This window comes from Strigops habroptila, chromosome Z (genome assembly GCF_004027225.2).
Source record: "Strigops habroptila isolate Jane chromosome Z, bStrHab1.2.pri, whole genome shotgun sequence".
Taxonomy (NCBI): domain Eukaryota; kingdom Metazoa; phylum Chordata; class Aves; order Psittaciformes; family Psittacidae; genus Strigops; species Strigops habroptila.
The window spans coordinates 6,295,810-6,517,760 of record NC_044302.2 but is presented as its reverse complement, the minus strand read 5'-3'; the positions used below and the strand labels follow the sequence as shown (position 1 = coordinate 6,517,760).

Genomic DNA, 221,951 nt, shown 5'->3' with positions numbered 1-221,951 from the left:
AAACATGCTTTGGTATGGCACGGCAGCGGCTCAGCTATAGCTGCGCTACAGAAATCCTCCTGGCCCTGCATCCCCAGTGAGGTAAAGTCTAGCACAGCAACACTGCCTTCCGTGGTAATGTCTTTGCCAGACTTGAAACTTTCATGCCAGTAGTCTGTCTAGATGGAGAAGAACAGCAGATAAATAGGGAAGAGAACTAAAACACACTTGGCAGGATAAGACTTTGCAGGGGGAAGGGAAGGAACTTTGGATCTGCTATGCGAAGTGCCAGCAGAACTAGTATTTGGGGAAACATCCCATGCATTATGTACGATCACATGGCCCTGGATTATCATATTATTCTTTTCCACACTCGCTATTGCTCAGGCGAGATACATGCTGGGCTTGGGGATAGTGCTCACACCTCTGACTATTTTAGAAAAAAACTGACTTTTACAGCACAAACATAATATACAAGAAAGCCTCTGAAGGAATTAATCTTGTCTAAATGGTTGAGTGTGAATGTTGTGCATAAGTCACCTGAAAAATCAGAAAAGAGCAAAACACCAAGTTGCTGGCCATTTTAATGCACAGAAAGCTCATTCACACATTTCACTCCTGAAATTATTACCTTTCTAGCAAATCTCAAAATGTGCTTTCAGCAATTTGCATAAAACATTTCCAGAAGGGTTACGACACTCCATATTACACTCAGCTGACATATAAACCTACAATTAACTGGAAACCAGCAATCAAAGTTGCAGCTTTTGGATGGGGGCATGCACATATACTGATATTCAGTTATTTTCTGAGCACAGCAAAATGGGCTGCATTTTACATTGCATATTTTACGTAGCAGATCTTCCCCAATGACACCACTTCTCTTAACAGAGCTTATTTCACTATTCCTCTCAACCCACTACATCTGCAGCAAGAACTACAGATGAATTCTTGCTGTTACAGAGAAGAATTCAACCATGAAGTAACACTAAAAACTCCAACCATAACTTGCTCTTTTGAACTCTGTCTAAAAATACTTCAGAAAACAGACACACTACCAGATAAGAATGTATTTATTACTAAAAGCTTCCTTACTATAGTCTTTGTACATGGGTATTACCAGCATCTGCAAGAATAGTTTTCACTACTGCTGAAAGGAGGACAAGGAGGGACAACGTAGAACAGAAAAAGTACGTATACTGCTTCTTAGATTAAAAAACAGCTGTGAATGCATGCATTCATGTGCAAGGATTACTGTAGCAAAGCCCATAACCACAAATAAAATGAAACTGTTTTTTTTTAGCCTCTGTAGTCCTCATGTAATGTAAGATTTTTACGTTCTCTTTCTGACATGCCCTAAAGCTTCCTGTATTCTGACTTCATGGTCTTCTTGGCAGTGCTCAGAATGAACCCAAAGCCTCTTGTTCCAGTCAGCTGCACTTCACCAGAGGAGGCACCAGTATTCAAACAGATATACTGAGAAGAATCTGAGCAGTCTGTAGCATTTACAGGATCACAAATGCAGCTCAGTTTACATCTTTCACTTATTTCATTCTTTACTTTTTACTTCGCACTACAAGTGGTGGGGTAGATGAGTGACATTACAGAAGATTGTTGATTTGAGAGTAACTGCAGTACTTTATCATAACATTTTCATACAACATAAGCCAAAGCACAACATGTTAAAAAAAATGTTAACCCAATTTCCTGTTTGTTACTGATCTGTAAGAAACAATACTAGTTTTTCACCAGTCTGTATCATCTGCCAAAACCAGCACTATTCTGTCCAAGCACACTGACACTCAATATCCTCTAACAGGTGTGAGTGAACACAGCAGGAAGCTGAGATCACATCAATTTCTCAAAGTAGGTTTCTCCATTCTAAAACCAATACATGATCCCAGCTAAGACTTCTGTCGTCTTCATAACACAGAGAATGAAGCTCCAATGCTGTACTTGGATGGGATATTTCTGACAAATGGCCCAAATAAAATTCTTCCAGTTGGATTTTTTTTTAAATATAGATGTTTTCAAGTTGTTTAGTTTATCAAGGCTGCAAGAAAGACATAAATATTCATGGCATTAAATATTGTAAAGAATATTATCCAGAACACGATCCCCAAGTTGGACATTGTATACCATGACCTACTGACATCAATGGATCTGCGATAATTTACATCCATGAAGAATCTTGCTCATTATATACTTGTATTGAAATATTTTTCCTTTGTTCATGATACAAATATCAATTCTAGGATGCTTTCATTTTGAAGGTCTTCTAGTGTGCACTACACTGCAGAAGGAACTGAAACCTATGGAAAACAAAGCAGCCAGATGAAATGGCATCACTGATTTCAGAACATGCAACCGATTTTTATCACTATTCAATGATGATTCTAATCTTCCATCATAAGATATAAACCAGCTCTCTGAAAGGCTAAATAACCAACTTCTGCTGCTATGCTCTGCACAAAAGTCTCTGCTTTATTAAAAGATACTTGCTTCCACAATTTTTAATACATCAGTTTCTGCTGTACTAGATAATCATTGATCCAAGTTTTAATTTCCAAGCTTTGTGTTGTTGACATTTTACAGTATTTTCTGAAAAAGAAAATTGAGATCAAAACAATGACAACAAAGAAGACAATGAAGACCTAAGAAAATGTTTCTGTCAATTTTTTACCTGCCTTAAGTGTGATTTACATTGTGTGTACTGAACACTTGCAACGACAGTTTTCAAGGTAAGAATTTTCACCACAGACTGGTTACTGATTTGCCTTCTAACAGAATCAAGAACTGAAAGTTTAATAAGCACTGCCCGTGGCAGGGGGGATTGGGACTAGATGATCTTAAGGTCCTTTCCAACCCTAACTATCCTATGATTCTACAAGTATACGCTATACACCCACAGGCCAAGCCACATACAGGTTATTCAATTACCACTCTTTAAGGACATTACTCCCAATCTTTAAAAATGGAACAGAATTGCTATGCATGGAAGCGTCACAGGGCTGACAGGGTACCCAGACAGCTGTTCAACAACTACCACTCTGGTGTGGAGGCAAGCAGCAGCTTCACTTATCTTTATGCTTGAATGGTTCAGCCCTGTGGAGAGACTCAGCACTCACTTGTACCCAGGTGTCCTCCAAAACCTCAGGTGGCAAGGCTGGAGAAAAGCTTTCTTATCATTTGAATTCATCTTTTCTGTTAAAACAATGCCATGGGTACTTAATCAATGCCTGATTAAGAATTAAGGACATGGGACTGGCAGAACAAAATACAACTTCTGCTTTATCTTGCTGCAGATCCTCAGTGGCCTTGATCAAGAGATGGGAAAAGAAGGAAGATAGGCCCATTAATTCGTGAAGAAATCAGTCATTCAAACAATAGGAAAAAAAAAAGATAAAGAGCAATATACTCTCAAAATTTTCTTGCAACCATGAAGATCTCTGTCAATCTTTTAACTGACAGTGTGTTCTACTCATGTCGTCGCAAAACTTCCTTGTGCTCTGTATTCCAATAATCTAAAATACTGTATCTGCAAAATAGGAAAGGATAAGAAATAATAAGAGATAGCAAGAAATTAACATGTAGAGCTTTCAGCACCAAATGGATATCTAAGGGTTTTGTATGTAGCCATCTGTTTTACTAGATTTTTAGTTCAGCTCAGCAGAGAGAAGAAATTAAGGGTGTAGGTAAATACCCACCTGGCAAATAGCTGTGTTGGTGGAAAAGGTTTATCCTCAGATGTTCATCATCAGCTCAGCTGCAGAGGTTACTGCTCCTTCACAGCATCTTCCAGTTGCTCACTTTAACTGGCACCAAAACCACTTTAGCCAAAACAAACTTGATTAGCACAGACCTACCTCAATACTGTTAGAAAAACTCAGATTGATGAAAGCTGGCAATGCATACCCTGCCCTTCCCCCTCCCATCCACTCATCCTTTCCCTCATGCAAGCAACAGCACTTAACTGACCCCTTTAGGCATCACAGGATGCTAAATAGACAAATAACGATTTGTTATTGAACGGGGAGAAATCTGGGGGAAGGAGGAAAGCAGGAAGGACCTCTTCAGGCTTGTGCATCCTGGATTAAAGTAACCAGGAAGTCCTGGCTTTATCTTCAGTATATAAATGGGAGATAGAACAAAGGTTAATTTTATTTCACCTGATAAGAAATATTATGCATCCTCTTCAACGGATAAAATACAGAAGAAATGGCCCAGAAAAGAGTAAACCAAGTATATTGCAAGACAGTTTTAAACCATCCCAGGTCTTCCTCTCCTCTAGGATCAAGATCTCCTACCCTTCTCAAGGCAAGAAAATCTTTTACTGTGCCACCATTTAGAAAGACTATTCAGATTGTTTTACTTTACATTTTCCAAACCTGAAACACCAGAATGAATAATGACAAGAGTGTTCACCCTTGGTATTAGCTTTAGAGCCCTCTAGGGCAAGCTGTTTAATTCTGGTCTTCAGGGCTAAAAACTATTTTTCCTTCTGGAGAAGCAGTTCAGAAAATGGTATGGGTTTGATCAAGAAAGATTTGAAATAATACAAAAAAAAGAATCCTTCATTATGGGCAGATGCTGGAAATCTCTTCCCCCTGCCTCTTTTTTCTGTCTTTGAGGAAGACAGATTGCTAAAAATTTATACATATAAAAAATAACAGCAGCATCAATTTTGAGGCAATGTATATTTCAGCAGACAGCATATCAGCCAGTCTGGTTTATAGAACCCGAGAAATGATGTTTTAACTTCTGCTATTGCTTCTGTCAGTGTAGAAAAGATGTAGTTTCTCTGCTTTGGAGTACAACAGATAATACCGTAATGTTCAAAATCATACTTACTGCATATGCATATAACTACAGCATTTGTCCTGCATTTAATTTTATGTCTGTGTTCCAGTGTCTGCTTGGTTAAAATAAAGAAAGAAAAAACAGTGTGAGAGTCCATGTAAGAGCACTTTTAATATGCAGTTTCTAATTTGTGGAAACAAAACAACAACAACAAAAAAGAACTGCTATGTATTTTAGGGAAGGTAATTAAAAAACACTATAGTATTATAAACCGAAAAAGCTAATTACACCTTAGCGATGGCAACTCTGTTTCTTCAACACAATGGCAACAAGCTCAGACCAAGACTTCCAGAGCATTTCAATCTCCTTCTGTCCACTGTGTGGATCACAATCTCACCAAGTGGCATTGGTCTTTTTTCATAGAACTAACATGTTTTGATGCACTCTGGGTAAATCTCGCAACGACGAATTTAACCCATTCACTAAAACTGCTCTGCACAGAACATTCCAAGATTGTATTTTTCTACAGAAGATAAAGCCTGAGCAATCAACTTTGTAAGAGACCACGATGGCAAAAACATCAGGTGTAACATAAGCTGTACTGATGTGAACCAGGAAGGATGGCTGATCACTTCCACATCATGGAGGTGATTCCTCAGTACAGCCCATCCTTGTCAGCCCCATATACACTCATATAGCATGGTATTTAGACTAGCAAATAAAGCACTGTATGAGGTCTGGCATGCAGCTTGGTCTATGCACTACAAGACAGTCCCTTCCCTCCCTCCACCTGGAGCCCAAGCTTTTCTCATTCCAGCATGAACATTAACCTTGCCCTTTGGGACTGCATACCCAGAATAGCTCAACCCTGTGTCCTAACTCCTAGTATACCATTCCAGAAACATTATTTCATTCCTACTCTGAAAGCTGGCTAGCTAGTAAGATGTTGTAAGTGCCAAAATATTACTATTAAGTCAGAAATACATTACTCAGCCAGCCCAACAATACCTTGAAAGAACATGTACGAGTAGCAGTAGAGTAGGATCAATAACATCCAGAGGACAAAAGGGGAACAGACCCCTGCTTGAACTAACTGACAATCAACAAAGATGAGATACAACATGTATCCCTGTGGATACGCCACAGGCACTTCACAAATACAGTGCCCTGGAACAACACACTCTTTGACCCTGATGGAAGTAACCCCTTTATAAACAACACCCACTACCCCCAAAAATCCCTACTGTAGACAGTCTCAAAAATTATTGATCCTATTCCATCTGTTCAAAAAAGGATAACAAATACTCATTGTTTCACATGCTTCCTTTTCCCTCTGCCTTGTCTACTGTAAGCTTTTCAGGGCAGAAGCTAGGGGTTTTTTAATGCTGCAATGACAAGTATTAAACCAGATACAGCTTTAAGCACTACTTTATTTTCAAAACAATAAAGGTCTACTTCATCCAAACATAGCTGGCTTAGTCAAGAAAAAAGTGCTGTCCAGAATGTCCTCCTTTTCTGCTTCTTTGCTGTAAGATTACTAGACCTTTCACTGAGTTCATCACTAAAACATGTATTTGATGAAAAGAGGACCCCTAATAAGACTTCCTTAAGATGCTACTCCTTCCTGCCCTTCTATCCCTACGTGGCTCTCTTTGCTAGCCTTGCTGGCTCCTCCTAATTTCCTTCTCTGTGTGTGTGCGCTTACGTGTGCATGTGCGCATTTCCTCCTCTTCTCTTGAGTTCTTCAAAGCTGCTGGTGTTTACACCAGAGCAAGTACAGTGCTCATGATCAACACACAAAAGCAATTAAGGGAAACAAGACAATCTGACTGAGACTGGCTGTAAAATCGCATCAGTCCAGTGGTTCACTCAGCATCAGCCATTCCCAGTCACTGGCCCCTGCCCACAGCGAGAGTTGTGCTGTAGGTCTACAGAATGAATTAGTCCCTTCCCCCTCTGCAAGAAATCCCTCCCTGGCCTCCAGCTGCCAGATGGAAGTGACAGCCAAGGGTCAGATCTTCCTTTGTTACCAACACGCACGTATTGATCTGTGTCCCCCCCAAAGCACAGAACTCCAGCTCAACCTCCGCTCTCAGACCACAAGCTGGTTTAGGTCCTGGGGCAAACAAAACACTGAAGCCTCATAACTGAGACCACAGTGCACAATATTCCCTTTCTCTTTACTTCCCCAGCTGGGGTCTTATATTTACCAATGGATAACTCTGCACAGGAGCTTTAATACCACGGCTGCGAGAGTCAGAGCAAGCTGAGAGGAAGGAAGATGTGAGATGATAAGGTGGCAATGCATTTCTTCATTTCTTTAGCTCTCCCAGGCCCTTTATTATTTCTGGGACATGACAACAGTATCTTTCTTCATATCCTGGTTGGTTCTGACCTTATATTTTAACACCAAAACTCTCAAATTTTGCACTACTGTCCCAAAGAACAGTACAATAGCAGAGAAAAGCGAGCTAAATGGTACAGAGGAGAAAAAAATACATCCTCATTCTGACCTGCTTTTCCTGCTTCTCCATGTCTATGGGCTACATTTTTGCTGGTGTGAATCAATACAGGCTACATCTGCTGGCAGAGGGGTAGCATCACAAGCCTTGTAAACACCTGTGTCCCTAGAAGGAATTAGCATCCTCCAACACAATGCCGTTGCCACCATCTCCTCAAGCCATGCTGTCTGAGCACTGCCCCGAACGTTTGGGCCAATCTGACACGTTACAAGAAACAGCTCTAGAAGAGTTGTCTAATTTCACAGAAATAGGTTGCAGAGCAGCTCCACTGGCCATGCTGGAAGATGGCCACCAGTCCATAGACTACTGGAAACCACAGACAGATGTCTTTGCCAGATACAGCTGAAGTCTGCACCCATCTCTACCTTCCCATCACTATGTGCCAGGTCCGTACCCTCCAGCAAAGGTGCATTATCACCATTAGGCAGAATGGCTTAGAGGTCGTTCACACAGTTCTGCTGCGATACAGAAACCTCTGGAAGAGGTAAGTTTCTGGAGGCAGCAGACTCTCCCGCTAAGTCAGCGAAATGAGCTTCAGCTTATGGCCCAAGAACCTCTGAAGTATGTGAGATGATGCAAAAGCTGAAACATTGTAGTGTGGATGTAGGAATTCCACAGCTGCTCCTACCTATGTGACCGGGATGTGGGCAATGCAAAGTACAGGCAGAGGCAAGAAGCAGCCCTCTTGGCCCTTCATCCCATCTCAATAAATGTGTCCTGTGACAGCAACCTTTCTGATGTAGTGACGTTCTACCTGTACTTTGCACAGGTACACACTGCTAGCCAACAGATTAACAAAGGCCTTTAACTGCAGCCTGGAAAGCACTGCTGGTGCCATGATTCAGTCTCATTGAAATTGCCTCAAAAGCAACCCCTGTGTCCCAAAACCTGCCTGAAGTACCTGAATCAGCAGCTGTTTTCATGATTGGATGAGTTATAATGAGAAGGGGTATTTTCAGAACAGTTTTAGGTATGGATATGTGCTAACCACTGACTGTAAGAAAAATCATAAAAACTTGGAAGAATGGTACAGACTTTCCAGGCATGTAACATCCACTTGTCTCTAAGAGGCCACAACAGCTACAGCCATGCTGGGAAGCCTCTGCTGTCGTTTCAGGTCTTATTTTAATACAATCTTGCTTGTATTTTCACACAGAATCCAGCCTCTTTCCTGCACTGGTGATTTTATGCCTTCTAGAATGCAGTACTCTAAGAAACACTCAACATTATGATGCGCACAAGCCATATTCCAAAGAACTGATGATGACACAATATTGTCAGCACCAGTTTGAATACCCATTCAGCTTGGATGCTGATCAGAGCAGGGGACCTTCCCCACAGATGTACAGCAATAGAAGGTCTCTGCTGGCTCCTGTAACAATACTGACATACGAATTCAAGGAGATTCAAATAAAAAGTAAGCTATATTTCAGAAAAGTCTATGCAAATGGAAAATCAGGTACATTGTTATAAGTATCAGGCAGCCTTTTATATATATGACAGAAGATGCTGGTATGTCCAAGTTCCTCTCACTCCCAACTTTTGTGTATGTTCCATACAAGCAAGCCATCTCCTTCTGGTCCCACTGTCTGCCACGTGAATTGGCAGGAATCTGATGACATAGAGCAGTTTGCAGCTGGTTTTGGAGGTAAACTCCTTCCCTGAACATCCACATACAACACTGCACAGTGACCCTCCCCCAAGGAGCACTCAATCTGAAAGCTGCATGGCAGAATGGTAGCGTAGCATGAGGTGAGACAGTGAATGCGGTTCCTGTCAGCATTCAGCAATGCACCAAGTCGAACTATTTTCTTCAGCAGCTTATAGACTCACCCTAGTTAAATTTATAATACTTAAGTGCACAAGGTCCTATCCTTTTTCCTTTTTAAGACTAGAAAATGAGGTTATTGTGGACAGCTCAGGTATCTTGTGTCTGCAGATGAAGTGGATGCTTCTGTGGGGTTTGCACTACCAATTAACTTTCCCAAGTAATGAGGTACAATCCCCCCGAGAAAGTCTGCTTCATCTGTGATGTACTCCCCGCAGAAATGTGGAAATCTGGCAGCTCATGTTCAGATTCATTAGATTATTTTTTTTAATATTCTTTGAGAAGCTACAGGAATAAAAATTTGCCATGGGAGCCCTTCTACTGTTTTTCTCTCTGGGACAAATACTGTATAATCAGTGAAGAGTGTTTTGGCACTAAGAAAGGTAACACTATTTTATAATCAGTGCCAAATAAAGCTATGTATATTAAAAATGTTCAGCCGATCTCAGTAGAAGACAATGAAGATAAATGACTGTTGTGAATTACTTTAAGGCTGCTACTGTAAGATGTCTCAGTTTCTCACATATTATAGGTAGTGAAATTTATGATTTACTCTGGCTTTCATTCACTGCCACTGTAATAAAAATCCCCAACAATGTGGCAGCAATATAAATGGTTTCCTATCAACACAAATAGTGTCAGTCTGTGGATTTGTATCTGTTTTCACTTGAGCTCAAGTAAATCAGAAGCTAACAACTTCAACATGAATTATACTGATAAAAGATCAAGAATGAAGGAATCAGACCTAGTCATTGATTCTGCATGCCCTTTGCTAATGAAACCAGCTCTGCTATTGTTTATACCCTAAATGAATGCTATCACAATCATTTAGATATAATAAACAGCTCTTGCAGATGGCTGACTGCTAAAGAGGAGAAAAAAAAAAAGAGGTGTATAATGGCCACACTAAAAGGCTTTGATAACAACACATCAACTTCATAAACTTGTGTCCTGCAGTAATACAAGTGAACACTCAGCAGACCACAAGCAACAAAGGAAAATGTGGATGACTTCATCAGCCATTAAGTCTGCTGTGCCCTGATCTAACAGCATGATTCAAAATTAAAATCAAGGAAATTTGTCAACAAGCACTTCCTCAGCTCAGAAGAATCCCCAATTGTTGTGGCTTCTACTCTGCACCCACGTGGGAGTGTCAAACAGACCATGAACAGGGAGGATCCTGAGCAGACTGTCACACTGTTTTTATCAATTCTGAATCAATAAAAACAGTCCTTCGTGGCAGAGGCTTAGTCTGTATCGGTTTTAGTTTATGCTAGGGACTGGAGCTGGTATGTGCCATTATCAGACCCTAGCATGGAAAGGACAATAAGCAGTTTAATCTCCTCCAGCACCCAGACCTTCCAGGCTTGTTCAAAACAAGCAGAGCAGGCCACTGTGAATCTAAGCCACAGTGGTCCTGAGAAGTGAAATTTAGAGTGCCTTTCTGTGGCTGTGTAAAGATGTTCTTCAGTGACGGGAGTTACATGGAGAACCAGGAACAGATTAGATGAATATTCATCATTCAAAAGGGGATTAAGAAGTAAATGATGGTTTGAGGATGTAATTTATAAGACAGAATGACACAGTCCCATACCATTTAAAGAGCGCCTTCTCAAACTGCCCCCGTACTTCCCACCCACTTTTTCCCTTCCCTTAAATGTTAAAGAGCTGGGGAAAAGGCCTAGCGCACAGAAATTGCATATGGATACACACCCTTTTCCCATGTATTTGTGAAAAAAATCAGAGCTGTGGAATACGCAGGAAAAATTGCATAGAGAACAAGTTATTTCAAGGCGTATTTTACTCCTCTAGCCAATAAATATTTCATACACAGGGGAGCATTTGATTTTTCTGATCTGGAATCTTCTCATGTAAATACAGAGCTAGTTTTCATTACCAAAAAGGGCACTTCGTACACATCTTCACCAGCTTCACTTTTTGCTTTATCAATTAATTCAATCATTTTTCAGTAATTAATGTATTGAAATGTTATTTTTAAAAACTTCTCATTTTAATCTGATGAACTGCAACATACCCTAAGATCTTTATTCTAGTTCCATCCTTAAAAATTCTGCTTTTTGGCAGGTGTTCAAAGCAGTAAGCGTTTCCATAAACTGCAAGTGCAAATATGTCTCATAAAATGCGTTGCACACCGAGAACTGAGGAGACATTTAAGAAAACACCACTGCACAGAGCAGTGACATGGATTACAGGGAAAATTTGTTTTACACATCAGTATTTAAAAACAGTTTCTTTCAGCCCAAACCGCTATTTTTTCAGAGGACTCTGCTGAGTTGTATAATAGGGAAGTCTCTTTGTACTCCCAATTATTTGGCTTTCAAGGGTTTCAGTTTAGGATAAAATTTAAGGATTTCAAAAAAAATTAAAATAACAGTAGCAGAAAAGCAAAGACAGATAGAAACCAAATTAAAGCATGTGAAGTAACTCAAAGCACTCTATCCATGGCTAGTAATCCGCACTATACAGACATGGGAAAAGATGGAAAGAAATGAAATTAACCTGCCTAAACTCACACCCAAACAGGACAGTCAGGCACAGAACCCTATTTCTACCTCCCAGCCTAAGCACCAAGCTACAGTTCTTAGAAATGGGGGAAAAAATAGTCACAAAAAGCGTAGTCCTATAAAAGAGAGGATAGGAGAGAACAGTCTCACTGAGGTAAATACTTGTTTGTGGAGATTACTGCCTGTCTCACCAATACCCTAGTGACCACCCTGTCTGCACCCATAATTAGGGCAAGCCCCTCTGTAACTGCATGAGATCATGTTTTTGTTTCAAGCAGCAGTAAATTACCATGCTTGTTATCACTCCTCTACACAGATTCCCTCAAAAATTAGATTATCTCTAGGGCATCGTTTGCTATTTTGTCATTTTCAGTATCACCCTATAGCAGGAAAGAAAGCCAAAAAAAAAAAATAATAATCAGCATTTAGGGTTTGTGAAACAATGACATTCATGTATTAGCAGGGAAAAAAGAGTGAAAGCACCAGATCATCCTGGAACTGCCAATTTTCTATATCCTTTGAGGATTAGATGCAAGCTTATAATTTCAGTGAGCAATTATCTAAATAGAAATGCTCTAATTGCACTAGGATTGTGTTTTCTCTGGAGTGTTATTTCTTTCAAGTATCCTGCTGTTTATTTATATTCAGCTAAATAAAAGGTACGCTGAGCTACCCGGCGATTTACACTGCAGTAGGGATGTTACCATTGGTACACAGGAGATTGCTGGTATAGCACAGAAAACCCTCTAGGCTGTTCTAACTTACTAGAACTAAGCCCATTCCAGTCTCTGTCTTATAAACTCACAGTTTAATAAAGAAAACAAAGCCATTCTTCCTGGATGATTGTCAATGAACTGCTTTGTTGCCTCTGGAATCACTGCCAGCTCAAGGAGAAGCTGGGAAAAAATTAGGCATGACGCATAACTACCCAAGGAAAGCAGCTTACCTGGCTTGGTACCTCACGTGTCTGAAATCAGCAAATATGTTAGGGGAGAGACTGTTGTGGAGGCAAAACACATCCACACACATTGTTCCTTCAGCAATTATAGTAGTTTACACTGATCATTTCAACATGCCTTGGTGGCTGCTATAATCAATATTACAGATACACTGGGAAACAGAACAGCACTAAGACAAACAGCCAGGACATGAAAGACCTAACACTTGCTCATTAAAGCTGTGTACCTAGGAAGAGCAGAAAGGTTACAAGGGCTGGCCTCTATCATTATGCACCTTACACACCATTGCGCAAGAGAAATTCTACCTTAAAGGTTAATAAACCTGTAATATGTGCACACATTTGAGGGAGAATGCAAAAACTCACCTTTACAGGGAATTGTGATGATTGTCCAAAAATGGGTCCAATCCCTCCCTCTCCAGAATTATAGCAAAATATCAGAAGGAAAAGCAGAAAGGAGAAACAGAGGTTGTTGCATACTGCCTGAGAAACAAAATGAAGCACATTAGTCTAGAAAGTCGCAGTGGCAACATCACAACGTGGTATGTAATTCTTACAAGGTCAGGAAACAGAGAAAGTTTCCTATGGCACATCTTTGTATCAAGCGCACTTAATACCTTAATTTGTGTTTATTTGGGTTTATACACAGTAATGGAGATACAGAAAAGGGGGAAAAGCTCAAAACTAAGAGAGCTTAGAAAAAGATAATATTCAGTTCAACGCATGAGAATTATACGGTTTCAGGGGCATTAAGTATCAGGTCAGGAATACTTCCCTAGAAATGTCACTGCTTTTCCCGAATTCCAATCAAGAGTAACTGCTTTACATTAACAGAAAAGAAACAGTGAATAGCATGTTCCTCTTAATGTGCTATCATCAATGAAGAACCTGACAGGAGCAGTAAGTGAAGAGGATGTTTATCTGCTTTAATTTCATTTCTGTGTAGAGTAAATTCTGCAATTCAGTTTAACCATTTTCAAACGGGACAACAGCTTTTGGAACCATAGGCCAGTTCTCATTTCAAACTAAAAAAGCCTGACAAATACGAGTTTGTGTACAAGCCTAATTTTTGCACAAATTTTACCATGCAAAAGATGCAGAGAGCACCTTTTGATGAGCCACGGGTATTTGTGACACAGGTCCCAACAATAAAACACAAAAATACATTAACTAGTAACTAAAACCATTACAGCAAATAAATTCCAGTCCCTGACAGGGACTTAAAAACATACATTTCAGAAATACACCTACTTAAAGCTAATTTTCTGTGCTGCAGTGAGCATTACCAGCAGTGAAACAGTAGCTACTCACCTGTCCTTTAACAATGAGGAAGATGACTGGGAAGAAAATAAACATAATTTCTTGTCTAAAGCCATCATTCAAATTGATGGAGCAGTAGGATTTTTCCACAGCTGAATTAAAGGAGACACACACCTGCTAATTTCATTGCTTTCTCCACTTGCCCAGACGAAGTGAGAACCTTTAGAGCCTGGGATATCCAGCAGCAGAACAGACAAATCCTACTTAAGCATACGCAAAACATGAAACAGTGGCAGAAAAAGGGCCTGCAGAAACAGACTGGATTCAGAACTACTCTTGAGGGAAAAATCCTACTTAACCAACTGGAAGTTTTCCTGGCACAGCGGCTTTTACCCTTTATAACCATGCTTCACTGAAGAAATACTATTGCCTCACAACATTACAAAATTTTCACACATAAAATTTTCTAAGGCTGGTGCATTTTAATGACTAAGCATTTGGAACAGGAGGAACAAATAAGTCTTTGCTGCCTACTACTTCAAGCTTACTCCCTCAGAGCCACGTGCTCAAGAATGCATAATCTCCATGCAGAAGCAGAAAATCACTATATGAATTAGATATTTTTTCTCTTCAAAAGAGTATAAAGATAAGAAAAAGAGCAAAGGAAAGCCATGCAGATTATACAGGGTCCTGGACAGCAGAACACTCAGGAATCCCAGACCAGTCTTCAGGTCTTCAGCTGAAAGGGCAAGAATGTGCCAGTGAAGAAGAAGTTGGTGTTTAGAACATCATGCCTGGATTTTGGGGGTCTACCTTTTGCAAGTCCTCCCTGTTCACCATTGGTTTTATTCTTGCTCTGGCGGAGTTCCAAACCAGTATTCAAAACCAAAGCCTTTCGTGGCATTTTAATGACGTTGGGATCCCCAGTCCTTTGAAGAAAACCAGGTTCTCTGCATGTGCTCAGAGGTTCCTGCATGTCTGTCTTCACGTACTGCTCGTGTTTTATTATTTTGATATGGGTACCAAAATATTCAGTGATGGAAAGAAAGCTTTTCCTGAAATGTAAGTTCATACCTTGTTCTGTCTTCCACAAAATGAATTTTTCACCACCTAGATTGCAAAATGGGATTACAAAATTGCTCTTGCAAATTACAGCAATCATTCAGATTTTCAGAACCCAAGTCTATTCAGAAACACCAGATTTAGAATTGAAAACCTGGAGAGCACACAATAAAGCAGTACCTTATATTCTAAACATAGATGGTAGCAAACCATAACATTCTAGCAATATCTTTCATCATTTATTTTCAGCATACAGCAAAGACGAAGGACACCTTGTATGTTATCATAAAATATTTATTATTTATTTCCCATTAAGTTCAATTATGTTGTCAGCACGGCCAGTAAGTCTTTCTCTGGTAGATTCATTCAGTTAGCCATATTGTCTTTCAGCAGAGCAAGGATTTTAGGACTGTATTATCTGTCAACTGAATCTGTGAATTTAACGTGTTCTGAGATCAACCTGCAGTTGCCTGCTAAGCAGTTTGTTAATACACTATCAAAATGATTGGAATGATAGTAACCTGTCATAGATATAATACTGCCGTGTTACCTACTTTCAAGATAAGTTTATGCTTCTTGACCTACTAGTTTCATTGAATACAAGTCAGAATTTCTCTGGATAGGATGGGAAGTAATTTTTGAGATTCCTAATTTTAAGACAAATTATAAAGAACAGTTTTCTCTCTGCAGTTTAATTTGGTATTTTAATTTTTACAAAACAATTCCAGGAAGTGGCAGTATCTCGAAGGCTCTCAGTTTCCAAGATACTTAATGAACAATCTCTGGATTCTGAAGCCACAGTTTGTACCTCAAGCTTACATTCTGCTTCATCTTTCCTTCATTATCTCCATCTCAGTGGAAGACAGTTACATACTGTTTTCTGTGTTATTACTGGTTGCAGTAGTATTGTATTTCTATTTATTATTAGCACAGTATTCTCTCATCACATTCCTTTCTAGCTGCTTCAATGCTGCTGACTTTCTTCTATATATTCTTTGAACTGTGCTCCCAATTTCCTGTGAATAAGATTCTCTCTTATTTGCTGCCACCTCCTAAGATAGTTTTCTCCTTCTCATACATATTCAAATAACAAAAGGAATTTGTATTTCTCCTGTATCTTATTAATTTTTGGAAACTAATTAAAAAAAAAAAAAAAAAAGACTTTTAAAGCAAAAACTGAAGCAGTGCTCCAGTCATATTCTTCACATACACCAGAAACGGTGGATCAGTTACCTTCCTGGTGGAATTTCACCCAGTTTAATTTTATAACGGTGGCTAATACAACCTAACAGATAGGCAGTGGCCCCTTTTCACAGGGAACAAAACCAATCTATTCTGTTCGTGTCCAAGAAACAGACAACCTTGAACAGTTATACCAACATAAGAAATTATTCATGCTCTGTGTTTATCAATACTCCCTCTGCTTATGGACAGATAATTTCAATCCCATCCAGTGCAGTAGCTACCTTAACGAATCAATGATACCGGGATGCAAACTGTTTTCACTACTTTATTCATTGTCATGACCTTTCATCCACAGCAGGCAGAATGCATGTGTGCAAAAGCAAGCAGTGTATTCTCATTTTATTGTCACATTTTATGATCTACAGCAACAGTAGTTTTCCTTCAAAGACAATATTTGAAGCCATCACTGCCTCCATGAACTGTTCTTCTCTAGCATAAACGAAGGCAATGATCGTGCTGTCTCTAAATTCCATGTTTTCCTTATTACTTGTCTCCTGTCTTAAACCAGTCTCCAAATGAACATGTTTAATGGCAAATGCAGATGTAGCTATACAAAGTTGGCACTAAAGGCTTTAAAAACAAGTAAAGCACCAGTTTTGAAAAATTCACCAGTTTGGAACTGTTTGCAAAGTTTATGAAAAGCCAAAAAGAGATACTGACATTAAATACACAGAAATAATTGAAAGGCTATACCACATGTATGCACCATGAAGCACAAAGCCAAGAGGTATCAAACGGGTTTGCATTAAATAATGGGGTAGGGGGGAACTTCAGGAAAAACAGAAGAACAATGCCCTAACGTAGCATATTTGTACTTGGGTTAGATCTAGCTGATTGCTTTGTAAAGGATTCTACTCAAAATGAAAGGTGAATGAAGGGAGATCAGGAAGGAGGAAGGTGTTGGTCATTAAGAAAAATTATCTAGGAGAATGCAGAGAGTTGTGAATGTGTTATGCTGCAGTAAACACTCCGCATATTTCAAAAAATACTATAGCAGCATCTTCATTCCATCGATTGTTAGTAAGTAGAAGGCAAACAAATGCTTTTTTGCAGAGAGGGGGTTTGGAGCTCTGCCAGGAATGGTCACATCTAACACACCTTATGACTGTATAAAGTGCAAAAATATTAGTCATTTAATGAATAGCTGGAGGATGTCTGTTACAAGATATGAAACGATCATAACTTGTTAAAGGTAAAGAAGGTTAAAAATGGGAGTTTCTTCACTCAGGAAGTTGTGAGCACAGAGCAGTCTCTGCTTCAGGTCTACGGAAAGGCATCTTCCAGCTTCTGCTAAAACAGCCGTCACAGGCATCACTGATGGCCTTTTTAATTTAAGACCTGACATTGCCTTCTCCTACAAACCCCCATCAATGCATTTGACATCACAAGTTATCCATCTCTCACTAAAACTTCAGTTTGGGACACAGCTGTGTACCCAGTGGGCTTCTCCCCTGCCTTTCTTCACAGAGCTATGCCCAGTAGCCTACTCTTCCTCCTCCTCCCTCCATACCCTGTGGACATTATCCAAAAGGCTCTTCTCACCCTACCACTTTTTCACATTTTCTATTTCTGCCCTCTATTTACCTCATTCACTCGTGTGGTCTCTCCTCAAGCAGGCACTGACAACCCTCAAATATTCCTTTTCTGTGTATCTATCTCTACTTTGCCACTTTTCTCTCCTCTCACAGATACTGCAATACTAAATATAATAGAATTACACATTTATCCCACCTAACCTCATTGCAACCGTTGCCTTTCTCTCCAAAAGGAAGCTTTTACCCAACTAAAAGTGAAGGTTTTGAGAGAGAGCAGCCGTAAGATTGGGGTTTTTTTCTCTTTTATTTATACCTTACTTATTTTTCACTTTTTATAATTTATTCTGATATTTAAAAAAGCATATTAAAGAAGGGGGGGTAGCTCTCTGAGAAGGAGAAATTCTCTTTGGAGCTGTATTCAAATAAGGACATGAAACAGGACACAAAGAAACAATAGCTTTTTTTTGCTGTTGTTCCGAAGACACCTGAAATTTCATGAGATACAGAGCTATATGTATATGGAATCTAATCATATGAAGTGTTCTGTACTGCTGACACTGAACGCTGTGAAGCAGCATGGGTTACAGGGTTTGTTGCTTGGTTGGGTTTTTTCCCTTAAATTGTGGTTTTACATTATTTTTGCCTCTTTAAAGCAGCTCCCCATCTTCCTAAAGAACAGCTCTTTCCAGCCATCAGACTTTGCTGCCTCCATTATAACAACCAACCATGCCTGGCTAACTACCTGCTCAACCCAGTTATCCAGTTTCCAACACAGCCCAGCTCAGCACGGTGCATCTGGCATCACGTATCGTAAATATCCTGCAAAAAATTTCTTTCAAGCATAATCATGGCTCTTAAAACTCAAAACTTTGCCACACAATGACAGGGTTTCCACATTACCAGAATTACACTGCCGCCTCCTCCGCCCCCATCCAACTCCTCGTCAGTCTCCAGCATGACTCAACCCAGTTGAAAAGCAGCAGGTTTACAAGCCATTTCATTTCTTTCAGGCGGGATACATCATACGGAGGAAATAAATAAAATGTTTTACAGAAGTTATTTGCAGTGCTTGGTCCCCGTTGGATAAGAGGGTCTATCTGGTTCCATAAGCTGCTTCTAACTGGGATTTTTTTCTGCATTTTGGCTTTACCAGAGTGATAAACCAGTTTGAACTCCACTCTGTGATGGCTGCATGCCCAGCAGCACGTCAACATTTCCTCCTAACTCTTTGAGCTGAAGAACATATTTTGGGACTATTCCTGTTGTTACAATCACTGCCTTATCTCCAAGACTGCGGGCAGGGTTAAAATCGCCTTCGCACTAATGCATTTTTCCTAAGGTCCTGTGCTAAGCACCATCTTTTACTTCCCCAAACCCCAGACTTCTGCTAGACTCTGAGGTTTTCAACATATCTTTAACAATTTCACTTCCAAATAGTTGGTAGCTTACTGACTATCCATGAGATGCTTATGTATATGCTCTTCTTTGTCTCCCTCTCACTGCCCTATTGTTAGTGTGGTGAGATGTGTTAAAATTTCTACGAAAGGGGAAAAACAGAAAATGACTGTCATGTATCACCCTGAGGAAAATGAAGTTAAAGTATCTTATTTTCAGTAGTCATGAGGGATTGAAACCAGAAGCAAACATTTATGTGGACGATGCAGAAACTGATACATCATTATGATTGCAGCTTCTTTCTTCTTTTTTTTTTTTTTGCCCCCGAGAGTCCCATGGTGTTAAAATTTTGAGGAGGAATTATGCCAAGTTTAGAGTATCCCCTGCTAGCTGCTACTTGCCCCTACTTCTAGTCAAATTACTGGAACTGATAGCTGTCAGCACTGTGCAGAATGAAGAGCCCTCTTGGAAAAGCATCCCCAAATCTATAAAAATAACTGCAAAAGAATTGAATGGGGCAGGTGTGAAAAAAAAAGCCCTGAGGGCCAACAGAGGAGAGATGGTTCATTGAACTGAAAGGGGCCAGGTAGTAGCTGAAATTTCAGTATTATAAATAGGGCATTATGTAGCTGCACTAAAAATAGGAGTTTTATTTTTACTTAATGTTCCTCACTGCTGGCTGCTGACCTAGAGAAAGAGGACTCAGAAAGGAGAATTAAACAATTTCCCACAACCATGTAAAGTAAAACCACTAGCCTGGCTCCAGTGCTTGTTTGTAAACCGAGAAGAATACGCTTTTTAAAACCAATTTTGAAAGATGTCTAATTAAAAGAACTCCCTAATGTTGCTGTGAAAAGAATGTAATAGAGTACAACAATTTCTGCAGAAAACCAACTGCAGTTACAAATTTCCTGTCTACACGCTTGCTTATAACTCAAAATGGCTAGTGCATCTGATGATTCCTTCATGCATGCAACTGCTGTCCTCTGCTGTAAGCAGCCTTTGCTCTAACAGTAATCATGTTATCATACCAGCACTCAGTTTCAAGTCCAGACTGAGGGGCCTGGCATAAGCTTGGAGGAAAATACTATGTCAACCTTCCACCTGCCAACTGTCTCAGGGCAGCACCTTGTGTTCTTCCCTTTCCTGAGGACCAATTTTACACATAAACTGAGAATCCTAATTTAGCTATGCTAAAATGGCAGCTTGTATGGCCAGCTGCTAAGGTGGTGTTCATACTTTGTTTCATATTAAAAAAAAAAAAAAAAAAAGGAAGAAAAAAAAAAGGAAAAAAAAATTAAACTAGCACAAGCCTAAGCCACCAAATTTGGATTTAGTTTCAAGCCCACACATCTAATCCTCAGGACAAAAGAGACTTGAAACCATGGTTTTGGTTCTGCTTACAAAGATAAGAGGAAGCTGTAAAATAAAAACAGATCTGAATCTGAACATAAGTTCACAGATGTTTAAGTCCATGGCTCTTTTGAGGGGAACCACCAATAGCTAAAATCTAAGTGTCTCAACAGATTTGACGTTTCCCAGTCTATTTTTGGCTATATCTGCTAAATACTGGATCTTTGTAATGTACCATAGACCCCAAGGGGCTATGCTGAAGGATTTATTCATCACCACTTTCACAGGAAGCTGAAATGAAGATGAGAATATGGTGATTTAACTTTGCAGAGTAAGCCATGATTATTTAAAAGGGTTTATGGCAACAACAAAAATAACTTGCATTACCTGTCACTGCTGGTGAAGTTGAGATACAGGTATTTATTTTAAGAAATTATTATCATTATTTAAGCACCACACACTACCTGTGTAGTCTGTATGTAAATGTGCCAGCCAGTCATGCTTTCTCTTGGGCTGAAAAATGGCAAATTCCTTATTTGCTGTATTTGCACACCATTTGCACCCTTTATCAGGATTATCAATCTGATTTGTTTGGGAATGGCAAGACTCAGAACACAATTCTGCACTTAGCTTAAATGATTCTAGAACACAGGTTAGCACAGAAGCAGATGACAATTCCAAACTTCTTGCTGCTGCTAAGCTATTTTAGCTTCTCTCACTGTCAAAGCCAAGTAAAACACTCTCAAATTAAAATGCGTTTTTCAGTGTCTCAAAAGACAACCGAAAGATTAATGTATTTTGTTTTCTCTCTTGCTTTTAGGTAACATTTTTTCGCTTTCCATATGCTAAATCAAAACCCCAAAATAAAAGTAAGCACCATCACTGAGGCTGCACTGTGTATTACTGCTACGTTTCAGTACAGCAAGCAGCTTCAGAGGAAAGCAAGAACCATATACTACACCTTTTGTACTTGAAATATCGGCTAAATTTGCCATTTCCTTTCTTCTGCAGTTGTACTAATTTTTATACATTTATGAATACATAGATAGATATACATACACACACACCACCACTTCAAATGGAGCTTTGGATGTTACTGATAATTTCAACAAACCTACACTGCTGCCTTTACTTTTTCCCCTTTCCTACTAATTCACTCACATAAACCAGACAAGAAATGCCATGCAATTTCTGGAACTCTCTTGGCTGCAAATGGGATGTAACACAACAAAGGAAAGGACACATCAGAGACCCAGGTTCATGTCGCCTGCACTTGACAAGCATGGCCCACATCTGTTAAGCACCATTTTGATGTAAGGACATAAGGAAACTTCAATTTAGCAGCACCGCAATACACTATAACTGGCCTGTTGATCTGTAACCACAAACAATGTAATCCCCATCAAGCCACAAAAGAAAGTCTCTATGAATCACGTCCCAAGATCTTCCCAGATACTCCACCTATTTAAAACAGAGTATTTTCATATGGCCAAGATTCCCTGCCTGCCATTCTCCCCAAAGGAAGAATTCTCACTTCACTTGCAGTTACAGCCTTTCTGCTTCCCCAGTCTAATGTCCAGTATACGACTTCTGCATGCAGCATCTTGCCATCACACCTGGCAAGACATAATAAACAAGAGAGAGCATTACAACATCTCCAGTAAGTATTGGACATTGGAACTGGTTTCCACTTGATGCACCACTCCCTGCAATACTAAAAGATATCCCAACTAGGAGATTTAGTTCAACTCCATCATTTTCACCCTCACCTTGAACACAGCCCCAAGCACAGAACCAGAGCCCTTGAATACGAAGCCCCGCAAACAAAAAATTGAGGGAGAATATTTTGCTCTTGTTATAACTAGAAGATGATTTAAGAGTTTCCATTTTGAATACCAAGAAGCCCCGGAGGAAAGTCTCAGGTTTCCTTGTTGCTACCCCTCTTTAGCCTTCTTGTCATCTATTCTTGGCCGTCCTGCAAAACAGAACCAAGAGCAGCACAGCTGCACCAGATGAAGGGCAAAACAGCTTTCCGAAGAAACTTCTAGTACTTGAATCTTTTCCTCACACCAAATATCCCCACTCCAAACAGCCTCTTCGATTTTCCTAGTCCAAATAAACAAACTCTCCCATCACAAAAAGTACCTCAAGCTCCATTCTGCACAGTCGCCATCTGCTAGCTGCATGACAGCAAACAGTGAACAGGTTTTGGACTGTTTGCTGTCGCATACCACATACTTGTATATCCACCCAAATGAAGCCACTGTAGACCAATTATGAAAGATCTGTTACTCCATTTGGAATTACCCATTTGGGGATTTGATTTTTGATTTGTTTTCCTCTGAGGTTTTTTTGGAAGCACTGGTGGGATGAAGTTTAAATTAAATTGGGACCATCGGCATCCCAAAGACAACTATTCAATAGCACAAATTTAATATTGATTTAATATGATTATGTGGGCTGCTTGTAACCGCAGCTGTCTAACTAACACCACTTATACACAAAGTACTTTCTATATTCATTACCCGTAGTTGGAATATGAAGCAAACCAAAATACAGCAAAATCATCTAGAGAAATATTTAGCTCTGAGGGCTACGGGAAAGGGTAGGAATTAAAAGCTGGAATTCACAGAGACAGCTCAGGTGGATTGTTACGTGGATCACACACAAAGTCTAAGGTGTCCCTGGATAAATCATTACAATATTACACAATACACAAAGCAAGTGACAAACCAACCACCACACTACCCAAAATGAACCATGAACGAAATAAACTGCAGCAATGCCAACTGTCTTTGAGGATGACCTTCTATTCTTGGCCGCTTCCAGAGGCAGGCACATCAGCCAGTTCAAATATCCTGCTGAACTTTGGAGAACGGGAATGCCTGCACTGGGGCACACCATTGCTGTCACTAAAACACCTATTGTAGCTTTAACTACTAGGAATCCTGTGGGATGGGAAAGAGAGAGGTGTAGTGTTCTAACCCTATGAAGCAATACAGGATCACTGGTGGTTCCCATGCCATTCCCACTGTGGTTTGTGATCACGCATGGTCAGCACAGCAAAGTCCAACCAAGTTTGATGATTACAACAGTGCCGTTGTGAGCACCTTATTAAGAAAAAAGAAAAAAAAGGGGGTGATAAAGTAGGATTGTGCAAGAGATTTTGGCATCAACAAGCGATCAATAGCTTGAGTCCCTCAGGGCACGGGGCTGCCTGTGCGAGCTGCTGGCCTGAAGGACGCACTGAGGACAGCGGGTGGCTGTCGCTGTCTCAGGCAGACCACGGCGGGACCGCACAGCCCTCGGGGCCGACGGCACCCCCGCCGGCACCGGGCACCCAGCGCTCCTGAGGGCTGCGGCCGTTCCCCTGCACAGCACCGGGGATGGCGGGGACGGCCGCCACCCAGGACCCCTACAAGATGGCGGCCCGTCCACACCGACCCCTCCCGCGCCGCTGCCTCCCGGCGGGCCCGCGCGGCCGCTGGGCGGCGCTGGTGGGGGCCGCGGCGCGGGGAGCGGGCGGCGGGGCCTCCGGAGGCCGGGTCGGGCCGCGGGGCTCGGGCACGGCCCCGGCAGAGGCGGGCGCGGTGAGGGGGCAGCGCCGGGCACCGGCGGCTCGCCCTGGGACAGCGAGGGCCGCCCTCTGGAGCTCGGTGCTGGCCGCCGTCCCGCTGCTGCGGCCGGTCTGGGAACGGCTGCCGTCCAGTGGTCGTTAGGGTGAGGCAGCGAGCAGCAAGGCGAGGGAAACCGGCTGAAAACTCCCAATGCTCTTCCGTGCGGGCTGTGAAGGAAGGGTTCAGAGACAGCGTGGAAGGGAGTGCAGCCATCGCTTGTGTTCGCAAGTGGAAACATCACCTCGGCAATAACTGCAACTTCAAAATACATATTAAAAAATAAAAACAGAGCACAGTGATCTAAGTGTGTGGAACAACCATTTCAGCCAAGCGCTGGAGGAGAAATTAGCTTAGTTTTGTGTGTTTACTCCCAGTCGCCCCAAGTTGCTGGCAGCGAAGGTCAGGAACAGTTTTTAATCAAAGGTTTTGCATAAACACAGCATTGCCATTCGATTTCACACTAACAAAACACACACTTTGTAACCTGTTCTTCCAGCGCCTCAATGTTGAATGTTTTTCCCAAGCTGAAACAAATCAGCAGATTCTGGATGGCCGATGCCGGTGCTGGGGATGAGTTTTGTCAAGCCATCAGAAAGATCTTTTCCAGGTAATGAATGCCCCAAAGATCTCTCTGCACAGTTACCTTTTTGAAATGCGGCTTGTTTCATCTAGGGGTCTACATGAAAAAAGAATAAAAACCTCAGCGGTTAAAGTGATCGCCCCACTTCACAGTTCACAGCCTTTAAAATGTCACCAAATAGTCCAAAAGAATGATTTTAAAGCATGACGGTTCACCAGAACCATTTTTAGGCTGAAAATATGTGTTCCCATTGATGTATTTTTGGTACACTGCAATTTAAAGAGGTTTGGGGAACCTGATGTAAATTTAATATTCACTCGAAAGATTTTATTGGTAAAGCATTTCCCATGAAGCAGGTTCTGTTGATGAGCAGCACGCTTACCACTGGGCCTCAGTTACACCAACACCTATTTACCTTGAGTGATGAGAACACCTCTAGAAAGAGGACAGGCTATTAACTTCATCAGGTTCTTCCTGCAGTGCCAGGCAGAATTAGAATTAGCAAATTACAAGTGAAAGGTTCTATAAAATGAAGAGAGAATCTAAAGAGACTGCTAAGATTTACTATGATACTCCATTTTAGTCAGTGTCAACAAAATAAAATGTGTAACTTTAGTCTTACAGCCCTAAAATCCATCATGTTGTCCTGGTAGAGAATCCCCTTTGTTCAAGCACAAGTGTTAATAATTAATTTTTAATTAAACTGTCAGATTCAGATATCACAATTTTCCTGTTGTTCATGTTATTTTAGGTATTCCACAGAAACGGGTTTTCATTTATATACCACGAAGATTTTGTATTAGATGTCACACATTCTTTTAAAGCACGGGCAGTGCCAACACCAAAAGATGCCTGACTGTCGAAGGCACTGTATTCATGAGATATAGAGCTCTAGCAAAATGTCCAACGCGTTGGAAATACTCATTACAATGATTCACAATTACAGCAGGCACAACTAACTCTCCTGCTGCGTATTTTAGTAATAGCTATTCGCATGAATCATTCCTGTGGTGTACCCAGGCTACGTTTCTTACAGGGGTTTTCTGAGTACACCCTGATACTCAAGAAGTTATGCGCACCTATGAAATTCACCATCGGCTCATCCCTCTGTTTATGAGCAATTATCCCAACTCCCTCTGCCGTAATTCCTTGAGGGTGTTACCAACTAGAGCGAAACAGGGGAAGACGAACAGTATATTCATGACGTATTAACACTCAGTGCTGCAGCTTAAGAGTCAAACCAGATTCAAATCCTGCTGTACAAAGAACCATGCAGGTATGGCACGTTTTTGGCCCTTGATGCCAAAAAGTCCAAAAACAAGGCAAAAGAGATGCAAGCCGTACATGAGATGAGATGTGAAATGGTATAAAGAAATAATACACGAAAGCCAGTGTTACAGCTTTTTATCAACTTACTTATTAATGTCAAGAAATCACAGCTGAAGGATAAAGATGGATGAAGATGGGTAATTGTATAAAGATGGTGATGTGCTGCGTTCTTGTCTCCCTGTCAGCGTGGGATGACACACGTGCAATAGGTGCTGCCTACGCTCTGGTATTGTGCTGGTGAGGCAGAGCAGTGCTGCGCCAGGGCGCTCGCTGCCGATGACGGGTGTCCTCAGTTAATTCATGGCAAGCCACAGAGCACTCACTGAAATATCTCTCACATTAATTCCCCCTGACAGACAACTAATGTTTCAAGCTATTCCTAGTAGAATTCAGCACCAATACAGTGATCTTTGCAGGCAGAGCTTAACACCAGAGCAAGAACTAGCCCTGCTGTACTTACATTATGCTGCTGCTATTCAGCAGAATATCTTTGCTTGTAAAAACGAAAGAAAACAAGATGTCAGCATTTCATTTTCCAGCAAGAGAAAATACACACCGATAGCGTTACCAGATGTTTCTGGTAGAGCTGGAAGGATTTTGCTGGGTAGTTATCACTCCCTTGCTCTGCATTCCTCCTGTCCATGTATTATTCTATACTTTTGCAGCATTTGAACACGGAAAAACCTCACTGCTGTGGCCACGTCTCTATTACAGCTGCCATTTGCCCACTCTGTTTGTATTTCCCCCATCTTCACTTTCCCATGTGAAATGCCCAAGAGCTCCTCATACATGACACAACACAAAATGCCATTGAATGTCCTTTTTGTCTTCTCTCTCAAACTTGCTCTTTCAGAAGGCACAATGGGGAAAATGCTTCTATACACAAATGACATTACAATAAAGTGGCTTCAAAGTCATTACAGATAAGGTTTACTTCATTCAACACATCACCTGCTCATCACTCAGCTTATTTTAGGACAACATAAACTGCATTTAGCATTTCGCCCTTATCTTCGTTCTCTGTCAGATAAATTCTAAGTATTACTACCCTAGTGTGTCTCAGCTTCAAGATCAAATTAGCAACATAACCCCCCTCTCAAAAAGAAAAGGAACAAAAGCCCAGGAATCAATGAGCAATCTCAAACCACGCTACTAGTAGGCAATTAGCAGAGAAGCAGGAGGATGAACATGGTAATACTTTCACTAGGTAAACAAAGTTTATCTGTAAAATAGGTTTATTGCTAAATGTAGTTCAAAGTATCAACAGAAATTGTGCATGCCATTTGGGCTTTCATTCATTAAGCGCATTGATCTCTGAAAACATGATTCTGACTAATGAGCTGTGTTAAGTGGCTCTTGAATGCTTATTTTGTTGCTATTCTAGTGAAAGACCCAGACTCACAGAAGCTGATGAAAGAAAGAAAATCTTCAGTGCTTCTGCACTCAGGTATCAGCTTTTCAACCCAATCTCTAGGACAATTCTCCATTTATTTATTTACTTAAAGATTACAAGCACAACCAAATCCTATTTAAGAGCTTGCCTGAAACAGATTTTGTAATCCAAATGGAAGAAGGATCGAGGATGCAGAGTTCCCAGCTAGGAAACACTATAAAACACTTTTCAGAAATATTTTGAAGACTACCAATACAAAGACTGCACCACTTCCAGCCGCTCAAGAATTTAATTCAAATAATGCATCATTTACTTATTCTAAGAAAGCAGCACATGAAAAGATGCAGAAACAATTGCTTCAGTTTTTCTTAAAGAGCTTTCACTGACATTTGTGGTTAAGTTTTACCAATTCAACTGGGTCCATTTGGGTATTGAAAAAATAAGTAAAACTATTCTAATTAATCTCTCAAAATAGATCACAAAATACAGCTTTCTTCCAAAAAGAGGTGCACGTACTAATTTCAAGACAGTGTCAACAATGGTTCTTGCAACAAACCATAAAATTCATTGTAGAATAGGCACCTTTTTCTTCCAAAAGGTTTCACTACACTTGGTATATTTGGCTCTATAAAATTTGTTAGAGTTTTTTTTTTTTCCTAATAGTCCTTTGTTGTTAGGTGAAACAGAAAAGTCATTTATAAATAAGGTGAACCCAGCAGACACCCAGAGAAGCAGCTCCATCGCTGCACAAACCAGCGTATGTTTTAATACCAAAAGTTCGGAATTCAGAGACTTGTCCAGGACTTTCAGTAGTTTGATGGGAAATAAACGGTTCTTGTAAGCTAATGAGGCACCTTGGTTAACACAGTACGTGTTGACTTGCCCAACTGAAAGGCAAGATACACTTCCTTTCACTTCAGTGTGAGTTTTCCTTCGATGGCAAAGGACTTCACCTTTGTGCCAGAGTATGTGAAAGAACTACCTAGCTTGTATTCTTGGCAGCACTCTTCTTCAAAAATCACTCAGGACACATTGATTGTACTCAATAAAAATCACGGCAAAGCTTTATAAATCCCTGGAAATGTTCCATTCTGAATTTCTAAAGCTTTGGGTATGATGAACAAATTGTCTTACAACAGCGTACACTGTACATATGGTTGGCAGGAAGGATTTTAGATTTTCTCAGTGGAAGATAGTAGTTTCATCATTTGAACTCAAATAAAAATACTAGAACTCCAATTATTACTTATAGGCAATTTCCAATTTCAAGCCACATCTGTTTAAAATGCTTTTTTACCACTTCATTTAAGAAGCGTTCTCACAACACTAAAAAGAGTGATGGAAAAAGTCATTCAGTGTTTTGCAAGGGAAAAAAGAAAAAAGAAATAAAAAATAAGATATGGAAAAGAAACTGCTAAACACAAAGAAATAAATGCAACTCAGCACAAGGTAGGGAATACAGCAGCCTTGAACACATAAATACTCCACACACACTGATTCCTTGTTACTTAACAGTTGTAACAAAACTGCCAGAACAAAGATTTGCCGCAACGTTTTCCTCTGGAAGTCAAAAATTAAGCTGTAAGTGATCTTTTATTATATTTATTTTTTCCACATTGTTTGCCTTGCTGAGAATGAGTTTTCACAAACTGCAGGCTGAGCATTGGTGATGGGAAGGAAGTATTCTGTCAGCTTCCAACTGAGCATCCCTGTTGAGGTGCAGATGTCCAGCTACAGAACCACTCACTCCTCCGAGCTTTTCCGAGCATTAATTATACTCTGTCGCTTCGCCTGGTTCCTGGCCCTGTTTTCTTCATACTGGAAAACAGACAAGGAAATTAATAGATCAGCTGTTATCATTAAATAGACAGGTCTAATTTAAAGTGTAGAGAGTGTATTACTCAAGAACAGAAACAATATCTTTGACTGATGCACTAGAAATGCAGTTCTTGTTAATATCTATATATTGGTTCATTTTCACTTTGGAATTAACATTTATTTGATTAAAAAATATGTTTCTAAGTTTGCGATTATTAAGCTAAAGAGTATTAGAATGCTCCAATAAAGAAGATTCAATCAATCTTATGGAGGAACTTAATTATACAGCCATTTTATGTATGACAGCTACATTTCACATATGAACTAGGAAAAAAGTTATATTGCTGCTATTCCAGGGCACAGGTCAGGCTCTTTTCCTTTTAAAAGATACCAATTAGCTCATCTGCCTTCTGAAATATGAATTTGTCATCACAGACTTGGTCTATTTTTGATCTTGGTCATTAATTATATGCACAGATAAAGTATTATACCAAGATGAAAGGAAGAAAGACAAATTTGGGTTGAATGAGGGTAAGGCATTTCAGGGGCTCGTTTTATGGCTTAAAAAAGAAACACAGCAGAGATGGGACCCCAGTGTAAAATGGAAACAAAGCCTTCACAGTTCAGACACACACTTAAGACAACCATGCTTTCAAGTATGCTCCTGTACTAGCAAAAACCTGAAGACTGAAGAGCCCAACTTTCTTTCACTACAGCCAAAAAGGAGACCTTTTCATGGCTAAAAGAAATGAAAAATTAAAAATCAATGCATGATCTGATATATACATTTCATGAGAAGCAAGTTATTCTTGGCCTTAAGTTAAAGTACACATTTGTGCAACTTTTTAATAACTAGTATCAAGAATAAAACCCAAGTAACCCACAAATACTCAATACGCTCTATATAATGTAATAGAGTACTAAGGAGATTGATTTTGGAAAGGATTTGCAGTTTTTCACCCATTATACTGATTGGTTTATAACTGCAATAATGGCTCAAAACATTACTTAACATTAAAAGAATGCTTAACTTTTTCCCATGCCAATATTTAATTTTTCAATAACCCATCCATGTTTTTATGTAGAATGAGAACAACAGATATTTAAAAGCTACATCTGTACCTATTCTAAACTCATGAACAGCCTTTCACAGGCTTCCTACTAATGGCATATCAATGTATCTATATTTTAAGAAGACAGACAAATATAGGCATCAAGAACTCCTTTTAATGTGAAGGCTTCAATGGAACAATGAAAAATAAGATTACATGGAAAGAAACCTATTTTCCAGATCTGTGCTACAGGGGAAATAAAAAGGTACTTGGCACAAGCAGATGAAATTAATTCCCATAGACTGACAGAGGGAAAAGAGGGGCCCAAACTGTTCTGGCTATCAGGCACTTGAAGTTTCCCTTTTTGGATACAATTGTGAAATTTATGTCAAAATCAGTAAGTACAATTTCAAGTTAAAAGGTGTGTGAAAAGTTCATTTATGTGTTTTGTCACGTAGGCATGACAACCACAAATACAAAGACCAGTTGATACTCTTCTGAAAATGTGCCCATTAGCCAGTGAATCTGCTTAAACTCCTGAAGTCTTCCATTCCTTTGTATCTGCAGATGTAGTACAGCAATGAGTAGGTCCTAAGCAGCAATATTTTCATTTAGAGCCTGAGTCAGCAACTCATCAAGTAGTTTCAGTCAGTATAACTGACTTCAGTAACACGTGTTACTTATGCAGAAATGACCATCACTGCTTTATATTCTATTCTGTGCAAATACCACTACTAAAAAAATAAGAAAAAATTCAGAAGCAATCTGTCAAGTGCCAGTAAAAATGTGTGTTTGCCTATTTTTGTATATACAAAAACAGACCATGCCATTTGTTAAAGCCAGATTTTACCTGACAAATTTATCAAAAAGAGTTTAAATTTGGTCTCACATGCCCACTCCAGAATGCAGTTACATTTATTGATTGTACTACTTAGTAAAAAGCAACTCTACTTCTACACCATGGACTTTGGTTTTTTATTAAGCGTTTAACTGGTAGATGTTTTTCTTACCTCTTTCTTTAAGCACTTCCGCATCTCACGGTCAATATCATTGCAATGGCCAAAAAATTTCAAAATGTTGTGCTGGTAAGTTAGGGAGAGAAAAAAAAAAAACCATTTACAATTCAAAGGTTTCTTCTGCTGAAGCTCTAGATTTCTTAGAAGTCACATTTTTCAACATATCCTGGTCTTCTTTTTCTTTTCTCTTTTTGTAAAAAGTGATGTTTTGTAACTTTAGCAACTAGAAGTGGGAGTTACTCCTGAACTTCATGTGAATCACCCCCACCTTGCTGGAAGTTGAAGGTACTCACCATGTTGTACAACCACACTAAAACAGAATACCTAAGCTGAAGCTAGGAAGCCTAAATGTTGAACATATACTTTATTGATCTAGGAATCAGTCTTAGAACTTTCACTCACACTAACTTGAGTAACATATAAAAAATATTCTGAACTCCGGTCTGTGATACAGAAAGATCTGTAACTACAGGCATCCTGGAGGCAACGTCCCCTGTGCTTTGGTTTTCATTATTTCTTCATGACCTAAAGAGGCAAGGGACTTTACGCTCCATCATCCCAACCACACAGAGAATGTGGTGTTGGTCCAAAAGATGCAGGCACTAGGTTTAAACGACTGAAATGTTAAAACCAGTATTAAAAATAGGGGATTAAGTTTCTCCAGATCTTGGTGTTAATAAATAAGATGCATTTACCATCTTTGAGACAGAGTCCAACTGTAGGCCTTATGCATACTAAGTGCTGAAAAACCGCAGGCATTATCCTCACAAAAACATTCCACCCTGATATCCGCCATAAAAATCTGTCCTCATAGCCAGGATTTCCTGAAGCAATTTTATATTATCAGCCATCAAATCACTTTAAGAATGCAGTCTTCCAAAAGGACTACTTTCTCAAAGTGACGCTTGCTACCATGCCACAGTATATCGTAGCAGAACCTGGAAGCAGAGCCATTCATCCAAGCAATTCAGAAGACGTGAAGGAGAGGAGGTTTTAGTAGGTATTTACAGCTACACAATCAGTAGAGACAACTCAATCAATCTTTTAGAGGGTTAATGAATTGGGGGGCTGGGAGGAAAGGCCATGAAGAACAAACCAGATGACAATGAAGTCACTTCCATATTTTGGAGGGAAATGTGCACACATCTAGTTGATGAGCAGCTAGATAGATTTATACAAGTAATACAGGAACACTGTTAAAAATTCAAACAGAGGACAAGATTTCAGTGAATAGAACATGACTGAAAGTACGAGCAGGTTAATAAAGATTATGACAAACACTTAACTGTAGCAGTGCTATAATTAGCTTGTTTATACCTCTCTGCTGTATAAACGGCATCAGATGACACTCTGAAGCAGTTGCATGTGATAAATGGTCACTTTACTGCAAGCTGATCTTGCTTTTACAGCATTTTCATTTTACCTAATACAGCTTTAATTTTGTATTCTGTTCCCATACCTACACGTTACATTTCAAGGTGAATGTTTACATTTCAAGCTAACTCCACTCTTACTAACTCCACTCCAAAAGCATACAGTGGAATGTATGTTTTGGAATCTGTGTTTGAGAATCTGTGTTTTGGAATCTATGTTTCGGAATCTGCATTTCAGAGTTCAATATCCTCAGGGCAGTGAGAAGGGCACGCAGCAAGCTCACTGCCCTGGACTTCAAGAGAGCAGACTTTGGCCTCTTCAGGAACCTGCTCAGTAAGCTTCCATGGGATAAAGCCCTACAGGGCAGGGGGCCCAAGACTGCCTGTTGATATTCAAGGATCACCTGCTGCAAGCTCAGGCGTGTTGTGTCCCGACTAGTAGGAAGTGCGGCAGGAGGGCCAGGAGACCTCCATGGATGGACAAGGAGCTGCTGAGGAAACTTCAAGGGAAAAAAGAAGCTTATAAAAGGTGGAAGCGAGGACAGGCGGCCTGGAAGAATACAGGAACGTTGTCCGGGAAGCCAGGGATCAGGTCACGGAGGCTAAGGCCCAGCTAGAAATAAATCTGGCCAAGGATGTCAGAGATAACAGGAAGGACTTCTATAGGTGTGTAGCAAACAAAAGACAGACTAGGGATAATGTGGGCTCTCTCCAGAGGGAAATGGGAGAACTGGCTACCCTGGATTTGGAGAAGGCTGAGGTTCTCAATGACTTCTTTGCCTCAGTCTTCACCGGCAAATGACCATGTTATTCAAGTCTTGGAAGGCAGATGCAGGGACTGTGAGAATGAAGACCTTAGGCCCACTGTAGGAGAGGACCAGGTTCGAGACCATCTTAAGAACCTGAACATGCACAAGTCCATGGGACCTGATGAAATCCATCCGCAGGACCTGAAGGAGCTGGCGAATGAAGTTGCTAAACCACTGTCCATCATATTTGAAAAATTACGGCAGTCAGGTGAAGTTCCGGACGACTGGAAAAAGGGTAATATAACCCTCATTTTCAAGAAGGGGAAAATGGAAGACCCAGGGAACTACAGACCAGCCAGCCTCACCTCTGTGCCTGGCAGGATCATGGAGCAGATTCTCCTGGAAAGCATGCTAAGGCACATGAAAAACAACGAGGTGGTTGGTGAGAGCCAACATGGCCTCACTAAGGGGAAATCCTGCCTGGCCAATTTGGTGGCCTTCTATGGTGAAGCCACGGAACTGATGGACAGGGGCAGAGCAGTTGACGTCATCTACCTGGACTTGTGCAAAGCATCCGACACTGTCCCACACAACATCCTTGTCTCTAAACTGGAGAGACATCAATTTGATGGATGGACCACTCAGTGGATGAAGAACTGGCTCGATGGCCGCACGCAAAGAGTTGTGGTCAATGGCTTAATGTCCAGCTGGAGAGAGGTAACGAGTGGCATCGCTCAGGGTTCGGTGTTGACCGATCCTGTTCAACATCTTTGTCGGCAACATGGACAGTGGGATTGAGTGCGCCCTCAGCAAGTTTGCTGACGACACCAAGCTGTGTGATTCGGTGGATACCCTGGAGGGAAGGGATGCCATCCAGAGCGACCTTGACACGCTTGTGAGGTGACCAGTGCCAACCTCATGAAGTTCAACAATGCCAAGTGCAAGGTCCTGCACCTGGGTCAGGGCAATCCCAGGCACAGCTACAGGGTGGGCAAAGAAGTGATTCAGAGCAGCCCTGCGGAGAAGGACTTGGGGGTGCTGGTTGATGAGAATCTGAACATGAGCCACTTCAGTGTGTTCTCACAGCCCAGAAACCAACCGTGTCCTGGGCTGCATGTAGACCTCAGAGCAGCCTTCCAATATCTGAAGGGGGCCTACAAGGATGCCAGAGAGGGACTCTTCATCAGGGACTGTAGCAATAGGACAAGGGGGAATGGGTTTAAAGTTCAACAGAGGAAGTTCAGGTTAGATATAAGTAAGAAGTTCTTTCCTGTGAGGGTGGTGAGGCGCTGGCACAGGGTGCCCAGAGAAGTGGAAAATGCTCCATCCCTGGCAGTGTTCAAGGCCAGGTTGGACAAACCCTTGGGTGACATGGTCTAGTGCGAGGTGTCCCTGCCCATGGCAGGGGGTTGGAACTAGATGATCTTAAGGTCCTTTCCAACCCAAACCATTCTGTGATTCTATATTTATTTAGCCAGATTCCTAAACTGCCAACTTTTTGGCTCAGATTATGAGGAAAAAAGAATCAGTTGCTCAGAAATAGTTATTACACCTATTACAGTGATACGATTGCAAGACAATATGCATTTCTTTCACTAACCACCTATAAAAGTAAGTCTCTTTAAAGCATGTACTTTGTACAAGAGAGAGAATTATTAAAACAAACAAATCAGAATAATGACATCAAAGAGGAATCCCATCAACCTCTCCTCACTAGATGCAAAACTTGATATAATGTGCAGGTTCTAGATCAGAAATAAATCAAACCGACTGTTGTGAAAATGCACACACAGGACACCCAATTAAAAAATAATGCTTTTCATCTCTCAGGAATATTAATTTAAATTGCAGATGAAGCTTTTTAGGACATGCTGGCATTATAGCAAAATAAGAGATAGTCACTGAACTAATTAAGTTCGCTGACTTCAGATTTCAGTGACTTCAATTTTAAAAGAATATATCAGTACATTCCCCTTGAATTTTAAACAAAAAGGTATTGCTTCCTTTCAAGTGAGTGTGAAAGAAGCCATTTTCACTCTGTTCCAAGACTGCTAGCACAAAGACCCTCTCATAGTTGAGCATACGACTGACAAATGTAATTCCTCTTCATGTAAAGATTAACCTCAAACAAGACCAAGAGAATATAATCCTGTGTATGACTCTGTTATTGCTGGTCCTAGGCCAGCAATTTGACTTCAGAAGTCAAACTGGCAATAGATGCCTTTGAATCACTTACTGCCAAGGAATTCAGATACACCGTTTAGTTCCAGTTCCCCTTCAAACTCAAGGCAGTCTAACAAGCTACATTATACAAAATGCCAAAGATACTTGTATATTAGCATTCATTGTTAAAGAACAAACAAACAACAGTCAACCATTACTTTCAAGTAGCAAATGAATATTTCTGGATTCTCCAGTCAAAACATAGAAAGCCCAACTATGTACATACCAAAAAGCAAGACAAATCTGATTGTATTTTCTTTCCTAATTTTGTTTCACAATTATGAAAAATTAATGACAATATTTTAATTTTATATTGCCTATAGAGGTTTTAGTTTCCTTTTAACTGATAGTCATTTTACTTTGCAATCCTTTTAATACTATAGTAGTTAATAAAAAAAAAAAGGGGGGAAAAAGAAAGTCTCTACAGTCTCTTAAATTACCTAAAGCATTTTTAGGCAAATTAAAATTTTAGAACTCGGAGGAAAAGCATAACTTGTACACTTCATACAACTTTTCATTTTAAAGCTTGGGGTGTTCTGTACAAGAACTTTACATCAAGTTTAAAAAAAAGACAGTGGATAGGAACAGACAAGCAATGATAGGGGAAGTACTACCTAGGAGATGACATCAACAGATTCGAGCATGCTGGCATTGCAAGACAGTACACTACAAGTGCCAACAAAAAACAATTAAATGTTGCTGAACAAACCCAGTAAAGCATGCTCACTGCAAGTGAATTTTAGCATCAAAACTCTGCTCCCTTCATTGTTGTAATTTAGAAATCATAAGAAAGTGTGGTACCATGGAATTTTTTTTATATGCTACTTTTAATTCTGCAGAAGTGTTGTTATACCTCTTATGCAAAATGTTTTCTCTCACATTTTGTGTATTATCAGCCTTGTTTTTCTTTACGTAATGACTTCAGCAAAGAAAAACTTGGAATTCTGCTCAAAACAGTAAAGCTAACACATGTAATATTTTAGAATTTATGGACAACTGCATTACATCTGAACATGGAGGTGAAAATATCGTAAATTGTGCATAATGGTGTAAGCCACCATTTTCACATTCAACATTTAAATGCACTTTTTTCCCAGTGGAAACTATCAAATTGAACTTTTTATGCACTAATAGAGAAATACATCTGTACAGAACACTATTTAGAGCTGATGAGAGAGAAGGGAAAATAATTAACAATATTGCAATGATACTGTCGACAGCTTTCATTGCAGGGCTGACTCTGCTACATCTAGAGGTTTACTACAGAGCAAATTAGAAAAAAGGCTTTTAAACAAGTGAAATGAAGATTCCATCTTTATCTTCTTGAAGCAATGAAGAGCCTTGAGAAGCCTCAAGACAGTTTGGCATTTTACATCATTGGGTAGGGGGCTATTAAGAAGATGGAAGTCAAACAGTAATTTTCATCTAGCTCTCCAAGCACTGAATGTAAGGCATGCTGCATGCCCAGATCCCCGTCAACACATCTGCTTATAAACAGATTGAAGCATCTGCCCAGTGGACAGCTGAAATATGGAAATGCTGGGAGCATACAAAAGGAGGACATTTCAAGTTGGTGTATTATTGTTTTTTGAGAGGCACAGAGAACTAATAAGTGCAGAAGTGATTTCAGTTCTTAAAATAGACTTGTCAAGCTGTAGCATAGGAAATTTTAAGGCATATTTAATTTCCTACAGAAATCACTAGCAAAATTTTACACACAGTCATCAGTGAAAACATACTAGCTACATTTCATGGCTGTTCTGCCTAGAGGAGGTTTTTCTCTCTATGATCACATAATATTCTCACTAATTTATCTGACACTGATTTCCCCAACCCACCCACTCTTCTCTCTGCTCAAAACTCCTTACCTCCTTGTGACACTTCTTGAGCAGACTGATAACTAGGTTACATTCCTCAGTGTGCAGATGAGGAGACAGGTCTGGATGCATCTTTAGTGAGGGATAATTTTAGTAGTACAAAGACAAGAATCTGAGAAAACTTCCACCTGCCAACATTAAAATATGACAGTATAACTAGAAAGTTTGAGTTAACCACTTAAGGTTTTAGGAAACAATTAACAAAAAATATTTTAGATCAAAAATGCAGCTTAATATGTATAATTTATATTACACAGTTTAAAGTAATTAAAACCAGCACATGCCTGTTCTTCTACACAGCCCAAATGTTAGCAGTTAACTAGAAGTTTACATTCCTTGCTATTACGAACATAAGAATGAATTTGTGATTTTAATTTTAAGGGACTGCCTAGTATCATTAATCTTTCTTGGACTGCAGATTTTCTTTTCACTTTCCTGAGTTTTCTCCTTTCTAGTTTTTAAAAAAGCTAAGCATATGTAATTTTCTTTCTACCTTCTGCAAAGATGGATCAGAACAGGAAGCACAATGACATTTCATTACAGCACTCTGAGAACTAGCATCTTTTTTAGTTATCTACACACTTTTTAAAAATCCTGATGCAAAGCTTTGAAGATGCTTTAAAAACAGCACTTAATCACTCAGTCAAAACATTGCAAATCAAATCATTGCTCATCATTACGATTTGCTAAAATTATGCCCAGTTGGAATACCCCTTCTTACAATTTCGCACTGTTCTCTCTTGCCCTTTCACTATGCTCCTCTGAAAAGCATCTGGATCTTCCTTCTGCATGAAGCCCCTACTCCGTCAGGCCGTGGAAGACAGCATTTAGGTTTCCCTTGAGTCTTCTCATTTGAACGCTAAAGCAGCCGAGCTCACATAACCTTGCTGCATACGCCAGCTCTTCCACCCTCCTGATCCTCTTCGTTTCCCCTTTGCTGACTCGTGTTTTGCCACTTCTGTTAGACTGTGGACCCAGAGATGAACAAAGTATTTCAGGTGTATCTTCAAGACTACCAAGGAGAGGAGAATAGCAGTAACTTCCTGCTGGCTACACTTGTAACACATCCCAGTGTGCCCTTAGGCTTTGTTGCCACGAGGGTGCACTGCTACACCGTGGTTTAACTTCATGTCAACAAGGACCTCAGGTCCTTTTCTGCAGGGTTCTGTGGGCTTGAGCAAACTTCATTCCAGAAATAAGTTTTTATATTACCTCCCATTTAAACAAAACGAAAATCCCAAGTAATTTTAATTTGCAAGATCTTCTGCTGAAACAGATGAAAGCATCATACAACAGCAGCTGAAATAAGATGACATTTTTGTTGTGGAAGATCACTTCACCAGGGAGGGAAGAAGAAAAGTCCAGTTCATACCAGAACATATGGGCTCATCCTGACAAAACTCTACTTGTATGATCCAAACTGCCATTGAATTAAAAAGTTGCCTTTTGTTGACTTAATATTCTGTCATTCCCCCTCCTTCCAAAGAGATCACCTTTCTAGCTGCAGTACATCAGGCAAACACCACGACAACTTATAGTAAGTAGCCACCACTGGTTTAACACTCCAACTAGATACTAGTAGTTAGTCGTCAGATTTTACAGTTGCAGAGTCCCAATACTGAGCTGCAGTGCTGGCAGCTCTACTCTACACTGCTATTCCTAGAGTATTTAAGTAATATATGCATCTTGAAGAGGTATGTACCCTCATTTACCCAGTATTTCCTATCATGTGTTCAGCTGAACAAGAGTCACATTCTCACAAGCAAACTAAATTTTAAAAATCCAAACAGATTTAAAAGCCTCTCGAGACCCATGAGAATGCGTTCCACATAGTGCTGCAAAAACACATAGTAAATTCTTTCAAAGATCTGCCCCCATACTATCTGAAAGTCTAATATGACACTACATATACTCTTAGTACAGAAGAAGTTAGGAACAGTACAAGTTGCTTAAGCATTCTATTCAGCAAATTAGCAAATGAACCTCTAGAGATGTGACAGCAGGAGCACAACTGTAACAGCAAAGTGATTAAGAACCCTGCTGTGTTATTGCCACCAGCTTTTGATTGCATGCCACACAAAGTCAATATGTTTTAAATTTATCAGTGGATTCTTCTGATAGCAGTAGAGTTAGCATTCCCTTCAGAGGGTGACCTGCTCAGTGACTGCGCATTACTTTAACATGTGTGAACCTGGCTGATTATTAAATCTCTTCATCATTCAGCCTCCGATTGCTCTTCCTAACACTGTCATCTGAGCTGGCTATCTCAGAAGGAGAAAACAAGGCCAGTGTCCTAGTGAAATAGGTAGCACGTACATCAGCACAGGCCAGAAAGTCAAAGGGAGCATTTCAATGAAAGATTCATTATTTCTAAACTAAGATTAGTAATCACGGCTATTATTTACAGAATTGCTCTCAGATAAAGTGGATGAAAGCTAGCAATGCCACAAACAGGTAGGTAACAGTGCATTTCATCAATTAAGAGCCTTCTAACAGCTCAGATGAATTTTTCCAAGGGCACATCTTGCAAGAGAGATGCTACAAATCAGAGGTGCTGTCACACTAGTTCTTAGATCAGTACTCCTGAAATTAATTTTCAAATAACATTCAATGTTAAAATCTTTCAGTCACCAGAAATGGTACTCAGTTCATGTAGGTACTAATAAAGTAACAACACATCTTACAGTGGTCATGGAAGGTTTAACTGGAGCCTCTTAAGCACTCTGAAGTTCATGCCTGAACAGTGTTATCAGTGCTCAATATTATCTTTACGTTTAGGAGTTTCATATTAGACAGTGATCTATAAATGATCAGAGAAGGCTAAAATATTTTTGCTGGAGGGGACTGACTCTGACAGGTGAAAGAGTTTCAAGAGTAACAAAAACATGCATGAAAAGAGATGGGATAAGCTATTGTTTCCTTAATTTCTTTTTAATAGTGTTCTAATCTAAAATAAAGATAGCAGTTGCCATCTTACCAGAATTAAAGTCCACATGGACAGAATTTTGTATGGGTGGTAGCCCATAAAGAATCTAAGTATGAAAAAACTTGGGGGGAGAGGGGTGAAAATCCCTTATTCCCAAAAAAAAATTGGGAATAAGCAATATATATTACTCTGAGAAAACTACTAACAGAAATTCTGGATAAAGAACTCAGGTTGTTTTAGTCTCACTGATCAACCTAATGCTTAATATTTCCATGTCTGGGGGACAACAACGAAAGAAAGGTTTAAATCCAGATAATTGTTTTCCTAAGATGCTTTTTCCATATGTCATTAAAACATGTTAGGAAACTAAAAACAAAGTTTTTCTAATTTTCCCATTTTAAAAGTTGCACATAAAAGTGCGGGTTGGGGTGTTTTTTTTTCCCAAGTCACTAATCAATTGTAAAAAAAAAATAAAACACCAGATGAACTCACATATTGCTTAGAAAAAATTACTTCTTAAAGCAAAATGCGAATCTTTGTTTACCAACCCTGAAGATAAAAAATTGCATCAGAGCATCTACATTGCTAGCAACGAAGCTTCTTACCCAAAACCACAGAGCTTCCTTTTCACAGCATCACAGAACACACACGTTTGCTGCAACCACGTAAGTAACACCACGAGGCGGCAGCATAATCCCGCAAAACGAGACCATGTGCACCTCTGCACATCGCGATACAGCCACTGTACTCACCATGTGTCACATCCACTTTCCCACTTCATTTCACTGCCCTACCCGAGCACCACGAGGTATTTAAAGCTTTAAGCTCTTATTTACATAGTATTGTTCTATTTGGGTTTGGAGAAGAAGACTAATGATCTACACAGCTCTTTGTTTACTCCAATCATTAGTGTTTTCTGTAAGATTATACAAAGTTTTAGCATAAAAAAGGATTCAGCTCCACACCTAAATTGGTTGGTGTTACCTAAAGATATCATTCATGTCACTCCAGCAGAATTATCTTTCATATACAATTTATAAATATTTTTGATGGTAACAGCTTAGAATACTCAGATCAGTCATTCCGTGAAATGAGAAATCACAGTTGATGAACACCATTTCAAAAATCGAGGGAACTCTAAAGTAAGGACTCTGCTTCTAGCTTGCAATAACGTGGATAATATCTCCCTGATCAAGATATTAATGTATCACTCTATGCAGCTGTCCTTAAGGTTGTGATTAGGCACATTGAGAATGACCCCCAATTTTCCAACACTTTCGAGAAACTTAGAAATTCACCTTAATAAACCAAGTTTAGCTAAATCTTTTAAAAATTAGTCATAACCTCGAGTATCAGTCTACGAAACTATGCACTAGTTTTTCAATATTACATATTAGAATGGGAAACAATTTAGATACCTCTCTATGAAGACTTGTAAATAGTAAGGATATGCAAAAGGGGTAAATTATGTCTACTTTAAAATGTTTTATATTATGTAGATTGCATTTACTTTCACTGAACCTAAAGAATAATTTAAAAAAAAAAAAACCTTAATAAGATTCATATTGATTTTATTTACATGACCACTTTCTGCCAAAATTCAACATCCCTTACAGCAGCAGCAGAATGAAAAGTAGCTCACCCACTACTTGTAGTAGTAACTGATAAAACTACATCATACCTGATTTCACGCTTTGTAAAGCAAGTTAAGGAGGTGTTATCCTAATGACTAAAGCAAGCTGAATACTCAGATATCAAGTAAGTTCTATTTCTGGCTAAAATAAATGACCAAGGAAAGTACATTAAGGCATTTTCACCTCCTGGCAACTACTTAAGGTTGTATTCATACAAGCATCTGCATAGTTACAGGACAATTGGAAAAATATTTTTATTACAACATGCAGCAAGTCACACTGCACAATACAGCATTATACCACAAAAGATTACTGAAGCCATCTCTTTCTATTCCTGCTCTGTCTATGAAGATGAGAATACAGAGCCAAGAATGACAAGACCCAGCCGGTATAAGAGTAAAGCATACTGAAGACAAGATGCTGTCGCCAAATTCCTGGTTTGCAGCTTGCAAACAGCTCTTGTACTTCAGCTGCATCCACCAGCCCAGGCTTCGTTTCACCACTACTTCATTAATTTCCCACTCAAGAACACTATAAACCTCGTACTGCTAAGCAGAATTCCCTTGCTTACTGTAGAACGGCTTTTCCCCTTCTGAGGGAACAGATCAGAAGGAAAAGCCAGTGTCTCATCACCTGAGCAGCCCCTGGAGGAAGGCACACAGCACTTGGCAGAAGTCAGCACTGCTAGCGTAATACAGCTCTGCTATCAGGTGAAATGAGCTGCTTGCACCTACACTGTTATCAACAGTTATGGCAGGAGCAGAGGCACGCTTAACAGCCCGCGCTGTTTTCAGTCTAATTTCTCAGTGCTCCCAGAAGTCCTCAAACTGGTGATGGGAAACACACACAAGGAAAAGCAAGCTTATGACGGCTGCAACACAGCCCCCACGTTGTCACTAAGCACAACCCTCTTGAAAGCCCTCCTCGAGCCCTGAAGGAGGATGGGAGGTGAGCAGAGGGCCCCAGAAGCCGGCCCCGGGCTCAGGCAGGGCATGTCACGGCTCCCCACAGCCAGGCGGTGGGAGGGAAGAAGGTGACGGGGAAGGGGGGGAGCTTCCCTACACGTCCCTCTTTTCCTTTAGGCCTCGCAAGGAACAACGCTGCCCGCTCGGCTCCGGCCAAAGCCTCCCTCTCAGCCATCCTCGCACTTACTCCAGTCCCCAGAGGAGGAGCCCAGGCAGGCACGGCCACAGACGCGCCCCCCACGCAGGGTTAGGCCGAGGCGCGGCCGCCAGGGACAGACTCGACCGGAAGCCACCTCACCGTGCCGGGCGGGCGCGGGAACAGCCCTCACAGCGGCGGCGCGCGGCGGGTCGGGGCGGGAAGTGAGTTGCCTTGTGATTGGGCGGCTTGGTCACCGTGCGGAGTCTGATTGGGCCCTTCGAAAAGTGGGCGGTGCCTGGCAGTTCGCGGGCGGGGGGCGGCCGGTTGTGGAAAAGGGGGCCGGTGCCGCAGCCGCGGTGCTCCGCTTGGGTTCGCTGGTTCCTTTGTGCCCGCTGCCCGACCTCTCCTGGACGGGCGGTAACGCGTCAGTGCTCAGCGCCACATCCCTCTCCAGAAGCTCACACCAGGCATCAGGGAGGTAAACTTCCTCGGGAAAAGTTCCTGTAGAAAGCGGTTTAAAGCTGTTGTTGGTGTCCGCCGAAAGCTGGAAGCGCCGCGCTTAAGGCTGATGCCAACGTTCTGCTAGGCGTGCTGGGTACAGCTTTGTGTGCCTTAACTACGGGAGCCTGCCTCTTGCCTTGGTTCTTAACTTCTTTCACGTTTCAGCTTTCCAGGCGGCTCAGTCATGGATGAAACTGTTATTGAGTATATCCGAAGAACTGTGCTAAAAATCCCACGAAAAGAAATCAAGATAATGCTACAGAAGTGGGGCTTTCTGTCTCGGAGTCAGCTGCAAACCATAAACTTCCAACAGACAAAGGAGAACATCTCTCGGCGTGTTGCTCTGCTCTGTCAGGTAATCTTGTCCTTGGGCAGCTGCCTCTCAGTGGTACACAGGACACACGTTGAAGCAGTGTCAAAAACAGATCCTTATGAGTAAATGATTTTGTTTGGTCATAACATAGCATCAAATGTCAGTCTGCAGTGTGAAAAATGTAAAGCTGAGCTGGTGATGCCACCAGTGTCATCGGATTGATAGGACTGCAGGATTGACCTTATTGCGTATGGAAGTAAGTGTTACGAGCTCCAAGTTGCACCAGCTAGATAAAAGCTCTGTGTTGTAAGCCTGTAAGAAATGGGTGTGTTTCTAAATTGTAATATAAAGGCATTGATTGAGATATCTACTTATTGTTTAATGATTTAAATTTAAATCTAGTGTGGGTAATGATAGCAGTAGTTTATATAGCGGACAGTGGGATTGAGTGCGCCCTCACCAAGTTTGCCGACGACACCAAGCTGTGTGGTTCGGTTGATACGCTGGAGGGAAGGGATGCCATCCAGAGGGACCTTGACACGCTTGTGAGGTGGGCCGATGCCAACCTCATGAAGTTCAACAATGGCAAGTGCAAGGTCCTGCACCTGGGTCGGGGCAATCCCAGGCACTGCTACAGGTTGGGCGGAGAAGAGATTCAGAGCAGCCCTGCAGAGAAGGACTTGGGGTTGTTGGTTGATGAAAAGCTTAACATGAGCCGGCTTCAGTGTGCGCTTGCAGCCCAGAAAGCCAACTGTATCCTGGGCTGCATCAAAAGAAGCGTGACCAGCAGGTCGAAGGAGGCGATCCTGCCCCTCTACTATGCTCTTGTGAGACCTCACTTGGAGTACTGCATACAGTTCTGGTGTCCTCAACATAAAAAGGACATGGAGCTGTTGGAGTGAGTCCAGAGGAGGGCCATGAGGATGATAAGAGGGCTGGAGCACCTCCCATATGAAGACAGGCTGAGAGAGTTGGGGCTGTTCAGCCTGGAGAAGAGAAGGCTGCGTGGAGACCTCATAGCAGCCTTCCAGTATCTGAAGGGGATCTACAAGGATGCTGGGGAAGGACTCTTCCTTAGGGACTGTAGTGGTAGGACAAGGGATAATGGGTTCAAACTTAAACAGGGGTAGTTTAGATTAGATACAAGGAAGAAGTTCTTTACAGTGAGGGTGGAGAAGCACTGGAATGGGTTGCCCAGGGAGGTTGTGGATGCTCCATCCCTGGCAGTGTTCAAGGCCAGGTTGGACAGAGCCTTGGACCACGTGGTTTAGGGCAAGGTGTCCCTGCCCACGGCAGGGGGGTTGGAACTAGATGATCTTGAGGTCCTTTCCAACCCTTACGATTCTATGATTCTATATATTTTATAGATACTTTTGAAAAACGTTCTTGGCCAGAGCTGTCTGTTCTGTCTGTAAGCAAAAACTTTCTGATATCTGACTTATGTACTCTGATTTTGATGTACCAGGAATCTTTATATGTACCAGGAGTCTTCATATATAGTATCCTAAGCCAGACAGATACAGTTATTACTGATATCTTAAATTCTGTAGCTTTTTTTTATCATTTGCTATGAATTTCATACTCAAAGATTAGTCATGTGGAGTTGAGCTCAAACTGCAGGCAAGAAATTGTTGAGTTATTCCTGTAAGATAGCAAATGCAATATTTTAAAATGGCATTTGTTTCTGAAACTTATCTGTAACAAGTGGTGTCCTAAAGTTTCTTATGGAAGTTTTCATGCTGTAAAGGTTACATAAGGAGAAACCAATCATGTTAGAATACCTGACAGTGAAATACTAATCAGTGTTGCATCATGTCATGAAGACCTGTTCATTTTGGTTTCTAATAGCTTGTACGTTATAGCATAAGGGCAACGTTGCTGCTTCTGCAGAGGAACACTTGAACCTTGATGAAATAGCTTTCTTTATTGATTTCTCGAAACTATGTTGTGCTCATATCAGGAGCGGGTATGGTGTCTTTGAGCAGAACGTACATGCTGAGGACATCAGTGCAGTGTAATTTGAATTACCAGTACTGAGAATTTTTACTGACTAAACATCATGATAGAATGTTCTGGACCTGCAGTTCACTGTACTCTGTTACTCTTCTTTCTAGGAAAATTCTGCAGACATAAAGGAAGCAGCTGCCCTAGACATAATTTGTAAGTAAAAAAACATTATTGAAAATACCATCTTTGTGGTTTTTCTGAATAACTTGATAACACCCTTAATTATGTAGCAATTGCCCTGGAGAGGTACAGATTAAATTGCTGCAGATTGCATTTTTAGATGATGAATCTTATTGGATCTGACCTTTTCTAAAAAGAAAAAAAAATAAAACCTGAAGCTGAAAACCAACTAAAGTATATTTGCTGCTTCTGAGGTCTAAATAGATGTAGACTGTGGTAAGCCACATATTAGCCTAGGCTTCTTAGTTTGAGTTTAGACTGAGTTTTGGTCATTTTAGGTAAAATACTTCTCTAAACATTGAAACTCAGGGATAACTTTTATTAGTTGCTTAACTGAATTACAACAGATCTCCACATCTTGTTTAATAAAAAAATATTTTGCATTTAGATTTGCTATCAGTAGTAGTTTATCACAAGTAATTATTCTTTTTTTTAACAACCTGGTCATAGTACTGTAAAATTATTTGTTCCTTTAATTACCATTTGGTAATACACTATGTTATTGAACAATTCCCATTTTTCTTAGACAACCATGTTTACCCAAACAAGAGATTGTGGAGTGTTTACCAAATGAACAAAACCATTTACCAAATGAAAGGTAAGATGTCTTTCCTTGCTGTATGTTCTTGGCAACTTACTGCAGTGCTACCCATATCATACATTTTAAACTGTAATATAGTCCACTATGGGTTCTTTCAGTAGAGATCTTCAACATTTAACTATAGTCTAGCATGGATTTTTCAATGGACATATCTTTAATGTTTTTAGAATACATTCTATTAAATTCTCAAGCAATTACTACAAATTAGTAACTGCTAATTAAATAATAAACTTTATAGAGCAATAAAGGGGCTCAAATTTAATATACAGATTTTTGTGTAAGGCTATGCAACTTAAGCTTTTTCTGCTTAATTTTATTTCAGCAAAGCTAAAGACATCTCTGACCTAGCTCTTGTAAACACAATTCTTGTTTCTTTTTTTCTTTTTCTTGCGTAACAGAGAAAGAAACAGAATTTTTTGACATAAGAGATTTCAAAACAAAATTTAAAAGAAAACTTCATTCAGCCTTGGAAAACGTAAGAATAAATCCATTCTACATGTGTTACACAGATCTACTGTCAATAGATTGTTTTTGTAACTTTAGCGAGGTGTATGGTGAGTTGGTTTTGGGTTTTGGTTTTTTTTTTTTCCTTAGTCTGCATCAAAAATTAATAGAACTAATCATTTAGGAATGGTAGGAACTGCATGTGCAATAGGCAATACAGTTCTTATCTGTTCTTGCAACTTTACAATTATGCTGGAGTGAAATAAAATGTAAAATTGCATTAAAATATGACTGGCCTCAGGAAAAGTGGGACATTTATATTTTCTATCCAATTTTTGCCTTGCCTGAGTGTACATGTTGCCTAGGTAGGCTGATACTGCTTTGTCCCATTACCCAGTAACAATAAACCAACAACAAAAGTCAGACGGAGTACAAAGAGAATCTGAAGTAGCCAGTAAGCAGGACAAGGAAGTTCAGATGTTATGACTTGGATTTGTAGCACAGTTGTATCTATTTCTTTTTAGTTCTTGTTTTGAAATAATTTGTGATGGCTGTGAGAACTAGGCCCTGGTATTTAATTACATTATAATGACTGAAAGATCACTGTCAATAGCAAGCAGCAGTTTCTAGACTACAGAAATGAGTGGAAAGGAAATACTATCACTTCACTTTTTTTACTAAGCAACTTGCAGAAGCCTTTTCTTGCTTTAGCTCACCAGCTTCATTTAAGAAAGGTAACAGAAATTGCCTCTGGCTACTTGCTGTGTCACTGCGTGACGCACAAAGCATTCCCACTGACACCAGTAGAGGGCAACAAATACAATTCAGACTAACATACAAGCTGCAGTTCATATAGCTCTATTACAATAAAGTTTTGCAATATTTTGTTAGATATTAAATTTTTAAAATGCACAAAAACTTTTGAGAAGTTGTGTTGGTCCAGCAATGTAAGCATTTTATGACTTGGCTGGACTACAAGCTTGGCTACATGTACCCCAGTCAAAGCGAGGGTTGGTTGGTCGGGTTTTTTAAGGAAGTTTTCCCACTCTTTTAAGTCACGAAGATTGAGTCAAATAAAAAGAAACAACCAAGGAGTGAATCTACAAAACAGGAAAGGGAGCTGTCTTCAAATTCCTGACTGTGTAACCTTGAGCAGTGATAAATATTATACACAGGTGTAAAAATCACAAGTTGATCAGAAGTTTGGTTCCTCAAAAATTAGACGTAATGGAAATACTGCCACTAGCCCTCCATCTAAATAAACACGTTTTTATTGTGGTGTTATTTTCCCTAGAGAAATCAAGGCTTTTATAATAAGCTATTTTTATTTTTGCCCTTCAAAAGAAAGTGTGTATCAACAGGAAAGTCATATTAAGGGTCTGAAATAAGTCTTTTTTGTTTTGTTTTTGTTTTTTCCTCCCCTGTTTGTGAGGTTATTGTTCTTCTGTGGAAATTTGATTAAATACAATCCTGACCACACTAGTGGGATTTGTTTCTTATTCAAGCAGTGGTGTACTAAATTATGTTTGGGTTGTGTGAATACAGGGTTAAGAGAGAACAAAATCTTTATGGACACCTGAAGGTACTGGTAAATCAAAGCTTTTCTTTTTGTATTAGGTCACCATCAACTTTAGAGAATATGATGATAGTGCTATCTGGATTCGAATTGCCTGGGGAACACCATATAGAAAACCAAACCAGTACAAAACCAGCTATGTTGTATACCATTCACAGACTCCATATGCCTTTGTTTCTGTCTCGATGTTTAGGAGCAACGTGCCTCTGCTCCTTGAGGTACGGAATAAAACTCTGTAGGCCCTGACTTCACCACAGTCATGTAGAGCTGTAACTGTGTTAGCTTTTAAGAGGATGGGTAAAGATTTGTCACTTAATGTAACTTACTCATTTACATAGTTGTGTTTTTCCCCTTAGCTCATGGTAAAAATCGGGCAAAAATGAATCTTTGCAACCTTTGGAGTGGTGCATCATGAATAAAGTCATTTTACTGGGATTTTTGCTGACCTTGAATTGTTCTAATTTATTAACCAATTGTTAGGCAGAATTCAGTTAAATTGTCTCATGGAAGTTGAAGACTATTACATCAACAGTTTACTTCAAGAACTAAATGTATGAGCTCATTGGGGAATGCTATCAATCAGTTTTGAAAGACATTTTCTGTGAACTTGTGGTGATCAGCACTGGTAGTCTTTCATTTTTTTTATCTTTATTTAGCAGACTTCTGGGCTAGTAATTATTTATCTGTTTATTTTTCAGCTTTGTAAAGCTATAGGGCTTATCTGGTTAATCCTGTGAATGCTTTTAAATATTAACCTAAGCTTAATAACAGTCTCTTCAACACTTTTTCAGACATGAGAATTTTGCTAGTTGCACACAGTTGCTTACCTTGTAACAAAACCACCACCATGTTCAGAAATACTGTATTTTTTCTGTATTATAAACATAGTGATAAGTAAGGCTGACGTTAAAACAATTTAAATTTTTATTTGAAGGCCCTGGTTGCTGCTTCCAATTACAATCACATCTGTGCAATGGAGCTTCGAAGTCATTCTTTAAACTCCCTTAAAGAAATTGTGTTTAACAGATATAGCCAGGTGAGCCACTTCATAAATATATCCTAAGATAAATCTTGCCTTTTATTTCAGGCCTAGTTCTCAACCCCAAGCAAGGGGGAAAATTCACCTCTTACAAGAGGCCATCAAGTTAAAATAATATTGAACTACTGAGATGGACAACCTTTTTTTATTAAGGTAACATTACAGTAGGGATGTAATTACTTAACATCCCACCTACTCTTTGTTGTTATTACTGATGGTTAAACTCAGTCTAAAAATTGTATGAACAATCTAGTCCTAGGATTTCTTGGCATCATTTCACTAGGCTTCCTAGAGCAATGAGGTGAAGGCTACTGGAATAGGTGCTTACTCTGCTCATCCATGTAAAACCTGCAAATAGGGAGATGTTCACAAAGGTGATCTTTTCTTAAAGCTGGGCTTTCTGACTTGTAGCAATTGTCAAAAATTGGAAGGATGCTCACTTTCAGAATGAAGTAAAATGTGGAAATCTTTTCAGCTACAGCCTCTAAAAGTGGAAGTGAACTAAACATTTTTTTTTCTCTCCATTTAGAACTTCCAAACTTATTATCCTGAAGCTCTACAAGAACACAGTGTAGAACCAGAAAGTGGTATGTGTATTTTAAATTAAACAGCAGTTTGAATGTCGTTTCTGCTGGCTTATGAAGTGAGATTCATTAGTTTGGGTTTTTCTCTTGGCAAGGAATGAAAATACAAATGATGGAGACAAAGAATTCATCACGATCCATTTTTGCTAAGCTAGCTAAAATTATTATTTTCAGATTTTCACTAATCTGGTGAGAAAAGCAGTATTGTATCAGCTGACAAAGTTGTCTTCGTTTTTTCTCTTCTTTTCCCCTGCAGAGCCACAGATAGTTCACGAAAACAGAAAGACGAAAGAAAAAATACAGGGAATGAATCAGCAGGCTTTTTGGGATTGTTCCCTACCGAAACTTGAATATGCACAATATAAGGTACCAAAACCAACAATTTTGGGAGTTTTTATCATTTTATTGCAGTGGTAGCTACATTAAATTGCGAATTGAAGGAATAGTGGATTTTTTTAACTGTAGGGAGCACATCTTTAATTAAAGTATCTTCAAAAAACATTTGCATTGAGATTTGGTCAGACTGCCAGATCATGTTTTAGTTTGTCAGCCTGGTGAACAGAGTTTTTACTTGGTTTTGTAATAAAGGTAGGCTTACACCACTAGTGTACTGAGGCATGAGAAATTAGGGTTATATAAAGTTTGTACAAAGCTCAGGCTACATATAACACCATAATTTAACTTCTTGGATAATGCATGGATTTTTATCTGCACAGATATATTAGGAATTCTAAGAGACACTTAGTAGCTTACAGTTTTACTCGCCAAGCTGCCTCTTTCAGCAGAAAACTGTTGACCACATGGTGGCATCCTCTGATTTCATTAGAACATTCCTGCAGCTGGAAGCACATTAACATTACAAGTGATAAATAAGATAACAGTCTTACTACATATTACATTTTTAATGTTTAAATAATACATAAAATATTTATTGCTTATACTCCCTGGTTAAATTTTATGTTAACAGCTTGAGACGATGTTTGAAAGTGATCCTAAAATGGGTGTTTTGCATCGAAAACAACCATTCAGATGTCTGGTCAAGTTTTCTAGTCCAGATCTCTTCGAATCACTGAAATCCCTGGCAGCAACGAGTAAGTGTTCCAACTCTATAAAATGGAGGAAAAATCCACAGTTAAATATTTGTCGTCATACATTCTGCTTCTATGTTGCATAAGGGAGAACCTTTCTAGTTTGTTTAGAAATATACAAATTCAGTAGAATAAAAATATTACCAGTATAAAAACTTTTGTCTAAACACATACCAATTTGTTCTTAGAATTACGAGTTTGTACATACATATCGAAACTGTGGTTTAGTTTTAGAACAGTTATGAAAGGTAAATATTGGTTGGGTTAAGCTCTAATTAGCTGCCTTTCTCTCCAGGTATGGCTGAGACATCGCTTTCACCACTGCTTACCTGTATACCACAGAAACCTATGAATAATTTTAGAATTACAGAGGAAACATCACTTATTTCCGGGAGACTTTCTACGTCCTTATGTCTAAACTGATTTACAGAGGAACATACAATTCACTTATTACTGGTATTAATCTACACTTTTAAACTTTTAAAACATTTTAAAAAATATTTTTAAAATATTAAATTTTTTTCCGAACTGCTGCTTTGAGTCATTTTTTCCAATTTGTTTTTCAACAGAAGGGTTAGCCCTTTCCTTAAATAATCAGAAAAAAAAATTAGTTGTGAAATTTAAACAGATTGTGGACTCCTGGCATATAGGGGGCAGTAAGAGGTTTCTGCCCGTCTTGAGTTGATGCTAATGCAGAGGTTTTGCTCACAGAGGGCATCAGCCAGTAACAAATACTGAAATAAAAAAAACCACCTATTTGTATGAATGTCTTATCAAATTTTCTCCTAGAGGAATACAATCAAATAGTAATCTTCTTTTTGTGCAAGTCCATGGTTTAGAGTATTCCCATTAAGTTTTGATCCTTCTGCAATCCTTGCACATTACCAGTTCATGGTGCTTGGAGACATAAAGATGGAAACATTCACCACTGCAAACAGCAGCATTGCACTGGAATTCTGTAGGGGTTGGTAAGTTGTAACTGGTAATTAGATAGCTATTTCCATGTGACTTGCTGCATCGTTTGTAATTTGACATGAACGTGATCTGAAAAGGCAGGTTTTTCAGAAGTGTTTCTTTAATTCGGTTACCTGGAAACTTCATGCACGTACTTTGTGTATAGGGAATTTCTGATACATTTAGATACCTCAATGTGCAGAGTCTTCATAGCTTCACAGCACAGTATAAATATTTTTAGAGGCTGTATGGGAATGTTTTATTTTGAAACTGTAAATAAATGTTTAGACTAAGTCCTCTCAGAAAAGCTTGTTTTACCTGACTTAGAAACATGACATAACTTATACTGATTTTTGGTCTGTTCTGGTTTTCAACATCTCTGTATAACTCACCCATAAAAAGAAGTTAGTTGAGGACTATCTGCTAGTGATATATATCTAGGACATCCTTCTGTGGATTTTAGTGTTAGTTTGAGGAAACACTTAACATAATGGTAGGATTAATCATAAAATAGTTTGGGTTGGAAAGGACCTTCAGATCATCTACTTCCAACCCCCTGTCATGGTCAGGGACACCTCACAATAGACCATGTTGCCTAAGACTTCATCCAACCTGGCTAAAACAATCCCAGATTTTATGATACACAGACAACACAGAAGACACTAAGCGTTGGCTCTTGCCAACTTGTACCCTCACAGAGCCTTCCAGGATCCAGACCATTAACATCCCCCTATGCATTTCACTCTGTGCAACTTCTTCCTAATGCTTTCTACCAAATAACTTATCTCGGCCATTTAATGAACTACTGCAAGGGTAATGTTCTGAAATACTCTTAGAACAGTGTGACTTACCTGGCCTATGGCCTGTTTCTGCCTCTTGTTTCTGGTAAAGGCAGCCTCCATCTCCCCCATAACAACTGCAAAGTTGGTGTGTCTGATTTTCAGATGTATGTTTTTACCTCTAACTTCCTGTAATGAAGGTTATTATAGGAACAGCACAAATGAACGCGAGGCAGCCCCACTTACCCCCACCACGGGAGGTTGAAGGGGCTGAGGCTGGCACAAGCGCTTCTCTGCGTATTCTCACATCTACACCATTATTCTCTCCTTTTCGTTCGTTTCCGCCGTTTCGGCACTGCCTGCCGTGCGGCCGCCGTAACGGCTCCTCCTCCCCTCAGCGCCCCGCCCGCCATAATGGCTCCTCCTCCTCCCCTCAGCGCCCCGCCCGCCGCTGCCCGGCGGCGGGTATTGGCGGTGGCGGCCGGAAGCGGGGAGCGAGCAGCTGACAGCAACATGGCGGCGGCGGAGGCGGCCGGGCGGCGTGGCGGGGCGCTGGGGCGGCCCCCGGCGCCTGTGCCCGTGCCGGTGGGGGATCTGCTGCCCGCCGGCGAGCTGGTGCGGCCCTCGGTGACAGAGCTGTCCCAAGTGAGGACCAACATCCTGTGCACCGTGCCCGGCTGCGGCAAGGTCCTGCCCAACAGCCCGGCCCTCAACATGCACCTCAGCAAGGCCCACCCGGTCCAGGTACCGCCGCCGCCCCGACTCGGGCCCTCTGGGCGCCTCCCGCTTGCTGAGCCCCGAGGGGAGGTCGGGCGAGACCCTCAACTCGGTCTGTGGGGCTCTGTAATGGCGCGGTTCTTTATTCCGCTCTGGGCCGAAGCCCCCGGGGCCACCGCGGACCCTGCTGGGGTCCGGCGTCGCCGGTGAGGGGGTTCGCGTCTCCGGGCTAACGGGGGGCTCTGCGGGTTTGGTCCTGTGGAGCGTGGTGGTGCGGGGCGGGGTGGTCCAGAGGGGATGAGGGAGCGTTTCTCTTTCGCTTTTGTTTAAATCACACACACACCCACCCCCCCCCCCCCCCCGAAAAGTGTGTGCTGGTACGTGTGTAATACACGAGTGTGTGTGCGCAGGCTGGCCCATCGTAGTAGAGAATACCACTGAAACTACTTATAGGGGGGGAAAAAAAAGCCAGTTTTGTACTGGCGTTACACATAACGAAGGCAGTGAAAAGTTCTCTGGAGCTCAGTTTCTGGTATTTCACTTGCTTATCGCTTGTCTTTCTTCAGTAAGACGTTACAGCCCCACTTGAGAGGTGCTGTGCAAACACACCGTGTTTCCTACCCTTGGCAAGGCACCATGATCCGAACGCCGAGTGCTGTTATGCTGGGGGGGGAGGGGGGGGTTGTTTGTGTTTTAAAATGTCTGTGAGCCAAAAAAAAAAAAACGCTAGCTGGATGCCATTTTGGAAACGAGCTCTCATTGCCATAGTACTCGTGAGAAAACAGCACGCACTGGGGGGGAGGAGGGCCACAGTTCTGCAAGCGTGTCAGTGCTGTGTGGGCCTTTCAGGAAGATAGAGTTACTGTTCTCAAAACCATAACAGCGAGTGTGTGAAGGCGAATCCGATTCCTGTAAGACTTGAAGCACAGCATTCATAGCTATATTCTGAAAACGCAGCCCCAGTGGGCAGACAATAAAAGTACTTGTTTTGTGAAATGGCTAATTTCAGGATCCAGTGTGTGTTACAGATGGTCATGGGTGGTGAGCATAAGGAAATACTCTCAACTGTACTTCATATCTCCTGTCTCTGTTTTATTGCGTTTCCTAATACGCGCTAACAGCTTTAGTGCGTGTGCTGTATTGTATCTCACGTGTGTAGGAGTGGAGGTACAGCAGAAGTTGAAAACGTTCATTCAGGTTCAGCAGACAGTCATCTCGGATCACGCTCTGAATGTATGCAGCAGCCAGCGAGGAGCAGAGCTGTGGGTTACAGCTCATGGGTGAGGAAGTGCGGGTCGCTAACCAGTCGCCTACGTAGCTATTAACTGTCGGTGCCTTGTAGAATTATAACATATGTCATACACCTCATTAGCAAACCTTATGATAGCTGGGATGAATACTGAAACATGGATGGATGCACCTTTTGAGGAACAACTCCCTTATTCCAGGGTGTTGTAATTGAGAGTAAAATGTTTTTGAGGCTTAAGGGAGGCTAGTTTTTACTGTGTACTGTGCATTACGCATGGCTTGAGAATGCACCTTGAATGAAAGGATAAAGATATGAAGGTAAAAAGATACAAACCTAGGTGTGTGTTACTCTGTTTCTGCAGAAGGAGATGGACTTGCACTAATTTTTTAGTTTTAGTATTTCCTTTTAAGAGATAATTGCCTCCCCAGAGAAAATGAGTTTAGTAGATTGCATTTGTTAGTGAAACGTGAAGAATTAGTGAAGAGGCAGCTTTGCAAATGAGATGGTAAGAACCCTTTGGGGAAGGAGAGAACTTAGTAGTGCTGAAGAGAAGAGAGGTTGACTTGATTAATTTTCATTATAAAAGTAGCAGTAGGATCTTTTGATACCAAAAGCTGAGGTATTGTTGCTGCAGAGGAAGGACATTTACATAGGAAAGCAAGATGACCCTGTAAAAACTGAGTCAAGTTAGTACAAGGTTATACTCTTGTGGAGTGATACCAAAAAATTTGATCAGTCCTGGTTTGTAACAGAAAACTGAGATGGGGAAACAGTTGCAAAAGCTATTTGGTCATACAGTATGCAGTTAGGGTAATGCTGCTGTGAAAGAGGCAGTCCTAAAATAGATCAGGAGGATATTCTTGGTCACTGCTGTAGGGTAGGAATCTGATTCAAATGAGATACAATGAACCCAGAAGAGGTGTAGAAAAGGGCTACTGAGGATGATAAGTGGCAACTGTGTCTGGCAAAGGGAAATGAGAAGAATTTGGCTTGTTTTGTCTAACAAAAAAAGATATGATCATATCATAAGAAGATAAGGTATGAAGTGTTGATAATATGAATGTTTGTCTTCTAGTTGTCTCCTTAGCTTAACTAGGCCACAGGGCTTGGGGCAACAATGTAGTGAACAGCAAGTAACTCCTTGCTGCTGATTTAGTCAAGGTGAACTCAGTGACGTCTTGCTTTCCTGCAACAGAAAGGCTTACTCCAAAGAATTAATTTAAAACAATAAGTTGCACAAGACTGTAGCCAGTTATTAAAACAATTTTTTTTTTTTCAGCAGAGGATCGTGCATTGCTTTACTAAATAGCATGGGAAGAAGTGCATTTATTCTTTTTATAAAAACTATTGTGGTAATGTGATATTTGCATTTGGATAAATCATGCCAAGGGTAAGCTCCCCTTTCCAGTTCAGCACTGACTACAGCCTCCTGCTATCACAGGAATACACAGAATCCTCTCCTTCATATTTGCCGCATTGTTGGCAGAAGCTCTGTCTGCATGTCAGTATTCCTTACGATACACGGGTCTGGTTGTGAGAAGTTATTGAACAAATACTCACCAAAAATTGCGGTGGGTGGATATGGTAGAAACATGGGAAGTGAAATCAGCTGCACAAGGACAGGACTTGTGAGAAGGTCTGACATGTGAGCAGCCAGATGGGGTTTTGAGAAGGTGTGAGATTAACCATGTAGATCCAGGAGGGCTTTGAAGGTGGTCAAAACAAGATTACTGTCTGGATAGAGCTACTCATACGTCTAGAGTATCTCTCAACTTGTATCAGCAAATTTCTTTTGATCTGTGCCTCTAAAGTCGATGTTCAGCTGTTAAAAGAACCTCTTGCGCATCTCATGTTTATGCAGCTTTTAAACAGTTGGTGTTATCCTGTACCATATTACATAGTAGTTTTAAATAACCTGACTGTGTTTTACCTGTTAAGTGCCTGAACATACTGCCCTGTCATTTGTTGGGTTGTGACGTAAAATATAACACACTTGGAATAACTTCTTATTTAGGAATAAACAACTCCAATTGCTGCTTACTAAGCATATTGATTTCATCTGCAGTGAGAGAGATCAAACATAGTTTTGACTTTAAGGGAAATCTTTTCTTCTCCTGAAGGCTTTGAGACTGGCATCTGGTCCAAGTGTTTCTGGGTAAACTCAGGGTTAAAAAGTGTAATTGAGGGTAGTGTGGCCGGAACAACTAGATTCTTTTGAGTCATGTTGCTGGTTTGGGCAGTGGCTTTAGGAGGTGCAAAAACAATCACAGTGGTTATTCAGCAGAAATGAAACAGGCCTGTTTATGCATGGTTTGTCCATGGGGAACACTGCTGTACATGAAGGTGTTTACAAGATTAAAATTTTATGTGAGAAGTCCCTTCTAGAAGATTTGGTCCTGGTTTTCTTGATGAAGTGGCAGCTGATCACTTTGGTTGAGAGGCTCTAAACTTTGCTTTTTTTAAGTATGGTATGCCATGAATGAAAATGAGCTTGCAGCAGTGTCAGCAAGTAGCAGTGTTGCATGTTTGGAAACGTGACCTAAATGTTGCTGTAAGGGATTACCTTTTACACAGAGTATTTTAGATTGAGAGGTGATTTGAAGAAAACCAAGATCATTGAAGTGTCCCACTCATCTGCTTCATAGTATTCCTGAAGTGCAAATGAAAGCACTTCATAAGCAAGGCAGGCGTAGCTCACCACACAGAGCTGTTGGGTTGTGACTAACAGTAGCTAGGGAAGAAGCAGTGAAACCTTCTGTATTCTGGCAGCTGTGGCTCATACTTTGTTTGCTTCACATGGGATGACTATTGTGCTTTGTGGATTCTTAATGTTTGGTCTAACCTGTGTAAACACGAAGCAGCTGGAGATCTGCCTGAAGATGGTAGTTACAGAGTGACTGATGTAAAATCAACATTCTGCTGCTTGCTGTCACTGCAAAGTTGGGAGCAGAGCTGAAACAGGGCATGCTCTGGTAATTTTCTGAATAACCACCTTGGGGATGCCATTGTGGATGACTGTAACTGGCTCTGAGGGTTTGGTTGGCTTCCTGCTCTGTCCGAGGATGTAGATACAGCTACTCTGAGCATCAGGTTTTTAATTTTTTTGCTTAGACATAGATGCATGATGTTTCCACTGAGACCCTTTCAGATAGGGTATGTTTACAGGGGTTTGTGTTGTCTGGTTTCCGTGGCTGTGTCCTCAATAGGAAAAGGTTCTGTGTGGTTGAACAATCCAGACAATCTCCCTAGTTTTCATATGGATTTTTGAGGTCCTCTTTGAGCAAGTTATGTTACTTTCTTCTACAGTGTATGTGTGATACACTGTAGAAGTCAGTGAGGCAGAAAGCATAGGTGTAGCAGTCACTAAATGTTTGGAGGTTCAGAATTAACAGTGACTTCAGTGAGATTTTATTTATGCTCTGAATTAAGTGGCAGAGTGTTCTTGGCATTTCTCATTTTATTAGCAGTAAGCTCTAAATAGTGCCAACAGAATTCTAATGTCAGGGGAGTGTTGGGTTACACTGTGCGTGGCTAATTTTAGTGGAGCTTCAAGTAGATTGTGTTTGCTACTAACAAGTTAAAACTACATTGAATCGTCAGCGTAGTATCCATAGGGAAAGCTTTTTCGCTCAGATAACACAAAAGGCAGTTATAATTGGTGTGGGGAAGCAAGTTATCTTGGTAGAAGTAAATAGTACAGTACCACTACTCTGCAGAGATAGTGATTTCACTTCACAATTTTGATGGTCATTTACAAAGTAGCATCTACCTTGATGAAAACTCCATTTGAGCTTTCCAATGGCTTCAACTCATTGAAGGATGTAAACTCAGTGAGTCAAAGTTGATGTGTATTCTGAATGTTATCTTTCACACACAAACTTGTAGAATTGTCAACTTCTTAATCGCTTCTTTTTCAGGATGGAAAACTTAATGCACCAGTAAGGAAGGGTTTGAAAACATCTCAGAAATTCTACTGCTGTCCTATTGAAGGCTGCCCTAGAGGACCAAACAGACCATTTTCCCAATTTTCTCTTGTCAAACAGGTATTCCTATTTCCTAAACTATTATTTTCATACTGATTTAGTCCTGACTGTCTCTACTCCAGAGTGTACACTTTTGCCTTCAGATATGAGCAAAGCCTCTGAGCATATGTCCTCAAGTTGGAGAGTCGTGTTTAGGAACTCAGTGTGGGCATATGGTTAAGGAATTTGCATGTTTGCATGTTGATATTGGAAGGCTTGAACTTTTTGGTGAGGCAGATGCCAGTATGTTCTGCTAAAACAGAAGACAGTCCCTCTCCACCAATTAAAAATATGGAGAAAGATCAAAGGCAGAGAGGAGGAGAATCACAGTGGCAACCAATAATGGTTTAAAATTACCATATTAAATGGTAATTTTAAACTACTTTTTTTAAGTGGTCAAGAACTAAGAGTTTTTCTCTGCTTTAGTGTCAAAATGCAATTGTTTACTAGTTACCTGTTTAAGAAAACATGTAAGACTTGTTTTTGAATGAACGAGTAAAAAAAGCTCTCTTCTGCTGTTGATTAGCCATGATAACCTGGGGAGACCATAGGAGATGGAGTGGCTGGCACTTGGTGTTGTGAATGACAAGGAAAAATTCTGGTGTTTGCTCTGCAGTTGACCTGTTTGGCTTGAGAGTATTTGCTCAGTTGTAAGATCTTCAGGAATGCGCACATGTTGCAACATATACTTAACTACGTTCTTTAACAAGGTTCATCTATCGATTTGTTGATGTCCATAGGAAGCCTCCAGTAGCATTAGGACACATAAATGTTTATCTGTGGTTTAGGATGTACATAGCACAAGCAGACTTGCACACTTTAAATTCTTTCTGTTGATTTATTTAAGCTTGTAACTTATTCCTAATGAGAATATTTAAAAACAAAGTAATTCTACAATTTGATGCTATTTAACAACTAAAAAAATGCAAATATTGTCTCCCCTAAATGTGATTTTCTTTTTTATCTTAGCTGAAAGCTAATGTTTACTTCTCATTGTGTATTCTAGCACTTTATGAAAATGCATGCTGAAAAGAAGCACAAATGTGATAAATGTAGTAACTCCTATGGTACAGAGTGGTATTTGAAACGGCACATAGAGGTCTGTGGCAAGACTTTCCAGTGTACTTGTGGGTGCCCTTATGCCAGCAGAACAGCATTATTGTCTCATATTTACAGAACTGGCCATGAAATTCCTGCAGAACACAGGTAAAAGTGAAGCAGTTAAGTAATGATACTTATGTTCATCACCAAGTTCTCTGACTGGCTTTGTATCTCCTTTCTGTTGATTAAATTGGAACTAGGCTCAACATTGTTTTAGCAGTACAGCAGTTTGCAGTTTCTTTGTTCTGTTGCTTTTGGTAGTTTCTGTTTTGTCTGATAAGGACAATTGTCTAATCAGTAAGATTAGGTGTCCCCATGCACAATACAAAAAGTACTGATGACACTGCACTGCATGGTGTAAATGCTTTTAATTGTTCTATCTGCTTTTACAGTTCTGTGGAAGTAGAGATTATTTGGAAATGGTTATAGCTGGTAACTGGTGTGTAATGCAGTTCATTTTTTCCTGTATAGTCTAGTCATCTTTGCAAGTATTGGTGGGGGGGGTTTCTTTTCTTTTTTAGTGGCTGTAAATGTATGTGTAGATTTAAAGTTGTCTTAATATGTACATACATTTCATAAAGGGTAATCTGTTTCCTGAGGCCTAACCTGTCTGATTTGGAGATACAACTGCTGCAAAATCAAGTTTTATGTGAAGGAGTGATAACTGTATCTTTGGTTTCCATGAGAGACCTTTGCCTCTACAGTAATTTTAAAAGCTCTGTCCCTTCAATGCTCTGTCTGAGTTAGCATCAAAGTTAGAAATTAAACATATTTTTAATCAGAGTACTTAAGGTACAAGGGGGAAGAAACCATCTAAACTTCCACCTCCATTTAGAAATAGGTCTCCGTAGAAGGGGTAACCTTTTTTCTTTTTGAAATGGGGGAGTGGGGAATGAAATCTTACAGAACTGAAGTTCGCGGAATCTTTTTATGTTTTAATCAGGGTTAGTTGCCTTCTCCATACCCAGTCTCGTCTGTGAGTTCAGTTTATATTTTCAGTGCAATGACTTTAAAGAATGGAAGGCAGATGTTTTGTGCTTGAAAGGAGTATAAATTATTGATCTCGTGTTCACAGGGATCCTCCTAGTAAGAAAAGGAAAATGGAAACTTCTATACATAATCAGCAGTTGGCAGAGAAAGCGAATGAAGCATTCATCAACACACACAATAATAATCCTGGCACTCAGGAATTGGAGTCCTCTGAAGTGAAACTAGCAGCCTCTCTTGAAGGCTCCTGCAGTTCTAACCTCACGAACCAAATGCAGCCAAAATGTACGCCGAAGATGCTCTTACCAAAGCCCAAGCTGGCTTTGGTTAAACTTCCAGTGATGCAGCTTGCTCACTTGCCTATATATATATCTGCAACAGACTCTTCTGTCAAACCTGCTGTAGTGGCTGTTGATAATCAAGGTTCACTTGTAAGTACTGTTCATTTATTGCCTCAATCAATAGGAATTCTGATTCCTGCACTGGAGGCAGAAACAGTTGTATTTAAAGACAGTTTGCCTGTTTCAAAAGTGACAAATTCTGGTGATCATGAACCCGTAAGTACCGGTGTACAAGTTGAGTTGGATAAGGTTACATTGAGTAACACAGGGCAAGAGATGGGGAATGTTTGTCACAAGAACAAAATTTCTTCAATAAATATACAGACTGACTTATCTTATATTTCACAGAACTTTGTACCAGCTGCAACCTGGACTCCCAATTCTTCTGTATCCTCTTGCTCTCAGACAGATCTGTCATTCAGTTCACAGGTTTCGCTGCCAATCAGTGTACAAACACAGACGCTGCTGCCTGCTTCCAAACTGACTTCATCCATAGCTGCTCAGACTGATGCTTTTAGTCAGGTTTGTTTTCCAACCTGTGGCATATCTAGAGAGACTCAAACCAGTAGGACACAGGACTCTATTGATGGAAGGGTGCAGATGGACCAGGCTGTGATGTGCAGTGACATCTTCGACAATGTTGATTCATCATATAGTGTTTCTACTCACATTGAACTTACAGAAAACAACTTAATGCCTGCAAATATAGATCAAGCCTTGCTGCAAAGAAGTAATTGCAAGAGCCTGAATCAAGATACGGTGAAGTCTGAATCCCTTATCAACTTCAGTACACAGCCTAATATACTTCCAACTCAAAATACGATGGATAATCAAACCCAGACAATGGACTTGCTAAGCGATTTGGAAAATATCTTTTCAGGAAACATGCCTGGACAGACACTGGATAATCGTGGCCTTTTGTCTGAGACAAGTTCTAATGCTGACACGCATCTGCCATCTGGTTCATCACAGAGCACAGGAATAGACTTTGACATTGAAGAGTTCTTTTCAGCATCCAATATTCAAACTCAGACTGAAGAGAGTGAGCTTGGTACCCTGAACCCTGAGCCAGTTTTGGAGTCACTGGACATTGAAACTCAGACTGATTTCTTATTTTCAGATAGTGCGACTCAATCATATAGCTGCCGAGGAAATTCTAACTTCTTAGGTTTGGAGATGTTTGATACACAGACACAGACAGACTTGAATTTTTTCTTGGACAGTAATACCCATCTGCCTTTAGGGAGTATTCTGAAGCAGTCTAGTTTCTCCATGAGTACTGATTCATCTGATACAGAAACCCAGACGGAAGTATACCCAGCTACTAAAAATACTCCTACTCAGAATATTGAAAGCAAAGTCCAGCTCAGTAGTGCTGAAACACAGACTATGGATAGCTGCTTTGAGAATCTAGGGAGTTTATTCCTTACCAGCAATGAGACACAGACAGCAATGGATGACTTTCTTCTGGCTGACCTAGCCTGGAACACAATGGAGTCTCAGTTCAGTTCAGTAGAAACACAGACCTGTGAAGAGCTGTGCTCCTTGTTTCAGAGCTCTGACAAGCCCAGCCACTGAGTACTATGTAATATAACCATTTCCTGTGGTTTGAAATTAAGTTATTGGGGTGGGAGAAGTGGCTTGACCAAGTCATCCACTTCGCGTTATTGAATGTAGTTGTCATGAGCAGTTGACCTAAGAGACTTCTCATGCTGAAGGTACTCTATCAGATATGTATAACTTGACATAAACTGTGTGTATGAATGGAGGGAAAAGGAAGGCTGTAACATGCTAATGTACATTTGAACCTTAAAAAAGAATTCATGGTGCCTATGTTTTTTCCTGAAACTTCTTTATGAAGGTGATACTGCTTTCATTTAAACAGAACAACTTTTGAAGTTGTTCTGTATATGTATGTATCTCTATCTCCTTCTGGCTTACATATAAGGTTCCAATGTGCTGGACCAAAACCCTGACCTGTCCAATTCAGATGCTTCCCTAAACTTATGGGGGAGGATTCTATTAGTGTAAGCTACTTCTGTTTACTTTTTTTAGTAGCTCGTATTTTAAATCCGGCATGAACATAATAAGCCGTATTGTCGTCTTTTACTTTTTGCCTTCACAGCTCGTTCTCCTGCATAAATTGGTATTTTCCAAACACTAGACATATAGAGATGCCTGAATTGCTGAATATATTTATTATGAAACATGTAGAAAGTAGTAATTTTTTTATATTTTTCCCTGAGTGGCACAGATGTCCTTTGAAAGATAGAAAAAGAACTTTGAATACACAATTGTAGGAGAAGTTAGTATGTTGTCCTTTTAGCTAGTGTAGTAAGTGGGACTAACATTTCTAGAGTCTTCAGGAGGGATTTGTTTAAATTATTTCTGTCTCTAAGATGCAAATGTTACAATGTGTGTGCCTCAAAGACTGGAATAACTTGTTTTTGTTGAAATTCTCCTAGCTTTATGAAGATACAAGTTGGGAAATGTTAAAGTGGTTTATACCTCTATTACCTTAACAGAAATCTTTACAAATGGGAAATTAAATTCTCTAAAATACTTTAAACTACTGGTTTTGGGCTTCCCACTTCCAAAACCAACTGGAATCTGTACAGCAGAGCTGGGAGATCGGCTCACAGAAGCCTTTTCAGAAGAGCTGTATCTTGCTTTTGCAATCCATCTGCAGCCCTCGGTTCCTGCAGCTTATAGAGAGTTTTTCTGATGTAGTCAAATTCAAACAAATTGATTTTTTTTATTTTTTTCTTTCTTCCAGAGAAGAAACGTGTGACCTCCTGGATTTTGGTTTTTTTTAATGTTCATCTTGCCCTTCATATCATTGTTTGCAATACTTTTTATTTGCTTGAAAAAAAAATGAAGCTGTGAATGTATGGTGGAATTCGGCCTTAACTAATTTTTATATCTGATTATAATGCCTACAAAATGCAGGCCTCTAGTTTTGTCCTGGACAGGTTTTAGTATCTGTTATCTTAAGTGAAAAGAGAAACCTCTTCATGTCAAGTTCCTGGGCCTGTAACAGACTTTTCTCCTCCATTGTGAGAGGAGCAGTGTTGGTTGTGTATTTACTGGGCAGCCCATCAGTAAATGTATGCCCAAGCCTTAGTTTTTGAAGGCTCAGTCTGCTTTGTGCTTCATATCCTCAGCTCAGGGGTGTGGGAGTTAAGTTACTCATCCACTGCAGCTAGCTTGTTTTGTTGGAAATGAGCAATACCTTTCTTTTTGTTCCTAACACCCCTTGAATTGCCATGGTTCGCACACTAATACGGTAAGCATTTACTTCTACTGGTAGTAATCTCTTTAGATTAACCCTGAAGCTCATGTTTTCCTCCTGAAAAACTGAAAACACAGTTGTGTTGCCTCTTTAATTTTTCAGCATTTCTGGTGCGAGTGCAGAGACTTCCAGTCTTTGGCTGAAGAAACTGCAAAAAGGAATCTTGCAGTTCCCCCCAGGAGTACAGTAATTCTGCTTTGAGGAAAGGCTCCCCAGGTTTCACAGTGCCTAGAGTTCTCATCTTAAAGGTGGGATATATTAAAAACAGGAAGGCATTGCTTGTTGCTGTGTCTTCTGAAAATACGACTGATTCATATTTACTTGCCTGCTTTGAAATTGGGAAATAAGATAACAAAATTAGGTTAATTTATTCTGTTGCAGTATTTTTCTAGTAATGTTGCATCTTCACATTTTAAGTGGGTTTCCTTCTCCTTTCTCCCCCCCGGCTGGAATACCAGAGAATGTTTCTTCATACATAGGCTTCTGTTCCCCATGCACAAGTTGTACTGACGCATGGAAGAGAAGCAGCTACTATAAATCTGGTTGGAGAAAACAGCTTTTTTCACAGCTGTAGAAGGCAGAAGGCCCATGACCTCTGAATTTAGAAAGCCAGTCTTTTTTTCTGTGGGAGAGGGAGTCTTAGGTGATGAGGAGCAGAATGGCAGAAGGCTTTGAACTGAGCTACCTGAGAGACCAGCTAGCATTTAAAGAACTTTGAAACTAATTTACAAATCAGAATGAGAATTGCCACGTTCTTGCAGTGGAAGCCAAAGCTCTTAGCCGTAGTGACTATCAGAAATAAAGCTAAGTTTGTGTGGATGCAGTCTTGCAATGTAATCTCTACTCATTTGTTGTACTTTGTAATTAAATGTATTGATAAGCTTTGTGTATTTTATTGGAACATGCAAATACCATTCCCTTCCCTTATCCTATGGGTTTAAAATAACTTGAACTTAATTAGGTGAACACTGTACTGCAATATGAAGTTATTTATTAAAACTATTAAATTATTTAATGCGTCTCTATGGCCTTAGGAAAGTGGCTCATTATGACCAAAATTAACTTCTTTCTTCACAAATTTGGTTCTCCATATGTTATTCATCAAAGTCAGAAACCGGTTTAGATCCTGCTTCACTCAGTTTGCATTTATGAAGTATTTTCGTGAAGACTGCAACCAGACTTCACAGTTTACTGAATCCCACAGTAAATCTAATGAAACCTGATCTGCAGTACTGTTGCTGAATATTTTTCACTTTTGAACAAGTTCTTTAAAGCGGCTAATTTCCTATTTTGGCCATTGTTTTAAAAGTAAACTTCAGTTAAAACTATTTCTTGGTAGTCCTAAAATGATACTTGTCTCCCTTTTTCTGCAGTTTGTCTCTGATTTGATTTTCAAGGCACTGTGTTGTAAGTATCGGTCAGCAGTAACTTATTACTTTGCTTATTCTCTTTTGTATCCTCTACTGCCATTTGAACTGCTATGCAGGAAGTAACATCAGATTCTCCATAGCCTCTTAGCACAAATTTTTGTCTGGAAGTGATACTAATGCTACTTTTACTTACTGTTTGCATTTCCTGCTTAATTCTGCTAGGCTGTGATTACTGGATCTTGATCTGGATGCCCGTGTAATGCTACTCTAAAACTGAACTGGTAGTTTTGTAGTTCCATGTGAGCTTTTCTTAAGCATATAGGAAGAAAATCAAATGAAACGCGGCAAATGTGGGACATGCATTCTACAAAAACATAAGCACAAAACAGCTGAAAAGTGAGAGATCTGGCTTGTTGCCTTCCATGTTTGTTTGTCACAATGCTAAAGATTTGTATGACAGTAAATCTATGTTTCTTCTGCCTTTGGCTTTATTTGCCTCTATTTCTTCTAATATGCTTTTAAATACTTCTTTCTGCTTTCAGTAAGGAGGAAATCCTCCCCCCACTCTTTATGTCAGCCTAGAGAAATCAGTAGTTTAAAGTCAGAGTCTGCTAACGCTGTGTATTCTTAGCTCTGCGAAGCTGCCTGTCTAGAAAATTTTAACTTCCATAGGATATATCTTAATATTTATACTTGCAGCTGTAAATTAAACAGCTGTAATACAAGCCTTGTGAGACCTCATCCAGTTATGAATTCAGTGTATGTAACTATCACTCCTCACAAATTTTTATTCCAGGGCATGCACATAGTCATTTTTTCTGTTGAAAACAAAAGGCTGAATTTCCCTGTTAGTTACATGTACCTTGACTGTGTACAGTCAACAGAAGAGGCAACAGAACAAAGAAAGGTGACTGCCTTCCACTGTTTTAAATCTTTATCCTGCTAACACCTGCTCACATACTTATTCAGATCTGAATTGATTTTATTTTTTGGTGAGGCTGGGTAGAAGTGTAAGTGTTGGCAGGATTGGGATCTTAAGGCATTAGCATGGTTTCTTAATAGCCTTTCAAATACAGGGTAAGTCAGTAGAACTAACACATACTGAATCAACACAGGGTGCTCAACTTGGAAAAGAATATGTTACTGAAATGACAGCTCAGAGGTGAACCAAATGTACTTGCCTTTATTGTTAAGGTTGTATGGCTTCCTTTGCTTTAATATATTTCTGATGTGTTGGGGTTTTTTTATATGTGATCTTAGTGTACAATTTACTTTTCCAAATACATTCACACCAAAATGTTTTTAATGTTCTGGGCCTTGCAAGCTTTCTCATTCACGTTGGGCTTAAGGTGCTGTTATGAGTGTGTTCCTGGTAGAACAGGCCTACTGCAAACAGACTTCCATTAACCACTTGACATGAACACGGAGGATAGGAATGTTTAATGGAGGCAATCTTCAATGCACGGTGTGAACATGCATCTCCTGTTTCTTTAATTGCTGTTTTTAACAGTTGATGTGAATCTAAATGTGTGCTAGAAGGATTTGCTGCTTAGAACATGACTGAATTTTCTTGTTTAAAATGCCATTGCTATGCAATGAACAGAATCAAGGAACGACATCGTTCAACTCTGCCTTGCAGTCAGGTTGGGGGTGTGTTTGTATTCGTGCGTGTGACTCTTCCACTTCACCGAAAATGGAATTGGACAGCCTGAAACCACAGAAACTCCTGAAGGAACTGCTGAGTTAAATAACACAAGTCCTTTACTTCTGATTCTTTTTCATATACTGGCTTTACAGCAACATCTGCAACATAACTAGCAGTGGAGTATAATAGATGACTTGTGATGATGTAAGCTGTACGTTTCACAACACCTAAAGCATTACATTCATGCTTCAGGCACTTGCATGCAGAGCAAGATTGGCAGTACCTCTATCTACAGGTATTTGCAAGTGCATCTATGATAAAGCTAGATATGAAAGATAGCGTTTTGTTTTTTTTTTTTTTTTTTTCAGTTTACAGAATTCAACACCTGATTATGATCTAATTTTAACTTGTAATTATTTGGAATGGATGAGTAATAAATCTCATGGGTGAGTCTTTCCTAAAGCACATGTGAGTTAATGTCAACAAGGCTGAGAACTGTCCTTAAAATGTTTCTCTTCTCATCACTAGTGAGATTTTGATCTAGTGGACAAACTTGGCTTTCAAAGGATGTCCCTGTTTAATTCTTCCTATTTGAGCCAGTAAACTTTCAATGAACAAAAGCAAACATTCATTTCTTAGACCTATTTTACAAGTGACAATCCCAAAGAAGGAATGTTGTCCTAGTAATTGTGAAACTTTTAAGTATATTAATGCATGCAGAGAAAACCTTGTGCCAAAATACTGTTTCATATTTCCCTCTGTTGGAAACTGAAGTGTTACACAAAGCTACTAGTAAGTTATTCACAAGTATTGAAACGTTTTGTTCACAAATGAAGCACTTAGTCCTGTAAATTATACATATTTTGGAATAAAGTTAACTTGAATCAATTTTTTGGCTTCTGTTTTAATGGCTGTAATCTGCCCACAGAGGCATTGGGTGGGGTATTCAGTGCCTGTTGGTAAGTACCACCCATTGCTCATTAACATCTTACGTCTTGAAAGCTAGGTGTCTTTGGAATTGGTAGAGATTTTGTAAATTAAAACATTACATTTTTGTAAATTACAGTGTCAGTCCTTCATCTCCAGAGGTGGCTAAAGTTTTCCCATGTAATCCTTCATGAATCTTAGGAAGATCAAACTCACAACACAAATGTAATCATAATATCAAGATGCTACATTTCATAAACCTGAAACAAATGATTCGAGAGGTTCTCTGCTGTAGGTGAACCTCGGCATAGACTTCTGTGTGGGATCTGATGCATACAGGTAGGGCTGGATTCTTCAGAGCAGCAGCATCCAGGCTGCCTGCAGTCGTGTTCCCTCTCAAACCTCTTGGCAGTGAATGCAAAATTAAGTCTTAAATTACCTTGTATGCACAATGGAATTCCTCTTCAGTTTCAGCTCACTGACAGATAGATGCCTTTCTTCAACAGATCTCAAGACAGAAAGATTACTTGCATTCTTCCTCTACCTTGTCCTCCACCACTCCTGTAGTTTTCAAGATCTCTACGGTCATAAGTAACATCAAGTAGAAATTCAGCTCCATTATGAGTAGTTTTCAAAGTATCCCACTAGAAAATTACAATCCTTTTTAACAGCTTATATTATTTTGCAATATATTTTATATAACTGAGAAAATAATTTTTGCTACTACAAATATTTTAAAAAATACTAGAATATTAGGAATCTAGAGTAGGTTGGTTTGGAGTACAGATCATACTTTGTCCCTTTTCTTTCTGTACAGTTCCCATCTTTAGTAATGGTCCCACCATTTTCTGTTATTTGGAGGATTTAAAATGCTAGTTTCTACTGTTACTTGTATATCTTGTAGCTATAACTCAGAGTAGGTGAACTAAAAGTTCATCTGTATCATTACATCAGCTGCAGTGATGAATGAAGCGTTCTCTGACATGTAGTGGGCTGCAGGTTTCAGTCCCGGTGTACTCTGAGGTGCATTGCACAAGGCAGTGTTCAGCCCTAGTGGCAGCAAAGTAGGGAAGGTATTTCCAGGGGGGAGTATGTCGTAAGTGTCTAGCAACTAAATTCCTGTTTAATTAAAATTTAAAAAGCATTTGAAAATGTGAGAGGCAAACGTATCAGATGCTGACAGTTCTTTTAGGAATAACAGCCCTATTCCTATCATAGGGATGATTCCACTTAGTGTAGGCTGTTATTTCAGGCATTTCATTATTCAGAACAGATCTGGCCCATGGGCAAAAGTCAGATACTGTGACAGACTGGTCCACATGAAACTTCCAGAAATGGCAGGCAGTGTAAAAGGCAGGACAAGCTTTAACTCTTGATCGAGAACAGATTAAGAAGAAAATGGCTCCTCAGAGACCAGGGAGGCCTCGTGCAGTTTTGAACTACTTTCTTGTTTGCTGTTGTTGAAAACACTTATTTCTTCCGCTGGCAGTGAAAGCGTCCATGACTGCTTTGTGTTTGGTTCCTGAATTTCCTTCACTTAAAGAAATTGCATGCTCACAAGCTGATTGTTTTCTGTCAAAACAATGGAACTGGAGATATAGATTTTTCTTTCTGGCTCCAGGATTTGTTAAGGAGGCCTCTGGAATCAGTCCTTTGGAAGCTTGGACCTGAGACAAAAGGGGAAAAATGTTGATTTAACTTTCAGGTGTTCTGTCATTGTATTTTTACATTGTTGTCAGCAATTCCCTTTTGGCTTGTTTTGTTTTGGCACCCTGAATACAGGAAGCACTTCTAGCTGATCTAGCGCTGAAGTTTACTTCCTTTCCTTGAACGGGAATGGCTTTATTCTTGAGAGAATTCGCAGGTAAACAAGAAGCTGCTGTTTCCTGTGCTAGCAGAATGCGGTGTGTTCAAGGACACTTAATGAAGCTTACAATGGTTTAAGTGCTGTGTTATCGTTTCTTTATGTTCTAGGCCTTTAGTTGGTAGCTTCTATGGTCTGGTCTTGTAGCCATAATCTGCGAGTGTGGTCGTTAGAATATTATCTTGTGTCAGGTTGTACCAACTGATTTGACAGTTTGGGAAACCTCAGCAAAGATCTTACCTGGCATGAAACCTTGGAAAATGTGGAAATAAAGTTTATATCTTTCCCTGCAACTTTAAATATTCTTTTTCTTTAGTGCTAAAGAATTTATGACCTGTCTGCAGTGGCTGTAACTTGTAATTATTATAAGAAATATGTTTGGCTTTACTGTTAATTGGCAATGCAGTTAGTTTTTAGTTTTATCACTGAAGCAGCACTATTTTCAGTTGTCTGAATGGGAGAGACTATCTGCTCTCCTTCTGGGCTATGGAAAATGTTAATTGCTTCACAGATACTTATATATTTGAATTTTCTATTTTGCGAAAAATGGGACTGAAGCAAGTATGTGTGGATGTATTTATACTGGGGCTGTTTGTGAAGGATGCTGCTTTTGCAGAGCTTGCATTTGATATCTAAACAGGATTAGAAAATACATTAGGGGAAGGGAATGAAGAGGGAAGGAAAATGGTGTGTGTTAGAGCGTGTGTTCTGTCAGAATGACGCTGCACTTGTGTAACCGTAGCACCATAATGAAATAGCAGCTGGGACAAGTTACCACAACAAAAACCCTGTGCTTCCTGGAAATTAATATCTAGGACAGAGCTTTACACCAGATAGTCATTGCCTGAGATTTTCAGATATCCGGGTATTGAAAGAGGTGAAAGATGCATATAGATCACCATAGACCTATTTTTCAACAGGTCTTTATAACGTTTTAATATTTATTAATATACCAAACAGGTACAAAAATTACTGCTCTTTCAGACTTGAAGCGTTTGGCTTCTGCTCTTCAGGAGGAATGAGGGAATGCAGGAGACGGCAATGCTGGGAGCAGCCCTGTGCAGCTTCTGGTGTGGGTGCTGCTTTGTTCGCCGCTCAGTAGGTGGCACAGCTGCCTCTGGAGCAGAGGTACCGTCGCTTGGAAAGTCACGTTTGCTGCCAGGAAACCGGTGGCCCTGTTCCCACCTCCAGTGCGACAACCCTGATGCTCTGCACCTCAAGCTCATACGCCACTCTACTTAATGATACCCTTCTTAAAGAATCGTAACATACTTTCCGTACAAATCAGTGTTCTACGAGATTTCCAGATTTCCCTAAGCAATTCCCAGGAAAATTTGTATTAGGAGACAAAGCAAACTGCTTGGAACGGTTATTTAACACTAGCACTCAGCTCCTGCATTGTTCTCTAGAGGTCATGTTGTGAGTATTGGGTGAAGAGATGAAGACATGTCATCCTTCTGTTTTTTAGAAGAATAACCATGTAATTCTTTAGGGACATAGAATACAAATCGCCTGTTTTACTAAAATCATGCCTCTAAAGGTGATAATTCTTTAGCTCTGATGTTGAGATATCTGAAGATGAACACAATTAACAAATTGATGCCAGAAAGCTAAAAACTATGTTTATGCATGTTTATTAGTAAAAAATAAATCTAAGAAGACATTGAATTCCTCCCTCTCCTTAAAAATGGAAGCCATTTGCTATTGGGAGCCTTGCCCTGGTATTACCTTCCTCTATTCCAAATTTGTATCAAAGCACCGGAAGAGGGAAGGGTAACTTGCAGTGAATCTCTGTCCTGAATGCTGAATGGAATTGCAGTTACCTGTGTATCTATGGTGGGGCTGCTATTTTGCTTTGTGGTTTTTTGTTTAGCACAAAAGCAAAAGAGAACTTGGTCAGAAAGTCCCTCATTTAGGATGAAATGAAACAAGACTAAGTCAATATCAGAATGCACAGAATACGTATTAAACAGAAACAAGCAAAGACCATTAACAGGATTAGAAAAATGAATCTACTTACAAGTAAGAAAAAAAGTAATTGTAGGTAACTCTCAGTCCCACCACTGTCTGCCTTCCAGGTCATTTTCCGTTTCTTTTGGGTGCCAAATTAGCAAGGCATGTGAGCAAATGTTTGTGAAGCTCAACAGGATTTAGCACTGTTTAAGTTAAGAATATTATTAAATGCCCTGCAGAGTAGGTATGGATTTAAGAACGTTCCTAAAGTTAGTTACACATTGGTTCAGTGCTCAGCAGCATCAAGTGCCGAACTACCATGCTAGGCCACTGTAGTCATTCAGAGAGAATCTAAATGAAGAGGCTACGCTCCAACCCCAGAATAAGCTATTTATAGCTCTAATGAATCTATCAGGAAGAAGCTAAACATACATGAAAGTAATCAGCATTCGTTAGCTTAGAAGTCTATTAACAGCATCTACAAAGTCTACAAATATCCACAATGATCACAAGGAAATTTATTTTTTTCCTCACAGTCTAACAAGTTTTTTTAAAAGCACGAAATTACAATACAGAAATGTTAGGTCTGTCTAGACAGCACTGCAGCTCCCACAGCATGACTGACTGTTAAGGAAGAAAGCACTGGAACCTCCTGCTTTTTTTATTCATTTCCTCCCTTGACCTCAGCATTCCTGTTCCTGACATCACAGAACCATAGAATCATGGAACGGTTTGGGTTGGAAAGGTCCTTAAGATCATCCAGTTCCATGTTGCCCAAGGCTCTGTCCAGCCTGGCCTTGAACACTGCCTGGGATTACTGGTGAGAGCCCTGGATGTCACCATGTTCTGTGTATTTTGTTTTGTATATACTGGTTTCTATGTGGTATCTGCATACAGGCGTGACAGCTGTTCTTTCTAAAAGCAATCGGATTAGAAGCAGTTGCAATGCTTTGATGCAAGAGCGCAGTGCCAGTGTAATTGCTCAGGAGTGAGACCTTTGTATGGTGTGTGGTAAACGACAATTCATGAATTTCTATTTTTTGTCCTTTCCCTTTATCATTCATGATGTCAGCTTCTTTTTCACCCTCTGTCTGTAGCTCTGGCCTCCTGACTGCAGGAAGTAATCTCAGCTGAAGTACCAGTGAGCATCTTCTAAGAGATAATGGCTTTTATATTCTTCCAGGAAGGGTTTGCAGTATCCTCAGGAGTGGCACCTTTCACAAGTAGAAGTACTTGTGAAGACCTAAAGCCAAAGAGCTGTTTGGACTAAGCACATTAATCTATTTATGCCTTACAGCTTCAGGTTTTTCTCATCTTCCAGGTTGCATATACATGAAACCTGTATATTTTTATTAATTAATATTTTTACTGGCAGGTTCTTCATTTCACCTTGAAATGTTTGAACAGCGTAACTTGTTAAGTATTTCCATATTAATGCCATATGTAGTAGGGCAACAGACTTACTAGAGTGGGTTAAAACCTCTTCTGAAACTGTATCGGCTATGGCATCTGCACTTAACTCGCCTTTTGGTTTTGTTTGATTTCTTGTAGTTTCAGCTTCTTGACCCATACTGTTGTCAAGAGATTGCTATGTGTCTGACCAAAATGGCAACTGTTGGCAGATTCATTTGCCTTGCATTTCTTGCAGCTGGAAGCAGGCAAGTGGGTCAGTTCTACCCTAGCCTTGCACCTGGTAATAGGGAAATGTGTTAAATCTAAGACAAGCTAGCGCATTGTAAGAAAAATGTAGAAGGAATAGTCTTTGCTGATGTAACTGAACACTCGCACTCTTCGTGTTTTCTTCTGAGTAAAAACTAACAAGTAACTAAGTCCTCACCAGTCCTATTTTGTAACCTTGCATAGTGAAAGACCTCCTAAACTGAAAGAAGGGCCTGAGGTGCTTTGTGGTCCCTCAGTTTTATCCCGAGAAAGAACATGTTCACCAACCCTCTGATGCGGGCATTTGTGACGGGTGAGCACTGCTCCCTCCTTCAGTGTCTCAGAAGGCGGTTGTCTTCACATCTTTCCTTCGCCAAGGGTGCAATAGTGACTATGCAGACAGCCCCCGAACGCCCATAAAGTGATTTAAAGCCCGGCGGCGCTGCTCCGTTCCCGGCCTGAGGCGCCGGGGGGCGCCCTTCCTCGCCCAGCCGTTACCTCGGCAACGCGGCGGGCTGTGAGGAAAGGGCGGGTCCACCCTGAGGTCTCTTGTGACGGGGGAGAGCGCCGCCATGGCGCAGGGGAGCTGCCCGGGCAGTGGGGCGCCGCGGGGCAGCTCCTCAGCGCCCTCCCGAGCTCGCATTCACTATCCCGGGGGCCCTGTAGTGAAAGTGGCAAAGCCTCGTATCCAGCCGGTAGGCTGAGGTGGCCGGTAGGGACTCTGAAGGCGTTTGGGAATGGCAAGTGGGAGAAATGGCAGAACCGGGAGGCTTGTGGGGGCAAAACTGGGAATAGTGCTGGAAAGGGCAGAAGGAAGGAAGGAGAGAGCTTGTACAGAGGTTTAAAATGTGACTAGGAAGAGAGTAATGCGTATGAGAAACATGGATGTGAAATGACCAAATGGGGGAAAAGGGAAAGAAAAACTGGGAGGAAACTGCAGAACAAATAAAATAGGAGAGAAAATTATCTTACAATATAAGGAATCTAAATAATCACGGTGAATCACTGCCTGACCAGTAGATCTTTAAATATGAAAATAAAAAATTAAAATCAGGCATACAATGAGCATATTTTCATGCCTAAAATCATTAGCTAGCACTACTGAGGTCATCTGCAGTTGCTAGGAAGTCCTGAGGGTATTTTACAACATGGCATGAAGACTGAGTCACAAGCGCTCTTACCAGAAGATGGGGTTTGGGGATATCCTGAGGTGCATTTGCTCAGATATTTGCATGAAAATCTCTTAAAAGTTCTAGAACTGAAAGAGTCTCCGTTGCTTAATCCTTGTTAAAAATATTCCTTCCTTTTAAAGACAGCAGAACTACTTATATGAGAAAAATACTTACATTCTCTTTGTAATTTTTTTCACATAATGAGATACATCTGTTTGGTTGTTCTTTTTTCTTTTCCATTGTAGTCTTAATTAGGGCTTTTTTTAGCTTATGGTCTCTCCAGAAGTCTTAAGCCAATCACTTAGAGTCAACAGAGATGGTTAATGCTTAACTAATAAAATTGTGTGAGCTTCCTCATACAGTAAGGCAGATTCACAAGGTCATGAACTGGGATAAACTCTTACAGTTCTATTTTCTTGTTAATGTTGTTTCTTCACTATATTTACAACAAAACAAAAACCCACAAGCCAAAACCCAACCACAAAGCACTTTCCCAAATGTCACATCTTTGTTTAGCAGAACTTGCAGCCCTTTGGAAATTATTCGCTCATCTTTGACATCAAATGTCCTTGATAGAACTCTGTGAATCACACAACTTTCATCATAATAGAGACTGCACATCCTGGTTAGGTGAAGATAATATTTGGTAGAGAAGATCAATACCATTGTTCTTTAACAGAATACTTAATTTTTTTTGTGCATGCCTCAGGCATATTACCTACTCCTAATCTGGCACTTCTCTCAGATGTGACTAAGACATTTTCCTGGGGAAATAAATGAAGTCTGAGTTAATCATTAATGTGAAACGTTGTGGGAAGGTATTTTAAAGTATAAGCATGCAGAACAAGTGTCTCACGCAAGGCTTATGAACTGTCAGTGTAAATACCATTGTCAGATTCATGTAGTCATATAGGATTATTAAACTCTCGGGTGAAACTCTAGTGTGACACCTTCATAGTTCATCAGCTTTGGAAGAGCTGTGCGGGTACAAATGAGAGTAGGAGCTGACCTTTCCAATTTGTGTACTGAGCCACAACTGCATGTCGAGAGCTGACATAATGGTAATGCACTTCGCCTTTACATCCATTTTATCTTCCTACAATTCTCATTACTAAAAATAAACCTGTTCTGGAAAGTTAAAGTGGACATGTGACAGTGGCCACTTTGGATAAACCCCAGCACTCAGACAAGCCTCCCTATTAATGGTTCCATTGTCGTTCTGCCTAATGCTCCCCAGCACCAGCATCTGCTTTCTTCTAGATCACCTGGAGTCAAGACAATTGATAAATGCAGCAGAAGAAAGCTCCCAGTTCATTGCCTGCATTGTTTTTGCCTTTGTGAATCATTTAAATCTTAACAAAAGAGAGGACCAAACAACTCTGTTCAACTAGCTGGAAATTCTCAGGTATCAGACGGGCTTTAAATGCAGTTTGGCACAGCAGAAATGTCAGGGTCACTTGGTGGCACATAGGCAGAACAAGAGGCTGTCTCTAAAATTCTTGATGTCAGCTGGAAGATGCAGAGACCGGTCAACAAAATGTTGTTAGGACAATGTTATTACGACAAACTTTTATCCTATGACCATGCTATTTAAATCTGCAACGGGAGAGGAATCTGTAGGAATGAAAACAATTCCCAAGTGCCAGTTCCGATGTCTGTTGACACTAATTGTGATGTAAGACCTCCTGCTTTTCTTACCCTGTAACGTGGCAACACTGTACAGCTCTAGAATTTACATTACCACTGCTCTATTCCTGCTGGCGCCCTCAAAATTATCTTGTCATAAAAATACTTCCCAGTGAAAAGACAATACGTGTTTCTTTAAAGGGGCTAGCTAGGTCAGTAGTAACAATTTCTTTGTCAGCTTGGGTATTTACAGTATTCTTTAGAAAAGAATCTTGGATAATGATCTTAGTAGAGCACTGTAAATGAACAGATGGATTAAACTTTTAAACTTACATGTTCCAAATTTTGTGAACTAAATTAAGCTGGTGGGGGGTGTGGTGTGGTGTGGATGGATGCCTACTGCTGCATATATTAAGCTGTAATTTCTGTATGTGTGGTACTCCTTCCTTGCTTCTAAGGGTTTAAACATTTGCTGTGTACAAATATTTACAGCAGGCAAAACCAAAAGAACTTCCTTTTACAAATGGTGTCTGATGCTTCCCGTTTTGAACTCATACCACAGCTTCCACATCACAGAAGAATGCACAAGGCTGCAGGCTATTTGAGGGAATGTCTGTGTGTGTGTGTTTGTTAAATTTCAGTGCTAGAAACTTTAATTTACCATGTCTATCTTAAATTCATCAGAGGCAGAAAACCAGCCTAGTAATAAAGACACCCTCATTAGTGGAAGATGTGGGTAAGAATTTCCACAGCTTTATCCTTGGCAAGTAAGCAAGAGAGTAAAAGAAAGCAGCAGCATACCTCCCACTTGTAGATTCAGTGAGACAAGTTGGGAATATTCAGATCAAGAGAAAAAAAAAAGAAATGTTTTTGCTATGGATTCTGGTGGAGTTTACATGGGGACAGTGCTCCATGGAGACAAGGCTGAGGTGCCCTTGTGTGTGCCAGAACTTGAGGTGTCAGGGGGAAATTGCAGGTGAAATTTTGAGCACCATCATGATTAGCTGGTGAATTGATGTTTTGATGGTTTAAGCACCATTTCATTCTGATCATTTAAAAGCCTGTAAGTGGCTTTCTGCCACTCTACTCCACAAGGATTGCCTGTGGAGTTATGTACAGTGGGCATGCGTTTGTATCAAGTCTCTTTCTACCCCTTTCTCCACTATCCACATGCCCATACAGTATTCTCAATCTCTTACAATGCTAAAGAACCATCAGCTTTTACCTGAAGATGACAAGAGCTGAACTTAACTGAAATTTCTGTCTTCTCATCAAGTCAATTGGTTTATATGGGTGTTCATCTGCATTTCACGTTGCCTTGACCTGACTAGTCCAAAGCTTATTGTGTTGGTGGGTTTAGTTTTACTTACCACAGGATTTTCTCAATTTTTTGTTCCATTCTTTGGGTAACTAACTTTGGGGAATCTGTATTTTCAACTCGGTTACGTGAGCTACATCACCTACAATCACTAGTGAACAAAGGAGCTGCTTTTTCTTTTTTGTTCCATGAAATATTACCCAGGTTTTGAGAGAAAAGAGAAGGCCTGAAAGAGATGAAATGCAAGAGTATTACACAAGTTTATGCTAAGGAGAAGTTGGGCAACTGAAATTACCAGAAGAGAAGTCGACCTTTGCTAAGGCACCCCAATTGTGTAAAGTGTAACTATAACAGAAGTTAAACTACTCCAAATTCGTATTCCTCGTGTGCACATATTCAAAACTGACTGAATGTGTAATCAGGTTTAAGCTGATTTAGCTTGTTAGTTCTGGTAGTTTCACAACAGTTTAAAAATGCAAAAACTTCGCATTTTCTTACCATTTGCTGGTTTTAAAGTGAAATTAGCATCAGCAAAACCAAGTGTTCATTCCTAAGAAAATTTTCATTATGACAGGTGGAAATTACTGAAAAATAACTCAAAATTATATAGTCTTAAAGCCTGTTTGAACAATTCTCTGGGTTTGTTCTTTTTCTCCCCCAGATCGGTGTGAGTAGACAAAAGCTCATGTTATTTTCCTGAAATACTCATTTCTGAGAGGGAAGCACAGGAAAGAAGCCTAACGAATCTTTCCTGTAGTGTGTATTGAAAGACAAGTGAGACAATTTTAAGATCCTGGGCTAATAAATTCAGATGTAATTCTTTATGTCATTCCTCTCCGATTTTTCAAAACCTATGATTATCCCATGAATGTAAGACAATGACATGGCAAATCGCTGGGAAGTGTAATGATGTCAAGTTTATCACTGCGGGGCATCATTTTTCGTTCCCTGCTTAGGAACCATCTGTCATTAAAAAGATTTCAAACCCAGCGGCAATAACCTAGCAATTATTTTCTACTTATTAATAAGGGAACTGAAGCTGATAGTTCTCATATGAGCCAGTAGGGAGCTTTTCCTTGTGTTCTGGTGACTTTTCCTTGTGTTCTGGTGACTTTTCTTCTTTAACTCCTGGTCCCTGTTGGGACATATTTGGTTTACTTGTTCCATTCTTAATCTCATCAACCGCATTTCCTCTGCTGAGACTTTCAAAGGAACACCAAGTGCTGCAGATAAAATGATGAAGGTGTAAAAGCTCCTGCCCAGAAGCTAAATCAGAATCAGACGTCAACACGGGTCAGGCTCAGTCTCTGGCAGGATGGTAGGATCATTGTTTTTAATGCAATTTACTAATTAAAAATGAGTACCAGATTACGGGAAGTCTGGAATGAAGCGGCTTACTAAAATAGTGGTTTAGCTCCTTGAACTGGCTGCATGAGAGTCTGCTTTTCATTAAGCTTTAATTCACTTGAATATCGTTCGGCAATTATCAAATACTCTTTTGAAAAGAGCAGAGGCGGTTCTGGTGCAGAACCACCCTCCGTGTTTAGGCTGCAGCCGCTTCAACTGCAGATGTAAATCTATAGCAGGGCTGCGGCAGGCGTATTTTATTCAGCAGATGTACTGTAAACGCATTACAGCAGATTAGCTGGATTTCTTCCTTTAAATGTACACTGCGAGGTCCAGCTTACAAGCCAGCCCTTTCCTACCGGCCCATGTAACCTTCCAGAGCCGAGCTCGGCGTCCTCCTTCAGCGGCTATTTCTGTAACGGATCGGACGAGCGAGAGCGCCGTGATGAATTTTAATGCTTCCACGGGGGAATCCCTCCCGCCTCCTCTTTCTGTATGAGTTCCTCGAGGAAAGACCCAGAACGCAGCGAGGAGGAGGAGGAGGGGGACGGTGTAGCCGCGGTATTGGGGAGAGCGGGCAGGGAGAGCCGCTGGGAGAGAGGGGCCGGCCGCCGGCGGGGTGCAATTAGGGAAGGTGGCGAGGACGACGCCGAGGCGGGCAGAGGGGCGGGTGAGGAGAGCGGCGCGATGGGGGAGGAAGAAGGATGACTCGGGGCGTATTTCGCTGCCTGACCCCGGCACGTCAGCAGCGGCAGCCGCCGGAGCGCCGCGGTCCCGCCGCCTCCCGTGGACACATGCACCCGCCGGCAGCTCCCGGGGCCGGCCGCGACGGGGGCAACGCCGAGGGCATCCCGCTGACCCCGGGTCCAGGCGAGAGGCAGAGCCCGCGGCCCGGGCGCTAGACCGCCTCGCCATCCGCACGCCGCGGCTCGAGAGGAGGAGCCCTGGCCGGGCGGTGGGCCCCGGGTCCTGCGCCAGCCGCCGGCACAGCCGCCACTCCCGCCGGCTCCCCCATGGATAAGGCGGGCTCGCTGCACACCTCGGTGCCCACGCCGCCGCCCCGGCTCTACCTGCCGCGCAACTTCAGCTGCAGCGCCTGCCTCTATGGCAGCCTGGCCGAGCAGTGCAGGGCGGGCTGCAGCCCCGACGGCGACGCCGCGCCCCCGCCCGTGGTGCGGGAAGCGGCGGACGAGAAGCCGCCGCCGCCGCCCCGCGGCCGGGAGCCCGCGCTGCCCGCCGTGCCGCCCAGCCCCACGCAGCGCCGCCGCGCCAAGTCGTTGCCCACGCCCGGCGACCGCAGCCTGCGCCCGGCGCTGCAGCAGAGCCCGTCCCGCCGCAAGACGGTGCGGTTCGCCGATTCCCTCGGCCTGGAGCTCACCTCCGTGCGCCACTTCTGCGAGGCCGACCTGCCGCAGGTGCCGCTGCCCGCCCCGCCGCCGCCGCGCACCGCAGATCTCTTCAAGACGAGGAAGCCGCCGGCGCTGGGCGACTTGGAGCCGGTGCTGTTCGGGCCGCCGCCACCGCTGCTAGAGCCGCTTTTCCCTCCGCAGCCCGGCGCCAGCCCCGGCTTCGCGGAGCGGGTGCGGCAGCACAAGGTGAGGCTGGAGTGGGTGCGGGCCGAGCCGGCGGGGCTGCGCGGCGCGGTGCGCGTCCTCAACCTGGCCTACGAGAAGGCCGTGTCGGTGCGCTACACGCTCAACAGCTGGGCCAGCTGCGCCGAGGTGCCCGCTGCCTACCAGGCACCCGGTCCGGCGGACGGCATCACCGACCGCTTCACCTTCCTCCTGCCCCTGGGCGCTGCCGCCGCCGCCACCGAGGCCTCTCTGGAGTTCGCTGTCCGCTACCGCGTCGCGGGCTCCGAGTACTGGGACAACAACGAGGGCAAGAACTACCGGCTGCGGGGCCGGCAGCGCGGCCCTCCCGCCACCGGCCCGCCGCAGGACCCCGACAGCTCCGCCTGGATCCACTTCATCTGAGGTGCGGAGGGAGCGCGCAGCCCCGGGGGGCCGGCGGGCCGGTCCCGCGGGGGGGCCCAGGCACGGCGGGTTCCCCTCCCGGGAGCGCTCAGCGCGTCTCCGGCCCGGCCGGCTCCCTGCCCGCCCGGGGTCTGCGGCCCAGCGCAGACCCTGCTTCCAGCCGCTTCCCTGTAAGTCGCTGGGAGATACCTTCCTGAATTCTGTTTACAGACGGATAATTCATATCCTCTATTCCGCCAGCGATGCCGAGGGGATGGATACCCGAGGGGATGCCCTCCGGGCTGCCGCAGCGGCACTGGACGGGAGTCGGTTTCCACCTCGGTCTCCTGGTGCACCGCGTCTCCCTCCAGAGCGGGGAGGGAGGGCAGGGAGGGCCGCAGGGCATTGGCAGGATTCCCTGGTCAGTACCAGGATACGCGGGTGCAGACACAGGCTCCCGGTGCCGGCTGCGGCCCCCTCAGCAGGGTCAGGCTGTGGTAACGCGCAGGGCAGTGTCGGAGGGCATCGCCCGGCCGCCCTCCTTCCCTAATCCTGCTTAAGCAAAGCCCGGCTCCGGCGAGGGGCTGGATCCGTGTTCAGAGCCTCCCTGACCCACCCGTGCTAATTGCTGCGGGGTTAAGGGCCTGATAGGGCAGGGTTAAGGGTCAGATTGAGGTTTTGAACCCAAAGAGACAAAAGTACAGATGCCCCCAGGTCTAGCTGTGTTACATCATGCTGTAAAAATGATTGATGGGGTTAACTATATTTTTACTTTTTTTCTTATTTTGAACCCTGTTTCATGTGTTGAAACGTATTTAGGAAGCAAAAATAACTTCACACACTAATTGAAACGCAACACACTGGGGGATTTTGAAAAGCAAGCGTTCTGTTTTAAAATTCAAGTGGTATGTTGTTGTAAAGGTTTGTCGGGATCTGTTTGTTTCAGTAAGATCAGTTCCATGAAGCTGTTTGTGCTCAGGTCAGTGGGAAGAGTATGGAATTGCACCGAAGGAACCAGAGGTGGCAAGAGTTGAAGCCATAATTCCAGTCTACATCCCAAGCAAGACTTTCCATTTTATTCCTGTTAACAGCTTAGTTGAATTTCTTGTGCCACGACATCAGTGCAGGAGCCTGCTTTCTGAAAAACAAATACGTCAAATATTTCACAATAATTTTAGTGACAAATTTCACAAAACTGGCTAAATTTAGTCATTCAAATAGAAGAAAGCCATAGCTTGCCATATAAAGATATATCAATAAAAATTAGAGAGCATGCTGACTTCTGGCTTCAAAGATATGTTTTCTATTAGCATTACATTAGCAGTAAACAGTATTTTCCTTTTTCAACCCGCTTTTTCAGGAGTTCAGCTGAACGCAGGTTGTGCTGGTGCCAAATCTGGGTGCTCATTTTCCAGGATTTAGGCATGTGCATGAGTTTGCAGGAGAAGGGACCTCTACAAATACAGCTTCTGAGAGTGGTGTAACCAATGTCAATGTGATCTTCTGATTATGAAGGGCTGTCAGAACAGGCCTTTAAAGTGTTGGATCTATTGTAGGTTGTTTATGAATTGAATGTGGTTTTTAACTGCATTTTTGTGTTCCTCAGAAGGGTTACATATCCCAAACAGCTTGAGTAATGTCAAGTTGTCATAGAACCTTTTGACTTTGGTGGGAATTGAGAAGCACTTTTGTCTCTAGATGGTCTGGTTCAGTCAGAATAATTAAACTAATAAGTTCTGGGGAGGGGAAAGGCAAAAGGTCTGGAAACTCTATGGGAAAAGATTCTTTCATTTAATGTCTCCAAGCCACTGCTTCTGATTTAATAGAAATAATAGCAAAACTACTTTCTGTGGTATTATTAACTTGGTTTTAAACTCCTAGTCAGTTTTCTAATCCCATTTTTTTTAATAGAAACAGGATATAAAACAAATGTGCAGTAAACATCTACTGACTATTTCGCAGTTTAGAATATTAAGGCCTCACTCTTGAAATAAAGTAATCCTATATATCGCGAAATAAAGTAATCCTATATATTGCTAGTACACATTTATAAAGCTAAAATTGCAGAACTAGGGTTTTAAAATGCTCATGATTGAAGCATATTAAGTGGTGTATTTGATAAAGAAAGCCAAGTGTCTTTTAGTTAAACCTATTTTTTTTTACAAGAGCCTTAATACTGGAGAGAAGGAAAAAGACTTGTCTCCATTTGAAAGCACTTTGAAATCTGGTGGAAATAAAGCAAAACATCTTTTTAGTTAAGTAAGTGTTCTAGCTTTCCAAAACATTTTTTGCTTGGCCTTTTTACCCAAAAAGTGAACCAACAACTGTTATGCAAATTGATGAAAACACTTGGAGAAATAAAAGAGTTTCTATGCATTTTACATTAAGATTTAACAAGATTTCCTGATTACTGCTTTAATGGCTTTAGGAACACAAGCAGTGCTACGACCATTTTCGACAGTGAGTAACTCTGATTCTAGAACTTCAAAATTATCTTCCAGTGGATGGCGGTTGTCATTGTCGTTTGATTTTTGCAGCATCTGCAGGTCAGTAAGCGTTTAAAAATCTCTTTACAGCAACTGTGGCTTAAACTCTTTGAATCTGGAATACCTACATGGATGTACACGCATCAAGTACACCCGCAAGTTGTTGAGTTACCCTCCTTTTTATCACAGCTTAGGTGAAATTGCTGTTGGTCTCTGTTGAAATGTTGTAGGCAGAACTGGGCTATGGCTTTGTAACTCTGTTCAGGGATTACTGCTCTTTTATTTATGCCCCCCTCTGTCATACACGGATCTGAATATTAACAGTTTTGAGGATGTAGCATACCAGAACAATGTTTTGCAAAACGGAGTCTCAAGCAGTTAAGCCTGTCCTCATCACTAAATTTTGTGGGTAATGATATGGGTTTGAACATGATCACAGATATGGGATCTGTGCACAGAAATACATGCAAGTCCAGTAAAAGACATGGCCTCCTGGAAGCATTTATAAACACCTACTTTTTAAAGCCCGTAAAGGTAAGGTGGTAACCTGGTCATCTTTGACTAGAGAATGTTATGATGAAGTCTGTGGAAGAAGTTTGGGGTGTTTTAATAGAAATTTATCAGGTATGTGTCAAAGCTGCACTGCTTTGATTACATGTTTTCATTTCTATTATATTAATTTATTTCCAAGTGACACTTATTCAAATTTCCAAAAACTTATTCATTGTGTTCATTTGCAATGACCATGATTGATTGTTTTCTCCACTGGCAGTATGTATGTACAGTTTCCAATCCTCTAGACTTCAACCTGATGCTATCTACGTGTGGCTTGCTAGAAGCATTGTGATCAGTGGAGATGAAATTAAAATCCCAAATAATAATTACATAATATTTACATAAATGATAACTTTGAGGAGAAAAACCTGAAGAGGATAGTTTTCAAGTCGGCGGGACATCAATAATTTTAGTGGGAGCAAGAGCAAACCGACTTTTTAATATCACATTTCTAAAGAATATAGTTCCACAAAATGAACTGTCACAGCAAAGCAAAATGTGTGAAAATTTTCAACCTTTTTCTGGAGAATATGTTAGCTCTTTGTATTTTTATATGCATGAATAGAGCCTGTGCCACCTTCCTTTCCAACTGATACTAGAATGGCTTAGGCAAGGCAATAATCCTTAGGTCGTGTACTTCACTTTTAAGTGAGTTATTCATTGCTTATGTCTCTGCAGAAGTAAAAATGTGTCTGTCATTAATTGTGCAAAGTTGTAGCGTTATGAGATGTGCGACGGTGTTTTATGTGCACTATAAAGATACTTTATGCAGTGGGTCAAGTTGTACTGTGTGTCTGATATACGTTGATGTTTGCTGCTTCACACCAAAACTGGTAGATATTTTGCATGGGATTCTAGGCCTTTCATGGCAATATTTTTGAAATCTACCTGTATTATTAGAAATCCTAAAAGGAATCAGTATTATTTAAGTAACTTTAAATGGAATTTCAGCTAGCTAAGCATATTATTATTTATTAGCATAAAATCAGTAACTGAAACTTTCTCACTCATTTTCAATAAATGCACATACTTTCAGGTAAAATATATTTTTCTCCTTTTACCATTAGCAAGTAACTTTTTGATGCGGATGTGTGTGCCTCAGTAAACAAGAGAATAAGTGCACACTCTTTGTTGTTTCAGCATATGTGAGGGGAAAATGTATCACTTGAATGAACAAATGTCTGTTCATGCGTATGCATGATCTCTTTACAGAGACATGAAACGTTTTTCCATAGCGCCAACAGGCAAACATCTGCTAAATCTGTATCTTAATGTAACCTACAGAAATACTCAGAACCTGCTTTTCTGCAAAATATCAAATATATATTGAAATTTTTATGTGCCTTTCAACATTTCCTAGGAAGAAATCTCATGGGTTCCCTAGTTCTCTCACCAAAAGTCCAATAATGTTTGTCATTAAAATGAAATTTGTACTAAAAATATAATAATCAATTCTAATTCGTGATCTTCAAATTTTCAGCTGTGCCAGAAATTCTGTATCTGTAGCAGCCAGAAAATTTGATAATGTTTTCCTGTCTTACAGTGAAAGAAATTACAGTCAGAAATCTGTCTTCCTGGTACACCTCTACAGTTATGTAGTGAAGTAAAAAAAAACCCAAAACTGTGACTATAGTTAATATAACAAAATATATTTATTGTATATATTAACTTCTTACACAGATATTATGAATATATATTCTATCTGAAACCAGAAGTTCTAGTTTTTTATGAACTCTGTTTGTGGAGACATGGACTTTTCAGCTTTTACTGTTATTTATCTGATGCTGCATAATGCGTACCGTAAAAACTTTTGGATGGATTTAATCTGTCTGCACGGTTTATAACATGAGATAAAAGTGCTCACTGTAAGGAATATCTGAAGAAAATGGCTTTTACCTTCCAATTATACTGCATGGCTTTTTGGCAAACCTTGATAAATTAATTGTTTCCTGTATGCACTTCACGTGTACCTGTTCTGAATACGTGAAAGGATTACTCACTGAAGTGAAAATATTCTTGAGCACTGAAATTGAGGTTTTCCAATCAAGTAGTTTAAGGTAAGAAGTAAATATAGTCAGTTGTGCTGTAAAATAAAGAACCCTAGCCTTATGTAGAGCTGATCAGTGGTTTTTTTAAGTGGAAGATGGTGACATATCTCAAAATGAAACATGTTCAGGGAAACATACCTGTGTCAATAGGAAGGTTTTCTCAGGTTCATCTTATATGAGAGAATTGCCCTAAAATAGTTAAGCAGTCAGAGTACTTCTGAAATCAGTGTATGGACTTGAATGTATGTCTTCCGTGATCGAAGTGAATACTGAACTATAAAACCACGGGCTATTGGTTGGACTCTTTCTTTAGCCAATTTATAAATACATCTTTTAAATTATTCTACAGAGAGGATTTTTGACCCTGGATTTCCCTGGATTTCATACATATCATGTATGAATATCTACTTCATTCATCTATCCTGGGTTTTGTTTGAGCATTTTGTTGTTGAGAAAGGTCTGATTTTATTTTTATGTGACATAGGAAGAATATTTTACATTACGTTTTAAAGGGGATAAGACAGGAACACCATTTTCCTTTCAATCTTAGTTTTTTAATATTAAACAACAGCATGCAGAATAAAACTGTGCTTGAAATAACATACACTAGCGATTCCAAAGAATATAGCTAAGAAAAATGGCAAATGTGAGATGTGCTTTAATAAAACGTATGTGCTTTGATTTAGTAAGGCAGGGAGAAAGTCCTAGTCTTCAGTGCAAGTGTATTAATGCCAGGGACTTCTTTCTATGCAATATTATGGTGCACCTGGTTTTTTGGAGATTATCTTGGTTGGTATAGTTGATATATTGGTGTGTTGTCTGTAGAATATTCTGTTTAAAGTGTCATTATGGAAACTGTATGTCTTAAATAGTGTTATATCGTTAGGCTCTTTTTTGTCCAATCTGACTTCACTAGATCATAATCCTAGTCCTTTGACAGTAACAAGACAATATTTCATGAAATTGGGTAATGAAGTCTCACATGTTATACTTTACTCTTTATCACTTTTAGGACAATAGGTTGTGTTCCTGTTGTTAGTTTTGATTTTTTTGTATTTGTGTCTTTAAAATAAGCCAAACTTTATTATACTTTTAAACTTAAAGAGCTAATGTATATGTTTTTAAAGCTGATTAAAAGTATTAAAACTAAAATCAGTTGGGATTACTCCAAGTCCAGTTTTTAAGCTCTGGTATAGCAAACATCCGTGTACATTCTGCAACTGGCTTCATGGAGGGGCACCCTGATGCGAAGTTCATGCATTTTAAGGTTGATACAAAATGAGCTCTGGCTGGGTGCAAAACCTGCCTACATCTGGACATGAATCCATGTTGTAATGGGGAAAAATGACAGCTATAACAGAAAATTACTGTTCTTGGAATGATTTAAAGAAAACCAACTCCTCCCTTACAGTGTTACACAAACTATTTCTCTCTGTAATGGAGATGCTGTCTGTTGAAGACAGTTTTTATTACTGTTTCTTTAATTTACCTTTATTTAAATAATAAAAATTGTTTCTTAACCGTGTATTTAACTGGTAAATTACTTTTGGTCGTAGTTTCTTCTGCAACGTTTGTATTTCACCAAGTAATGTTTGTTTCTAATGTTTGTAAAAGTAAGGTAATATCACCAAAAATTCAACATCAGTGTTTTATAATAATGCCTTGTAATTTACTTAGCCTTACCGTATTTCAGATGATTTTCCACCAAATCCACATCTAGTCACTGTTTGTCACAATTATGAAAATATATATTTATAAACCTGTAGATTCTGTCATTAAAGATTAATGATACAAACTGTGAGCAGGTGGTGAATATAAATCTTTTTTTTTTTTTTAACGGACAAACCATGAGATCTTTTCTGTTGAGGGTCTGAAACAATTGTGTTCTATTCATCCATAGCGCGTGTGTGAAGACATGTGACGTATCCGCACTTCTGAGGAAAAATACCCAATATTTGGGCCTGATTTTCCAGCCAACTGATTTCAGGCAGTCTCCATTGAGAGCGTTCTCTGTGGAAGGTGCAGTATGATGAGTTATGGTTGTAATCCGGTCTTTGAAGTGTAACCATCTTTCAAGAAGATGGAACGAGATTATCGGTGAGCGTAGATGCATGGAGCTGTCTTTATAGACAGTTTATAGATGTATATAGCTGTCTTAACACCTTTTCAAGCATGGTTTAGCAATCTGTAGTTCAGAAGAGGGCAGCTGTACTTGAGCTGGTTGTGTCTTTACTCATTCCCAGCTTTGTGTCATGACGGTCACTAGTAACAGTTGAAACATTCTCAAGTGCAATTCAACGTCTAGCTGCCAAAAGCCTGAGCTAGGTGCTAGAATGTACAGGAACAGCAGAGGAGGGAGGGATAGGTGTGAGGGAAGATGTGGGATATGTGGAAAGAACTGTGATTTTTATATTTAAAAAAATAATGGTGTAAGTTTTTCAGTGCTGAAGGTTTCTAAGCCCCGTGTATGTGCAGCAGGAACTGCACACATGCTGTTTCTTTAAGGAGCACATGTCTTCCTCCAGTGGTGAGGCAGAATGGAGGCTATCTAGGTATTAGCTAAATGAATTGTAAGTACTCTTCCAAATACTCTTTTTCTGCTAATTGCTAAGTATTTGCTTCTTGAATTGTTATAATGTGCTAGTTTTCACAGTTGTACACTGTAGACAGCATCTTACCTTACAATGGCCAGAACAGTTTCCAGCTTTTCTTTAACAACACTTTTAAAGCCTTTTTTGTAATACAGAGGAAAGCCATATAGCCATAAAGAGAAAGAATGTTCCATGTTTGTTCTCATGTAATTAGTACAACTTATTTTTCTATACTCTTTCAGAAAACATCTGCTTAGCTTTCTCATTATTATTAATAATATTTTCATGTGTTTCTTTGGAAGGGCAAAGTAATTAAAATATAGCCTAAGATTTACTTCTTTTCCCCCAGCGGGAATGTTTCCTGATTTAACATCTAATCTTTTTATTCAAGTAAAAATGAACTCTTAACTTACTTAAATTACAGAATCCAGAACTGTTTTCTGAAGGTGCCATTATACAAGTATTAGACTGCAGTAATTAGTATAACAAAGTGTAATTTCACTTTTCTTTTTGGTGAGCATAAGCTTTGAATTTAGAACTGCTGTTATGCTTGAGTGATCCTGAAGTCATGAGATTACAGTTCTGGGTGAAGGTTATAATGAAGTCATGGTGCTCAAAAATGAAAAGAAAAAAAATCAGGAATAGTTTTAAATTGTTTTTTAATCTTGGGTTAATTTTTATTTATTTTTTTACTTGTACATGGGGCAAAATATTGGTACAGTAATTTGTTTGACTACTAATCAGAATTACAGTAGATAGAGCCTTACTAATAACGAGTGTTAAAACGTATGAAGTATTCATATAGTAGTGCTACTGACAATGATAATAATAGTCCCTATTTCTTAATGTCCCTCTCTGGGTGCTTTCTACCAACACTTTTTGGTCTGACTGATGAGTTGAATTGGCTGAGGTACAGGGCCATGACCAAATGCCGTGGCCAGCTCATATGGGGAGCCCCTGTGACGGGCAGAGGCAGCAGGAGTGAGGAGGGTCAGTACAGAGACAAGGGAGAGGGCGAAGAGGAGGGAGAGAGAGCAAGAGCCTGGTCTTTCAGCAGCAGGGAGCTGCGAGATCATAGAATCACAGAATGGTTTGGGTTGGAACCTTAAGATTATCTAGTTCCAATCCCCCTGCCATGGGCAGCTCAGGTTCTCATGCAGCCTCATCCTGAGAGCTCGAGCTGTTGTCGTGGTCTGGAGCCATGGTCCCCAACCTTTTGTTTGGCCTCAGGATGATGGCCTCTTCTTCCTTGCATCTCTCCATCTATACAGGGGCAGGTAGAAAGGGAAATAGGGGTTTCTGTGCTTCCTTTGAAGAGTAGCCCTTTGCAAGACTGTGTTAGATTCCCAATTGGAAATAATACTTTAGACCACATCAAAGCAGAAGCGTGCATTAAAGAACCATGATGTCCTTCGGTTTCTCATTAAATACGGGATAGATACGGGAAGTAGGCAAAAACATGCTTCAGTTGTAGACGAGAATGATACATTGCGGAAAGAGAAGAGCCATGCAACAGTGATGCTACACAGCTTTATCACTGGCTTTGCCTTACCAGTTGTGGCACAAGTGGGGGTTGTCAGGACAGACAGGAATGGCCAAGAATACTTAAGCAGTGAAGAAGGGAGAGGTGTGGTGGCTGAAAACCAGAAGTGCTCTTGAGTCCTCAGAAGTGCAGACTCATCCTATCCTGTGGATTGATTTTAATGGAGAAAAGTATAAGTACCTCCATTAAAATACATCTCTTTAGAAAAATACATTCAATAGCATAAATAATTCAACACTATAAACAAATGACAAATAAAACAGCCTAATAGCAGAGGATGTAGGATGCTTGTACTGCATTAAAATAGATCAAGTGTCTCAATTATGCTTTTTCAGGAAGAGAGGGATATCAATATCGTGAGGCAAACTCTAACCAATCCAGATACCGCAGGCTAAATTCTCCTGCCAAGGACTGTTCCTCTAAGACTCTGTCTCAAGTAGTGTGGGGAAAGTGGAGAAAGTTACATTGAGGGTACTCTCAAAGCCTGTCTGTGCCATCTGCTGCATACCACGCTGATAATTTACACTGATGGACATTGCTCAGGAGTCTTTTAATACTGTTTTAAAGCCATGAGGTCATATTCCCTGGAAATGGCTTGCCCAGGGTTGTTCAGTATTCAATCAGTCCAGTTCCATTTCACCACACTAAAATAAATTTGTCTGCAGAAATGGCACTCTGTCATGTAGATGGTTTTTGTGTCTCCCTATGCTTGATGCAGCTTCATTAATGTTAGAGCAGTTTCCCCTCTGTCTTTGGTGGAAAACTGGTTTTCCCCAATGCTCGCAGTCAGTCTCTGCTCTATTATTGAAAGGCTTCTACTGACTTAATGGCTGGCATCATATTTGGAACTTGGGAACATTTTAGCCTGCCATGCACACCCCTTCCCCACCAGGCCAGATTTTAGACATGCTGCAAGAAGATGCAAGAGCAGCCTAAGGGAGGAGAGAGATGCTAAGGCGATAGGTACAGTAAAATGAGGTTCAAGTTAATTCCCTTGTTACATGTAGTGCTGTGAGGAGCGGGCATTTTCAATGAAGCAAGATGTGCTTAATATTGGTTCCGCTCTTGAAGCTGACCTAGGGAGCTATCTGCCACCGAAGCTGAGCTGTCATTTGCCAGCGACCGAGCAGTGAACCAGAAACGCGCCGTTCCCTCCCCTGTTCCCATCTTCAACGTTCCGAGTGCCACCGTGTGGAGGAATTAATTATGCAATAACTTGGAATTCATCAGCACGTCACCGTTTGACAACCGGGAGCTTCCACCCACTGGTGGACTCGTGTTGTTGTAATCACACACTGTTGTTAGCGTTTCTTTCTCTTCTCCAACACACGCAGTGCAGGGGGTGCAACTTCTTTGCCTCTCCCTGGGTGATGTCTCCCGACATCACAGCAGAAAATCCTCGCATGCTCCGTTGAGGAGCTGAGGATCATTCTGGATTGATTTGTTGATGCAGTTTTTTTATTCACATGACTAGGCTGATGTAAAGATAGATGTTATATCCATTACGTGTCTGGAGTATTAGAACTCTGTGGTGAGAGCCATTACTACAGGAAGACTGTAAATTCCTAATATATCAGTGTGAAGAAAAAGGAAAGAGGATCCTTATCCATTGGACATCAACTGTCTGGAGACGTCAGTGAAGGGGAGCAGTACAAACTGAGATCTGCTGCACTTCTAACCCAGTCAACAGAGCTGCTTAGGTAATTGTCTTACTGCTAATTTAATGAGTGAAGTTGACATTGCCCTTATTTTATGGTCATCAAAACATCACCAAGTGTTATTATTTATGTACTTCTGCTGCTCTAGTTTTATACCATTGATTCCTTCCCCTCTGGTGAGAAGTAACAATTACAGGATTTGTATTTATATACATGACAGCTCAAGATGCACAGGAAGAGGCAGCACTTCACTGATTGAAAACCAGACCGAATTTTAGGTATGCAATCTTTCCAGGACTGATGTTGATAAAACTTGTAGAAAACCAAATATAGATGGAAAAAAGTAGTTCCAAGTTTAGCTTATATTATTCAGTTAGATGTGTTGAGAGATAAAGAGGTTGGTAATTGTGGAACAGAAAGGAAGTGTTGGCACGAAGAAAGGTGATGATATAATTAACCCCTAGGAGAAACAGAGACATAATTATTGGTTGTGGGAAAAGTAAGTAAAACACTATTTCCCATAAAACCAACCTCTCTACTGAGTCTGTAACGTTTAGCATCCAGTAATTGTGAGTGTTAAGTTCTTAAGCTCACGATCAAGACTTAAGAGGTCACAGATAAAAGGTTATTTTGTGAAAACTCATCTCCTTTATTCATTTTCTGTAGGAGCACACACTGGTGAACAACTTTGATCTTCTCCCTTATGATTTATACAAAAGCATTTCAAATTGTGCCACAGACCAAAGCTGATGCACATTCACTCCATCTTTTCACTCTGAGGAAAGGAATTCATCACGGATTCACGCTGGCAAGGTCTGCATTCATGCTCTTGCAGACTCTGGCTCCATCCAGTGGACGGTGGCTACCCGAGGATTCCTGCTGCTGCTGAGTGTGGAGAGGCTATGGGATAATCTGACAGCCAGGAGCTCTGGATAGCATACATCACATAAGGAACAAGACGTTCTTCTGGCAGCATAATTCAGGTAGTTGGTGGAATTGTAGAAAGAGATACAAATATTTGCTCCAATAGACATCCTTCAGCCGGAATAACTGCAGAACACCTGAGCTCTTGGCATAAACCACACAAGAAAAGCACCTAAATATTACTGTTCCCATTTTAAAAAGAATTGGGAAATTTAATAAATCTCTTTAAGGTCATTTAAAAACCCTAAAAGGAGTAGGGATAGAGAGGCTCCTGGTCCTCCTTTTTAAGCAAAAGAATGTCCATTCTCCAACTGTGCACCAGGAAGGAAAGTTTTCTGTTTCAGCTGGTTTCTCTGCAAAGTTGTCATTTAGCCATACTAGGGTGTAACTCAACCCGACCCTTCAAAGTCACATCAACTTCGGGTGCACGTTTGTGGATTCATTAACTATTAAGCCTAATGGGGTCAGCTGCTTCAGTTTAATGGTTTGCCAAGCGGAAGTTTTAGTTTCATGCCCGCGATGTCCTCACAGCAGTGTGCCTGCTGGGTCTGACAGACATTATATGTCAAACTATGGCTGACCACGATTCTCATAAACACTGCTAATACACAGATGAGGGCAAAGCTTGAAGAAGAGATCCCATTTGCAAGTTTTACTATTCCCCAGGTTCCTCAGGGGATTACAGAAATCACTATTCCATATTTCATTCATCAAAAGGAAAGAATACAAACACTTTAAGGGGAAAAAGATGTATTAAAATGTATTAGAATGGTCGGGACTAACCTTGAAAAGGAGATCACAAGGCTCATACATTACACGGCAAGGACTGAAGGGCCTATTCCTCTGGTAAAGTTGGGAACAGTAACGTGGAAGAAACACTATCAAACAGAAACATTTTCATGCATTCCTACCTCCATCTGTCTGCATTCAGCCTAATTAGAAACAAACTTTCCCTTTCCCTTTGGAAAGTGCACAGGGAGGTCGAAGATCCAAGCTGACACAGGGAGCCTGGAAAGGGGCCAGGATCAAGCTCCCAGCTCTCTCAGCCTGTCACAATAACTAGTGCATGATGCTGTGAATAATGGATAAGTACGGGCAGTTTTTAAAGCATTTACACCAGGTTTACTGGGGCCTTTTGCTTATCCAACATGCCAAGCCAGGACTCCTGTGGCACAGCTAAACCCGCTCTCTCCTTTAAGGTATTTTGCAGTTTAACTCCTATGGAGGAGATAGTTTTGTCTTAAATACACAGTGGAGCATCTCTTGGCAGGGCTTTTATCTGTGACTTGAGTAGGAAAAGTTAGCCCCTTAGATGTCAAAAAAACACCGATTACTTTGACATCCCCTCAGATCATAATACAGCCCTGCTTTTTTACATATTAGAAAGGTTTCTGTATAACCTGCAGTGTATTTCTGCCCTTCGGAATGGCTGTGCTTTTGAAAGGAACTTCCAAAGGAATGTGAACTTTGCCTTTGTCATCTTATATGGATTAAGCATTCCCCTGCTTCCTCTTAGATCAACTTACAGATATTTGGCTTTCATTCCCGTTTTGTGCTTTGCTTCTAATCATTACTTTAAAATTGTGGAACAAAAGTTTTAGACCAAAACTCTGCTATACGTTTCCCTAAAGTGCAAGTCTCTACAACTCAACCTGAGCCTTAGATGTCACATCAACTTCGGGTGCACATTTGTGGATTCATTAAGTCTAATGGGGTCAGCTGCTTCAGTTTAATGGTTTGCCAAGTGGAAGTTTTAGTTTCATGCCCGTGATGTCCTTACAGCAGTGTGCCTGCTGGATCTGACAGACACGTGGGTACATTTGATGTCAAACTATGGCTGATCACACAATTTTCACAAGTATCTACCCTTCTGAAATCACCAGCTGCTAGGAAAAAAATGTAGAATTCCTTAATTGCTTGTAACATAGGTAGTGTTTACTATTTACTAGACAAAAAAGATACAGCCTGAACAATCCACTCTAGAACCTTGATAAACTATCATCACATGAGTTTTGTGTGCTAAGGAACCATATAAATCAGAAGACAAGGACCTCACCTTCTGCCTCTGAGGCAGAACTATTTGATTACATAGTAAAGTGAAAAGGGAAAACAAAGGATTAATAAATTCTGTAAAAAAGTAAAAGTCATGCAAAGAGGTAGCTGATATGGCTTCTTCTTTTTTGGTATCATCTCTGCAACTATAATTAGGAAAAATATTAGGAGGTTAGGGAGACACCACTTTTCAGTATCTTGGGAGCATTAGAAAAGTATTTCAACGAAAGCTCTAGTCCGGGTTATGAGAACAGGCATGTGCCTACTTATTACCATATTAAGGCTGTTGTTAATAAACTTGATTGTCAAATCATTCTTGGAAAGTACATATTTTAGCAAATAATTCTTGGAAAGTATATATGTTAGCAAATAAATTTTGTTTCCCAATATATTATAGAAAACATCCTGAAGTTACATAAATCAGACAGAATTTAACATCTGCAGGTATACAGATGTTAAACATTTTTATCACTGTAATTATTTATGGCACTGTATACATGATCGTAAGTGGGATTTTTCAGGCTGTCAAAACTGGATGTTCTTTACTTCACTGATTGATGACAAACTACATTGAAATATTTTATATGGATTTATTTCATTATTCCAGCTCAGTCCTCAATGGATTTTATGTATTTCTCATAGGCATCTTCATTCATCAGTTCATCAAGTTCAGCAGGGTTTTCCACAGTCATCTTGATAAGCCAACCTGAAGTTAGGAAATGAAAAACAGTTGCTAACATCCTACAAGAAAGATACATTCATGTCTCTGCGTTAGAAAAGTGCCCCCAGTAGGCTACAAGCCCTCTAGCACTGGTACAATCAACAGCATTTCTTGTGCAGGCAAAACAATGTTTTAATACTTTTTTTTATAAAATTAACAACAACATGTCATAGGAAATGGGCTCCTGAGCCAGACCAGCTGCCTAATTTAGTACTGTCTGACAGCAGCATCAAGGAGACACTGTCTAGAAAGAGAGTCTGACCTCTCGGTATCATGAGCTGCTACAAGAGCAAAAAAGAAATGTGATGAAGGGAAATAGATTTAAATGCAACCACAGTCTATGTCTGAAAAGAAAAGGATGTAAAACAGGTGTCAGCAAAGACCAGACTACAATAATACTTTCATGTTAAATTCTATTGGGCTTGAACTGTATTCAATATATTCCATTTAAACCTTCACACCATTAAACTGAAAGAACTAGGAATTGGTAGAGCCATTTGTGCTAGCAAGAACCCAGGTGGTATTCATTATCCAAAGATAAAAATGACATCTTACCATCTTGATAACAGGATTTATTGACGAGCCCTGGATTATCTGCAAGGGCATCATTAATTGCAGTCACTTCTCCTGTGAGGGGAGAGTAGAGTTCGCTAGCAGCTTTCACACTTTCCAAAGCTCCAAACTCATCTGGAACACAGAGGAAAATACAAAGCACTTTAGTTTTTTCAGTCAGACGCTCTGGTGATGACCTAGCCATCGAAGAAGTGTCTTGATCTTGAGCAAGGAAAACTGTCAGAGATTGAAGTCATCAACTTTATGACAACAATCAGCAGTATTAAATTTGAGGTTTATGCTAGTAGCTAGCTGGCTGCTCCAGAAGGGATAGAAATTTCTTACATTTAGTCTGATCCTTTGGCTAAAGCCCTGCAGCGTTTGGTATGATATCAGGTTAGAAGGAACCACATCCAGCTCTCGGGACAAGAGACATAAATAAGCCTTTTAATTACAATTCAAACCTTTTTATATATAATTTGGTTACAAATTAGGCACAGCCACTATTTGAGGAGTGCCAGTTTTTGTGCAGAAACGCTATCAAGTGCTGCATTTGCACTCAGAAAACACGCATTAGTATTCAGAAACACCACACTGGAATCACCCAGCTGCTCTTCCCTTTTTCCTGTTTTGTAGGCAGTTATGGAAATGGTGCCTGGAGCAATGTTAGTCCTGAGTATCTCCAAGCCACAAGCAAACAAGACAGAGGCTGGAGGAACACGGAGCTGTCACAAGAGTAGATAGGCACCAGCAAGAGGCATCAGAGAACAGCATGTTCTGGGAAAGCTTGGAATTAGACTAAAGCCAGAATGGGTAGAAAAGAACTAAATGGAAATGAAATTCCTTCAGATAAAACTACAAGTTGGTTAATTAAAACCCTAAACTGAAAGACCTTTTGTCTAACATTCACCATTCAATGCGATGTACTAGATTTGGCCAAAACAGTTCCATATGAACCTGTTCCACAAGTAGGATGGCAAAAGAGAGGCCTGCTACTTTACCACGGAAACTCTGCTTTCTTTTTCTGCAACCTCTAAAGCTAATGACAACCTTTTCTTCATGTACTAGTAAGAGCTCTCTGTAAATACAGGAATAGGCTTTTATTTTCTACCTGTTAATGGCCACCCTTCTTTAACATGGAAAATTACACAACTGAATGATTAAAAATGTAACAATTTGTACATGGCTAATGTGCAAAAACCTATGATTACAGTTGATACCCCAAAATTACCGAGTCTGTATGTTCATGGAAAAATTAGAGCTTGATATCAATTAGATGCTTCATATTGTGCAACTCATGGAACGCCTAACTGAATTTAGAAAGAAATTACAAATAAGCCATCCTGAACATTAGCAAGTCCAAATTAAAGCATAAATATTTTAAAAACAGAGCATAGGTAAAAGTATTACCAAAAAACCTCAAATATTTTTAAAATCATTTCTTCACAGTTTAATAAGCAGGTATTTTCTGCTACCACATATGGTCTGACAGTGAGAGTTTGAAATAAAGCTCTCTTGTAGAAATAATCTGAATGTGTTTTGCATCCAGACGATTTGCAATGGTATTAATGAACATAAAGATTACTTCATAAAATTAATCTCTGCAAAGGGAGAGTGGGATGAATAGAATAATTCATTAGAAATCCGAGCCAAAACTTACCGTGTTTACTCAATTTTGTCCCAACTTCTGGAAGACTACAGTAAACAACATCTCCTAATGCTTCCTTAAAAGAAAAACAAAAGCACCAAAGCATACATTAAAGAAACTATACATAGGAGAGATCTGATACAGTAACTCTACGATCTGTATATAAGTAATCTCTGCCTCTAAATTTACTTCTCATTCTTTTAGGACTACATATTTTTCCACTTTTTAAACATGTAACTTGGAAAATAAAGGTTTGTTATCATGCCCCATATGCCCAATTATTGTTCATCTATTACAGTGTTAATAACCAGCAGGCTGAGTTACAAGGCATATATACATCAGCTGATCTTCACATCAGCTAGAGTAACAACTGTTTTAAAGGACAACGTTCCCTATAATTGGAGGGAATTCCCTTTTTGTTACTTCCAGTCCAGTTTGAACGAAAATGCAACTTTTCCTCTTCAGAGACACGGACAGCTGGGCAGTTTGTCCTGACCGACTGAATGAGGAGCCTTAACACCATAAGAATCAGCTCAGCCAGAACAGGCTCCTCTCTTTTCGCTGACAAACGTACCCTATCTCACAAAGGTCTAGGGATCTTAGACATCATGGGAAATGGCTGCTTGTCCTAACATTAATTAGGACGAGCATTAATTCCACTTAGTGATAGCCTCTCACATAAGATTTTCTGCAGTTTCATACACAGTGAATCTTACTCTGAATTTGCCTGTGACCATTCCAAAGCAAGTGCTTGCACGAGTACAAAACAATCCAAAGGAATTCCTATCCTAGAGTGATAAATACATGCCATGTCGTACTACTATTCACAATTGTTCTTTAGCCAGAGGGATTGCACTGTATTCATGTTCAAGGGAAATCTGACCTAAAAAGTGCACAATATTCTCTACATAGCGACAAACTTCTCAGGCCTGTAAGAACTCAAGTAATAGAGCAGGTTTTGTATTCTGCTGAAGCACTGAATTTCTCATCAAGTTCTGCTCTCCATGGGATCGATCTGAAATGATTCGGAATTTATCAGGATGCTGAAGCAGCATTCACTTCACAAAAAATATGTATATCCAAGTCCAAAAATCATGCCCAGTGGAGAGCATATGCAGTTAGAACAGTAAAAAACAGTAAAAAAACCTGTCCAAAGATGAAGGACAAGAGCAGGTATGCATAAATAAATATTGCAGACTTGGGTAAAGGGAGAGGGATCGATACCTGTGCAAAATTGCTGATTCCTACTGTTCCAATGCCATTTTCAACAGATATCCATTCATGCTTGTCTGTGAATTTGCGGGCTAAAATGAAACAGACTTGGTATTTCAGAAATAAGTGACACGTTGCTCACTTAAATACAGTAACATATTTGCAAGGTCAAACTGTGGTTGTTTTTTTAGTGAGGTCAGTTTTGTTAGTTTTTCTTGGAAAACAGGACATAAAATTTACAAAAGCATTTTGTTCTGCTCATGACGTGCTTAGTGATACAGCAGAAGCTCACTAGTTGTTCTGCTGCGAGTATTCTATGATGTGCAATCATCTAGAGACTGATAAAACACAGGAGCAAAAGGAGTAGTTCTACTTCAAACAAAAGTCTAAGTCTGAAGCATATGTGTACTCATTTCTGTAATAGCATCGTGGCTTTTCAAGCATATTTAATGTTTGTTTCTGACAACCACTTTATTATTCCAGGGAAGGCCAGGGTTAATGACTCGTTAGAAACTGTCAGCATTACAGCATCTAATTCAAAGTACTTATAGAGCCATGAAGTAAAAAAGTTGCAGCCTAGCTAGCAAAAGGGGCTGATTCCCTTCCCTCCCCTGACATTTCCTATAGAGTCTATTTCTCCCCGTTTAATGTTGTCACAGGTCTGTGTAAAATTAAGGCAAATTGATACAGGGCAAATTAATAAAGCTGTTCATACAGACAACTGTTACTTAAGAGAATCTGCTCATTGTTACTATCGTTACTGTGAGAAGAACACAGTTACTCTGTATAGTTTTAAAATAAGCATAATTAAGATAATTAAGATCCTGTTAAGTCTTTTCACAGCAATCTTGCAATTCTACATATATTTTAGATCTATAACATTGAGGGCAGCTTGTACCAGCTTTTATTATTAGAAATTCTTCCTATAAAGTCATATGGAGAAACTTCAAAAGAAGTGACTGAAATAGGCATAATTCTTCTCACTGACATTTCACCTGGAACTTTTCTTACTCAGAGCATTTTCAGCCTGCTTTGTCTGCTTTCTCAGTTCCATGGTTTCCATATGGATACCTCCCCCCTTTTTACTAACTTATTTCTACTTTTCACTAACTTATTTTTAATTTTCACTTGTAACACCTATCCAATCGGGCAAGGGATGTGCTAGAAGCTGGAGAAGAGAACTTCTGGAACAGAGCTCCCCATGTGATGAGCACCAGAGTAGCACAGCTGGACCTTTTCCAGCGTTCCAAATTCTCCCCTCAGGCTTTTCCTCTAGGCTGGACTCTTTATACTGGCTGGAGAAACTACACTTCTGCAAATCCTTCTGTATTTTCTAAACATGAAGGAAAACAGAAGTTCTCACTGTAGACCTGCTACAATCTTTCCAAGTCAGTCATGTTTTAAGTTGTTTCAGTTCTAATGATCTTCTCATTTATGTTTGAACACGTTTAAGAGAAGCAAGTCTCAGATAAAATGGTTTGTCTTTGAAGATGGTCCAAGTTTTACAGACCTCAGTAGAGCAATACATGTTTTTGTAAGTAAAGTACACAAAAAAATTAGAGTAAAATGCAAATACGAAGTATTTTTCAGTGAACCCTCACTTCAAAACCCCAGAGAGTTTCAGGTAGCATTATTTCTACCTACAAAAAATCCCTCAGGACACGTTCTGATGAACAGGAGAAATCAAAAGCCTTAAATCATTTTAGGTCAAGACATTAAACCCACAGGAATTTCTTTGGAAACGAGTAATGAACCGTAAGAATGGAGAATGACGCAATCTCAAACCCAAGCTGAACATCTGTGACACTACCTGTCACAAAGAAGCCAACCACTGTCTTTTTTTATGTAGGATAATAATATAGCATAAGATTAGTTTATAAGTCAAGGTTAAAAGAAATCATAAAAAGAAAACCAGAAGACTTCCACGATCAGTTCAGAACAGAGCAGTTAAATGTTCTCAACAGTTGGAAGAGCACTGAAGTTTCTTGTAGGACAAAGAAAACAGTTAGAATTGAAAAACTCTAAGCATGCAACAAAACCACTGCAAGTAAAAGTCAAATTAAAGAGTTAATAAGTAATCTCAAAATCTGACCTTTCATCTTATGTGATCAGCTCACTAAATAAATCAAATTAAACAAATACGAACTGTCAAAGCACACCAAGTCTCTTCTGTGAGCATTCTTTTCCAGGAGAGCAGCGAAATTTACTCTAGCTTCATTCATTTCAACAGGACCTTGGTATCAGCTTAACTAGCACATTCTGAATTCAGACCCTCATTTAACTTAGCCTGCCTCTATTAAGTATTTCATAAATATATACCTGAAGAGTGAAGGAAAACTCACACCTCCACAAAGAGGCATACAACATTTTTCCTCTCTGCCTAAAATAAAAGCATAGTTTATGTTATTGCTTCAACTTATAGCTACAGAAAAACAATGGGTACATTAAACTATTAGAATAATGAAAAAAGCTTAGATTTTGACTCAATTTGCAAAGAAATGTAATTTCTCTCACTTGGTGCGTAAGACAGTTAAAAAGAGAGGTAAAAAAGCTATATGGAAAGACATCTATAACCTCTTCTTAGCAGCAATCATTACTTTTATAGCATATTCTCCTCTCCTACCTTTTCAAGATTTGCTTGCTGAGGTACTAAGTGGTATTTTTCAGACTTTCATTCAAGGGGAGCTTTGACAGCAGGAGATACCTTCAGAATTAACTACATTAAGTGCCAAATCACATCAAGCACCGACCTGCAGGTCCATCTCTTGCCTTACCCCTGCTGTTAGCTGTGCTGCACAGGAGCTGCTGAGGCAGAGCCAAACTTCTTTAGCCCAAACAGGCCCAAAGCCCTAAAACCCTGGCTCAGGTTTTGTGTCAGCCCACCCACCCTAACTGCTGCCGGCCTGCCTCCTCCTCCCGGCTGCGCCCCTTTCTGGTCCTGCTGATGATGCTCCTGGGACAAGGATCCTGGGACAAGACCCCTTTGTCAAGTTCGTGCTCTCCATGCTCGCCCCGCTCTGCACAGCCCCCGGCTGGGGTTGCAATGGGACAGGGCCACTTGGCTATAAAGCTGCAGCATGGAGGGGAGAAGTTTCCAGCCAACTAACGGAGGCGAACCCGCTCCTCACGGGAGGAGGCAGCGGGAGGGTGTCAGCACCAGGGGCAGGTGAAACCGCGCTCTCATTGCCCCCTGCGCCTACGAGCCCTCGCCGGGCTTCAGCCATCTTGAGGCGCCCTCCCGGTCCCCACACGGGTACCCGGGGCGGAGACGTCCGGCCCCAGCCCGGGGGAGGCGGCAGCACGCCGCTCCCCGCAAGCACACCGCACAGGGAGCACTTCTGCTCGCCATGGCGGGGCAGGCGGAGAGGCGACCTCCGCGGCTGCTCCCCGCACCGAGCGGGGCGCTCCCCTCAGCCCCCAGCGGCTGCGGCACCGCTCCCCGCAAGGCCGGCCCGGCTGCAGCCGCAGCCCGCCCTTCCCTCCCGGCAGCCCTGACCGAGCGGGGACGAGTGCTCCCCGCCACTCACCGGACAGCACCAGCGAGCTGGTGGCCAGCCTCCGGGCCGCGGGCACCCGCAGCAGCAGCGGCGGTGGAGGCGAGAGGCGCGGGCAGCGCGGCGCCAGGCACGGCCCGACCCGCCGCAGCGCTCGCCACGCCATCTTCACCGCGGCGAGGGGCGGTGCCGCGCCGAGCTCCCGCCTCACGGGGGCGCGTCAGGGGCGGCCATTAGCGGCCGCCGTTACGGGTCCCCTCAGGGAAGCTGCCCCCGGGGGTCGCCATTTTCCCTTGGCGGTTACTTTGTGGAAACCGAGTGGTTTTAGCCCAAACAGTGCAACAAACGCTCAGTGTTTATTAAATACAAGTCTACACTAAGCGCACACACGACGCTTTGTGTTAGGTTTAGCGCTGTTTCTTAGCTAATGCTCCTAAATAACATGTAGGCTATGGTTCATTGGTTGAACACTACAGCGTTTTAGTTAGAAGCTACGGTAACCTAAGTTAAGCCACTGCAGCTGGTAGTTAAAAAGTAAATCTTCCACCCACAAAGTGGTTTTTTGATGTGGTTATTATTTAATCGTTGGCAGGTTGTTCCAGTTGGTCGTTAGTGGCTGGCGTCTCTTCCTTCTTGCATTTAATCCCGAAGAAACTGAAAAGTTTCATTAGCATTAGATCAACAATCTCCTCTTCTTCTGAAGCCTGAAATAACAGTGAGATATAAGTTACTCGGGTGCACAGACCAGAAGTGGATACAGGCTCTGCTGAAGCTGGAAAATATCATAAGAGAAAACCGCTATTTGAGGTGAGATAAGCCAGCTTTCACTCAGAAGAGGAGGAGTTACACCATGACAATGAGGAACTGCCAAAGCAAAACATCATGCCAATATTTTTATCAAGACAAAAGTCCCAGAGGGACCAGATGATCCTTGAGGTCCCTTCCAACCTCCTGTTCTATGATTCTATGAACATGGGAGTGGAAGTTTGGGCTCTGTCAAAGCTCGTGGAAATATGGTTACAGGAGCCTGGAGTTCCCTTGCCAGCTACCATACAGCTAATGGTATATACATACAATGAGCCACCCACCATTTCTAGATAAAGTAAATCAAAAAACCTAAATATATCTTGTTTTCTATTGACCGTATACTTTGTTTTCATTTCCCTTGACTTTATTTAAAACATAGAGGAATTCTGGACAGTGCTGGCATACTAAGCTGGATTTCACACCGTGCTATCAATAGCTTGAAAGAGTCAGGCACTCACAGTGACACGTTTAAAAGGAGCTGTAAAGTCTTCATGGACTTTGATGTCTGTTTTGGCACTGATTTCAGTGGAGCTAGGCACAACTGTAAGACTTTTGCTGGATTTAATAAGTGAACAGAAGGCTACAAATCTGATCTTGTGCTGAATCTGAACAAGGATTTGTCTGAACAGGAATGGACAGCGTAAATCTGGAAAATCTGAAGTGGGCTTTATAAGTAAATGAGTAACTCCTTAAGAGTTGGGATGAGTTTACATGGGTTTCATCAGATGGTGGAACACCTAAATCATGAGTAAGCACTGCGCAATAATTGTTAAACACAAAGGGAGAGCATAGATGAACATACCTGGTAGTGCTTCTGCTCCTCACTGAAAGCAACCAGAATCACCGAAATGAACAGATTCAACACCACAAATGTCATGAAAATTATGCAGGATCCAATTAAGAAGGAGCCTAAAATTGGATTGTAGTCCAAGACCTGTAGTATTTGTAATGTAAGACATCATATTTTGATTGTAAAAATAGACAAAAAAGCATACATACAAGCAGTTAAGACACAGTTTGTCTCTTTGAAAATCCTTGTGACTAATAAATTATGCTCTATATATATTATACATATGTATATACATTTTCTCCTCTAGTCACTTTCCTGTGTTGATATGATACAGTATAAAGATGATAGAAAATTTTGTATCTATGATATATGAATATGAGTAGTCTTTGGGGTTTTTTAAAGTATTTGCATTTGATTGTAATGGCATGAAAACTTCACAAGAACATTGACAAGCCTGGAGACCTGTTTATGCACAGAACAGCTCCATCATGCCTCAGCTTTCAAAGTATAGATGAAATCTCTATATGCTCTTATTTTATTGTATCCTTTACAAAGAAGCCCAGTCAGACTGTCACAGACATAAACTAAGGGTTGTGTAAAAATAAAAACCTGTAATTTTCATGTAAGCTGTATCCTAGGAATATATTTTGATTATTAACAACATCAGTGACACAACAACATGTGAAAAACTTTGTCTCTAATTACTGATCTTCAAAGCTACCCATACCCTGTTGTATCTGTGATATAAAAACATCTCCCAAGGAGGACTTCAGAGTCAGAGATGTCTGTGAACTGGCTTAATCCACGAAGAGCTGTTCGAAGGATATTGTAATGTTTGAAAGAACTTAATGAAAAGTTCAAGAATAATAGAAACAAATGTAATGTGAAGTTCCCTTGTGGAAGGCCTTGCCTTTCTTGGGAAGCTGATGGGTGTGTGTTCATTTCTATCTCTGTAGCTTTCTAAGGAGATTGCTTAAAGGTTTCTGTAATCAGTAAGTAACATATCTGGTTAAAATGTGAGCACTTTTCTCAATGCAAGGTTCATTCTGAGACTGATCATTCTAAGTCTGAGACTGATGGTCAAAATGGGATGTGAGATATATTTCACTTGGGGTCTTTTTTTTGATGAGATAAGGTGTCTGGTTTAGGAAGCTGTGGAGCTTCCAAAATTTGATTAATTTCTAGCACTAATTGAAGTCTTTCTATTTGCTGGGTCAAAGCACATTTGATAGCTGAGATGCCAATTATACAGTGATAAACTTTGAAAATTAGAGGTGGTACCTCCTCATAGTTGAAGATTCCCAGCTGAAGACTGACCATGGTCTCTGCTGAATCAAAGAGAGTTTTGTAAGAAGAGAGCTTCCAGCCAAATATTAAGTTTGTCTGCAGAGGGAAGAAGACATATCTTGTGTCACAATCAGAGGCCTTGCTGCAAAATCAGCTAATGATTGCTGTATGCAGAGAAAGCCCTCCCAGCTTGTCATCACAGCCATGAAGCTTTTTTTGTGGTTTGGGGTTTTTTTGTTTGTTTATGAACAGGGGAAACACCAGATAAGGTCACAGAAAAAGGCTAATCTAGAACTAAGAACTGCGTTTACACTTTCTGAATGTGTTTAGCTGTAAGAGCTTTTATCATGGATATGAGAATGTCTTATATCTGCTCAGCAACTAGATATGTAAAAAATATGCAAATACATGACAACACATGTCATGTTTTAGCCCACCTCCATGGAGCAGATTTATCCCTGCATAATTGACCAAATTAATTGTAGTCACAAACACTTGCCTTTCAGTGCACAGATCCTTCCAAATAGGCAACCTCCTTATTTGCCCTCAGTAACCAAGATGCTGTTTTCTTAATTTGCGGGCCTACTGTGTCTGATTTAAATGGGGGCTGCTGCAATATCACCATTTCTCCAACTCTTTGCCTCTTTCTTTCACAGCTTCGTCACTTGCATGATGTGACAACAGGCTTTGCTGTGGAACTGATCTCATCACTTACTTTGCCTGTGGCCATACCGGTGCCTAAAGCTATTCAGTTGCTAAAGTGTCAGTGCTGGAGGGACAGATGAGGAATGTGAAGTCAGGCAGTGTGAGGCTGCAGCAGGTCCCATTTGTCACAGGAATGCCCTTTACAGGACAGTTTGGATTTGGCTCAGATCATTTTCACATTTCCAGGGATTTTGCAATTGAGATGTGCTGAATTTCCCCCATCACTCTGCCAGAACATTTACACAAAACTTTTCAGCTAAGACCAGTAAATATACATAAACAGTTGCAGTCCAATAATTCTTTAATCTTGTTAGAATTAGAATATAATTTTATTTGCATAATAAGTATTCCTGAAACAGGCAGAAAAATAATTATTTCCCACTTAAAAACTAGCCAAACAGAAAATGGCATTTGCTGCACTCTCCCCAGTTTAAGCTTTATCCAGACAATTTTTCCTGTACTTTCTTTTTTGTCACACCTATTACACACAGATAATCCATTTTGTCATCTCAGTGTTTGGTTTGTGTACTAAAGAATTGGGCTGCAAGCTGTTAATCTAAGATGTAGATAGGCAGCTTTATTCAGTTTTAAATTTCAAAGCTATGTTGCTTTCACCATTCAGAAGTAATTAATTTAACTTGACAGCACGTAGATGCAGACTGCAAACAGCAGAAACCACAGCGGTACTCACAGCAATGGAATAGGCGAGGAACATGATGGCAATAACAGTGATGAATCCAGAGATATCACCCCATGCCCTCCTTAGAGTTGAAGTGATCATGTTTAGCTTAGGGTTGAGCCTCAGGAGATGCCACAGTTTCACTGTGGAGAGAAGCACTAGGAACGCAATCAGGTAGCCAAGAACTGCATCGGCTCTTGCTGTTTCGTTAAAGCTTACACAGCTGGTGGAAAAAAAGAAAAGATGTAATAGACCGTGCACACAGAAGCCTTTAAGTGCATGAATGAGTATGCCGGAAAATCCAATCACTCTGTCCTGGTTTCCAGTGAAGAGCTAACTTGAGTTCCTGCTTCAATGTTCCCATCTGTACTTCCTGCTGTGTGCACACAAAAAGCTCAGTTATACATGGCAGAGTTTTTTATCAGTGTTAGCTAGAACTGAGAAAGGGCTGAGGCTGTAGCCCGAGTACTGCTCATTTTTAGCAAGTCACAGCTTAAAGCCAGCTAGTGCAAGCTTACTATCAAAATTCTGGCTTTTAGAAAGAATGGTTGTTCTGTGCATGCGTAGTTGAGAGGATGGTGCTGTGCAGCTAGCAGGATGCACCAGCTGCGACAGGATTAGCCAATTTCCAACCAGTTGTGTGAGAAGGTACTATGAGGTAAGAAGTAAAAGATTGGAGAGCAGAACTGTGATCTGGGACTGAGGCAAGTCAAGTCGTAGTGTTAGCTGAAAAAAAGCTTGGTAATACTTATTTGACCTTTATAAAGGTAGCACATTTTTCTTACAGTTTTGTTTACAACAGAGGTGACCACAAAAAGCTTTTATAAAGGCTGTATGCTAATACAGGACATGACCTATACCCATATGATCATTGGCAAGAATGCAGCAGTTAAAGGAAGTGTTTGTTCTTACATTCAGTACTTGTGAGGCTGCATATGGAATATTGAGCCCAGTTTTGGGCTCCCCAGTGCAAAGAGGACACTGGGTCCAGTGAAGTGCCACTGACATGGTTGAGAGTCAGGGTGCAGGACACACGAGAGAAGGATGTGGGAGCTGGGCTTGTTCAGCCTGGAGGTAAAAAAGCTAAGGCCTCCAATTGCAGTCTGCAGTCTCCAACTACCTAGTCAGTGGTTATAAAGAAGATGCACAATGAAAGGGCAAGAGACAACAGCCACAAGCTGCAGCAAGAGGGGTTCCAGCTGGATATGAAAAAAAAACATGTTTGGGGGTTTTTTTCCCCACAGTGACAATGGTTCAGCACTGGAACGGGGGTCCAGGGAGGCTGTGGAACCTCTGTCCTTGGAGATACTCAAAATTCAACCAAACAAGGCCTTGAGCAACCTGATCTAACACCACAGAAGGGGGTTGGAGCAATGACCCCCAGAGGTCGTTTCCTTCCTAAATTATCCTGTGATTCTGTCATCTATTTCCTGTGTTGACCATTTTTTAACAGATGTTACTGTTTTCCACTCTGGATTTAATAGTCCATTACTGCCTTCTAAGCAATTGTTGAATCAGAAGAGGGCGATACAAATAGGTAGGGAACTAGCAGCTATGCTAAGGAACTTGGTGCTCAAGTCTGCTGGATTTTATTAGAGCAGTATCAGAAGAAAATCCTGTTGCTGACACTCATCTAAGCCCAGAAATACTTACACGCTTCATGAATACAGCCATATGGGGTAGCATTATCTGGCACACACAAGCTGCTGTCCGGGAAGAGGAAAAATAGACTTGTTTCTGCATTAAGTAGCACCAACAAAGGTTGTACTAGATAGCATTAGTACTTACTCCTCTTTGTGTTCCTGGTAGTAGCTGATGTCTCGGGTCCCAAGGATTGTCCGCTTCACAAATACTGACAGAGCACTCCAACTAATCAGTATGATGGCCATCTCCAGGAGATTCCACTTGCTCTGGTAGTATTTCCATCTTTGAGTCTTCATCAGTTTTCCCTGTGAAAAGAACACCTTTACTGTTTCCGTTTTGTGTCTCTATATCATACAAGATATCTCTGCGGGTCTATCCCCTCTGAAATAAAGCAGACTACTGCACGTCAATAAAGCTACATTTTGCGCTATTTTTTCACTATTTTTCCCAAAAGAACCATTCCATCCAAATAAAGTGTTGCCTTCCTATTATTTAATACAGATACAGTGTCTGATTCAACCTTCCACTGAAGTCAAGACTTCACTTCCACTGAAGCAAGTCAGCAGCAGCATTCCTGACATCAAGTACAGTCTTAAAGTTTTTATGAGTGAAATCAAAACCAGACATGAGATGATGCTGTCATCTGACCTTTCTGTTGGGCCTCACCTGTACGATCATGTAGTACACAATAAAGAGGAAATAAATTACTTCTGCTGCAACCACAAAGATGTGGAGACTGTTGGTGTATGGGTAAAGCCGGACACTTTGCAGCTCTGCGCTTGTGAAGAAGGCTCCTAAAAAACAAGCAATGTTCACCTTGGTGCTCTGTTAATTACATCTTTCTGTTTTCATTCAAACAACTCAGTTCATCGGTAAGACTTCCGCTCTCACATTCACATCAATGTGAGTCTGAATCCAACCACCAAACTAAGATTCAGACTTGATTATATGAGTGGCCTTATAAGTGTTCTTTGGAATTTTCCTCAAATAAGAATTTCAGTCGATAGCTTTAGAGTGCTGGTCCTCTCTTGTATGACACCAGTCCCAGGACAGCAGAGTTTGGATTGGACTACAGATGCAGAAGTGAGGAGAAGCTGGAGATGTAAACCTGAATCTCACTCTCGAAAGAAAATGGGCTCAGTTTTGTGGTCTGGTTTGGGCATTTTCCAATACTGGAAGAGGCTACTGCTCAGATTAAATGTTTTGCTATGGCCTTCAAACCAGAATCTAGTTTCACTATTTCCTTTGTTGTATCCAGATTATGTATTACATGACTACACAGCTATATATTAGAAGTCTTCTGGAACAAAAAAGACAAACTGTTATTTGCACTTTTTGTCTTGTATTGATTAGCTGAAATAATTTGTAAGCATAATTTTTCTTGTTCCTTGTGTAAACTTTGGAAATGAAATTTCAGTATGTTTTCTTCATCAGACGATGACCGCAGCATAAGAAACCCAAGATATTCCATTATGGTCTGTATTAAGGTGATGCTACATTTTCCTAAGTGGCTTACAAATTTTGCATTGATTCTGTTATGAGTAGACTTATTAAAACACTTCTGTTTACTGAATAAAGAAGTAGGTAAACATTGACAGCATGTAAATCTACCCTCTGTAGGTGCATTGCTTGCTGTCTTCAGAAATGCGTAACTTAGGAAAGGTTCTCACCTAAAGCATTGGTTTCAAACATCAGGCTTACAATGCAGAACAGGTTCACATTGGCATTGTAGACTGTAAATTCAACAAACACTGCTCTTGTGAAGGTGTCTAGCCAGACGTTGGTGAAAAGGTACTGGAGAATTCTGCGGAAAAACATATAGTATTACATGGAAGATAGGGAGTTTTGTATGTTTTCACAGAGAAAGAGTAAAATAGAAGGAAGATGTTCAAGAGGACATCTGGTCTGTCAAGTCTGGGTATAGGGGATATTTGTACTATTAGTATAGGTTTCTTTTTGGCTCCTCTGGAGAAGCAGGTACCAGATATTGGCCAGCGCTAAACCTGAGATGCCTCAGGTATCTGATCATTTACCTCATACAGGTTAGGTGGAAAAGGTTCTAATTTGGGATCCTGGTTGTTACCTAGCATGGAACAAGATGATAGAAACATAAACCACAATGATGGCACCAGAGTAATATCTACAATATTCAGCACAATGTACAGCAGGAAAACTCAGGATGCAATCTGAAAAGAATCTTAAATAGGGTAAAGAGCATCACTAATGCCGCAGCAGAGACACTAATTTACAGGAATACAAGTGGTACCTGGAGGCATTCTTAGGATCAGTTCCCAGGTGAATCAGGTATCCCCCTCCCCTGTAGATGGCAAGTTTGCCCCAGGTGGGCTGCCCTCTCAGTTTGGACTGACTCTGATACTGCCATGCTGAGCTCAAGTCAGAGGAGTTATCAACCACTGAAGCGTTCCAGCGCTCCCCATAAACTGATGTATCTTCTGTTTGTATGGAATACGGAGCATGGCATTCCTGAATTATATGCTGGAGTTTGGGAGAAATAGGGCAGGTGTCTCCTTTCACTCTTACTTGGCGAATTCGAGCGCTACCCACCAGCTTGGAATTGCCATCTGTAATGAATCCTAAACAGGAGATGGAAAAGAGCAGCACTGGCAATATGACAGAATTACTAATATTTCTTCATTTCATTCATGATTCACTGATGTAGTAATATTTTGGTATAGATTCTTTGCTGAAAAACACTGTAAGCAAGTGTACTGTAAGTAGTGAAAATTAAGCCCTTGTGTTAATTTGAACTGAGTTCTTAGATTACATCCATATGTAACAGAAGTCAGTATCACTACATATCTGTGTTTTATACAGAAGGACAGTGAGGCCTGGAGGAGAAAAGGGGCTTGCTTTGAGTCACACAGCAGAGCAGCTGTATACAGTGTTCATTTGGCCATAGCTGGTCAGTGCCTGTCATGTCCAATAAACAGCTCTGCTAATGTATTTCATTATTTACTCTTAAATGTGAGCTGGAAAATGGGTCATATTTATTACTGGATATGCCTAGAGAAAAACAGCGATATTGCAAAATTAGCCTTCACAGTGACCTAAGTCATGATGCAAACAGAGCTCTCCTGAGGAAAAGCTTTATAGGGCCACATATCTGCCATTCTTTTTTTTTTAATTACGGGAAGAAACTCATGTAAAACTGAGGCATATATATGAATATCTGGAAAAAATATGTAAAATTTGAAAAATGTAACATTACAATGCAGAACTTTTGGTTTATATTAAATATAAGGAAAATATCAGAGCACATTAAATGTGGCATCAAGCTGTAGGGTTTTTGTAATCCATGAGTATTCATATTATAAGAATCCATACTAGCCTTATACCCTCATAGTCTCCTTCTCCAGTCTAATATGCATGTGCAAGCTAACGGTATGTATAAAAGGCAATGTTTCAGAATCTGGCAAGCTGAAGTGAAACAATGTGAATTTGCACCTTTATGTGGTCCATAAAGATTTTTGACCAAGGTAGTGTTTGCCCATGTGAAAAAATCCTGATAACTGTAGACATCATGGAATCCATCTGTAAAGCTGTTCTCAATGTGTTTGTTTAAGTAGTAGGAATTGGGATCTCTCTGCCCATAGGCAACCAGTAACAGCATCCATAAAAACCCCAGATAGGCTGGAAAAAAACCAAGAAGAGACAATACATGTGAGCTCAGAATTAACACTGCTGTTCAGAATAGATTGCATGAATGGTTACTGCTGTCATCACTTATTAAGTTAAGGAGATGCTGTGTTAGACTCTGACTGACCAATGCTAATGAATTTACATAAGGTACTTCAACGTACTGCAGTTTGAGCATATCACATTTGGAATGGCAGCTCTAAATAAAACGAGTAGTCTAAGTTTATGCCAAGTAAGGTTGAGGTATTTTTTTCCATTATTCTTAGAGGAAATAAATCTGGAATATAATCATCACCTATAGATACTATCTGCTTTTAGAAAGATGGCCTCCATCTGGTTTTTTTTTATCTCAACTTCTTTTAATGTTGACCTCCTCGTTCCACTCTTTCTAACTCTTCTGTAACCTCACATGTAATGTGTTTCTTTACCATAAAATCAAGTCTTAGCCACACTTTTATCTCCAGCTAATATTCCCACCTCCCTTCAGCTCCAGCTACCACTGAACAGCCTGTCTCTATGCTGTAATGGCTGGAAGAAAGCTAAAGATATGCCAAAACTTTTTCACCCAAGAGAACAATATTTTCACTGATGTAAAAATACCAATGAATAAAATAAGATAATCTATGTATGGATAATACCTAGGATTTCTCTGATGAGGGCAAATGCTTTCTGCTCCTTCATGCAGCTGATTTTCATTTTCTCCACATCAGCCACAGGAGGTGGCAGGTAAATATTGCTTCTGCTGTCCCGTCGGGCTCCAAAGAGAGGGTGTGAATCCCCTATGAGTGAGAGCAGTAACCCTGGAATTAGTCAACAGATTGCCTATGTCCCACTTTTTGTTTCTTTGAACATTATAAGTTAACATTTCTATGTAACACGTTCCCATATGAAGGCAGGGAATGTGATTTAAACAGTATAGTAAGGCAAACAGTCATGAGAGAAGAAGCTCACAAACACAGCGTGTTAGGTTTAGGACCAGGTGTAGTCCAGTCGCTCTTTAGGCTGAGCATCTCAGAAGGTGATGTATTCAGAGCCTGAGGCTGATCAGGGAGGAAGCTATATATCAGGATTCTTTGCTGTGCCCTAGGACTCCTGCCTGCTGGTGACAGCTGTTTTAGACATAATTGAGATTGCAGAAGCCACTGTTTGGTTTAATGGAGTAATACAGATAATTGTGATTGTGGAAAAGTATGTAAACTGAGAACTTTCATGAAAGACTTAAAGGAGGTGGGAAATTTCCCTGAGAGAAAGTTTTAGATATGCTTGCAGATAAAGACCTACCAGTCTATCCGAAGAGTGTGTTTTGTGCTGCATCACGTGTTTATTTTCACTAGGTTGTGGAATAGTTCCAGGTTTTGTTGCAAGCCATGCCATGAATACTGAGATGTCTGTACAGAACTAAAACAAGTCTCCTTGTATATCTGATTTTCGTACATCTGATGTGAGAGCTAAAATATTTAAGCACGGTTACTGCATACTAATAGCACTGATTCATTTTATTATAATGGCTTCAGTGAGTTTGTCACATTTTATTATTTTCTTTTCTAGACGTTACTTGAACATTGACGGACTGAAAAGGGATTTACTATCCTCTCGTACAATTCTTGATCTGGTATGAATCAATATAGGAGAATGTTTTTTTCCTGACATAGGCAAGCCAGGGATGTAGGGAAGGACGGAGCTGGGTATCCTAGCAGCAAGTGTGTCCTCTACTAACGGGGGCAATCTCACAACAGGGCTAGGGGAGATTGTGCATGTATATATGCATTTGCAGCAGTAAAAGGATAAACAAGGAGGTACTATTCTTTTGATCCAGAACTTCTTATATCTTTTTCACCTTGTGGTCTCTTCCATTAAGTGTTCTGCAAGATTTATCCAGCATACAATAGTATGGATATGTTCTTTGTATGTTCTTCAACTGGCACAAAACTAGTTATTTAGGTTTGTTTCCACTTCCGTGTTGATTTTGGGAACGCTAATAGGTAGGCATATAGATATCACAACTCCTGTGGATTTAGTGGTTTCTGCTAACCTTGCCAGCTAAGATTCAGGTATATAAAGACAAACGGTGTAATTCTTAGTTGAACCAAGTCACATATTTGTGCATAAAGTATCCCAAAAGCTTGCAGAACATTTTAATAATTCCTCACTTTATAGGCAGTTACCTGGTGCAGCTAAAGGCCCTTCAATAGCTGTGTTTTCTTCATCCTCATGTTCCACCTTCTTCAGAACCAGAGCAAAAAAAGCAGCAAATCCCAGAACCTGGAAAGAATTAGCTACAGACTCACCATATGCCCATTTCATATGAAGAAGCTCAGTCTTTGACCTGGATCGCTTTGGATCTAGGCACTGCAGGAGAACAACTGTACTTTGGCTTTGTTAAACTCATGCAGTTGAAGCTGATAAACCAGACAACAGTGCACAGTGGTGGGGTCCATCAGCTAAACTGACTTTTCCATATTAGAGATCGTCCCTGATCAGAAAACTCACTGCCTTTTAAATGCTGACAAAACAAGGGAGATGAAACTAATGGAGTTAATATCAGCAAAAGACAACAGACCCCTCTAAACCCCCTGCTAGCTCTTGTTTTAAGGGCAAAGATTTCTCATTTTACATGTTAAATCCTGTGGTTCTTTAGAACACTTGTCTTCCTGAAATGATAGATAGAATGGCCAATGGTTTTATTTCCGAGGAACTCACCTTTAAGGGTTGTGTGATGAAAAGACTTTCCAAGAAGGAGATGGCCATGGAGATCAGCCATTTGATGGAGTTCTCCTTGCCATAATGCAGCCCATAGAGCATGGTAAAGAACCCAGATACGCCACTGGTGGCTGCAACAAGGAACCAAGCAATGAACACAAACCACCAGGGCAGCCCTTTGGAAGAAGAACTTTTCTTGCCATCACTGGAGGAGCTTGGAGTAAGGGATAACCTTGAGGGTCAACCAGAAGAGAAAAAATCAGTTTGCAGTGGAACAGAAGCAAAAATCTCTTGTGATCACCACATTAAGGCCAGAGAGATAATTAGTGCTATCGTTTTCAATACTTTCAGCTTAATTATTGTATTTCACTGAAATACTTTAGTCTACTTATTAATTTGTCTTTATCCAGACATTTTAAGAGACTACTGAGACTTTGGAGCTTCCTGAATATCCCTAACACTAATCCTAACCCTATCCCAGCCCTTTAGTGTCATGTGGCATTGTATTGTAACATTCCATTTTGGAGGCAAAAATGACAAAGAGCGATGATGTGTCATTATTGCTTTGTGTGCAGTACACAGTGCATCTACATTTCTTTGTTGCTCCTACAATAGTATAATAGTAAAACATGTTTCTACAGCTATGAAAATGGTTATCTAGCACATACTAAGCAGTAATTATTTGGGCTCCGTCATCCTGGCCACTTTTGAATTTACAAACTGAATTTACTTATTCTGAGAACGAGATGAGAACTAGGTTACCTCTCAGTGATGGATGCTGATGAGCAGATCCGGTTCTCCAGGAGGTTTTTCATGTGCTGAACCTGACGAACAGCTTGTGTGTAACTCTGAGGCATCTGAAATTTATGGGGCCCCAGTAATTCCAGCTCCATCTCTACATGCTGGAGTTGCATGTACAAGCAGCGATTGTAATCACTGGATTTCAGTCGCTCACACATTCCCTTCTCTGGAGTTCGGCTTCTTGTGTTTTCTGCAGGCCAAGAATGATTTCTTTGTTTTAAAAGAAAATCAGCATAGCTATTCCTAGATTAAAATAACTGTTCAGTACAAAGAGTAGCAGAACTGGAGCTCAAGATTATGAATGTGACAAAGTGAAGAGTAATGTTTGAAGGGACATGTAAAAGCAGCTTTAGTACTAGAGCTTAATTCTCTTCTGCTGGAATGGGCTGGCATTGCCAGAAGGCAACTTACTTAGAGATCCTAAACCTTAACAGAGAAGTCAGATAAGATCAAGTGTTAATTTGTTCATAGTTTACCTGTTCAATTAGTAGCTTGTTACGCTCATTGGAAAAGCCAAATGTGAGTCTTAATGAAATCAGTGGGATTGTTTACTCATATATTCTTGTTTAGTTGAAAATAAGTGAATGCAGAAGTTGAGAGTCAGACTGAAAGGAACAACAGCACAAGGCCAAGAAGAAAAAAAGGATAGGACAAAAAGACTGTGAAACAACTGATATTTGTGAGTCTTTATGCTATTAGCTACTGATGCTGCCCCCAAGCCAGGCTGGTAGCTAACATTTAATTCTACAGCAGAGGAACAGAGATTTTAGTGTCTACTCAGTTGGGCACTTGGTGGTGCACAGTGAAAGGACAAAGAGCAATGAGCACAACTTAAAACTTAGGAAAATCTATCTGAACATAAGGAAAAATTTCCATATTGTGAGGGCTCTTGGACACTGGAGTAGGTTGCTCAGGGAACTTATGAAGTCTCCATCCTTGGAGATATTAAACATCTGACTGGGCAACCTACTCCAGCTGACCCTGCTCTGAACAGGATGGTGAACTAGACCATCTCCAGAGATCCCTTCCAGCCTCAGCTATTCTTTGATTCTGTATTTGCCTTTGAGTCAGAATGTAAGAAGAACTTAGGTCATGACATCCAGCATCACCATCATTTTCACTACAAAGGTTTCAGTAGGTATGTCACATTGTGTTGACTACCTTGTATATCCATAGCACCTAATGTGACAATTATAGGGTCATCCTTCTTGCTCTCATCATAAAACTCTTGCCCAGCTCTGTTCTGCTGGCAGATGATGTCCTCAACCAATGCCAGAAGTGTGTTGATGTTAGTTGATTTTCCAAGATCTGATACTGATGTGAGAGACGGAGCCTTCAGGACTTTACAGAGTGAGTTGGCAATTCTTCTTATGTCCTAGAAAAGACAGCAGCAACACAGCAGTAACTCTGGCTGCAGTGACTTAAGCTGATGTGATCTGAAGGCACCGCTGGCTGGCAGCTGCACCAATTGCTCAAATCTCTGGAATGGATAGGGATAGCAATCCTACAGAGCTGGATGTGACAGGCAGAGTTCAGCAAGACAGCATTCAAAAATACAGCTTACCAGCCTGAGGACCTAAGATGAGAAAGATGGGGTCTATGATACCTTTTATTTCCACTGTCTTGCTTAAGGTTTGCTTTAACCCCTGAATACAATGATGTTGGTCACACATAATAATTCTGTCAGGGCTGGAATGTAAATAGGCAGATCTTAATGAAGCCGGGGAGTTCATGTAGGTGGGTAAACGAGGGCTTTGCACCACCAGTGCATGATTGGCTTTTCACTTCAGACAAGCTGAAGGGCATCTGATGGGAGATTTCTGCTGTTAAACTGGGGATGTCGGGTGGTGCAAGGCAGCAGAGGGCAGTGCAGGACTCGGTGGGGAGCAGCCACAGGGACTTGCCTTCATCAAAGCCTCTGGAGTGAGTGAGACAGCCTGGTTGACCTGTGGGGTGGGAGGTAGGCTTGGGGACACTCGTCCATTCTTTCCCAGCTTTTTCTCTCTTCCCTGCATGGCTGGCCGGGATTGTACGTTCCTGAAGATCTGCACAATGAGCAGGTTGATGGGGAACATGAGGAGGGAGCTCTCAAAGCCAATCATCACTTCCTGCCATGTGAACTCGATCTTTCCTGTCAAGATCAAACAGAGGGGAGGAGTAAAAATAATCCCAGGACCCATTTGTTCAACTGTCCTGCCTCTGGATTCTGCTGTCTCTATTTCCCTGCCCAAAAAATGGTGAGGCTTGTTACCCAAATCCATTTTCTGCTCAGCTGGATCCTTTGGCACTCCCCAGAACATGATGCTGGTCAGCATGGTGCAGAGTAGCAGTGAGAAGCAACATGACACGCGCTGGGCTCGTGTGAAGGAGCTGCGTGGGGAGCGGCTGAAAACCGAGTACCAGATGTGCCCGTCCTGGAAACCCTTGGAGGTCTTCATGAAAAACAGATTGCTGTGAAGGAGGAGAGGGAAATCAAATGGATACTTAGAAAGGAAGAGAAAGAATAATGCAGCAGTTCAGGGTCCTGACCTCTTCATGCATCTAGACACTATTAGAAGAAATAATAACAATGAGAAATTACCAAATATCATGAGTTTATTTGTGTCTAATGGTCATAGCTACTTATGTCCTTTCTTTCTGGCCTCACTGTGGAGGGTAAGCTAATCAGGAGCAGTTTTATATAAATTGTTAGGGAAATTATGTATAAGAGAAGATGTTTGGGTTTCTGTAGGTCTTGTCAGACTATCCTTTAACACCAATACTTCCAGTGTGGTATTACTGTTAGGGTAACAATTAGTCTTACTTAACCATCCTTCTTCTTTTCCTTGTACAGAGCCCTTTGAGGGCAATGGAAAGACCTCCCTTGTTTTCATTTGTCTAGAGTGTGATCTTTTTTGCATACTTGCTTTTCTAGACTGATTGCTATCAAGAGTAAAATAAAGTACATAAAATAAAAGGTACCTGAACTGCTTCATGTCCTGTTCTGTAGCTACCGGGAACACTTTATCTAGGACACATTCTCCGATATCAACAGCTAGCCAAGAGTTACAGAGGAAGTACCATTTCTGATCGCATGCCAGATCGTGGACCAATACTCGATTCACGTACCTGTTGGAACAAACATACAGGGCACATTCACCTGTAACTGAGTGGGGTGAAATTCAGAACTCAACAGGACTATGGAGGACAAATTCTGGTCTTCGGCTTCTTAGGTTGTGTCTAAACTGTAAGACACAGAACACATCCCGTCCTGTTTGGATCCAGGATATGGAAAGCACTCCTGGTCATGCAGTTTAGATTATGATTGGATTTGTTCATCTGCAAAAATGAGAAACTAATACTTCTTTCCTTTCTAGAACTGTAGAAAGGATAATTATCAAGTGCTAGAGATGAAAAACTGTTATCATTATAAAAAAATACTTGTGAATCTTTACTTCCCAGGATCTCTAGATCTCCACTTACCAGGATGGACTGTCGCCTGAATTATCATGCCACAATCTAATACTCTCTAGTTCCCCAAGAGGGAAGAAGGTACAGAGTAGGAAAACATCCACTCCTCCACGTTCAAAGACTGGTGTATCAGGATCAATTAGGTGGTGTGGCTCACTCTCTCCTTCCAGTCCATAGAGGGTGAGAGTCACCTGGATAATAAAATGGCAAAATGAGGACTTGCACAACTGGATTCTATGTATGATTATTCCTCTGGCATGCTCTTCCTGTTTTCATCAAATCTAAGGATTTTCTGGATTAGACATTCCATTTGAGCTGTCCTGTTTAACAGCCTCAGGCCCTCCATTATTCATCCAGTTCTCTAAATGAGTGCCTAAACTGTCTTACCACACACAGTGCCATCAATACCTTGGAGGTTGTGGCGGCCCCATGGCGGTGTCCTGTAAAAACTGTCACAAGATAACGATACTGAGCAAAGGGGTCATTGTCTTCCAGTACTGTGATTTTCACCTGCAGTGTGACACAATACAAGCGGTGTGTTAGCTGTTCTGCAAGTATGGATTCCTTAAAGCTGTGGATAGGAGTTTGTCAGCTTGTGAACAATGCGTGTACTTGCTAGTAAACAGAATTATAGGGAAGAGAGTAGGGCTGGTTGAAGACTTCCTATTAAAACAGGCTAGACAAAGTGGGAATTGGCCTAAATACATTTAGTCTTTATTAGCTGAAGACTTACTTTGGCATCATCCTGGATGTCTTTCCTTCTAGCCCAAATAACTACAAGCACGTATATCAGAAATACGCATCCTACGGTTGTCACCACCACAGGGTTGTCCACAAATGTACCAAAAAGCTGTGCAGTTTTGCTAACATCTATGGCATTGGGTATGACAAAAAAGGAGCTCCCGAAGAAGGTCAGATGGTTGCAGAGGCACTGTGTGCTTCTAGGATTTGTTTTTGGTCCCACCTGAAAATCAGAAATAAAACCTGATAAAACATTTGGCTTCAAAGTATTAGATAACTTCCCAAGCAAAAGAAAAGACAGTGCTGAGGTTGGTAAGTTAGTGTGGAGAACTGCTACACAGAAAGGAATTGGTTGAATTCCAATAAGGAATATTAGTTCTAATGTCTAGCCAGAAGCAGGCATTATAATATAATACAACCTTGTCAGAATGGTTCTATTTCTTCTTATATAAAAGCCCATCCCAAGAAATTGAAATGGAAATGTCATTTGAAACTTAGTCCAGTATGACTAAACTTCTTCAGTTTATTAAAACATCTCAGAATGATCTTTTTTAATGGTGTGAGTTCAGTGCTACCATTTTATTGGTGGTTATAATGGCTGGCTTTGAAGAATATAATATAAACGTTTTGTTTCGCTCTACTTACGTGACATCCATAGCTGTTCCAGTTCCCCTGGTGTTCATCCCAATATACACAGCGGGATGCAAAGCAAGTGACAGCTATAGTTAGCCTGTCATAGGCTGTGGAATCCATTCCCACATCTTGTAAAACCATGAAGTAGTAGGTTCCCTCTCCAAAAATGAGTTCTTCTGGGCTAAGAACCCAGGCGTTTGTCTCACCTTGAATATAAATATTTTAGTTTCAATGTATTTATAAAAATGCTAAGAAGTAGTATGCAGCCGTATTGCATATAATCAAATAAACAAACTGAAGAAACAGGTATGAGATAATTCTTAGCAACTCATTGTTCAAAGCATCCCACTCTGCTTCTGTCAGTGAACAACTAATAGAACACAATACTAGAGACTGGAACCCTGAAGCATGACAGATTGAAACTCCTTTGACAGGTTTCTTTCCAGTTAGATGCCTGAACTCACAGTCAAGGTTCATTCTGCAAATATATGCATGTGCTGTTAAGTTGTGGATGAGCACTCCCCAAACTGACGGTACCTCGCTTGCTATGGGTGGTGAATGTCTTTTGGTTATATGAGCCCAGAATGCACAGTGTCCATAGGTCACTAACAAATTATCTTACCTCCAGCAGTTTTCTTACAGAACAGATGATTTTTCATATCGTAGTTAGTTTCATTTGGATGATAACCATACCCTAAGTAGAGTATTAGTGGAATGTCATGTTCAGATTCCAGATGGATCACTACAGATGTGTTTTCTGAGGTAACATTGAGTTGGAAAGTGCTAAAATTGCCCAGATTCAACAGAATCTTATCTTCCTGAGTTGCTGAAAGCCTTGGTAACATTACCTATTTTAAAACAGAAGGACATAGCTTTAAATACAGCAAAGCATCTTGCTTCTATTATCTGTGAGCACAATATAGCCACATGCTAGATAACGTTTTTCCATAGCATAGGGAAAGCGTGGCCAGCAAAAAATACTGGCTTCAAAGCAATTTTCTCAATATTCTCAGCTAACCTCTGAAAAGTTCATTTGAAACCTGTGTAGACTCATCCCGAAGACTATGACCTGTGGTGCATTTCTCAACTAAGAGCTGAGATTATGACTGAAACACTGGCTACATGAAGTGCATGTACAATGCTTTGGATGTCAGCTTATACATCGGCTAAGAAGCCCAAACAGTAGTAATATAAACGCATAATTGTTGGATGATGAAATCAGGCATTACATTGTGTTTTGGGATGACTGTAATCTGGAGTATTTTTCTACAACCATTAGCATTCTCACATCCATTTAAATGAAGAATAAGATACCTCATTTTTAAGAAAAGACAGAAATATCATCTATTTCATTTGTCACATCACACAAATCCCTCCATCACAAATGCAGAGACAATGATCCTGTTATATGATGTTACAAACACTACCACCATTTGCAGTCACCTCACAGAAGATGATAATACAAATGACTATTCATTGACAGAGAAAGGGAAAAATGAGAAAAGAAGGAGAGGGATAGAAAATAATGCGTTTACCTCAATGTTCTCTTTAAGATTGCTGACTGGTATCATCAAGCCATCCAGACCAGTTAGACTTAGACCTCCCACTGTTCCACTAACGTCAAAACTGGTGTCACTGGAGAAAAAGGGATTCATGGCAAAGCTCACCATCTATTAGCAAGAAATTAACAATCAGTTGAGCTATTGTCCGTATTTCTTATATTCACACTCTAAATCACTGAACAGTGAAAGCTTGAGCTCAGACCCAAACAGTACTTAACCTAAAAGAAGCCTGCATCCAGATTTAAATAAGAAGTTGCCTTATCTCTAAGGTAGGTTAAACACAGATCTTGAAAGCGATTTTGGTTGTGAAATGTGATATGTGTACAACAATGTTTATTGTTGTCCATTCATTGTCACCCTTTTGCCTTTTAGACACCAGATATCAAAATGCAATTACATAAGCCTTTTTCAAAGTAACTCCACCAAAGCCAGGCTGTGGCACCCCTCTTGGAATTAGGAACAGAAGTCTACATCTGCTATGATAGCAATACACGGAAGAGTATGTTGAAGTCATTGGTCCAATAAGAGGATTCAGGAGCTTCTCCTAAGTGCTCAGATAAGTCAATGGATGTGTTTTTCCATTGGTTTTAGTTGGATCTGGGCATTTTTTAGCAGAGCTGGAAAAGTTGCAATGAAAAAAATATTATTTTTGCAGGTATTTCCTGATAGTGTCAGATCAACCACTTAAAAAATGTATTTTAAAAATGTCTTATAAAAATATGACAATATTATGCAATCGATTGTTCTGAGGCGGAAAACACCATCTCCTAATTCAGATGGGGAATGTGTTATAATGAGGATATTTGCAGACCTTTTGTCTTGTGTAGGATCTGAGTGCCTCAAACTCACGTATTTCTAGCTGGGATGAAACAGGATTGCTGCAGGTGAGTGTTAATGGTCATGTGAGCTGCTGTGTCGTCCTCAGACCATGAGATGTAAACAAATAGTTTTATAGATATTGATTCATTCCATTGCCTCGTCTAGCCATGCAAGTATTAATCAGGGGTGTATGTGAGGGAATGGGGAATTTAAGCTTTCAGTTCTCCTTAGCTTGCTGAACTAACCTCATGCAATTAAGATAAATGAAGGCTTCTTTGACCAAAAGTATTTCAAATTATTCTCTTGGCATGACAGGAGGGATGACTTGTGTGCTTGTGTATTTGTTGTAAACGGAGAAAAGATTCTAAGCCTGCCAGATTACAAATGTAAGTTGTGTATCATACTGAGTCAGAGAAAAGCTGTTTACTTGCCCTTATATCCACTGTTTCATCATCAACTCCTGAAACACCAAGTGAGGAAGCAGATGGGAGAGTAAATCTGGCAGAGCTGGAACTGGAGATGCTAATGGATGTGCGATCCATGTTTTCTGTTTGTAATCTGTCCAGTTAGGGTTGGAGACAAGCAAAACAGAATAAACAAAATAGGGGGCAGAGGGAAGGAACAAACAGAAAAAGCCATCAATAGCATGGACTTCATATCTAGAGAAAAAGCTTTCTGGCCACGTGAGCGTAACTCAGTCACAGAACTATTTCTAACTCTGCCAGTAAATACTTTGCACATTAATCTGTACTCCACACAACGCTACCACAGAAGCATAAAAAAAATGATGGAATTGGTGTATCTGGATGGGAACTTGTACCCAACTAGGTGTACTTACGTGAAAGACGTACCTGGTTTCTCTGTGAAGATGCTCTTCATTTGAATGCACAGTTAAATGTGGATGGATGAAAACCAGGCGCTCAGGAAACAATTTAGGGATGATTATAGAGAATGGAGAATGCTTGTCAGGATGCTTTTATTTATTTATTTATGTATTTTTGTTTGCTTCTATCAAGCTGGTTACAATTGTGTATGTCATTATCAGCAACATGGAAAGAAAAAAACCTTAACTGGCATGACATGAATTTTCCACATAATTTCAAAGGTAAGTGACTACTGCCTCATTCAGGAAACAGCAGTAAATTCTCTGCTGGTCAAAGAAGACACAGCATGAGGATTTCTAAGGTGGTATTATTGAAGCTAATCAGAGTCCAAGCTGTTATTAGTATCAGTTAGTAATGACGGCCTCGTTGCACTGTTGCCAAATAAACTACAAAAACATATGCTGTAGTCATAGAAGTTGTGATTATGCTACATATGTATTTGGGTGGCTCCATGTAAGGACAATGTCATGAATATTTGGGCAAATTTGATTAACTTTGAGGAGCCTGGGTGGCAGACACTGTTACTGTTACCTGTGTGTATACATTGTGGCAGAGGGAGTGGTAAGGACTGTTGGTTCATCATCTGGTTCCTTTCCAAACAGAAGGGCACTCTGTAGATTTTCAACTGTATTCAGAAGCTGCTGCGACACTGAACTCTGGAAAACGATTAGAGAATGAAACTTGCAACAGAGCTCTTCAGAATCATCAAGAGGCACATTATTTGCCTTCACATCCTTCAAAGAATAAATACTGATGTTCAGTGTCTTACAAAGCTGGCAAACTTGGTGATGTGCTACGTAATCGCAGAGAAAGTCATTTAGATCAGCAATTTGATTTCTGTAATTCTTATTAAAACATTGCAGACAGCATATAAATATCTTACAGCTTTTACTTTTATGTTCTATTATTTATACCTTTACACATTAAAATTTGAAGCACTATAAACACGACATCAATTTAATTCGATATATTCTTGTACTTCTGAACACTAATGCCTTTTAGCAGCACACTTTAGTGTTTAGTTACTCGCAGAAGCAAGATTCAATTGTGTGTTATTAGTGTGTCATCCCAGGGGAGTCTGAACAGTTCATAACCTTCTCTCTCAGGTTAGACTTATTTCATGCCCTGCTCCCTCGCAGTGATGAAAGTTAAAGTATGTCCAGTCACACAAAGGCAACTGTGACAATTCATATTTCGATAGGAAAGGATAGGATGAAACAAACATGTTGCATAATTCTGAGTAGAAAAACAGAGTGGGCTTCCTGGAAAAGTGTAAGCAGCAACCAGAGCTGATACCAGCTTTGAAGCAGCGGGGCCAATCATGAATACTGAATACCTGTGGGTTCCCTGAATTATGAGGGGAAAGGAGGGTATAGAATAAGATCTGAATAAAGTCTGTGTGTTCTTGTCATCTATTAGAGGTTATACACCGCTGCTGTGTTCTCTGGTGCTCTGCCTTGTTCAGCCTTAAATGTCACATATCTTAAGAGGCTTTTATCATCTGTGTTAGCAGACCTCAGTCTAATAGGCCTAACTAACTGGGGAGAAGTTTTGTTTGGTATTCAATTCCCTCATGGTCTCACAATGAATCCTACTCAGTGCCAATTTAGAGATATGAGAGGCAGCAGAACTCTTACAAACCCTCCAGAGCAAGCAAATGTTCACACAAACAGTCCACTACAAGCTGAACCAAAGCAAAATTACCTGTTCTGCCTCTGGCACTGAGGTGTTGACAGCTCTCATTCCTACAGAAGCTTTAAGAACATTGCTCACCGCGTTAAATAGGTAACTGGCTGCATCCTTTAGCTTCTGATCATCTCTACTGTCCTCTGTGTTTACAGTGAGCAAGGAAGCACTGACATCTTTCAGAGTGTTGCTCGCTTCTACCTGCATGGGAAACAAGGGGAAAAGTTTATATGTGTTGGTACTGCAAATGACAGAAGTGACACTTGTGTCGTTTACTGAACATTGCAACATAGGCAATCACATAATATTTATGGCTAATGATGTTTCTATTATAATTATTTGTACTGGGGTAATACCTCAAACACCAGTAAAGATGATACACCAGATGGTATACTAAAACGTAACACAGACCTGAAAAATGCAGCCTGCTTCTACAGGTTTATTCCATAAACAAGGTTAATAACATCTGAAGGAAGCCTGTGTGTCAAACACTGAGCAGGGATACAGTTTAGATATACAGTAATGTAAATTAGATTACGCTCTTGGGTGGTGTGTCCAAAATCTTCCACCATAAGGTCAAGTGCCTGTGCGTTTCAATCATCTCAGTTTTCACAAGCCCTATTGGATTAACAGCAAGTAACACCTTTGGCCTCGTGCTGTGCTGAGTGCCAAGGGAGAATGAGTTTTACAGTTTTTATTTGGTGCCTGAATGCATCCAGTGATTGCTTTGTGATTGTGAAAGCACCGGCCAGCTTTTAAGCCCAGGATGGTGAGGGAGCCAAGCAAATTCATTGCAAGCTTGAACATAGCCATTCCCACAGTCTGCAAACACTTAGCAGCCTTACTGTGGGGTGAGTGCTGAATCTGAGCTATGTTGTTGTCTTGCCAAAGTTAACCACATACTGCTGAAATGCTCCCAAGCCATTGTCTGGCTGCAACTGTATAATACATCAGAAATCAGGACAGCTTCTTTTATTGCCAGCATATTTGGGAAACTTCCCTAGTAACAGTTTGTTCTGTTCTCCCATGTGCTCACTCACTCCTTATGCATAAATAGCATAATTGACTAATAATGCCATGTTGCCATGACATTCAAGAAATACTTTCATGAGGCCAATCTGAACATCTGTGCCCAGTTTCTCTGGGTGCTGACAAGTCCCTGCCTCACTGACAGCTTGCTACATGCATTTTGTGACAGTGCATGGATCAGGGACAAATAGATCTGGGCAATTGTACATAAACACTCCTGGACAGTTTTTCTTCAAGATAAAACATACATTCTAACATGCCTCTGGCTAAGTTAAGATTTCTGTCTTCAAAATGTATCCTAAAATGTAAGATGCTTATACCGTGAATTGTAGAGGTTGCTGAGACAATATCTGAGTAAATTCACTTACTCTAAACAGCAAAAATGTATTTCCTTCTAGTCAAAATACACATGCTGGTGCAGTTGAAAAAATGGGTAAGAACAGATAATCGTAAGGCACTGAAACTCTTCCAAGGTCAGTGGGGTGCAATAGAGTCTGTACTGTTACTGTGAGAAGATGTAAGGTAGATCGCTTCTTACTTGTGCTGAGACAGACAGCTCTTCACTCTTGTAAGTGATTTCTTTCAATACTTCTGACATTTTAAGAGCAGTCTGCATTGATGTCACATTAACAGCAGAGAGACTTGTCAGCATCAGCCCTCGGAGCTTGGGATGAAAAGGCATAATTAGGCAAAGCAATAAGATGCTAATTAGGACTGTGCGAATAGTGCTGTACATTGACAGCCAGGCTTGCTGTAAATTATGTGGTAGAGTAAAACTCCACAACAAGGATCATTTGAACTGATATTAGGTCTACTGACAAGATGCCACTTGCCTTAGTAACTGTGTAATCATGAGATTTATGTTACCTCCCAGTACGGAGAATGTATACACTTAACATCCATTAATAGCAAGGAGATTTACTTGTGAGAATTGGTACTAATGTATGTGAATTACTTTATAAACGCCACCTCCAGAGAAAGCAGAGCCATGATTGATGTTACTCAAGTAATGAATCATAATTGAAGGATACATTGCATTTCTCTAGATCTTTTAATCTGAAGGACTCAAAGCACTGTACAAATAATAAGCTTGTAACTGAAACATAAGCTGGTAGTTGAAATGAACAAACTAAAATTACCTGCCATCTAGTACTTTTGGGGAAAATTAGATAGGATATTTATCCCAGAGGAGAGGCCATTTTATTAATATTTAAATTGTCTGTGGAAAATCAGGTTGATTTTAAGTTTTAAAACACCATCCAAATTAGTTTACATTAATGAAATAAGAATTGAGAATGAATTCTTTTACTGTTGGGTGATAAACCGAATTATTTATGTGGGCAAATAGTGAAAAATAGTTGAAACCTGTGCCAAACACTGAGACAGATGCTAGAAACTTGAAATCTCCATTGATTTCAGGTGGTGATATATGAGCTTTACATTACTTAAGAGCTGTCAAAGAATATGAAGAGTCCATTATATTGCACTATACTGCAAGAAAACAAGTGTCTGGCTGACCTCTTTTCGTGTGTTTGTCTGTAAAGATATGTTATAGCTTTCCTCTTGGGTCTCCTGATTAAGGATGGAGGTCACTGATTTATACAGCTGGAAAAGACTCATGCTGTTGTTGCTATCTTTCAGGATGGTGTTTGCCTTCTCAGATACAATAGCCTGCAGGGTCAAGTTCCCATCAATCATATCTGCATGTCCAACCTGTGAAGAAATCAGATATGCTCTTAACATTGCCAGCACTGTTACAATTATCCTTGAACTGCTTCCATGATGGTCTTACTGACAGCCTTGCTGGAGTGGGACAGAAAACTTTGTGTTCCCCAGTTTTTAATGGTTCAGTTTTAGTGGCCAGATAAGGATCTCCTTACCTGGGCACTGGGGCAGAAGCAGTTTTCTGGGGCCTACATAGAGTAGCTCCAGTCTCACTAAATATAGTTTATGCTGCCCAATGTCCAAATAGATCATCTTTTAAGCTTTATTCTAGCAAAAGGGCGGTGGGAGATTCTTTTGACAACCTTGAGTCCACAGAGAATAGTCTCTGTCAGATAAGAAAATGGTCATTATGGCATATTCAGAAGGAAGTAATATGTATAAAATAGAAAGAAGCTCCAAAAGTGAATCATGGGTCAGGTATCTACTTGAGAGGTCGTGAAATAAAGTAATCTTACTGTGTACCTTCACTGAAGCATTAGTTTGAACTGTATCACCAAAGACATTGCTAACAGTAATTGTCATATGTAAAATGAAATCATTTTCCTCTTCTCCAAGTGGAAGATAAACTGGGAAGAGCTCAGGATCCGGGCCACAGTCCAGGAGAGAATCTGAAACAGGAAAGAGGGGGTCACGTACCGGATACCACAGATACACCTGCTGTTTTTAAACAAGGAACATTAGATATGCTCTATGCAGACCTGACTGCGTCGTTGTTAGTCTCCCTGGGAGCAGAGCAGCTTGTGCCTTTGCTTTTGTTTGCAGTAGTTAACAGTCTTGCTAGGAAGAGGGAGAAGCAGTTATCCAAACAGTTCACCTCAGGACTTACTTGGTTTCAGGTAGAAGCAGTATGTGAGCTGCCTGTTGTGACTGGATTGGCATGAACTTGCCAAGCAAGGAGCACTGCAGGAGACTGCGAACGTGGTGAGCACTGATCCCTGCTTGGGAGACACGGCACAACTGGGGATCTGGGGTGGAGGCACGGTGCTGACAAGGTATGTTTCCTCCCCGTAGCCACGCTGAGTCATTGCTGGGAGTGGAGGGAGCAGAACATCAGCAATGATCGTGCCTCAGCAGCACCAATCTTCAGACATTAATCTAGCCTGCTTAGCAATGGTGCTGTTTGTGCAGGCGCCAGAAACAGCGGGGTGAGCCTAATCAGAAATGAAATCCCACTACTGAATAAGCTGTAAAAGAACTATTAACAACATAGAATCATAGAATCATAGAATGGTTTGGGTTGGAAAGAACCTTAAGATCATCTAGTTCCAACCCCCTGCCATGGGCAGGGACACCTTACACTAGACCATAACTCCCAAGGCTCTGACCATCCTGGCCTTGAACACTGCCAGGGGTGGAGCATTTGCCACTTCTTTGGGCAACCTCTTCCAGTGCCTCACCACCCTCACAGGAAAGACTTCTTCCTTATAAACATACTAGTGTTTGCATTATGAAGCAAAGCTGCATTATTTGTTCAAGCATTTAGCATAGCTTCTTTACCAGATGAGCCTTAACAAAGTTATTAACAGTTTGGAGTAAGATAACTGAATTTGTCCTGCTGTGCAACAGCCCTGAACAAACTTAGCTCTTAACTATTTTAAAGAAGCCACATATAAAGTAACACCTTTCAACTTGTGGACTAATTTAACTTCATATTCATCAGCGAGGCTGTGTGTGTGTGTAACATCAGTGTGATGTCACCACAGCAGAGACTATCTCAAAGATAGTCTGAAAAACCCTGCTTGCCCTTACCTGTTACTTTAATCTGAAAAGCTTCTCCCTGTGTCTGCAAGAAGGAGCTGTTTATTCTCAACAAGGATGTGTTGCTTTGAAGCAAATTCAAAGAGTTCTGCCAGAAACCAGTCAGGCCACAGGCTGGAGGGAGGGTCATAGGCTGGAAAATCAGAGAGAAAAGAAAACATGATGCTAGAGACACTCTGCTCTGATTTCTGTTGTGATTTATCAAGAGCAGGGTGGCAGTTTTGTGCCCATCATTATAACCCCTCCCAAACCAGACACCCGCTTGTCTCAGTCTTCACTGTTATTTCCAGAGCATCAATTTGACAATGTAAAAATCTGATGGCTCTCTCTCAGGGTGGATGTTTGTTTTAATGTGCACAGTATTTCTGGTGAATGTGATGCTCTCACCTTGGTTTGGAATGTGTTATCTAAATACCAGTTATAATATATGGCCTGAGAGTCCTGCTGTCCAGAGACACTCAAAACAACGTCCTCACTCGCATTCACTGGCTTGCAGTTTGCTTCACACCTGTAAGGAAGTAAGATGGTATTACAGACAGTAGCAGTGTGAGATGTCATAGTCCTTGATGTTGATTGTTTTTACTCTGCAAAAGCCCTGCAATACAAGACAGGTGACACATGATGTGCAAATAGTGAAATACTTAATTCTAAAGCAAGAGATTTAGGAACCGTCCTCTCCGTTTTCAACATGACTGAGGCCCAGAACCCTCAAACTATTTATGTTACAAAACTGATTGAGGCTCTCGTATGAAGCCTGCCTCTATTTAAGCTCCTTAAATGATTATATGAGTAGATCATTGAACTGCCACTGTTCTTTAATAAGGCACTAAACTCTTGAGGAACGGTCTTGAAGGACAGATATTTTTAAGGCAGTAATGTGTAAGTGAGTGTCTAGCACAAACTTCAGACATATCTGACGGCATTTATTCCCATTATTTCATTGAGGTTTGAATATGGAAATATCCAACATTGAAAGATGTAGTGGGGTCAAAAACCCTAAATGGTTTTGGGAAGAATATTTTTCAGTTTATAAAAGGATTATGTTCAGAGATGTGGACTGAAAAATGCAACAAGACCCATTTTGTCTGTAATTCCTATGATGATAATTCCTAAAATAGATTTACAACAGTAAGTACATTATCACTTTATAATCATTATTATTGGCAACTGTGGACTTGCACTATGTTTGTGCAGTAATAATATTAAGCAGTGAATACCAGGGTTTAGAAACAGACCTGATTTCCAGTTGCAGTCCTTGTTTTGCTGTCACATAGAGACATTGCTCATCCTGCCCCTCTTCATTGCCATGGTTCTGGACTGTAACCCTGACAGTCACCGCTGACTTCGGAGGCGGAAGGCAGGAAGGTGGGATTTGCACCTCACTTTGGTTGGTTAGGATTTTCTGTTGCTGCACACATTTGCTCCACGCAGGCCAGCAAGCTCCTGCACAAACATTTCCTTTATAATTAGAATAGTCATAACATCCCAGGTCTCTGGTAAAGGACTTCCCTGCCATAGGTTTCAAAGAGATTTATGGAGCAAACAAGTTTCCTGAACCCAGGTTAAAGAGTGGGTAATCAGAGTGTAGAGTACAGACTGACTTCTTCAAAGTAACACATTAGGTCAGGGATAAATATGGGGACTGAACACAAATGTCCTGAATCTCAATCCAGTTTTCAGCCGTAAAAGTTTTTGCACCATGTTTAATGCTAATTTTTGCTGGTTTATTGAGACACATGTATCTTGCAAATGGCTAACTATGTAAGTCACTTGGGACTAGATCTTGGCTATGAGGGTGAGGGCTTAGACAGCTCTTGAAAAAATGAAACCTTTGGGAAAAGACAATGAGTACTAATCCATATTGTGTAGAATAATTAGTTCAGTGTTAAAACCAGGGTAAGGTAGAAGGACATTCTTCATGTGCAGTGAGTGGCAAACATTAAAGTCAGAGAGTAAACCATCCTTTAGTCAGATTTTCACATGATCTGATATGACAGTGAGTTTGTTACTCATCAAATAGAAGTTGGTGTGTAAAGTTCAGGAAAAGCACATACCGCAGGACCAAAGAAAACTGGAATTACTGTTCTTGTCTGGCCATCCTAGTGTAACGGTTGTGAAAGGATCCACATGGCGACTTGGTTTAACATATATTTTGTTTTTTCTTCTGTGATCCTAAATAATATGTAAATATCAATTAGAACAGGAACATGTATAAACACATATCTTACTTCTTTATAATGAGAAAGGTCTAAAAGTTTAAACCCCAAGACACTGTATGCAGATCTGTAGTTTAAATGATATTTTGCTGTATGTAGAACGGGAGTAAAAGCTATGGGAATAAAAGCAGATGGCACAGAGAATTTGTGTGGCAAAATACTCCCAAATACAAAGAGGCTCAGGAGCCCAGCTCTCATTTCAAGATTAATGCAGGTACTTAGGAAACTAATACCTATTAATTTTCCACTTCTGGACCAAGACTTTTAACCCCTGGCCAATCATTTGTCTTCCAGTACCTCTTCTAGTACATTCCTTTTTTATCTGAATTGGGTACATTACAGCTATAAAGAGAAGAAGGAGGTGGCTGAATTTGTCTTTCTGTGCAACAAACTGTGATAAACTTGGTTCTGAATTAGATTGATATGTCTCTGATGCAATATATTATTACAGGCAATCTGTAAAGCATCATGCCCTCTTGTGAAGCAGCACGTCTCTTGTAGCAGACATCTATCTGCTAGTGTTATACTTAAAAACTAGACCTTTATGAGAACAAAATATTATGTTTAGCAATTTTATTAAATTTTTGCAGCTGCTAGCAATTGGTGTATCATTAGTTTCTCAGTTTGCCATAAATTGGAAATTTCTTCTTTACAAAGTAACTTAAACATTCCAACGCAGAAGCAGAAAACACTTAGAAGCAATATATTAATATATTAAACTCTGCTTGAAGTATAGCCCCTCAAAGGCAGGTTTGCTTTAGTCAAGGAGATACTTACAGAAATTCATCTAAGCACATTGCAACTTCCAAAACTGAATCATTGTAAAGAGTTCATTTTCTCTAATCTTGTAATTTTTACTTGCAGTCTGCTATGAATTGTAGATTGAATGCCTGTAAACACATTTGTCTCAGAGGCTTTTGGTGTAGATTTCATGTTAAACCAAATGGGGCATAGAAAATCTAGTCCATAATTGAGTATGCTACAGATACTTATTTTCATTATCTTACGCAACACTTTTAGTCGTAAGAAAAATTTCTAAGCATTTCAAATTTTAAAGAAAGATCTGTAAATAATGCTTACATTTGTCTTTTGGATGTTTGTTTCAGAGATGCTTTCATCCTTAGCAGAATCTGTTTAATTCAGAAAAGAGCCAAATATTTTAATGTACCCGTAAAGCTTTCAGACATCCTCAGTGAATATGACTTAAATACACAGGATTTGACGACTGGCAGTCTGAAAGATGTGCTGTAAGAATCAGACTCTAGAACTGTGATAAGCAGCCTAGTTACAATAGCTAAAATTGCAACAACAAGCTAGTCACATAGTGTAAAAGAGATGATCCTGATTCTTCAAACATAATGGTGTAAATAAAAATAATTTCACGTGATGGAGTTTCATAGATGTACAAAGGAAAAATGAGGGAAGTCTCAGTGAGATTAGTACTAAAGTCACTTTATTACTGGTATAATCTGCTTCTGTAAATATAAGGATGAGCCATCTAGAAGCATTTACTGACAGTAATTTGTGAGACTGCTGTGATGCAAATATTTCCTGGTTTCAGAGCTATGTCCCAAGCTGTAAACTTCACTAATTATTTCTAGGACAAACAGCAAATGTGCAATGTGTAACATATTCAGACTGATGCTGATTTATGACTACTTCAAAGCCAGAGAATCTGCCTTCATCAGGAAGAAGCCTCCGCAAATGTTTTCAGCACTGTTGCTAGAAGGAAAGCAATTACTAGATGCAAACTATAAACACTCTTATGATATGTTCTGATTGCAAAAAGACACTTATGTGGTCAAACCCAGCACTGCCAGATTAATGCAATTACCTTTTTTATGAGAACTGTTTGCCAACACAGTGATGAACCCAAGATCCAGACTCATGTTTGAGAAAGCATTCATGGCCACCACTTTCACTAGGAAGGTACCTAGAGAAGACAAACGACCAGTTAAGAATAGCAGCAGGACCAGTCCATCGTGTTTGGGATATAAAATCCAATTCATAAAGAAAATCCTATTCTTTTCTGTTAATAGCTTGGGGTTTTTGTGATGAGTTTCCACTGCTGAAAGGCTTTTCAAGGAATGTTATTCCTCTTTATCTCAGCTTTTTAATAACTCATCTGCCTTTGTCCTAGGACTTGCAGTGCTATGCTTTGTCAGCTGGCTATGATGTTACCACACAGGAGACTAGGGATGTGCAAACACTGCAGTCCAAGTGAGTTTAGGCATCTTGAGAGAGCAGCTGCCTTGTTCGAAAATTTCTGCCTGAAGAGAAGGGATGTTCAAATGGGTATAGGGAGACCCAGTAGCACTTTCAATATTGAAAAATTTTAAAACATAAAATGAAATTATAATTAGCTTTAGTGTTCCACCTTTGGTATGGGGTTTGAATAGTTCATTAGAGGAGGAAGTTTTTTTATCTTCTGCCACTGAATTAACTCTTAAGGAGAATCTCTTTAATCCCACATTTTAAAGACTTTGATTTCTTAATAATGGAAAGAAAACATTACTAAAAAGCTTATTCATAAGTAAGTCCAACAAAAACTAAGTGTTGCAGACTGACACAGAGAAAAGCTCCCCTTTTCTTTATCTCTACTGAGATCTCCTCAGATTATTATTTACTGTGGTGTAAAATGCAGAGGTGTGTAAACCTAAAAAGTTACACATATGAAGAAACAGAAGGAAAACACTTTGTGATTCAGGAAAATGTCATCATTTGTACTTGAATCAGGTTATGTTATGAAAAAAGAAACTCTGGTTCACTAGGTATTTTTACGGCAAAAATCAAGTGAAGTCTTGCTTTCAGTCTCCATGTGGAGACCCATTTGCCAGTTTAATTTATTTGCTCACAAGTGGGTAAGACAGTGCTGTTCACACTGTTCTGCAGACCAAGTCTGAGCAGTTAGAAAAGCTACCAAATTCAGCTGTACTTTATTGTCCCCTACCCCAGGATGCTGTTTATGTGAACTCCTCTACTCAGCTGTGAGTGTCTTAGAAATACAGAAGATGTCAGCATGCTGTACCTTCAGAGTGCATGGGAATGATGTACATCCTCGGTTCCCTGTGAGGGCCATCTTCTTTGTGAGAGTGAGTTTCATTAGATCCAATCACCTCAAACTTCAGCTTATCTGGGGCACCATGAGACACAGAGACATTCACCTCCAAATCCTTCCCCAGCTGCAGAGTGTGAGAAACTACTGCAGCCTGAAGACCAGATACTGGCTCAATCAGGTGAATAGCAATGCTCTCAGAGATCTCCGATGCGGTTGTGTTGCTGGATGCTCGGATTTCCAGCTGATGTATCCCTGGGCCTAGCAGCTCTTGAGAGGTGCTGTCGAGTGTCAGATTGTGAGGCATAACTCCTTCCTTTGCACTGGATTGAGTGAGTGTCATGTTATCTGCCAATATAGTGTAGGTCACTCCAGTGCCTGCAAAAAGACAGTTCAGATTTCTCACAGTTTGCATAATAGGCTGTTGGATTGTGCAGCATTCAGGTATTGTAAGGGAGTCCCAAGAACATTGCAGCAATGCAGTCATTTTTAATAAAGTCATTTCAAGTGCTTTTGTGCCCCTTTAGACTCCCCGTGGAAATCTGTTGTGTTTTCTGCTGGGAGTCTAAGGGAAGTCAAGAGAATTCAAACACACACTACTGAATCTTATTTTTTAAGCATATGTGTGCGGATTCCAGGAATGAAATGTGCACAAGCGAATGTGACCAGCTCAGTGTGGACTCCTCATATCCTCAGAGAGAAGCAGTTCTGTGGATTCCTATCTTCAATATGGAAATATTCTTACTGGCTTCATGTGGATTTGTGTGACTAAAGTTATGCTCATGGTACGTCAGCTCTGTGTAGAGGGAAAAAGGGCTTGTACTTATGGTTGAGGTGGTGTTATAGCCCTGAGGAAGAACCCCTCCAATGGAGCTGAGAGCATGCAGTTGCAGGAATATAACAATTAGAGGGAAAGCATTCACTAAAAGGAAGCATTGTTCTGCATAATGAAAATCCCAATTCTATCCCATGGGTGGCGTAATGTTTATCCTGGCATTTACATCATGCAGATAATTACTCTCACCTCCATTGAGTTCAGCTTGAATCCACAACAACTCCCCATACAGTGTACGGCAGTGAGAGCTGTTCCCAGATTCATACTGGCTATAGCACCCGGTAATGCTTAGTTGGTCCATCTTATCTAGAACAGTCACCCGCTTCTGCGCCATCACGTGCCATTCGCTGGTGGTGCATTCCACAAAGACAGTAAACTCTCCAGGAGATGAGTATCTGTACGTGACATTGCTGACCAGTCTAAAATAGAAAGAGAACAGCTGCTTGTGGTGGAAGACTCTCCTGGAAGGTTCTTAGCCTTATGTGATAACAGTGATCACAGTTCCCAAGTTTCTGACTTGGCTTTCTCTCTGTAATCCTTCATCTATTTATGTAGAATTTTTAGGATTGAAGGATGCTGCTTTGTTCCAGCTATAGTGTCATTAAGGTTGTGTATCAGGGGTGGTCATTCTCAAAGCATATCTATAAGGGGAGGTAGATTGTGTTGTAAAGTAGGTAGGTTACAGTTCAGTAACATGTGGCATTAGATCTGGTTTGTGGCTTGGCTCTGAGCACAGACATGTGACTATGCGCATTAGAATACAGAATCACAGAATCACAGACAGGTTTGGGTTGGAAAGAACCTTAAGATCATCTAGTTCCAACCCCCCTGCCATGGACAGGGATGCCTTACACTAGACCATGTTGCCCAAGGCTCTGTCCAACCTGTCCTTGAACACTGCCAGGGATGCTCTTAATTCTCTATATTTTATTCCCTATTTACTGTCTCTTAGATATATCAGTGGAAGCTGCTCAGCATTTGTCAGAGCACTCTTTTGCTTTTAAATTTTTTTATGTGCAGCTACTTCTACGCTTGCCCGTGAAGAGACAACAAAAATGTCTCTTTTGCTCCTGGGTCTGGTGCAGCTCTGGTTATGATATCAATAGGAAATGAATGATGTGAAGTCTGTGGTAGTTGTTATCACTACTAACAAGCATAGGGAGGTGGTGAAAAGGACCTAAGGATGTCCTTCTTGAAGGACATACACCATGGAAGGCAAATAAGTAATATTCCTGACACTATTCTCTCTGAACTCTTTATAATCTTATCATGGCACCACCTAGCAAATGCAAAAAACATCAGGACATATCATCCTTGATAATACCTATTTTTCATTAGCTGTTTTAACGAAGAAAAAGGTTTCATTCTAACTGCACTTCAAAAGCACGCCAATCACAAGATTAGACCAGAAAAGGCAATTCCTGTAAGACCGGATATCAAACTGGACACAGAAAACAGATAAGCGTGACTGTGAGCCACTTAGTAGGGAAGAGGGCTTCCAATAAAAACAACAAGCCTCTGCTTACAGCTAGTAAATGTGTTTTACGTAAAGGCTCACTAACAAAGATTTTTTCAAGTTCTTTAAGCTACAAGCTCATGTCTGTAGCTCTGAAAGAACATTTATTTAACTGTTTCTAGTACGTTAATACTTTCTGGTTTTCATTCCTCTGCTCTTACTTTTCTAGTTGACTTGAGTAGGATTTCATTTGTAGACAAATGAATTTCTAGAGCCATTCTCTGTCATTCCTAGCACTAGGACAAAACCTGATTTTTAAATCCAGCCAAAAAATGTTTGATCTTTTAAAGACACAATTTTTATGCAAAAGAAAAACTCCAGAATGCCATTGTATTATTTTAAATATTATGAAAAAAAATACTCTTTTAACTTAAGAAATTAATGCTTTCTTGTTTCTTTGGCAATTACTCACATGTTTGCAGTAGTTTTTTGTCTTAGGATTTGGAATAAATTCTCTTAGTAAGAAATAGGAATCACTCGTCATAATAAGCAGAAGAAAGATTGTGGTTGGCAGCTTGACATGTAATTTTGTGTTAATTTCAAAACAAGTTTCTGCGGAATCCAAATGTCTTGTATGTATGGTCTATTATCAATCTACTTCATTTTTGACATCCCATTTAAGAAACTTGGAGCGTTCAATAAAATGTAAGCAGTGAAATTTTGCTGTTTGTTTGATGATACAGGAAGGACGTATCTTACGTTAGAGGGTAGTAAGGATCAATGGTGTGTCCATCTCCAGTGCTAATGATGCAGGAAAGGTTGCCAGAATATGGAGAGAGCAGCCAGGTCAAACTGAGTGTGATATTTTCGAAGACAAAGCATGTATCTGTTACAACCAGCTGCAGACCTGTAACACATAATGCAAAAATTCAATGCCATTGTTTGTCTACATTTCTTACAGAATTAATCCATTTTTTGAAAGCAGGCCTTCACCAAAACAGCATTGATACTGCTGCTAATTTGAGTGTTTTAGTGGTATGGAGCTGATTCTTTTCCATACCTACTGATCAAGATTCTTCTTTCTGAACATAATTTCATTTAAGTGTGTTTTATGTGACTGAATTTCCTGTCTTTGTATCCTATCAAAACCCCTCAGATAGGACAGGGAAGCTACATTTTTGTGCCTATTTTTAGTGGTCACTGCTCCTCCAGGTCCTTCCTTGAGGGTGGAGCAGTTATTTTTAAGGTAAGTATTAATGGTCACACTGTTACAGAAAAGAGCAAAACAGGCTTTTGGGGTTGATGGCCCCCTTACCTTCCTTGCAGTGGTATTGAATGGACAAATAGCTGCTGGAAGCTGGACAAGGATCTCCAAAGAAAGCGCCATCTGCTGCCACCTGGCAGGCCTGAAGACCATGACACTGGCCTGGAAAGAAGGACCATTTTATATGGACTAGTGGGTTTTGTTAAAACAGCTCAGATGAGAGATGATTACAGAAACAAAAAGGAGCAGGGGAGCAAAATCATGGCACTGATTTCTAGACAGACTCCCAGTATCACTTTGACTTCTGTGTGTTCCTTATTGCCTGGTATTTCTTAGCACTGTTCCACTTTATTGGAATAAAGCTGACTTGGAGAAGGTAAAAGAAGTTATGTGTTTTGTTTAATTTTGGCTGAAAGCCCAAAGAATCACCATAGGGACAGGCCATAATCATGTCAACAGCGGAGCCCTGTAGCTGCAACAGGCTGTGTACCCGACACACAGTAGCAGCAGCAGATCCCTCCTGCTCTCACGTCTCCATGGGTGCCAGCATTTTCACCCCTCCCCGTTTGGAGTTAGGTTTGTATGGATATATCCTCTTCCATGTCTGTCACACCTAGGGCCTCCCACTGAGTTCACTGGGGAATCGGTGTACACACGCGTTTTCTTCACACACTGAGAGGAAACAGGTCCATCCTTCTTCTCCATTTGCTCCCCTTCTCCTTCCCTGAATCTTTGGTCCTCACAAAGTCCCTCCTTTCTCTCCAGCCTCCTGTGGGAACCTCCTCCATGTCGGAAGTTCTCTGTGATTCCCTTCAGTTTAGGAATAATCCACTTTCCCATTTACTAACTCTACTGAGATACAAGATAAAGTATTATAGGGAGCAGGGACTTTGACACTTACTGTATGCTTCTGGCAAGCAACATCATAACATACTACCTGCTATTTCGTCTTTGACACTGATCCAGCTACAGTCTTCATCTGTATCATACTGGAGAGGAGCCTCCAATACACAGTAGTGAGGGGTCTTCCGCCCATAGAAGCTCTCTCCAATTTGAATAACTTCTCCTGACCCACACTGTACAGTGGCATTGTAATTATCACAAGCAATGCTCTGGCCAGATTCTAATAGGGGAAAAAAAGAGCAGATTTAACCTTTTGAATTTCTGAAAAATCCTGCTACAATTCTTCTGCAAATGCTATTTTTTTTGTTTATTTCTTTTTCTTTTTCTCCCTTTTAAGCTAAACAGTTAAGAAAATAATAAAAAAGAACAAAGAATAAAATATTTTTTATTCTTTAAAATCCAAAGTAATAGATCTATTTTTTTCTTTTTTTACTGCTTTAAACAAAAAAGACAACATTTTTAATAAAAAATATACTTTTTTTTTTTTTTTTTTGCGGAAAACACTTATAATTTGTTTGACTTGCAGTACTGGAAGGTTTAGTTATTCCTTATTTCCAAAAGAGCCTTGTGGCAGTGAGATATTGAGGTAATTGCTCTGGAGAATAGTTTGCATAGTAAGTACGGGATGTGATCCCATTTCTGCTACAGAGACATCTTTGTTCCTGTGTGATATTTGACTGACTTCATTCAGCACACCTGCTTGAAAGAGTAAGGTCATGTCTCTAAATGCATATACCTCATTCTTTGATTAATCTGGGACAGTTAATTATCTTTCAGAATTCTTAGTTTCCTGTAGTAATCAGGATACTTAATACCCTGCAGAGGAGGATGCGAAAGGCTGCTCTCATATGGGGGAATTGCAAAATAATGTTTTTGTTTCAGCTGCCTCAGGTTTGAACATTGTCCTGCAGTCGCTGTTGTGATCATTCCTCTTAAGAACCTTGATTACCAGTGCCAGTGTGTGCACACTGCAGTAATTGTGTGCTATTGTTATTTCAAGGCTAAATCTAAGCCTGGCTGTAGCTATAGCAACATGATTAGTTTACAGATTAGAGCTTTCTAAATAAGCTGGAAAGGTAATTTTCTGTTCAATTCTCATACTGACTATCATCTCAAGCATTTTTTTGTTCTTTGCTTTGTGTAGTGTTTTCATAATATTTGCTGTCTCCACAGCTTTTACATGGAAAAATGTATAGAACTTGGTCTGTGTCCCTAAGCACAAACCGTGGTTTGATATGTGTATTTTTACTACAACAAATTGCTAACCTACAAAGCACCAAATGGTAGAATAGAAATAGTAAGAAATAATAATAAGGAAAGTTTTTATATGCATTGAGAAGCACAAATAGTGCTAGGATAGATGGCCGAAGAAAGGATGAAGACAGAACACTCTCTGGTTGGTTGCGCACATACCTTGCTCAGATGATCAAATCAATAAGTTATCATAAATCAGAGATATTAAATTCAAACAGTGGTACCATTTGGAGCTACCTATACATTTCATTTGAAGTTTCAAACTCCATGTTAACGTGAATCAAGCCTCACAATAGCTGTGCATGAAGGTGTTAAAGGTCATTATGTCTGTTTGCGGAACCTCCATACCTTCAACACCTAGAGAAACTAATGGAAATTTGTCCCTGTTTCTTTGGGATATTTGATCTAATTCCTTGCATGCAGAGCTGGTAAAAGAGTCTACCCTGTTATCAAAATCTGTATGTGTATTAAGGGCCATCAGCTGTAGATACTGAAAACAGGGCCATAATTGCCTCACTCTGTTCTCAGTTTCCTGGGTAATGGAATAATGGATTTAGTGTAGGACATGGTTGCTCAATAATGCAAACACTCTTTGAATTTTATGGGCTTGAAGTCAAATCCTATGGTAACAGATGACAGTTTCCTTACAAACAGATAGTTGTCTACCATGGTTGTAATGGAAAAACAATTTTAGTCTGTTTTTGCAAGGAAAATAAGCTTCAGGAATTGTGCTGTCTGCCAGTTTCTTCTCCCCCACTATTTTTAATGTTAGTCATCTGCAGCCAAGTTTGACATATAGATATAAACCTCAAAACACCCTAAAATTTAATGAAAATCAATAGGTAGGTATAAGATAGAGCCACATCAGTGTCTCTAACAGGAGTAGGTATTACATCCCAGTGTCTATCCGTTCCACAGTGTGGGATTCAACTGCCAGCACATATGGCTGGAGCTCTGGAGCAGCCACAGAACTGCTGGGGAGGCAACTGCAGGACTGAGAAGTGTTTGCAGACGTGGGTCATATTGGGGATATGGGATGGACTCCTACGGGAGTGCTGAAGGAGGAGGGGAGGGAGGGGATGTAGAACAGAAAATCAGGATGGAAAACCAAATATTATTAGTTTTGCTGATTATGGAATGACTTGTTAATTACGTCAGAAGCAGTACAATACTGGACAAGGGCAGTAGCAATTCTAGGGCTTGTCAAAACCTGTACTTGCATACCAGATTCGAAGGCTTTTTATATGAGTGAGCTTACAGCCAGACTGTCCTTCCAGTTCTTATGACCTTAGTTCTAGTTACAGTTTAAAACGCTTGGCTTATGAGCAAAGTGTGAGGAACACTGATTTCCCTTGTATCTACATGTTGAATGGGACAATATTGCTGGCATTCCTTTCAAGGACTGTTTGTTCCAGGTCACAATTTAAGGGACAAAGGGGTCTGCAGGTTTTCTGCCTGAGCACTAAAATGCCACCAGGAAGTACAGGTTTCTCTCTGCTTCCTTATCCTGGGGAAGCCCTTAGACTTCACCTGGTGGAAGGGTCTGAGAAGAAACAAGAAAAGCTTGCTCTCAAACTGGCTTTAAACTAGCTAGATTATGTCCACTGCAGACATGGCCTGCTACACATTTAGATTCACTCTCAAACCAGTTTCTATTCTACTAGCCCCCTGTTGGAAACCTGGACCTTAATGGCTAGTTGTCAAGCACCTACATCTCCTGGTGTATTCAGGGTTCGTCTTTCTTCGTATCAGATTTTACATCAGCACACTGTGAAAAGAGCACCTGTTGGGGTTATATGGCTTTTTTGCTTGTTCACTTTTAATAAGCTTGATTTTAGTTATTGCGCAGACACTTTTAAAGCAAGAAGGCAATTTATTCATAGTGTGGAACATGGCATGTTCACTTCTCAGATCCAGCTGTTTTGTGTCTTACCAAACTCGCAAATGAAGTCGAATTCCTGGCTGCAATTTTCAGTCACACCCCACTGATACTTCGCATTCTTCAGGATGTACCCACATGTGGATGAGAAGGGAGATGGCTGATCCTTGTACCAGTTACTGTAGCTTATAATTGAAGTGTCCAGCCAAATCATTGACCCTGTGAACAAAGTAAGCATTTCCCACATTTAATACAATTACAGAGTCAGAACCTGCAGAGCAGGGCTGTAGCCCTGCTCCTACTGAAGCAGAGGTGATTTAGTGTGTGTAGGGACCTTCAACTACATTTTAACTGGATATAATCATTACAGGAGCCACCACCACTTCTCCCTGTGCTGCCAGCCGCAAGATTCCACCACTTCCCTTGCATCAGATCTTGCAGCACTTCCTAGTGTGATAAATTGGCTCAGCTTGTTCTTCCCCTTGAGACCTAACACAGCACATTTTTTTCACTAAGTCAGCAAAATGATCTAATTCACCATGTGTTCACACAACCACAAGATCCAAAGGAAAGGGTGAAAACCTGCAACTAGGAAGTGAAGCAAGCAATTAAAACCATCTTAATATAAATCTGGAGTTACAAAACCATAACACAGTGGCTTTTCAGCAGGTGTCTACAGAGGGACTAATAGCATTTGTTACCAGGAGAAGTAAGCATCATGGGCTCATACATTTTTAAAGACATGATTTCCAAACCACCTACCTTCAGAAGTTTCATTCAGCAAGGAGTTTGAGATCAGTCCTATCCACCATTCCTGATCCTCAGCAATATGTTTTTGCAAGAACTCTTGAGTTTCCTCATTTTCAATAAAGACCAGGTGCCCTCCTCTTCTCTCACACCAGCTCTGGGCGCCTACAAAGGTACGCTGGAGTCTAACAAACTCATAGCATGAACGGTTGAAAGCTACCTGGTACTTTGAGCAAGGGATTCCTTCATCAGCAGTTGCTTCCTCCACAGCCAAACACAGAGCAAGAGAAATTAGAACTGTGATCCCAAGCCACATTCTCAGCACAGTGCCTTGCATGGCACTCATCTCGCTTATCACATCACCTCTCTTTTTGCTGCCTTCTTCAAAAGCTTGAGATGTCACGTCATCAGCATTTCTCCTTCCTCTTTGCTGTTTGCAACAACAGGAGCAATCGAACGTCAAACAGATTGCTTCTAACATATGATGGTGATTGTGTCTGAGGATGCACACAGGTGTTGATGATAAGTCATTGCAATGGCCATTGTGAGGTCTGTTGTATAAATGTCTCATTCCATGTGAAGTGAGTTTAAAAAGAAAGCATTAATTAGAGTATCGCTTTTCTCGTGAGCTGAGAAGATAAAGTTGATACATGCTGCTGTTGGACACATGGGAAAGTGAGATAAAGCTCCTACATCAAAGGCCTCATTGTGTGAACATTAAAGCTGAGACCTTTACAACACCAACAAAGAGATAAAATATTAAGAATGAAAGGAGAATGAGGAAAATGAGAAACACAAAGGATTATGAGATGGGAAAACAGAGTGTTCCTCTAGATATGTTTAATGGTTTTGGATTGCTTTATTTTTAATACTTATTTGACGTGCTTCTTTTGGATGTTAATGCAATGTCTATAATTATTGTATCATGTCCTGTCCACCTGTTTACACATACACAGGTTAATATCTGCTGTCCCAAGAAAGCATCATTTTGAAGTGTTGTGTCTGTTTAGAATTCCACACCCCAAATGAAATGCCTTAAAAGCATTTCCTTAAGAGCTAAGCTCTTAACTATATAGAACTACAGTATTTATACTTGCTAGGAGGTAGAAGAGAAGGCCAGAAGTTAAAATAGTGGTTTAGAAAAGATGCCTTAATCATCACAACTACTTGGGAGCGTTATGTGCACATTCCAAAGGCTGCTGATGGACTTTGGGAAGCCAGCCCAGCACCATTTAGGAGCTGAAATCCCTAAGTGCTTCTGAACTTCCTTACAAAAGATACCCATCATGTTTACAAGGCCACTGGGTGAGCAGAAATACAGTACAAATAAGGGTCTTTAGCTATTGCAATCCTCCTGTGCTTGGCATTAACTCAATTGAATTCAATGCAATTATTATTATTTTATACCACCATAACCCGACACTGACAGAACATGCACTTATATTTAGACACGGATCGGTGAGCCAGCTACTGAATCACAGAGATGCAGGAAGCAGAGATGTTTGGTCGAATTCCCGCATTGCAGAAATGCCACCTGCACTGCACTGTGGAGCTGAAGGTAATGCACGTATTGAGCAGTATGCCAGGCAGCTCTAACTGTAAAGCTTTCTTGCAAATTAAAGTATGTGTACTGCATCCAGCAAGCATTTAAGAGTGTTTCTCAACCCTAAATCCTTTCTGGACCTTCAGTTCAGTCACTTTGCTCAGAAAGAAAGCAGAACTAAGATGAGGATTTTCAAGCTAGAGTTCATAAGTGTTTAATGGGTAGGAAAATTGTGGGAAGGAGAGGAAAAGGGAAGAAAATGCACTGTGGTGGAGGGATGTCTCTTTTCCTACTGCACTTGAAAGCCAAGACTTACCTCAGCTATGGAACCATGGAACCCTTGGAGCAGATCCCACATTACTTCTGACTGATTAATAGGAAGGGTATATGGCACTGCTTAGATGTGAATATTCGGACTGGATTTCCCAGCTCTGGAGAAGGCCAATCCATACTCTAATTAGCTGATGCATATGGCCCAGTTAGTGCCCAGACACCCATCCCCTTCCTGGAAGAGACCGTATAACTGTGATTGTCAGCTGGTTCTGCTGAGGATGTCTGCAAATTAGGAGTCCCTTTTGGCCTGCATGCAAAACTTCACTGGCTGCAGTTTGGGAACCCCCAACCCAACTGTTTTATATTGAAGCTATTGCAAAAGTCAGGGTTAGGGCAGCTGCTCTTCAGTGTGTTGGCCGCTGTATGTTTTCATGATACTTCCTTCAGAGCCCTTGCTTCTTCTTGGGCCATGCTGACTTGCCCGGCTTCGCAGAAGCTGGTAGCCAGCCCTCCCATTTTGTCCTTTTAGATATGAGAAACAGCCTGTTCCTGAAAATATAGGTGTGATGAGGGAGATTGTACTTAAATGTATCAATCCTAGTGATGCAGACTATGCATCACTATCCAGTAGGTGCTGTTGGCTCACATTTGTGATGAATGGATTCTGTAGCATTGTCCAGTTCTCTCTCTGCAACTGGAAACTTGACTACATAAACATAGTGCTAAAACTGCTGGAGGTGCCAGAGGCTATCCTCTGTGAATCTGCTCCAAAGCCATTGAAATTAAAGGAAGTCTTGTCTCTGGCTATGACGGATTTTGAAACAGGCTCTAAAAAAGAACAAGTAATGTTTGGAAATGTCTACAAATAATGCCAAGCTCTCCAAGTGAGTCTACTGTTGGCAGTTTCTACAGCAATGTGATTTTTCTTCCTAATCCACGGTTGCTATAAGTAACTCTTCAGCTGCCTGCAGCAGATGGGGAATGGAAGAAAGACAGTTTCCCTCTTTTGCAGTTTGTTGACTTCATGTATTTTAGTGCCAGTAAAGCAGTCAGTTTAGTTTGTTTACCACAAGGACAAAAAAAAAAAAAAGCATTTACAGAAAAGAAAATGCTGCTTTAAAAGTATCAAAATTAGCAACGAGGGTCCTCAAGAAGAGAGAAGGTTCCTGAAAGCCTTTTTCACCCATAAGTGAAAAATGACTTGATTACAAATAAACAGTGTTCCTTGAATTTACCATTTTCCAGGAACATGCCTTTTGCATTCTTCCTCAGCAGAAAGACATTTTTCAAACATGGTTTTCTTAAGCCAGAAATCTGCACGGAAGATTCACAGTATAGTGGGACAGGGGCGGTAGTGTTGGTGGGTTTTTTCCCCTGCTATTTGCTTTTGTATAGCTTGCTAAATGTAAATAATTTAAATAGTTAAGAAGTTACTTAATTAGTCACCTATACTAGTGTGCAGGAGACAAATTGGTGCACCCTGTTGTATAACCTCATTTTACATGTGTGGAAAGGCAGTCCTGGAAGTGCTTAATGCAAGCTCTTTCATTGTCTCAGGGGGGTGGCTGGCAATTACACTGAGTTTTCCTCTTGTGGCTGCCCATGGGAGTGTAACTGACCCCTAACAGGTATTTTAAAGCCACTCCAGAAACTTCAGGGATGTGTCAGGCATAATGTCAGCTACACAAATTTTGAATACACCAAAACCATTCATTTGCTGGGTTTTGTTTGCCTTTTGCATAGTTCTGAAGAACTGGAGCAGACTCACAAATAAGAAGTCTGTATACAAGCACTGTTTTAAGGAACTGTGAGCCCTTTGCATATAGCCAAGACCTGTTAATCCTTGTTCAGTTACAGCTGCCCACCTGAAAAGCTGGTGTAGCAACCACCCTACAAGCACGTGTTATGTACCAGTGACTTAAACTAAAACATATTACCAGCTAAAATAAGGCTTGCAAAGCAATTGTGTTTTGCAAGCTTTAACTAGAAATCAGTGACAAAGCTTTCTCAATATTTTCACACCCTCACTCCAAGCTGCGATAAAGCTATGAATAACTCCTTTGTTTGTGAACTCTCTTGCCTCCGTTGGAATAAGTCTTTCATTTTTCTCAGAACTGTTTTAGGAGGCCCTGCAGATCTCTTGCAGAGTCCTAACTTGCCCTGAGGAGTTACAACAGATGGTGGCCATCATGAGAAGGTTTCTTCAGAGAAGCTGTGTAAAACATCAAAAAGACAACGATGAATGATTTATTCCTGGGTTTCAAATGGATCCTTCAAGTTTTTGTTAATTTTTTGTTGTTGTTTTGTAAGTTGAAGCTGTTGAGGTGAAAGAAATCCGAAGCACATTTTGTTTATAATGCTGAAAAAGTTAATAGGTGTTAAAAATATAGTAATGGCCTACTCTGAGATTCTGTAAGGGAACCTTTCAGGTGGTGATCACCACTCCTAAAACTGAACCCCTTAAAACCAGCTCAGTTTTCGTAGTGAAGTCTCAAAATACTCATAATAACTTTTATTTTTTAAAATATAACTTACATATGTAAATTATATGCCATTTCGAAAATTTAGCTTTATATGTCTACATTCTTATAGAGCAGGCGATGAGCACACACAACGCTTATCTAACATACCGCTGTGGTAGGCTTGCCTTGACACCTTTGCAAATCAACCTTTCATGCCCCAAATCAGGCAGCAAGCACTGAATTGCGATCTTTGAAAAATACAAGCCTGAATTCTTGTTCAATGCAATCAATAACTCCATAGTTCAGGGTACCTTGAATCCAGCTGCAGATTTCTCCATGACCAACTGCTGCTATTAGAACATGGCTCATTCATAAGTCTTTTCTATTTCTGAACTTTGGTGTCCCAGACCTAAGAAAAATGAATTCCAGAGTTTCACTGGGGTGTTGGAGAGCTGGATGCACAGACTGGGAGGAGAGGTATGGTGCCACCACCGACTCAAGGTTGGTCCTGAATTATACCCTGGTGCAGATTAGAGTTGCATCATGACAGCCTAAGAATATCCTGTGATTCCAAAGGGCATTGCAGCACAGCAGAACAGCTTGACAACCCCTATCAGAGGCCAGAAAGTGCTAGATTTGAAGATTTCAGAAGTGAACAGCTGCCAATGGGAAGGAATAAATCACATCCCTATTCATTTTGGCTGTAGTTCATTTGCCTGAGGAAGAGCAAGTAAATTTACTCTCTGTAGGAGGATATTACTATCTTTACGTTCCTAAATATTACTGAATGTAATGTACAGATTTTATCAGGAACATAAATATATCTCTATTCTATGAACTGAATAATCATATAAATGGCAAAATGATTTATATTACTTTGAGATAGAAAAAAGATATTATTTTCAGGTATCATTAACCTGAGACAAGATCATGAGTTCATTTTAGTGTATCATGTACACCTTTGTGGCGTGCAGCACAGCCTCTTGAAAACATTTGTTTCACTATTACCCAGATAGGTAGGAAGTACTGAGCAGACTGTCCAGAAAGGGATGGAGAGAAGCCCCTAGGTACACCTACATCTTCCATCTCTCAAGCTGGCTTTCAAAAAACCCAATTAGTGTAAGAAGTTGTGTCACAGTCACACTTCCTTCCTTCTGTTCTCCTGGGTTGCTTGTCCTGATACCCAGTTATTTGCTAAGTAAAAAGGGTTTGGTTTTGTTGTTGCTCTACTGGCTAATTTTCCATGTGGCAACACAGTGAACTTACCAGTGAGCCCTGCCAAATTGCAATTTTGATCTTATCTTGTTTAGAAAAACAAGGAAGACAATTCTTATCTTTACAGGGTGCAATAATTAAATTAGACATTCATGCCTGGCATGATGGGGTCAGCAAAAGATAAGCACGGCTACATTCAGGAGTTGCTGGGTTGGGCATAAATTCTGTTTATAGGATGTGTATGGTTCCCTTCTGGCACAAATGCTGCCTGGATAAGTCCCTGAGGATCTTCTCCTAGGAACTGTCCCTTTGGAAGCATCTATTGCTTGGCAGCTTGACTTTTCCCGCCTGCCATACAGGTGATGTCTCCCACCTAGTTCCTATGGTTTATTGCCTTCCACAGCAGAACTTTGACTATTCGGAAGAAAAGAATAAGTGTGCCCCGTAAGAACATTAATTGAGCTAGGGTTATTATTGTTGAGCTAGGATTATTATTACGATGGCTTATGAATTCACATAGAAAGCAGCAGAACAATCTGAAGCATCTGCTGACACCTCATGTGTTCTTGTGATGATGGCTAAGTGGCACAATTTAGGTGTGCCATTGCCTTAATATCTTTATAAGAGGACTGTTTAAAGGATTAAAAGTACCCTCTTTGGGTAAAACATTAACTGGTAGGTACAAATACACTGAAATTTTCCCAGCACACAGAGAGGCAAAAAAGAAAAAAAAAAAAATACATTTCTTGGATTTGAATCTGCAGCCATCACAACTCCACTGGTGTCTCAGCAGTGATTTCCACAAGCATTAGACTGGCCATATTTCTAAGGCAGTACAGCTTCCACCTCTTGTGTTATTTAGTTTTGTTACACATTTTTTATCTGCTTGTTATGAGTTACAGGACATGAAAACAGGAAGAAAAAGGCTGTGTTACAAGTGTCTTTTGTTAATAATGTCCCACATCAGTAGATCTCCAATGCATCGCAAAAAAAGATCAGCTTCACAATCCCCATATTGAGAAGACTGGAGAGCCAGCCGCCTCAGGAACACTGCTTTTGTGTTAAGAACTCTACACTCAGGTACCACCTGACTAAAACCAGAAAACAGTTCTGTTTAGGGTTTTTTTAACGTTCTCCCAAAGATAGCAGTATGCTAAAAGGCAGGACAATGTGTAGCGGCATTAACTTCGGCCACTGTAAATATCTGTAACACCTTTTCTGCACCTTCAGCCATGGAAGTGAACGCCAACCTGCATGTTGTCGTTCTGCCCACTTGAAAACACATTACTGAACTGTGTAACGTATTAAATACTACATGTAAATAGTTTGGGGATGTTGAAACATGCAGATAAGGTTATAAAAGTCTTACGGTGAGGAAGTTTATGTGGGCAATGTGGCTGTTTACTTGTTTGAATATCATGGGTTTAAATGTTTGGGCATTTAAATCATTGGCCATTATGATCACTGGGTAGGCTCAGTCTCGAATGTGTAGGCTGGTAGTTCTGTGCCTCAGCACTTGAAGCCTCTTAATACTAAGCTAAACTATGCTTTTATTTAAATGACAACATCAGTATTTCTGGTGTGGTTGTTTAAATGACCACATTTGATCATAAATGTGGTCATTTAATACATATCTGATGTTATGTATTAAAAATATGAATGTATGAAAGAATAAATTTTTTGTTTGCCACAAACATAGTGAAATCTCACAACAATCTCACCAAAAAAATCTCACCAAGAAAATAATTAAAATCTCACAAAACCAGTTATTTTGATCGAAATAACACCGATCAAAACAGTATTTGATCAAAACTGGTTTGATCCAAACAAAACCTGTTCAGAATAACATATGGAAACTATTATTATTACATTTGAACAAATGGTATTGGTAGTTTGTGCTTGCAGTTATACTTGGATAGTGCAAGAGATGTACTCCTAGATAGTGCTGAGGGTATTTTTCCAAAAGGAGGTCATGTCAATAAGTCAGTTTTTAACAAAGATAAGAGCTTGTATCTATGGCACAGTAACAGTAACATAGCAATTGGTGTGATTTCAGCAAGAATGACTCTTCAGTTCTTATCAGTTTTACTGTTGGATTTTTTATTTGGTAACAATAGATAACAGTTGATAGTTGAAAGTTCTTAGCACAGCTTAAAGTCATATCAGCTAATTTGACCTTTGTTAATGAGCTTTAATTAAAACTCGATTTTTATAGGAGGAAAGTTGAGATTAAATTAAGTACTTACATTGCAATATAAAGATAAGGAATAATATTGGTGTCTCTCTGATTTATAAGGCAACAATCTGCTTCTTGTGTAAGTGAACTGAAAGTACAAAGGTAGACACATGGCCAATGACATTATTGTTATAATAGAAATTTAGTTAATCAGCTCCTCTGCTTTGTGAAGTTTTGTTTTGATCACAAAGGTCACACTCTAAATGTCATCCCCAGCCTTGCACAGCCACGGGGTACAACCAGACCAGTGGTGGGCAGGGTAATGCTTTGCTCCACAGAGCTCTTTTCATGCTTGGGAGAGAAGCTCAAGGCACTTGGAGACTGGAGGGAAGTGAAAGGTAGAAAGAATCTAAGACGAAACAGCTTGTAGCCTTTGCCACAGCTGTTTAAAGCAGAAAGTGAAGAAAACCTGCCTGTGGTGAGGAGCTGATAGCTTCAAAAGTGTTGTCATGAGGAGTGAAGAGAAAAGGGGAACTGTGGACAGAAATGCAAGATGTGGTTGGGGGAAGATTTGTGTTTGAAGGATTCTGCAACCGGGTAGTGTTTGTAAATCAGGTCAAGCATCAGGAGACCCTGGTCAAACTGGATCACTTGCATTAAGGGTTATGTTCTCAATATTCCTTAATGGGAAGAGCAAGACAGCAGAGTCTCCCTGAGCTTATAATGTTTTGGCAAACATTATATATGAGTTACCCATCTTGGTAAAGCCGAGATCAAAGAGCCACTGTAGTCTCTCCAGAGAGGGTTGTATTTCTTCTATATTTTCTAGAACATGGAGCTCTATAAATCTCCATTCTCTCCCACCAAACACATGTTTTTACAAAGGGAGAAGAAATACTGTGAAATACTAAAATTAGAGAAGTCACCTAATCCACATGTAATTCTGCTGATAATTACACATTATAATTGTAAATCAATACTTTGATATTTCTCCATTTCAGTGTGAAAAAAAATAAAATTACACAGCAAGAAAACTCATCTCTCCATACCTTAATAAACTGTGTATCTGTCATTAATGTGATGAAAAAACAAGACTAAAGAAAGGTAAATGAAGTATTTTTCACTGGCAAGCAGGAAAAATGAACTTTGCAAGGCATCCTTATTTAAATTGAACAAAATACGGGACAAAATTTCAGGCACAGACACCTGAAAATAGCTACCAAAACACATTTAAAAACATATTTATTTCAAGAGTTGTTGGATATCTGCAGCACCTTGTTCTTCCATTCAAACAACATTTAATAAGGTTTCCGATTATCTTATCTGGGCTGAACATTAAACTATATGAGCAGTCATGGTGGAGAAAGGCAAAAGTGATTTGAATTTATCTTTTTTATTGCTTGCTTGCTTTATGGAAATCTTTTTACTGCACAGATTAGACCACTCACAGGTCAGATAATTAAAATTGCAGCATTAAGAGCTTTGGCCATGTCAATGGATGAGGATACACTGGAGAGACTGTATTAAAGCAAAGCAGAACATCATGGACAGAGCAAATGTACCCATGGCTTAGTGGAAGTAGAGTTGGACAGCTTTGTTTTTTGCCAGATCCTTTTCAGTCTCTAACAGTGCTGATAAATCCTTCACTTGGCTTTGGGTATACAAGTAAGCCTACATCTCAGTACACACACACAATCTCTTTCACATATATGTATATATATACACACACGAATATGTAGTGTGTGTATATATAACTGCATATATATATGCATATATATATTTATATATATCTGTATGTATGTGGATTTTGATACCCTTCATGTCCTATAGCCTGCTGTTTATTAATACTACTGATTCCAACAAAGCCCATAGATTTTCTTTTTTAATCTGGCTTCTTATTTTGTTATCACTGGGTTCTGCCAGTGCTTTCCAGAGGCAAAGGCGTGCTGTCTCGATGATGCTCTGAAATAAGGTAAACCATCAAACATGCAACAGGGTAGGAATAGAGAAGCAATGTATATAATGAGTGTGTCAGAGCAGTCTGTTGCACAAATTCTGTTTTAAATAAATAAATACATATATTTATAAAAGATCAGTCAGCCTTAAGAAGTGATGTTAAAACATTTTTGGAACAATGCTGATTTAGCGGAAAAGTCGGATTTTAGGGTAACCTCATATGGAATTGCATAATATATAATTGTGCAAAGAATCTTTTTATCCTTCGTGTTCAATGGAGCCTATGATTTGCTCTGCAATCACATGCTTTATATTGAAATAATTCTTTTCCCAGAGGATTTTAAAATTAACAACTTTGAACTCAGTTAAGTACCTTATCTAGAAACAAAAGCGTGAAGTTAAAAACCCCCCTTACTTCTAATGATGCCTGCCATGCTTTCACAGAGTGGATTCAGGTCACATAGGGGAGAATATGTTATAGTGATTATTTGTGAAAAGATGTTTAATTCAAAGATGTGCCACTCAGTTCACTCTGGAACAGCTTATATATAAAGAAATACAGCTCATGACTCTTAGTGATGATATTCTGTTAATCAATAGAATAGCCCGATTCAAACTTCACAGAATGGAAAAAAAAGGATGACACCCCACTCTGAAATGTTTGTCACTCCCAAAAAGCCAAGTTCAGTACAGTGGGTAGAGATTTCTTCTCTTTTCCTCTTTCTACCTGCCATTTGAGCAAGCACCCCTACGTGGCGTCTAAACTTGCACCTGAAATGCTGAAGGTGATGTTCCAGAATCATTCTGCCTAATTCCTGTGTGTGTCTGCCTGCTTTACATAGATTCCCAGAGAGCAAACAGGTTTTTCTTGCTCCTTCTTTGAATCAGTGAGTTCATTGTAATGAGAATGGGCAAAATTCTAGTGTATGTGCTAGGGATTAAAGATCAGCTAGTATAAATTGTTGATATATAAGCCACCAGCCACTAGCTCTCTTTGCAGTTTGACCTTATCTTTATACGTAAGAGGCAAGCGCTGGTCTATGCCCAGACAGGAGGGGAGCGCCAGGGCTGCAGCAACGGCTGGGCACAGCACCCACCACACATTTGTTGCATGAGAGATGGAGATCATATTTGGTAGGAATAAAGAAGAACATCCAGAGCCCATAAAAGCTAATGTGCAAGGTAGGTGAAAGCAAATCTGTTCTAATACATTGGTGTTTTCAATCTTGTTCATGCAACACAACACTGGAAAAGGGAAACTGCAGAAGCGAGAAAAGTGAGTTTTGTGTAAAGGACTAATCTGAGATAATATTTATGCTCCAACTGCAGGACTTTCCTCATTTCAGGCGCATTTTTGTGTACTTTTTAAAGGAGTCTGTTTGAACGGGATTCACTGAAGTTGCTGGCGAGGGACAAGTCTCGGGATTTAGTCTGGTGACAGACGCTCCCTCCCCCATGGCTCTGCTCTGGCTTTCGGTTTCTCCTTGCTGTAACCCTTCCCTACCCTCTCTGTGTCTGCTCACACTCTTTCCTGCATCCTGGGGACAGCCACTAAAACTGGGACTCTTCAGCAATAGTATTGCTAAATAGGAAAGCAGCAGTAATAAAGGCCATGGTCTACCGTTAAAAAGAGGGTTCAGAAGTCAATCTGTGCAGCGTATCCTTTACTGAAGTAGTTTTAAATGTCTCTCTAGGGATGAACACTTGATCAATCTATTATTCTTACTGCTATTTTATACTATACAGAAGAGGCTTTTGCTACAGTTACAGGAGAGGTTTGTTGTTGAGAACTCCTATTTAGTAAACACATGCTGTGTTGTTTGTAATACGTACTCTGAGAAGGGTACACATTTAATACCAATCCTGAGTCCCTTCCTGAGTACAACATGTACTGCAGGACTTTGTTGTTGTTCAGTTTGCTGGCTGAATTGGAAAATATTTTGTTTCAAGGCAAAGTGCTTTGCTACAATTTGCAGTGGGTTTATGCCATTTAATTTTTCTTCCTCAAAATAAAAACTTATTGCTGAAACTTTTGAAGTTATTTGCAAACAAACCGTGTATCATCAGACCTGATCTGTATAATGCAATGGTTTATTTGAACCAAGCCTGCATTTTTCAGTAAATATTCCTTCACTGGTAATGAGATTAATTATTTGTCAATTATGAAAACTAAAGAGAACTTCGATCTGTTTAAATATTTTGCTAACCCTGAGCTCTGCCAGTATTTTAGCTCCATGAGACCCTGTTACTATGAGAGTTAATAACTTCCACATATTTAGAGGTCTTACTGTGTCACTTCTGTGTCCTCATGTGGTATATAAAAGTACCATTATTTCCAGTTCAGATAAAAATCCGAAGCAAAAAAAAGATACAAAATCCAGATTTCTAAAGCTATTTAAGTGCTTTAGGATGCTGATTGTTACCAATGTGATTTACAGAAGTTCTTAATTCCCACTAAGATGAACTATCATCTAAAAACTTCACCCTTTGCTCCATGCTTTTCATACTACAAATATCCCAGAAACTACACTGAATTACACTTGAAGTTTCAGAAGCTGCATCAAACCCACAGCGCCTTAAAAGAAGAACCCCTTTTTCCCTGTTTATTTCCTCCAGCAAAATTCTTTTATTGGCCTGTCCTGGCACTTTTTAAGCATCATTATTCTGATGTAGAGGAGTAATCTCTAAACAAAATCTTTAGCCCTAGGAGCTGAAAGATATTCACTGAATTGCAGAAATATCTGCTTTTCTTGAATGACAAGCCTCAAAGCAGGAGGCAGTTGGACTGGGTCAAATCTCATAAGACCTCATATGCAGCAGAAGTATTACATTTTCACCACAGTGAAGGAAGGACTGGTTGCAGCAAGACCACATGCAGTCAACCCAACTCAGTGTTAGCAAAAGGTCTGTTGCAGCCCATGCTCATTGCAGAGATTTACAGTGCTAAATGGCACTGGTAAGGAGGGTAGGAGCACAGAAGACTACACTCACTACACTGCAGTCGCCCATAGTATTGGGGAAATAGCAGACCCCACAATCTCCAATTACCAAATAACAGAAAACAGGAGGAAGGAAAATGGCAAGTAGAAGTGGCAAGAAGAGAAATGCTTGCATTTTAGGCATTAAGCAGACTAAATTTGTTCAGCAACCAATGTTTAGTAGTCAGCTAAGCAAAAATTATGTATCTATTTTGAATATATACTTTCTTAAGATTAACATCCTATTCTCTCTGAAGGATTTTTTTCTTCTGCTAACTTGTCATTTCCTCACTTGTCTTCTCACCAACTATTTTTAGTTACTCAAGTTTTGTGCAGTTATCTGTATTAAAGATTAAACCTTGTTCATCTTATACAAAAAAATACTATAATTATTACATTGGAACTTCTTGTATTAGAAAGGCAAGCAAGATTTGGTTCTCAAGGCTCTTTCAGAATGTAATAATAATAGTAACAATAACAATAATAATAATGAAAGTCCATCCACTGTGTCAACAATTTTTTATCTTCCTCATGTATTCCAGAACCGTAACAGTGATGAAGTTGTGTGAGTATTGTGGCATACAGTTGGTTAGTCTGACTGAGAACATACTTTAGTAAAGGTGACATTTACTCCATATCCTTCCTTTGTATTTGGGTGGTTTTTCCTTGTGTCCTGAATGTCATTTATTTGAAGAAATGGCAAATGTCCCTGTCTCCCTTACCTAAAAAAGTCAAAATAGGAAATATTCTCTTAGAAAGTGGCCAAAGTCCCTCTAGGATCTTGGAAACTCTTACAGCAAAACAATTGTTACTCCTCTGCAACTGCATCAGCTTTACCAAAATTGAGTATTTCCATAGGAGGACATTTCTATCTGTTGTAAAGGAAGTATTAATTACAAAGTGTGTCAATGTGTTCAACATGGGATTAAATGATAAGAAGAATTAAAAGTTTGGAATAGCATTTTATGCAGAGAAAATGTTCAGCGCAGGAATTGTGTGGAAAAGTAGTGTGTGATCTTCAGTGTTTCCTCAGGAGGCATACAGACAAAGCAGCAAGTGAAGCATATCAATCTGATATGCTTTGTTCAGCTTTTTAATGAAATTATTTGATTGTTGTTATTCCGTGTGTCAAATGGTAGGTAATGTATTTCTTGCAGGGTTTTGATGAGGAACATTCCTTCTTCAAACTTCAACAGTACTTACATATTTTCAGTATAATATTCCTACCCTTTATTTGTGTTCAAAACACCAACATTATGACTCGTGTCACAAAAGCACTCCCAAAATGACACTACATCATGCTTTGTAATTTAATTAATGAAATTTTTTCTGGAATTCATTTAGCCTGAAGTTTAAATTGATGTACTGAAGGCTGATGCAAGTCATATAACCTACAAAATATATTTATTTCTGACAAGCTCTAACTTTTCCTAGCTTGAGGACAAAGGTTTAAATATATCTCTTTAAAATCTGAGTGCACGAAAAGAAGGTCTGATTTTATTTACTTCCTGTTATTCAGCAAATTATTCCAGCAATCTCATCTTCTTACAGGGATCTCATACAGCAATATTCATGCATAATATTACTAGTGCCACATTTTTGAGCAGATCATATTTTAGTAAACCCAAACTCCAACATAATTATATGCTATTACAAATCTTGACACATCCATAGTGTAGCTGCCTATATGAAGGCTATGCTGTTAGGAAAATTATCCTCTAACATGCCCCTCACTTAAATGAATGGATACTGCTATCTCCGTTTTGTTTCTAGGTCAGTTGCCCACTTGGTTGCAAGGGATACTTCTCCGAAATGGCCCAGGGATGCACACAATTGGGGACAGTAAATATAACCACTGGTTTGATGGCATGGCTCTGCTGCATAGCTTTACATTTAAAAATGGTAAGTTGTTACACATCAGATTAAGAAAAAAACCCCCAAACCTCCAAAACCTATATTTTGGTGCCTTATGTAGCTAATTCTCAGTTTGATTACTGTTACAAGGTTGCATGTTTTGTCTTCAGCGTGGCATGTGTGGTGAGGTGGTAGCCACCTTGGGGAAGGTCTTTCCAAACATACACTCACACCTCACTCTCCACAGGAGATACAGCAGGAATATCTACATCTCTGCAGCGCTATTTCCCCCTTGTTTTATGTGCCAAAGCTCAAAATTGTCTGCACGGCAGGGCAGCCTGAGCTCTGAGCTGGTCCCTGCAGGGCAGCCTGTGCCTTCCACCCAGAGCTTCCGAGTTTCCAACTGGATCAACCAGTACAAGTACTGTAATATCCAAGGGTTTTTCTGTTGTGGATGAACAGCCTAGTTTCACAGAAGCCTAACATTACCCCTTCGGGATTTGGTTGCAGCTAGAACAGCTGCCAGGAGAGAAACTGGGCCACTGTGTCACTTAACATATCAAAACTTACTTACGTATACTTGACACCCCTGCAAGCAGTCCTCCTACTTGTCGTATTTATGGAGAGAAAACAGGCAGCTCCTCTATGCAAACCAACCTCATAATTTGTTTTCAGCTAAAGCACTATTTATCATTCAGCTGTTTTACAATGTAGGGCAAATGTAGATGTAGATTCTTACTGCAAAAAGTATGTATCTCTAAAGGAACTGGGTTTTACTCCTTTCATTCTCCATTCCCAGTGTTTACCTTTTAGTTTCCTTTTCTGTGATTGGAGGCATTTAATGCAACTATCTCCTTGCATGTTCAGCTCTACATCCTTAACAAAATAACCTATAAAGAAATGACCAGTATATTTCATCTTACTCACCTAAAGCAAACAGAGCTCAGTTAGTTCAATTCTAGTGCACCATTAAATTGTTTAGGATAGATATTGATTCCTTCAAGTAATTTGTTACTCTCTCATAACTAAATCTTGTCAATACAGGAGATTTACCGCCACTCACGCATTAATGTGTAAATAATCACTTTTATACAGATTGCTTTGCTTTACTGGAATAGTTTATTCAAATCCCTCCTTTCCTCTCCCCCAGTCTCCCAGTATTGTCCAAATGTGTCAGGAGTCAAGGACTCTAGCCAAACTGTTACCAATCTCAGCTGCCATAAGAACAGTCCCGGGTTCTTTAGAGAGCTTAGAAAAAGCCTTCCAAATCACGGAGTTAGGGGCATTGTTGGCTTCACTGCAAACTTTTCTTAGCTAAAGGACAGCTGCTTGAGAAACTCTTCCTCTGACTTCATCTGTGCCAATTTCCTAAAGAATTCTGCATGAAATGTGATTGAAATCTGTTTGGCCTTTGTCAGGTGAAGTTTACTACAGAAGCAAGTATCTCCGAAGTGACACATACAACTGCAATATAGAAGCAAACCGAATTGTCGTGTCTGAGTTCGGAACTATGGCTTATCCAGACCCATGCAAAAACATATTTGCCAAGTAAGCAATGTTTTTTCCAACAAAACTCTTCTATCCACTTCCCTCTCCAGCACAAATGTCTTTCTGTTTACCCTGGACACATATTTACAAACACAAAATTTGCTTTGTAAATTTACAATTGCTAAATGTTGAAAGACATCTATCCGGCATTGTACCCTCTGTGGGTTATTCTTAGGCAAATGATTTAAATTTATTTTATCAGCAATATTGGGTGTTTTATTCACTATTGCAAGTATTTTGTTGTAATTTTGAAAAAAAAAAATTTCTTTTTCAAGTGTTTTGCAGAAGTTTATAAAAATGATACTCTGTAAGGGGAGAAGCAGCAAGAAAGGAAATGATTAAGAGATGGTGGGGGCATTTATGCAAATTTCATTCAACAAAAAGATGAAAAGCATCAATAACTGAAATAAAATCAGAAAAACTTCCTGATTAAAGACCATTTTTACAAAAAAAAAAAAAGAAGTGATGAAAAATTACAATTCTTTCTTGAGTCAGGTGCAGTGCTTTGAAGGACTATATCCATAGGCCTGAGCTAATCCAATGTTCAAAATCAGAACCACTGGGGATCACTGCAGCAGCTGCTTTCATACTGTTAGGAAGTATGATAGCTTTGTGCATGTATATGAGAAGCAAGGTGTAAGCCATCATGTTATCTATCACCTGTCTTGTACAATTGGCTGTGGGTATTCCCTAACAAATGCAAGAAGCTTACCCATGTCTCCTTTCTGGCCCAACTACCTCTGATGACCTTGCTACCCTGAGATAAGATGCTTTTCTTCTTTCAGTTGTAATAGGGTAGTGCTGGCATTTTAAGTTCAAAAGGGATATAAGCAACTTTGTTTTGGCTTCAGGTAAGTATGATAAAATCCTAATAAGGAAAACTGTCAAGCCCGTATGTGAAGTTGATCTTCTTTGAAATCATAATTATTGTACAGGATAGCACTGGGAGCTAAAATACTCCATCGGGGATTATATGAATCCATCTATTTTATGAAGGCATATATTGAAAAACCTACCAGCTTTTAGGTAGAAACTGTTAGGCCAAATTTTCATGAATTTTCCTTCTGTACAGGGCATTCTCCTATTTGTCTCACACCATTCCTGAGTTCACAGACAACTGCCTCATCAACATTATGAAAACTGGGGATGATTTTTATGCTACCGGTGAGACTAACTTCATCAGGAAAATTAATCCGCAGACTCTGGAGACATTAGAGAAGGTATAAATGTCTGTCTGTCATTCTGGTTCCTCGTCTGATAATGAATAAAGTTTCAGGCTGACTCATAAGGAGCTGTTAACATGTGCAGGACACATGTTAACCTGGAAAACCACATTTCTTCTACCACTCTCTTCTGAATTCTGAATTCTTCTGATAAAGTGGAATAGAAAGATGCCAGTTGTTTTAAGAACTCATGAGTTCAAAATTAAATCCCAGGTAATTTGGGAAAAGCTGGGCTTTGAGTGATTTTACTCATACATAATCTAGCAAGGTTGCAGGAATAATACCACGATGACATGGTTATTTTGGATGATTTCCATCATTATGCCTCTGTAGTTATCAAATGATTTACATAAGTAGCAACTCAGTAGGTCAGTTATATGACTACTTGCCAAGTACCTTATGCAAGATATTACTTAATTATTAAAGTGAAATCTTGAAAGATACAATGAGTTTTTTCTAGCACACAGCACTATATGAGTACAATTTCGAAACTTTAAATCAAATAGAAACCTTGTGATCCAGAAGATTGCTAGACTCATAGCCCAGTTAAATAAACTGCTGTCAGGATTAAATGGGCATTTGCAGAGTAACTTCTTTGGCCGGTCTTCCCATTGTGTTACATAGCTGCAAGAGAGATGAATGTAATTCAGATTCTGTAACTTGCTTTAGCCTTGAATCAGGAAATCATTTGATTATATACGTAAGCAATTTGGCTTGTTGAAATTTCAAGACCTTTTGAAAATGGGGGACCAATAAAAGGCTGCCAGTGATAAAAAGCTGGTGGATTCGTGGTGTTAGCCCAGATCAATTTTAATTCTCTTACACATCTCTAATATCTCCTATTGTATAATTTTCCAGGTTGACTACAGCAAATACACAGCGGTAAATCTGGCAACTTCTCACCCACACTATGACAGTGCTGGAAATGTTCTCAACATGGGTACTTCAATAGTTGATAAAGGGAAGACAAAATACACTGTATTTAAGATTCCTCCCTCTGTGCCAGGTAGGATACTTTTTTCATCAATATTTTCTAGAATCTTGTTAGCAATTTCTTGTGTTCTGAGGTTAAGGGGTGGTGATACAGCTCTTCTAGAAACCAGTAGCGTTAATTTTGTTAATTTTAACTTACTGAGAACTGCTTAGCCAGTCTAGGCATGTGCTAATACAAAGGTTCATCTTGAACACTGTGTAAACATGGTAGTTCAGTGTGAAGAATCTTTCTTTCAGAAGAATTTGCTTTCAGAAGAATTCGACTTTGAATATTACTAGAGTGAAGAAACTCTTAGAAGAATTCCCGTTCCCTGTATTGTGATGTGTAGAGAGAGGATGAACAGAAACAATTTTAACCATAGGGCAGTACATGTAATTTGAAGTTGTAAATTTTAAATTTCTTCATAAATGAAAATGCTCTTAAAACGCTTATACTGCGATGACAGGGAAGCATAATACCAAACAATACCTAATAGAGAGTTAATTCCTCTCTAACATGGCCTACACTAGGCCTTGATGAAAGCAGTCCTTTGTTCACAGAGCAAATCGCTTGCTGTTTTTCCTTCAAGACAATATTTTTTTATTATTGTTTATTAAAATCAGTTGCTAATGTGATGTCTGTCCCTCAGTTGAACAACCAAGAGGCCTTCCACAGCTGAAAGATAAGTTTGTCATTTCTAGCTGGGGCTCAAACAAAGTCAGTATAGACCAAACAGGAACATCTTAGAAGTTCAAAAACATAGGGGCATTTGAACTGCTGATTTAGTTGAAATCTTTCTCCTCTGTGCTGGAATTTCTGAAGACAGTAACCAATGGAATCAAATACTAAAATGGGGGTATCTGTCTAAATGAATCCACCATTGCGATATTACTGTGTTGCTTCACTCACGCAAACATCCATGTTAGTTCTGCAGGAGTAAACACATCACTTTCTTAACAGGAATAAAGTGAGAAGAACCTGTTTTTTTCCTGCTTCCTACATGGGAGAAATCCACGCACAGGATAGTATTGGAATTTATAATAAATAAAATTTTATTTTTTATCATTTATATTCAGAAAGAGAAAAGAAGAAATCTTGTTTCAAACATATGGAAGTGCTATGCTCCATCCATGCTCGGTCTCTGCTCCACCCAAGCTACTACCATAGCTTTGGAATCACAGAAAACTACATTGTCTTCGTAGAGCAGCCATTCAAACTGGATATTGTCAAACTGGCAACTGCTTACATCCGAGGCGTGAGCTGGGCTTCCTGCCTGACCTATAATAAGGAAGATAAGGTATTTTTCCTAATGCTCAGCAATGGAGTCAGCCAGGCCAGTCTCTTCCACACTGCTCTGGTTTTCATCTGGTTCATTAGTTTCAGTAATCCCTCTTTTTTTTTTCAACCTTTGACTTTCATGTTGCATGTCTTTTTAGAAGTTGTACGGTTTTTTTTTAATACTATCTCCTATCTCCAGAAATTTCACAAATAAACATCTGATGCTGAAGTGCTTGACAAAGAGGATAGTTTGGCATTGTTAGAAATACCATGTGCTAGCAGAGAAATTCAAAACCACACTAGCATCCCAGACGCATATGTTTTGTTCCTGGCCTAAACAAAATACTGTATATTGTGGATAAGATCTGCTCTAGCTGTATTGTACCTCACAGGAGAGCCAGTCTAATGTAATTTGCAACAGTAATATTAGTTTAAAGCTTTTCCACACTCACGTTACTTTGGCATTTTTTGGTCTTCAGCTTGGAACCTCTTGTCTCCTAGCAGCAAATCCTGAGTTCTTAATTTGCTTCAGCAGAAGCAGACAATACATTAGAATGTTGACTGCTACCATTAGAAACAGTTTTCTAAATAACTATTTGCTCTTTGTTAACATTTTAAAATAATGTTTCCTATCTTTCAGACTTGGTTTCATTTTGTAGACAGGAAGACTAAAAAAGAAGTATCCACCAAGTTCTATACTGATGCTTTGGTGCTTTTTCACCATGTAAATGCTTATGAAGAGGATGGCCACATTGTATTTGATATTATTGCCTATACAGACAGTAGCTTATATGATATGTTCTACTTAAAAAACCTGGGTAAAGACTTTGAAGAGAACACCAAGCTCACCTCCATGCCAACCTGCAAACGATTTGTGGTTCCTCTACAGTATGACAAGGTAGAAAGAAAATGCCTTTTTAATCTGTTCTTTGATCAGGTATCTAAAATACATCAGTGTGAATAGTGGGTGAACTATTAGTTGCCAGCCCTTACGTGCAAACTTCTGATTATTTAAAAATATTGCATACACAAAGTGTGCAGGAGTTTTGTTTTGTGTATGTATTGTGAGAAATGGCAATGAGCTGCTGGACCTACAGTCATATGGATCTAGGTTTAAATACCATCCATTATGGAGAACAGGGCTATTGAGCATACTAATTTCCTTACCAGTGAGATTATTTGTAGAATGCTGTCAAATATGAGCAGACTTATGAACTTGGCCATTGACTGGAAGGGCATGCATGAGTTTTTGCACAATCTGTTTCTTCCACTTTACTGGAAGCCTACATACACACATACAACTGCTGCAATGGTTTTATTAAAATGAGAAGATTTCATTTAAGTGAGAGATTTATCAGGAAGAGGAAAGATTTTATCTTTCAGTTTAATTTAAAACATCATTTTAGATCATTGTTTGCAGGGAGCATTTCATACTGCCCAACAACTTGGGCAAGTTTCTGCCTGATACATTTGGAATGGATAACACTTTTCTCTCTACATCCTAGAATCTTGGTGCTTTATTCATGTCCCAAAAACAGTTATGAAGCAATGACAAAGGGTGCGTTGGATCGCACTGGCTGTCCAAACTACCCTTCAATCTTAAGAACTCAGCAACAGTGTATTAAAAATGAGAGTGCGTTTCACCTATATTTGCACTTGATTTATAGCAGGTGCAAATGAACCTTGGTGACTTCTAGTGGGAACTTGATACCTAATTCCTTGAAATACATCTTCATTAATTAAATTCACAAACTATGTAATCAATTTATTGTTGTTCTGGAGCATAGCCATGTCTATCTAAACCTTTCTAAAGGCTTGCTTTGATTCAAAATGATTCATCTGTGATACATTCAAATCCTTTGCGTATAACAAGATTTCTAATGAAGAAGTCAGAATCTAGTGTTACAAGACAAATACCATACAAAGGAACTTCTTGAAGTTGGATTATTTGTTTAATCCCAAAACTGTCTATATTAATATCAAACCTGATAAAAGATCTAAATTCGAAGCATATTACTTTCTCAGCATATGTCTCTTTCAGGATGCTGAAGTAGGTTCTAATTTAGTCAAACTTCCATCTACCGCAACTGCTGTAAAAGAGGGAGATGGCCGCATCTATTGCCAACCTGAAACCCTGTGTGAAGGTGAGACATATCCATTACACAAATCTCAAATATGTTATTTTAAACACAGATGCATTCTAATAATGCCTAATAGCTCTTTATATATGAAAGATCTTTATAAAGGTAAAAGAAACAAAACTGTTAATTAATGCATTTAGTGTAGCTATTGACAATCTTTTTCTTCTTTACTTCCCTCCTAAGGGGCTATTCAGTAATGCATGACCCTGAACCTCTTGTATATATATATATATTTACCAAGACTGAAAACCTTTAAATGTCTGAAGTTACATCATTTTAACCCTAACTATTCTATGATTCTATGATTTTTATATTAACACAGGATCCCGAGTCTGATCTTACAACTATTAATATGGCTTGCAAATCTACCTGTTGCAAGCGTAATTTTAGTTAAATAGGTCTGTTATAAATAGTAACTTCAGTTATGGCTGCATTTTATAAAGATTGCCTTTGAAAGTGAATTTTTACACTTTTAGTCAGGGGATAATAACAGGAATATATAAAGAATATATATTTACCTAAAGTGAAAGTAATTCCTTAGAATGGCAGCCTCCAATTACATCTCAGATGCTCACATCTAATGTATTTATGAAGAAAGGGAAAAGAAGAAACTCTAAACAAACAAAACCCCAAAATCATCATAAATTCTAGGATAAAGAATCCCTAAGAATGAAAAATTGTCATTTTTGAACTAACAACCCTGGCTTAATTATGTTATGTTAATATCCATCTTCAGCTTTTTAGACATACAAAATCTATTGTTCGGACATACAAAATCTATTCAAAGCCTGGTTTAAATACTGTCAAAGTTTTTCACAGGGCAAAATGTCCTGAAGATTGGCATATGTAAATCTACATTTGAGTAATTTTTCTTGACTTGTTCCTAAGTAAGTCTTTAACTTCATTTTACCCAGGGATAGAACTGCCTCGCGTCAACTATGACTATAATGGCAAAAAATATAAGTATGTCTATGCAACAGAAGTCAAATGGAGTCCAGTTCCTACAAAGGTATAATTAACATTTACAAAGTCATAAACTGTATTTGTAGACAACGAATCAAATTGAAGCAGTTATAAGTAGACCATGCTTTCCTAGTTTGGCCCAAAATACAGCCTAATCTCATTCATACATGCTAATTCAAAGCGTGTGGTTCTGAGGCCTGAAACTGAACTCTTTTTTTCAACATCAAGTTAAAGCTTCTGAACACTGCAGTTAGGTATGGACAAACTATAACTTGGACAAACTCTTTATAATTCTTATTCAGTGACTGTAAGGTAGCGCAAATTGAGTTCACTGTTGGTTCCTGTATATAATTACCACAACTGATTACAAAATAAATCTGGATTTCTGCATGATGCAAGAAAATTTATTGCAGTATATCTGACAGTAGCTCAAACAAATCTGCAAGTTTGTGATTTCCAATGCAGATAACCCCCACTTGACTCAAATGTAATAAAAAATGCTGTTAGACGACTTTTTTTTTTTCCACATCAGGTGCTCTTTATTGAATGGAGGCACAACAACAAAGGTCTGGCAGCAAAATTGCTCTCATCTTGGCCAGAAGGGAGAATTCTTCCAAATTCTTTCTCCAGTAATTTGGATAGCTTCATTTTTGTGTAAACGTATCTTTTGACTAAAAAGGTCAAAAGGGAAAAGAATATAACTGCATCTGTATGAGGAGAAAAGGCCTTAACAGAATTGCACTGAAAATGCCATGCGACCCCATTGGTGATCAGTTTGGTCAGGCACTTACCCATTAATATTGAGATGAAAATCTTCAGTAAATACCAGTACCTGAGCGGAATTCTTGCCCCATTGGTTTGATCTTTACACATCACTATTAATAGCCTTTGTTCTGGCATATATACTCTATCTAACAATAGAAAGCCTTGAGAAATATTGAGGTCACAATAAAATGAAAATAATTCACAGGATTAGAAAATAGAAGGTTTAAATCCCATTTCCTGCATCACTACAGAATTGCAGTGATTTGGCGCAAGTCACTTAAATGTCTGGGCCTTGGACTCTTCTCTATATAGTGAGGGCATTAATTAAAGTGAAGGTTCTTGCATGATGCCTAAGTATTTGCAAAATACTTAAAGCCTGTAAATGAAAGCTGCAATTTTAATCTAATGAAATGGAATTAAATGAACATCGTGAGATTTTGCAGCCACTAAATGTGACTCCAAAGTTTAACATTTTCCAGGTGTTTACTTCTTGCAATGTGTCCTGGGTTCAGCCTTGTTGCTCCTTAACTCTTAGCATTAATCCCCCATGTTGTACCTTTGGAATAAACCACTGTCTGGGTCACTGACATTTTTCTTTTCTGGTCACAACAACTTAGATCGTAAAATTTAATGTCGAGACAAAGGAAAAGCTCCATTGGGAAGAGGACCACTGCTGGCCTTCTGAGCCTGTTTTTGTTCCCAACCCTGATGCAAAAGAAGAGGATGATGGTAAAATAATGACAATATTCTGAAAGATGGGGTTACATGAGTTTTACATTAAATCTTACAAGTTTCATTGTTCTTAGCTGAGGAAGCTGGGTTGTTGCTTGCACTGTGAGATTAAAATTAGCACCAGCCACTTTACTCCCACAGAGGAAAAAAAACCAAAGCAATATTAGACTAAAATCAGCTTGTGTAATGTCCCAAGGTAGCCATAAACAATAAAACCAATGCTTAGGACTTTCCAGAGAGCCACTTGGAGCTGGATTCATCAATAGTTTGGAACTGCTGAAGCTGTGGGAAGCCAGTGTTGTTACAGATGAGAACATAAAGTGGCACTACAAGTATCCCTGAAATCTTGATACAGTTCTGTTCTCAGGTGACTCCTTGCGAACGCAAATGTGAAATAGCTGAAAGGATGAGTCCCATAACTGCCAGGCACACAATTCAGTGTTGGTTTGCTTTTTTCCTACCAATGAACTGCAGGCAGACCAGAAAAAAGCACAGAGGGGAAGCATTCGTTAGTACTTTAGTACGCTCAGTAGACATCATGATCTAGTAAGCACTTCCAGTTTGTGTCCTAAAATTCTTAGGAAATAAGAATTGTTTTTCTGCTTGGTGTAACTAGTATGTGCTTCTAATTCTCCATTTGTATGTCACAGGTGTTGTTCTGACCTGTATTGTGGTGTCCGATCCAAACAAAGCACCCTTCCTACTTGTCTTGGATGCTAAAACGTTCAAAGAATTGGGCCGAGCCATAGTAGGTGTAGAACTGCATCTGGACCTGCATGGAATGTTTATACCAGAGAAAGATTCTAACACTGAAACTGAGTAAAATGCTACTTACCCTATTATGCAAACTTAGACAACCTTCTGTGGAATGGGGGATAATATTTTTCAGGAACCACCTTATCTTATGACAAGAAATGACTAAATATAAACTCTTCAATAACTATATATAATATGTCATAAAAGATAGTGATAACTTTTATTACAAAATGTGCACAACTGGTACATAACTACTCCAAAAGAAGAATTATCAGTTTGAAATGCTAATGTTATATACAACTCGTGGGGCAGGGAATAGGAGACAAAGGTAACAAAAAATGATTTATTTGAACAGAATATAGCTTTCTGCGCAAATAAAGTACTGTATTTATAGGGTGATGCATACCATGAGTCACGTGTCTGCAGCTCATGTAACTTTCATTGACTGTTTCAAAACTGCAGCTCACAATGAAAGTTGTCTCCTGCCAGAAAACCTCACTGTCTGCTATGATACTAATAACTCATGGCAATGCATTCTCTTGGTGCTTGATTTCCTAAACTTCACAATAACCAAAGTATTAAACTGAGGTGCTACAACTTTCTAATTTAGAACCTAAAACCCCCCACCTTTGCTAATAAATTAATTGTTATTTTTCCCTTTTATGTTGACAAAAACGAGTAACTAGAACTAGAATATACAGTTTTATGTAGCATTCAATTATACTTTAGTGCTATTAAATCTTAAGCACTTTCTATTTAAATCAGTTTTCCTTGAGGAGAATACCTGACATGGTATTTCATGCAACTAGATGATTACATTGTGTAAAAGGTAAACAGAAATGCAGTATTTATTAGTATTGCTACTAGTCTTTGTTAATAACAGTACATATATAAATGAGAACTCAGATACACATGTGCAACAAATTGTTTAGGTGCAAGAGTGAAAGACCCCATTTAAACCTCATCTGAGCTACACAGTAGCTGAAACAACACAGTAGCTGAAACAACAAGCTATTGTTGCTATAGCCAAGCCTTTGCTTTATTGTCTGCTTAGAAGCATCCATATTCAGACATGGATTTATCATTGCCTGTAACAGATGCTTCCTAATAAAAGTACACAACTCTCATTCATAGTCACAACTATAAAGCACATTTCAACAGAGTTCAAATGCCAAGTATACTGTGACTGGTTTTTGCTACAGGAATGGCATTTCCTAATCCCCTGAGCGTATTTTTGTTTTCTGATTCAAGACATTGATTTTTTCTTTAAATGAGAGCTTTTTAAATTTGATTTGTATTTTCCTATTGCAGCTACCTTTACTGTTAGAGGCATTTTTACTGATGGAGAAAATCAGGTATACATCCATCCATTTTAGGTGTTCATCTGGTCTGTATTCCTCACCATACTACTCAGGTATCTCTCTTTTTATACACACTCTCATCGCGTCTCTGCTGCTCACTGTGTTTTACACAGGTAGGAAACAGAATGAAATTGCCGTCATTTACTATCTCCCCATCACATGGGAATCTGGGCTTTGGTGACTGGCTCATCATTATGTAAGATGTTTACAGCAGAGCAGGAACTGAACCAACATCATCCACAGTTCTTGTTTGCTCTGTAACAAATGTACCTCTCTTCCTCCGCTTGAGCCTTTGCAGTTTGATGTCATAAAGAATATACAGGCTATTTTTCATTTAACAAGAGTCACTGTGGTCAGCTCTAGAGTTAAAATATGCAATTTTGGATATTCAGATGTTTATATATTCCATAAAATGGAAATAAACAGTAAGGTGTGTCTGCATAAATAGTTCTCTATCTTCAGTGTTTTCAAGGCATATTAACCCTACTATTTAAGAGAACTTTATCTTCTGCAGAAGAAACTGAATTTTATTTTCGTAAGTAATATGGAACAAGCACTGGAATAGAAAACTGACTTCTCATGTTGGCAAAGGACACCAGCTGTGGGGTTGTTTCTTCTAATATAAAAGAGTTTGGATTTAACAAATCTCCACAAATATTTCTGGAATTATAAGGTGGTAATGAATCAAAAGTCTAACAGTTACTATAGATCTCCTTTTAAGAGTTTGTCTCCAGAATTTCTTGTGTGGAATTCATAGTGTTATGTTTTCAGATGATCATGAGTTTGGATACAGGAGTTACTTGATCTCAGAGGAGCTAATTCTAGATGATCATGTGACAGGTGAATATGCATCGTAAAAACAAATCACATTTGTTATCTGCAGTCCAAGAAAGCAAATGTTTTGTTTATGTTCATGCATACTGCAGCAAAGAAATTATAAGAGCTTGTCTTGGATATGATTTTTAAACAAAGTATGCTGTATTCCTGTAATGGATGGGAACCTCGCTGAGAGCTGATTCCCTTTCATGACTGAGAGACATAACAAAGTATGGGTTTTGCCAAAGTGTATTGGGTAAAGTCTATATGTTTATGTTTCCTGTTTGTCGGAAAAAGGCAGGAAAACATAAGGGTGCAGTTGTCCTATGACCTTTGTACTTGGCCACGCTGGGGCGTCTGGCCAATGCTCTCGGCGCAGCCAACAGCGAGATCAGAAGAAACTGCACAGCCCCACGAGTAAACAATTACAGATCTGGCATAAAGCCGGTTGGTTTTCTAACCAAGGACCCTCTTGTAGCCGAATCTGGAGCCTCACCTATGGGTGGACAGACTGCGTAGGAACTTCCCAATCCCTGAGATCCTGGCATTGGCTGCAATGAGGCTTCCCAGCTTGAAGTGTAGGCCTTCGTGGTGATTGGTGATGTATTTCTTCTTAATATCTGTTCTCTCTATGCAGTAATGATTTGATGGATTGCTAATTTTCCTCTGTGCTTTACTTATATATATATATATGATTTGCTTTACTGTACTTATTCACTATATATATACAGATATATACCCAATTCGCATTAGCATGCTTGTTTGCTTTAGTGTGCTTATTTAATAAATTGTGCATGTTATACAGCTCGTATGTGGTCATTTTGTTGTGTACCCTGCCTGTGAGCAGAACAAGTCCCTTGGTCAGTATTACACAGGATTTGATTAGCATCAAGTTTGTAGTCAACCTGAAGAGAAAAACAGTGATGTAAATCTGGATTTGCCAATCCCTGTATCCTCCTGTGGGAGGGACAATATGGATAAAAATCATATGGCTAGTCACAAATTTGTTCAAGAATGTTTTTAGCAGTTGCAATAGTAATCTGATGAAACATTTACCCTGAATAGGGTAATACACTTTATCATTTCTGGGCTGACAATAGCAAGGGGGAATGCATACATGCTTTGCCAAGCGGCTGCAAGGCTTATGGGTTTTTTGTTGTGGTAACTTGGCACACGGCAGTGAGCCTGTCATTTGATTTGCTTCTCTGACACCCTTCACTCTGAATGAAATCTTGAGGGACTGATAGGTTTGATTCTTCTTTTGCACCAATTTAAGTCATAAATCAGCCCAGTAAAACTAAAGGAGTTACTGTAATGGCATAAAAACAGAATCCAGATTTAGTGGCTGCAAATAAAAATAGTAAGGATAGATAGCTCTGTTAAAGGAGCAGGAGAATAAGGCCATGGGTATGCATACATATAATTACTTCAAGGATGTTACAAGTGACCCTCTGGTTGGTAGAGTGCTTTGGTTTGTTCTTTTTTTTTATCAACATGTTTCATTAAATGCAACAAATAACAAAGCATAATAATTAATTTGTTCCCTTGAAGTGGATATTATCTGTTACACCTTGTCCCATTGCCCCACATAGGCAAGCAGGAGGAAGCAGGAACCCTGTTTACTGGACGAGTTAAAAACCAGAAATACAGCTATGGTTTCCTACATTACAACTTGTGCAGGAGGCACAGAAACAAACCAGTGTTTTGCTTTTTAAATAACCAGGCCACTCAATGACAGCTTTCGCAATAATTTAAACCACTGTTCCCTTGGGTATGCAATTACCAAAGTATTAATAACAAGCAAAACACCCGCAGTCGAGAGGCAGAGTGCTCTCCGCTTTCATTACCCTCAAAAGAGGTGGGGATGTGTCCTCTGGATCTGTTGTGCTCTTCCTCATTCTACACTTGACATCCTCCATAATTATACCCAAGCCAGAAGAAGCGACCTTCTAATATTTTTAAATGGCTATGCTATAACAATAAGTGGTGCAAAAAGTTGCTGGTGTTTCATGCAGATTAATTTTAGACCTTCCATCATACCAGGATGTGAAACATATCCTCTCTTGCTTCTAAAACCCTCGTTCAAAGCTGCACAACAAACTCAAGAGCACAATACTCCTCTCTGACCCCTCTCCAGCCAGAAAGCGCCTGAGCAAGGGTTGAACTGTAAACACGGGCTTAATCAGGGCTATTCACACTCCCCACGGGCAGGACTCGGTGCAGTGCTTCGGCTGCTGTGTCTGCACGTGCACATGTCCCAGCTGAGATCTCCATCTGGAGAACAAAACACCCTTGTGTGTAGCCTGGGAAGGACAAGGTTGCCTTTGTGAAGTCATTCATTTCTTTTTCCCATGGGGACACTTCCAGGTACCTTTATTCTTTTTCCTAGTAGTTGAATCACTTGCAAGATATCATCAAATTAGATTAGGATGAATTATACAATGAAGTTGCCCACATTACAAAGATAAGCATTTTTGACTTCACCGAGTTAAAGAAATGCAAATAACAGAGGCATGTGACCCACCACAGCTTTGCTAGGTCAGGACCCCTGAAAATCTTATTCTCCCAATGGAAAAACAGAAAGTGTGATGGTCTTTGGGGTGTTTCGCAGCCTGAGAAACCCACGTCTGCTCCTGACTGTGTGAGCAGGGGCTGCCGAACTGTGTTTGCCCTCGTTGGAAAAGTCAGTCAGGGTTTGAAACACTTCCACTCAGTGTAAATAGCGTCACTACTTGAACACTGGATGCTGCTAAAGCAAGCAGCAGCAGATGGAACCAAGTCGTCTCTTAATGTGTGATTAACCACGTTAAATATATGGCCTAAACCCCTGTGCACAGTCCTGAAGACACTCTTTTGGCCGGACGATGCTGTTTCCAGTGGGCAGCTGCGGAAACCAACGCTACCCCAACGGGTCTCACTGCGTTTAATCCTCACTTTCTCAAGCTAACGCCTGTCATGTTCACCTCGGGAAGGGGCAAAGACATACAAAAAAGGTTCAGCCACATTTTAAAGCCGAGAGGGGGGAAAAATAAAGGCGCTTTCGCGGGAAATGCTGAGTTTAGGGTCCTCGACCTAAGGCCACGGCGGGAACCTGCCCATCGGTCAGGCCGGGGGTCGGTCAGGCCGCCGCCCTCCCCTCAGCCCGCCCGGGGCAGCCGGGGCCGCCTCCATCCCGCTCCGCCCCGAGGGGGAGGCGGCGCATGGAGATGATGTCAGCGGCGGGCTGGCAGCCATGGTGTGAGGGCAGTGATTGAGGCGGCCGGCCCGGCGCGGCGCGGCTTCGCTCGGCTCGGCTCGGCTCGGCAGCATGTCGGGGCCGAGCGCCGTGTCGGATCCCCAGCACCCGGCGAGGCTGCTGCGGGCACTCAGCTCCTTCCGCGAGGAGAGCCGCTTCTGCGACGCGCACCTGGTGCTGGAGGGGGAAGAGATCCCGGTGCAGAAGAACATCCTGGCAGCCGCCAGCCCCTACATCAGGTACGGCCGGAGGAGAGGGGCCAGGCCCGGGCAGTGAGTCGGCGGGAGGCCGCGCTCCGAGGGGCGGCCAGTTATGTAAGGAGCGGGTTTGGCTTCGGCTGAGGGCGGAAGAGCCGGGGCGGGCCGGGCGGAGCGGGCCTGCGGTGCCCGGGGTGCGCGGCCGGCCCCGGAGTTTGCCCGAGCTGCCCCGGTGGAGGCCGTGCCCGCCCTGCGGAGCTTCCACGCCCCGGCCCAAGTGCCCCCGGAGGAGCCGCCCGCTCATTGAAATGTGGTTTCGTTCAGGTGCGAGAGGAGCCGTGTTTAACTACCGGGTAAAACCGCCCTGAACAAGTTAAGTGCTGCCAAGTGCCTGGTGTAAACAACCGGCCCAGAAACAAGGAACTTTGTGGGGTTGCAGCGGCGGGGCCGGTGTCTGTGCGCGGTGTGCCCGCTGCCAGGGCTTCCCCCGCCTGCGCCTCAGCCTCGTTTGTCTTCTCCATGGTAGCTTTTAGCACGACAGAGCTCCAGGTGGTGGTGGCGGTGGGTTCTGAAGTACATCGGCTTCTAAATCTAAGAGAAGATTGCTTTGTCTGCCCGTCTCCTGTACCCTTGTGCCCGCACAGTATCCAGGAACAGAACTTGGAAGCTGCCAGAGCTGCCAAAGCAGGGAGAGCCGGTGACTCCTGGCAGCGAGTGCCAGCAGCGTGTGCAGCCAAACCGAGCCGTTTGACAGGGAGCTGTATTAGCACAGTCACGGTTTCCAAGGTGGCCCGGCAAACATCTTATCCTGGGCTGTGTTTTCAGTGAAACCCAGTTAATGAAAGGTCCTGCTGTAGCTGTCAACAGCAGCTTGAACTTCTCTGTCGCACTCAGTGGTGATACGCCTTGACACCAAGTCGGGATATACCTACCATAGGATCTTCATAGCATGTACCTGCATGTCAGGGAGCGTGAGCAAAACGTACAAGTGGTTAATTCTAAAGGGTTTTATATTTTTAAGTCCTATAATTTGCAGGTAATAAAGACATTAATTTTGTCTCAGTCTGTAAAGTAGGAGCAGACCTTTCGGTATCACTTAAACACAGGATTATCATAAGTCTGTAGCAGGCTTTTGGTAATGGATGGGCATTCCATTCAGCTGTAGCTTCCTGTGAAGTTGTCATAAGATCTGCACATTTGCTCGAGGTGGGGATGGAGAGTCTGCTACTCTGAAGATAAGATGGAACCTTCTTCAGTGTCGCATTAGCATCTGCTCTTAGGCAATGCAGTATTTTGGGTGACCGCTGCAGTACAACTTTGACTTTCTCAAGTACAGAAATAAACTAAAAATAAATAGAATATTAAATTGGTGACTAAATTTTAAATGGGTGCTGACTGTGGACAGACTCAAAGCAGCAGTTCTCTGCAGCGGTTGAGCTAGTCAGCTAGGCTAGCTACTCAGCTAGAGCTGAGTATAAGATGGAATAAAATTCACAGAGAAGGAAGATCAGCGAGAATTAGCAAAATTCACAGAGCCTGTGTACTGCCAGTAACTTTTTTCACTTTTTGTCTGAAGAAGCAGTTTTGTAGACTCTGGTGAAAGACAAATGGAAGACATGAAATTGAAATGAACCATTGATCCAATACTCTTCAAAACGCCTGAATGCTTTTTAGGTTGTTGGTCATCTTATTTTAGATGACTGTATGCCATATCTGAAATTAAGGTTCAGAAGGGTTGCTCTAGGTGGAAAGAGGTCATATTCTTGGAAAAACTGCTGTTCTGCTGTCACAGCAAGGTGAGTTTAGAATCATAGAATCAATTAGGTTGGAAAAGACCTTTAAGATCATCAAGTCCAACCATTACCCCAGCACTGCCAAGACCACCATGTCACTGAGGGCCTCATCTGCACGGTGTGTGAACACTTCCAGGGACGGTGACTCCACCACTGCCCTGGGCAGCCTGTTCAAATGCCTGAGCACCCTTTCAGTCAAGCAGTCGTTCCTAATATCCAGTCTAAACCTTCCCAGGCACAGCTTGAGGCCATTACCTCTTGTCCTCTCTCTTGTTACTTGGGAGAAGAGACCAATCCCCACCTCACTACAACCTCCTTTTAGGTAGTTGTGGAGAGCCATAACAACCCCCTGAGCCTTCTCTTCTCCAGACTGAACTCCCCCAGGTCCCTCAGCCGTTCTTCGTAAGACTTATTCTCCAGACCCTTCACCAGCTTTGGTGCCCTTCTCTGGACCTACTCCAGCACCTCAGTATCTTTCCTGTAGTGTTTACGGGAAATATGCTGTTTTTTTCTGTGAAAAAGACTGCTTAATTGAAATATATTGTAAATTATTCCATGGAGAAGGATATTTTCACAGATTTTAAAGTACTGCATTTTGTTCATCTCTGAAAAAAGGGACTGGGGAAACATGAGTTAAGCATGTGTGAGGAGTAAGAGCGCCAGACAGAACTACAGTAGCAACAAAGCTTGTAGTCATTAGAGTTGTGGGTTTTTTTAAACTTGAAATTGTTCAGGTTCACATCCCATGAAGGAACTCATTAACTATGTGTGAAAGTAGGTTACATGCATTAAAATATAAATATGATTAAGTGTTTTTTGTTTTGTTTTGTTTTTAAGCTTACTCATCTTTTCTCCTCAGGCTTGCAAGATGTGTAGTACCAAAGATACGTGCACCTAGCTCTTGTATGGCACATTAAGAAACACATTTGTATTACCTGCCTTTGCAGAGCCTCATTTTTACCTGCTGCCTGTTTCTCTTCTTTTTATCGCTCTAGGATCTATCTCTTAGTCCAGCTGGTCTCCACATTGGGTAGAATTGGTCAGGTAGGTTGCCAGTGTTGGAGCATGATGTTTCCAGCCGAAAGTAATGTTTCAGTGGCTCTTTTTGGAGAGAAAATTCATCTCCAGCCTGTACTTAGTCTGTGCAAATCCCATTTATTTTGAGTGTTGGCTTTTAAATAGAATAGTTGGTTTAGGTTTCGATATAAAGAGTTATTGCAGGAGACTCAAGAATTTTATGTCCTTGTATTTTAAGGGTAGATGATTCCAAGGCATGCTCTGGTACCAGAGGCCGTTACAGTCTCCAACTGCCAATTGATTTGGGTTGCTCTCACTTGAAAAATTCCAATACAAACCTCAGAAAAATCCAGTAACTAAATTCAGAAGTGAAACTTGGAAGAAACATGAGTGGATATGTGGAACGTACTCAGCAGTGAAGCAGTGGAAGTATGAGCCGGCGTGGTGTTTTCTGTATCTGGCTGTGTCGTTATGTTTTGTGGCTGTGGGCAAGTCGGTGGGCGAGTTCAGAATCCACGTAGGGTTTGCATGAGTGCTTAGTTTAGGGTGTGAGTAGGAAAATAAGAAGGCATGGGCTGAGGGGGTGGTTGGGTGTGAGCAGAGTCGGTGTGTGCTGAAGGATTTGTGCAGCCGCAGAGAGAGGAGCGTTACCTGTTTGTAGTTTTGCATGGAAGCTGTTTGGCTGACTGGTTATGAGTAGGACACTTGTAAATTATAGTGATGTGGCTTCCCTCTAGTTATTTGGCAACTGGATTATCCGTGCAGCTCAAAAACGGCAGCTTCAGTGGAGAGAGGACAGAAGGTGGTGTGAAGGGACACACAAACACACGGAAATGTTACTGGTGTCGTGGGTCCCATCTGGCTTTCTTGTCGGTAGGCTAGCTTCTGCACATACAGAAGAAAATAAATGCCTCTTTCATGAATACATTTTCAGTCTGTGGAAGCAGTAAGACTTTAAATTTTTGTGGTAATTTGGTTCTTGAGGTCTTGCCTCAACTGCTTAATGCCAAGTTGCTTGTAGCTCTCTGAGGCCAGTGAGGTTTGGGGTGGTTGTGTGAATTCCTACAGAACTGCATGATATGTGCAGGTTTATCTAATCCCTCTGCCCCTGGAGCAAATAGTGTCATTTGCAAAACATGGAAGGCTTCCTGCATCTCTAACATCTTGTGGTGTGTTCCTGAGCCTGAGAAAAGGAGGATTCCTCAGGAAGAAACTGCCATACGACTAAGTGTGGTTTGACTCAAAGTGATGCTGCTGTGCATCCCAGAGAAGTTAAATTTGAGCCAGGTTAGCTCTTGATTTTCTCTTCTGTAACAGATCAGCCAGAAACCTGTGCTTCTTTCTAGCACTTTTTATCCTGGCGGTTGCCCTAACGTAAATATAATGCTATTGCCCTGGTTTAATTTATTTAATGTAAATTATGGTGGCATAAGAGTGCTTTCACCAGAATAAACCATGCTTGCACAAGTAAGTTTGACGTAAGCTGTTCACATATATCTGCGAACCTTTTATAGGATAGATTTGGTCCAAGTATTCCTGGTATCCTCAGCAGCAGCAGATGTTCTCATCCATACAGATCTGTCACTGCCTGGCATGAGTTGCTCCTGACCGGCTGAAACTTGCAACTCTTCATACTTGCTAGCTTACAGTCTGCTTGCCTGTATCACAGGGAGCATGTGGGAACCACCTTAACGAGGATACTTAAACTCCAATTCTTAGATGCACGTAATGTCATTATGCAGAGAATGTGGTGCTGTATTAGAAATTACATTAAGATGGTTTTGTTATCTGAGCAAGTTTTGTCTTTGGATTTCAAGCATCTGTGTGAACAGATTACAGGTGGATGTATGTAGTCTATACTGTTCCCCAAGGCTTTTCTAGGTTAGTGATGGACCAGTAACCACACTGTCATCTTCTTCCAGATGAGCATAATATAGCCAAACAAAATGAAAATGTAAAATTAAGTTCACATTATTTTCCATTTACTTGTAAATAGCTGTACTTCTTGTAAATGAATTTTGGCCAGAAGTAACCTGACAGCATTTGCCACTTGTGCTGTTCAACATTCTGACATCCCTAAAACATTGCAGACCTTGTAAGACCCTTGCACAACCACAAAACCGTGCCAATGCCGAAACAGACTTCCATAGATATGTGATGGGGCATGTCCCCATCGTTGAACTCCTGTCCTTTCCTCTGTGTGCTGGCACTTGGAGCACTTTGACTTGCTGTGAAACCATGAGAAGGCAGCCTGCCTTGCGTAAGGGTGTCTCTGAGCATCCCTAAGTGCTGGTGTGAAGAGTGGGACAGGGTGTCCATTCTGCAGCACACTAAAAAGGTGAGACTTGGCAGTTTTTGTTACTCTTGTTAGACAACAAATATTCTAGAGCAAGGCGAGGTGGAAGCCAAGGCACGCCAGTAGCTTCTGCTGCTCATTTCCTGGTACCTGTTTGGTTTTTACTGACATTCATAGAGACCTTTTGTAGGGTTTTAGAACTTTTTTTCTATTTGAGACTAGTACTGAAGTCACAAATACAAACCATTGCTGAAGGTGGCAGGTATTTGCTTGTCAAGACCTTGTCCTCTCATGTTCTGGAGTGGCCAAATCATGCTGTGCTTTTGCCAGGGCTTGTTCTCTTCCCTGGGCATGCAGGGCAGCGCTGTGGTTACTGCTCTATCAAGGAGGGCTCTAAAGTTATGTCGTCTTTGAGGTTTCTTCTGAGAAGTCTGTTTCTGACAGTCTCCTGGGAACTTTACAGGCTGCCCTGGCTGTAGGAAGTCAGGAAGAAATTGGGCCAGAATTTGCTTCCAGACTTTCAAAGCCTACTTTTGTTTTGGATTTGGTTTTTAAAAAACTAAAATGTCACCTGTGATGTTTTAGTGATAACTGAGTTGTAAAGTCTCTGTAACTTTGAGACACAGTAAATCAAAATAGTTGCCTTGTCCAGAAACTCTCTACCTGGTGTATCTCAGAAGTGCCTAAACGTGTGTTATTGTTTGCATAAGTAGTTGGGGGGCAACAGTGATAAAGGTGTGTTAAAAGCTTATGGTTTAAAAGGGATTTAAAAATCGCTATACCGGGCTTGAATGGGGAGTTGTTAATTATATTCCTGCTCCAACAAGCCCCTAAAGATGGCCTGAAGGGAGGAAGCAATAAGGCTCTTACCCAGCTCAAAATAGTAAGAAAATACAGTTGGGCTGCTCCTACACGTCAGACAAAGGGAGAACTGGAAATCAGAGCATCTGTTTACGCAGGAGAACTTGAGATGAAATTTCTTGTCCTTTCTTTGTATCTGCACACACGCGGTTCATCTGCGTGCCTGATGTAAGAGGCGAGTTGGGGTGGAAGGAGGTGTGGCAGGATGGAGCTGCGTGGGATGTCTGGGTAATTTATACTCTGTAGGTTGCCTTTACACACCTGCATTAATTGACTTGTTTGGCAAAACTTCTATTATTAAAAGAACCTTTTTTTTATTAACGACTTTTCTTACAAGCTTTAAAATGTATTTTGTGGCTGGAATGGGGCTGCTCTGAAGGTGCTCCTGTGTCTGGAGAAAGATCTGGAGTTAATGAGTCTGGACTTCTTGATTTGTGTTCTGGGTTTTGTGTTTGTTTTTCTTCCTTGAACCTGTTTTGTTTGCATTGGTCTCAGCTGTAGTTACAAAAGAAACTTTTTCCTCATGTGGACTGACAAATGTGGAAAGTACCTGATGGTTTTAAAGAATTTGTTTTTTACCCTCTCTGTTCAGACCTCTTATTTCATATATTGTACAAAGCTTTCTCTCTGTGCTGGTACTGAGTACCAGTGTAGCGTTACCCATATACAGGAGAGTCTCCAGTCGCCTCTTCATCTTCCATATTATAGCTATGCCACTGCTTAGTATTTCCAAGAAAACGAAGAAAAAAAATCACTGTTATGAGCAGCTGAAAATTGCTTGTTGCCTATCAAGGAAATACCTTCTTAATACCATGTAGTTAGTGGCAGTTTTATGTCCTCAGGCACGTTGGTTCACATCTCCTGAATGACTTTAAGCTGCCTTGTACAGCTCTTGTTATTGTTAATGGACACGGTTAGTACTCTGAATTGCAGGTTCTTGGCTCTTCCTTCTTCTGCTAGTGAAATCCACACTCCTGGTTCCTCTTTCCTCTTGGCTGTGTCATCACTTTCTGTGATAGTCTCACATATCTGTGTTTTCCAGATCCCAGCCTGCCCAGAGAGCTGGTGCCTCCCTCAGTTGGATTCCCAAAGAAACACAGCACTTGTTGCATCTTCCAGCTGTCCCATGCCACTACTCATGCACTTGTAATGTCCATTCAACCTCATACTTACCAGCAGTGATGAAAATCTTTCTCTGACTCTGATGCTTATTTCTCCGATGGGAGAAATACTGTAAGGATAAGTGAGGTATAAAACCATGGTTAAACCAAGTTTTCTCTGCAGGTTCATTGGTGTTTTCCAAATAATGATCTTAGTAAGTCACAAGAATGTTTGGATTATTGTTATTAGAGACACTCTACACAGCACTGCTTTTCTTTCATATATTTAATGGTAAATTTAACAGCATGCGCATGATATTGTACTTGCTCCTTCTAAAAAAGCATTTGTAACAAGATCAAAAGTGGAGTTGATTTGAAAGAAGACATATTTTCAAGTAAGATACGGTTAATTTCTTGGTTTTAAATTGCATTCCAGAAATGTCTTCCTTTGCTGTTCTGAGGAAGACCTAGTTCCAAACTGCTACCTACTGAGTGTAACACTACTATATAGAAGAAAGCTAAATTTTCAATTGATGTGGAATGGAATTCTTGGAAATTGTCTGTTTAGTGAGTATACTTGAGTGTCGTGTGGAGCACAAAAATGGCATAAATATGATAAAGGTTTAATTCCTTAAGGAGGTGCTGTGATGAGTGTTCCATGCCAGATAGCCTTCTGCCTGTAGAGCAACAGGGATTAGATAGTTTTTCCCTACCTTGTAAAAACGAAGAAAGAAATTAAAAAAAAACCCCAAACCACCTTTCTAAATGCAGTGTCAGATCATTTCTAATAGAGGACAGTACGTAATAGATCTGTGCTTCATGTGAGAAGAGCTGAACAGCCAACTGCTGAACCAGGTCTACTCAGCTGCACACATAGGTGAGGCCAAGCTGTGTACGAGGTGCATGGCATGAACCATCTGTACCCAGCAGCCAGCTCATCTGCATTGTTTGTGTTTGACTTGTTTGTAAGCTCAGCTTGGTTGTTTTCAAAGTTGTCTAAAAAACCCCGAAGTAAAATGAGATGGGAGGTACTTATTGCTGCTGGGAAGCTCAAGGGTCCATTCTTGGGGACTGTGTTTGTCAAGTGTGTGTTCTGTCTACTTAGGGCTAACTCACATGTTTAGGCAAGACGTGCTGGTTGAGGTAGATTTCCAATTTAGATTACGTCTAGCTCTGGATGAGCTCAGTATAGTCAGAGTCACTTCAGATTTTCAGGGTAAACAAGCTCTTCCCTAGGCGAAGCCCACAAGCCCTGTACATGTCCCTTGTGCTGCTGTTGCTGAAGGAATTACTTTGTTCTCTTTCTTTTTGGAGGGAAGCATTACATTTTTGGCTGACTTAAACTTTCCAACAGATGAAAAAATTGAGTTATTCCTTATTGTTGTTTTTCTTAGACCAAGCAAAGCAACTTTTGCAGGTTTTTGTGGTGAGCTATTAGGTGGACTACTTCTGCCTTGAGACCTGAAGGTGCAGTTAACAGATAATCTTGAGAAAAGAGACATATGAGAGGCATAGCCGAAATCCTGAGAGCTGGCACCCTTTGCAGGGTGTGGTGAAGATTGTCTTTTATGTGTGGTGCTAAAGGCCAGGGTGCGACCTCAAAGAAAACCTTCTGATTTGGTTGTAAAATATCTTTTTGGAGGATGGCAGTGGGTGGAGTGAACTGCTGCATCATGTTTTTGTGCCTGACCTCTTTAATAATGTGATTATTAAGGGGTTTTTTTGCACGCAGAAAGACTAGCCTTCATGGGGGAAAATGTTGCAGGGATAAAGGCAGGCAGACAGAAAGACTTCGCCATTAGAATGGTCAATCCTCAGTTTGACTTAATGAGATTTCACACGGAAAGCTTGTACGTCAAGACTCAAACCTGCACAAGGAGGAGACTGCATCAAAAGTAGATTCTTTCACATTTTCTCCTTGATGATGCAAAATCTCCAAAGTACTTGCTTGTCATTTTTGGGACTGAGTCATTCTTGTGAGCATGTTTTGAGTTTTGTGCATGTCTTTGCTGGAAACATTTGTTGGAGGCATAACTTCATTTTAAACTGCTAGTGCTCTCTGGAGAAGGCCAAAACAGTGGTACAGGTAAAGGATATATCATCAAACCCCGATTTTATTACTCTTTGGATTGGAAGGATGGTTTTGTTACTGTAATACTAAGGTTTGCTAGTGTGGCAATCTTGGCAAAGCTTGTGTAGACTAGTCCTTATGGTTAATCTGGAGCAAAATCACTAATTTGGAAAGAGCTCCTTTCCAAGTGTTTCCCTCTTGTCTCCGCCAGTTTGGTTCCTGGCACCCTGCTACAGCTGCGTAAGTAGGTCAGTGAACAGCATTGTTTGCAGTACAATGACGTGGAGCAGGTAAAAGTGTTGTGTTGCAAAGCATCAAAACCAAAGTGTCTGTTTTGTTTCCCAGATTCTTCAGTTGTTGTTCACTTTAAATATCATAAACTTGCTTGAGGTGAACGTGGTCTAGAGCGTTCTCATGTACAAAGGCACAGTCTTTGCAGACAGATGTTTTCTTTACCTATTTAAGTACCAATACACCAGGGCTCTAAGGATTAAAGCATTCCAAAAGTTCATAAAGGGAACAGTGTAACTCATGTCACTGTTGTAGAAACACATCTGTTGTCTTTTCATAACAGTTTACGAATAAGGCAGAGGTTTTAAAGGTAAAAATACTCCCACAAAATTATGTTTGAATCAGGAAAGCAAGTGTTATTGGTGGTAGCTGAAGATTTTGGTTTTATGTTTATTTTGTTGTTTTGTTTGAGGTTTTGTAAATTATTACTTCCCCTCCTATAAGCTATCAACTGTAAAAGGTAGGGAAAATGAGTTTTCAGGCGCATGGACCCTTTCTCTATGTGCTTCTTATGCATCTTAACTATCCCACCACAGTGCTCTCTCACAGGGAACTTGCCTGCAAGGTTGGAAGTATGACTGTTTTTCTTTGGTTTTTTTTTTTTCTTCTTCTAAAGTGAGGGATAAGTTGGAAGATCCGTCTTAACTTTAACAAGAACTGCAGACAGTCTTAAATTTATCTGTTTGAGTGGTTTTTTTAATTACTTGAATCTGGTTTGCGCTGTTAGATATGAATTGTCGCTCCTAGCAATAGCAGTGCTTGTTCTTAAGCCCTTGTTTTCATTTTAATGATTTACCTTGCTTGTATTGTTGCTTACATAGACAGAAGAGGTATTGAATTTTTTTTCCTCATTCTACCTCATGTAGTGCCATTTGAGATGACTCATTAGGATTGTATTCCTTAAGTGATGTGGAAGAGCAGATTCTAAATTTGTCACAGACACACAACATCAGTTGTTCTTATTCCACTTACTCAAGGTTCAGTATGTGCCAAGCGGTTCTGACCAGGTACAAGAGGATGTTGGGGTGGATGTTGTACATTTATAGAACACTATGTTACTGGAAGCAATTTCAACTTACAATGATAATCTTAATTAAAAAAATGGAAAACATTGTTTTAAAACATGGACGGATTCAAGCTGCTGAAAATTAAATTACTTAAGAAAACAGGATGAAGAAGCTGCCTTGGTTTGTTTCCCCCAGCTCTGTATGTGTCTCGGCAGTGCTCTGCTCCTAGCTAACGGGTTTTCTGGTTGGCTGTGGGAGCTTTATTTGCTTCTAAATCTTGATGTTCTGGTCTTGCATCTGAATTAAGGAAGACTAAGGCAGCCTTTTCTACTGTGGTTTGGCAGCTTAGAGTGCTTTTAAAGTAATAAAAGCTGTTCAGAGTAGGAAGCTCTCACATGCATGTGTTAGAAGCAGTCATGCTGCAGCTGGGTACATCTCTGCACCTTGGCTTGCTGATTGCTACTTCTAGCCACAGAAATCATAGGCTGAATAAATCACTGTGGGGAAGAGCAGGGTGGAAAGAAAGCATCTCTCTCCTGGGATACTGGCAGGTTGGAAACCCTCTGCTTAAGCACAGCTAGAAACCTTTTGTCTAAAGTGAAATTTAATAGAGGACCAGGACCACTATGTGCTGTCTGCTCTGACCTGGGAACAAATGCGTTTTGAAACTTTCTTGTTCTGTCTGTTGCAAGGATGCTCAGACCTCAGTTTGTGAGCAAGGTGTGGGTGCTGGTAACAGCTGGTGCTGCGTGGTGCAAGAGGACGTGTAGCTCCTTGCCCTCCACTTACACACGTCCTACTTTTTTCTTCTCCAGCTTTCTTTCCACATTAGGCTCACAATCTCCTACCTTTAAACTTTTCCATCCCCAAACCTGCTTATAATAAGTCCTTCCATCATTTTATTCCTCCCCTCTTCCCAACAGCCAGTAGCTGTTCTGTTGAACTTGACATGAGGGACAAGGAGTACCTCCAGCTGCTGTTTGGGAATGGTTCTCGTGTCATAGCTCAGAAATCTATACCGAAATAAATAACCTAGTAGTTTATTAACTAACAAATTAAAGTGGTGGGACAGGTGGATAACTACTGCTTCTCAGGACAGATGATAGGAACAAAGCTTTTTATTTTTCTGCTTTGGATTTGTGTTTTGGGCTTGCGTCAGTGGCTGGTTTGTTTCTTTTCAGGTTAACAACTGTTGATGCCTGAAAAAGTACCCAGTAATTAAAACGCTTAGCCTGATAAGACCCAAAACCTCTGAACAACACTTTCTTGTTACCAGGAGGCGTCAGCGTAAAGTCCATGCAACGAGGTGATTTAGCTTGGGTGTGTACAGGTGATGCTAAGATGAAAGTTAGTGATAAATACCACCAGTCCTTTCCGTAATCTCCCCATTAGTGCTGGCATGAAACATGTTTGTTATATGCTTTGCATCCATTATGAGCCCCACCATGTGTTGGACTGCCCAGGTTCTGTGTAGATACCATAGTGTAGTTGACCATACCAGCTGCTCCTAAGTACTTGATACATAAAAGGTCCAGATATCATCTGACTCTCTCTCTTGTGAAAGAAGCCAGATGCTGCAAGCCTTGATATATTTTATGTTAAATTAAAAGAAAACACAGTTTCATCCCAGATGCAGTTTTTATTAAAAACCAAGAAATCCAAAACTCGAGTGTAGTTGACATAAAACTGAGGTAGTTTGGACAGTTTTGAAAACATGCATAAAGAAGCCTTGGCACCGTGTTAGAGTAAAATTTGTGCTAACTCTGTGTACATGCTCTTTCATTCTTTTAGAGGTTGTAGGCAAGGAAAATGCACATACCACATGGGCAAGGGTTGCATGAGTTGAGCTACACGTACAGTATTGCTTGTGATGTATATTCTGTTTAGAAGTTTTCAGCTGACAAGTTGCAAATCTGTGTCTACTATTGCAGCATGCACTTTATTGGAGGTCATGTAGACTGTTTAGAGAATAGGCTTAATTTTTCTGATCTCTTTCCAAGTGTTAGGAAATAAAGAATTTCTTCACCCATATTATATCATTGTTATTTGTATTATGACTTGTGCTGGGTGCTGTACAAACATAGTGGGCAGCTTAACTTCAGACCTCATACAGTCGTACACACTCATCCAGAGCAGTGTTATCTCCTGGGGGTTCTGCTCACTGGTGATAGGTCTCTTGCAGCATAGAAAAGCCATGTGAAAACAATGCCACAAATATGATTCACTTCAGGGCTAAAATTACCATCCTCATTCACACTCTAAAATAGCTCTGCATAGACTAGGATTTTGTTTGATGCGAGTTATATCTTATTTCGTGAGAAACTAATTTATTCTGATATGAGTAAGTGAAGTAGAATCTGCCCTTAGCTAAGTCCTATTTAGGTATTTACTTAGTATGAGTGTGGACAGCAGAAGACTGCGTTAAACTGACTCTTTCATCTTAGGAAAGCCACAGCTTTTCACATTAAGAAACTTATTCTATCTAGGAATATATTCAAATATATTTGAATATATTCAAATGGATATAAAAATGGTTTTAAGGCTTTTATTTTAATGTGCTGTGATAGAGATGTAGATATCTATATGCACAGAGGTAGTGAAACAAGTTTCCTGGTCTTTATATAATGTATTCCTCATTGCCTAAAGCATGGAAAAAAGGTGTTCAAAATGGTCTTTTATTGTGTTCATTAGCCTGTGTTCAGTAGACTGGTGGAGACTGCTCCCCTTTGAACACCTGAAGTTGTCTTTCCTGGAAAAAGTGTTTGCACTAAGAGAAAATGGAAAACAATGGTGTCTGCTGTATTATTTTTATTATTTCCTCATCTTTTCCCCCAGCTCCCCTCCATTCTGTTCAAAGGCACATCAAACTCTTCCTTGTATTTCTAAAGAAATTGCTCATAAGTAAAGTGTCCACTGAGGCAGATGCATATTTAAAGCTCGGCTGAGCAGCACATGGGCTGTTTCCTGCAACTCTAAGCTTACAGTTTAGTTACAGCCAGGCATACCATTAGGCTGATAACATCACAAACTACACAAAATGGTAATGCAATCCAAATATTTGTGCTGCCACTGTATATTCTAGTCACATCTGCGCATTCTAATTATTTTTTCTTGTTAACGTGTTTTTTATTTTGGTTTGTTTTGGGGTTTTTTCCACCTTTATCAGAGCAAATTCTTCTGTTTCGTCTGTCAGCAGAGGCGGTTCTGTTTGAAGTTCTGAGTGAACTTTCTGAGTGCTTGTGATGAGTGAGCTGGGAAGAATTAACTTTGGCTCTCTGATGCCGTGGGTAGCTTGCAAGGCTGACGTATTTGTTCAGTTTGGAAATGTGATGAGTGATACTAGAGACCATACACACATCCTTTTCGTGCTAATTTGAGAGGCAATTCTCACATCATATTGTAAGGTTTTAACATATCTGTTACCACTCACGTGATCCACAGCTGGCATTTATTTCTTCAGGAAATCAAGAGCAAGAAATGCCCAAGTTGTGAGCTTTTCTTTTTTTCTCTTCTCCTCTCTTAGAACAAAATTGAATTATAATCCTCCAAAGGATGATGGCTCAACGTACAAGATTGAACTTGAAGGGATATCTGTCGATATCATGAAAGAGATACTAGACTACATCTTCAGTGGGCAGGTATGGAATTCAAATAAACTAGACAGAAATCGAACTATTTGGCAAAATAACCTGGGTTTTAACACTGCTCTGAAAGATAAACTTACTGAGGTTTAAAGCTTTGTCATAAAACATCTGCAGCGATATGTCATGCTGGGGCTGTGCATGTGAAGTAGAGGCAATCATCTCTGCAGGAGTTATCTCTGCTCTTTTAATGCTGCTGGGAAGGGCTCTAAATGAGTCAATGTCAAATGCTTGTATTGAAATTTGTGGCTACCTTCAGTAACCTGCTTTAAAACATGCAGTCTATGATAGCTGTGAAAAAGAACTGGTTTGAAAGCAACAGAGGTTGACACCCCGGCACTGAACATTGCAGTACACCAGGCATCTTCCCTTACTGACCCTCATGCCCACCTCTCCGTCCTCTGGTTGCATGCCCCTTCACATCTTTGTGCCAGTAGCCTTAGCTGGTGTATCCAGTTTATTTGGAACCACATTGAGATTGCTGGATGAGTTTAACTTTCAGCAGAAAAATGAAAAGGCAGATGTGGTTTGAAATTCTCTTCTGGATATGCATTTTAAATAATTATTTATTTATTAAGGCAAAATTCATTTTATGTTCTCAGATTAGATGAGCAATTTTATGGTTACTTCAGGCACAAAATTCTTGTCAAGCAAATGCCTTTCAGTCTCTGTGTTAATTTATAAACCTGTTCTATCATACAAATTTCTCTTAAGTTTTACCCTGGCATTAATACATTTTTTAGCCACTAAGAATGACTGTAATGAATGCGGACATGTCATTAAACTAATGAGTGAGATAGTAGCTATAACTTCTAAATTAATTCTTGCAGATCAGGCTAAATGAAGAAACTATCCAAGATGTGGTACAGGCAGCTGATCTCCTGCTGCTTACAGACTTAAAAACTCTCTGCTGTGAGTTTTTAGAAGGTTGCATAGCTGCTGAGAACTGTATTGGTATTCGGGACTTTGCACTGCACTATTGTTTGCATCATGTTCACTACCTTGCCTCAGAGTATCTGGAAACTCACTTTCGAGATGTCAGCAGCACAGAGGAATTCTTGGAACTGACTCCTCAAAAACTGAAAGAAGTGCTGTCGATGGAAAAACTCAATGTTGGGAATGAAAAATACGTCTTTGAAGCGGTGATTAGGTGGATTTCTCATGATTCCGAATCAAGAAAGGTCAGGACATCCAAATGTTTATATTTTGAATGTGGCCCAAATGGGAGTGTTTATTTTCATCAGTGGGAACTTGAAATAGATACATTTCTTTCAGGGATCAGCTTGCATTTATAGAACTAGTTGAATTTTGCCTGAAATGCAGACAGCAGGATTGCAGTAACAGGGCGAGGGCTGTGTTGATGATATATCATCTGCTGCCTTTATTATTTGATAGGCATTAAGAAAAAAGGTAACTTTTCGGCATTTGATATAATGTTGCTGTTGTGAAGAGAAAGCAAGTAGCACATCTGTAGTGAACCTTTGAAGACTTGGCACATTTTCTTAATAACATGGTGTTGTAAGTTTTGTTATTTCAAATGTCAGAAACTCTAAAGTTTTTGACGAATATAGAAGCTTCTGTATGTAGTAGTGCCTTACAGCTGATTTGTAAAGCTGGGTGGGTTTTCTGACATCTCTCTCTTCCCGTAGGTTCACATGAAGGATGTCATGTCAGCAGTGTGGGTTTCAGGCTTAGATTCAGCGTATTTACGTGAGCAGATGATGAGCGAACCGCTGGTACGGGAGATCGTCAAAGAGTGCAACAACATTCCCCTCACACCACCACAGCAGGGAGAGGCGATGCTGGCCTCCTTCAAGCCCCGGGGATACTCAGAGTGTATAGTGACTGTTGGCGGAGAAGAGCGAGTGTAAGTATGAGGTGGCATCACAGGTTGTCACAGATGGTAAAAAGTGTTTAGCATTCGTGGCATGTCTGAAAACCCAGTGTGGTGAGAATATGTTCTCCTAATGGGCTTATTGCTCTGCCATTTGAGTTTGATTTTAAGTTGGTCAGACACACCTAGAATACCTTCGTGAATGATTCAGCAATTAATAGTTATTTTGTGATAATTTTCTAACATTCAGCATGTACTAGAGAGTAGGACGTGTTGTTTGTTCAGTAAGTGTTGGCTGGTTTTTATTTAACTGAATAGGCTTTACTCAAAATAAGCACAGAACATTGGAGAAACACTTTTCTGGTGATCTGAAAAGCGTCTATAATAAATCTTAAAAATAATAAGTGTGTGCTTTAACTGTTTTGTTTATAATAGCTGTGTTCCCAAAAAAAAGTCATTATTGGTGTGTCTGAGGTGCCAGGTGAAAATTCCTGTTCCGCACAATAATCCCTTTTGTTTCTTGGGTACCTGTGTACTGGAGGGGAGGTTTTTGTCCTGTTTAGATAAATTCAGCACTTAGATGTTTGCGTTTTATAGAAGTGTAATAAAATAGTCCAATAACATTTTGCACATCAGTTTGTGGATTGCTTTACTCAGACATTACTAGTACTCTCTATCAGTTCTTTTTAGTTTGTTCAAAGTTCCGTCATAAAAAATGTTACAGGCAGATAGAGTTCGAATGCGGTGCGTCTGGTTTCATGTCTGTACAAAACTCAGTTTACACACATTTGGCTTGGAGGTCTTCTTACCAGGGAAATGCCACACTTTATGAAAGTCAGATAAATTAGAACATGAACAAGCAATCTTTGGACACAAGTTGTTAACAGTGAACTTGTAAAACTCTGTCTTGTCTTTCTGTTTTTGTTTGTTCCCTCCCCACCCCTGTGTTCAGATCACGGAAACCAACCTCAGTGATGCGGTGTATGTGTCCTCTTTATGATCCCAATAGACAGCTCTGGATTGAACTTGCTCCTATGAGTATTCCAAGGATCAATCATGGAGTATTGTCAGCAGGTAAAGGGGAACTTTGTATTTGTAAAGTCAATATTATAAAAACTTACCAGTGCCTCAAAATACAGCTTATGATGTTTTTTCTGTAAGATTGACTGCACTGGGGTTATTTCATGCTTCCCCTTTGTCTGCCCAAAACATTACTTGATTCTGTGAAAACCCCTGTCATCTGAGTGTCATTCCCCCAACGTTTTGTGGGAATCTGCTACATCTGTCTCTCCAGGAGTATTCCGTTGTTTTAAGTAAATTCTAGTTGCTGCATCACTGAATATGTTGAAGAGTACCTGCAAGGGTAGACTTGAGTCCAGATAGAAGTATATGCTTTACCTTCTCCAGGATAGAGATTGACCTGTGACTGGTCTGAATCTCTTGGTGAATTCAAGGTGAATAGAGCTCACCAGTCACCTTGTCTCGCCCAGTGTATAAGTCTGAGTCTTGCTTTTAAGATCATGTTGCATTTTGTTTTACAGAAGGATTTTTATTCGTGCTTGGTGGTCAGGATGAAAACAAGGGAACGCTAAGCTCTGGAGAGAAATATGATCCAGATACCAATTCATGGAGCTCCTTACCACCAATGAATGAGGCAAGATCTCTGTCTAACTCTGTCTAACTAATCTAACTGTTGGGATTTAAGTTTTTATTTTGGCAAGATGTTCTTTTTCTTCTGGGAATTTTACTGTGAATCTCCAGTCACTTGCATCTTACACATCCAAAATCATGCTACAGACTGACTTGTGTTTATATCCTGTTATGCTTACGGTCTGATAATGACTGCTGGATCTGGAAAAACTAAACGGTGAAGAGCTAGCTGTAAAAATGAACTACAAAACTTCAGGAATTTCATAACCAACCAGTCATATAATCCAGTTAATTTTCTGCATATGGCCTTCTAAAACAGGAGAACTCTTAAATGGACAAAGGAATTGGACTGTGTAGAAAAGATGGACAGAGGACTGACCAACATGCAGAACTTGGCTTGCACAGACCTATTTAGATTTGGTTTGAGTTAATACTTCCTTCTTCATATTTGCATTCCATCAAAAAGTACAGTTTATTATTTGTAAACATACATCGTTAATACACCTGTGTTTTTATCTTCTTAAATCAGCACAGGGCATTTATTAAGAAATTATTGTTTGCCACAGGATTTTCCTCATTAGTGTCTGGTTGGCAAAGGCTTGTAGTTCTGGCCACATTTGTAGTTACGATATGTTGTTTCCTGCTTACTATGAGTAAGACTTTACAATACATTGTGTTTCCTGCTTGCTGAGGGACTGAGGGTAACTGTTCTCCTACATACCAAATAGAAGAGTTGCCTTTTCACAGATAATGGGTCTGAGTTTTGCTGCTGTTGAGGCCTGAAAGCAACAGCTTCATCATGGAGACCACTACTGTGCAAACTGAAATAGGGCCAAGCCCTGTTCTTAGATTTCTGTGTGGTCTCTCTTGGCTGTTGCTGCTCTGTATTTTTTGAATACCCTTTGTTTTGTTTAGTTGAATAAATTAATAATCTTATTCTGGAGTTTAGGACTTCACCATAAAAAACCCAAACCAAACCAAAACCCAAGCATAATAGCAATATCCTTTTGCAGACAGATACACTGAAATTGTACTGATTTATTCCCAATGGCAGTTATGTTTTACAGTGTTGACTTTATTGGTATTCCTTAGGCACGACATAATTTTGGTGTGGTAGAGATTGATGGAATTCTGTATATCCTGGGAGGCGAGGACGGTGAAAGGGAGCTCATCTCTATGGAGAGCTACGATATTTATAGCCGGACCTGGACCAAGCAGCCAGACTTGACCATGGTTAGAAAGGTAAAAACTACATCGTATGTTACCACATTACTTACTGCTAAATAATTAATGACAGCATATATGTATATATTTTAACCTTTTGCTTCAAGTAGAAGCTGTAACAGTCCCAAAATGAAATAAGAGAGAGCAGCTGCTTGCTTTACATACCAGAACAAAACTGTGGCTGAGGATTTTTGTGCATGGCATTGACATGCGGTGCAGGCAACCCAACTAAATATGTTTGTGTATGTGTATGTAGTTAGTTTTGAGCTCTCGATACTGTACATTTGTGTGTCATTTTAGATCTGCTTTTTCTTCTTTTCCACAAGATTGGCTGCTATGCAGCTATGAAGAAGAAAATCTATGCAATGGGTGGAGGCTCCTATGGAAAACTCTTTGAATCTGTTGAGTGTTATGACCCTAGGACTCAGCAGTGGACAGCAATCTGTCCTCTGAAAGAGAGAAGGTGAGTGAAAATGGAAGGGGGGATCTAGGCTGCTGTGTACAAACTTCTTTAACACTCTGATGAGAGGAAGTTGTCTTTTCTCTGATGAATCCCTCAAGATGGCCTGTGAATTTCATCATGTCTTTCTGGTGGCCTGTAGTTAACATGTGGCTGAGTAAAGATAAGCATCTGAGCAATAAATAAGAATTTTGTAGAAACACGCTTCTGATGTTAGAAGCAATACTCCCCTGATGCAAAACGAAAACTAGAAATTGTAGTTCAACTGGAACTTGTGAATTTTTTCTAGCTATTAAGACTTTGCTGTTTTGTTCTTTCACATGGTCTGAATTAGGTGCTTATAATTTATATTCATGACTCATCTAGTTGAACGTAAGGAGTATGTGTGTATATAAAATTTTAAAAAGGTAAAAAATGGGAAAAGTGCAGAAGGATATGAGAAATTTTTTTATGTATTGCATTTGCTTACTTTTCTCGTTTGGATTCTCAGGTTTGGGGCAGTGGCCTGTGGAGTTGCCTCTGAGCTTTATGTATTTGGCGGCGTCAGGAGTCGTGATGACAGCCAAGCCAGTGAGATGGTGACGTGCAAATCTGAATTTTATCATGATGAGTTTAAAAGGTAACTAGCTGCAGCTATAAACATAAAAAATACATGCCTTGTAGACTTACCTGCCTGCTTCCCACCCTGGCCTTGCGCCAGCACTTCAAAGCATGTTACATCTGTGCCATGCACCTCTCTGTTGCTCAGTTTACCTTTTATGAAACAGTATGGCTGTTACCAAAGGTCCATCCGCTTCAGTGGCGTGTCCCTCTAAGACACCAGACCTAAAGCCCTAAGCCACCATGTCTTGAGTGTCCTTGAGCAGGAGAAACACCTTGAATATACAGGTAGTTTGCCTCATTCTTCCCCTGCACCCTGCAGTCCCCCAAGTGCCAGGGTACTGCTGCCCCCTACGGGTACTCATGCCTTAGGCTCTTCGTGAGTGGACGTATGTACAGGGATGCTTCTCCATGATCCAGCTCTGTCTCCAGGGATTGCATCTTGGGAATTCCTGTGGTAGAGCTAAGAAACTCCATGCATTTCTGTGCCAGGCATTTATAGCTGATAGATGTTTGAACTCGTGTAGGTTGATTCAGATTGAGCTCCCACAAAGCGAGTATGGAAGAGCTGCTGCAGGTAAATCTTTGGTGCCACCTGCTGGCTACAGCTCGGAAGCGTGCCTGGCAGTGCTGCTGATGTGTGTATCTGTGCCTTTGTTTGGTGGCAGCCCAGAGGTGTTACAGGATTCAAGTAAAATCATAATAAGCGTCCAGTTGCTTCAGGTCTTGTTCTGGCACCCCATACGTAGTGTGGCACCAGCGCTGTGCTGGCACAGAGAGAGGGCAGGCAGCAGCAGCAGGTAATCTGGGTCTTGAGTTGCTGGAGGAGGCATGTGTTGAGGGGTGCTGAGATACTCAGACTTTGCCTTTCTGCTCTGCAACTGCATAGAATTTGTGCTTAGACATTTAACTCCAAATACATGTGGGCTTGCACTGCAGGCAGTGCACAGGTTGTGTGTCTTTCTTTGGAAATGGAGGGCAGCGAAGACTGGGATGGTGGCCCAGCTTCTGCACTGGGTGCTGCTATCAGGGTTTTGTGCTCTGTGGCTTTGGAAGGCCCCACATCCAGCCCCGGGAGGCAGGAGTGCTGTTACTGGCCAGGAGAGGGTGCAGTGTTACTGCAGTATCTCCTACTGCTCCAGCTCCTGGAGTCAAACAGTTACCCTGTTTTCAGTACCCTGGTAACCTCGGAGGGCTGTGGGGATGGATGATGCCTGTCAGGGTGGCTGTGGCAGTGACTTTGAGACCTGAGTAGTTGAACCTTTGTGGAGAAGAGCAAAAACAGCCATAAAGGGACTTCCCTTCAGAATGCAGTTAGCAAATATCTCTGCCTGCCAAATACTGAGACAAAATACTTTGTTGTCTGGTGTTCTTCTTTGAAGGAAGATTGAATCTTGAAAATTATCATAATTTCATTATAATAGTGGTTTACAAGTATCAAATGAATACTAAATGAAGGCAGGTTGTCCCTCTGGAAAACGTGAGGGTATTGTTTCAGAAATAGCAGAAAACAAATCTAAATAACTTTATTCTGAGTGAAGGATGAAAGCTTAAATAATATGCTTTTCTTAAGTCTGTGAAAACATTACGCTAAATACTGATGTGTTTGATTAATTAAGCAATTCCATTTGCACTGGGTATCATATGGTCTGCTCTGTATCATTACTCAAGAGTAAAGCACAAGTGATGCTGTAGATTTTACCACAGTGGACAGTACCTCTCTCTCAGTTCCTTAGTGCATATAGTTAATGTGATCTGTACAGAGACGAATTCTTCATCTTAAACATTATGCAATTGATACAAGGTGGTTAACATAATTGAAAAATGCATTTCTTTAAGCAGGAAAGCTCACTTTAGAGAGAGTTTTGCCCATTAAAGGTAAATTGAAGAAAAAAAAGCCAACATATTCTGCAAAAGAAGAGATGAAACAGTAGGAGAGGGACTATATACTGCTGTCCAAGGCCATTGACTTAGGTAGAAAGAAATTAACTATGACTTAGAATTAAAGCCTGACATTTACATATCTCCCATTTAATCTGGGAATTTCTGCATATTTGCAGACAACACACTCAGTTGTCACAATATTTACACAGCAAATGACCCCAAGACCCCGCCTTAAAAGGGCTTCTGCTGGGATTCTGCAATCCATATTGCCTCCTTATGGCAGGTTGGCTTTGGGGTTTGGTTGAGCTGGTATGGTTTTCCTCAAAACATGGAAAACAGCAGATCTCCAGCCCATCTACAGAAGTTGAGAAGCTCTCAAATGTTTTCTTCCTCCTTTTTTTTTTTTTTTTTTTTTTTGTTAAAGAGAAAAATAAAAAATACCCCAACAAAAAAGTGAACAAAAATTAAGGAAAAAGAAAAAAAGCAAGAGAGAGACAGCATGGGACTCCCAATACCTGTGTACTCTCAGCTTTTTCACTCTGTCTCATGGGTTAATGTTACCCACAGGGAAACAAAATATGCAGCTGTTATCTCTGTAGAAAAGTTGTGAGGGGAGCTGAAGAAGGAATTTGTACTGCTGGGAGAGGTAAATGAAAATGTCAGTAGAAAACATTCTCATTTCTGTGTTTGTAAGGGCTCTCTTGACACTGTGTTAAAGCCCAGCACTGCAGTCGGGCTCCATACTCTTATACCAGGTAGTAGGGTTATAGAACCATAGAATGGGTTGGAAGGGACCTTAAGATCATCTGGGTCCAACACTCCTGCCATGGGCAGGGAAACTCGCACTAGACCATGTCACCCAAGGCTCTGTCCAACCTGGCCTTGAACACTGCCAGGGATGGAGCATTCACCACTTCTTTGGGCAGCCTGTTCCAGTGCCTCACCACCCTCACAGTAAAGAACTTCTTCCTTATATCTAACCTGAACTTCTCCTGTTTCAGTTTAAACCCATCACCCCTTGTCCAACCACTGCAGTCCCTGATGGAGAGTCCCTCTCCAGCATCCTTGTAGGCCCCCTTCAGACACTGGAAGCTGCTCTGAGGTCTCAATGCAGCTTCTCTTCTCCAGGCTGAACAGCCCCAACTTTCTCAGCCCGTCTTCATATGGGAGGTGCTCCAGCCCCTGACCACCCTCGTGGCCTCCTCTGGACTCGCTCCAACAGCTCCATGTCCTTTTTATGTGAGGACACCAGAACTGTATGCAGTAGTCCAAGTGAGGTCTCACAAGAGCAGAGTAGAGGGGCAGGATCACCTCCTTTGACCTGCTGGTCACGCTTCTTTTGATGCAGCCCAGGATACGGTTGGCTTTCTGGGCTGCGACCGCACACTGAAGCCGGCTCATGTTAAGCTTCTCGTCAACCAACACCCCCAAGTCCTTCTCTGCAGGGCTGCTCTGAACTACTTCTCTGCCCAACCTGTAGCAGTGCCTGGGATTGCCCCGACCCAGGTGTAGGACCTTACACTTGGCTTGGTTAAACTTCATAAGGTTGGCATCGGCCCACCTCACAAGCGTGTCAGGATCCCTCTGGATGGCATCCCTTCCCTCCAGCGTATCAACTGAACCACACAGCTTGGTGTCGTCGGCAAACTTGCTGAGGGCGCACTCAGTCCCACTGTCCATGTCGCCGACAAAGATGTTGAACAGGACCGGTCCCAACACCGATCCCTGAGGGACACCACTCGTTGCAGGTTTCCAACTGGACATCGAGCCATTTACCACAACTCTTTGCGTGCGGCCATCGAGCCAGTTTTTGATCCACCGAGTGGTCCATCTATCAAATTGATGTCTCTCCAGTTTGGAGACAAGGATGTCATGCGGGACAGTGTCGAACACTTTGCACAAGTCCAGGTAGATGACATCAACTGCTCTGCCCCTGTCCATCAGTTCTGTAGCCCCATCACAGAAGGCCACCAAATTGGCCAGGCAGGATTTCCCCTTAGTGAAGCCATGTTGGCTGTCACCAACCACCTCGTTGTTTTTCATGTGCCTTAGCATGCTTTCCAGGAGAAATTGCTCCATGATCCTGCCAGGCACAGAGGTGAGGCTGACTGGTCTGTAGTTACCTGGGTTTTCCATTTTCCCTTTCTTGAAAACGAGGGTTATATTACCCTTCTTCCAGTCATCGGGAACTTCACCTGACTGCCATGATTTTTCAAATATGATGGACAGTGGTTTAGCAACTTCATTCGCCAGCTCCTTCAGGTCCTGCGGATGGATTTCATCAGGTCCCATGGACTTGTGCACATTCAGGTTCTTAAAGGTGGTCTCAAACCTGGTCCTCTCCTACAGTGGGCCTAAGGTCTTCATTCTCACAGTCCCTGCATCTGCCTTCCAAGACTTGGGCAGTGTGGTCAGAGCATTTGCTGGTGAAGACTGAGGCAAAGAAGTCATTGAGAACCTCAGCCTTCTCCAAATCCAGGGTAGCCAGTTCTCCTGATAGCTTTCGGAGAGAGCCCACATTATCCCTAGTCTGTCTTTTGTTTGCTACACACCTATAGAAGTCCTTCCTGTTATCTCTGACATCCTTGACCAGATTTATTTCTAGCTGGGCCTTAGCCTTCCTGACCTGATCCCTGGCTTCCCAGACAATGTCCCTGTTTTCTTCCCAGGCCACCTGTCCTCTCTTCCACCTTTTATAAGCTGCTTTTTTCTCTTGAAGTTTTCTCAGCAGCTCCTTACCCATCCATGGAGGCCTTCTGGCCTTCCTTCCGCATTCCCTTCTAGTTAGGACATAACACTCCTGAACTTGGGTTCAATAATATGTAAATGTAAACTGATAATAGCAATAAAATTAGTAATACAGCATGTAGAAACATGCATTATAATCACTCCAGTTCATGACAAACAGTTCATTTCCATGGGGCTTTGAGCAACCTGGTCTAGTGGAAGGTGTCCCTGCCCATGTCAGGGAGTTGGAACTAGATGATCTTGAAGGTCCCTTTCAACTCAAACCATTCTATGATATACGCACCTTCAGACTCTACAGCACATATTCTTTTTGTGGTCATAATGGAGGAGTAATACTGAAATACTGCATTGACAGTGTATGTGTGTATTGCTGAGAGAAGTCTAAAAGTGTTGGGTTAAGAGATCTCTGGGAAGGAGGAATGTGTTTGCAAGATCATTTAGCAGCAGTGGGTCAGAAAGCAGTCTCAAACCAAAACTCATAGTGCTTTTTTACATCTCTGTACTGCATGCTTTATAATGAGCTACAGACTTCTCCAGCTGTTTTTAAGTAAGTGCAGAACTCCACCATATTCACTTTCTTTTTGAATGGAAAGAATGTTTTATACTGTGAGTTCAGCCATCAGATGTTGTTGGCTTACAGGTACGTGCAGCAAGGCACACGTGTGTGATCTGCATCATCTTTCATACGTGCCTTGGCTCTTGTTACCTGGGAACACAGGATCTGGCATCATCCAGAGCCCATGAGGATCTGAGTTTGACTTAGTGTATATGTCTAAGTGTGTACTTAGATCAGTATATAAACATATTAATTCATATAAACTGGCATAATTCTGGCTTGACTTGGATTAAAGGACTAAACTTGTTTAATATTGCTTACTTTGACAGTAACTTACTCCAGAATAACTCACAGTGCACAGTCTTTCAAAATTGTTATTCTTGACCATGACGCAGACTTCTATAAAGACTGGAGATGTGCTGCGATCTTCATGCTGGCAGAAGAGTAAACACCGAGACTCCTGTTAAGCTGTGCAGTATAAACAAGTAATAAAATAAATGAAGTGAGACTGGGTAGTAGCATATACATGAAATGAGGACAGCATAGTATAGAAAATAATTCTTATATTTGAAGTACTTCTGGAACTGAGGGGTTTTTTTTTCTTTCAATTAATAGATGTTTTGTTAGCCTGTCTTTAGAGTCACGAGCATAAGTAAATTTAGATGACCCAAGGATAGAAAATAGCAAATGTCAGAGTACAGGTTTGCAGGATGTAGGGGGTTTTTTTTGCCTCCGAAGGCTATGGATTGAGCTTTGTGCGCTCAATGTGCTTTATTGTACCCTGCTTAAAGTATCAATTGAGCTAAAAATTGATTTATATCTCCATTTCCACTTTCATCAGGTTTTAAGGGTATCCTTCCCTCAGTGTTCCAGCATTGCTCTACTCTGTAAACAGCAGGAAATCTTATTAATTTCAAAGACCTTTATGGGTCAGTCAGTCCTTCTGCCAGAGTTCATAATTTATAATATTCCATTTATCATTACATAAGTGCGTAGAGAATTGGATGCTGTCTGTAAACACTGTGGTGTTTTGGGTTTCTTGTTTTTGGTGTGAGTATTTAGAAATATTTAATAGAGCACAAATTGGCTTTAGGATTCTTTGCAAGAGCTGCTGATGGAGCTTTGTACTGGAGTATAACCACTGATGGTCTGTAAGTGGGGTAGGCATTCTTCTCTTCATGAGCTCCAGGTTCAAAAGCATTATGAAAATTTGCAGGTATTGAGGCGGATAAGTGAGAGAGACTTGTTCAGAAGCAATACTTGGTAAAAACTCCTTAGAAATATTATTTTTGCAACTAAACATCATAAAAATAAGGAAATGCTTTCAACAGTGTCTTAAGTAGTCAACTAAATCTAGTAACACAGTATGTGTAATTAGGAAGATTCTCCCATTCAGTGTGCAGGAATTTCATTAGAAGAAAGTGTTTATGCAAATGTGATGAGAAAACGAAGTGGCTGACAGATAGCACTGTCAGAGGAGAGGAACAGGGAGAAGATTCTCATTCATTTGTAGGCTTCCTTTCACAGCTGGTGTGAGCTTGACGTGACGTGTCTGGAATACACTGATTCTGTGTCACCTTTTTATTTACTTCCCACTTGGAAACAAAGCAGTTACCATCCTGCATGTTAATCACAGCAATGTGGATGGATTATTTTGTTTAAGACTGGGGAAAAAAAAAAAAAAATCAGGATTCCTTCCCCTTTTTTTTAATATGAATAGAAGCACATTTCAGTTTCACGGCAATCATTTCTGTCTGTGGTTAGAGGTACATGCCTTTCCCCCCCTGCTACTCTCTGATCTGGTTTGAATAGAGCCATCCCAGGGAAGTACGCAAGAGTTATGTCCCAAGGAGTGTCTTCAAATTCCTGAAGACTGTGAATTTCTTGCTATGGTGTTTTTTCCATACCGTTCAAACAGCAGGCACAACCCACATGGAGCTGGAGCTTAGTCAAATTCCGATGAAACGTGACCACTTGCCCTTCCTGTCTTTGTTCCTTCCTAGTTTTAACTGCTAAAGCCTCTGTAAGCATTCCTGAAAAGTTCTGCCTGGTTTTTAAAGTACATGTGTTGAGAAAGGGTGACAATGATGTTTCACTGCACATACTTTTAATATTGTCCTTCCGTGATGTGTAGTAGGAAAATGCTTGGGCCTTACGTGTTTGGGGTATTTTTATTTAGACTCTGATGCCCTGAGTATCTAGTGCAGATAAACCCATGAAATTCATGTATTTTCCAAGCCCAAACTTGGTCAGCAGCTAGACTAAACTTGTCTAATCGTGGTTTTTCCCTTCCTTAACATGGTCCTGTATTTACTGTTTAAAAAGAAAAAAAGAAAAAAGAAAGAAATTGCAGTCTTCCTCCTGCATTTTTCTGCCACTTACTCAGTTTTCATAACTCTAGGTCGCTTAGTGCTAAAAACCAGTGTCTTGGGCTTAAACCACGACAGCCAGTGAAAATACTGTGTCGTCTTCCCACAGTCAGGAAAAGAAGCTAATGTAATATCCTGCAAGATGTTTTGCTCTGTAACAGGGGTTCTGAACCGGTGTAGAGGGCTTCTCATGCCTGCTGCTGTTAGTTCCTCTGTGACTGCTACAATACGTTCCCTTGCTTTCTACAGAATCATAATCCTTGAGTGTACAGCACAGACAGTACTGGACAGCTGAGCCTTTCATTTGGCCTTTAAAATTTGATCTCTTTCCCCAAGATAATTAGTAAGTAGCAGCATATCCTTCAGTGCTGGAGAACAGGTTTACTTCGGAATCATAGGTGAAGATAATGCAGAATTTTCGAAGGTCAGCAGTATCTGTCAAGATTTTTCCTAATGTTAATTTTTCTCAAATTAACCAGGTATGGCCATGAAAATATATGGGATGCTTTTCAAAAGTTTTTCAAGTTTTTCTGTTATCTGTAAATTATTTGATAAAAGATCTAGGAGCAGTCACTAAAAATGCTAAATAGCATTGCTATGCTAAAATAACAGTGATTTGTATGTCTTTAGGGTCTCTAAACAGTAACTGTGAGAGCACCTGCAAAAGTGCAGCAGCATTTTGTACAAAATTGTTTCAGAACCACAGAAGGGATGCTGACAGCTCTAGATAAACAGGACATCTTTACAAGCCAGTGTCCCACTGGGTGGTGAAACTACTTACTTGGTCTCCAAAGGCTTCAACATCGAAAATTGCTTTTCCCTTGATAGAAAGGTCAGGCCGATTTCAGTGTTGAAATGAGAATATGCTTGCAGTGAACACTAAGGTCACAGTAGGAGCAAGAAAATGATTTGAAAAGAGTCTGATAGGTGATCTGGAAGGTCTGTTTCAATTCCAGGTAATAGACATTTCTTTTTTTTCCCCCAAATCCATTACTGTTTTAATTGCCAGTCTTCCATCTATTGTTGTAGAAAAGGCTCCCTTATATGCCTGTTTTCTTCCAGAAAGTCATACTGAGTGGCTGCAAGAAAAATTCATTATGGGTAGATTATACAGATAAGTGGAATGATTCTGAAATAAAGCAACTTCAGGACCAAGTATTCTGAGCTTCACAAACAGCAATACCAATTGCTTTTCCTGGTTAGGAAATGCCAGGATGTCCTGAACTAGACAGTCTTTACATAACAAATGAACTTGTACACTCCACTTTTGAGTCAAAGATCATAGACCATTCCCCCAGGACTGCCAAGACCACCACTAAAACTTATCACTGAGGGCCTCATCTACACTGGTTTTGAACACTTAAAAGGGACAGTGATTCCACCACTGCCCTGGGCAGCCTATTCCAATGCCTGAGCACCCTCTCTGTGAAGAAATCATTCCTAATATCCAATCTAAACCTCCCCTGGCACAGCTTGAGGCTGTTACCTCTTGTTCTATCACTTGTTATTTGGGAGAAGAGACTGACCCCCACCTCACTACAGCCTCCTTTCAGACAGCTGTAGAGAGCGATAAGGTCCCTCCTCAGCATTCCTTTCCTCCAGACTAAAACCCCCCAGGTCCCTCAGCCGTTCCTGTCAGACCTGTGCTCCAGACCCTTCACCAGCTTCACTGCCCTTCTCTGGCCCCGCTCCAGCACCTCAATGTCTCTCTTGTAGTGAGGGGCCCAGAACTGAACACGGGATTCGAGGTGCAGCCTCACCAGTGCCCAGTGCAGGGGGACACTCACTGCCCTGGCCCTGCTGCCACGCTGGTGCTGATACAGGCCAGGATGCTGTTGGCCTTCTTGGCTGCCTGGGCACAAGCTGCTCATGTTCAGCTCCATCAGTCAGCGCCCCCAGATCCTTTTCCATGAGCAGCTTTCCAGCCGCTCTTCCCCAAGTCTGGAGCATTGCAGGGGGTTGTTGTGGCCCAAGTGCAGGACCCGGCACTTTGCCTTGTCAAACCTCATACCATTGGCCACAGCCCATCGATCCAGCCTGTCCAGGTCCTTCTGCAGAGCCTCCATATCCTTCAGCTGATCAACACTCCCACCCAGTTTGGTGTTGTCTGCAAATTTACTGAGGGTGCACTCAATCCCCTCATCCAGATCATCAGTGAAGATGTTAAACAACACTGGCCCTGACACCGAACCCTGAGGGACACCACTAGTGGCTGGTCTGCAATGTGATGCCTTTTACCAGCACTCTTTGGGCTTAGCCATCCAGCCAGTTTCCAACCCAGCGAAGAATCCTCCTATCCAGGCCATGAGCAGCCAATTTGTCCAGGAGAACGTTGTGGGACACAGTGTCAAATGCTTTACTTAAGTACAAATAGGCAATGTCTACAGCCTTTCCCTCATCAACCAGGCGGGTCACCTTATCGTAGAAGGAGATCAGGTTGGTCAGGCAGGACCTGCCCTTCATGAACCCGTGCTGACTGGGCCTGATCCCTCCGTTTTCCCGCTGGTGCTTTATGATCTTACTGAGGATCATCTGCTCCATAACCTTCCCCAGCACTGAGCTCAGGCTGACAGGACCATAGTTTTTGGGGTCTTCCTTCCTGCTCTTTTTGTAGAGAGGCATCACATTGGCCAACCTCCAGTCCTCTGGGACCTGCCCACTAGACCAGGGCTGCTGATAGATGATGGAGAGTGGCTTAGCAAGCTCCTCTTCAGCTCCTACAGCACTCTTGGGTGTAACCTGTCCAGCTCCATAGGCTTGTATACATCTAAGTGGAGCAGGAGGTCTCTAACCATTTCTTCCTGGATTATGGGGACTTCAATCCGCTCCGCATTTCTGACATCCAACTCAGGGACTGAGTACCTTGAGGATGGCTGGTATGACTATTAAAGACTGAGGCAAAAGCAGCATTAAGTAGCTCAGCCTTTCCCTCATCCTCAGTCACTAGGTTTTGCCTAGTATCCAGTAGGGGATAGAGGTTCTCCTTGGCCCTCCTTTTATTGCTAATATATTTGAAAAAGTACTTTTTACTGATGACAGTTGCAAAAATAATCCAGATTTTTTAATGCGCTCAATAAAAATCACAATTTTTAAATTATTATTTTTACAGGTGGATTTATCTAAATGACCAGAACCTATGTATCCCAACTAGTTCTTCTTTCGTGTATGGAGCTGTGCCCATCGGAGCCAGCATATATGTGATTGGAGATCTTGATACAGGTCAGAATTAGAACTAATAACCTTCTGTTGCTTATCTTTTTCCAGGCTTGGCACTATTCCAGTCTGTTTGGCACTAATGAGACTGAATTTTGTTAGAATAAAAGGCTGGGACCGTGTTCTGATAAGTTACTGTGCTTAATTATGTTGGACATACAGAAACATACAGGCTGGTTTTGTACACTGGAGCTCTTCAGAAATTGATTCAGCACTAAAGCATTTGGTTGCTTAGCAGTTTGAAGATCAGAAGAGATCAAGACGGAGAGTATGTTATGCATGTGTATAAATATAATTAAAAATGTTAGTGCCTGTAGGTGTTCTCCCACCTTTGCAGTGCTAAGCAGGTGGTTCTGCATTTTGGGAACATGATCCAGTGGTTCATATGGATGCGATAGTGACTCTTGGCTCTAAATCCCAACCAAATAAATGTGTATTAGCAAGCATATTCATATTCAGTATTCAGCTTTCAACATCTGGCCACATATTGTAAAAGATACTTAAGAGACAACCTGCTTTCATGGCCATATATAGGTATATGAGTGTGTAACATGGCTTTCTACAAGATATTAAAGAGCAGAATTACAAATGTGGTGGATTTAAGTAGATAAAAAATGTCATAGTAGTTTCCTTTTGACAGCAACTTTAAGCATGCATCCAGAAACTGATGTGTCTTTCTGCGCACGCTCTCGTCCATGTGTTTGCATTATTACAGGTTAAATGTGGTGGTAACTACAGTATATTTTAAGCATTTTATCTCTTTTTTTTGTGTGTGCATGTGTGACTTTAGGTACAAATTATGACTATGTTAGAGAATTTAAGAGAAGCACGGGAACCTGGCAGCGCACTAAACCACTGTTCCCATCGGACCTCCGCCGCACCGGCTGCGCGGCTTTGCGGATCGCAAACTGCAAGCTCTTTCGACTGCAGCTTCAACAGGGGTTATTCCGCATCCGCGTACCTTCTCCGTGAGCCGTGTGCTGACAGGAGAGGAGACTGGAAGAATTCTGCGCAGTCCACCATAATATAGCTCTATATAAAGGAAAAGCTGAGAAATTACAGCTGAAACTTACACTGTATGCTGTGCTTTGGTATGGTAACTGTTTTTGTTTTAAATGCTTAAAAAGCTTGAGTCTCAGTTCTTGTTTCGGGAGCAAATAACTTAAGTATACATTAAAAAGAAGAGAGGGGGGAAAATTAAAAGGGGATTAAGGAAACACCTTCAGTCGTAGCCATTTGGAAGTTTAAAACTGTGTTATTGAAGGAGGTTTTTTGTGTCTGAAACAGGTGGGAACTGGTATTCCTTTGGCAAAGTTTATTGTCGAGTAAAATAAGATTTAAGGTGTGTTTCCCGTGAGGGGAACTGATAAGACTTAATGTGCTATCTTGGACTGGATAGCTGTAATACACAGAAGCTACATGATAACCAACCTCTCTGGTATACTGGTTTGACCGTAATGCCATAGGAGATGTTGGTTGTTGCACCTTTGATTTCTAGTCCTTTCTCAAAAGTTAAGGTCTGTGCCTAAAAATGGTGGAGGTGTGTACATACGGTTTTTTCATTCATTTGCAATGGTTTCATTCCTACAAATATTTTTAATATATTTAAAATGGACTAATCTGAAATGGATACAGTGTACTACAGAGAAGTAAACTGTGTTTTTCTACGCTGTCATTTGGATAGCCTGATGAACTGGTGTACAGGTGGGTGGCATGCGTTCCTGTGTGGGCTTTGGTGGCTGTTTCCTTGAAGTAAAAAGGAAACAGTGTTTGCAGTGGTTAATAATGATTGCAGCTTTTGGTTAAAAGTCAACAAAACTTGACAAATCAAAGAAAATAGGTTGTGTTCCTTTTTACTTCAGATCACTTGCTAACTAAGAATGGTTTAAAGACTGGGGATTATAAAAAAGTGCATTTTATTTCTGTTAGAACAAAGATGAAATATGACAAGCCTGTACTTGTTTTGCAGAAAACATGATTTTTGGACTAAAAGTTAAGAAAAATTTCTACACTGACTTTAAATTGGGATCAAAAGTTGGTTTACTAATGATTTCTGTGCTAAGGTGTAGTCTTGTTAACTGCTGTCTGACTTTGAAAGCTGGGGTTTATGGTGCCGTTATAGTGAAGAATTTAGTGTCTTGCGTTGTATTTCTTAGTAAGTCTTGTTCACATCAGTAGTGGTATTTTACTGAATTTTGCTCATAGTCAAGATCAGCTGGTAGAACACTTTTACCTCAATTTTTGATTTCATTGTTGTTGTGATGGGTAGGGCATAACCTGTATTTATTTAAAAGGAATAAAAAGAGGGAGATGGAAATAGAAATAAGACCTCCTGCCCTTCAGAAAAAGAGACTTTGTATAACCAGTATTATAACTACATACAATACTTTCCACTCTGCAACTCTGTGGACCTCAGACAAGCCAATCTCTGCCCTCAGTGCTAGTGTAAACCTTCGTCTTTATGGGATCATCTTAGATATGCTGAAATACAATCCTAAAGTAGTACAAAATAGTTATATTTCACTAAATATTCCTTGAAGAGACATTCTTAAACTTACTTCTGCTCAGTCCCTCCATAGTGCTGGTGTGTGGTTGGAGTTACTGGGATTCTGAGCAAAGGAATGGGGGATAAAAAGAGGGCAGCAGCCAAACCCTTGACCATTATTTATTTAATTTTTTATTTTTTACAATGCTGAAGTGCTGCAAAACTTGAACTATATACATCAATTTTCTGGCCTATATTAGTTGGCATATTAGAAAGTTTATATATTTATGCATTGCAGTAAACTTGGTGTATGTGTATATATATATATGTCTTCAGATTTTAAATTTATATATAATGCTTTACTACAGAAATGTGAACTATTTCCATCCTTGGCTGTCTTGTGAAATAAATCAAGTGCTGTTAGTTTATCTGTAAAACTTCCCTTTTTTAAAAAATCTTACATTGTTCAATTTTTTTTTTTTCTTAGACAAAGTGCCAAGATCCCATATTCAAAAGTGATGAATGTTTCCTAAGTATCTATTTCACTTTTGAGCTGTTTTCTAAGTGGCTTAGAAGACGTTTGAAAATGTTATTCAGAATATTGCAGGCTGCTATCTCTTGAGTCCCTGTAGCTTCCCAGTACATTTGAGGGCATTCAGCATCCAGAAACCCCAGGTAATAAATGCACACAATAAATCCAAATTGTATATGCTCTAGCAGTGTTTTGCAGTTAAAGTTATTGAGCGAAATGTTTACACTTAGAGTAGGATTAACAATAGGTAGTCTTACTTTTTAATTTTAACATAAATACAACAAATCTGGTAATTGGAGTGTGTTGCAAATGCACTCAGTGAGATTTGACCAAGAAGTTTAAGCCTCTTCACCTGAAACAGGTACAAACTTAATTCCTTAAGCACGTACGTTGGCGGCCAGGGATCAAGTCTCTATAGACACTGTGTCCTGGAGTTCTGGGTGTGTGCTCAAGTGTAAGATTAAAGCACTCCCGAGATCTCACAGTTGGCTTCCTCGGCCTTGCTTTAAGGGAGTGTGGATTAGCCCCCATCTGTGCTGTCCATGGGGCTGACCCGGGAGATGCTCCAGTGTGGGCATCTTTCAGGGTCTGACTTGTGTCTGTCTGTCCGGTTCTGATCTGCAAGCCCACCGATGAATGCATTTCTTGAGATGTGCAATTAACTAGGTTCCACTGCCTCCCAGTTTGGAGCAAGGCTTTGAAGCCAAGGCTCTCCTTTCCCCAGGGAGAGCTGGATTATACAGCTGATGGTGTACGAGAGGAGGGGACCTGACCTGGCTTTTCTTGGGAGAGAAACAGTTGACTGCAGTAGAGGAAGGAGACTTTGATACCAGAGGTGCTGTGTGGAGGGATGTCACCAGTTTCCTGAGCGTGCTTAACCTGCAGACAGCTATAGATTGAACTGGGTTCACTGGTGCGTGCCACTACCCCAGCTGTCCTGGTGGCCGCGTACCCCCTGCATGTGATGACTGAACCACATGGGAAGCAACTCCATGAATTTTGTGAGTTTGCAGTCTGGGGGTTGGAACTAGATGATCTTTAAGATCCCTTCCAACCCAAACCATTGTAGGATTCTATGATTGTATTCAGAAAATCACCAAATATGGGGTAGGGGTTGTGGAAGATGGGAGTAGCAGTGGCTCAATCCTCACTCCACCTCTTAACTCCTCCAAAAGTTTCCTCTTCCTTTTTCTGTGTGCCAGAGTTATTTTTTGAAAACTTCTGGAATTGCTAATTTAAGAGTAAAATCCAAAGTTTGAGAGTGCAAGTGGGGAGAAAAAAAGAGATAATACCATAAGCACACAGCAGCGTTCTCCTCTCATGTTCTATGTGTGTAGTCTTGTCCTGCTCTCCACAGCAGTAGTGATTACAGGCACAAAGGAGTAAAGTGCTGTTCCTCTCAGAAAGTAAATCTCTTGGGTTTTGAGGGAGGCACAGGCCTGGCCTCGTCTCTGGTCCTTATCTGGCTTTGCGAGATGCTCGTGTTCCTGAAGAGTCAGTGTTGGATTTCAAATTCTCATCCTTTCTGTTTTGATAACCTGAAAAAGAGGCATCCTGATGAGTCTTCTGTTTAGTTATACCACAGCGAGGTCTGCCTGTTCTCGTATATTTTATCAGCTATTCCTTACAGCATTTCCATGATAACTAGAACCTATCAGCTTAGCTGCTCCTGGTCAAGTGACTTTCTGTAGCTTTGAGGGTACTTCATCTTTAAATTGAAGGCAAATTAATACAAGATTACACAAAAGGACAGCAGTGAATCTCAAACAAAGGCAAATTGACAAAATGCCCTCACTAGTAACTGTGGGCAGGCTCTATCCCTTTTGCTTTTGACTGCATATACCTTGCATGTTGTACAGCCTGCCTTCTGAAGCAGAGTTCTTGCTGAAAACAGGAGGGTTTCCATCAAAGCTACTGAAGCACGTGGCTTGCATTAAAAGCACCAAGCAGCTTAATTTCTTTTTTTGCCATATTTCTTGTGCCTGAATGACTTGGTAAATGCACAAGTACAAAAGTGAGGGGTTTAGGGAGAGTTGTTCCCTGGTTTAAGTGCAGTTTCCCTGGTTGGTTCCATAACTCCCGTGGCTGTACAGCATGTGTGGGTTCTGGTAACACACACATGCCATGCAAAGAGTAGGATGCAATAACAAATGCAAGATGTTACAAGTGCCAAACTTTTGGGTTCCTCTGTGTATAACAACAATGCAACTGTTCGGTTAAAATACAGAGATGCTTAAAATTCACTGTGTTCCAAAAAAAGAGCAGTGGTTCTGTTTTGTTTGGTTTTTTTTAAATGAATGTTATTTAAAACACTGTAAATCTTTACTTTTATTTCTAAGACTGTTCTGCAGGTTTGTGTTACTCTTCACAGCTGCCTTGAGACATCACTCCCTGTGATGCATATGGACACTTTGCTCTTTGTTAGAGCACTAGTGCCGTGCAAGTACATAATAAATGGCAGCTGACAACAGGTTTTAGTATTTAAAATTATAAATATTTAGATAAAATGCAATTTGCTTGCATTAATCTTATCTGCAGAAGGAAAGCAGTGTCTCGGGAAGCATGACTACACCCAGGGACACAGGCATACTGACGATGGTAACTGAGGTATGTTTTGGTGCCACTCACAGCAATGTTTTCCAGTGTTTTCTATTTAATTTGGGATATGAATCCTTTCTGCCTCTAGTGTTAGCATCAAGGGTTTGGTGTCTGTGTTGTCTTAACTCTTTGGTGTACTTAAACAGCTTCTTCAGGTGGATGGGCTGAGTGTAATTATATATATGTTTGTTTTGCAGTTAAAGCTACTATTTCCATCTTCACATGGAGTATTTCCTTTCACCATTAAGGATCAAGTGCAGGCCGGTGTCGTGGCCGTCAGTGCTGTGGCCTTTTGACATTTGCCATTTTCTGTTGCTCTTCCTTGTTTGCTGTTGGAGTTGAGAGCTGCGTTAGCAGGGCCTGTGTTTCCGTGGCACGCTGCTTGGGAAAGAGAAGGGAGATCTGTCCGGTCACTTAGGATTGGGAAGGTGAGCCAGTAAAGGCTGACTTGGAGACATGGCTGTGAATCCAGTGAGGTTTGGGTAAGCCGTGCTCCTTTTCTGTAGGGGTCACAGCCTTGTGCTCTGAAGTTTACTGACAGGCTGGGCATCTGCCTCCCTATTGGTTTTGATGGTTTGTTTTCTGGGAAATTCCTTAATGTAGGAAGGAAAGATTGCAGCCAGGCTTTAAGGTAACATCTCTGATCAGCCATGTCCTGTGTGATTCTGAAATCCAACTGCTGTTATACTCCAGTAATCAATTCTCTAAATTTTTGATGAACAGGTAAGCTGTTAGAATAGACTAAACCCATGTAAAGTGCCTACCTAGGTAAAAACACCTGCTAAAAGGAATAAGGTGATAGGAGAATTAAACTATAAACTGCTACCAACAGGTGATTATGTTGTAACTTTGTTGGTGATACAAAATCTTGAAGATATTTTTTAAAACAACTTATTCTAGGTAGCTGCTTCTTAATCATGAAATTAAAATACATAAAGGAGTTATTTGAAGGTTATTTGAAGTAATCCACTGAAATGTCTTGAAAAGTGAGCCGAAGATTGGAGCTTTTCAATGTAAAAGGCTAAACCTCTTTGCAGGGGTTCATGTTAACAGTGAACATCTGTCAGAATATCAAGAACTGAACAAGCTCAATGCTATTGCCTACCTGCGTCCTTGACTTTTCATAATTAAATGAGAGTATACTGAGCCCTTGTGAAAGCTCATGGATCTAGTTACAGTAATAGGATAAAAAGAGACCTCCTCTGTGTAATTAACATAATTTTATTGATAAAACATGAGAATGTAATTTTATTTCGTTTTAATACCAGGTGCTTTGAATAACCACATACTGCCCTTGATTTATTTTTTGTTTTCTTTGCCTTTCTGTGTCCCATTCTTCTCAATTAATCATAAGACATCCCCTGCTTTTGTCAAGGGCAGCTTATGTTCATCAATAGTTCTAAACCCAGTCAAAGTCTGATACCATGTAAGCAGGCTGCACAATGGGCTGCTTTCCCAAGTATAATTCCTGTGTGTTCTGTTAGCACGCTGCCACCTCTGCTAATTTCAGAATAGAATAAAAACTGTGGAACATTATTGCACCTGATGAAAGCAAAAGCCATTTTGGAAAGTCTAAATTTCATATTGTAGCATGTGGTATGTGGTAGGCAGTATGCTGTAGAAACCTCATTGCTGTTCTTGAGATTCGCACCTTAATGATCTCACGTGCTAAAAGCTTCGGCTCGGCAGCATCTGTTTTATTAAACTACACATGATAGCAGGAAAGCTTTGTCATCCTTGTCACTTGCTTCGCTTTTTTTAGGTCTTTAAAAAGTAAAGTCTGCTTAATTATTAGAGTAAGTAAACCAGAACACCAGGGGAGCTGGCAAGGTGCTCAAGTTGAACAGAGCTGGCATTCTTTAAAGCTCTTGTTAAGGTTTCTTTCTGAAGGGAAGCCAAGGAGTACCCTCTTAAGAAACACTTTCAAACTCTTTCAGAACTAGTCTTAAACCAGTCCAAAGGACTCTTCTAGATTGCGTAGAGAAACCAAAATCTGTTGTAGCTTGTGTTTCTTGAGGAAACAGCTGCTAAGTCAATTTTAAGCATTTTTTTTCTCCTTGACTTCCAAAACCTTATGATTTGCGTCTTGTAATTGAAATGTTTTTCTGTTTAAGGGTCTGAGATTGTATTTTGCAATGTATGTTGACTATTCTGTCGTATCTTAGTTTAGTTGATGTTGACAGCAAGGTGTATTCTGGTTCTGTCCAGGGGGTAGAAAGTATCAGCAAAACAAGCTTCTCCTTTTACTGCACATGGCCTTGTTGTGTGCATCTAATGGGGCAAGAGCCTTGTTTTCGCACAGAGCTTATGTCATTGCTGCCCTTTGTTGCCCTTGGTGTATGGAACATGTCTGGGTTGTTGCTGGGACTCGAGGCTGTGGTTGGCTGAGAATTGATCCCCAAAGCCTTGTCCAGACCAAACATGCAGATTGCTGACACTATGGATAACACCGCTTGCTGGTGTCAGATGTTTTGTCCTTCACTTTTATTAACAAGATTTTGCCTTCACTCTTGCCCCGAATGTATATTTGAGTGCATTGCTTTTGCTAACAATCCCTGGGAAGAGCTGCTAGGGTTTGGGGGGCATCCACACACCCCTGATCTCTCTGTGCGTTGGCTTTTTGCACATCTCTGCATCCCTTAACTCCACTCAGTGTATGTGGGGAGATGATGAAATGATTAAATGAGTTTTCAGTAGGCTGGTAAAACTAATGCCAGCAGGACAGAGATCACCTGAACATCTGTAAGCAATCCTGTAGGTAGAACATGTGTAGCCCACTCCCCTGCATGAGTGTTACTTGTGGCTGGAAGTCTGCCACCTTCTCCTTGGGAAAAAAGCCCTTATTCCCACCTACCTCATTTGTTTTCCTTTGCACTTTGTCAAATCTTTTGTTTTGTTTTGTTTTGTTTCAAATTGCATATTGTCCTTCAACAAAAAGCTAAAAGCACACCAGAAGCGGGGCAGAATGATGCCATTGTCCAAGGACAGTTTGCTTTAATTTCATTGTCTGTACAAAAAGACCAAGGTTGACCTGCAGCTGCTGTAAAAAGTAAATAAAAAATTAAATTACTTGAAAGTAACTATTATACTTGTAAATGAGAGAAGTAATTGAAAGACTGTCCTGGCAACTTGTAAAGAGGGAAAAAAATCTGTTTAAAAAATAGAAGTCTCTGCTCTATTTTTTGAGCACAGATCTTGTTTGCTCTATTTTTTGAGCACAGATCAATAGTTTTCTCTCTGCCTCTACTCTGCACTATTTTGCCTGTGAACTCGATCCATTATCTCATTCACTGATTTTTCTGTAATGTCTAATTTGGATTTTTTTTCCATAAACTTTCCTATTTACTCACCTACAAAGAGAAACTGTCTAAATAAATACCCACCTTCTGTACCTGTCGTTATGTGCTTGCCTGTTTGTTTGAGATCTTCAGGTGTGCAGGGTTTTGCTTAGCTTGAAGAATTAAAAAACAAAAAGTGTGTTTTCTGCTTCTAAAGGTGCTATTTTGACATATTTTTGAATTCCTTACACTGTGCTTGACTTTAAGGTAGGGTGATAATCAGCTCGTGTCTGTTCTCTGGGTAGGTCTTTCCTTTTTGGAGTATTCAGTCTTTTCTTAAAAAAACATCCCTTTTCATAAGGACAGCTTCTGAACTATCAAAAGCCTTAATACAAAACGTAATGGGAAAATGTTGCCTTTTTCTCTTTCTTTGTAAAAGCAAACCCAAATGCTCTACGGGTAACATTGTCCTGTAAAACTTGTAAGTAGCAGCTCATGTTAACTTTGACTTAAGCATAGCAATCATCTCACTGGCCAATGCACAAACAGTAGGGATAAAACAAAGAGCTATTCAAGGCTCTGTACCAATTACCTGCTAATTCCAGAGCCTTCTGTTGGGATCACAGTGTCTCTTCTGTAAATATCAATCTTCATGGTGTTGCTCTCAAGGTCCTGGCGGTGTGCTGTTTTCTGCCTGCCTGGGACACTGTGACCCATGTGGCTGTTTCCATCAGTCTGCGGGGGGCCAGGTGTGGGTTGTGTCTCAGGCTCAAGGTTGTGCCTCTGTTGAGCCTGTTCTGGATGCATCTGGCTGGCAAGGTCTGTTCAGCTGCCCCCCTGCTGCCGATGGCTGGGAGGCAGGAGGAGGGATGGTACCGACTGCTGCCATCACTGGAGTGGGATCAGCTTGGTAGGGCTGAGGAGAAGGCTCTTGTGGGTGCAGCCGTGGAGTAGAGAGCTGAATCTCAGTCCCGAGTAGCAACTCTGTTGTCATCCTTATTGCACTGTATTTTTGCTTAATCCATATCATCAGTTCGGTTTATGGATTTGGTGATTAAACACTGCTAGAGTGGAGGACAAAAAATCATACTCCTGCTCTGTCTGAAGCAGCAGGAAGGAGCAGGGGGTTGACGTTTGAACTTGTGCCATCTCCAGACATCAGGTTGCTGCCTCTTCCTAGGCCTCGCAGTCCCGGGTTAGTATTTCTCGGTGTTGTTAATCTAAGAGCCCTTCAGCCTTTTGAAAAGGCCGCAGACTGCCCTGTGGTTCTCGCAGAGGTGCTGAGTGGAGGGAGGTCACCAGTTTCCTGAGTGAACTATGGATACACAGCTATAGATTGAACTGGGTTCACTGGTGAGTGCCACCACCCCAGCTCTCCTGACTGGGTACCCCTGCATGTGACGGCTGAACCATATCAGAAGCAACTCCATGCATTTGGTGAGTCTGTAGTCTGGGGGTTGGAACTAGATGATCTTTAATATCCCTTCCAACCCAAACCATTCTAGGATTCTGGGACGTGTTGGGTGCTGTTCTTTGGACCATCCTAACTCACCTAAACTGTCATCTAGGAACCTTGGGCTGGTGGCCTTCATGAGGAGTATCTGCATTACCTGCAGCACGCTTTGAAAAACAGCCAGTAAATGAGGGACCCCGAAATCCTCGATCCTCTTGTTTTAGGGAAGGCTGAAGAGCAGCTCCATTCATTGTCAGGCTGTGCACAGAGTCTGAGCCTTGCAGCTGCGCCCTGGCAGGATGGGTAGGGATGAATCTGCCCTGTCTTTTACATGAGCATAAGACATAAAGGTTTTTGGTCTGTTACAGGAGATCTAATACTTTGCATTTGTTCTATTGAAATCTGAAAATATTGGAGGCTCTGGAACTGTTTCTGCAGGGTGGAACAGCAACTGTGGGCCTAAATAACTGGTGAGCTCCTGGCCAGCTCCCCTGGTTTTCCCCTCCACTTTTTAGGGGATTTTTTGAGAAAACATAAATGTATGACCTCTTCCCAGTTTGTCGGCTAACTGCTGAATAATTTGAAGTGGGAACCTGACAAACTGAGACTGTTTTAAGTTTGCCTTCAAAAGGCAAAGGCAGAACTTCATGTTACATGCTCTACCTTTGGAGTTTTCCCTCTGTAAACCATCTTTGTTGGGTACCATGAATCTTGTAGGATTGGGCTAAAGGATTGAAACATATATGAATGGTGACTAGTACATTTAGTTTGACTTTGCACTGTAAAAATGTGCTTTTTTAGAGTAAGAGAATGAAATAACGACTACATTGGTTAATCCAACTGATATCTGTATTCAATGAACCGAGTAATAGTAGGGTGTTGGAACGTAATGCCACATTGGTGCTGCTCTCGTAAAGGTTCAGCGGACTGTCAAATCTGAGATCTTGTTAAGTACCAGGATATTGTCAGAATATATTGCTGGCTTTTCTACAGAAAAATACATCAGTGTGTTGTGGTAGAAACACTCACCTGGTCTTGTTTACCACTGCTGGCGTGCAGCTCAGCAGCAAGGTTTATTCCCATCATCCAGGTGTCGTGCTTGGACTTCTGTATTACAGATGTGTTTACTGTTACAGGCTTTTTATGGGCTACGTTTCCTGTGGGTCTTTGTGCTTTTTGTGGGAATGGAGTTTTTGCTTTTATTCGTTTGTGTGCCCACCCCAAAATCTTCCTGAGCTGCTTTAGAAATGAATCCATGAATCGCTTGGGGTCAGGCTTTGGAATCCTCAGACCTGAGTATGCTGGGTTATTTCTGTTAAAACCAAGGAAAAATAAGACGTAAATGCTCTTTGGCCTCAATCAAACTATGCAATATAGCACAACAAAGAGCTGAATTCCTTGTGATACAGAAGTTGCACAGCTCTTGTGTCCTTCCAAAGCCAGTCCTTTGTCCAAGGTTGGGAGAACTTATACACAATGGTTGCCCAAGAGTCTTGAATCCAAATAACTCTTGTTCAGTGATTTCCCTACTTCTCCCTGCCTCACCCCTCAGTTTATAGCTGTTTTGACTCTGAACGATGTGCTGTCAAAGTGTATCCCTCCTGTCACTCTTGTATTGTTGTCAATTGGAGCTCGTCTTGCAAACCCACCAGTGTGGGTTACCTTCTGGAGCGAGTTAGGGGCCACTTTGTGGGTTTGCGTCTCTGCTGTAGAGCATGTCAGGCATTCCGGGTTTGCTGTGCCCCTCCAGGTAGCTGTAGGTCTTGCTTTTGTGCTCCTGTCTTGTTCAGGCACGGGTGTGGTGCTTACAGTAAAGAATACCTGTGACTTGGTCTGCGATCCACCCCAACCGAGTTTTCATTTCCACCGCTTGTATGCGAATTTGATTTTGCTGCTTCCGTAGCAATTTGGGGATAAATGGCCGTGTGGTCAGCACTGCTGGTAAAGGTTCTTTGTTCTCCCATTGCTTCATTTATGCAGTTAAGTTTGTTCTTTGTGTTCATGTTCTTCCCCCTGTTAAGTACTAACGAAACGGGTACACTGTTTTGCCCTAGTTCTACATCCAGTGAATAGCTCTTCCCTACCAGTTGGTCACCTCTTCTCACCTTTACATGCATTCTTCTGAGTAGTTTACCTATATTTGTCATTTACTTAACCCACGTTGTACCTCACACTGCTTTTTCCCTCCTACCACCATTCATTATTTGGTCTTCTTTAATTCAGGTTAAGCTTGATTTGCTTCTCTTCACTTCAAAAGGGGATTTCAGTGCATGCACAACATGGGAGACACACAGAAAATCTCTGCAGTTGTCTGTGTGTTCATTCCCACCCCAGCACATGCAGTGCGAGGGGTTCACCCTATTCCATTCCCCATCCCAGGTTTTCCCTAGTGCTAGGCAGAACAAAGTCTGAAGCCGTTTCTCCTTTCTTTTGGTAATTGAAACTATTTGGAGATTTGGAGATTTTCTTAGGAAGTAGCCACTGCGGATCAGCAGCTGGCATGCGAGGGGGTTGTTAGGTTTCCATATTCAGTATTTCTAATTGAGGAACAAATAATTTATTTGGGGGGGGGGGGGAATGTAAGTTCTTTTGTATTTGTATGTCAAAGTGGCCTTTATAGGAAAAGCACATAAAATATTTAGATTAAAATTGCTTAGTTGTGTAATTCTAGTGGGGATTTTTGTATTGACAGGGTTTCTATGCATTTTTCAAAATATACTTGTGTTTTGTGTTAGAATTATTGGAAATATTTTTTAAAAATGTGTATTACCACATTTTCCATGGTTGATCCCTTTACTACCATTCCTTTTGAATACTACAAAGATTTTAATTAACCCTGTAAATTAATTTTCCCCCACAGATATTTGCATTAAGTCAATATAATGAGTTATAGCATGGGTATGTAGCTTTAAGGGAATAAGCCTAGTAGTGTAGCTTAATTATGGAGAGATCTTTTGGGAGAAGGGCAGTGTTTTAATTGCACTTAAAAGACTAAATTAGGAAATTAAGTTTTTGCTGGGATTTTTTAAGCTGTTTCCATCCTGCATTGTTTACACTCGAGCATTATTTAAATGTACTATTTGTTCAGTGTAATTCTCCTTCTGTATTCTGTTGGGATAATACTAATGTTAACAGATATGAAAGGTTTTGGAAAGTGTCATATCCCAGTGGATATGACATAAGTTTAGAGGAGGGAGAAGAAAGAAAAATAGTGTATCTTTCCTTTTAATTACATGCACATTTTTGCATTGGCTGAGACTAAAGGAACTGAACTTACAATTAAATTGTAAGTAAAATAAGTGGTTTGGGGCGGGGGGGGTGTGTGTGGAAACAACGAAGAGGTTTTCAGAACTGCAGGTAAAAGTACCCTTCAGTTGCCCTGCAGTGCAATTGCCCTGACTGCCTATGCAAAGTATAACCCGAGTTGGATGCATCAGACCCTTCTGTTATTGCTCTGGTTTTACCTTCTCTTCTCGAGGTGTTATTTATTGTAAGGCTTCCCCGGAACGTTTGTCAACTGACACCTCCATTTTATAGTTTTTATGTCTGTATTTTTGTTCCTGTCTCTGTTTCATAAGGGATCCCGCCTCTTTCATAGGTTAGTGCAAGTGCAAGCTTTAGGAGCAGCAGCAAATGAACATTGCATGCTACCGTGGGTTCTCATAATGGAAGAAAAAATGTGCAGTTTCAATGGCACTTTGACCTACTGCTGGAACATTGAGTTTTGCAATGGAACAAACTCTCAACAATTGAAAACACTCTGAGTCTATATTAGATGTCCTGAAAGTGCAGAAAAAGGCAGTTACTGCAGTTGTACCCACAGATAATTTGGTATGGATTTTCTTTTTTTTTTTCCCAATAGTTACATGATGTGATTTTAGGAAAATACACGTTCCTTGGTTTACTTTGGTCGCCATAAATTGCCCAGTGCAGAGTCTGGTCCACCTCCATCCATTTACTTTCATGGAGTAGTTCATGCACGTAACATTTGTAAGAGCAGAGCAGGGAAGCTGTGTGGTTACTTACCAGTAACCTCCCTTGCAGCATTGCTTTGTGGCTCACGAGACGAACAGGGAGACGAGAATTTTCCTGGATTAAGTAGCACTCGCTTCGTTTACGTGTTCAGTATAATGTTGGGTGACAAAAGGGAGGTTCCCTTTCTAAAGTATTTGACTTGTGCTTTGGGGACTTAGTTGCCACTGTGCAAATTGTGCTGTAATATTGTACCAAGGATCAGTGAAAGTGTTTTATCTTTTTTAATGTCGTTTGTATTTGACCGGGTTTTATAAATGTAAGAAATCAGAGTGTTGTATTTTGATCTGAAATTTGCGTATGGTAAAAGTAACTTTGCTTTATGTATTGGAGGTTTGTTCAGAACTTGAATTATTTTATAGAAGGGTACAGACCAAAATTAATTGTCTTAAAAGGTGTTTAATAAACTAACCAAATAAAACATCGATGGTTTGAAAAACTTGTTGACTGCTCCTTACGCTTTTTCTTTCTAATTTCAAAGGGAAGGAAGGATGTGCTTCAAGATTTTCTCTCAAGGTCTTATGAAAAATGAAGAGGAAGAAAAAAGGAAAGCAGTAGATTTTATAAATATCATCTCCCATGAGTTATCTGTTTTATTATTAAACATTTCTACATGCCAGAAGTTTAATCAAAGGGGAAAACCCAAAGGAAATAAATAGAGGAGGAAAGGCTAAGGAAATCAGGGGAGGCGGGAACGGTCCCTCTCTGGCTCTGTCCAGGCAGTAAATGTTATGGCTGTAGAGCCATGGGTGTTTGGTGGCCATTCCATGCGAAATGGGAATGGGAAGGAGCTTTTGCTTGCCCTCGCAGTTGTCTGTGTCTCTGTTCTCCCCTGCGTCACCTTCACACGCCCTCTTCACAAGTACTGCTGCTTCAACATCACCTTTAAAAGCAGAGGAGAAAAAGATGTGAAGCACAAGCGCTCCCAGGGCAGGGTACAAACAGCTCCTTACGGGGCTGCCCTGGTCCATGGCAACCCTCAGTTGCACCACAGCATGCATACACAGCCTCTCTAAGTTCAGAGCTCTGGGCTTGCTTAGGATGCCAAGCAGCTGCAACCCAGATTAAACAATCTGCTTCCTTCATGCTGCCCTTCTCCCTTTACTGAGGCACCAGCCACTGCTTCTGCTGCTGCTGCCTCTGCCAAGACACAAGAACCAGACTATTAATAGGAGGGACACTGTCGTCTGGCAAGAGGTGGGAGTGCAGTGGCTGCGATGAACTGGCGCTGCAGCAGTCCTGTGCTTCTGGTCTTCAGGAAATTACATTATTTCACCCAGAGCTCTGAATACCTTCTATTAAATGAAAGGATATTGAAGCAAGGCCAGATGTGAGGTAGGGTCAAGGCAAAGCTGAGGTTCGAGGTAGCTTGTGCAAGGGCAGTGGAGTGGGAAGGCAGTGCCACAGCAGAGTGCAAGACTGGGTGCTCTAAACATGTGTTTTAACAGAGATGATGGGTGTTCAGACAGAAAGGTGAATATTTGCTCAATAAAAACCTTTTCCTGCTTAGCTCAACAGCCATACCAAGCAAAACACAGGTCCTGAACCACCAGCCACTTTGGTGCAGAGAGCCCGAGGCCTCCAGTGTAAATATGGGCTGATGATAGGGAATCTCATGTTGATTTACCCTTGTTGCTGGTGTTCCCATGGTTATGGCTGCGTAGATGGGCTCTGCCGTATCTCCCCTGTCTTACTGAGTCCTGGAAACAAAGACGGGAGGGTGAACTTGGGATTTATCTTTATTCCCCAGCCTGGAATCCTAACAGAAAGGGAAGAGGGCTGCTGTCTGGTTTCCTTTACCTTTTAAGCACAGAGGAGATAAAAGTTGAAGTTTCCATTTCTTCCTCTTTTTACCCCCCTCAATTTTCTTCTAAAGCATTGCAGAAGAAATCCAGGAATGGTTCCTTGAACAGGATTTCAGCCAAGGCTCTCAATGCCCTGGAGCAAGGCCTCTCTGTGCCATCCCAAACACACAGTGATGTGCCAAACAAGGCATCTGCGTGCTGCATTTACACAGCAGGGCTTGGGATGTCTGTGCCACAGGGAATCACTGTTGTCCATGAGCTTGTATCCCAACCTGTGAGAAGAGCATCTCACCAGCTTTGTCCTAACAGGAATGGGTGAGGAGCGATGATGCAGCTGCTGTGGTGGTGTTGGGATGTGGGAGCAGCCCCAGCTCTGCTGAGCCAGGTTCTTTCCAGGGCTGGTGCCTCCATGGTAAGAGGTGGCATCTGTCCCCTCTGCAGAGCTGAGGTCTCGGAGCAGGCTTTCCCCAGGCTGAGTTTCCCGGGTGATGTGA

At 40.6% G+C, this 221,951-nt stretch overlaps 8 protein-coding genes and 1 long non-coding RNA gene across 16 annotated transcripts; 5 read left to right on the top strand and 4 right to left on the bottom strand.

Annotated features, from left to right (window-relative positions):
* Positions 1–26,895: 26,895 nt before the first annotated feature.
* Positions 26,896–43,969, bottom strand: CMC2 (C-X9-C motif containing 2). 2 transcript variants are annotated; one of them, XM_030512380.1, is made up of 4 exons: positions 43,313–43,969; positions 37,481–37,617; positions 31,262–31,333; positions 26,896–29,199 (listed from the first exon to the last, which is right to left on the bottom strand). In XM_030512380.1, exons 2-4 carry the CDS (start codon positions 37,559–37,561, stop codon positions 29,125–29,127), a joined length of 228 nt encoding a protein of 75 aa, XP_030368240.1. In that variant the 5' UTR covers positions 37,562–37,617; positions 43,313–43,969; the 3' UTR covers positions 26,896–29,124. The 2 variants fall into 2 exon arrangements, with proteins under 2 accessions (XP_030368240.1, XP_030368239.1); XM_030512379.1 differs by having other exon boundaries at positions 43,202–43,371.
* On the top strand, positions 43,480–52,019 carry CENPN (centromere protein N). The gene is given in 12 exon segments (XM_030512376.1): positions 43,480–43,631; positions 43,820–44,009; positions 46,082–46,127; positions 46,681–46,752; positions 47,154–47,230; positions 48,817–48,993; positions 49,710–49,811; positions 50,344–50,401; positions 50,655–50,764; positions 51,366–51,489; positions 51,782–51,858; positions 51,860–52,019. Coding segments are annotated over 11 exon segments (1,059 nt in total). The 5' UTR covers positions 43,480–43,631; positions 43,820–43,838; the 3' UTR covers positions 51,905–52,019.
* Positions 49,805–53,607, bottom strand: LOC115619688. The gene is made up of 3 exons (XR_003995089.1): positions 53,292–53,607; positions 51,152–51,504; positions 49,805–50,648 (listed from the first exon to the last, which is right to left on the bottom strand). It is a non-coding gene; the product is annotated as an uncharacterized LOC115619688 (long non-coding RNA).
* A 94-nt stretch (positions 53,608–53,701) lies between these two features.
* On the top strand, positions 53,702–68,831 carry ATMIN (ATM interactor). Of its 7 annotated transcripts, none has more exons than XR_003995088.1 (6): positions 53,702–53,963; positions 59,103–59,228; positions 60,214–60,413; positions 61,384–65,176; positions 66,302–66,335; positions 67,902–68,831. XR_003995088.1 is itself a non-coding variant. In XM_030512375.1 (6 exons), exons 1-5 carry the CDS (start codon positions 53,733–53,735, stop codon positions 63,212–63,214), a joined length of 2,130 nt encoding a protein of 709 aa, XP_030368235.1. In that variant the 5' UTR covers positions 53,717–53,732; the 3' UTR covers positions 63,215–63,221; positions 64,413–68,831. The 7 variants fall into 7 exon arrangements, 4 of the variants coding, with proteins under 4 accessions (XP_030368232.1, XP_030368235.1, XP_030368234.1 ...); XR_003995087.1 differs by having other exon boundaries at positions 53,717–53,963; positions 61,384–63,221; positions 64,413–64,922; positions 65,031–68,831; XM_030512375.1 differs by having other exon boundaries at positions 53,717–53,963; positions 61,384–61,726; positions 61,985–63,221; positions 64,413–68,831.
* Positions 68,832–80,564: 11,733 nt separating this feature from the next.
* On the top strand, positions 80,565–81,847 carry LOC115619686 (protein phosphatase 1 regulatory subunit 3E-like). Its single transcript, XM_030512377.1, has one exon. The coding sequence runs from the start codon at positions 80,823–80,825 to the stop codon at positions 81,783–81,785; it is 963 nt and encodes a 320-aa protein (XP_030368237.1). The 5' UTR covers positions 80,565–80,822; the 3' UTR covers positions 81,786–81,847.
* Positions 81,848–96,195: 14,348 nt separating this feature from the next.
* On the bottom strand, positions 96,196–103,449 carry GCSH (glycine cleavage system protein H). The gene is made up of 5 exons (XM_030512672.1): positions 103,282–103,449; positions 99,767–99,846; positions 98,555–98,618; positions 96,898–97,029; positions 96,196–96,327 (listed from the first exon to the last, which is right to left on the bottom strand). Exons 1-5 carry the CDS (start codon positions 103,412–103,414, stop codon positions 96,230–96,232), a joined length of 507 nt encoding a protein of 168 aa, XP_030368532.1. The 5' UTR covers positions 103,415–103,449; the 3' UTR covers positions 96,196–96,229.
* Positions 103,450–103,581: 132 nt separating this feature from the next.
* PKD1L2 (polycystin 1 like 2) lies at positions 103,582–144,785 on the bottom strand. Its single transcript, XM_030512507.1, has 44 exons — positions 144,230–144,785; positions 143,522–143,686; positions 140,369–140,554; positions 139,483–139,593; positions 138,927–139,074; positions 136,901–137,130; positions 135,850–136,254; positions 134,656–134,754; positions 133,902–133,951; positions 132,660–132,777; positions 131,841–132,048; positions 130,993–131,113; positions 130,597–130,738; positions 129,674–129,874; positions 129,310–129,455; positions 128,641–128,835; positions 127,661–127,786; positions 126,112–126,294; positions 125,744–125,791; positions 124,939–125,063; positions 123,955–124,081; positions 122,678–122,812; positions 121,765–121,990; positions 121,155–121,348; positions 120,502–120,732; positions 120,177–120,278; positions 119,781–119,959; positions 119,280–119,426; positions 118,570–118,769; positions 118,223–118,449; positions 117,480–117,693; positions 116,280–116,508; positions 115,518–115,749; positions 114,983–115,079; positions 113,456–113,596; positions 112,626–112,811; positions 111,427–111,754; positions 110,831–110,964; positions 109,827–109,954; positions 109,305–109,465; positions 107,529–107,739; positions 106,127–106,228; positions 104,858–104,989; positions 103,582–103,952 (listed from the first exon to the last, which is right to left on the bottom strand). The coding sequence occupies exons 1-44, from the start codon at positions 144,783–144,785 to the stop codon at positions 103,827–103,829; spliced, it is 7,752 nt and encodes a 2,583-aa protein (XP_030368367.1). The 3' UTR covers positions 103,582–103,826.
* Positions 144,786–154,889: 10,104 nt separating this feature from the next.
* BCO1 (beta-carotene oxygenase 1) lies at positions 154,890–171,144 on the top strand. Its single transcript, XM_030470640.1, has 11 exons — positions 154,890–155,021; positions 158,591–158,719; positions 160,090–160,219; positions 161,292–161,439; positions 162,301–162,448; positions 163,492–163,712; positions 164,334–164,591; positions 165,735–165,837; positions 166,749–166,843; positions 168,180–168,291; positions 168,945–171,144. Exons 1-11 carry the CDS (start codon positions 154,958–154,960, stop codon positions 169,115–169,117), a joined length of 1,581 nt encoding a protein of 526 aa, XP_030326500.1. The 5' UTR covers positions 154,890–154,957; the 3' UTR covers positions 169,118–171,144.
* Positions 171,145–174,441: 3,297 nt separating this feature from the next.
* GAN (gigaxonin) lies at positions 174,442–220,095 on the top strand. The gene is made up of 11 exons (XM_030470178.1): positions 174,442–174,701; positions 188,619–188,733; positions 189,567–189,917; positions 190,386–190,603; positions 191,523–191,644; positions 192,112–192,224; positions 193,313–193,462; positions 193,771–193,907; positions 194,395–194,523; positions 205,171–205,280; positions 206,065–220,095. Exons 1-11 carry the CDS (start codon positions 174,535–174,537, stop codon positions 206,244–206,246), a joined length of 1,794 nt encoding a protein of 597 aa, XP_030326038.1. The 5' UTR covers positions 174,442–174,534; the 3' UTR covers positions 206,247–220,095.
* The last annotated feature ends 1,856 nt before the right edge of the window (positions 220,096–221,951 follow it).

What these genes read in the sequence shown, in the direction of transcription:
- LOC115619686 (XM_030512377.1), top strand. Translation starts at nt 80,823, where the DNA reads ATGGATAAGGCGGGCTCGCTGCACACCTCGGTGCCCACGCCGCCGCCC.
- PKD1L2 (XM_030512507.1), bottom strand. Translation starts at nt 144,785, where the DNA reads ATGAGACATTTATACAACAGACCTCACAATGGCCATTGCAATGACTTA. An exon ending in ATAACACATTCCAAACCAAG is followed by an intron (nt 130,739 to 130,992) that starts GTGAGAGCATCA and finishes CTGATTTTCCAG; the next exon opens with CCTATGACCCTCCCTCCAGC. An exon ending in CTCCAGAGGCTTTGATGAAG is followed by an intron (nt 117,694 to 118,222) that starts GCAAGTCCCTGT and finishes TGTCTTTTCTAG; the next exon opens with GACATAAGAAGAATTGCCAA.
- ATMIN (XM_030512372.1), top strand. Translation starts at nt 53,733, where the DNA reads ATGGCGGCGGCGGAGGCGGCCGGGCGGCGTGGCGGGGCGCTGGGGCGG. An exon ending in GCAAGGCCCACCCGGTCCAG is followed by an intron (nt 53,964 to 59,102) that starts GTACCGCCGCCG and finishes CTTCTTTTTCAG; the next exon opens with GATGGAAAACTTAATGCACC. An exon ending in AATTTTCTCTTGTCAAACAG is followed by an intron (nt 59,229 to 60,213) that starts GTATTCCTATTT and finishes TGTGTATTCTAG; the next exon opens with CACTTTATGAAAATGCATGC.
- BCO1 (XM_030470640.1), top strand. Translation starts at nt 154,958, where the DNA reads ATGGAGATCATATTTGGTAGGAATAAAGAAGAACATCCAGAGCCCATA. An exon ending in TTCCTCTACAGTATGACAAG is followed by an intron (nt 164,592 to 165,734) that starts GTAGAAAGAAAA and finishes TGTCTCTTTCAG; the next exon opens with GATGCTGAAGTAGGTTCTAA. An exon ending in ACCTGAAACCCTGTGTGAAG is followed by an intron (nt 165,838 to 166,748) that starts GTGAGACATATC and finishes CATTTTACCCAG; the next exon opens with GGATAGAACTGCCTCGCGTC.
- GCSH (XM_030512672.1), bottom strand. Translation starts at nt 103,414, where the DNA reads ATGGCGTGGCGAGCGCTGCGGCGGGTCGGGCCGTGCCTGGCGCCGCGC. An exon ending in GACAAAATTGAGTAAACACG is followed by an intron (nt 97,030 to 98,554) that starts GTAAGTTTTGGC and finishes TCTGTGTTCCAG; the next exon opens with ATGAGTTTGGAGCTTTGGAA. An exon ending in TAAATCCTGTTATCAAGATG is followed by an intron (nt 96,328 to 96,897) that starts GTAAGATGTCAT and finishes TCCTAACTTCAG; the next exon opens with GTTGGCTTATCAAGATGACT.
- CMC2 (XM_030512380.1), bottom strand. Translation starts at nt 37,561, where the DNA reads ATGCATCCAGACCTGTCTCCTCATCTGCACACTGAGGAATGTAACCTA. An exon ending in TCAAGAAGTGTCACAAGGAG is followed by an intron (nt 31,334 to 37,480) that starts GTAAGGAGTTTT and finishes CTAACTTACCAG; the next exon opens with CACAACATTTTGAAATTTTT. An exon ending in GGAAGTGCTTAAAGAAAGAG is followed by an intron (nt 29,200 to 31,261) that starts GTAAGAAAAACA and finishes TCTGTTTTCCAG; the next exon opens with TATGAAGAAAACAGGGCCAG.
- GAN (XM_030470178.1), top strand. Translation starts at nt 174,535, where the DNA reads ATGTCGGGGCCGAGCGCCGTGTCGGATCCCCAGCACCCGGCGAGGCTG. An exon ending in CCTTACCACCAATGAATGAG is followed by an intron (nt 192,225 to 193,312) that starts GCAAGATCTCTG and finishes GGTATTCCTTAG; the next exon opens with GCACGACATAATTTTGGTGT. An exon ending in TGTCCTCTGAAAGAGAGAAG is followed by an intron (nt 193,908 to 194,394) that starts GTGAGTGAAAAT and finishes TTGGATTCTCAG; the next exon opens with GTTTGGGGCAGTGGCCTGTG.